Source organism: Leucopleurus acutus (genome assembly GCF_964270905.1).
Source record: "Leucopleurus acutus genome assembly, chromosome: 7".
Lineage (NCBI taxonomy): Eukaryota > Metazoa > Chordata > Mammalia > Artiodactyla > Delphinidae > Leucopleurus > Leucopleurus acutus.
Genome location: NC_139150.1, coordinates 5,823,041 through 6,104,821, shown reverse-complemented (window position 1 = coordinate 6,104,821; position 281,781 = coordinate 5,823,041). Strand labels below are relative to the sequence as shown.

Sequence of the window (281,781 nt, the reverse complement as noted above, 5' to 3'; positions counted from 1 at the left end):
TCCCAGGAGGCTGCAGGCATCCTGGTCGTCACCCCTAAATGCTTCAGGGCACATCCCAAGGAAAAGAACATTCTCCCACATAACCTCCCTGCCGTTGCTGCTCCTAAATAAACCAACAGTGAGTCCGTCAGGGCATCCAGCTGCCCGCCTGTAGGCAGCTTCCCCCAGCAGCCCCGTCATAGCTGGTCTTTAACTCCAGATCCAGGACCCAAGCCAGCCATTGTGAGTTGCATTTGATGGCCTTGTCTCTTCAGGGTTTTTTTCTGGAACAATCCCCTGCCTTTTTTACCTTTCGCACCCTGACTTATAAAAGTATCCTGGCCACTTGTCTTATGGAATGCCCCCCATTCTGCATTTGCCTGGTTATATCCTCATGATTAGACGCGGGGGTCTGGGGTTTGGATGCAGGCCTGCCTGACCTTTGGGGAGGGGCTGGGGGCAGGTGACCAGCCCCCCCGAGACCTGCCTGCTGCCTGCCCCCCCTCCAAGACCCTCCCAGATCCTCCAGGGCTCCAGGCAGTCAAGCAGTGGCAGCTGCTGGGCCTGGGACGGTGCCAGGGCATACCTGTTTCCTAAAGGTTAATTCGCTTAAAGCACGAGGCAGGGCCTGTCTGCCCCTCCCCAGCTCACAGCTTGGCTGCCTGCTGACCACACAGTGTTCTGCGATGGGACCATTCTAATGGGGCAGGGGCTGGTGAGGGGCCCAGGGGAGCCTGGAGGCTGAGAGGCCCTGGGGGGAGGCTGCTGGGGGACGGGGCGGGGGTGTGTGGTCAGGAGAGGATTGGGACTTCTGAGCTGGGGGATTCCAGGGCAGCCTTCTCTGACCCTGGGAGGCCTCCCCTAAAGTCAGCAGTGGACCAGCCGCCTGAGCCCTTGCTACCCGGCTCCTGCCGTTTGTATCACATGACGCCAAGGTCATACAAGGTCATGCAGCTCATTGGCTTACTCAAGGTGGGCAGGGGGGGGGCATCCACTTGGACATCCATCCTGGGTTCTGGAGGCACCGTCCTGGCCCCTGGCCCCCCCCAGTCACCTTGGGTGACTTCGGGCAAGTAAGCAGCCCTGCCTGAGCCTCAGTCTCCTCATTGGGAAAATGGGGTCACACCTACCTGTGGGAGTCTTATGCCCGTGAAGAGCACCAAGCACTTTCATCTTCACAGCAAACCCATTTGACAGATGAGGAAACTGAGGCTCAGAGAAGTGAAGTACTTAGCCCAAGGACACACAGCTAGGAAGCTGTGGTGCTAGGCTTAAACTCAGGCCGTCCAGGCTGGCTCCAGAGCATAAGCCCCTAAGCTCCCAGCTGTGCTATGGTGGGACTCCTGTGTCTCCAGCTTGGGTTTTTAAGCGTCAGCCCCTCAGCCCCTGCTGCCCTTCACTGCCAGGTGTGGGTGGCGGGTGTAGGGCAGCCCACCCTGAGTTAGACCACGGACACTTCCCTCTCCACCCCCCTGCTGGCCTCCCTTCCCACCCCCTACCCTCTGCCGAAACTCTCTTGGAAAATTGCATTTTTTTACACCAGGTCTGGCTGTTCCCAGTAACCTACAGCTCTCACTGTTGCCTCGCTCTTTGTGTCAGCATCCTGCTGATGGACGGGGCTCTTCCTTAGCCTCTGATTGGGCTCGTGGGAGGACAGCGCCGACGAGAAGGGGACTGGTAGGAGCTTGCGGAGGGCTGAGCCACAGACCGGAGCTCAGACCCTCGCACTACCACTTCACGTCCTGCCCACTTTGTAACCCGGTTTCCCCACTTGCAGCCAGGGCAGAGGCACAGCTTCCGTGCGAGTACTGTCCGGGCAGCTGAGTCGAAGCACAGAGGCCCGCCCTGGTACAGATCGAGGCTCGCAGCGGGCGCTCAGGACCTGGCAGCCGTTACGAGCTGGCTTTGAACAGTTTTTGAAAAGTGGCCTCAAGCGTGATCAGGCACAAATGGTGAGGTGGACCCCCTTGGGCCTCCCTCCTCACTTATCTGGGAAGGGATGCCAGTTCCTTTATTCACCTGACCTGCACCCAACACCCACCTTCCTGTCCATTCGTTCTTTCATTCATTCACTCATTCTACAGGCCTGTATTGAGCACCTCCGAGTGCCAGGCCCTGTGCTGGGGATTCAGGAGTTTTCACACCCGTTCTGGTTGAATTCCCAGGACAGCTCGTGTGGCAGGTCCTATAACTATCATTCCCACTTTACAAACGAGGAAACTGAGGCATGGGGAGCTGGAGGTGCTCTCTCAGTCACTCCCCGCCCCCTCTGCCCCGAGAATGAGTGAGGCCCTAGAGGTGGTTAGATATTCTTGTTCAGTGATTTGAGCGAAATGACTGGTTTTGTTCCAACCTGAACCGATTCTGTCCTTTTCATAAAACAACATTTTGTCGTTTGTTTCCTGATTCAATAAAGAATGACTGGGCTTGGCTGGAGGTTCAATTACTTTATACGGCTCATTCTAGCTTTCGGTGCACCGTTCTGTTCTCTTCTTGCCTATAAAAAGAACCCGGGACTGATGGCTCTGAGGGGCAGGAGGGATGGGTGGAGGAGGGGAAGGTGCTGGGTGCTGCCAGGGCCGAGGAGGGCGCTCAGCCTTTCTGCCCTGGCCCCCCATGTGCAGGCAGGGCAGCTGAGAGCCTGGGGAAGCCAGTGACTTCTGTGACCGTCCTGTCCCCAGGGATGCGAGACGGGGAAGAATTATGTCCAGTGTTGGCCTGGGCACAATAATCCTGCCTGCCCAGCCCAGGACTGCAGGGAAAGGCCAGCCTCTGCCCGTAAGAGACTGATCTCGGCCGTCCTCCAGGCAGTGCGGTGGGCATCTGGAGGGGATGGGCCAGTGTTGTCCACTGGGGGGTTAGACACAGAGCTCCTGACTGGGACGATTCACCGGGCGGGGTGGGAGTTGCAGATGCCTTCTTGTTCAGAGCTGGCTGGTGTCCAGACTTAGGCAGACTGGCTGTGGGCCGGGGTGGGGAGGGCAGGAAGGAGGCTCCCCTGTGTCTGTCTGTCCCCTAGGACACCTTCCTGAGCTAAAAGGCCACTTTTCTGTTTTCTTTTGCAGTTACCGAGAAGGAGGTCCAGCAGTGGTGAGTAGCTGCTTTTCCCCAAACTGTTGGGTGGGAGAGGGTGTGTTGGCTTTGTGCTGATGAGACGGCAGTCCAGCTGCCCAGGACAGCGGCACGTGGAGGACCCTCTGAGAGCGGCTTACCTACAAACCAGTCCAGGCAGCCTTTGTTCAGATTCCTTTGTTCACAGGAGACTGACATAGATCCAGTTGAACTGGGATGGGGGTGGGGTGGTAGTGACTCCTTGCCTTGTGTGGCATCTCTAAGGACCACCAGTGTTAATTTCAGACTCTGCTCATCCAAGGGAGGGTTTTGGACCAGAAACAAGTCAGGAGACTGAATCCCAGGCCCAGCTTTGTCCCTAAATCGTCCCGTGGCCTTGAGAAGTCTCTTCTCTAGAGTTCAGCCACCCTGTCTATAAAGTGATTGATCAGAGTGGATCAAGGATGGCAGATAGGTTTCTTTTTGGATGCCAGCTCTAATCAATCCATAGTAGCTACCTGGAGTGCTGTGTTAAGAAGGATTCTGAGTCTGTATATCATGGAGCAAACCGAAAGTATAGCACCATTAATGCTTGGAAGGTCTGGAATGGATTAGTTATGCCTGCCCTGGGGCAGAGAGGGGAGAGTGGTATACTGTCTGTCATTGTGGAATGTGGAGCAGACAGGGGAGACTCACACATGGTAAGGTGAACCTGAGTTGGGAGTAGGTGAGCGAGGAGGCGAGCTTGGAGACCTCCCAGAAAGTTTGGTGGCTTAGAAATGGACTCTGCTCCTACCTCTTCCTATCCAAGTGACCTCAAGTGATCCAACCCCCCTCAGCCTCCGTTTCCCCACTTGTGTGACGGGAATGATGAGGCATCAGGGCGACATTCCCTGTAAAGGTCCCAAGAGATAACAGCCTTGGCAGTGGTCTTCCATCGACTGTTCAGATGGGGAGCTGAGGCCTACAGATGTGCCCTCCATCACAGCAGGCCGCAGCAAGGCCCAGGCCACGAGACGCCTGGTGGAGCCCTGCTGGGGGCAGGGCCAGGCTCCCCAGGGGCCACTGCTTACACCTCCCTGTCCTTGAGTCCAGGTGGCAGAGGGAAAGAGTTGTGGCTGCCTTGCTTGGCTCTGCTGACCCCTTGCTGGAGACCCCGGCTAGGTGGGCAGGACCTGGGTGGTGAGCTGGCTGTGCCCCACGGGGGGAGTGGATGCAAAGGGAGCAGCTGCCACTCCCTTCTTCCTCCCCCACATCCTGGGACCCAACAGGTGGGCCTGACCTGCCTCTGACCTCATTTTCCACTTCCGCACTTCCCCAGGTGAGCGTTCCAGAAATTCTGCTGCTTCTAGGTTTTTTTTTTTTTTTGGCTGCGTTGGGTCGTCGTTGCTGTGCGCAGGCTTTCTCTAGTTGCGGCGAGTGGGGGCTACTCTTCGTTGCCGTGCACGGGCTTCTCATTGTGGTGGCTTCTCTTTGTTGTGGAGCACAGGCGCTAGGCGCGCGGATTTCAGTCGTTGCAGCACACAGGCTCAGTAGTTGTGGCTCACGGGCTCTAGAGCGCAGGCTCAGTAGTTGTGGCATACGGGCTAGGTTGTTCCGTGGCATGTGGGATCTTCCTGGACCAGGGATCAGACCCGTGTCCCCTGTGTTGGCAGGCAGATTCTTAACCACTGTGCCACCAAGGAAGTCCCTGTTTCTAGGTCTTTATCTGTGAGGCTCTCCCTCCTGGATTGCCGTACCCGGCCTTCCCGAGCCTTTGTCACTCACTTTTCCCACCCTTCCTTTCGGGGCCATCTGAACTCCACTCTCCCAAGGCTTACCTAAGTCACCTCCTCCAGGAAGCCTTCCTGGATTCCCCATCTGTACATAATCCCCCTCCTTCCCACATGGCAGCCAGAGGGGTCTTTGTTGAGCAAATATTCAACGATGCCAGGCTTCTGCTTAAACTCTCCCTGGACTCGGGTGAAGTCTGCACCTCTGGCATGGTCACGTGGTTACGAGGCCCGGCTCAGGCCAGCCTTGCTGTGCCGACCCCTCCAGTCTCACTGCCGTTTCCTCCTCTCCTCTGCCCTCTGCCCTCTGGCCTGCCCAAATTGCTATCCGTTCCCGAATTCACCTTACTTTCTGGGGCTTCCTGACCTTTGCCTGGGCTGTTCCCCCTTCTGGGAACACCCCTCCTCGTCTTTGCTTGGCCACCACCTCCTCACCCTCAGGCCTCCTTCCCTGAAACCTCCTGAGCCCCCAGCTTGAGTCAGGGGCCTCCTCTGACCTCCCACAGCCCAGTGTCACAGCTGGGGACACACCAGGCACAAACAGGACACACCTGGGACAAACAGCAGTTACAGGTCTGCGTCCCCCTCTGCCTCCCCTCCTGGCCTTGAGGCCGGCTCTGCCCTGTTCACTGCTGTGTCCCCAGGGCCTGGCCACAGCAGGTGCTCAGCACCCATCCGTCGCCCCGAGGTGCTTCACGTACACGTTGTCATCGACTCCTGGGCGCTGTCCCGGGGGCCGACATGGTTTAGCATCTCCACGGTGATGGGGGAACTAAGCTGAGGCTCAGAGGTCAGAGCAGGGGCGAGGACGAGGTCTGTCCTTGCTACGTGGCAGATGCCTCCCCAGTGCTGCTGTGTGCTGGGTGCGCTCTCAGATGTGGCCTTGTTCATTTTGTCCTCGTAGTCACCCAGAGTGGGGTCCCACCATGGCTAGACGAGGCTCCTGAGCCCCAGGAGGTGCAGGGCACACCTGAGCCCTGGCATCCTCCCCCACTCCCCTGGGTCATCCCCAGGAGAGACAGGAGGCAAAGTGGCCAGAAGGGATCCGGACCCAGGGCTTGAGCTGAGCAGCCTTGGACAAGTTACTGGACTGCTCGGTGCCTCAGTTTCCCCATCTGGAAAGTGAGGGTAATAATCGTCAAGCTTTATAGGAATACTGTGAAGAATAAATGAGCTAGTTCATACACAGCGTCTGGAACAGAGCCGAGTCATAAGTTCTCTGTTTCGTTAATAATGCTAACACTACTAATAACACTGATCAGGATAACCATGGAGGGATCCTGAGGTTGAGGGTCCTCTCCTCATTATGTCGATGGGGAAACTGAATCCCAGACAGGTGGAGGGATTTTTGTTCCTTCATCAAGCTGACATCTGAGCCATGACCTGGACAACAGGACTCAACCACAGAACAGCGTTCCAGGCACAGGGAACGGCAAGGACAGAGGCTCAGCAGTGGGAAGGGGCTTGGTGTGTTTGAAGAACAGCAGGGAGGCCAAGGAGGCCGGCCTGGAGGGGACAGTTGAGGCTTCTACAACAAAACCAGGGCCCTTGTGATGCCCAGTCCTTGCTGTAGGGGAGCTCTCTCTAAAGAGCTTATAAAGAAAAATAGAGATCTTTTCTTTGCCACAAAGTTCCGTGGACCTCAAGTAAATGCCCTTTGATTCATTTTGGTGGTGCCTTTCTCTAACCCTCCTGGGTCAGCCCACCACCCACCTCACTGTTGTATCCTAGAATGGTTATACCCCACAGGGTGAAGGTAGACTAGGGATGGTTAAACAGCGACACTCATACCACCACTCTCCCCACCTGTGTCCACAGCAGACATCAGTAATGGATCACAGATTATGGCACTCTGGATCAGTCTCCTCCAGTGCTGTGGGCAGACCGTGTAATTATTCTTAGCACACGAAGTGAACCAATTTGTAATCCCATGATGGGCCTACACCTCCCTGGTTCACTGGGACCATAACACAAGACTGCTGGGTTAGAGGCCAGATCCAATCAGCCCGCTATCCCCTCTGTCCTTTGCACAGGAAACAAATGGGACAAGCACCTGCATCCCAAGTGCCTGGGCCCATTTCAGAGGACCCTTTCTCACCACGGCCTCCAGCCGTGCCCTTTCATGTCCTAAATGGCTCTCTGGCACCTGATAGCTGGGGAATGCCTGCCCTTCCTTGGGAAAACTGAGGTTCCTGAGCCCAGACTACCAGGGCAGCAAACAATTTAGCACCAAACCATCTGGGGTGGGATTGGGAAATGGGAGGGAGGGGCACGCGGAGAGCAGCGGGGTCGCAATGGACAGAGTTTTCCTATCCCACCTGTGACATGTGTGGGTGGATTCAGCCAGGGCGGCTTCAGTTTCCTCCTGTGTTTCTCTCTCTCTCTTGCTTAAAGCCCTTCGTGGCTTCTTACTGCACTTAGAATAAAGACCCAGCCTTTATTGCCTGGTCCTCGGGGCTCCCCAAGGTCTCTGGCCTCACCCTCTCCCAGGCTTACCAGGCACCAGCCACACTTACTGTCCTTCAGCCATGCCACGCTCCTTCCTACCTTAGGGCCTCCATCCTTGCTGTTCCCTCTGCCCTAGATCTTGGCATCTTCGCTGCAATGTCACCTCCTGGGAGAGGTCTGCACTGACCACCCTGCCCCTGTTTCTCCAGCCTGGTACAGGATCATCTTGTTTGGTGCTGACTTTCAGCAGCTGCTCCCCAGAATAGGAACCAGAGCCAGGGGTCTTCTGTGACTCTCTGACTTGTCCTGGGCCACCCAGTGAGCAGAAGCAGAGCTGGGCACATCCCAGGTCCTCCAGGAGAGCTGAGGCCCCAGGTGGTCAGGAGCGCAGACCAGGTCACAGGGATGTGATGCCTGAGCCGGGCCAGCTGGGTGCTCACCTCACACCCGGCTTCACGCTGGACACCCGGTGTCATCTCTGCTGCTCCTAGCTCTGTACTTGGCCGAGACGGGAGGAGGCTGGGGCGTCGGGAGGTGGGGCCAGTGTCAGGTCCACAGCCAGCCCGAGGCCCCTGCCCACCGGATCCCTTGTTCTTGACCAAGCTCCATTCACCACAATGGAAGATTGGGAACCTCGGTGGGGACTGACTAGGAAACTGTAGCAGGTCCCAGGCCCCTTAAAGGCGACCGTGAAATTGTGATCACCTGGAGGGTGAAGGGAACGCCATCCCAAGGGGGAACAGCAGGGCACAAATAGTGCCCCAACACAGTTCCATGATGAAGATAGTGGAGGGAAAAGAAGATGGAAAGGAGACTGACCAGAGGCTAGAAGTGGGTGTGCTGGGGGTGGTGGCATCATGGGTATTCTTTTTTCTCTTATATTTTCTATGTTACAAGTTGTCTGTAATGCTTTCGTTACATTTATAATAACCAAATAACCCGATGGTATTGTAACAAAAATAGTGGGCGGAAGCAGGAGGAATTCTGCAGCCGCCTCCACAGGGCCAGCTGTCAATCCTGGACCCTCCTCCGCAGTCACAGCTGTGGGTAAGGAGGCCGCCGCCAATGCTGTGGGGTCAGTCCAGGAACAGCCCGTTTTACAGATGAAGAAACTGAGGCTCTGAGGGGCAGAGACACTTGCCTGGGTCTCACAGCTCTGTGTGTGTGTGTGGAGTCTGGGTCCAGCTTGCTGGCCTCCACGGCCTGGGCTACGGAGGCTCAGCTCTGCTGGCTCTGGCTTTGGGAAACCCCACAGAGCTGAAGGCGGTGGAGGATGGGGGGATGTGGTGAGGAGACAGATGGGGGAGGGGAGAGGAGCGGGGAAGAGGCCTCATCCTCATAGATGTGTTCGAGCCCCTCCTCCAGGATCGTCTGAAGGCAGGTCTCCAGGGAGCTGGGAGGGGAATGCCGGGGGAAGGGAGGTGTTTGAAGAGATAATGGGAGAACAGTTTACCAGGGCTGCTGTGGCAGTCCCTCATTGCAGCTGGGGGTTGCGCTTTATTATTTATCCATCTATTTACTTCCCACTTTCCACACTGCGGAGAGCGGCATCTGCCGCACTTAACCCTGGCGGGGAGGGGGGTGGGCATGGAGGGCTATGCGAGGCTTGCTTCAAGCTGGGTCCCAGAGGACGAGGCTCTGTGGGAACTGCAAGCAGTGAATTCCAGAAAGTCCTAGCAGGCTGGTGCCTTTGGGGACCCAAGGCCCTGGCGGCGTTGGGGATGCTGGGGGCCACAGAGAACGGGGATGCTGAGCTGGAGTTGGACCCGTGCCTCATGGCCAGCGTGCATTCATGCATTCACTCATCACTCATTCATTCATTAATTCACTCCCTCATTGCTCCCTCATGCCTTCATTCACTCATTCATTCATTCATCTGGTCACTTATTCACTCCCTCATTCATTCAGTCACTCATTTGCTCCTCATTCATTCAGTCAGTCACTCCTTCATTCATTTATTCACTCCCTCATTCACTCCCTTACTCCTTCATTCATTCACTCACTCCCTCATTTGCTCACTCCCTCATTCATTCTCTCACTCTTTCACTAATTCATTCATCCGCTCACTCATTCCTTCATTCATTTGTTGGTTCATTCATTCCATAAATCTTTACTGAACACCTATTATGTGCCAGGCCCATGGCCAGCACTGGGGGCAGCAGGGACTGGGGGAGAAGAGGTGCTGGATTCCCCTGGGGCACACAGGCTGGCGCAGTGGCGGTTAGAGGCGGGGTGGGAAGCTTACAGGGAGGAAGCCCAGCATTGAGTCGGGAGTGTTTTATAAGTGGCATTCAGCCTTCAGTGTTTTTATGAAGTGACAGATTTCTTTTTTTTTCCCCTTTCCCTCTTAAAGAGGCTTAAGAATGCAGTTGTCAAATCTGGGATTTTTTTCTCTCATCTCCACCCCATCGTGGAGAGCTGGTTCCCAAGCACAGTCAACCGTGCCGAAAACCTGTGCTCTGGTGGCTGGAAACTGGGTGTGTGGAGCTCAGGAGCCGTGCCACGTCCCAGGCTCAGTCCCACAGCTTCTCCTCCCCAAAGAGAGCTGAGACCCCTGCTCTTGAACACGGTTGTGGGAGGGGTGGTCTCCATATAGATTCCTCAGAACGCTGTTTGTGCCTCACTCCCCCTCCCCGGCCTAACCTGCACCAGGGACAGTGCCAGGACTACTGCTGCTTCCACCCTTGGTCTGGAGTCAGGTAGAAGGCACTGAGGAAAGCAGGCCACGGAGGCTTCGGGCCTCGCTGGTGACTGGCCGCACACAGAGGCGGTGGCAGGGTCCAGTTGTGGCTCCCCATTTGCTAGCTGTGCAGCTCCAGTAGGTATTTACTGAGCACCTGCAGTGGGCCCTGCAGATTCGGGGTGAGCTATAAGACGGGGTCCCTTCCCTGACGGACCCTGTGGTGCACTCACTGGCCCAGGCATCATACAGGCTACAGGCACAGCTGCGAGGCCCAGGCCAGGGACAGGGTGCTGTGAGTGTGTCAACCGGTGTGTGTACTGGGGTCTTGGGTGGCCAGAGCGGGCTTCTCTAGGGGAGATGCACTGAAGCCAAGAAAAAAAGGGGGAAGGAGGAGGGGAAGGAGTGGGCCGGGCAAAAGAAATGCCGTGTGAAGGCCCTGAGCCAGGAGATTTAATAGCCCCCAGCCTCAGTTTCCCCATCTGTACAATGGGCATAATAATCCTCCCCTCCTGGGGCTGTTGAGACGATTTGGTGAAATGGTGCCTGGAAATCACATAGCTCCGTGCCTGGCTCTCAGTAGGTCCCTGTTATTCAGAATTGCAGATCACTGGAAGGCAGACACTGGGGAAGACCCTTTTCTCCGCTTTGTGGGGGTCCCCAGAGACCATCTAGCCCCGTGGTTCTCCACTGGAGTGATTCTGCTCTGGGGGGATATTTGGCACTGTCCGGAGACACTTTGGGTTGTCAGAACCTGGGGCGGGGGTGCTCCTGGCATCTAGCAGGTGGAGGCCAGGGATGCCGGTAAACCACTGGACAGACCCCCATGACCAAGAATCATCTGACCCCAAATGTCAGTGGCGTGGGTGGAAAAACCCTGATCTAGTCTAAGTCACTTATTTTACCAGCAGGGAAACTGGGGGGCATTGCAGGGAAGGGGTTTGCTCGGGCCCCTGTCACAGTGAGACAGGATGGGCCAGGACTGGAGCACAGGGCAGGCCCCAGAGCAGGTTTCCAGGCAGCAGCGTGTCTGAAGGAGAGAGGGGGTGAGGGCGGGGAGAGGGAGAGGCCCAGGCCTGTTGGAACCTGAGCCTGGGTCAGGGATGGGGCTGCAGTCACGTACATCTCTCAGTCATCCTGGGATAGAATTCTTGGGCAGGAGCTCTGTTATTTTTAAAATTTTTATTTGTTTTCTTTTAACGTTAAGGCAGCTACTATATTTTGAACAAGAAAGTGGCATAGGCAAGCGAGTGTCCCCCTAACATGCCAGCTCGTCCCCCACGGCACCCCACCGCCCCCCAGCTTCCCCCGTGTTTTGGGAGAAAAGCATCTTTTCTCTGCCCAGTCCTGTCATCCACTGTCACCCCTCTGCACAAGGCAGGCGTGGCCTCGCCTGGTATCTGCTTAGAGTCCAAAAATTGTCCAGATGGCGCAGCTAAATGGCTGCGTCTGGGGAGATGAAATTCATTCGGTCAGAGCTGAAGGCACCAGCTGACACAGGGCCACTGACCCCTGATCCTGAATCAGAGAAAATGAACGCATTTGCCCAGCTTTCCACAGGTGCTTCCATGTACGAACAAGTTCTGTAGCCACTTCCGTTAAAATGTATTCTGATCAAACAATCTTGCAGACGAAAGCTCACCTAGCCTCAAGTCTACAACACAAAAGCAAGGAGAAAATGACAGATTTTCTGCTGCCATCACATCGGGAACCTTCACAAGGGGGGCCGGGGTGCACGAGGCCCCGGGGCACCGCTAGGCTGTCTGCGCCAGCGATTCCAGGTTCTGCCTCCGGGCCTCGAAGTTTGTCAGCCGGCCGGTTGTATGCCGTCCACACCGGGTCTCCCACAGACAACCGCGTGGCCTTCTCGTATTTCTTCTCGTCCGGTGTGAAACGGTGGTAAATCCCGGCAGGGAGAATGATCGTGTCTCCTTTCTCCATGATGGTCCGGATCCACCTGTCCTCTTTATCTCTCACGTCAAAGTACCCACCGCCGACCAAGGTGACGCGAATCTTGTCGTCCAGGAGTAAATGCTCCTTGTAAATCATCTTGGTCTTTTCTTCGTAATTTGGTAGTTTGTCTCCGCCAATGGTTATTATGTCCATCCAGGAGTAGATTCTCTCTTTTCGGATCTTCTCTAATTCTGGATCATTCTCATATTTGTAAAGGACCCCGAGCCCGCACAGCTGCTCCAGGCCGACCGGGCGCACAGGCTCCGCGTGGTGGAGCCACGGCGGTTGTCAGCCGAGTCGTCCATGTTCCAGGCCTGCGCCGTGGCGGGGCTGGGGTCACTGCCGCCTTGCCCCAGACCCGTGCTGCGACCTGCTCAGGCTGGTCTCAAGAGCTCTGTTATTAAGCCGCAGGTCCCTTGGGTGCCTGCCGTGGGGTGGGGTGTGGGTGGGGGTGTGTGCCTGGGTGAGTGTCCTGGCTCGGCCCACCACGGGGGCTGGGCTGCACCTCGGAATCGGACCATGGCAGGAAGTCTTGGCCTCAGAGCTGTGAGGACTTGAAGAGCAAATTTGGGGCCTGGGGCAAGTGGGGCGTCTGGGACAGACCTCCTCCCCTCTGCTCCAGTGAGACAGGGTGCCCCCCATCTTCTGATGATGAACGATGGATGGGGTTATGCAATGTTTGGGGAGCAGGCTCTTGGCTTTCCATGGGGCTGGGGCCAGTGCAGCCTGGCAAAGAGGGAGCCTGAGAGGCAAGAGTCCCGGGTGTGAGCCCTGTATCTGCTGCTAACTTGCTGTGTGACCTTGGGCCAGTCTCTCTCCCTCTCTGGGCCCCCAGTTCCCCATCAATCCACAGAGGGGTGGGCGTATATCTGTGGTGCTCTAACCATCTGCATGGAGTTCTCAGGTTCTGACCACGGTGCCCAGGGCTTAGGAAGAAGACGCCTGACACCTGGCCTCTTCCTCTCTCTGTGTGTTCATTCGTTCATTCATTCATTCATTCATTCAACTCATTCATTGAGCTCACTGGACATTTACTGAGCCCCCGTTATGTACAAGGCTTCGGGGCACTGGGAGTTCACTGTTGGGTGGAGGACACAGCCTGGTGGCAAACATGACACAGCGTGGTTCACGCTGCGCTGGGGTCGTTCAAGGGATGGGGGAGCAGATGAGCAGGCAGAGGGACCTGCAGGCCCAAAGGCCTGGCGGCTGGATGGCATGGCAAGCTCTGGAAAGTGCGGCAGGGTGTGCAATACGGGTGGCGGGGGGCGGTGAGGGTGTGTGGCCAGAGGAGGCGGGGCCGTCAGGCTGGAGCAAACCCTCATCGATTGGGCCCCTGAGGGGGTGGGCCTGCTGCTAATGGCAGCAAGGGAGCTGGGGCCCCACAGTGACAGTCTCTGCAGGGGAAACCAGATAGTCCCCTGGAGGCTCCCCACCGAGGCCAGCCTGCCTGTACCCACCTGCCCCCAATAAAGCTTCAGGGCCCCCCGCAGGTGCTCACAGCACTGACAGCTCCCGCTGCTGCGGCACCTGCACTGTCTTCCCTCCTAGGAGCCAGGCACCCGCAGGGGCCGGGCCTCGAGACGCCTCTGGGCACCTTTTGTTCTCCCTTTATTGTTTCTAATAATCTTTTCAAATTACTCAAGTGTCACACAGCCATTGTGGGGAAATGGGAGGCTCTGGGGGACACAAGGGGAAGCGATGGCCCCCCTCTGGCCTCCAGAGCCGGCTGTGCCCCGCTGTGGTCATCACGGCCTGGCGCCGGGCCTGTTCCCTCCTCCTGTCCAGGGACCCGTCCTGCCCAGGGGCCTGGGGTCATGGACCAGACCTTGGCTCTGAAACGCTCCTCTCTGGCTCTGCGTCCTGGCCCAGATGTGAAGGTTTGAGTCTGGAACACCCAGCTGGGAAGGAGGCTTCAAGGGGAGGGACCCGGAGGGGCCGAGTTCCTTTCTGGTACCTGCTGTGGGAGGGGCCCTGACCTCTGTGCCTCAGTGCCTTCATCTGTGAAATGGGGATCACCGAACCCACTGAGCAGGGCTGAGTGGTGACTGCAGGAGGAACCGCCCACGAAGGCTTAGGCCAGTGCCCCGCACGGGGCTGTTGTCAGAGGTGCAGGTGGTGGTGAGATGGGGCAGTGATCCTGGTTACTGGGCCGGGACCGCCTCCCTGGGCCTCTGGCCCCTCGAGGTGCCCCAGGGGGTGGGTGGGGAGGCACGCACAGGCCCAGCCGTTTCTTACAGCCTCATGCTTGCTGGGGAGCACTGCGGGAGGGTGGGTGCCTACGGCAGCGCAACGCCACGCCCCACTCCATCTCCCAGCCTCGCCCTCACCCCTAAGGAACCGCTGACATGTTAGCAAGAGTCTTGTCTTGCTTTCTTTCTGACATCTGACCTTGATCACTTAGGCCTCAGAATTCCCAAGCCTCCCTACTTCCGGTGCCCTGCGTGTCCCTTCACCCAGCCTGGGCCCCTTAGCTTGTTCTCTGATGGGTGGAGGGACAGTGGCTTCTCCACATGCTCTCTGTGTATACGGCCTTCAGTCACGGCGCCACCAGCAACTTTCCCGGGACGTGACGGGAGAGTGGCCCTGGGTGGACCAGAGAACAGGGAGGCTGGAAGGAGGGGACATCTTCAGCGAGCCCGTGTCTCTGAGCATCTGGCCCCATCAGTGGTTACTTTGAACTCCACCTCAGCTCCAGTCTGGGCTGCAAGGGCTTGCAGATCTCCCCGTCTCAAAGCCTCAGTTTCCTCATCTTTAAAATGGGCTTGGGACTTCCCTGGCGGTCCAGTGGTTAGGACTCCTCACTTTCACTGCTGGGGCCCAGGTTCAATCCCTGGTCGGGGAACTAAGATCCCACAAGCCACGTGGCCAAAAAAAAAAAAAGGGGGGGGGCTTCATCATAGGGCTCATAGGGCTGTTATGGGCGGTCCAGGAGAATCAGGTTTGCAAAGTTCCCAGCAGACAGTGGTCCAGCAGAGGTAGCAGCTGGTAGCTGATAATAGCTGACCCCTCTCTCTAGCCCCCCTTTGTGCTGGGAATCCTCCTCAGGGGAATGTATGTCCTGGTTGGAGTTGCCAAGCTACACGCAGGAGCCAACTTATGAATTGATTTAAAAGAACACATTGGGGCTTCCCTGGTGGCGCAGTGGTTGAGAGTCCGCCTGCCGATGCAGGGGACACAGGTTCGTGCCCTGGTCCGGGAAGATCCCACATGCCGCGGAGTGGCTGGGCCCGTGAGCCATGGCCGCTGAGCCTGCGCGTCCGGAGCCTGTGCTCCGCAACGGGAGAGGCCACAACAGTGAGAGGCCCGTGTACAGAAAAGAAAATAAAAAATAAAAAAATAAAAGAACACATTGAGGTCATGATACTAAAGATCACGCCATTGCTTATTTTTTACGTCCAGCCCTGTGCCAAGTATGCTGCATCATCATCTCACGCAGTCCCCACAGGATGGATGTGATAGCTGTCCCTGTTTATAGATGAGGAGAGTCAGGCTCAGAGAGGTGAAGGCACCTGCCTGAGGATGCAGCTAGCAAATGGCAGGACTGGGGTTTGGGCTGCAAAGCCATGTTGCCATCAGCTGGCCGGGTATCTGGAGGGTCCCTGGGCACTGGGAATGCAGGGTGGACAGGTCCAGTTGGAAACCACCAGGATGCCCTCCGAGCTTGCTGGGCGGCTCCCGCGTCATTTACACAGTTCTCTGGGAACAGAGGCAGGGGAGCGGGTGTGTGCACACTGCGGGGTGCAGGCATGTGGGAGGAGCCAGCTGCCGGCCCCATATGGTGCCTCTGCCCACCAGCGCCACCAGCACCACCAGCCTGCCTGGCTCCGGGAGGGGCTCAGTGGAGAGGGTCGGGAAGGGGGGAGTACCTTGTGCGAGAGTGGGACTTCGGGGAGGTCGTTCATGCAAGTTTTGTTTTAGTCACCTGTGTGGAGCAGGGGGCCGAGTGGCCAAGTGACTCTTATCCCTCTGGGACAGATGAGGCTAAGAGAGGTGTGGCCACCTGTCCCAGGTCACACAGCTAGCGAGAGGCAGAGGTGGGATGAGTCCATGCCTGTGGAGTCCAGGTCTGTGCTCACAACCCCGTGTGGCACTGTCTCCCTGGACAGGGACTCACAGGCTTTCAGGGCGCTGGGCAGGAGCTCCCAGCAGGTGGGTGATGCTGGAGTCTCCTTTACCCTCTCTCACCTGGCCTCTACCTCCAGGTATAAAGGCTTCATCAAGGACTGCCCCAGCGGGCAGCTGGATGCAGCGGGCTTCCAGAAGATCTACAAGCAGTTCTTCCCGTTTGGAGACCCCACCAAGTTCGCCACATTTGTTTTCAACGTCTTTGATGAAAACAAGGTGAGCTGGGAATTGACAGGGCCTGTGCCAGCCTGGAGTCCCCTCCCTCCTGCGGCAGCCTGCGCGGCTCCACACCCACGCTGTCCTGCTGATGTTGCATTCCAGAGAAGGAACACAGACGTGTGCGCTCACACACACACATATACACACAAACGCACGCACATGTGTGCACACCCACACGTGCTTATACACAGATGCACACAAATGCATGCATGCACACACACACATACATGCACTCATTGTACACAAATGCACGCACGTATACACATTGCAGGAGCTCACCCACACACAAGGAACCCACAGAGATCCGTGTATGCACACACATACCATGCACACAGACATACACGTATACAGACATGCACACATATGTATACCTTGACCCTTTTCTTACAAGCACAAAACGCAGATGCCGCCAGGGATAATAACAGGATTTATAATCATAACTGACATTTACTGAACATTTACTACGTACTACGCTCTTTATGTGGATTTTTTTTTTAAATAAATTTATTTATTTATTTTATTCTTGGCTGCATCGGGTCTTCGTTGCTGCGCGTGGGCTTTCTCTAGTTGTGGCGAGTGGGGGCTCCTCTTCGTTGCGGTGCGCGGGCCTCTCACTGCGGTGGCTTCTCTTATTGCGCAGCATGGGCTCTAGGTGCGCGGGCTCGGTAGTTGCAGCACGCGGGCTCGGTAGCTGTGGCTCGTGGGCTCTAGAGCGCAGGCTGAGTAGTTGTGGTACACGGGCTTAGTGGCTATGTGGATTATTTTTAGTGAGACCTTACAACCAGCTACCTGTAGGGATGCCTTTTAATTGCCCCCATTTTGCAGATGAGGAAACTGAGAATCATATAATGCGGGATCTTTTGTGCCTGGGATCTTTTGTGCCTGGCTTCTTTCACTGAGCATCGTGTTTTCAAGGCTTATCCGTGTTGCAGCATGTCCCTTCCTGGTGACGGCCACCCTGACAGTTGGCATATCCACCACTGGGGCATCTGCAGTCCTCCAGACTGTGCCACGCTGGCATACTTCCTGGCTCACTTGTATTCAAGGTGGACGTACTGTAACTTGTTTCCCCGCTCCGTGCTGTAGGACACTCGGATTTTTTCTGCTCTGTCACTCCCTGGCTTTCTCCGCAGGTGGCCTCAGCTGACGATCACACTGCCTGGCCCTGGGAAGAGCTCTGGCCTCTCCGGACCTCAGTTTCCTTATTTGCAAAATAAATAGGATTGAACAGTCCAGAGCCCCACCTTTTTCTAAAGTCTCTGAGCCTGTGGTTCAAGGCCGAGGAGAAAGGGGTTTCTGGGTGACTCCTGCCCAGAGGGTCCCTCTTCCTCCCACCAGATGTGGAGTGTCAGGCTCTCCCTTTGCCCTCACCCTTTTCCCTGTCCCTCCTGCCTGGATTTTCCCTCTTTTTTTTTATTTTTTTTGGCCACACCATGCAGCACGTGAGATCTTTGTTCCCCAACCAGGGATCAAACCCGTGCCCCTGCATTGGGAGCGTGGAGTCTTAACCACTGGACTGCCAGGGAAGTCCTCTTTTCCCATTTCTAATCCTACCCTCTCCCCATCCCCTTCCTTCTCATCACCCTCACTCCCGCACTCTCCACTTGGGTGTCTGGTACCTGCTGCCGCCCATCACCACCTGCCCAAGGTGCAGCCTGACCAGGTGACTCAGCGCTAACTGGGGCCCACCCCCACTCCCCTCTCTCCTGCAGGATGGGCGGATTGAGTTCTCTGAGTTCATCCAGGCGCTGTCGGTGACCTCGAGGGGAACCCTGGATGAGAAGCTGCGGTGTAAGTCCTGCCCCCTGGGCTCTGTGGGGCGGCCACTGGGCGGTCCCAGGCGGGAGGGAGGCCAACTACCTGGGCCAGGTCATCTGTCTGGGGCTGAGAGTGGCACAGATGTCCTGCCCTTCCAGGTCAGAGGCAGTTTCTTGGAGGAGGCCAGGCAGGAGGAACGTGTCTTCCTTAGATGCGTGGACAGATGGGGCAGGAGCAAAGGGGCATCTGAGCAGGTGCAGACATGGGACCTCGGGCAGGACAGCGTGGAGTTAAAAGACCTGGTTCCAGGGCTGGATCCACTACTTAGGAGGCTGTTTTGATGACTGATCTCATTCATTCACTTATTTACTGGTTCACCCAACAGATGTTGACCAAACACGGCCGCGTGCCAGTGCTGAGCAGAGGCCAGGACCCACGGGTGCATCAGATAGACGGGCACCTGCCCTCGCGGCTGTCAGTCTAGCTCAGGGACCGTATCCAAAAGATCCCAGAAAACTGCAGTGGAGGCAGGAAGAGGGAAGTGTGAACCGACAGGAGAGGAACTGACCCTGTTACGAGTCGAGTCGGGAGCTGAGCTGGGAAGGGTGAAGGTGCCAGGGAGGGAGGAGGGAAGAGGGTTCCAGGCAAGGGAAACAGCATGTGCGAGGCCCTGAGGAGGGATGAGAGAAGGATTCAGAGGGGAGAGTGTGCAGGCTCGTGCTGCTGCGAGAGGGGGTCTGGAGAGAAGATGAAAGCAGCTGGGCCAGAGCTCACTTCCCACGGAGACACTCCACTGCTTTGCATCAGCACTGAGAAAACGCCACAGTTTCTTTTTCTTTCTCTTTTTAGGAATAAAAGAGGATTTTATTTATGCAGAAGCTCCTGCCCTCCCCCCCAGGCATATTATTTTATTTTCTAAGTTGATCCCCGCAGGATACAGTGTAATTGTGGAAAGGAAGTGGGCTGAAAGGAGGCAGAGGCGGGGGCATGGGGAAGGAGAGGGGGGCCTTTAGGGCTCCTCCTGGGGTCCTCTCCCTCCCACAGCTCCAGCTCCAGCCTCAGCTCTTGCAGATTCAGTGCCCCCTCCTTTTTTTTTTTTTTGCGGTACGCGGGCCCCTCACCGCCATGGCCTCTCCCGTTGCGGAGCACAGGCTCCGGACGCGCAGGCTCAGCGGCCATGGTGCACGGGCCCACCCGCTCCGCGGACCGCTCTTCCCGGACCGGGGCACGAACCCGCATCCCTTGCATAGGCAGGTGGACTCTCAACCACTGCGCCACCAGGGAAACCCCCCCACCCCGCTCCTTTTTATATTTAGTTTTTTTTAATAACCCTAGTTGAAACGGCGCATGTGTTCCTGTCGTGCGTGCGCGTGTCCCGTCTGTTTTGATGTAAATATTCATTGATTGGATGAGTAATGGGGCTGTGGTGCAGTGCGGGGGGGCGGTGGGGAGCAGCACCCCCTTCCCCGGGCCGGGGGTCACTCTGCCCTGCCTGGTTGACCGCAGGGGCCTTCAAGCTCTACGACTTGGATAACGATGGCTACATCACCAGGAACGAGATGCTGGATATAGTGGACGCCATTTACCAGATGGTGGTGAGAGGCCCGGGTCCTATGGGGTAGGAGGAGGCAGTAGGGGCATCAAATTTAGTGACTGGGCCTGTCCCAGAGGAGGCACCCCCGTGGGACTTGCTCTCCTGACCCGGGCAAGCGTTGGTCAGGTAAGGGTCACTGCCTGGGGCCGCTCAGCACATCTCCGGCTGGGCTGGCAGATGGGGGCTCGGGTGGGTGCGAGGTTCTGGAGCAGAATTACAGATGGCGGGGGACATTGCGGGGAGTGGGAGGCAGAGGGGGTCCTCATCTGGAACCTGCCCAGGTCTGGGGAGCATATTTTTGGGAAAAGGGCCCAAAGCCCAGAGTGCCAGGAGCCAGCCCCCACCTTGTCTGTCCCTGGCAGGGGAACACTGTGGAACTCCCCGAGGAGGAGAACACCCCCGAGAAGCGGGTGGACCGAATCTTCGCCATGATGGACAAGGTGAGACCCCTCCCGTAGGTGCCACTGACCACCTACGGGCCTGGCTCGAGGCAGGCAGCACACCTGGTGTGACGTCCACTGGTCCGGTTGGCAGCCGTCCCCTTCAGACATCCAGGGTTTTAAGTAAATTTGTCCAGCACTTTCTCTTTGATCAACTAAGATTCTCTATTTTTTAAAATTAATTAATTAATTTATTTATCTATTTTTGGCTGCGTTGGGTCTTTGTTGCTGCGCGCGGGCTTTTCTCTAGTTGTGGCGAGAGCGGAGGCTGCTCTTCGTTGCGGTGTGTGGGCTTCTCATTGCAGTGGCTTCTCTTGTTGCGGAGCATGGGCTCTAGGCACGCGGGCTTCAGTAGTTGTGGCACACGGGCTCAGTAGTTGTGGCACGCGGGCTCAGTAGTTGTGGCTCGCGGGCTCTAGAGTGCAGGCTCAGTCGTTGTGGCACACGGGCTTAGTTGCTCTGTAGCATGTGGGATCTTCCCAGACCAGGGCTTGAACCCATGTCCCCTGCATTGGCAGGTGGATTCTTTTTTTTTTTTTTTTTTTTTGCGGTACGCGGGCCTCTCACTGCTGGGGCCCCTCCCGTTGCGGAGCACAGGCTCTGGACGCGCAGGCTCAGCGGCCATGGCTCAGGGGCCCAGCCACTCCGTGGCATGTGAGATCTTCCCAGACCGGGGCACGAACCCACGTCCCCTGTATCGGCAGGCGGACTCTCAATCACTGCGCCACCAGGGAAGTCCCGAGATTCTTAACCTTTTAAATTTTTTGTCATGGACAAGAAATTTGGGCATTCTGGAGAAGTTGTCTGTGGACTTCTCAGAGTAATGGTTTTAAGTGCATCAGATAAAATCCACAGGATTAAAAGGAAGCTATTTTGGAATGCAGCTATCAAAATTTTTTTTAAAGAATTTGTGATGTGGTATATGAGCTTCTTTCTGAACACATCGGATGATGAGTTACGGTGGTTTAAACACCCCACAATTGCGAACCGATGATATGTACAGGTGATGCCTACAGCAACCGTGGAGTGTTATAAAAATGCCTCGATCCCCACGGTTGACAAAGCCACAGGTACTGCTGGCTCTGTGGGAGATCGTTACCTAGATTCATTATGGAAGGAAGAGCTAAATTTCAGTTACAAGTTAGCGAAAAGAAAGACCTCATTTTTTCCCATTTTAGTTCACAGGCCTGCTGAATTCTGTTCTCAGACCCCAGGTTAAGAAACCCTTCTTTAGGGCTTCCCTGGTGGCGCAGTGGTTGAGAGTCTGCCTGCTGATGCAGGGGACACGGGTGCGCGGCGCGGCTGGGCCCGTAAGCCATGGCTGCTGGGCCTGCGCGTCCGGAGCCTGTGCTCCACAACGGGAGAGGCCACAACAGTGAGAGGCCTGCGTACCGCCAAAAAAAAAAAGAGAAACCCTTCTTTATACCAAACTTTTTTTTAAACTGGAAATAACTTTGTTTTAAACTGGAATTTGATATCAAGGTGGTAAGGAAGCCCACTATTGCTTGCCTTCAATAAAAGAATTCAAATGAACAGTGACCTTGGGCTTATTATTACATTCCGGCTAGGTACAGGTGCCTGCCCTGAAAGCTTTGAGCCGGAGGCCTTACTTCCTTAATTTAAAAAAGTGAGATCGTATGTCAGAGAGGCAGTAAAGAGACAGAGGCTCAGACCACGCTGCGCTGCTGATAATAATCAGAAGATGTGTCCATAGAGTGCGGCAGAGAATACTAACTTCTCGCAGGGCGGTTCAATGTTATTTAACACCAAGGTGTTAAATCCCCCGCACCCCCAATTCAGACAGCCCTTATTTTGGGAAGCAAAGTCCACGCTGCAGTCAGGCTGGGTGTAAATCTGGCTTCCGCAGTTAGCAGCCAGGGGGCCCCGGATAGCTGACTGAGCCCGGCATCCTCACCGGTGAAGTGGTGATAAGAGCAGCCCCTCTTTGGCTAAACAATACGCTGCTAAATAACCAAGAGATCCCTGAAGAAATCGACGAGGGAATCAAAAAATACCTAGAGACACATGGCAATGAAAACACGACGACCCAAAACCTATGGGATGCAGCAAAAGCACTTCTAAGAGGGAAGTTTATAGCAATACAATCCTACCTCAAGAAACAAGAAAAATCTCAGATAAACAGTCTAACCTTACACCTAAAGGATCTAGAGAAAGCAGAGCAGCCCCTCTTCTTAGAGCGGCTGTGAGGACCCCATGAGACCAAGCGCACGCATAGCGTGAACGGGGCCCACGGTGGATGACCCTCAAGGTCTGCCTGCGGAGCTTGTGGAAACCTCGTCACCATCTCTCTCTCTGGGTGCAGGCTGTGGGTGGCTTCCAAGGCCTTTTTCTTTTGCTCTCACGGGTTTCCTTGCAAAAGATGCTCCAGGGGAAGGGATTCTGGCCCAAACCATTTCCTTCTGCAAGAGACCCACTAGAGCCCCTTTACGTGGGCTCCGTCCAGCCTCCTTGTAGGTCTCCCGGGGGATGGCTTAAATGCCCTCCCAAGGGTGACCCCAGAGAAATGCATCAGGCTCTCAGCCCTGTGGGATTAACACCCTCTGTGGGGATAAACAGCACTGAGGATGCTAACTGTGGAGTTATCGGGTGCTTCCGGTCTGCGGAACACTTTACACAGCTTGAGCTCAAGGAGTGCTCACCTCAGTGCCCTGAAGAAGCCGTTCAATTCCCTCCAGTCTCCAGATGAGGAAACAAGGGCCCAGAGAGGTGGGTCGCGTGCCCAAGGTCACCCAGCCAGGAAGTGCCCACGTCTGTCTATGCCTGACCCCTCCCACCTAATGAGCTGCCTTGCCTCCCTCCTGACTTAACTGTGGAAGCTCTTTTGCAAGCAGCCCTGGGCTAGGCTTGGGGAGGGAGTGTCCAGGGCCCAGGGCAGAGGCCCCTGTCCTGGGAGGTTGGTTGTCCCCTCACCTTCACCCTCCTCTCTCTGCTTGCAGAATGCCGACGGGAAGCTGACGCTGCAGGAGTTCCAGGAAGGATCCAAGGCGGACCCGTCCATCGTGCAGGCGCTGTCCCTCTACGACGGGCTGGTATAGTCCAAGGCCCAGAGCTGAGGTGAGTGGAGGGGGTCTTGGGGCCTGGGGTGGGGGAAAGGGGGCAAACCCAGCCTCAGGACACTTGGGGTTGGCAGATAAGTACCTGAGTTTCCCAGGGGGGAATCAGGGTCTGCCCAGTTGGCACATAGCTAGTAAGGGAGGGCCTTCACGTCAGCCAGGGCTCCTCTATTTTTGTCATTTTTATATACCCAGATTCAGCCTGAGAGTTTACTTGAATAGAAGTTTCCCTGGGTTGAAAACACTTTGAAAATACCAGCTCTCAGCCAGGGCCAGGGGCCTGGGAGAACAGGAGTCTCTCATCTTCTCCGTTGGGGTGGCTGAAGACCTCAGCTTCCGCTCTCTTGATCAATAGCTCCAACGTGGTTTCTTTTTTTGCCCAGATTTCCGTTAAGTGCAGGATGATGGCCCACAGAGGCCTCTGTTGCTGGCAGAGAACTGATCCCCATGGTCCTGTCCAGCTACGAACACTCTTTTTTTTTTTAACATCTTTATTAGAGTATAATTGCTTTACAATGGTGTGTTAGTTTCTGCTGTATAACAAAGTGAATCAGCTATACATATACATATGTCCCCATATCTCTTCCCTCTTGCCTCTCCCTCCCTCCCACCCTCCCTATTCCATCCCTCTAGGTGGTCACAAAGCACTGAGCTGATCTCCCTGTGCTATGCGGCTGCTTCCCACTAGCTATCTGTTTTACGTTTGGTAGTGCATATATGTCCATGCCGCTCTCTCACTCTGTCACAGCTTACCCTTCCCCCTCCCCATATCCTCAAGTCCATTCTCTAGTAGGTCTGCATCTTTATTCCCGTCTTGCCCCTAGGTTCTCCTGACCATTGTTTTAAAAACACTCTTGTATGTGTCTCCTGGTGGACGGATGATGCATCCTCTTGATATAGATCTAAGAGTAGAATTGCTGGGACTTAGAATGTGTGTATATTTAGCTTTAGTAGATACTTCCAGAAGTTTTCCAACATGGCTGTACCACCTCCGACTCCCACTTGCGGTGTATGAGAGCTCCCATTGCCCCACATCCTTGCCAGCACTGGGTGTTCTCTGTCTTTTAAAATTTCAGCCGTTTTGGTGGGTGTGTCATGATAGCTTGCTGTAATCTGAATTTGCATCTCACTGATGAGCATTGAAGTTGGGCACCTTGTCGTATGTGCATCCTCCGTTTTACCATCACATTTTGTGCAGTGCTGTCTTAGTTATCTCGCTGCACACTGCAGTCCCGCAAAACAGCATCTGAAAAGAACGAACATCAGGAATTTGGGTACAGCTTTGTTGGGTGCCTTCGGCCCAAGGTCTCTCATGCAGCCAAGCTGTCAGGAGGGTGGCCAACCATCCCAGTTTGCCCGGGACTGTCCCAGATTTAGTGCCAAAAGTCCCATGTCCTGGGAAACCCCTCTGTAGTAGGTAAACTGGAATGATCATCAGCTGTTGGCCAGGACTGCGGTCTCATCTGAAGGCTTGGCCAGCGGTGACCCATTTCTAAGCTCACTCATTTGGTTTGGCGGCCTCAACATGTGGCCCTCTGCACAGGGCTGCCTAACAACATGGTGGCTGGCTTCCCCCAGGGTAAGCTTTCTGGGAGGGAGGGAGAGGGAGAACCCAAGATGAAAGCGCAGTCTTTTTATAACTCGATCTTGAGAAGCAAGATCCCATCACTTCTTTTTTAAGAACGCCTTGGCTACTTTAGGCTATTTCTATACAAATTTTAGAATCAACTTATAAATGTCTACACACACACACATGCACACACACGCTGGGATTTTGAATGGGATTGAGTTGAGTCTGCTGTTCAGTTTGGGGGAGACTTGGCATCTTTATAATGTTGAGTCTTCCAGTCCATGAAGATGGTATATCTCTCTCTGTGTTTAGGTCTTTAATTTTTTTTTCTCTATAACATTTTGCTGTTTTTAGCTAAAAGGTCTTTCACATCTTTTAGTAGATTTATTCCTAAGTTTTTGATGGTGTTTTAAACAGTAATTTTAAAATTGTATTTTCTGTTTGTTTCTGATTTATAGAAATTCAGTTGATTTTTGTTTATTGATCATATATCCATGGTCCTGCTAACTTCATTTATTAAATCTAGGAGTCTGCCTTAGATTCTTTTGGATTGCCTGCATTCTATTTCTTCCTTTCCTATCCCTCTGCCTTTTGTTCCTTTTTCCTGCTTCCTTGCACTGGTTGGGCCCTCCAGTCACATAGGAGTAGTGATGGTGAACATTCTTGTCTCATTCTCAGTCTTGGGAGAAAGCGTTCAATAATTCACCATTAGTTATGATGCTTGTTATAGGTCCTTTGTAGATAGATTTTAGCAGATTTAGAAAGTTTCCCTCTTTTCTAGTTTGGTAGGAGTTATTTGTTTTTTTTAAAACATCATGAGTGATATTGAACTTTATCAAAATTTTCTGCATTTATCAAGATGCTCATATGACTTTTCTCTCTTTTTTGTTGTCAGTATGATGAATTACACTGATTGATTGTGTGTGTGTGTGTGTGTGTGTGTGTGTGTGTGAATACATTTTATGGATCATCAGTGGATTCCTGTCCACTTAAATACACTACCTTTTTTTTTTCTATTCTTTTTCAAATTACTTTTCCCATTTAGGTTGTTACATAATATTGAGCAGAGTTCCCTGTGCTATACAGTAGGTCCTTGTTGCTTATCCATTTTTTAAAGAAAATTTTTAATCTTTATTGGAGTATAATTGCTTCACAATACTGTGTTAGTTGATGTTGCACAACAAAGTGAATCAGCCATATGCAGACACACGTCCCCATATCCCCTCCCTCTTGAGCCTCCCTCCCATCCTCCCTATCCCACCCCTCTAGGTCATCGCAAAGCACCGAGCCAATCTCCCTGTGCTATGCTGCTGCTTCCCACCAGCCAACGGTTTTACATTCTGTAGTATATATATATGTTGATGGTACCCTCACTTCACCCCAGCTTCACCCTCCAATCCCATGTCCTCAAGTCCATTTTCTATGTCTACCTCTTTATTCCTGCCCTGCAACTAGGTTCATCAGTACCATTTTTTTTTTTTTTTAGATTTCATATATATATGTTAGCATATGGTATTTGTTTTTCTTCTTCTCACTTACTTCACTCTGTATGACAGACTCTAGATCCATCCACCTCACTATAACTCAATTTCGTTTCTTTTTATGGCTGAGTAATAGTCCATTGTATATATGTGCCACATCTTCTTATCCATTCATCTGTCAGTGGACATTTCAGTTGGTTCCATGTCCTGGCTATTGTAAATAGTGCTGCAATGAACATTGTGGTACATGTCTCTTTTTGAATTATGGTTTTCTCAGGGTATATGCCCAGTAGTGGGATTGCTGGGTCATATGGTAGTTCTATTTTAGTTTTTTAAGGAACCTCCGTACTGTTTTCCATAGTGGTTGTATCAGTTTTCATTCCCACCAACAGTGCAGGAGGGTTCCCTTTCACCACACCCTTCCAGCATTTATTTGTTTCTAGATTTTTTGAAAATGGCCATCCTGACCAGTGTGAGGTGATACCTCATTGTAGTTTTGATTTTCATTTCTCTAATAATTAGTGATGTTGAGCATCTTTTCATGTGCCTCTTGGCCATCTGTATGTCTTCCTTGGTGAAATGTCTATTTAGGTCTTCTGCCCATTTTTTAACTGTATTGTTTGTTTTTTGATATTGAGCTCCATGAGCTGTTTGTATATTTTGGAGAGTAATCCTTTGTCTGTTCTTTCATTTGCAAATATTTTCTCCCATTCTCAGGGTTGTCTTTTCGTCTTATTTATGGTTTCCTTTGCTGTGCAAAAGCTTTTAAGTTTAATTAAGTCCCATTTGTTTATTTTTGTTTTTATTTCCGCTACTCTAGGAGGTGGGTCAAAAAAAGATCTTGTTGTGGTTTATGTCAGAGTGTTTTTTCCTATGTTTTCCTCTAAGAGTTTTATAGTGTCTCGTCTTACATTTAAGTCTTTAATACATTTGGAGTTTATTTTCGTGTATGGTGTTAGATAGTGTTCTAATTTCATTCTTTTACATGTAACTGTCCAGTTTTCCCAGCACCACTTATTGAAGAGGCTGTCTTTTTCCCACTGAATGTTCTTGCCTCCTTTGTCATAAATTAGGTGCCCATATGTGCAGGGCGTATCTCTGGGCATTCTATCCTCTACCATTGATCTATATTTCTGTTTTTGTGCCAGTACCATCCTGTCTTGATTACTGTAGCTTTGTGGTATAGTTTGAAGTCAGGGAGCTTGATTCCTCCAACTCCATTTTTCTTTCTCAAGATTGCTTTGGCTATTTGGGATCTTTTGTGTTTCCATACGAATTGTAAAATTTTTTGTTCTAATTCTGTGAAGAATGCCATTGGTAGTTTGATAGGGATTTCATTGAATCTGTAGATTGCTTTGGGTAGTAAAGTCGTTTTCACAATATTGATTCTTCCAATCCAAGAACATGGTGTATTTCTCCATCTGTTTATGTCACCTTTGATTTCTTTCATCAGTGTTTTATAGTTTTCTGAGTACAAGTCTTTCGCCTCCTTAGGCAGGTTTATTCCTAGGTATTTTATTCTTTTTGTTGCAGTGGTAAATGGGAGTGTTTCCTTAATTTCTCCTTCTGATTTTTCGTTGTTGGTATATACGAATGCCAGAGATTTCTGCACATTAATTTTGTATCCTGCAACCTTACCAAATTCATTGATTAGCTCTAGTAGTTTTCTGGTGGCATCTTTAGGATTTTCTATGTATAGTATCATGTCATTGGCAAACAGTGACAGTTTTACTTCTTGTTTTCCAACTTGTATTCCTTTTATTTCTTTTTCTTCTCTGATTGCTGTGGCTAGAACTTCCAAAACTACGTTGAATAAGAGTGGCAAGAGTGGACATCCTTGTCTTTTTCCTGATCTTAGTGGATATACTTTCAGTTTTTCACCATTGAGTATGATGCTTGCTGTGGGTTTGTCATATATGGCCTTTATTGTATTGAGGTAGGTTCCCTCTATTCCCATTTTCTGGAGAGTTTTTATCATAAACGGGTGTTGAATTTTGATAAAAACTTTTTCTGCATCTATTGAGATGATCATATGGTTTTTATTCCTTAATTTGTTAATGTGGTATATCACATTGATTGATTTGCATGTATTGAAGAATCCTTGCATCCTGGGATAAATCCCACTTGATCATGGTGTATGATCCTTTTAATTTGCTATTGGATTCTGTTTGCTAGTATTTTGTTCAGGAATTTTGCATCTAGGTTCATCAGTGATCTTGGTCTATAATTTTCTTTTTTTATGATATCTTTTTCTGGTTTTGGTATCAGGGTGATGGTGGCTTCATAGAATGAATTTGGGAGTGTTTCTCCCTCTGCCATTTTTTGGAAGAGTTTGAGAAGGATGGGTGTTAGCTCTTCTCTAAATGTTTGATAGAATTCACCTGTGAAGCCATCTGGTCTTGGACTTTTGTTTGTTGGAAGATTTTTAATTACGGTTTCAATTTCATTACTTGTGATAGGTCTGTTTATATTTTCTAATTCTTCCTGGTTCAGTGTTGGAAAGTTGTACCTTCCCAAGAATTTGTCCATTTCTTCGTGGTTGTCCATTTTATTGGCATATAGTTGTTTGTAGTAGTCTCTTATAATCCTTTGTATTTCTGCGGTGTCAGTTGTGATTTCTCCCTTTTCATTTCTAATTTTATTGATTTGCATCTTCTCTTTTTTTTTCTTGATGAGTCTGGCTAAGGGTTTATCAATTTTTTTCTTTTTTTTTTTTGGCTGGATTGAGTCTTCATAGCTGTGTGTGGGCTTTCTCTAGTGGCGGCGAGCGGGGGCTACTCTTTGTTGTGGTGTGTGGGCTTCTCATTGCAGTGGCTTCTCTTGTTGTGGAACACAGGCTCTAGGCACGTAGGCTTCAGTAGTTATGGCTCGCTGGCTTCCGTAGTTGTGGCTTGTGGGCTCTAAAGTGCAGGCTCAGTAGTTGTGGTGCACGGGCTTAGTTGTTCTGCGGCATGTGGGATTTTCCCGGACCAGGTCTCGAACCCGTGTCCCCTGCATTGGCAGGCGGATTCTTAACCAGTGCGCCACCAGGGAAACCCCTCCAGCTTTCGTTTGTATGTGTTCCTAGGTCTGAAGTGGGTCTCTTGTAGACAGCATATATACGGGTCTTGTTTTTGTATCCATTCAGCGAGCCTGTGTCTTTTGGTTATGGCATTTAATCCATTTACATTCAAGGTTATTATCGATATGTATGTTCCTATTACCATTTTCTTAATTGTTTTGGGTCTGTTTTTGTGGGTCTTTTTCTTCTCTTGTGTTTCCCACTTAGAGAAGTTTCTTCAGCATTTGTTGTAGAGCTGGTTTGGTGGTGCTGAATTCTCTTAGCGTTTGCTTGTCTGAAAAGCTTTTGACTTCTCCATCGAATCTGAATTAGATCCTTGCTGGGTAGAGTAATCTTGGTTGTAGGTTTTTATCTTTCATCACTTTAGGTATATCCTGCCACTCCCTTCTGGCCTGCAGAGTTTCCCCTGAAAAATCAGCTGATAACCTTATGGGGATTCCTTTGTATGTTATTCTTTTGTTTTTCCCTTGCTGCTTTTAATAATTTTTCTTTGAATTTAATTTTTGTTAGTTTGATTAATATGTGTCTTGGTGTGTTTTTCCTAGGTTTTATCCTGTATGGGACTCTCTGTGCTTCCTGGACTTGGGTGACTGTTTCCTTTCCCATCTTAGGGAATTTTTCAACTATAATCTCTTCAAATATTTTCTCAGACCCTTTCTTTTTCTCTTCTTCTTTTGGGATCCCTATAATTCGAATGTTGGTGCGTTTAGTGTTGTCCCAGTGGTCTCTGAGATTGTCTTCCATTCTTTTCATTCTTTTTTCTTTATTCTGCTCCTCAGCAGTTATTTCCACCATTTTGTCTTCCAGCTCACTTATTCGTTCTTCTGCCTCAGTTATTCTGTAACTGATTCCTTCTAGTGTATTTTTCATTTCAGTTATTGTGTTGTTCATCTCTGTTTGTTTGTTCTTTAGTTCTTCTAGATCTTTGTTAAACATTTCTTGTATTTTCTCAATCTGTGCCTCCATTCTATTTCCGAGATTCTGGATCATCTTTACTATCATTACTCTGAATTCTTTTTCAGGTAGATTGCCTATTTCCTCTTCATTTATTTGGTCTTGTAGGTTTTTACCTTGCTCCTCCATCTGTGACATATTTTTTTGCTATCTCTTTTTTTTTTTTTTTTTTTTTTATGAGTGGGATTGTGTTCCTGTCTTACTGGTTGTTTGACCTGAGGCTTTTAACACTGGGGTTTATGGCTATTGGTTAGAGCTGGGTCTTGGTGCTGAGATGAGGTACTCCGGGAGACCTCACTCCGATGAATAGTCCCTGGGGTCTGAGGTTCTCTGTTAGTCTAGCGGTTCGGACTTGGAGCTCCTACCGCAGGAGCTTCAGCCGACCTGGGCTTGTGAACCAAGGTCCTGCAAGCTGCCTGGGGCGGCAAAAAAAACCCCCACAGCAATAACAAAGTAAAAAATAAAATTAGACTAGGAAACTAACAGATATGTTAGGAAGAATATGAAAATAAAAATATAGATGAATCAACAATTGGAAGGTACATCAGTACCACAATAGTAAAAAAGAGGAGGAGGGAAAAGAAAAAAAAAAAAAGCAAAAAGAGGGGGGGAAGGCCTTAGCTGTGGAGGGCGGGGCCTAAGCAAGGGCGAGGTTTGGGTGGTGGGCGGGGCCAATGCTCGGGATCTGGAAAAGGTCCTGGGGGCTGTAGGGGGGTGGAACTTAGGCTCAAGGAACAGAAGGGGCCCAGGCGTTCCCCCCACCCCTAGTCTCAGAGGGCAGAGGACCTCACCTGGGAGCCCAGCAGGCTTCCTGGGCTTGAGTGGGTGGGGCAGTCACCCTCTGCTCCTCTCCCTCTCCTCCTGGATGGCCCCTCCCACCTGCCTCTCCTGATCTCCCCAGCCTCCCTCCTATGACTCTTTCATTCTTGTTAAAGGCTGAGTAATATTCCATTGTATATATGTACCACATCCTCTTTACCCATTCTCTGTCGATGGACATTTAGGTTGTTTCCATGTCTTGGCTATCGTAAGCAAAGCTGCAATGAACACTGGGGTGCGTGATCGTTTCGAACCATGTTTTTCTCTGGATATATGCTCAGGAATGGGATTGCAGCATCATATGGTAGCTCTATTTTTAGTTTTTTAAAGGAACCTTCATACTGTTCTCCGTAGTGGCTGCAGCAATTTACATTCCCACCCACAGTGTAGGAGGGTTCTCATCTCTTCACACCCTCTCCAGCGTTCGCTGTTTGTGGAGTTTTTGATGATGGCCACTCTGACTTACACCGAGTGATTCCTGAATGCTAAGCCACCCATTATGTGCTTTGATGTATCATCAGATTTGACTTGCTGACATTTTGTTTAGGAAGCCTATTTTGAAGCTTCTAATATTCTTATGTTTTTGCACAAGAAATCCTTTTTCGTTGAAGAGACATTAGAAAATATGTTTAAAAAGAAAACCTCCATAAAAAAGTTTATTGAAAAAAACCCTTCACGTAGAACCCAGAAATAACCACTGTGAACATTTTGTGTCCAGAATGATTCAGAAAGAAAGAATGATTCAGAAAGAATTGAACACTTACAAAAACTTAATACTCAGTAACTAGGTCGCATAGGAACATATAATCAAACCAATTTATAAAGGAACTGTGACAGTTATTTCTATAATCTTAAAAATGTTCAGTATGCAGCTCTGGGTCCCACAGTGCATACTGATCTGTTGTCTGATTTTTCAGAGTCCCCCTTTTGTGAATTACCACCAGAGGCCTCATTGGCATATATATATATATATATATATATATATATATACAGTTATATATATATATAACAGCTGCATATTTCCTCCAGGCCGTGGAAGAATGGTGCAAACATAAGTTCTTGCTGTATCCCCCCAAGGAAAAGTTGTACAGTATAATTAATTTCTTTAAAGTGTGTGATTCTTTCTGAATTACCCTATTTGTTTTTGTCTTACAGTTTTCTATGAATATATATGTATATATATTTCTTCAACAACGAGTTCATAACCATGCGCTGTTGGCTGTGTCTTTTGGTTTTTGGTTTGTTTGTTTTTTAAAGGAACAACTTGTAGGAGCCATTGTTTTCTTTTGGAGACTCAACACTAAGAAAAGAGATTTTTAATGTGTTTTACCCAACTTGGCTTCACATTCCTGTCGTGTCTACACTGGCTTTCCATAACACGATTTACGTAGACATATATCTTACCCTCACCAGCAACGTGTCGGCCAACACGATGTAACTTTATTTCCATGACAAGTTTTTCAGGGTGACAAGATCCACTTTTCTATAGCTCCTCCCGAAAGTTGCCGTACCATTTTTCTCAGGCCTTCCTAGATCCTGCCTGCGAGTAATTATATCCAATTTGTGTTCCATTGTTTTTGCGATTTATTTGCCTTCTCAGATTCCTGATGGATCGTAATTCTTAGATAAATTATGGTTATATAATTCACTGAATTACTCAGGAACTGAGATCATGCATATTTTTTGCGTCACTACATGTTGTTTGAGATCATCCTTTTTAATAGCTGCATAGTATACCGTTTATGGTTGGACCATACCTTAACCAGTCTTATGGTGTGGGGCACTCAGGTTGTTGGAAATTTGAGAGTGGATGAAAACAATTTTTATTATGGGAACAGTCTCATGCAATAGTAGAGGGAATATGTAACTCCGTGTACCCATCTCCCAGCTTCAGAATCACCGATTCACAGCAATATTGTGCCGTCTATACCCTCCCCCACACACCCCCGACACTGGGTTGTTTTGAAGCAAATTCAAGACATCGTATCATTTCATACATAAATATTTCAAAATGTATTTCTAAAAGATAACGATTCTTTAAAAAAAATCCGTAATACCCAAAACATCAATAATTCCCTTATACGCTCTCATCAGCACTTACATTCCACTTTCCTGTTGTCTCACAATTTTTTTCACTTTGTTTATTGGAATCTGAATCTGAATGAAGTCCATAGATAGCAAGTGATTGACAGGTCTACGTTTATTTTAATCTCTTAAGTTTCCCCCCTTCCCTTTTCCTTCTTGGTGTTTGCTGAGAAGAGCATTGTGTACAGTGCCCCGTGGTGCTGTTAACAGGCTCCTCTTTCTTGTTCTTCCTGAAAATGGCAGTTAGATCTGCAGGCTGGCGTGGCATTGGGTTTGGTCCACTTCGGGTGAGAACACCTCATGAGCGGGGTTGTGTGTGTGTCTGGCAGGTGCACGTGACCTCGGTGACATCAGCAGCTGTTTCTGATCGCCACCTCTGTCCATTCATTCATTACATGGTGCCAAATGGTGACGTCCTAAAGTTGTCTTTCCTTCTTCGTCATTGGCTAGATTACTCTTGCAAAGGGAAACTTCCCCTCGTCCACTCGGTGGTCACCCTGAGGCTTGGTTTTCGTAGGGAAGGCATGATGGATACTTGATTCTTCATCAGTTTTCAAAACAAGTTGGATTTCCAAAATCCTTAGAGGTGACCCATGACGTTTTTACAAAATATATGTGTAACTGTGAATTTAAGGATTTAAATGCATTTGGTGAGTTTCATCATGTTTGCAGTTCTTTTTTTTTTCTTTTTTTTACATTTTTTTTGGCCACGCCGCACAGCTTATGGGATTTTAGTTCTCCAACCATGGATCGAACCCCAGGCCTTGGCAGTGAGAGCTTGGAGTCCTAACCACTGGACCGCCAGGGAATTCCCTTAACTAGCAGATACAATAATGCAAGTCACAGGGGTTCACAGATCACCGTGGAAGGCAAAGTATGTGATTGGAGACCCAGCTGAACCTCCAGGGTCTGGCAGGGGACCTGGAAGGCTGAGAGGACCCAGGCTCTCCCTTGGGTGCTCTGGCCTTCCTCTGGGTGGTTACTCCATACTCTCTCTCCCTTGGCACCTGCACCATAATGGCCCCCCCAATTCTGGTCCTGCAGGGCCTTCCTACTCCCCCAGGGCCACCTCCACATAGATTCGGATTGGCCCAGATAATGTTTTTAAGTCACCTCCCCAAATCAGGAAAGTGACCCCTTTGTATCAGACACCTACACCTGTCCAGTGGGGAGTGGGGACGTGAGATTTAAACACAGGGTTGGAGCAGGTTATGGGAAGGGTCTTTGGATGGCAAGGACAGTAACAGACATAACTGTCCCCCAGGCTGCTGCTTTTTTAAAAAAATGTATTGAGGTGAAATTCACATAACATAAAATTAACTATCTTAAAGTGAACAATTCAGTGGCATTTAGTACATTCTAGAACCTTTGCCTCATTCCAAGATAAAACTCCATATCCCTTAAGCACTTTCTCCCCCACCCCCACCCCTCAGTGAGCCTCTGGCAACCACTTTGCTTTCTGTCTCTATTCTGGATGTTTCATATAAATGGAATCATTTACTCTGTGACTTTTATCTTTTTATTGTTTTAAAATTTAATTAATTAATTTATTTTTGGCTGCGTTGGGTCTTTGTTGCTGCACGCGGGCTTTCTCTAGTTGCAGTGAGTGGGGGCTACTCTTCGTTGCGGTGCGCGGGCTTCTCATTGCGGTGGCTTCTCTTTTTGCAGAGCATGGGCTTCAGTAGTTGCGGCTCGTGGACTCTAGAGCGCAGGCTCAGTAGTTGTGGCTCACGGGCTTAGTTGCTCCGCGGCATGTGGGATCTTCCCAGACCAGGGCTTGAACCTGTGTCCCCTGCATTGGCAGGCGGATTCTTAAGCACTGTGCCACCAGGGAAGCCCTATGTGACCTTTTATGTCTGGTTCTTTCACTTAGCATCATGTGGTCAAGTTTCATCTGTGTTGGGGCACGTACCAGTACTTCATTCATTTGTATGGCTGAATAGTATTCCATTGTGTGGTTAGATCACATTTGTTTATCCATTCACCCATTGATGGACATCTGGGTCATTTCCACCTTTTGGCAATTGGGAATCATGGTGCTATGAACATTGGTGTACATGGATTTGAGTACCTATTTTCCAGTTTTTAGAGTACATCCCTGGGGTGCAATTGCTGGGTCATATAGTAACTATGTTTAATTTTCTGAGGAACTGCCAAACTTTTCCACAGTAGCTGTGTCATTTTATATTCCTCCCAGCCATGGTTGAGGGTTCCAATTTCTTCACACCCTCACCAACCCTTGTTAGTTTCAGGTTTTATCCTAGTGGGTGCGAAGTGGTGTCTCATTGTGGCTTTGATTTGTGTTTCCCTGATGACTAATTCTGTTGAGCATCTTTTCATGTGATTATTGGCCATTGCACACATTGTTCTTAATGGTTGCAAACTTTTTTATCCTATGGTTCTGTCCTTATTTATCCAACCTGTCCCCTGATAGTGGACACTGAGTTTGCTCCCTCCCTTTTAATTTTGCTATTACAGATGATACTGTCATAAACATTTATTTCTGTCTTTTTAACTTATTTTTTACTGAAGTATAGTTGATTTACAATGTCATGTTAATTTCTGCTGTACAGCAAAGTGATTCAGATACATATTTCTTTTTATATACATTCTTTTTCATATTCTTTTCCATTATGGTTTATCCCAGAATATTGAATATATTTTCCTGGGCTATACAGTAGGACCTTGTTGTTTATCCATTCTATATGTAATAATTTGCATCTACTAACCCCAAACTCCCAGTCCCTCCCTCCCTCACCCCCCATAAACATTTATTTTTTAAGGATAAATACTGAGCACCGAATGTGTGGACCGGAGGGCATGCACATTTTTAGGACTGGTGACATATAATGCCACCTGGTCGTTTAGTTGACTGTCGCCTGCTCTGTGTCCCTGGCAGCCAGCTCTGAACCCACCCCGCCTCCCTGTGTCTTCCAGATGCCTGGGAGCCACTCACCTCCTCCCGTGCCCTGAGGCCACCTCCGCCCCGACACCACCACCCTCGTGTGTCCACCCAGCCTTTCTCCGCATCCACGCCCCACCGGGCTGCCCTGGAACCGTGAGGCCCGGCTCTCCTCCACCTGCCCCGCACCCACCCGTCGCCTGAAGCCACCGGCTCCAATTGCCACCAACTTCTGCTTGTCCAGAACACGACAGTACGGATGGGCAAAGGCTCCAGCCCTCTGCAAAACCAAGGACTCGGCTGCTTCGCAGGCGGCCTCTCGGTCCCTCCTGCTCTCCTGCGTGTGTGCTTTCGTTCTTTATTTCAAACAGACATTGAAAAAGAAAAAAAAAACAAAACTACCTTCTGTCCTAGAAGATTCAGACTGACAGATGGGGAGAAGGCCTCGGGGACGTCAAAGAACTCTGCCTCCTGCCTTGACCTTGGCAGCGGGAGAGGCCATGGGAGTCACGGCCTCGGCCACGGGGGGTCGGGGCGTGGGGGGCCTGCCTGCCCATCGTGATTTGGCGCCCCACCCTCGAGCAGCAAGACCACCTGCGCGGCTAGGATGATTAATTACAACGTTGATGATTTTTTTTTGTGATAACAGTATTGTGCTTTTTGTGGGGAAAGTGAGGTTTTTTTTTTATATACATATATAATTGATACCTTTAATTTATTGGTTGGTAACTGTTGCTGCTGCCTCGTGTGTCTGATGCTCCCAGGGATGCGGGGCCCACCGTTTACACGTGCACGCCCTCGCCCACCTGCCCAGGCACTTGGGAGGATGGTGGCCTGCAGCGGCCAGGAAGCCAAAAATCTTTTTTTTTTTTTTTTTTTTTTTTTCAGATACTGTGCTCGATGTTTGGAGAGGGGAAAGGTGGGCTTCTTAAATGGCTAATGCACTGTTCCCTCCAGCTCGAATGCCTCCCTCCTGGATCTCTTTTCTCTGCTCCCGGTTCACACATCTCTCGGTCCTGTATCCTCCTCTGGGTCCATAACCTTTTTTCTGAGGACAAACAGGGGACATCTTCCGGTTTCTCGGTTCTTGCTTTGGTGTTCGCAGCGCCGTGGGGAGTGGCAAGGCTTGTGCTGAGACTGGGATCCAGGAAGGGGCGGGGGTGGACCGAGAATCTAAGGAGAGAAGGAGGAGGGAGTGAGCAGATGTGAAGTCTGCCTCTCCATCCTTGGTGGGTTTTGAGAATAGCCGCTCACCCTGCTTTCCTGCCTTGTCCAGCGGACCACAGTATCTTTCCCTCTTTTAGCTGAAAGGCCGGAAGGGAGCGGGGGAGAGAGAAGGGCCGCAGGCAATCCCATTCAGGTGGCTTCTTGGGCTGTGGCCCACATGTGCTCATAGGAAGCTTCTAGCTCTGCCTGCCACTGAGACAGGGCAGGCCCACAACTGTCACCAGGAAAGTCAGATGACCTTGGACCGGAAGGCAGGATCCTGAGGCTGGCCCTTGCTCCGTGACTGTGGCCCCCCCGCCCTCTGTGGGCCCCAGCTCCCCCTGCTGCGTATCCGGGAGGCCTGGGCTGGGGGATCCGGAGGCTTCCCTTCGTGCTGATGCTGTCTAATGCTAAGCTTGGGTTTCCTGCAGCTGGTGATTCTGCGGTCTGTGTCTAAGTTTACAGACCCCCGCAGACACGGGGACTGCCTGAGTCACTCTCTGTCTCTTAGCACAGTCTTCAGGGACGCAGCAGCCACTGTTCGTGGTGTGTGGGTTCGGGTGACACACCCTGTCCCTCCCCGCAGAGCTTCCTGGTCCCTCCTGGACTCTTGAGCTATCTTTCAGGCCCAGAACTAGTCCTCGCCCAGGGAAGGCTTCTGGGTGAGAAGCAGCCTCCCAGACTGTTTAGGGCCAGGCCGGAATCGAGAATCCCTGCTTCTTCTTTGCAAAGTCAGCAGCCTATCACCTCCTGACTTATCCCGGCCAGCGGAGGGGAGGAGCTGACCCTCGGCCCCCGCTTTAAATGGCCCTTGGTGCCCACTTTGCACTTTCCCAGGAGGCCAGAGCTTCTCCTGCTCTTTAACTCTCACAGCAGACCCCCCGCCAGAGAGCGGCTCCGCCAGCGTGGGACTTGCGTGTCCGCTCCTGCAGGCTGGACCGCTTGGCCAGCCCCTGTCTCTCCCTCCTTGCATCTGCCAGCCCTCTGGCTGCCCTCTCCCTCCACTGGAAGCCCCCCAGATCCTGCGGGGATAGGAGCAGTAGTTCCATTTTCACGGGTGACTTTGAAGCTTGGGCTCTTTGAGGCCCCTGCGGTCACCTTCCTGCTCAGGCCACGGGCCTAGGAGGCCCAGTACTCGCCACCAAATCCTGCAGTTCCTCAGCCTGGCTCTGACCTAGGACCCTAGGGCAGCAGGTGAACTTGGTGGCTTGGGGCTGGAGATGGGGAGAGCGGGGCCTTTCCCCAGGTCAAATGATTTCTCTGGCCTCCACCTAAGCCTCGATTTACCTCTCTGGTCCAGTGGGCCAGAGCTCTTGTGCAGCCTGTCCTGGAGCATCACGGGAAAGGGCTTGTGGCTAAGAATTATCCAAGGTTAAGCATGTGGGTCCCGCCCGCTGAGACATTGACTCCTAGGAGTCTAGGGAGATCTGTGTGCAAGGCTTTCCTCCCACCTCCTCACCGTTAGGCCTTTTGGTTTGGAGCTACGCGTGTGGCTTTTGACCTTAGCAGGCGATACCGTGGACCCATGGGCCAAGGCACACCTTGGGTCCTTGCCCAGAGAAGTCCAGAGCTGCTGGAAGGGCCACGCCTCTTCCTGGCAGGGTGCTGGACACTGGCCATTTTTGCCCGAGGTTGCGGGCAGGGACAGTTCCGTCCCCTCCTCTCACCAGGCCTCTAGCTGCAGCACCCTTGGAACCCTGAGCAGCCCATGGGCCTCTCTCCCCAGCACCGTTTCCCACCCGAGGCCCAGCCCTGTCAACTGCTGCTCTGGGGCTTCCAGACCAGCCAGAAGCCAGGTTCTTAGCCCTCGCTCCCCAGCCCAGGAGCAGGGGCCAGCCTCCGGCAGTCCGTCTGCAGCAGCCCTGGCCTCTTCCTCATAGAATCCACTCCCCACTCTGCGTTGATGGTACTTAGGAGAACGTCATGAGTTTCCAGGATTTAACCAGGCAACGTTTAGAATAACGTCGTTTAGAATAACGTCGTTTAGAATAACGTCAAGGCAGATGTGTGTCCTCCTCTTCCCCTGAAATGCTTTTCATTTTGACAGCCAACTTCCTAGATGACAGATGCATCTGGGCTTTCGGGGACCCTGTCTCTTCTCTAGAGGGTTGGGTGTGGGGTTCCTGGGCCCCCTGGGAAGATGCAGCCTCTCCCTGGAAAGCCCCACTGCTCACCTAGTGGAAAAGCTACCGGGTTCCCAGTGTTTTCAACTTCTAAGGGATTGAGGGGAACGCGGGAGCGCCCCCTCGTGGCGATGATCTATAAAGGCATTTGGGGGACCGGACCAGACAAATAGGTGATTTGAGAGCGAGGCCGCAGATGGGGAGGCGAGGGGGGGGGGCGGCGCTATGATCTCACCCAGACCCTGAGCTTCCAGCCCCACCTTACTGGCAGCATGTCTCCCAGACGCCCTTCTTCTAGGTCTACCCCAGAGATAGCAAGTGAATCAGCATAAGGGCACTGTAATGGGAAGCCTTGCCCCCCGACCTTTTTTAATATCTGCGGAATAAACCCAATGGTTGATTTTTGGATGAATAAAAGGCTTTTGTCGAATACACAGCTGGTCCCATCTTCTGTCTTGGCATCTAGGCCTCTCAGGCTTTGTCTGCTCCCCGTGATTGGGACAAACGCAGAATCCCCTCCACCTCCACCCTGACTGCCCCCTGCCCAGGCTGTACATTTCTGTTCCCCGTGTGTCTTTGCCTTGACCCATGGCCCCAGGGAGGGCCACAGGCTCCCAGTCTGACTCAGTGACCAGCTTTCTCCGGGACTCTGGGCGAGTCACTTCTCACTGGGACTCAGTTTCTCCATCTGTCAGATGGGAGTGAGTCTCTGCTCAGCCCATGTCCCAGGGCCATTGTGGGGAGCAGCCATGAGCGGAATCATCAGAGCCTTGGCCGAGGTGAAAGGCCAGTGGGAGTCTGAATCGTCATGGTGCCCCCCGCCCAGAGCCTGCAGCTTTGGAAAGGAATTTGGGCAACTCTTACCAAAAAAAAAAAAAAAAAAAAGCAATGTTTCCTGGGTGGTGATTTTCTGTTTGCCTTCCCAGTCCCTCTGAGCCTCTTTTGGGGTGTTGTTCTGTCTGAACCTGCTGGTGTGTGTCTCTGGGGGAGGGGCAGGCCCCGGGGTGGACAGGGGCCACGTAGCACGCCCAGGCCTCCTCTCGTGCTCTCGTTGTATGTTGTCCTTGTCACGCCAATTAAACACGCTTCCTCACTTGTCTTTGCCTTCCTTGTGTGGACCTGTTGCTTTGTCTGTTTCTTTTTTGTTTCATTTTAGGTTTCTTCTTCCTCCTATGACACCCTTTCTCTTGCTTTGGGTTTTGTCTGCCCAGTTTCCCCAAGAGAAAGAATGGGCAGAGTGAGAACCTTGGGTGTAATGATTAAACCAGAACATCTTCAGGAGTGTTTCTGGGAAGCCAAGAGTTCAGCAGAGTGAATCCCCACGCCACCCCATGTATCACTCCCAGCATTTCCATTCCTTCCTGCTTCATCTCTTGGGGTTCTCTAAAGGTTTAATAATGTTTGAAAACATGGGCCTAGACTAGTGCTTCTCAGAACTGAGCATTGTAGAATCACCCGGGGGCTTGTTAAAACCCAAACTGCCACCTGCAGAGTTTCTGATTAGCTAGGTTTGGGCCGGGGCCTAGGAATGTTCATTTCTAACAAGTTACCAGGCCACGCCGATGCTGCTGGTCTGGGACCACACTTTGGAAGGCCTGGGGAGCTGCTGACACTGAGGGACGTCCAGCTGGGTTCTAATTTGTTTTGTTTTGTTTTGTTTTGCCACAGCACGTGGCTTGCAGGATCTTAGTTCCAGGGGTCGAACCTGGGCCCTGGCAGTGGAAGAGCAGAGTCCTAACCACTGGACCGCCAGGGAATTCCCCAGCTGGGTTCTAAAGCGGAGTCCACCCTCCACTTGCCGGGGATTCAGGCTAATCATTCGCCTGTGCGTAACTTTTGCACCTGCCACGTGTCAGGCACTGAGGGCCCAGAGACTTGTCACTTACCAAGTGGAGGGGTGTTTCGGGAGGGGAGGTGGGTAGGTGAGTAGCTCCGATGGGGGCTCTCAGGAAGGTACCCCATGGTTTGGCTGTTGGAGTGGCTGCCCTCTGCCATGGTTCCCCTCGGCTTGGAACCTGGGATCTTGGAGGGACCTCCTCTTTCCCCTCTAGTTAAGTGACCAAATGTTTGCTCAACACGCATGGCGTGGGCCCCCCACGTGCCAGGTGTTTGGGGGAGGGGGATCAGAGGAGGTGACAGTCTTTGCCTTCTAGGAGCTTTTGCTGAGGAAACGTTAATTGGGAGAAAAATAAAAGGCAATGTCGCGTCAAGAGCGTAACTGCTGGCTAGAAATATGTTACTGCGCTGGGCCAAGGGCCCTTGAAAGACACGTGAATGTGTCCGTTGATGAGATCAAGCAACCGACATTAGAATGAGCCGCCACCTGCAAAAACACGTTGCGTTTCACAGTTGGTTTTGTGAAAGGGAGCGTCAGACCGACGCCACCTGGGAGACAAAGCTGGAGGGCCCACTTCGGGGCTGAAGCAACCACAGAGAAGGGGGTGCAAAGATGGCGCCTTCCATGGCCACGCCGGGCACCCAGCCTCCTGCCTCGCTCCGGCAGGGTCTGGAGAGAAGATGCTAGAACTCTGCCAGACACACGGGAGCGAATCAAAGGCAATGTGGGAAGGCAGTGTGGGACAGTGGTTACGGCTATAGGTTCTGGAATTAGACCTGGTTCTCAGCAGCCTCCACCACTTGACATTGGGCACGAGTTGTAACTGACAGGGTTTTCTGGTAAAAACGTGGACTCCAGTTAGAGGCAGGTGATGACTCCACAGCCCTCCCCACCAGATGGAAAGTTACAACAAAAGCAGGTCTTAGGTCAAATTCTGCCAAATGTCCAAATATTTACTAGGAAGCAAGTGCAAAGGTACAAAAGACTTGTCTGCCCAGTGAGTTGGGAGACCCAGGACCCCAGGGACCCCAGAGCACAGCCTCTGGCTGTGGGCTCTCTTCCCAGTTGGTACAAAGACGCGAGTTCCCGGGAATCTCTCTAGCCATCATTTATCTCCATCACCTCACACTTCTATGAAAAATGACTTCTACCGTCCTTTTGTAAATGAATCAACTCTGTGGTATAGGTTTTCATAACAATACATATTTAAAATGCTAATGTGACCCCTTCCGGAGAGCGGATTCCTGACCAGGGTATTTCGTGTACTAAGAGAGGTGGGGACTGGAGGTAACTGACACGCACGCACACATTCTCTAATTCCACGATTCCCCCAAAGCACTGAAAGTCAGTGCGTGCACGGCAGCACACCCTTTCTGGGAAGCCTAGCATCTGGCTCAAAGGGCTGATGTGAAGGTTGCTGGGGCAATGATTCCAGAGTATGGTGGGCTCTCAGTGGGTGTTAACTGTCACTGGAGGTGGCTCTGGTCTTTCCCAGGCAGTCTTGGGAGGTGTCTACAAGGACGTGGTTCAGAGCCCCTGCTTCTGTGGGCGCATCATGGGTCATAGTCTCTCGTTCTGGGTAAGGTTGCAGTCCGCACTGACTTCTCCCTGGCCCAGCCTACCCTGGGCAGCTTACTGTGGGATGAGGCCCTAACGAAGGCACAGATCTGGCCACTTCCTTCCTCTCTGGGCCTCCTGACTTACCAGGATGGCTCAGACTGGCTGCCGTTCTCTGGGTGTGTTATTAGCATGGCTGAACCCCCCAAGATGGGCCCATTTTTCCCCACTGCGAGCCTGCCACCCTGTCCCCCCTGCCCTCCCGAAACCCCAAACTCATGTCTGCATGATAGAAAGCATCTCCCTAAATCACACTCCCCAGTGCCCGGATCAGGGCATCACCAGGCATGGAGAGGAGAGAAGAGTGGGTGGTGGGAGGGAGGGTGGGGAATGCAGTGGGGGGACCCCTGCCCTGATGTGGCTGCCCCCTCCCTGCCATCTTCCTGGTGGGCCCCCTGTAGCCTCCCCTGCCACTGGGGCACATCCCACTGTGACAGTGCCTGCCTCACGTCCAGGGACAGAAACGTTATATCCTCTGGTCCCCTGGGCTGGGGGAGCCTGGCCAGGGCAGTTGCAGGAAAAGGGCTTTGAAGGTCTCCTGAGTTTAGGAAAAGTGAGCTCGCATAGGTATGGTAGACTCCTCTGCTTATCCCATACCCTTTACCCCGCTTTAGCTGTGCACCGGGCTGCATGGACGAAAGGACTACATTTCCCAGCATCCCTTGGAGCTGAGTGTGGCCACATGACTCAGTTCCTACCAATGGGATGAGAGTGATGAACACAACTTCCCTTCCACTTCCCCCTTCCGGCTGGCTGGACCTTGGATTCCAAAACAGCTTCCCGGGAACCTGGGCCCCCGCCCCCACAAAGCGCCACACCAGCCCTGGACCGTTTACACTGGGATTGTCAGGAGTGAGTCAAACACCCTTCTAACACGGTTAAGCCATCCGGGGTCTCTGTGTCAACAGCCACATTTTTATTCCACCTAATATACTGAGTGATCCCACTGGGTCATTTTAAATGAGCTGATGTCACCTACAAATGTTTGCATCTGAACTCTCAATGTTTGCCAAAGTGATTTAGTAAAAAAACCGTACAGTGCAACGTGCTCCCCATGTGGGCTCTTCTCACTCACGCCTTCCCATTCCCCTCTTCCTTTTTCCTCTTCCTTTCCTGCTGTGCCCTCCTCTATGGGCTCAGGGGACTGGGGGTCCCAGTGGGAAGGACTCTTGAGGGAAGGGCTTTCTTTTGCTGAAGGACTAGGGATGCAGGGGGCGGGGCAGAGGCTTCCCTTGAGCCAGGAGGCCCTGTAAGACTTGGCTAGTTGGGTTTTCCCTGGGAAACCTCAGTGAGGGTGGATACTGTGAAGGCTGGCCTCGAATTGGGCACAGGAAGGACCTTGCCAGGGGTTTTAAGATGGGGGGATGGGGACCAGACCTCCACACAGTCTATTCAAACTCCCACCTCAGAAACTGGGCCCTTTCCCCAGAGAAATAGTCATCACAGAAGCAGATCTTAGAGGTGACAGATGTGATGAAAACAGCTTTCAGGAATTTCCTGGCAGTCCAGTGGTTAGGACTTGGTGCTTTCACTGCCGGGGCCTGGGTTCGATCGCTGGTGGGGGAACTAAGATCCCGCAAGCCGCGAGGCATGGCAAAAAAACCCCACCCCGAACAAACAGAAAAACCCACAACAGCAACAACAAAAAGCAACCAGTAAACGGCTTTGTTTAGAGACCAGGGAGGAATGGTGGAGAATTGCCATCTGACCGAGGGGGTCTCATTTTAGTCTCTGGACTGTTGGATGCCCCAGAGGTGAGGGGAAGTCTGTGATATCGTGGAGGGCCCACTTTAATTTTTCAGGACTCTAAAGACCCAATTAATATGCTATGTATCCAAAGGCCTTCTTGCTTTAGAAGAAGATCTGTGCAACGGCAGAGGCCAGAGCCAGGACCTGGGGTGAGGGTGCAATGGGCCGGCCTGGGAGCGGAAGGGAGGGGCTCCCCGTCGCTGGGAAGGAATCATCATCGTCGTCTGGGGAAACCTCCAGCCTACTCTGAAATCCGAATTCTACACCAAAGCGCATGCCTCAAACCAACTAACCCAGTGCTGGCTGTTTTCTCGGTGATTTCCAGGCAGCAGCCTAAGGCTAACTGGAGTCCTTCCTGGCTCCTGCAGGGATGAACCAGAGCCCAGTATGTGTACGCTGTGTGGCCACAACGTCAGGCCATGGCCTTTGATGAACGTGCTCGTGGCTCAAGAAGCAGGGCACACCCCAGAAGATCACGAACCCCAGCCACAGGTGGGCAATGCCAACCAAGAGCCCCGCGATGGGGGGGTGTTGAGCCTTTTTCCCCATGTGCACCCGCCAGAGGGCCTCCTGCAGGAGAAGGAATGTCAGGATCTAGATGGGGAGGAGGTGGGGGCAGGGCACCACGGGCAGGAAAGAGCAGGTGCAAAGGTGTGGAGGTAGGATGATAGGAGAGAGCCACGTGGGGGAAGGGAGGAATGCACGTGGAGCTAGTGGCCACTGCCTCCGTGTCAGTGAAGCATCAGAGTTTTGCAGAATGCATATCTCCCCAGAAAGAGGGGACTCAGGCCACGTTCCAGGAGTCGGTATCAGCACAGGCCTGGGCAGTCTGAGCTTATCACCCTCCTTCTGTGCTCCTAGGGAAGGCTGGCTTCAGGGCTCTTCTCTGGAACTTGCCCATTCTGGTAGCAAAGTAATCCTAACAGTGTAGAGCATGATAAAGATAACAGCAACCCTGAACTGTTTGCTAGGGTCTCAGGCATCATCTCATTTACTCCTTACGGCAGTGTCCCCTTGAGGCCAATCCTAGTATTACACCCCACATTTTTACACACAAGGCTATGGAGGCCCAGAGAGGAAGTGGCAGGTCCCATCTTCCAGTCTGTAAGGGGCTTCCAGGCTCCAATACAACTGTCTTGGCCAGAGGCAGGGTGTGGCGGGAGTAGCTTCTGTTAAATCCAGATGTGGGCAGTGGCTGGTTGCCTCTGGTCTCTCCCAGATGCTGCTGCTTGGGGAGGTGAGGTCTTCGGGGAAGGGGGCCTGCCCAGCTGGGGCACATCAGCGGCGGGGGCCTTGCATCTGGAGGGAGAAGCAGCTCAGAGGCAGGCTGGGGGAGATGGGGGAGGCAGGGGCTGGGCCCAGGGAGGAGAGTCCCACAAACAACCTGCTGGGTGCTGGGGGCACCAGACCCTGAGAGTGCCCAAGCCTTAGAGCCCCTCTCTGGGCAGGAAAGCCAATCAGGCGTAACCTACAAGAGCAGGTGGGAGGGGGTGGGAGGGGGGCAGGAATGGAGGTGGCCAGCGGGGCAGAGTCCCAGGGTGCCTCCTGGGTGGGCCTGGAGCTGTCAAATGGGGTTGATCAAGGGACTCACCTTGCAGGGTGTTGTCACCTTGCAGGAGAGCTTGGCTCTCCCTGCTGGGCTGGGCCACACGCAGCTGCTGCTCCCCTTTAGCTCTGCCACCACTGCACCTGTGTGCTGTCCTCTTATACCCAATGGGGTAGCTACTGTCCTCATCCCCATTTTCAGATGAGGAAACTGAGTCCCAGAGAGGTTCAGTGGCTTCCCCAGAGTCACACAGCTAATACATAGAAGAGCAGGGATTCGAGGCGAGGTCTGCTGGACACAAAGCCATAGCCGTCACTGCGATCCATCACTTCTGGCCTGACGCCCTCTCGGGATGCCTGGAACTGGCACTTCCCAGAGTCTGGAATCTTCCACCAGGCCATAGGCTGAGTCCTCATGTGGAGAGATGTCACTTTCTTGATGCAAAGACGAGTCTGACCCTTGGCTCCCTGGTGCTGCTGGCCCCCAGCTGGGCGTCCCTGGCAGGCTACTCCCTGCCCTGGATGCTGCAGGAAGAAATAGATGCGACAAGCCAGCCAATCCCATGACCCCCACCCTCACCCTCCTGGCCGGTCTTGGGACAGGGCAGGGAAGGGCTTCTTCCACAAGGAGGGGTCAGATGGACCATCGTGGCCTGGGGAAGCCTGGAGTTCCAGGGGCAGGGTGGGGCCTGGGAAAGCCTGCTCTCTTCGGTATTTTTTGGCTGGCTTCAAGACATCTCCAAGCCACTCCACTTGCTGTACCAGCTGGCTATAAATTAAACACTGCAGAGGAGGCGAGGGGTGAGGAAGGATTTTCCTCTTCTCCCAAAGTTTCCCGTCTCATAATGTAGTTATGTTTTTTCCCTGGGTTCCAGTCCTGGCTACAGCCCTACCAGCTGTGGGATCTGGGCTAATATTGACTGTGAACCTGACTGAGCCTCAGTCTTCTCATCTGTCAAGTGGGGATGAGAGAAGCCAGAAGCCCATTTCTCATAGGGCCGTCGGTGAGAATCAATCAAATGATGTGTCTGAAGCCCTTCTGTAAATGCAAGCAGTTAATATTATTGTTATTATCCAGTTCTCCCCACCCCAAAGTTGCTGCCCTTTCGTTTGGTCCAATTTTGGTCCAGCAATATGGCTCGTCGCTTCTGTTTCTCACTGCCCCAGCCACTGGAGAAACTGCACTCTAGATCCTGATCCGGGTCTGAGTCCGAGAGGAAAACACCCTTGAGTCAGGAGCTCACGCTGAACCAGTCAGTAGCAGAGGCAGGCTCCCTCTGTGCTAACACTGCATCTGCCCTGCCTGCAGATGCCCCTACAACCGCCCGGGGAGCTGTCTCTAGAGCATCCTAGAGCCCGAAATTCCTCGAGGTGGGAAAGGGACGTCTTGTGCAAACAGCAGGAGAAAGCCCCTGCCTCCCACGCAGGTGGGGCCCAGGTGTTCATGGTCAAAGCTGCCAAGCGCATCTAAGGAGGGGTTTAGACCTGCCCTTGCCCTTGCTGCTCCTCGCCCCCCACTTTTCTGGAGCCGGGAGGATTCACAGGGAAGCTGGCCCCAGGGCCTGTGTTGAGTTTGCATCAAATTCAACCCTGCTCTTTGGCGGCCTCTGTTATGAGAATCGATTCTTGGAAATTCCCCAGATCGATACCCAGTGCAAAGTGGGCTGAGCTCCACTCGGGCCAGAGGAAAATTGAGAGGTTAGAAAGACACAGGGGATGGAGAAGGATGATGAAATGCTCCCCATAAAGTGAAATGAAATGATTTATAACGTGTCTCTATTACTTTACAAGTGGAAGGAGCTTCTCCAGGCAGCGCCAGCCAGGAGGGCACACAGCCACTTGCAGGGTGTCACCATAACAACGCCCTGGCCTCACGTCAACCGGACGAGGTTCAAATCCAGTGGAAGCACTGGCTGGTGACTCTGACCAGCTTCTGTCCCACATCTCTGTGTGTGCGTGTGTTTACAATTGAAAAAAGAATATATTTAACACCCTGGTGCTGTGAGTGCACTATAAAATGAAAGACCAAACCAAATTATACCAGTGGAACGGGTTCAACTATTTAACAGATCCATCCCAAAAACACAGGGGAAAAAAGATCTTTTGATTCCCGTGAAGTCTGAGCATTACTTTCTGATACTATGTGTTACTGACTACACATCAGCAGTTATTAACTGAGAGTGTAAACACTCTAAGTTAATTGTTTAGACATTAGGCAGCCAAGTTGTTCCTCTCCTGAGTCATTTTTTTTAAACCGAGGTAAATTTCGTGTAACATAAAGTTGACCATGAATCATTTTAATGCGTACAATTCAACGGCATTTAGTACGTTCACGATGTCGTGCGGCCGTCCCCTCTGTCTAGTTCCAAGACACTTTCATCACCTTAAGAAGAAGCCCTGTTCCTATTAAGCAGTCACTCCCATTGTCCCCTGTCTCCAGTCCTTGGCAGCCACGAGTCCGCTTTCTGTCTCTACGGCTTTGTCTCTTCTGTATGTTTCATGTAAATGGAATCATGCGGTATCTGTCCCTTTAGGTCTGGCTTCTTCCACTTAGCATGATGTTTTTGAGGTTCATCCACGTTGTAGCAGGTATCGGGACATCCTTCCTTTTTATGTGCTCCCTACCCTTTAAGATGGGGGTCACCAAGCCCATATAGATCCCTGGGAGAGAGGGAAGCTCCACTCCATAGTGGGTTTGATTAAGGACAGACCCTCCAAGTGGCTCCCGGGATCTGCCTCCCGGCGTCAGTGTGAGACTCATACAGTCATGCACAGAAACTTTGTACATAGAAAACACTCAACATTCCTTAATTTTGTATCTATGTGAGATGATGGATGTTCACTAAGCTTATCGTGGTAATCATTTCAGGATGTATGTAAGTCAAGTCGTTATGCTATGTACCTTAAACTTATACAGTCCAGGGCTTCCCTGGTGGCGCAGTGGTTGAGAGTCCGCCTGCCGATGCAGGGGACACGGGTTCGTGCCCCGGTCCGGGAAGATCCCACATGCCGCAGAGCGGCTGGGCCCGTGAGCCATGGCCGCTGAGCCTGCGCGTCCGGAGCCTGTGCTCCGCAACGGGAGAGGCCACGACAGTGAGAGGCCCGCGTACCGCAAAAAAAAAAAAAACACCCCAAAACAAAAAACTTATACAGTCCTGTATGTCAATTATATCTCAATAAAACTGGAAGAAAAAAAAAGAAAGAAAACCTCAACAAATGATACGATGATCCTCATTGATATTCCTCCTCCAGGCAGACCTCCACAGGAAGCCCCACTGGTCAGAGGGTCTTTGACACGGTAAACTCTAAGGGCCAGAGGCTCAAGTCCCGTCCTAGGAATTCTCCAGATCTAAAGGCTGAAGTTTTCTCTCTCTGGACTGTGCTGGATGTCACTGTTCACTTGTGCTTTAGTTCCTGTCTTAATTTCAGATCCCCCAGAAAAGGTTGTGAGTTAAGGATTCGAAGGCAAGAGGTTTTTTGGGAGGTGATCCTTGGGAACTGAGGGCAACAACCTTGGAGGTGGGTATTATTATCCCCATTTTACAGACGAGAAAATAGAGGCTCAGAGAGGCTGAGCAAATGGATATTAATATTATAATTGGACTCGACCGATTTTAAAATTGTATTTTTCTTTTTTTGCTTTTTAAAAAAATTTTATTGAAGTATAGTTGATTTACAATGTTAAGTTCTGCTGTACAGCAAAGTGACTCAGTTATACATATATATTCTTTTTCATATTCTTTCCCTTATGGTTTATCACAGGATATTGAACAGAGTTCCCTGTGCTATATAGTAGGACCCTGTTGTTTACCCATCCTATTTATACTAGTTTGCATTTGCTAATCCCAAGCTCCCAATCCTTCCCTTCCCCACCCTTCTCCCCCTTGGCAACCACAAGTCTGTTCTCTATGTCTGTGAGTCTGTTTCTGTTTTGTAAGTATGTTCCCTTGTGTCGTATTTTAGATTCTACATATAAATGATATCATATGGTATTTGTCTTTCTCTTTCTGACTTATCTTAGTATGATAATCTCTAGGTCCATCCATGTTGCTGCAGATGGCATTGTTTCATTCTTTTTAATGGCTGAGTAGTATTCCATTGTATATATGCACCACATCTTCTTTATCCATTCACCTATTGATGGACATTTAGGTGTTTTCCATGTCTTGGCTGCTACGAATAGTGCTGCTATGAACGTAGGTAAATTGTATTTTCTTAAAAACACCATGTTCATGGCCAGAAAGCATGTTGAAAATGTTCAACTTTATTAGTAAACCAAGAAATGTAGACAAAAATAAGTATGAGACATTTTCATCTCCCATCTTGGTACAGATTTTCAAAACAACATTCAATAGTGGGGAGGGTAGAGGAGAGTAAAGACTTCCACCCGCTGCAGACGGAAGGATATATTGGTACAGACTTTTTGAGGGTAATTTACAATATGTATCAAAAGCCATAAATACACGCTCTCTTCAACTCAGAAACCTGCTTGTGGAAAATTTTCCGTTGAAAATGATTATGGAGATGTGCAAACATTCGGCTACAATCTGCTCCCTGAGTGTGAATGAAAGTAATAGCCACGATCACCGTTGCTTTGTTTGTGTTGAGAAAACGCAAAAAATGGAAATAAGGCAAAAATAGGGCTCGGCATCCTTTTAATGTCGTGGTAGAGCATTTTCTAACAAGCCCACGTGAGGGTCAACTGATTCTCTCAGGAGTCGTAACTTCCTTTGACTTTCTAATCACCATCAATTAAGGATCAGACCTTTTACAACTCTGTGAAGTTAGAGGATAATTTGTAGAGAACTGAGTAGGTGCAAAGGTTTTCTTTTCTGCCAGGTTAGAAAATAACCTCAAAGATGATCCCAGTGCTGTATCTAATTTAGCAATCTATAGCCACATTCTTTCTTGCAGCAGCTGTATACAACCCCAATCTGTTTCACTCTGCCGATTCCCTTGCTCATGGACTTGGCCACGCAACACTATTTATTTGTACAAGACGTTTCATCATTTTGAAAAATTTGCCTTCACATATGTAATATTAAAGACAGGACACAACGTACATATCTAATTATAGGGCATTGGCTAAACAGGTTATGGGATACTCATGGTGCAATGGATTACAAAGCAGCCACTAAAAATCTGGTTGTAGAAGACCCTTTCATGACATACTGTTAGTAAAAAAGAAGATTCCAGAACTATAGACACAGGATGATGTCATTCTTGTTAAAAACAAGGTGCTATGGACAGAATGTTTGTGTCCCCCACTCCCCCAAATTCATATGTCGAAATGCTAACCCCCAAGGTGATGGTATTAGGAGGTAGGACCTTTCGGAGGTGATTAGGTCATGAGGGTAGAGCCTTCATGAATGGGATTTGTGCCTTAAAAGAGGCCCCAGAGAGCTCCCTTGCCCGTTCTGCCATGTGAGGACACAGAGAGAAGAAGGCTGTCCATGAACCAGAAAGCGGCCCTCACGAGACATGGATCTGGTGTCCATGATCTCGGGCTCCCCAGCCTCCAGAACTGTAAGAAATAGATTTTTGTTGTTTATAAGCTACCCGGTTTGTGGTGTTTTTGTTATAGCAGCCCAAATGGACGAGGACACAAGGCAGACAGCGGTCTGAAGTTGTATTCACCAAGGTAATAACAGTGGGGTATCACTGGGCAACTGGTTTAAGGAATGGTGAAAATTTCATCGTGTCTTCAGTGTTTCTCAATTTCTGTAATGAACGTGTCTTGTTTTTATGATAAGATATATATTTTTATTTAAAAATTCATATACATTAAGTTCTTTTCAGAACTATATGTTGATAGCTCTTACTAATCTACATTAACTTTTTAGGCTTCTGTATTTTTAAATTTTACCTTTTAATTTAATTTCATCATTTATTTATTTCTTTATTGGCTGTACCATGCGACATGCGGGATCTTAGTTCCTGGACCAGGGATTGAACCCGCGGCCCCGGAAGTGGAAGCATGGCGTCTTAACCACTGCACCACCACGGAAGTCCCTATTTTGTTTTTTGAATTGAAATACAGTAAAACTGGTTTTATTTTTTGGTGTAAAGTTCTGTGAATTTTTTAACATATGTATACATTTGCATAACTACTACCACCACCAGGATTCAGAGCAGTTCCATGACCTCAAACAAATTCCTTTATGCTGCCCTTGTAGTCACACCCACCCCTCCCCTAACCCACAGCAACCACTGACCTGTTCTCATCACTGTATCACTATAATAGTTTTGTCTTTTTGAGAATATCATATAAACGGAAGTACGCAGGGTTGGAGAAGGTCATCACGAGGACGTGATGGCTGGTCCACCCAAGAGCTGGATCCAGGCAGTGAGAGGCTCCTCACTCCCCCCCTGTTCTTGGAGTGGAGTTCTGCCCACATTTCCCACAGTGGGAGCCGTTCTCAGGGACACAGCCTTGAGCGAGTATGGTGTAGTTGAGACCATCTGGACGACAGATGTGACTGCACCCAGGTAAGGCCTCTATAGAAACTTGAAGCTTCTGGCTGGTAGGTGTGGAGATCTACTTGTCCAGCAGCCACCCAAGACAAGCCCCGTAAGTCAGTCCCCTTGCTTATTAACCCTGCCACCTACCAATCTGGAGTGACCTGCCTCTTTCTTTGGTCTCTCCTGTCCTCCATGTACAGAGGCGAGTTTCAGATGTCACCTGGGAAGCTCCAGAGGGTGTGAACCAAGATGCAGTGTGTAACCTTCTGAGGCCGCTTTCTTTCTCTCAGCCTAATGTCTTAAGATCCGTGCAAGTTGTTGCTTGTTTGTGTCAATAGTTCATCCCTCTTTGTTGCAGAATATTATGCATGTAGCCTGAGGCTTGTTTATCCATTCACCCATTGAAGGATATTTGGGTCATTTCCCAGCTTTGGTGATTATGAATGGAGCTGCTATAAGCATTCACATATAAGTTTTTGTATGAACATAAATTTTCATTTCTCTAGCGTAAATACCTAGGAGTGGGACAGTTGGGTCCCACAGCAAATGGATGTTTAACTTTAAAACTGACAAACTGTTTTCCGGAGTGGAGGAACCATTTTGCTTTTCCACCTGCGATGAATGAGAGTTCTGGTTCCTCTACCTCCTCACTAGCATTTGGTATCGTTGGTCTTTTTTAAATCTTGTTTTTCTGCTAGGTATGTAGTGCATGTCACAATGGCTTTAATGTGCATATCCCTGATGGCTAATAATATTGAACATTTGCCTTCTATATGTCTTCTTGGGGTTGTTTTCTTACGGTTGGGTTTTCAGAGTTCTTTATACATTCTGGATACAAGTCCTTTATTGGGCATGTGATCTCACAGTCTGTAGCTTGTCTTCATTCTCTTAACAGTCTTTCACAGAATGAACGTTTTTGATTTTGACGGAGTTCGTCAGTATTTTCTTTTCTGGATTGTACTTTTGGTGGTATGTTTAAGAACTCATTGCCTAGCCCTGGATCATGAATATCTTATCCTCTTTTTTTTAAGTTTTATAGTTCCATGTTTTTTCATATTTAGATCTATGACCCATTTGAGTCAATCTTTGTATAAGATGTGAAGTTTAGGGCAAGGTTTTTGTTTTTTGTCATTGTTGAGTTTTTGCATATGGATATCCAATGGTTCCAAGACCGTTCATTGAAATGATTATCCTTTCTCCATTGAATTGCCTTTGCACCTTTGTCAAAAATCAACTGGCCATAATTATGTGTGTCCATATCTGGACTTCCTGTGCTGTTCCATTGATCTATGTAGCTCTTCCTTCACCAGTACCACACTGACTTGATTGATAACGTCTGCTGTATAGTAAGTCTTAAAACTGAGTATTGTGAGTCTGTCCACATTAGCCCTCTTTTCCAAAATAGTTTTGGTTATTCTGGTTTCTTTGTCTTTCAGTATAAATTTTAGAACTGGTTTCTTTATGTCTTAGAGACTGCTAGGATTTGTATCGGAATTGCATTAAGTCTACGGATCAGTGTGTGGAAGATTGACATCTTTACTGTATTGAGTCTCCAGTCCATAAACACAGTATGTCTTTTCATTCCTTTAGGTTTTCTTTGCTTCCTTTCATCAACACTTTGTAGTTTTCAGCATATGGATCCTATAGATGTTTTGTTAGATTTTTACCTAATTACCTCATTTTGGGGAGATATTGTAAAGCAGTATTAAAAAATATTTTTTTGATTTCCAGTTGTTCACTACTATTGATAGAAAAATAAGATGAATTTTTGTGTGTTGACCCTGCCACCTGGGTAAACTCACTTATTAGTTCTGGGATGTTTTCGGCAGGGGGTAAATTCATTGGAATTTTCTATTCTGACAATCATGTCATCTGAAAAGAAGGACGGTTTTCTTTCTTTCCAGTCTATAGCCAGCTCTCTCCCCACCCCCACCCACTTTTTTCTTGCCTTGTTATACTGACTAGGACTTCCAGTATGATGTCGAAAAGGAGTGGTGAGAGTGGGCATTGTTTCCTTGCTCCCAGTCTTGGGGGAGCGTGTTCAGTCTCTCAGCAATAAGTCTGATGTTAGCTGTGTGTTGTTTTTGTTTTTGTTTTGTAGTTGCCATTTATCAGGGTGAGTCAGTTCACTTCTATTCCTGTGGCTGAGAATTTTTTCAAGAATGGATATTGCATTTTGTCAAAGTCTTTCTCTGAATTGATTGATATGATCATGTGGTTTATCTCCTTTTTTTTAAACATCTTTATTGGAGCATAATTGCTTTACAATGGTGTGTTAGTTTCTGCTTTATAACAAAGTGAATCAGCTATACATATACATATATCCACATAACTCCTCTCTCTTGAGTCTCCCTCCACCCTCCCTATCCCACCCCTCTAGGTGGTCACAAAGCACGGAGCTGAGGGGCTTCCCTGGTGGCGCAGTGGTTAAGAATCCGCCTCCAATGCAAGGGACATGGGTTCGAGCCCTGGCTCGGGAAGATCCCACATGCTGTGGAGCAACTGAGCCCGTGCACCACAACTACTGAGCCTGAACTCAAGAGCCCACAAGCCACAACTATTGAGCCCACATGCCACAACTACTGAAACCTGCATGCCTAGAGCCCGTGCTCTGCAACAAGAATTAGCCCCCGCTCACCGCAACTAGAGAAAGCCCGTGCACAGCAACAAAGACCCAACACAGCCAAAAATAAATAAAACACAAAAAAACAAACAAAGCACGGAGCTGATCTCCCTGTGTTATGCGGCTGCTTCCTACTAGCTATCTATTTTATATTTGGTAGTAAGACAACCCTCAGAATGCGAGAAAATATTTGCAAATGAAGCAACTGACAAAGGATTAATCTCCAAAATTTACAAGCAGCTCATGCAGCTCAATATCAAAGAAACAAACAACCCAATCCAAAAATGGGCAGAACACCTAAATAGACATTTCTCCAAAGAAGATATACAGACTGCCAACAAACACATGAAAGAATGCTCAACATCACTAATCATTAGAGAAACGCAAATCAAAACTACAATGAGGTTTTTCTTCTTTAGGCTGACCATATGGTGGGTTACACTGACTGCTTTTGAACAGTGAACTAGTCTTAAATTCCTGGGATAAACCGACTTGGTCTTGGTGTATTATTCTTCTTATCTATTTCTGAATTTGGTTTGCTGATGGTTTGTTGATGAGTTTTGCATCTTTGTTCATGAGAAATATTGGTCTGTAGTTTTGATTGTCTTTATCTGGTTTTGATATCAGGTTGTGTCATAAAATGAGTTACAAAGTGTTCCCTTCCCTTTTATTGGGTAGGATTTTCTCCTCTCTTTAAATATTTGGTACAATTCACCAGTAAGTTATTCGGGCAAGACATTTTTGGAAGGTTTTTAAACTATAAATTCAATTTCTTTATGAGTTATAGGATGAGTCAGGTTATCTATTTCACCTTGGGTGAGTTTTGGTACTTTGTTGTTTCGGAAGAATTTCGCCATTTCATCTGAATTTTTGAGCTTATGTGCACAGAATTGTTCTATTCCTTGCTATTCTTTTCATGTCTGTGTGCCTGTAGTGACCTCTTTTCTTTCATTCCTGATGTTGATAATTTTTTTGTTTTCCTTTGTCAGTTTGTTGGCAGTTTATCCATTTTATTGATCTTTTCAAAGAACAAGCTTTTGGTTTCACTGATTTTCTCTGTCATTTTCCTGATTTCAACTTCATTGATTTCAGCTCTTATCTATTTCCTTCCTTATGATTTGGATTTATTTTAAACCTCTTTTTCTAGTTTCTTAAAATGGAAGCCTCAATGATTGATTTGAGACCTTTCTTTTCTAATATGAACATTTAATGCTATAAACTTTCCCCTAAACACTGCTTTACCTGCATCCCAAATATTTTGATACATTGTCGTTTTCATTTTTCTTATTGATTTCTAGTTTAATTCCACTATGGTCAGAGAACATACTTTGTATATTTTAATTCTTTTAAATTTGTTAAGTTTGTTATGACCCAGGATCTGGTCTATCTTGGTCTCCTAGTGGCAATCAAAAAGAATGTGAATTCTGAAATTGTTGGGTGGAGTGTTCTATAATATGGCACAAATGAACCTAACTACAAAACAGAAACAGACTCATAGACATAGAGAACAGACTTGTGGTTGCCAAGGGCGAGGGAGAGGAAAAGGGATGGACTGGGAGTTTGGGGTTGGTGGATACAAATTCTTACATTTAGAATGGATAAACAACAAGGTCCTAATGTATAGCACAGGAAACTATATTCAATACCCTGTGATAAACTGTAATGGAAAAGAATATAAAAAAAGAATGTATATATGTGTATAACTGAGTCACCTTGCTGTACAGCAGAGACTGGCACAACATTGTGAATCAAATATACTTCAATTAAAAAAATGAAACGAACAAAAAAAAGAGTTTGAAATGTCAGTTAGATACAGGTGGTTGATGGTAGTGCTCAGTTATTCTGTATCATTGCTGGTTCTATCAATTACTAAGAGAAGCTGAGTCACCACACGTAGCAGTTGCTCAAGTAGGGGTCAAAATGGCACTTTTGAAGGACAAGATGCCTGAGTCCTCACGGCTGCACTGGGTTGTTCATTGCACCATCTTGGGAGGCAGACACACATGGGTTTGAATCTCCACAGTCCCCCTGCTTCCTAAGGGAGAATTCATGGTTAACAGCTGAGTTTCAGACATCACCTATGTACATCCAAACACACATATGCCTAGAACTAACTTTTCATTTCTTATGACATTGTTGAGGAGGGAAGTTTGATGGAGTCTGGGTATTCACTGCCTTTCCCCCTCCCCGACCTCCTAATAAACGTTTTGTTGTTTTCTCTGAGACTTTGTGGGCTGATAAGGAGTAATGGTTAGAGAAGTTGGGATAAGTCGAAAGGGGCTAAGTTAAGTTGCATTTAAAAAAGAGCTCATTGCTATGAAGGAGAAAATACTTGATTTGGAAGGGAGTGAAGAGGAGAAATTTAGAGGCGCAGCTGTGAGGATGAGAGGGCTTCAGGGGAGACGTGTTGAAGGGGGACTTTTAGGGAGCTGAGCAAAATATCATGAGGTGTAATTCCCCCTCTGCCAATACTCCAAGAGTCTTCGGTAAAGACTGACTTGACTCATTGATGCCTTTGAGCCGCACTTGTGTTTCTTCGGGCTATGACGTCTTGCCGAGTTGGGCCTGAAGGTCAGACAGAGGCCAAGCTGTCATTCAACGCATTAATTTGTGGGACACCCTAAAGGAGCTTGGGGGAGTAGGGTTTCTTTCTTTCCAGGCACAGGAGGCATGGAACTATGCTCCCTACGCCAGCAGGGGAGAATTGGCCAGAAGTTTACACGTTGGAATTCAGTGAACTCCTTAATTTTGAAAGAACTGTATTTAAAGTGGATCACTTCCTCCAAGAGCAGGTCATCAACTCCCTCTGAGCACAGTGGTCTGGTTACTTCAAAAAATATATTTTTCCCTTTGTCAAGTTCACAGAACTAGGAGGAACTACTTGGTGGTGGTGGTGGTGGTGGTGGGGCTTTAATTAGAAATGTTTGGGGGAAAGAAAGGGGAAACAACCCATCCCAGATGTTGAACCCGCTCCCTCCAGTCACTTGCCCCCAACTCTCTGAGTTTTAAATGGGAAGGAGATAATTAGAACCAATGATAATAATAGCTTGTTGTCCCCAGCAATTATTGAGTGCTTGCTGGATGCCAGATCATTTCACATGCTGTGCAAGTGCCTAGGCCAGGACCTGACATTAGGAAGATGCTCAAAAAGTATTTGCTGACTGACTAATATTGGCCTATTCTGCCAATGATGTTTCAGTGCTCAGGGATTTTGTTCCTTTTAACTGTAAGTCAGCCGCCATCTCAAGAGAAAGACAGGCCCATGAGGCCATCTCCTGAATAAAGCAACACTTCTCCACCTTCAATATTTCAGACTTTTGTTATAAATGGCAGAAACACAACCCAAAAAAGCCTAAACAAAAAAAGGGAACTTATCAATTCATATGATCACACCACAGAAAGCAGGGGGTGGGGAGCAGGGACTTCTCTCTCTTCCTCCTTCTGCTTCTTGTCTGTGCTGGCTTCATTCTCTCCTAATGCAGATGGTCTCCCCCCTGGGGGTGGGGAACATGGCTGCTGGCGTCTCCCCAGCTCACAGCCTCTGAGTCTTGTTAGCCTGGAAACACGAAAGATTCTTCCCCAGTAGAAATATCCCAGGGAAGGATGTTGATTGGCTCCACTTGGGTCATGTGCCCATCTCTAGACCAATCCTAGGGAAGTATTTTGGCTGGCTCTACTTGGGTCACATGCCCATCTCTAGACCAATCACTGTAGCTGGAGAGATGGGACAGTATGATTAGGGTCACGTGACCCTCTTTGTTGGGGGAAGTCTGTTGGTATCCATTACCCGAAGGAACGGAGCAGTGTTCTTAATTGTAGGCAACAGAAGCTAACTTTTGCTGATTTAAGCAGTGCAACTGGGTGCTCACACGTGAGCTAGGGATTCATGCTTGGTGCTAACCAGGTGGAAACCAGCCCCCAAAGCCATCGCAGCCCCAGTCTGATAACTATAGGCTGTGGCTAGCACCACTGCCCCACGACGCCGGGAACGTGATCTTCTTGTCACTGCCACCAAGGGGCCAGCAGCTTCTTTGTCTGGCTCTGGACCCAAAGGCCAGCATGAGTGCAGCCCATGACACCCACGCTTCAGCTGCAAGGGAGGACAGGAAGTCAAGTAGCTGTATTTTAGTATTGTGGGTGGCCAAAACTCAAAACAAACGCACACCACAGGGTATATATTGTACATTTGTGCGCGGCCACTAACCACTTTGTTCCGGGCGATTTTGTTCCTCCAGTGTAGACCTGTTGCTACTAAATGTCAACTGAGCGGTAACCAGATCTCCTTTTGCAGTGGAGTCCCCACTGCATTAAATCTTGGCACTTGCAAGAGGCTCCTCTCCATGCTAAGAAGGTCACGACTTGATGTCTGGGCTGGCTAGCACCATTTCTCTCTTTCAGATTCTCCAAACGGGCTTTCTTGGGAAGCAGCTCCAGGCGCCATTAATTTAAACATCTTCAATCTGATTGCTTTTGCAATTCTCTGCCTTAATCAGAGGTCAGCTGTCACAGCTCAGTTGTTAAGATGGGTCAGTTTCCTTGATGGACATCATTTCCGTGACACCTTGGATCCTCTGCTGGAGGTTTCCTGAGGGCAAACTGAATTGGCAGGAAGTGAAAGGAGACACGGGGGCAGGGGTCCAGGGTGGTGGGAGAATTCATTATCCTCGCTGCAGCGGCTGAGCTCAGCTTCACTCAGAGGCAGAGGGAGGCCCTGGCTGCCCTCCCCAGATCTCCTGGTCACTGGGAACGCCTTACTCTGCTTTTCCATCCACCCTCCTCAGGCAGCCAGGCCCTGCCTTAAGAAAAAATCTTTTTATTGTGGTGAAATACACATACCGTAAAGGTCGCCATTTAAATTACTTAAAAACATACAGCTCGGTGACAATTTGTACATTTACAATGTTGTGCAACACCACTACTGTCCAGTTGCAGAACATTTTCATCACCCCAAAAGGAAACCCCATACCCACGAAACAGGGGCTCCCCCCCTCCCCTCCCCCAAGCTCTGGGCAACCACAGACCTGCTTTCTGTCCCCATGGGTTTGCCTATTGTACTTTCTGGATATTTCCAGATTTGATGCATGTGATTCCGTATACGTGGACTCACACATACGTGGCCTTTTGTGTCTAGCTTCTTCCGTAATGTTTTTGAGGTTCATTCATATTGTAGCAGGAGTCAGTACTCCATTCCTTCTTCTTATTGAATCATATGACATATTTTGTTTATCCATTTATCTGTGATGGACATTTGGGTTGTTTCCACCTTTTGGCTAGTGCGAATAATGCTGCTGTGTCGGTGTACAAGGTTTTGTTTGAACACCTGTTTTCTATTCTTTGGAGTATACACCTAGGAGGGGAATTGCTGAACCATATGGGAATTCTGTGCTTAATTTTTTGAGGACCTGCCAAGCTGTTTTCACCGTGGCTGCCCCATCTTACATTCCCACTGCCCTGCTCTTCTTGACCTGGCGTCTTTAGATGCTTTGCAGTGACTTTTCTTGGCTGTCACGCTCCCCTTCCATTACCCTGGAGACAGGCTCTCAGAATCTTCTGGTTGACAAGAGCCAGTCTGCTGAACAGTCCAAGCTAATGTACTGGGAGAGGGTTAGGGATGTCTTGTCTGAGCCAAGTGCTGCATCACGGGGTCTTCTGGAGTGAATCCCTTCGTCTGTGCCACTTAACACAGAGGAACTGGAGCTGACAGTGGGCATTTAGTCCTGGTAGGAGGGGAACTGTGGCTGTGACAGGAGTGTGGGGGGGGTCCCGATTTGGGGGCAGGTGGGGCTTTATAGAATCGCTGGCTTTAATGACCCTGTCCCCAGTACAAAGACTGTCCAATTCTGACCTTGTTCTACAACCACCTGGGGGAAATTATTCAAATAATGGGAGAGTATAAATTAAGGGGAATTACTAAAGAAACCTGGATACAGCTCATGGTGTTTTAAATGTACTGATTAAGCTCGTGAGTTTATCAAACAATGAATGAAAGGGCTTGGACTCTTCTTGTTCTATCCATCCATTCACACGACACTTATTTTTTGAGCTCCTACTATATGCCCGTGTGTGCTAGGGCTTGGGGACATGAGTCAAATGTGGTCCTTGTCCTTTGGGGGACACTTTCTCGTGGGTCACTTTCTACAGTGGACAATCACAGCTCTTTCCTCAGGACGCCTCAGCACCTCCTCCAGGGGCTGGATTCCAAAGGCAAAACGTAAGAAGTCTAGGTAGAGAAAAATTGTTTGTTGATTCCTTTAACTACTCATGAAGATCACTGTACATGGGTTTTTTGTGTGCTGCTTGAGTAGAAGTAGTTGGGTAAATCTGTGCACCATATGAGGGGAAACAAGGACAGGCACGTCACAGTGAGAATGCTTTTGGCTGCAAGTAACAGAGAATGCAATGCAATTGGCTTAACTCTGAAGGAAAATGCGTCATCACACGTGACAAGAAAGGCATACATAGGGCAGCTCCAAAGTTCTCTTCTCTTTGCTCTTTTCTTCTCCCCAGGCTGGCTTTCCTCATGGTTTCAGGCTGCAAAGTTCCAGGGGTCCTATGCAGACACGACATCACTGAGTGGAAGAAGAGGGGCTCTTTCTTCCTTGTGCCTCTTTTTCTAGAAGCTTTATAGCTTAGCTTTTACACTTTAGCCTATGAGTCATCTCAACTTAATTTTAGTGTATGGTGTGCGGTTGGGATCCAGGTTCATTTTTTTCCATACAGATATCCAACACCATTAGCTCAAAAAGACTTCCCTTTCCCATTGGCACCTCTGTCAAAACTCAATTGCCCAGGGATGTGCAGATCTATTTCAGGACTCTTTTCTGTTCTATTGGCTGGTTCATCTTTCTTTTTGCCTATATTACTCTGTCTTAATTACTGCTGCTTTAGAATAAGCCTTCAAATCAGGCAGTGTAAGACCTCTGACCTTGTTCTTTTGCGTCTCTTCTGGAGACACACTAGCAGGGTTCCTTCATGTCCCGTTGGCCAGGACAGCCTCAAATGCCCATTCCCAGCTCAACCACTGGCCAAGGGACTGGGACCACACGGGTGACCTAGCCCATCAGAATTTCCCTTGGAGAGGGGAAATTCTTCTTCAAATCATGTGGAAGGATAGTAGACACCTGAACCCGAAAGTTAGGGGGGAAAGCCAGGCTTTCCAGGGAGAAGTGGGGAAAACTTTAGGGTAAGAAGCCAACAGTGCCTGCCAAAATACACAAAGCGGTTCAGTGGAATTTTTAATTATAGGAGAGAGAGAGAGAGAGAGAGAGAGAGAGAGAGAGGGAGGGAGGGAGGGAGGGAGGGAGGGAGGGAGAGAGAGAGGGAGAGAGGGAGAGAGAGAGAGAGAGAGGGAGGGAGGGAGGGAGGGAGGGAGAGAGAGGGAGAGAGGGAGAGAGAAGGAACAAAAGAATAAAAGGGACATACAGTAAACCTCAACTCAGTCTGGGTATTCTTCCCAGCCACTGACGACAATGACAAAGGTGACATCATGGCCATAAGTGACAACAAGGCTTAGCACGCAGCACAGTGAGCAAAGACCCCTACCAACGAGGCCAACGAGGCGGGCTCCTTCTCCCCCGACGACAGAATCAGGGGCTTGGCGACACAGGAGCTCCATCCCGGGGCTGACAGGCCAGGTCTGCGTGGTGGAGAGCGAAGTCTTTGAGCTCTTGGCTCTGCCTTAGCTCTTGTCATTGTTCGTTCTTTTTTATTTTTTTGCGGTACGCGGGCCTCTCCCTGCTGTGGCATCTCCCGTTGCGGAGCACAGGCTCCGGACGCGCAGGCTCAGCGGCCATGGCTCACGGGCCCAGCCGCCGCGCGGCACGTGGGATCCTCCCGGACCGGGGCACGAACCCGCGTCCCCTGCATCGGCAGGCGGACTCTCGACCACTGCGCCACCAGGGAAGCCCTCATTGTTCGTTCTTGAAGGCATGGGGATGAGTAACAGCTCCTGTGACTCTGGAGCTACTCCAATATTTCCTGGGACCATCTCAAACCATTCCTTATGGTACATGTGACTTGGAGGGTGGTCCCGCGGAGGGATGGCTTCAGCAGTCAGTCACTCAAGTGCCCACACACAGTTATGCCGATTCTGACTCCCTAGTCCCCCCTCCTTATCCTCAGTAGCTCCATCTTCCCAACTTATCTGTCAGCTCCTTCGACTCGTCGCTAGTCCTGTCCCCCGGGGCCCTCATTTAATTCTTCAATTCCTTCCAGAAGAGAGAAGCAAGGCTTTGAGGCTGTTCCTACTTCTCAGGCCCTGGGCGTGTGACCACAGAAGGACGGGCAGACTTAGCTACACCATTGCTTCTCTCTCTCCTTTCATTTTCCCCAGGCACTTTGGTGAGACATGGTAGGATACAACTTTACGGCATTTCAAAGGTGCTGAGGGTCTGAAACTTGAGTCCAAGTCCAGCCCAAGGAGCTGCCCAGCCAGGTCCACGTTAGCTCTAGAACTGCTGCTTGCTGGGAATCCTGTACAAATCATCCCCCCGTGTTTCTGAGGCAGCTGATCATGGGTCCTGTAGAAAGGCAGGCGTGGATGCCAAGTCCAGCCTGGACACAGGACTTCACCTCTCTGAGCCTCAGTTTCCCCACCTGTCCCACGAAGGGTAAACACTGACCTCAGCGGAGATCTAAGGGGGCGTTTGGCAGAGTGTTTGGCACTGGCAGCCGCTATCCACCATTAGTCTTCTTACTCTTTCAGAGGAATAAAGCAGTTTCCTTCAGGGAGAGGGCTAGGGTGGGATGAGGTGAGAGGTGGGTGTTAGAATCACAGAGGCTCTGATATGACCGAGAATAGGATGCCTTTAGGGAGTGGGACGTGAGGAAGTGAAAGGCCCGTTGGTTGGGAGGGGCCGCTTTTCTGGGACCAGCCAAGTATCTAGAGCCCTGGGTTCTGATCCAGACGCCCAGCTGGTCTTGGATCCCAGTGTAGACACAGCAGACAGGCCTGGATTTCCAAGCCAAGGCTGAGAGCAGGTGACGGGTGGGGGGAAGCCATAACGATGCATGCCTCCTTTAAGCTGATGGGCCAGACCCACGGTGCTCTCCATAGCAAACACGTGGTATGCTAGGAAACAACTCCACTGAGACTACTCCTTCTGGAAACAGGCGGAAAATGTGGATGATCTCGAGTTCAAAAATGTGGGCTCCCAGGAGGTCTGTAAAGTCGAGGTGGTGGGATGGAAGTTGGTCGATGAGGTTCGGTTGTGTTTTCTCTGGCCTCCCGGGCCTCCTGTGCTCAGGCTTGGCACTGTGGGCCTTGTCACTTGGGTGACCATGTTTACGTTCTTGGGAGCATTGAGCGCCGGGAAAGGCTCAGCTAGGCCATCCTGGACGACAGGTGCCTGCCCAAGGCTCCCTTCCACGGCAATTGGGGGAGGCTTTGCTACCATGAGCTCAGACGTTCCCTTGCATCCTTCTTGTGTCTCCAAGGGACCCCGGAGATGGTTCTAGAGTGGGGGAGTTGCAAGAACCACTGGAGGCCATCTTGTCAGCCCCCTTCCATCTCCCAGATTCTACAAATGAGGAACCAAGACAAAGAGGGCGAGGACCTCGCTCAAGGTCACAAGGCTATTTGGGGACACAAATCCATGGTCCAACTTGTTCTTGTGATCAGCCTGAGGAGAAGCATCTTGCTTTCCCTGGGGCCAGTTCTGCCCTCAGCTCCTCAGGAAGAAGGTTTATGGCTTCTTGGCCTCTACAGGTTGGACCCTCTGAACTTTGACCTTTTCTGAAATGCAAATTGGGACAGGTTGCTTCCTGAGGGACGGTCTTCAGTAGCTCCGCAGGGCCTCTGCAGAAACCCCAGGCCCTCTGTAAGACCCGTGGGGCCCCTCGTGATCTGGCCTCTGTCCTCTTGTCTGCCATCAGCCTCCAGTCGCACGGGCTAGCAGTGGGTCTCTTGTGTCCTCCTGCCTTTGCACATCCTGTTCCCTCTCCTCGAATGCCCTTCCCCTCTTGTTCTTGAAGGCTTCTCAGGCTCACTCCGTGGCCTCTTCTGGCTCCTGGGCTCAGCCACTCCTTCCTCTGAGCTCCCAGAGCTCTTGGTAATTCCTCTATTAGCACTTAGCTCATTGAGTTAGAATTATTTGTTTACATGTCTCTTCTCCCCTGGGTAGGAAGCATGTCTTGCACATCTGTATGTCCCCCCTCCTCCAGCAGGGCCTAGCGGAGTGCTGGACACCCAGCTTAGGCTCAGCCAATGGATGTATGCAGAGTGAATGACCGAAGGACTCATTTGTCCTCAAAGGTCCCCTGCACGCTGCCTGAAATGTCACCGTCTGTGAGCCCTGCCTGGCTCCTGGCTCCTGTTCGCCTTTGCCTTCTCACAGCTGGGGCCTCTTTTCTGTCTCCAACAGCTGGCCCAGCCCTGCCCAGATTCTGGGGCCAGCCACAGCCTTAGCACAGGAAGATTTAAAGAGCCAGTGTTCAGAAGGGCAGGTGACTCAAACTCCCATGAGCTGCACCGTGAGTTCTACTGTCACCTGGGTCTAGGCACTTGGTTCCTACCATATCCCATGAGACAGGCAGCTCCCCGGAGACCATTTTCCCTGGACCCTAGTCCTTCTTATCAAAGGGCCTTGCCCTGGTCTAGAACTGGGTCCCTGAGGATGTGTGTCACTTCTTCCCCATGGCCGGCGCCCAGACATTGGGCCTCTCTGATACCCGCTGACCCATTTAGGTGGCAAACCTTCATCGGGCGCCTACCATGTGCAGGTACTGGGTCTCTGCTGCCCCAGAGCTCAGAGTCAGGGTGGGAGGGGCAGAGAAGACATTGGTGATCAGACAAGGGGCTGTGGGGTCACAGGGCAAGGTGCCAAAGTGACCTCAGAGGCGGGGTCTGAGCTGAGATGGAGGGGGAAGGAGAAGTTATGGGCAGGAGGTGGGTGGGTGGGGGGCGCTTCCTCCTGGTTGAGGGCTCTGGAAGGGAGGGGCTGGAGAAATCCACCCGCCCCCGCCCCCCATACAGACCCAGAACTTTCAGCCATGTCCATGGGGCTGCCTGTCCCTGTCCTGGGAGGATAATCTTCTCGGGGGAGGGACTGAAAAGTGAGAGGACCAAGCTGGGCTCCCTCCCGTGTTTCTCAAAACCAGGCAGGACCACGAAAGCTGTCTCTTCTTTATTTATTCAGTCAATATTGAGTGAGTCCCCACCATGTGCCAGGGACTGGGCTGGGGAACTGGAGGCTGACTGGGGGAAACAAGAGGCAGCCCTGCCCCCAAGGGGCTCCTAGGCTGGTAGGGAGAGAGATGCAGAAATAAGCTATGAGAGCACAAGCTGAGCTGAGCAGTGGTGGGGTGCCCGACCCTCTCCAGGCGGTGGGAGGGAGCAATGTCTGGGAGGGGACGGCTATAGGCACCCAGGCAGCACCACTAGCACCTCACATGTGTCCCAGAACCCTCACATGGGATCCAGGGGACCTAGCGAGGCAGATGGGCAGAGGGGCATCCCCCATCCTCTGGAGTCATCAGATGACCTTAGACAATGTCTGATAACACTTCGAAGAGGCAGCAGAGCCCAGGGGCTTCGGGAACTTTCTAGAGCTGGCTTCTAATCGACTCTCTACTACTTGAGAGCTGAGTGACTTTGGGCTAATGACTGGGCTTCAGTCTGCTCATCTGTAAAATGGGTTTAGCGTTAGTGCCTCCCTCTAGGGTTGCTGCGAGCACTCGAGGAAATAATAACTATGTGAAAGCGCCTAGCACATAGTAGCTGCTCAACTTCCATTGCTTGATTATAATACCAGTAATAGACAATAACTGGGAAGCACAGACTCCTGAGGAAAGAAAGGGAGTTACTCTGTGTGTGTGTGTGTGTGTGTGTGTGTGTATTGGGGGGTCGGTTTTTAGGGGGCTGGGTGGAGGGAGCCACAAAAGCCAGGGCCCGTGGGCAGCCCTCCAGGGCAGGGGCAGCGTCTTTCCCCCTCCCTCTCCAGCCCCCGCAGCGAGGCGCGCGGTCGGCGGGAGGCGCAGGTGTCCAGGGCCTCCCGTCCATCCCTTGCGGCTTTGGCCGAGGGCCCAGCTCCCTTCTGCCGTCTGCCCCGCGTCCTCCCCTAACCTCGGGTCTGGACTGGCGAGCAGTGGGGCCGGGAAAGTTTGAGTCACAGTGAGGGGAGCGGAGGAGGCGGGGCCCGTGACCCTGAACGGGGTGGGCTCTAAGACCGCCTCGGTCTCCCGGCAGGGGGACCCCGCCGCAAACCCACGTCCCGCGCGCACCGGCCGCGGTCCGACGGAGCGAGGCGCCGCGCTGCAGCCGTGCGTCGGACGGCCGCTGGGTGCACCAGGGCGGACGCGCTCTCAAGGCCCCGCGAGCCTCCACCGCGGCAGCCGCAGCCCCTCGGCCGCGCTCAGCAAAGATGCCCCGGGAGCCGCTCCTGCGGCTGCTGCTGGCGGTCTCGGCAGCAGCGGCGGTGGCCGGCGAGCCCGGGACGGCGCTGCCCCCTACCACGGGGGATGCCACCCTGGCCATCGTCTTAGACGTTACCGGCTCCATGTGGGACGACCTGATGCAGGTGATGCACGGCGCCTCGCGCATTCTGGAGCACAGCCTGAGCCGTGGCAGCCAGGTCATCGGCAACTACGCGCTGGTGCCCTTCCGTGATCCAGGTAGCGACCCCCCGAGCCCCCGGCGTCCGCCGCGCCCCTGGCCCGGTGCCCTGGCGCGGTGCGCTCACTCGCCCGCATGGCGCCCCGGGCGCACTGGACGCCTGCAGGCTGCACCGCGGCCCGGTGGGGGCGCCTTCTCGACGCCTTCACTCTGCCCGAGGCCGGCACCTGGGGCAGGCCTTGCAGCCGCCGGGTCCTTTCCCGGGGAACCTGCTCTCCCCTTCTCCCGCGTCTCCCAGCTTGCGTCGTCAGGCCAGTGACGGAGAGGCACTGCGTTCAAATGCCCCGCAGCCACCTCCTGGCTCTGCGACTTCAGCAAGTGACCTCACCTTCCGGAGCCGCACCTTCCCCCTTTAGGAAGCGGGGCGAGAACTGCCTCCCAAACTTGCTGAGATGTTGAAATGGGTCCTTCGTGTCCAGGGCCTGGCGCGCATGAGCCTCCGCAAGGTTTGCGGATTTGCCTTTGTTCATTCTTCAAATTCGCTCCCGTCGTGGGCTTCGGGGGCCGGAAGAGCCACCCAGGCGGGAGAGCTTCGCGTCTTGCCCCTCACCTGTTCGCGCGAGAAAAACAGCAGCCGCGTCGCGTCTACCCGCAGTATCCTCACTGCCAGGTCCCCCCACCTAACACCTTCTACCCTGCAGACAGCACCTCCTGGCCTGCAGCCCCCTATCTTTCAGCTAGGTGTTAGGGGCATGTCCTTGAAAAGATCCCTGGGAGACCCCACTGTGGGGAGTTTCAGGGAAAACAGCTGTGGAGCGTGCTTGGACTTCCAACTTTCTGAGTGGCAGGACTGCTTTTTCTCCAACATTTTTAATGAAAAACTTCAGACTTACAGCAAAATGGGGGTGGGTGGGAAATACATAAACACCTGTCTGCCCACCACCCAGATCCTGTGATTAATTTTACTCTGTTTTATCACGTTTCTCTCTATTAGTCACCTCTCTATCTAGTAGGATAGCTTTATAAAGCCAAAAAATAAAATAAAAATGGCAGATTCCTTGCAGAATTGCTCTGCAAAGTGTTCTTGTGCTGAAAAAATACACAATGGCCCAAGGCTGTATGAGCTAGTAAGCCCTTTTAGAAGAATTTTTCTTTATTAATCACAGCATCATTACAGATATTTGAAAAATGGGCCGCAGTCGGTGTACATAATCCCTTGCAGCCCTTAGGCTGAGTGTGGAGTCCCTCTGCTTCCAGGAGTTCTGGGCTCTGTAGGGCTCTGCAGCCCAAAGCACAGAAGTCAGGGGTCTAGAAAAAGTTTCCTGGGAACATCAGAAGGACAGCTCCCATCTGGGGGTCAGGGGGCAGCAAGGCTGGTGGACTTGTGAAGACGTGGGGTGTGAGGTGTGTCCTGGGGGTTTCAGCTCTGACGCAGTTCACCCTCTACCCCCCTAACTTTCTCACTCCCTTTCTGGGTCGTTCTTGGGCTTCCAAAGATATTGCATTGAGAGAGCTTGGGATCATTTAATCCAACGCTTCTCTTACAATTGGAGAAACTGAGGCTCAGGACATGGATGGGACTTACGCAAGGCCACCTGCCAGGCTGATGTAATTTCTGATTCATAACCCATATTTGTCTCTAAAATGCTTGGCTGCAGTTGTAGGGCAGGAGAGCAGCCTGTTGGAACCAGACATAGTGTCCCGGGACCCATAGTGTCCTCACTGCCCCCCCTCTGGCCATCGTCTTCATGAAGCCCTCGTGCCATCCCCAACCTCTCCTCTCTGGGCGCCGAGCGCGTGCATGACTCTCCAGCCTTCACTCCATCTTCTATGAAACAAAAAAATCCCATCCTTCTCCCCGCCCCTGCTCCCCAAACCATACTCCCTACAGACCCCCCAGGTCCAGTGGAGGGGGACCTCAGCGTTTATTGAGCCTCTGCTGTGCGCACGATCTTGTGAGGCTTCCAGTGTGAAGGGGGCAGGGTTCACACCCAGGAGCCGGCAGTCTGCTGGCGACAAGCCAGGCAGAGGGTGGAAGGTGTCACTCCTGACGGCTCCTGACTGTCGGCTCGCAAGGGAAAGGACCCACCAAAGGCTCTCTGAGGAAGCATCGCTGGAGCAGGACTTGAAGAAGATGAAGGGAAACTTAGCATCTTTGGACCATTTGTCAATGCTAGGTGCCAGGGATGCAGTGGGACAGAGGTCTCCCTGAGCACATGGAACTCGCTGGGTGGTGGCTGACATGTAGGGGCAGGTGTGTGTGAGTGTGGAGCCAGGGCGTAGGAGGAGTGAAATGGGAACGCGGGGAGAGGCGAGATTGGTCCCGGCCGTGACTGTGGAACTGAGGACGGAGCACTTAGATTTCCTTCTATGGGCTGTGAGCAGCCACTGAGGGCTTCTGAGCAGGGATTGGATCTGTGGTTTAAGTTAGGCTATGTCTTTTGAATCAACCAATGGAATTCCCTTTGGTGGAAGAGGAGCTGAGAGTCAGGGGTTTTAGCTGACAGTTCAGGCCCCCCCAGGGCTGCGTCCTGGGAGGGCCTTCTTAAAGGAACCCCCTACCTTCAACCCCAAAGACCACGCTTTGCAGGGCAAGTTTCAGTGGTTCTGGACTGCACATGCTTGGAGATAAACCAGAACCTGTGCTTTGGAAATATTTTTTAAAGTTTTTAAATGAAAAAAAAGTGGGATGTTCCCAAACTGCAAAGTTAGACTTTTGCTAATCGTTTTATTTTGGCTGAAATTTAGGTTGTTTTCGGTTTTTCTCTATTAAAATGTTGCAAAAAGCACTCTGGTGTGTAAATCTTTGTCTGCATCTTTGACTGGTTTTTTCATTGGATTGAGATTTTGGAAGTGGAATTCCTAGGTCATTACAAACACACTGAGTGGGTAGGCAGACCTTCAAATTGTTTTCCAGTGTTTTGGGAGTTTAAACTTCTGTCAGAGGCATTTGAGGGGACTGTTTCAGAGCAGCTGCCCCCAACCCTAGGGATTAGGATAACATTATTTTTCCTAATTCAAAAGATGGAAAATGATATCTTCTTATTTTCATTGCTAGTGAGGTTCAGTAAGTTCTCAAGTGTTTACTAGATGTTTCTGTGTGTGAATTTCTTCTTTTGTAAATTGTCAGTTCCTTTACTCATTTTTCCATTCGGGGTTTTTAGTGGTTTTCTTATCAGTCAGTATGGGGACTTTATATTGATGATATTAGTTGTTTTTTGTTATGTGGTTAGCATTTCCTAGTCGTTTGTCTTTTAATATTTGTGATTCATGATGTTCTGAAGTTTTAAATGTTTATGTAGCAAAATCTATTGCCTTTTTCCCTTTGTAATTTCTTCACTTTCATTCTCAGATTTTTTTCTATCACAAAATCAGTTAGGTACATGTTCTAGGTTTTTTCATTCGTTTTCTTTTTTTTCTCTTCATATTTAATTTTTTAACCTGGAATTAAAAAAAAATTGGCACTGGTATTAAAAACAATTTGATGTAATTCTTCCAGAACAGGATAATTGATGGTACAGTTACATTTTATCAAATAATCCTTTCTTTTTCATTCATTTAGATCCTGCCTTTATCCAAAATTACTTTATATCTATTAATTTACCTGGGCTTTCCATTCTGTCCCATTGTATGACAGTTCTTGTTCCAGCAGCACATTGTTAATTATTAATTAACATTAACATTAATTAACATTAATTAATTAACATTAATTATTTGGCTTTATAATAGGGTAAATCCTTCCTCCTATTCTTAAAAAAATAATTTACCCCCAGCCTTATTGAAATATAATTGACACATAATATTGGGTTAGTTTAAGATGTCCAATGTATTGATTTGATACATTTATATATTGCAAAATGATTACCACCATAGCAGTTAGCTAACGCTGCCATCATGTCACATAATTACCATTTCTTTTTTTGTGGTGAGAACATTTAGGATCTACTTTCTTGGCAATATTCAAGTACATAGTACAGTATTATTAGTGATAATTACTATGCTGTGCATTCGATTCCCAGAACTTAGTCATCTGATAACTGTAAGTTTGTATCCTGTGACTAACACCTCCCCATGTCTCCCACTCCCTTATTCCTGGAAACCACCACTCTACTCTCTGTTTCTCTGAGTTTCACTTTTTTTTTTTTATTTTAGATTCCACATATAAATGAGATCATACAGTATTTGTCTTTCTCTGTCTGACTCATTTCACTTAGCATAATGCCCTCAAGGTCCATCCAAGTTGTCCCAAGCAGCAGGATTTCCTTCTTTCTCGTGGCTGAATAGTATTCCATTGTGTATATAAGCTGTATCTTCTTTATCTTTTCATTGGCTGACAGCTTTAAAATTTTAATAAACTTTTAATGAGAACAGGTTTTTTTTTAAATAATATATTTATCTTTGGCTGCGTTGGGTCTTCACTGCTGTGCGCAGGCTTTCTCTAGTTGCAGCAAGCTGGGGCTTCTCATTGTGGTGGCTGCTCTTGTTGTGGAGCACGGGCTCTAGGCACACAGGCTTCAGTAGTTGTGGCACGTGGGCTTCAGTAGCTGTGGCTCGCGGGCTCCAGAGCACAGGCTCAGTAGTTGTGGCGCACGGGCTTAGTTGCTCCGTGGCATGTGGGATCTTCTCAGACCAGGGCTCGAACCCGTGTCCCCTGCATTGGCAGGAGGATTCTCAACTACTGTGCCACCAAGGAAGCCCTAAAACAGTTTTAAATTTACAGAATTATTGCAAAGAAGTTCCCGTATACCCAACACCCAGTTTTCCCTTTTATTAACATCTTATATTACAATGGTACATTTATCACAATTAACAAACCGGTACTGATATGTTGGGTTTTTTTTTTAAGATTTTTTTTTTTTGATATGGACCAATTTTAAAGTCTTTATTGAATTTGTTACAATATTGCTTCTGTTTTATGTTTTGGTTTTTTGGCCTCGAGGCATGTGGGATCTTAGGGATCCCGACCAGGGATCGAACCCGCACCCCCGGCATCGGAAGGTGAAGTCTTAACCACTGGACCGCCAGGGAAGTCCCCATAGGTTATTATTAACTAAAGTCCATTACTTTTTTTTTTTTTTTGGCTGCACTGGGTCTTCGCTGCTGCGCGTGGGCATTGTCTCTAGTTGTGGCGAGCTGGGTCTACTCTTCGTTGTGGTGCGCGAGCTTCTCATTGCGGTGGCTGCTCTTGTTGCAGAGCACGGGCTCTAGGCGTGCAGGCATCAGTAGTTGTGGCTCACGGGCTCTAGAGTGCAGGCTCAGTAGTTGTGGTAGACGGGCTTAGTTGCTCCGCGGCATGTGGGATCTTCCCAGACAAGGGCTTGAACCCGTGTCCCCTGCATTGGCAGGTGCATTCTTTTTTTTTTTTTTTCCGGTACGCGGGCCTCTCACCGCTGCGGCCTCTCCCGCCGCGGAGCACAGGCTCCGGACGCGCAGGCCCAGCGGCCATGGCCCACGGGCCCAGCCGCTCCGTGGCACGTGGGATCCTCCCGGACCGGGGCACGAACCCGCGCCCCCCCGCACCGGCAGGCGGACTCCCAACCACTGCGCCACCAGGGAAGCCCGGCAGGTGGATTCTTAACCACTGTGCCACCAGGGAAGTCCTAAAGTCCATTCTTTATTCAGACTTCCTCAATTTTCCCCTAACATTTGTTCCAGGAGCCCATTCAGGATCCCATTTAGTTGTCATGTCCCTTAAGGCTTCTTTTGGTTGTGATGGCTTTTCAGACTTTGTTTTTTTTTTGTTGTTTGTTTGTTTTTTTTGCGGTACGCGGGCCTCTCACTGTTGTGGCCTCTCCCGTGTGGAGCACAGGCTCCAGACGCCCAGGCTCAGCGGCCATGGCTCACGGGCCCAGCCGCTCCGCGGCACGTGGGATCCTACCGGACCGGGGCACGAACCCGTGTCCCCTGCATCGGCAGGCGGACTCTCAACCACTGCGCCACCAGGGAAGCCCCCAGACTTTGTTTTTGATGACCTTGACAATTCTGACGAGTATTGCCCAGATGTTTTGTCCCTCAGTCATGATTTGCCGGTTGCTTTTCTCCGGTTAGACTGGGTAATGGGAGGAAGACCACAGAGGAGCAATGCCATTCTCATCATATCATGTCCAGGGTACATGCCCTCATTATGACTTATCACTGCTGACGCTGACCTTGATCACCTGACTGAGGTTGTCAGGTGTCTTCACTGTAAGCGTCCTCTTTTCTTTCTCCTTTTCTGTACTGTCCTCTTTGGAAGAAAGTCACTTACACGCAGCCCACACTTAAGAACTAGGGAGTTGTGATCCACCTCCTTGAACGTGGGCTATTTACATAAATTGTTTGGAAATCTTCTGCATGAGAGAGTTGATTCTTTTCCATTTATTTGTTTATTCAATCATTTATATATATATCAGCATGGACTCATAGTTTTTTTTGTTTGTTTGTTTGTTGTTGTTGTTGTTGTTTTTTTGCGGTACGCGGGCCTCTCACTGTCGTGGCCTCTCCCGTTGCGGAGCACAGGCTCCGGACGCGCAGGCTCAGCGGCCACGGCTCACGGGCCCAGCCGCTCCGCGGCATGTGGGATCTTCCCGGACCGGGGCACGAACCCGCGTCCCCTGCGTCGGCAGGCGGACTCTCAACCACTGCGCCACCAGGGAAGCCCTGGTCTCATAGTTTTATACCTTGGGTTATAATCCAATACTACTTTATTTTGTTGCTCAAAATTTTCCAACTTCAGTCATTGGGAGCTCTTGGGCACACACAGTCTGTGTGCCTTTGACATACCCCTACTGTGAATTTTTTTAAAGCACTTTCTTACTTTCTGGCACTACAGGATACTTCAGACTCATCTTATGTATTTCCTTCCCCAGTCCTAGAATTAGTAATTTCTCCAAGGAGCCCTGGTTCTGTTGATCGAAAAATAGTATTAGACACCAGCATCTGAGTGCTAGGTGTGCTTGTTGCTACTGGGGTGTCACCACTTCTGCATCTTTAGCTGACAGAGCAAGGAGGTACATGTTGTATGTGTAACCTTTGTGTATACCCATATCTATAAATATTTCTCTGTTTAACTGTCTATCTGTATTAAGCTGAACATGAGTTCATTCTGATGTCTCCAACTCTCATTGATCCTTCCAGCCTCCCATTCTTGCTTACCTATAACCTCCCACTCTGACAGTGACTAACCTGGCCCTCACCCTTCCCCACTCACTCGTCATTTACTTAATTTTCAGTTCTAGTCCACATTTATAGTGGTTTTAGCATTGCTAACTTGCACCCCGTGGAAAACAACTTTGTTCACTAGAGTACAGTTCTTTTGCCTTTAGTCTTATAGACGCAGCTCATTTCCAGAGTTACTTAGCCCTGCAGCTTCTTCATGTTCTTTTTATTCTTCTTCATTTTCAAAATATTCTTGAACATGTTTTCTTTTCAGATGAAAAGTAGAAAACGTAGTCAACTTCCAAAAAAGAAATTCCTACTGTGAATTTCCTCAGAATTGTGTTAAATCTTGATCTGGGGAAGAATTATCATTTAAAAAAATTTCATTGTTTTCCTCCAGGAGACCACTTCCTTTTTTTTTTTTTTTACATATTTATTTCCTTTTGTAAAAAACTTATAGGTTTTTTTTTTCCTTATAGGTTCTACCCATTTCTTTTTAAGATCATTTCTAAATATTTTGGGTTTTGTATGACTATTTTGACCAGGAATTTTTTTCATTATCTTTTTTGCAAATGAGTACTGCTAGTATGTTGGAAAGTAATTTATTTTCATATATTTATTTTGTTTCCAACTTTCTTCCTGAAGACTTTGTAAAGAAACTAGTTCTAATTTTTGGGGGGTAATGTCTTGAGTTTTCTAGGTTGACAATCACAGCCTGTCCAAATTGTAATATTGTCTCCTCTTTTCCAATCAAATTTTTTGCTTGTTTGGAATGTTTTGTGGTATTTAGCACAGTGTTAAGTAATGGTGGTAGCTGAAGTCGGTCTTGTCTTGCTTCTGATTGTATATCATTGTATGATACTGGTTCTTGGTTTGAGGTTTTCTTCATCAGGGGAAGGAAGATACTTTCATTCTTAATTTTCTAAAGGTAGAAAAAAACACCCCAAAACAAAAATCCCAAATGGGAATGGTGCTGAATTTTAGCCAGTGACTTTCTGGCTTTGTTGAGATATTTGTGAGATCTTTTCTCCTGTTGACCTCTGGATGTGATTCCTTCATTTTAAACCATTTCCACATTCCTTGCATAAGCCCTACTCAGTCATTGTGGATTATTCTTTTTTTTTTTTTTTTTTTTTGCAGTACGCGGGCCTCTCACTGTTGTGGCCTCTCCCGTTGCGGAGCACAGGCTCCGGAAGCGCAGGCTCATCGGCCATGGCTCACGGGCCCAGCCGCTCCGTGGCATGTGGGATCTTCCCGGACTAGGGCACAAACCCGTGTCCCCTGCATCGGCAGGTGGACTCTCAACCACTGTGCCACCAGGGAAGCCCTGGATTATTCTTTAATATACAGCTGGATTCTGTTTGCCAATGTCTCCTTTAGGAGTTTTCCATTTATTTCAATATGTATGATCAGTAAATGATATTCTTCCTTTGTGCTCTTTGTCAAATTTGGCACCAGGGCTTAGCTCTTTCAGTGAATAACTGAAATTATTAAGTTTCCTCAAAAAATTATAAATTTAATACATGCTTGTTAAATGTTCTAATAACACGACTCTCAAGAGATGCAAACACTTTTAATCATTTTGTGTGCTTCCAGACCGTGTGTGCGTGTCATTCACTTGTATACATATATACACTTAGTTTTTTTATTATATAAAAGACGGGATTATACTATGCAAACTGTTTTGCAACTTGTTTTTTCTCCCCCACATGCTATACCATGGATCTCTTTTTATGTTAGGAAATATCGATCCCCTGCATTGTTTTAATGACTACAGAAGGTGTTACAGGAGGGATCTTAATTTATCTTACCTCGATTTATCCAGCCACTCCTGCATTATGAAAAATAGTTTGCTTTCAGTTTCCTTACAATATACACACACATTTGCAAAAACGTATCTATAGGAACGGGACTTCCCTGGTGTTCCCAGTGGGTAAGACTCTGTGCTCCCAATGCAGGGGGCCCGGGTTCGATCCCTGGTCAAGGAATTACATCCTGCATGCATGCCACAACTAAGAGTTCGCATGCCGCAACTAAAGATCCCGCATGCCACAACCAAGACCCGGTGCAGCCAAAATAAATAAATATTAAAAAACCACAACATAGCTATAGGATAGATTCTCAGAATTGCAACCGGTTCATTGTTAAAGCATATGAACATTTAAAAAATTTTAATTGGTATCAGCAAACCGTCCTCCAGAAATGCTGTACCATCTAACCCTCCTACCAAGAGAGTGTGAGGCTGCTTTTCTCCCAAACACTTGCTGGCATATGGGGACGTCACTCTTCCCTTTTTTGCTAATTTGATAGGTAAGAAATGGTAACCTGTTTTAATTTGCGTTATGTCTGATAGAGAGTGAGTTTGAGCATCTTCTCTGGGTCGCCAGGTCAGGGAAGAGGTGGTTTTAGGGACTTTCCTAGTGGCGCAGTGGTTAAGAATCTGCCTGCCAATGCAGGGGACAGGGGTTCGAGCCCTGGTCCGGGAAGATCCCACATGTTGCGGAGCGACTAAACCCATGCTCCACAACTACTGAGCCTGTTCTCTAGAGCCTGCGAGCCACAACTACTGAGCCCGTGCTCTGCAGCAAGAGAAGCCACCGAAGTGAGAAGCCCGCGCACCGCAATGAAGAGTAGCCCCCGCTCGCTGCAGCTTGAGAGATAAAGCCCGCGCAGCAACAAAGACCCAAAGCAGCCCAAAATAAAAATAAACAAATTAAAAAAAATAATAAAGTATGTTCTGCTATAAAAAAAAAACAAAAGAAAAGAAACGGGAGGACTGAGTCCCGGAGAGGGGACACAATTTGCCCACAATGGTGGCAGACGGTGAGACCCTGCTTGGGGCCCCTGCAGCGGGAGAGGGGGGAAGGGGAAAACCCAGAGTGGCCCCAGGGTTCAAGCCCTGCTTTCAAGGAGGTGGGAAAGGCAGGTTCGGGGAAGAGTCCTGGACGTGAGGTCTTTCTGAGACTGGCTCTCTGGCGCCTGGCTGTGACCGTGACCACTGGGACACACAGACTGGGTGACGGACTGGAGGATCACCCACGTGAAGGGCCGGGTGGTTCTTCCTGTGCGTGACCCTCATACGTCCTCGAGGCTCCACCCCCTCGTCTTATCAAGTGGAAAATATTTCCCTATGGAGAGGTGGTTCTGGGCCAGGCTTCTGGGGCTCATATGCTCAAGGGCAGCACAAGTGGAGACAAGGTCATGGGTTTAATCATCCCTGCACCTGGCAAGCCCTGCTCAGAGGGAACCCACGCCGCATCTGCCCAGCTGTTAGGCAGGTGCCCACCTTCAGTCACGAACCTCCCGCCCCCTCCAGGAACAGAAACGAGGGGCTGGGGAACAAGGGCCATATGTCTGCAGCTTCCTGCATGATTGAGAGCTTGGATCCGGGGTCAGACGGACCCAGGTTTGAATCCTGTCTCTGATGCTTCCTCATTGTAAGACCTTGGGCAGTTTGCTCTACCTCGTTAGCCCTCAAATTCTCACCTATAGGGCTTCCCTGGTGGCTCAGTGGTTGAGAGTCCGCCTGCCGATGCAGGGGACACGGGTTCGTGCCCCGGTTCGGGAAGATCCCACATGCCGCGGAGCGGCTGGGCCCGTGAGCCACGGCCGCTGAGCCTGCGCGTCCGGAGCCTGTGCTCCGCAACGGGAGAGGCCACAACAGTGAGAGGCCCGCGTACCGCCAAAAAAAAAAAAAAAAAATTAGAACAGTGGTAGCTGTCATCATCATCATCACCCTCATTTTTGGAGGCAGTATAGCCAGTGGCAAATAGAACAGGCTTTGGAGCCAAATATGTGGACTTGGACATTATTCTAGATTGAACAGTGTCGTCACAGAATTCCTGTCCTTCCTAGAGCTTCAGAATGTGACCTTTTTTGGAAATAGGGTAATTGAAGATGTAATTAGTTAAGATGAGGTCATACTGAAGTGGAGTGAGCCCTTAATCCAATGGGACTGGTGTCCTTATAAGGAGAGAAGAGGCACAGGGAGAAGGATTGGAGTAATGGTGTCTTTACAAGTCAGGGATTGCTAGTATCATGAGAAGTGAAGAGGAAGGAGGCATGGAGCGGATTCTCCCCAAGAGCCTTCAGAGAAAGCATGGGCTGCTGACACCTTTTTTTGGACTTCTAGCCTCCAGGACTCTGAGAGAATGTATTTCCATTGTTTAAAGCCACCGGGTTTGTGATATTTTATTACGGTGACCACAGGAAACTAGTACAGTTATTGACTACCACTTGCTAGCTGTATATGACCTTCAGCAAGGTCTTGGCATCCTCCATTCTAACAGGGAGCTGTTAATAGGACTGAGCTAAACACTGTAGAATAGTAAGTACTCGATGCATTGAAGCTGCTGTTAGCATCATCACCCACATCTACCTCCACCACCATCATCATCACCATCACCATCAGCATCAGCAGCATCATCATCAGCATCAGCATCAGCATCAGCATCAGCATCAGCATCAGCATCACCATCAGCATCAGCATCAGCATCATCATCACCATCACCATCAGCAACAGCATCAGCATCAGCATCAGCACCACCATCACCATCAGCATCAGCAGCAGCAGCAGCAGCATCACCATCACCATCAGCATCAGCAGCAGCATCACCATCATCATCCACATCAACATCATGCTAAGAAGGGCTTTTTATCCAGATCCAGTCCTTCCTGGACCGGGTGAAGGAGGGAGATGGACAGCGGCTCAAGGAACCCCTCTCAGTGGGCAAACTCACATGGGGACATGTCAGGTGTCCTGCCCTGTCCTGGTACCTCACTCTGTCCTGCCGGAAAACAGGTCTTGAAATGGTTACCCTGCTGAAAACACCCTGTCCTGGGGAGCTTTGGCATGATGAGTGATGATGGTGCGGTAGGTCCCAGGGATGACAAATGAAGCCGTGGACCAGCATTAATTAACGACAAGAAGGCATCTATCTCTGTCTCACTGCCTGGAGCTGTAGATGGATGGGTGGGCAGGTGGACAGTCGGGCAGCAAGGAAGACAGATGGAGAGAAGACCTCCGTGCTCCCAGCCCCGTCTGGGCATCTTGAAAGCTGGTCCAGCCCTGGAATGATGGGACTGGTCAGTAGCAACCAGCACCCAGAGCTGGTTTGGGGATTATCTGTTCAGTAAAAGGAAGAAATCAGACTAGTTTTTGCACATCAGTGCGTCTGTGTGTGTAAGTGTGCTCTCCCCTGAGAGCCTTCTTTGTTCAGAGCTTGGGGCAGAGTTTTTAAAATGCCCTGCCCTGTAACTCAAGAGGAATCACAAACACTTTTGTCCGTCTGGCCAGCTCTCCCTTAATACGGCCAACCCCTCTGCATGCCCCAAATAACCACATTTGGTTTTCTGCCTCATTTTGGATCTGTTTCTCTGAGTGATGGGCAGTAGCGTGCTGTGGTGGGAGCGCCTGGGGATCAGGCAGGCTTGGCATTCAGGAATATTTGCTGGGTGTTGATTGTATGCCTGTCATTGTGCTGGGCACAGGATATAAAGATAAAGGGTCCTGGACTTACCTGGTGGCGCAGTGGTTAAGAATCCTCCTGCCAATGCAGGGGACACGGGTTCGAGCCCCGGTCCGGGAAGATCCCACATGCTGCGGAGCAGCTAAGCCTATGTGCCACAACTAGTGAAGTCCACGCACCTAGAGCCCATGCTCCGCAACAAGAGAAGCCACCGCAATGAGAGGCCCTTGCACCGCAACGAAGAGCAGCCCCGCTCACCACAACTAGAGAAAGCCTGCGTGCAGCAACAAAAGACCCCATGCAGCCAAAAATAAATAAATAAAAATTAAAAAAAAAAGATAAAGGGTTCTGACTTGGAGCTGATCAAACAGTATACTCAAACAGTATTTGTTATGAGTAAATAAATGTTATTCATTTACTCATTTGAACAGTATTTATTAAGCACTTACCATGTGCCAGGCGCTGAGGTGGGCAGGAGTTCTGTGACGATGAACAAGATAAGGGGTAACTGTTGGTGTGATGTAGCCGATCAACTCTACTGCCAGATCTTCCCATCTGACCTTGAAGGACTCTCTTCCCCTCTCTGGCCTCAGTTTCCCCATCTTTTTAAAGGTGGGGCTCTTCGGATCTCTTCATTCTCAACATTGTTATGTTTGGCATATAGGTTTGTAGTCAAATCATTTTTTTCCCCAAGCGCATTCCTTTTTTTTTTTTTTTTACTTTTTATTTTATATTGGAGTACAGTTGATTAACAATGTTGTGTTAGTTTCAGGTGTACAACAAAGTGATTCAGTTATACATATACATGTATCTATTCTTTTTCAAATTCTTTTCCCAATTAGGTTGTTACAGAATATTGAGCAGAGTTTACTGTGCTATAAAGTAGGTCCTTGTTGGTTATCCATTTAAAATATAACAGCGTGTACATATCAATCCCAATCTCCCTAACTATCCCTCCTTCCACCCTTCCCCCCTGGAAACCATAAGTTTGCTCTCTAAGTCTGTGAGTCTGTTTCTGTTTTGTAAATAAGCTCATTTGTATCATTTTTTTTTTGGATTCCGTGTATAAGCGAGATCATACGATATTTCTCTTTCTCTGTCTGACTTACTTCACTTAGTATGACAATGTCTAGGTCCATCCCGGTCAATTAATCTACAACAAAGGAGGCAAGACTATACAATGGGGGAAAGACAGCCTCTTCAATAAATGGTGCTGGGAAAACTGGACCGCTACATGTAAAAAAAAATGAAATTAGAACATTCTTTAACACCATACACACAAAAAAAACTCAAAATGGATTAAAGACCTAAATGTGAGACTGGACAGTATAAAACTCTTAGAGGAAAACATAGGCAGAATACTCTCTGATATAATAAATCACAGCAATATCTTTTTTGATCCATCTCTCAGAGTAATGGAAATAAAAACAAAAATGAACAAATGGGACTTAATTAAACTCAAAAGCTTTTGCACAGCAAAGGAAACCATAAACAAAACAAAAAGACAACCCACAGAATGGGAGAAAATATTTTCAAATGATGTGACTGACAAGGGATTAGTCTCCAAAATTTATAAACAACTCGTGCAGCTTAATATCAAAACAAACAACCCAATCACAAAATGGGCAGAAGACGTAAATAGACATTTCTCCAAAGAAGACATACAGGTGGCTAAGAGGCACATGAAAAGATGCCCATTCTTTTTTTAAAAATTTATTTTATTGAAGTATGTTGATTTATGATGTTGTGTTAATTTCTTTGTTACAGCAAGTGATTCGTGTGTGTGTGTGTGTGTGTGTGTGTGTGTAGGACCTTGTGTTTTATCCATTCTGTATATAATAGTGGGCATCTGCTAATCCCAAACTCCCAATCCTTCCCTCCCCCTGCCCCCTGCAACCACAAGTCTGTTCTCTATGTCTGTGCATCTGTTTCCGTTTCACGGATAAGTTCATTTGTGTTGTATTTTAGATTTCAGATATAAGTATAGCATATGGTATTTCTCTTTCTGACTTACTTCACTTAGTATGATAATCTCTAGGTCCATCCATGTTACTGCAAATGGCATTATTTCATTCTTTTTTATGGCTGAGTAGTATTCCATTGTATATATGCACCACATCTTTATCCAGTCCTCTGTCGATGGACATTTAGGTTGTTTCCATGTCTTGGCTATTGTGAATAGTGCTGCTATGAACATAGGGGTCTAAGCCCATTCTTGAAGGAGACAGGATGGTGGAGGGTATGATAGGCAGGAAAATGCCCCCCGCCCCCGCAGATGTCCAGAGAACCTGTAAATCTCATACTTGACATGGCAAAAAGGACTTCGCAGAAGTGATTAAGTTAGGAATCTTGAGATGGAGAGATGATCCTGGATTGTCTACTTGGGCCCATTGTGATCACAAGTGTCCTTTTAAGAGGGAGGCAGGAGGGTCAGAATTAGAGAAGGAGATGTGATGACAGAGGCAGAGGGAGAGGGAGATATTTAAAGATGCTACATTACTGGCTTTGAAGATGGAGGAAAAGGACCATGATCGAGGAATGAAGGAAGCTTCCAAAAGCTGGAAAAGACAAAGAAATGGATTCTCCGCTCGAGCCTCTGGAAGGAACACAGCCCTGCCGAGACCTTTATTTTAGGGCTTCTGACCTCCAGAAATGAATGTGTGTTGTTTTAAGACACTGAGTCTGGGGACTTCCCTGGTGGCGCAGTGGTTAAGAATCCGCCTGCCAATGCAGGGGACACGGGTTCAAGCCCTGGTCCGGGAAGATCCCACATGCCGCGGAGCAAATAAGCCCGTGCGCCACAACTACTGAACCTGTGCTCTAGAGCCCGCGAGCCACAACTACTGAGCCCTCATGCCACAATTACTGAAGCCCGTGCGCCTAGAGCCCGTGCTCCACAACAAGAGAAGCCACTGCAATGAGAAGCATGCGCACTGCAACGAAGAGTAGCCCCCGCTTGCCGCAGCTAGAGAAAGCCTGCGTGCAGCAACAAAGACCCAACACAGCCAAAAATAAATAAATGTATTTAAAAAAAAATGACACTGAGTCTGTAGTAATCTGTCACAGCAGTAATAGGAAACTAAGACAGAGTTCTTAAAGTCCTTTCCAGGGACCTCCAGCCCAGGGGCTTCTCCAGGGCTTCTGGAATTTCCTGCGTCCTGTGTTTGCAGACAATCCCTAGTCCTCAGCATGTGCTGGCCCAGTGCTTGGGGTCCCAGGAGGTTGCATGAGGCGGTAACTGTTGAGGAGCATTGCTGAGAGGTGTGCGGGAGTTGGAACTGGTCAATTTCCCAGAAGAATCTTCCTCCCTCTCAAAGCCCAGAATATGTCAGAACGGCTTTGGCAATGGAAGGTCAGACCTTAGATGCTACGTCTGGCATTCTCCCCACCTTCCACCACAGGGCTGCTCATTTTGGGTTTCTCAACCCAATAGAGTCATTTTTTTTAAAAGCTAAAAGAAAAGAAAAGGGGGGTTGCAAAAAGCCCAGAGGGAGCTGACATAGGTGACTGACATTTTAACACTGTACACAAAAATTGTAACACCATACACATAACATTTTAACTTGTGAAGCCCGCTCTTCACAACTAGAGAAAGCCCGTAGAACCATGAAGAGAATCAACTCCCTCTGGCTGTTACTGTTCTGAGCGATCATCAGCTCCCCAAGCAGGAAGCAGATGCACTGAAGAATAAAGGGTGGTCCTTCCAATTGGAGCACATTTAATTTATGATAACCCACTTTACCAACTTAATTTTTCTCATGTTGCTGTGAGTGGGAGAGAATGTGGTCAGCCTAGCGCTGGTCCAGCCTTGGGAACGGTTGGGTAGTCTGACACCTGTGATAGATTGTGATGGGAGAGGGCAGGGCCATCCAGATTCAGAACTGGGTACCGCAGAGGCTTCTCTCAGTTTCCAGGCAAGGAGAAGTTGCTGTCGACTTTTGAGCAGGGGTGATGTGGGCAAAACTGGCCCCAAGGGCGGCTTCTCTGGCAACGACAGGTAGATGGGTCAGAGGCAGGAACGTCTGGGGATGAGGACAGTAATGAGGTTACTGAATTTGCATCCAAAGTCTTTACAAATGCCCTTACCTTTGGCCCAGCAATTCTGCTTATGGGCGTGTATCCCAAGGAAACAATGGAACTAGTGCTTGAATGTAGCGGATATAAAGATGTTCTGAATAACATTGTTCATTATAAAAATTGGAAACAAAACACTATGGTCAAGACCACTATTGGACATTTATACAAAGGAAATACTTTGTAGCCATTAAAAATTATTTTGAACTGAGTATTTGACCTTCTGGAAGGACGCTTACAATGTGTTGTTCAGTGAAAAGAGTCAAATTAAAAATAGTATGTTATTTATACTTAAATAGAAATTCTGCTTCAAATAGTGTGCACTTATATAAGATTTACAAATATGCATGAAAGTTTTGAAGGTTATATGTAAAAATAAGAGTATTTCTGGTTGGTAGAATTCCCTTCTTTTTCTGCATGTGAGGAATTTCTACGTACAGTTCACAGAGAGCAGTTGTCAAGAGCTCAGATTCTGGGACTTCCCTGGTGGCTCAGTGGTTAAGAATCCACCCGCCAGTGCAGGGGACGCAGGTTCAAGCCCTGGTCCGGGAAGATCCCCCATGCTGTGGAACAACTAAGCCCGTGCACCACAACTACTGAGCCTGCGTGCCACAATTACTGAGGCCTGTGTGCTTAGAGCCCGTGCTCCACAACAAGAGAAGCCACAACAATGAGAAGCCCGCTTCTTGCAACTAGAGAAAGCCCACGCGCAGCAACAAAGACCCAATGCAGCCAAAATTAATTAATTAAAAAAAGAAAAAGAAGAGCTCAGATTCTGGAGTTGTACAGACCTAAGCTAATATTCTAGCTCTGCTGCTTACTGACTGTGTGTCTTTGGGCAAGTTACCTAGCCTCTCTGGGCTTTCATTTCTCCTCTGTAATATGTGGGTAAGAGTTGGACTTAACACTGGGAGGGAGGATTCAGTAAGCTAATACACAGGAAGCATCTCAGCACATAGGCTGGTACATAGTAAGTGCTTAGGAAATGTCAGAATCATTAATGTTATATATTTTTTAATGAATGTATATTATTATGTAATAAAGAAATAACCAACGTTGAGTAAAATTATTACTCTCCTCAGTCAAACTAGAATTTGAGGACCTCATTGGAGCAAAAGACTGTCTTTGCCTGTCTGCCTTGTGTGAGATTGCCCAGCAACTGTGTGTTCAACCGGCCAGAATGGCCATCATTAAAGTCTACAAATAACAAATGCTGGAGGGGGTGTGAAGAAAAGGGAACCCTCCTACACTGTTAGTGGGAATGTAAATTGGTGCAGCCACTATGGAAAACAGTATGGAGGTTCCTCAAAAAACTAAAAATAGAGTTACCATATGATCCAGCAATTCCACTCCTGGGCATATACCGGGACAAAACTATAATTCAAAAAGATACATGCACCCCTATGTTCATAGCAGCACTAGCCATAATAACCAAGATATGGAAACAACCTAAATGTCCATCAACAGACGAATGGATAAAGAAGATGTGATATATATTTATATATACAATGGAATACTACTCAGCCATAAAATAGAATGAAATAATACCATGTGTAGCAACATGGATGGACCTAGAGATTATCATACTAAGTGAAGTAAGTCAGACAGAGAAAGACAAATACCATGTAATACCACTTATATGTGGAATCTAAAATATGACACAAATGAACATATCTACGAAACAGAAACAGACTCACAGACATAGAGAACAGACTTGTGGTTGCCAAAGGGGAGGGGGGATGAGAGAGGGAAGGACTGGGAGTTTGGGATTAGCAGGTGCAAACTAGTATGTATAGGATGGATAAACAAGAAGGACCTACTGTATAGCCCAGGGAACTCTATTCAATATCCTGTGATAAACCATAATGGAAAAGAATATATATATGTATAACTGAATCACTTTGCTGTAAAGCAGAAATTAACACAACATTGTAAGTCAACTATACTTCAATAAAATTTTAAAAAAGAAAAGAAAAAAAAAGCATTGTACGTTCAGATCAGCAGGGCCAACTCCTGCTTGCAGAGCCTTTGCTCTAACCCAAGCGAGGTGTTTCCTTCCCTGTGTTAATGGATTCTCACAATGATGGTTCTCAGCTAGGAGAAATGCATCATTTTACAGATGGGGAAACTGAGGCTTGGGACGGTGAAGAAAGCTCTGAGAAGCCGCACGACTGGTGGAGGGTGGAGCCAGGATTCCAGTCAGCTCTGCCTGACGTCAAAGGTGAGGGTTTGACTGAATTAGTCACTGCAGAGTTCAGGAGGAAGCCAGTGGAGAAGGCTTGGTAAAGGCCAGAGCAGGTGCGGAAGGGGCCGTTGGATGTGGGAATAAATACAGAGCAGAGAGGCAGGGCCCTCCAGGTGGTGATTCTGAAAGTATACAGCAGAGGAGCTGGTGTCCAGACCCTCCCTTGGTAATGGTGGATGAATGCCGGATAATTCCATGTGCTTCCTTTTCTAAGAAGGACTAGGTCTGTTGACGAGTTGCCAAGTATGGGAATTTTTCTTAGGGTGACTGGAAAATAGAATTTTTGAACTAAACATAGTCCATTACTAGAGTTCACCAAGGACTCAAATGAAATATTTCCTGAAGAAATCCGATGTCCACATCATCTTCCAAAACCCGCACTGTGCACATGTCCACATGGCGAGTTGGAATTCTGGCCGTGTTCTCAGTGCACTGGTAGCCTTGTCTTATGTTAGCTGTGGCTTTCAATGACTGCTCTTGAATAAAAAACTATTTATTAGGGAAAATTTCAAGCATATACAAAGTAAGCAGAATAGTATAATGAATTCTTATATCCCCCTCACCCAGCATCACCAAATATTCAAAAAAATCTGCCATTCTTGTTTCATCTGTATCTCCTCCCACCCTCCACTCCCCCACTCAACGATGATCATTTTTTACGTTTCTTTTTCTTAACATACATTGAAATGGGCAAATCTTTGCTTTACACTTTTGACAAACGGATACACCTGCGGAACCCACATTCCCATCACAATATAGAGAGTTTCTGCCTTCCCAGACAGTTCCTTGGATCTCCCTATCCCACAGACAACCTCCGTTCTGAGTTTTTTCACCTTTGATTAATTCTGCCAGTTCCAGAACTTTCTGTAAAGGGAACCGTATAGTAGGCACCCTTCTGTGTCTGGCTTCTTTCGTGCAGGATTGTGTCTGCGAGATTCATCCATCTGGTTGCCTGTATTGGTAGCTCGTTCCGTTTTCTGGCTGAGTGGTATTTGATTATACGAATGTACCTCAGTTTGTTTATTCATTCACCAGTTATGGACATGTGGCTTGTTTCCAGTTCTGGGCTATTGTGAAAACAGCTGCTATGAACATTGGAGTGCAAGTCGTGGTGTGGACGTATGTTTTCATTTGTCTTGGGTAAATACCGAGGAGTGGAAAGACTGGATCCTGTGGCAGGTGCACGTTTAACTTTGTAGAAACTTCCGTTTGTTTTCCAAAGCGGCTGAACCATTTTTGCATTCCCACCGGCAGTGCGTGAAAGTTTCAGTTACTCCACATCCTTGCCAACATTTGGGATCACAGCCCTTGTGATTAATCCCGCTCTTTTCAAGTGAGCTAATATATGGATGCAGTTTCTGGAAGGTTTAGCTTCTGTGGGTCAGTCTGCTGTTGGCCAGTTGCTCTGTGCTCCAAAACTTATTTGCTCAATTCTCTGTTTCTTTTTCTTCCCAGAATTCCCTTCCCGCTGATGCAGGGGCTGGGTGGGCTGGTAGAGGGGAGGTTTCTAGGAGAGTCATAGTCACAAACGATCGGGAACTGTGGGTCTGGGGGCGGGACTGGAGGTTTGCCCCCTGCTCCATCTCTCTGCTCCCCTGGAGCTCTGGGTCCAGTTTGGAGTGGGCAGAGGGCCACGTGGCCTGACCTCCCTTCCAGATCTGACCCTGGCAGCCCTGGGAGCTGCTCCCCTACCACGTCCCCATTTGTGGAGGTCTCTGAGGTCCAGGTCTCAGCTCATCTCCCCTCTGGTGGTGACACATCATGCAGTTGCTGACCCAGCCCATGGGGGCTATGCTTTTGGGGGTCCAAATTCACCTGGTCCTCTCTCTCTTCCCTGCAGATATTGGCCCGGTGACCCTCACGGCCGACCCAGCGGTGTTTCAGAGGGAGCTGAGAGAACTCTACGTGCAGGTAGGCCGCCCCGCCCCTGGCTGCTGGCCCTCTGTGTCCTTCTGCCCAGTCCCTGCCAGAGGCCAAGGTCTTTGCCCCACCTGGGGGCCAAGGTGGTGCTTCCTGCGACCGCTATGACCTGCCCCCCAGCTCTGCCTGGGGCTCCCCCCCAGCTTGGGGGTCCTGCAGATTTTGTACTTTGGGGGGTACCTTCCTTTATTCAGTGAACCAAGTACCTACAGGAGTCCCTGAGCCTGGCATGTAGAAGGTAGTCATTATTTACTGCATGGATGCAGGCTTGGAAGGAGGGGGTATGTGGCAGCTGAGGGAGGATTCAAGAGGGGTCAATTCAGACCCCCAAAAACCTGGCCCGAGACTGGGTCAGATGTCCCATGGCCTCCTCGGCTTTTGGGCCACACGGAACACCCTGGTTCAGCATACGTCTCCCCCACCCAGCTTCCTGCAGGCAGGGGTCCCACGGATCGGTCTAGCTCACCGCCAAGTCCCCCAGGGCCCAGAACAGGGCCCGGCACATGGAAGGATGAGTGAACCAAAGAGAGAAGCGTTTCCTGAAGTTACCGTGTGCACACCCTGCTTCCAGTGCTGGGTGTGCGAACCTGGGGGGCAGAGAGCTCCTGGCCGGTGGGCGGGGAGGGGAGGGCTGTGTGTTTATGTGGAATCGGTTCCAGGGCGGGTCACAGAGAGGATCTGAGGAGGCGGCTTTGAATGTTTTCCTCTGTCCACCCCTCACCTCTCCTTCTCCGGGCGACCCCTCTACTCCTGTATCCTCCAAGCCTTGGCTAACACGTGGCTTCTTTGGCGTATCTGTTCGATGTCCCGGTGGCTCCCATCCCTCCTATCGCACTGGTAGCACTCCTCACAATGGTAACTAAATGCCTGTGCTGTGCTTGTTAATGTAAAGTCTGCCTCCCATCCAGACCCTGTGGGAGGGACCGTGTCGCTCGGGCATGGGTGAGTGAATGAATGAGTGAATGAAGGAATGAGTGAGTGAATGAAGGAATGAATGAATGAGTGAATGAGTGAATGAGTGAATGAATGAGTGAATGAAGGAATGAGTGAGTGAATGAGTGAATGAATGAGAGATGAAGCGGATTGGATGCTACACTGTGTCTCAGGGAAGGGAGTGGCTGGGGCCCTGGCCTGACCCTGGATGGGCAGGACAGAGGCCACTGGAGGGGACCCCCACCTCCCTGGGTGGTCCCCACGGCGAGGAGGTGGGTGGCGGCCGCTGACCCGCCCTGTCCTGCAGGGAGGCGGGGACTGCCCAGAGATGAGCATGGGGGCCATCAAGGCTGCCGTGGAGGTCGCCAACCCCGGCTCCTTCATCTACGTTTTCTCGGACGCCCGCGCCAAGGACTACCACAAGAAGGACGAGGTGCTGCAGCTGCTGCAGCTTAAACAGTCACGGGTGAGCCACCACGAGGGGGTGCTGGGGAAGCTGGGGTCTCCGAGGACCGTCCCAAGCCCCCCTCCCTCCCTCCACCCCCCACCCCCCTCAACCCCCCGCCGGAGAGCTGAGCTGCTGCTTCTCTGGGTCCAGCCTCCGCCAGGAGTGCCGACCAGCCCACTGACTAGCTGGGCTGTGAAGTCCAAGTGTGTTCTCATGCTCCTGCCCCGTCTGCCAGGCCGCAGGCCTCCCTGGCGAGACCCATTTTTGATAAAGACCACACCGCCCTGCTCCCTTCACACCCCGTCAGAGCCGGGGCAATCCGTCTTCCTCCTGGCATTGCCTCTGCATTGTCTAAGGGTCTGGAAGACGTGCTGGGGTTTTTGCTTCTTGCTTTCACAGAGAGGGGTTGGGAAGGAGATGTGTGCAGGGAAGGAAGGAGGGCCCGCCCACTGGAATCCTTGGGAAAGACCTCAAGGGCTGGGACGCCTCTCTGCTCTCCCCTCTGGAACAAACTCGGGTTCTCCAAGGTTCTTCTAGCTCTGCGGCCTCCACGGGCCACTTGGAGCAGAGTCGGTTCCCATTCCCTTCCTCGTAGATTTGGTAACGGCTCCCATTTATCGAGCACCTACTGTATTCCTGGCCCTGTGGTGAACACGTGACCTGCATCAGTCCTGACCCCCACGGGGCGGGAACTCCTATCATTCCCATTTTACAGATGCATCGCCTGAGCCCAGAGAGAGGAAGGGGCTTTCTCCAGGTCACTCCTCCCTGGTTCTGGCCTTGCTACTCATACATGTAGAAGGTGGCAGAGGAGCCATGAGCCAGGCTGCCTGTCTCTCTTCTAGGTGGTCTTTGTGCTGACGGGGGACTGTGGTGACCGTACTCATCCTGGCTACCTGGCCTACGAGGAGATTGCTGCCACCAGCTCCGGGCAGGTGTTCCACCTGGACAGGCAGCAGGTGACCGAGGTGAGCCAGCCCTGACATGCTGCATCTCTGGGCGGCTCGGCCCGTGGGTCGGTTGCCATCACGGATGAGCGGTGCTGAGCGCTCACACCACGGCAGGAAGCGCAGGAAGACCGGTGCTCAGGGATTTTGGGCATCATCTGGCCAAACCCTCTCGCTCGCCCCCAAAGCAGATGCTGCGGGTTTCTCAGTTTCGCCCGTAAAAAGATTGGGGCTTGAAGGAGCACCCTGGCTTTTAGCCCGGGTCCCTCAGGAGGTCCAGGTTGGTAGGCTAGATCTACCAAAGGCTGGCAGCGCGGGGGGAGCTTCTCCCCAGAGTCGAGGAGCCCAGGAGTGCGTGGAGGAGCATGGGGGCGGCCATCACATTTGGGCTGTGTTGCTGGGACAGGAAGTCGAGCTTGGGGACTTGGCAGGGAGAGGATTGCTTGGCCCTGAAGCCTGATGTGCAGGGCTGCCGATGCCCCGGCGCTGACCAGGTGTGTGCGTCCTCATCTCGGTCTTGGACCAGGTGCCTGCCCTTCCTCCCCTCCAGGCTCCATCAGTTGCTCAGGTCTCTCTCCGCTTTCCCTCTGCCCAGCACGTCCATTCCTCCCCAGGAGCCAGAGGGATCCTTCCAGTGGCATGTTGGTAAATGTTTCACAACCATCTCTCTCTGGAAGGAACAAGAATGTCCACTTCCAGCTCCTACTTTGGCTGGTTTCAAGCTGCCGTCATGAAGTCACAGAGCGTGGGAAGTGATGCTCATAATTGGCTTTCTTGAGCCTGTATGAGCCGGTCCTGCATCCCACTGGATCCTCTAAAACAAATCGGACCAACGGGTCCCGCCCCCTTGTGCCCTGGAACAGGTCCAGACCCTTATCTGAGCTCTGCCTCTCGGAGCCTATCGCCTGTGTTCTCCCCCTTGCCCGCTGCTGCCGCCCTGCTGGCCTCTCTGCTCTTTCTTCAGTGCCCCGTGTCTTTCCTCCCCCAGGGCCTTTGCTCGTGTGGCTTGTTTTTCCAGCTTCTCCTCCCCTGGCCCCTCCTCTTCCCAGTCTTAGCTGAAATACACCTTCCTCGATTTCCCATCAAATTAAGTCTCCTATCATACCCTCTCCCAGCTCTCTACTGCTTTATAGAATCATAGTTTTGCAGCTGTGCGATTATTTAATGCCATTAGGCTGTGAGCTCCCTGAGGGCAGGGCCCTTAAGTTCCTGTCTGCTACTGTATCTCCAGCACCTGGTACAGCCAGCAGCAGGGAGCAGGTGTTTGGTAAGTAGCTGGTGAATGGCTGACATGGAGTCCCTTGTGCGTGAGATAGAGGAAGAGGAGAGGAACAGCATCTCTGAGGCCACCGCGGCCTCGGGCCAGCCCTGCTCTTGCCTCCGGGAGAGGGTATGGGATGTTGTATGTTTATGATCTCCAGGGCCGTGTTTAGGTTAGCGCCTTCGCTCCCTGTTGAAAGATGGCGTTTATGGTTCTCTGCTACACATTAGGATTTATTTCTTTTGGCGTGTCAGCGTGCTCTGGTACTAAGCCACCCAAGCAAGGGTGGGAGGCATTTCAGAGTGGAATGACGGCTTGGTCCCTGTTTTGGCGGTGTCCTATCTGGGCAGTTGCTCGGGAACTGGGTTCCTGCTGGGGCAAATCAGACGTCAGGCGTCTGGGTGGGTCGGTGGAGGACCGCTTGCTCAGGTGTGGGGCTGGACTCTCCTAGCCTCTCCCTCGAGCCATGGCACCTGGGGCGAGCCCCTGGCTCCTGGCCGTGGTGCCAGCCTTCTGCCGTGGCAGCCTGGCCGGGCAGGACACGTCTGACGTGGTAGGACATCCGATGGCCAGGATTGGCTGCCCCTGGCTAGGGGCCTGGATCCCGCTCCTCCCTGAATAGAGCTCTGTCATTCGTTAGCTTCATGCCTTGTACCTGGCCCCTTCCAGATGTCCCCAGACATTGGGCAAGCCTGGGAAGGTAGCCGGGGCAGCCAGGGCCGTGGTCATGCCCCCAGGAGAGGGAACAGTGTCTTTGCCCAAGCCAAGGGGGCTCCGGCTAGAAGAAGTTGCAAAAGTCCCCCAAACCCCGCCTGTGTAGTCAGTTCTTTGACCATTTCAAAGTGTGTCCAGTATGGCAGGAACGACACATAGAGTGCGTTCCCTCTTCCCTTCATTTATCGGGCGCGTTCCCTCTTCCCTTCATTTATCGAGCGCGTTCCCTCTTCCCTTCATTTATCGAGCGCGTTCCCTCTTCCCTTCATTTATCGAGCGCGTACTCTGCGCTGGTGCAGCTTTAGGTGCTGGGCGCCGAGAGATTAGCCATCAATCTTAGGTCTCTGTGCTTTCGGGCGTTTAGCTTTCTCCACCTTTGAGATTCCAGCGTAACTAAAGGAGGGTGAAGATCCTCTCGCCCTGGGAGGGGCAACCTGTAGCTTTTGCCGTCCTTCAGCGGACAGGGGAAGCAGGCAGCGTGACCCCTGGGGCCTGTCCCAGAGGTGTGCATTTTTAATTAGGACTTAGCTAGGTCCCAGAACCTCCTTGCCCCAGCACATCTTTCCCACAGGCTTCCCCCCAGCTCAGACCCAGCTCAACGTCCTGTCCCCAGGTCCAACAGAACGGCCAGAATTTCTGGGAGAGCCCATCATCCTGAAGCCCTCTGGGGTCCTGGGAAGTCCCACTCTGGGGGCTCAGACCCTTTCCCTGTCCAGCACCAGCAGGTACAAATATGACAAATTGCTCAGAATCTGGGCATTAACCAGGGGAAAGGTGAACTGCCCTCTAAGACAGTAAGGGGGAGGGGGAGGGGAGGTCAGATTAACAGGTGGTTTGGATTAACAGATCAGGAGACACAGGCCCTGGAGATGACCTCATCCTGGACCCTTCCCAGAGGAGGTGGGGTGGTGGGGGGTTAAGGTCACATGCTGTCTTCAGACCCCAGCTCTGCCACCTGTCTGCTGTGTGACCTTGAGCACAGCACTTAACGTCTCTGGGCCTTTGTTTCCTCAGCTGCGCCGTTGGGTTATGAGGGCTACTGCCTGGAGAGATGGTGACAAGGGTAGGAGGAAGACCTCTGCATGAGGCCAGGCACCAGGGAGCCCTGGGGGAGGGTTAGTGGTGGCCGTACCTCCAGCGCCTGCGCTTCTGCGTGGAGCGCAGAACACACACACCCCAGCTCTAGCGAAGCCCCCTCAGGGGTAAGAGCTTTCTCTGGAAAAGGTTCTCAGGAAGGTAGAGGCTGGGCTCAGTGCCCCGTGGTGCCCAGTTGTCAAGGGCCCTCAGTTTTCTGATCTGTGGTTCTCGAGGCCCATTTGACGCCCCCGGCCCCAGCTTCCCCGCTCGGTTTCCTCACCCCGACTGTCAGATGCTTTGGGAGGAGACTCGGGGGATGATTTATCTGCTGTGAACCGCTGAGCGGCAACCATCTGGCCAGGGTTGCAGCGCCAGATTCTCTCATTCTTTCCCCATCAGCAACAGAGATGAGCCCCAGTGCATTGCTGGCTCCCAGGCCCCCCTGTCCTGCTAACATCTGGAAGCCATTACCTTCGCAAATAAACATTGCTCGATGAAGGCTGTCTGCTCAGAAGTTTCCCTCGATTCCTCTCTGAGTCCCCGGGCCATCGCCAGGCCCAGAAGCCTTTGCCCCCAGGCCTGGGCCTGCAGCCGCCTGGCCTTGCTGTGGGCGAGAGGGTCAGCTCCCCCAGCTCTGGAGTGGTGGTGCGCTTACAGGGCAGCCCTCGTGGGCGGGCTGCCTCCTGATGGGGTCGCTGGCCTCCTGTCCCGTCTCAGCCCTCTCCGTGCAGTAGCCTGAGCTCTTGGGCATCTTCTCTCCATCAGAAAATCCTAGAAAGAGCTTGTAATGACAGTTGCAACACAGTAGCGGGCGTGACCCATCTGGGTAATTGTCAACGAGTGCTGCCACCCCCTCCTGGCAGCTTTGCTCATTTCTGATTGCCTCCTGACCCCTGAGAAGGCCTGGCCCGGGGGGAGAAGGACAGTGGTCACAGAGCTGTTGCTTTGCTGTCCCCCGACAGCCTCACTTACCTCACCAGCTTCTGTCTGCCTTTCTAGCTGGGAGCCTTAGCTGCTGCTTCTGATCGACCTCCACACGGACGAAGAGCCTTGCCTTCATTTCTTAACCAAAATAGGTGGGATCTTTTCAAGAGAAACATCCCTTAGAAAGTTAGGCAGAAACAGAAGAATGAGGTAGCTTCAAATATAAAAACAGAGGAGTTTTCAGAACACAGAATTCTCGTCCAGTGATAACTGAAATCTAGCTGTAAAATCTAGGCGCACATGTTCCAGCTCAGTCTGACCAAAACACATTCATTTTCCAAATCTCGAGCAATTCTTCCAATTCCCTTCTGTACCCTTTCCCTTCCACGGAAGATCACATGGTAGGCAGAGCTGGAGGACTGTCGTTGAGAGCAAGGATGGCCAATGTGTAGCATGCCAGACACCACGTTCTAATTCCAGATCCACGGCAGACTTGCTGCTCGATCACAGACCTTTTTCTAATTGCGGCTGAACGTGGCTTCACATTTCTCAAAACAGTATTCCAGGAAGTCACTTCCTGTTGATTAGAACTGGTAAGCGACAGGATACCCCTATGGTGGCTCAGGTATATTCTAAAGTCATGCTTGTAAAGGCATACTTGTTCCTTTCAATTGATTTTTGCTTAAACATTTTCTGTGAGAAGTGTCAAAGATATAGAAAAGTAAAAACGGGGACTTCCCTGGTGGCGCAGTGGTTAAGAATCCGCCTGCCGATGCAGGGGACACAGGTTCGGGCCCTGGTCCGGGAAGATCCCACAAGCCGCAGAGCAACTAAGCCCATGGGCCACAACTACTGAGCCTGCGCTCTAGAGCCCGTGAGCCACAACTACTGAGCCCAAGTGCCACAACTACCGAAGCCCACTCGCCTAGAGCCCGTGCTCCGCAACAAGAGAAGCCACCGCGATGGGAAGCCCTTACACTGCAGCGAAGAGTAGCCCCTGCTCGCCGTGACTAGAGACAAAGCCCGCACGCAGCAACGAAGACCCAATGCAGCCAAAAATAGATTAAAAAAAAAAAAAAGATAGACTCCAGCATAACCCACAACATCACCTGATAAAATGACTAGTACTTTGCTAGTATCAGCTGATGCCAAGCCCGTATTCAACTTTCCCTACTTGTCCTCAAAATGTCAAATCAGGATTTAATCAAGGGCTGTGCATTTCATTGGGTTCTTATGTCGGTTAAGTTTCCTTAAATCTGAAGTAGTCCACCATTTTTTCATGCCACTAACTTGTTGGAGAGGTATTGCTTATACAGTGTCCCGTGTTGCAGATTCATCTGATTGTTTCCTTATTCAGGAAAATAAGTGGGATGGTATTTTGGAGAGAGAGTTACCTGTTACCTGATTTTCAATGGGACCTGTCTGAAAGAGGAAGATTTTAGAATGAATAAAAGCAGTTGTAGAAACAAAGGACATAAGATTTCCCAGTGTTGTGACAAGCGTCAGGAGGGGGCTGTCTTTGCTGTCTGCTTAGAGACATGGTCCTGCTTAGAGAGCATGGTGTCCAGGTGAGGGTGTGGTCTGAGGCCCCTTGGGCAGGGGATGGTGAACCACATGGCTCTGGGAGAGATTCCGGATCTCCAGAGTTCATCAGTGTGTAGGAGGCATCAGGAGGGCTTCCTGGAGGAAGTGATGGGTATCACAGAAGTTGGCCATGTGAGGAAGGAGGGAAGTCTTCCCAGCAGAGGGCACCCTTTGCTCCTTCTGGCCCAGCTGAGTCCTCTGGATGCCTTCATTCAGGTGTCACAGTTCTGAGCCCACAGGCCAAGAGGGTAGTGACGTGTGAATCGGGCCTAGTATAGGGCAGTGGGGAGTGGGGTGGCCTCAGGTGACCTGGAAAGCCTGTATGCTGCCTAAAAGCCACTGGGGGACCGGATTTTGCACACAACTGGCAGCGTGTTAGGGACCCACCTCCTGTGGGCCAGGCACAAGCAAGACATCACGGACACCTGCTAGTGTCAGCTTCTCACACCTGCCTTCCAGGTGCTGAAGTGGGTGGAGTCAGCAATCCAGACCTCCAAGGTGCACCTGCTGTCCACGGACCACGAGGAAGACGGCGAGCACACGTGGAAGATCCCCTTTGACCCCAGCCTGAAGGAGGTCACCATCTCCCTGAGTGGCCCGGGGCCCGAGATCGAAGTCCAAGACCCGCTGGGTATGTGCGCCCCAGGGCTGGCCTCCACCTTGGCCCTGAGACTGAGCTGGGAGTCCAGAATGGGACAAAGAGAGAGGCCCTGGGGTGATAGGGGGTTTGGACATAAGGAGCAAGGAGGGTAGGGGGAATGCCAAGTGAGGGCAGGGAGGGTACCCGTGGTAGGTGGGGAAGCAGGAAGGCCGTTAGCAGCCCGGCTAAGGGGAATTGAAATGATGACAGTCCCTGAGCTTCAAGGATCACATGGCATGTTCCCCGTGTTCCCTCAGTGGAGCTCTTCGGTGGCCTGGAGAGTCAGTGGGGGCAAGAATTAGTGGCACATCGTAGAGATGGGAAGCTGGGGCTCCGGGAGGTGGAGTGACTTGTCGGGTCGCCCAGGGTCAGTGTGATTTGGACCCGGTCTCCTGGCCCCATGGTGCTCTGCGAATGTCCTGAGTGTTCAGGTCCAGAGGCCAGGGGTACAGCCGGCACCTGGGGAGGGATGAGGATGGAGATCAGGGTAAGATAGAGGCCCGGGTACCACCGAAGGCCTCTTGTCAGTTCCTCTAGGAAGCCCGAGGCTGGTGTTTGGAGCGCTGTGGGTTCCAGGGGACAGGGTGGGCCGCTGCCACCCCCAGGAAGTGGCTGGGGTCTAAGCGGTCCTTGGGGCTTCCACAGGGAGGATCCTGCGGAGGGACGAGGGCCTCGACGTGCTCCTCAACATCCCTGACTCGGCCAAGGTTGTGGCCTTTAAGCCTGAGCATCCTGGGCTGTGGTCCATCAAGGTAGGGGGCCTGGGGTTCCTGGGGTTGGGGAGACCAGCTTCCCCAACCTGAGATACCACCTCCCTCTCGCCGGGCGCTGTGAAGCTGAGAGCTGGAGCGTGGAGTGAAGTGGGCATATCAATAGAAGTAAAGGGTCAAGAACAGAGGAGGAGTATTCCGCCTTGCATCAGTGAGAGGAAGTGGATGGGTTTGGGGTTAGTTAGGGAGCTAGGCTTACAGAAACCACTTGAGTGTCCAGGTGGGTGACTGAGCTGTCCAGTGAAGAGTGCACAGAAGCAGCAAGGGTGACCTTGGGCTCGGAGGGACAGGACTGGCAGGGGGAGCAGGGTCTGCTCTAATCGGCAAGGTGCTGGGGGCAGGCTGGGCTCCTGACAGTATCCTGGGACGAGGCAGGCTGCTGCTTCAGGAGGATAGGACTCTTGCCAATCAGGCAAATGTACAGAGCCCCTGCTGGGCGCCAGGCACAGTGCTGTGTGCTGCAGGCACCGCTATCCTTCAAACTCTGAGCATCTTTGAGCCAAGAGCTCTCATGCCAAGGCAGGGGTTAGACGTGCAGGGGGACAGACCAGACCCGCGGGAGTTGGGGGCGGTGGTCGTGGGAAAGGCAGGGCAGCTTCGAGAGTGCTACTCAGGACAGTGCCCTAGCTGGGTTTCTTCCACTTCATTTGGGGAGCATCGTGCTGGGCCCCCAGGGAGCAGGTAAGTTGCCCACCCGTATGCAACGGCGGGAGAATTCCAGCTGCTGACTCCAGGCCGGGTCGGGTCGCCCGCCTCCTGCCTGGAGCTGGGGTGCTGGGTTCAGATGCCCCGGTGACGTGGGCCTGGGCCTGTGCTAGGTCTATAGCAGCGGCCGCCATTCGGTCAGGATCATGGGCATCAGCAACGTCGACTTCCGAGCTGGCTTCTCCACTCAGCCCTCCCTGGACCTCAGCCACACCATCGAGTGGCCCCTGCAAGGTACCGTGCTCCTGGCCCCAGGGCGATTCAGGGCCGCCTTCTGCGGAGGTGGGGCTCGCCTTTGGGAAGTGGGGGGAGCTCTGGGGGGAGCCATGACTGTGTGACTATGGAACGGGCCTGCAGAGGCTGGGTCCAGCCTCTCTGTCACATCACCGTGAACTGCGCCCAGGGCCAGCACTCCCTCTGTCGGCTCCAGCCCAGGTGACCGTGGGACCGTTTACCTTTAGAACTTCCTCCCTGCCCCCCAAGGCCTCCAGGACCTCATGCAGTCCCGCTTACTACTCCTTCCCCTTGCTGTTTGTTGAGACCTGTCTGTCCAGAGCCCCACTTCTTCCAGTGAACATCAGGCTGGTCCAATACATCCCGAGGTGCTTGAGTGGACACCTTCCCCGAAAGGGGGACCAGTGTCTCACTCCAAGGGAACGAGCGTCCTGATGGACATTTAGATGCCCCTGGAGGCTGATAGCCTGGGGGGACGTTGGAGGCATAGGATCAGTTTTCCAATGAGAAGCCGCGCACTGGGTTCCGAGGTTGCCTACATACCCCATCATGACTCCACCTGGAGGAAGCTGGACCCCAGAGCAGGCAGAGACTTCTAGCTCAGGGTGCCAGAGCTTCTTGCCAGAAAATGCCACCTGGTAGCCAGACCAGGGTCCCCATTTATAGTTTGGAAAATATGGTGTCTTGCCACGGGTCCATCCAGAGGATTTTGCGAGGACCAGCTGAGCAGAGATGGGGGCGACTAGACCGGGTCAGGCTAACCTTGGACCACAGAATAGTGACCCCTAAATGGTGTGTGCTGGATCCTTAGGGCTTTCTTTCTAGTCTGTATCTCCTCTAATGTCTGTCATTCTTGTCAGCCCTTGTAGGTTTCCCTGCCAGGACCAGCAGTAATATCTTCAAAGTGAAAAAGGGGTCTGCGTGCTCATGTCGTGTTTGTTTTTGCCAGTGCGAGGGAGGGCCCGAGGCAGAGAAACTTAGCTCCTATTCTAAAGCCAAGAGAGAAAAGAAATCCTACATGAAGTGCTACAGTGGGGATTGAAAACTGGCCAGTCTCCAGTGGAAGAGGGTGAAGGGTGTGACCCTCTTTGGTTTCTGCTTTTGATAAAGATGTGGGTCCCAGACATCCAAAAGAGACAGAGAAACAGCAGGGCAATTGCAAATGATAAATAGCGATTGGTCTCAGTGCCAGGGGCACCAGGGAGTGGGCGAGGCTGTGGCTAACTGGACAGTGGGGGTCTGGGCCACAGCTGCTGCACGCCGTTGGCTGCTTCTTGCAATGCGGGAATGGCGCCCGGCGCTGACACATTGATTTTTCAAAGGAATCTGGACTTCTAGATTTGTATGTGCCCCTTCCAGGTTGTTTGATACTTTTTCAAAAATGTGAAGGCACTTCCTGGACCACATCCCCTGGTCCCTGGTTTATGATCAGTGAGAGGAAAAAAAAAATGAAAAGCCACCTGCCAAGGGAGCGACCTGACTGTTCCCACATCAGCTTAGGAGACTATAAAACCCAAGTCCAGTTCTGTCTGTCCTGGGATAGCGTGGAAAGTACATTTCAACAAGATAGAAAAGGAAACCAGAGGAAAGATGAGCATGGGGAAAGGATGGGTAGGAGTCAGCCTTCCCAAACCGGGGCGTGTGTCTCACCTCGGCTGGTCCTAGAGCCTGCCTGACGACAGCCAGCAGTTCGTGGTGGGGCAGGGGTGGGGGTACCCCTTCCCAGTCCTGCTCAGTGAGCGCCCCAGTCTGCACAGTAGAGGGGATGTAGCCACGGGAAGCCGTGGGTTGAAGGGACACTGGTGTTTCAGGACCACGGACAGTAGCAAGCCCCCCGCTTCTCTCCTTATCCCACCCAGCATTAGTTAGCCCAGGGAAGAGAAGGTGAGGGAGCTGGTGAAGGTCAGTCAAGCAGGCTGCTCTCTGACTGTGGTCCTAGAGCCCCTGCTTGGGGAGGATCGTGGAGCCCAGCACAGATGGCAGCATCTCCTTCCTCGCCCTTCCCTCTGCAGGGGTGCCCATCTCCCTGGTGATCAACTCCACAGGCCTGCAGCCACCCGGCCACCTGGACTCAATGGAGCTCTCACACAGCTCAGGGCGGTCCCTCCTGACTTTGCCTATGCAGCTCCTCTCCAACGGATCCACCCATCAACTGTGGGGTGGGCCGTCCTTCCGCACCCCCCAGGAGCGCTTCTACCTCAAGGTGAAGGGCAAGGACCATGAGGGAAATGCCCTCCTCCGCGTCTCTGGAGTTTCCTACCGTGGGGTGGCCCCAGGTGAGTGATTGGCTCTTACCACCCCCAGCTCCCTGGTTCCCTTGGAGGCTTATTTCTTTCCGGAAGGCTCTTCTGATGAGATTAGATTCAATTAGATTAGATTAGGAAATATTTGTTCATTAAACTTCTCTGGGCAGCAGGCTCTGCAAGGCATTATGCCAAATACTGAGATCTTCAGATGTAGCTTTCAGCTGCAGGATTTGCTGCACGGTCATCCACCCATCCACGCATCTGTCCATGCATCCATCCATCTACCTGTCCATCCACCTGTGCATTCACCATTCCTTTTGTGTCGGTCATGGTACTCGGCACTGTAGACACAGCAGTGGGCAGGGCAGTGGGTATGGGTATGCCCTTCCCTAGTCATAACTGCTATCATAGTCAAAATCATGGTAATACTCATCTAGTCATCATTTTGAACACTTTCCGTGGGACAGTCCTGGGCCAAGCGCTTGCCATGCATTAGCTCATTGAATGCTTACACAAGTTCTGAGACGTGTCCCCATTTTATAGCTGGGGAAGCCGAGGTCACCCATTTTATAGGGTTGCTCGAAGGGCTCCGTAAGCTAACGCACATAACAAGACGGCTCTTAGGTATTCAAGAGGCTGCACACAGGACGTGGGAACCGTGGACCGGGACCCTCCACACAGCTGCTGTTACTGTGACATCATTGTAGGTCACGTTGTGTTGGTTCCCATGTGTGTGGCTTTTGCTGGTTTCCCGTGTGTCCCTGAGGTCTCACCACCTGGGCTGGAAGCTCCCAGAGGGCAGGGCAAAGTCTTTGGCTTTCCAGATCTGCCTCTGGTCCTGGGGTGGGGTGGGGTCTGAGTTCACTGGCCATCGGTCTCCTTATTGGGCTTCGTTCCCTCTTCCAGCCCACTCCCCCCTCCCCTGGCAGTGACCGGGGAGGAGTTCAGAGGTGGATGACACTGGCACTCCACCATCAGCTTTGCTGGGGGTCATCCCACTTCATTTAAGGATGCAGGGAGGGTGCCAATGTGCCGGTGGCGACGTGGAGGACCTGGCGGACCCGAGTCGGGCAAGGTGGGGTCGGGGGCTTGGGACCCCTTCTTTCCATCTCCTGGCCTCCACTCCCCTGCTGTGGCCCCTGGGCTTCTCCTCCCTTGGCCTTTTTTTACAGCTTTGAGGAGGAATTTTCAGGAAGCAATTTCAGCAGCCTCCGTTTCTCTCTCCTGTTCTTTCAGATGGCTCCCAGAGTTTTGAGTTTAGAGCTGGCTTTTGGTCTCCATGTCAGCTGTAGATTAAAGTGTGGAGGCGGGGTTGGGGGTGGGATGTGCCTCCCCTACTTTCCGGGTCTGGGAGGCTGGGAGTTTGACTGAGAGAAGGAGGCTCTGGGTTTGGAGACATGGGGGTGGGGAGGGCGGGGCCTCAGGTCCCTGGGCTCTTGGAGCTCAAGGAAGAGGGAGCCGGAGTTGGCCTGGCAGAGGCTTCCAGTGCGTGGGGGTGAGTGGTGGCTGCTGGGCACGCAGCTGAGGACGTGGCTGGATGGGCCAACGCCCCTCTCCCCTGGGATGTGGCAGGGAGCCTGTAGCATGATGTCACCAGCCACCCTCCCACCTCCAGCTCTATGCTCAGAGGAGGTCTGGCACATTGCCTCAGCCTCGGAGCATTTCTGGTGGGGATGGGGGAGAGGGCAGCGCGAGGGTTCAGCACACGTCCGTGATTGCCCAGTGAGGCACGACAGTCCAAGACTGACCCTGGGGGACAGTTCTCAAGCTTTTCCACTGAAGTAATTCCAAGAGCCAGGGAGAGAATATGTATCACCCCAAGGCCAGGGTCAGGCGAGGGGGGCAGTGGCATCTGATGGGGTTCCCAAGCGGCTCATCCCAAGCTGTGGGATTTCGTGGAAATCTCTTATTTTATCTCAAAAATGCGTGTGAATTTTGTATTCACAGCCGTGCTCCAAGTATGCTTACTTTTCAATAAAAAAAGGTTTCCCTCCCACAACTTTGGGTAAAACTGACCCTCCAGGCAGACGAGCAGCCTCACAGCCCTACCCACACCCCTGGGGAGTCCTGTCTGGGGAGCATTTCGTCAGATTTCAGGGCTGGTTTGACTTCTCTGCCCCACAGACTTGCTAAAATGGTGGCACAGGCTGGTCCGTGCTGGCCAGGCTTTTCACAAACCATAAAAACCCCATGAGTTTTCATTGACGGAGCCGGTCCTGCCACATGCATGTGCCAGGTGCTTTCCACGCCCCATCTCTCACCAGCTCCTCACAGCAACACGATGAGGTCAGTCACCCAATTAACCCCATTTTACAGAGGTGGAAACTGAGGCTTCAGCAGGCGACGCGACCTGCCCTTGGTGACCACTGGCTGGTGGTGCCAGAGATTGTATCCCGGCCTTCTTTCCCCTGGCTCATCCCTGTGGGTCTCTGTGTCACTGGAGGGATCCTGAGTGCTGGTCCTTGCCCACAGGTGCCCCCCTGGTCAGCATGCCCCCCAGGATCCATGGCTACCTGCATCAGCCCCTGGTGGTCTCCTGCTCTGTGCACAGCGCCCTCCCCTTCTGGCTACAGCTGCGGCGGGATGGAGCCAGGCTGGGCGAGGAGAGGCACTTTCAGTGAGTGGCTCAGGGCCACCCGTTGTTCCCAGCCCCAGGGCTCCTGGGGGCCTGATGCCCTGGAGGGATCTAAGGGGAGTGGGTGGCAGGAGTGGGACCTTGGTCTCAGTCATATTGTCCTCCTGGGCACCTCCCAGCTTGGCCAGGGATGGGGGAGGGTGGTTCCCTGAGGCTCCCACTGCTGCTGCAAGAGCCATGGGCCTTCCTCAGCTTCTGAAAACTCAACCCATGCAGGCCCAGCTCTGTGCTGGTCAGGGCAAGAAGGACCCTCTTGAGAACCTCCCCGCTATGGTTGGAAGTCCAGGGCTCAGAGAGGGGAAGGCACTTAGAGTCACATAGCATATCATGGGATTTGCATGTCCTTGGCCGTCTGCCTCTTCTTACCAAGTCTCCAGGAGGATTTGCGACCTCCCTTCTGGGCAGGATTCAGGGGACCAAGCCCCCCAGTGTCTGGACGAGGCTGGGGGACCGTCTCCAGCTGTTCGTTGTCCACAGGGGGTCAGGGAACAGCAGCTGGGAGATCCCGCGGGCCTCCAAGGCGGAGGAAGGCACATACGAATGCACGGCGGTCAGCGGGGCTGGGACCGGACGAGCAAAGGCCCAGATGGTCGTCACAGGTCTGTCTCTTTGGGCCTGTCCGCGTATCCCCTCCCCACCCCCTTCCTGATTTTTCCCTCTAGGATTTCCTCCCAGGGTTTTTCCATCTGTGGGCAAGCATGCCAGCCAACTGCTGGGGCCTGTCCGTCATCCAGAGTCTGATGCCCACACGGCACCTGCTTGCTGGCTCCCCGCCCCCCCCTCCCCGTTTGGGCTGTTTCACCCATGAATGGCCTGTGAGTCTCAGCTGCAGCTTGGACTGTGTCCGCCGCCACCAGCCTCAATCCCACCCCTGACCTCTTGGCCAGGTCCTCACGGGGGCCGCCGTCCATCCCGTCGTTCCCAACCCTTAATGCTTCCAGGTCCCGCCACCGTGGCACCGTTGAGCTCAGGGAGGCTGGCAATGCCACAGACCCTCCTAAAATGAATGGGCTTTATTTTTAAAATAATGAACCTAAGCTGTCTTGAGGAGGAGAAAAGGGGCCCAGGGAGAGATCAGCCGCTCTAAGTGGTCCTCAACTCACACAAAATCACGCATGCTCCCTGTAGGAAGACTGGAAACTATAAACCAGCAGAAAAGATCGGAATGACCTGTGATCCCTCTGTTCTAGAGATGACCTTGATAGCATTTTGATTTACTTTCTTTCAGACCTTTGTCTATGTGTGCATTTTAACAAAAATGGGATAATATTACACGTTCTTAAAACAACCTGATTTGTTGTTCATCTAACACTGTAGCGGGTCAGCAAATATTTTACTATAAATGGTAAGTACAGAAAAGTAGAACAGTATAAGGAAATTTGCACGTGCATTTATTAGACTTAATGATTGCTAATCTTTTGCCATACTTGCCTTTTCATTTGATGGCCCAACTATTTTATTTTAAATTTTAATTTTATTGGAGTGTAGTAGATTTACAACGTTGAGTTAATTTCAGGTGTACGGCAAAGCGATTCAGTTATACATCTAACTGAATACATTCTTTATCTACATATAACTGAATATATGTATATTCAGTTATACATATATTCATTCTCTTTTTAGATTCTTTTCTCTTGTAGGTTATCACAGATATGGCTAAACTCTTTTAAACTAAATTGTAGGCATCCTGACATTTCAGTATGTATCTCTTTTAAAAACATAGATTTTCCCATATAATAGATTCTATGATTACACCTAATACAATGAATAATAAGTAATGCCTTAATACTACTTAATTTTGTCTGGAGTCAAATCTCCCCATTAGTATCCTTGCACATCATGGTCATTGACATGTGGATGCAGCTTTTTTCCTGCAGGTCCTGCAGACTGTCCCTGGATAGACGGTCTCTGACCTGTCACTTCTTACGACCTCTTCTTGTTGAGAGGGAGGGTTTCTTAGCTCTTTCCTCCTTTGGGGCAGTGGCCTTCCTTAGTTCCACATTTGGCTGCTACTTGTACAGAGAATCGCTCTGTACTTGTTACTCTTTCCCTCTTGAGGGTGATTTCCGAGGCTTTATCCCCCAGGGCAGAATTATTGGTTCAAAGGGTGTGAAGAGTGGTGTAGCTCTTGCTAAATATTGCAGTTGGGTGTTGTGTGGAAGGTAGGCGCACGCATGCACGCAGCCTCCTCGACTGGTGTGTGATGGCCGTGTGGTGGCGCCGTCCGGGCATGGTGAGCAGATGCTGGTGAACTGCTCTGCTGGCTGATGTGTCCTGAGGAATGCGGTGGGCTCCGGGGTCTGGACATCACCAGGGCATGCAGGATGGCCCCCTCCTTGTGTCAACCCCTCAGTGCCTCCTGTACTCCTGTTCCTGCAGACCCCCCGCCGCAGGTGGTCCCTGTCCCCAACGTGACCGTGTCTTCTGGAGAGACCGCCATCCTGTCCTGCCGGGTCCTGGGCGAGGCCCCCTACAACCTGACGTGGGTCCGGGACTGGAGAGTCCTGTCGGCCTCAACGGGCAGAGTCACCCAGTTGGCCAACCTGTCCCTGGAGGTCAGGGACATCACCCCCAGTGACGGCGGGCGGTACCAGTGCATGGCCAGCAACTCCAACGGGGTCACGAGGGCGTCCGTCTGGCTCCTGGTGCGAGGTGAGGCTGCCGTCCTCCCAATTCAACACAATACCTAGCATTTCCCTCCAAAGTCCATAAATCCATCCCTCTGCCCAGACATCACCTCTGGCAGGCAATGTCAGCCCTTTCAGTGTTTTCTCAACCTTCAGAGGAAGAGGATTCTGTAGCCTTCCAGCCTAAGTGTAGTGGTTCTCACTGTTGGGAAGTTCATCCTCATATCTGACCTAAATTTCTACTGCTGTCGGCCAAGCCAATTTCATTGAGTCCTGTCCTCTTCCCCTGCCATTGAATACCTCCATTACCTACCCCTCTCAATATGCAGGACAGAGATGGAACAGTGGAAAGTTCCGAAAGCCCAGAGATCAGACATGCTCGGCAGGGGTTGGGTAGCGCCGCCCAGATGGGGGTGGAGGAGCCAGTGGGAAGAACCCACGTCGGGAGTGCTGGTGCCTGGATTAGATACTAACCTAGGATTTAGGTCCACCCAGGATTTAGACAGATCCTCCTCCCTGGGGTGCTATCTCCCCAAGTGTAAAAGTGAGTGTGTTGGAACAAGTTTTCTCCCTTATGCTAGTGACTTTTGATTGACTGCCTAGAGTGTGTTGAGAAGGATTCTGAGGCCGTGTCTAGGCCACTGGTATGGGAGGGGCGTGTTTGCCATGTCTAGATGAGATGGCCCACGACGTCTGTTGGAGCCTGACAAGCCTGCTGCGCTGTGAGCTTTCCGAGGGCCAGGATAGAACCTACGTTTGCAGCCAATACTTGGGCAGACCTTGAGGTCCACTCAGGTCTCCAGCCCTGGCATCTCGACAACTCTCTAAGCCTCTTCAAGGTGCTCAGCTCAGAGCAGAAATCCAGGGAGCTCAGGGCTCCCACTGGGGTTGGTACTGGGAATTCAGGTCCCCGTGTGGCCTGCGGATGTGCCTGGGAGGCTGCCTGGCAACACTCCCCAGTTCCCCAGCAAGCCCCTCCCAAGGATGCAGGCCCCTTGGGACCTCTACTTCCTTTGTCTACACTGGCTGTGGCTGCCGGGAGGGGCCGGGGGCCCAGGGCTGGGTGCCTGGGCCAGCACAACTGCTCTGACAAACTCCTCCCCACCTGTCCACTCTCTGAACTACAGAGGCCCCACAGGTCAGCATCCACGCCAGGTCACAGCGGTTTTCCCAGGGCATGGAGATGAGGGTCCGCTGCTCGGCCTCTGGGTACCCTGCACCCCACGTTTCCTGGAGCCATGAGGGTCATGCCCTGCAAGAGGACAGCAGGTGAGGGCTCAGGGCTTGGAGGTCTGGGACTGGGAACAGGAGGACTCCCAGGGGAGCTCTCTGAGCCTCAGTCTTCTTAACTATTAATATAAATGGGGGAGTAGCATTTGCCCTGCCTTCTTCCTGGGCTGATTTGAGGCTGAGGAGACACATCACTTGGGAAACATAACAGTGTGGGCTCAGGGGTCAGGAGCTACAGCTGCAGAATCCAACAGACCTGCACTTGAATTCTGCCTCTGCCATTCAGGCTGTGTGACCTTGGGCAAGTCACCATACCTTTCTGAGCCCCACGAAGGAAAAAAGAACATACGTAAAGTGCTGAACACACAGCCTGGCACAGAGCAAGCGGTCAGTGTAGAATGGTGTCACCAGTGATGTCGTTAGTTAATTTGTTATTAATAAGGACTGGGGCAACCCCATGTGACCCGACCTAACCAGCCCCTTGCTGTTGAACACGTTTCATGGCATGACTCCAGAGTCCGCGTGGATGCCCAGGGAACCCTGATCATTCAGGGAGTGGCCCCAGAGGATGCTGGGAATTACAGCTGCCAGGCTGCTAATGACATTGGCATAGACGAGAAGACGGTCACCCTCTACTATGCAGGTACTCGGGTCAAGGGTATCTGCAGGAGAAGGATCTCCAGCCCATCCTCCCTCACTCCCTCCCATCCCCAGATACTTACTGAGCATCTACTTTGTGGCAGGCACTGGGGCTACAGCAGTGAACACAGGGTCTCCATCCAGGTGGAGCTTATATTCTAATGGGGAGGCACAAACATGCAAACAGATAAATAAGGTACTTTCAGATGGTGAAGATACTAGAAGGCGCGCAGAGCAGGGTGGTGTGATGGAGTGACGTGCCCCTGGGCAGAGAGGGGAACGGCTGGTACACACAGGACCAGACCCTTGCCGCATGGGAATGGGAACAGCGTTCCAAGCAGAGGGATCGGGTGGGGCAAAAGCCTGGAGGTGGGAATGAGTCTGGGCTGCCCAAGGGGCTGCAAGGAGGCTGGCTGGAGTGAGGGGGCGGGGGAGGGGCAGGCAGCCACTGTTGGGCCTTTAAGAACCTTCTAGGATTTCGGCTTTTATCTCAAGATCAATGAGGAACAAAAGGGGGGTTGGTCCCAGGCGTAACTGGCTTTGTAGAAACCAGCAGAGGCTACATCTTTCTGGGGTGACTGTCCCGGTTGGTGGGGGTTGGGGAGGAGGCAGGTGCTCAGCCCCACCTTGTCCCCGCCGCCCCTCCCCCAGCTGCATTCTCTCTCCAGGGAGTCTGTGGGTTGGTCCCCAATCCCCCGTCTGCTCCCCACACAGACCCACCGTCCGTCTTGGCCACGAATGCTGTGGTGCTGGCCGCCGTCGGGGAGGAGGCTGTGCTGGCGTGTGAGGCGTCCGGGGTGCCTCCGCCCCGGGTCATCTGGTATCGAGGTACACTGGGTGGGGGGAGCGGCCCGTGGGCGATCCCACTGGGGCCCTGGAGGGTCAGCTTTCCAGGACGGTCGTGGGGGGCACTCCGAATGGGGTGTCTGGAGAGAGAGGACCGTTTCTGGCAGCCCCACTCCCATCCCCAGGCCAGCATCCACGCAGCTAATGCAGGTTGGCTCCGTGGTTAGGAGAAGGATCTAGAATAGACCTCGACTTGAATTCTGGCTCCCCTGGGTGACCTCAGACAAGTGACTTGGTATCTCTGAGCCTGCTTCCTTAGCTGGAAAGTCAAAGATAGGTGGTTGGATGAGGATTAAATGAGTCCACATGTGCAAATTGTTTACCACGAGCCTGGCGCACGGGCAGGGCTCAGTGCTCTTAATGATGGTGATGATGGCGATGTGGTTATCTGAGAGCTAGCAGTAACGTTAAGAGGGCTGTTCTGAGGCTCTCCTGAGTTAACGAGTGTAGAGGGTTTTGTCTGCGCCAGACGTTGAGCCGGAGTTTGAACAGGAGCTGCTCTTGCGCCCACACCAGTGGACCTGGGTCCTGGGGCTCCTGCCTCAGACTTTCCAGGGGCAGAACACTGGGCTCCCCCCTGGATGCACTCCAGCCTTTGCAGCACCTGTCTGTGATCTTGTCAGAGCCTCACCTTGACATTGACAGGCAGAGTTAGCTCAGAGTTTGAGCATTTTGTCCATGGTCACCAGCTAGTGGTGGCAGAGGCCTCAGGACTCCTCACTCTGTGCTCAGGTCACTGCCTGTGGTGGCTGAGAGCTCTACCAGCCCAGCCTGGGAGCCCCTTTATAATGGGGGCATCTCTCAATGGAATGTTGCTCAGCCTTAAAAGGGAATGAAATTCAAGCTGTACAGTGATGAGAATACAGTTACTGCTTAAAAATGGTAACGATAATACATTTTATGAGTTTTATTTAAAATTAAATTAAATTTTTTCTTAATTTGACTCCTATGGCAAAGAAAAAAAAAAAGAATGAAAAAAAACAAAAACAAAAGGAAAAAAAATCAGGCTCATAGCAGCTGCTGTGTAGAAATTTCCCCCTACTTCTAATTTGCTGAATGGAGAAAAAAATCTTTTATTTATGATATTTTCAGAGACATTTGCTCTAGTATGGTGTATTTAAGTAGTAAAAAAGTAAAAGAAAAAATTTTTTTCTTAATTTGGAAAAAAGCAATGACGTTTTGACACAACACAGATGAACCTAGAAAACATTATGCTAAGTGAAATAAACCAGACACAGAAAGACAAGTATGAAATGATTCCAGTTATTTGAGTGGAATCTCATCTATGAGATGCCTAGAATATGCAAATTTATAGAGACCGAAAGGAGAATGGTGGTTGCCAGGGGCTGGGGGACGGGGAAATGGGGAGTTAGTGTTTAATAAGTAGGGTTTCAGTTTAAGAAGATGAAAAAGTTTTGTGGATGGGTGGTGGGAATGGTTGCATGACAATGTGAATGTACTTAATGCCACTGAATTGGACACTCAATGCTTTAAATGGTAACATTTTGTGTTATGTATATGTATGTATCACAATTCTAAGTGTAAAATATTAAGTTGTAAAAACAGTTCAGACTCAGCGTGGTCCCTCAGGCCTCAGGACGGGGAGGCCTGGAGTTGGGGTGGGGGAACAGTGCACGAGGGAAATGAGAATAAGGCCTCAAAGAGGCGGAACTGGGGGGGCGACTGGTCATCTCCGTGACCCTGGGCTCCTCCCAGAGCTGATCCGAGCCTCCGTCTGCACCTGAGCAGAGGGTGGGGATCCAGGAGGGAGGCCAGGCAAGGAGTTCTTGGGTGATGAGCCTGTCGCATTCAGGGGAACAGGCTGAGACTCACTCGTGGTCAACAAAGGGGCTCAGGGAGCTGGACCCAAGAGTGCTGACTTTAAAATTGTGATAAAATTCGCCTAACGTAACATTTACCGTCTTAACCATTTTTAGGCCTACAGTTCAGTAGCATTAAGTATATTTACATTGTTGTACAACTGTCACCACCATCCAAAACTAAAAATCTGTACTTATTAAACAATAGGGGTCCTGATTCTGGGGGGAAATCCTTCCCTCACCCACACCCCTCCAAGGTCCCCGCTTTGTGGAGTTGCAGGAACCCAGGGTCAGGAAGGCAGCCTGATCCCCTGGCCTCCTGTGGTAACCATGGGTACCTGCCTGATGTTTTCTCATCTTTGGTCCAGAGGGTCTTGAAATGATTCTGGCCTCTGAGGCCTCCAGCTCTGGGAGGCTGCGAATCCCGGTGGCTCGGGAGAGGGATGCTGGCGTCTATACCTGCCGAGCTGTCAATGAGTTGGGCGATGCCTCTGCAGAAATCCGGCTGGAGGTTGGACGTGAGTGTACACCCTGTCCCCACTTGCCCTGCCCCTCCTGCCTTCCCCCTTCCCCATCCCCCACCACCTGCCCTGTCTCTGAGCAGGGAGGAGAGAGTGGTACCACGTAGCCTGCCAGTGGGGAGTTTGCATCATTTGAATCCAGAGCGCGTGGGATGGGGATTTTAGAGGGAGATGGTGTATGTGTTACCTCTTGCTGTGTAACGAATTGCCTTAAAACTATGTGGCTTCAAACAATAAGCATCTATTGTCTCATGGTTCTGTGATTCTGGGAGTGGCTTTGCTGGGTGGTTCTAGCTCCAGGTCTCTCATGGGATGGCAGGTAATACCTTGGCCGGGGATGTGGTCATCTGAAGGCTTGACTGGGGCTGGAGAATCTACCCTAAGTTCACTCATGTGGCTGTTGGCAGGAGGCCTCTGTTCCTTACCCAGATAGGCTTCTCCAGAAGGCTTCTTGTGACATGGGTTTTCCCAGAGAAAGTGAGTCAAGAGGGATAGAGATAGAGATAACGTCCAAGGTGGAAGCTGCAGTCTTTATAACCAGTCGCAGTCTTGGAAGTGACGTACCATCACTTCTGCTATATTCTGTTGGTCACACAGACCAACACTGGTATGTGGTGAGTGGGGGGGGCCACTCAAGTGTGAGAATCCCAAGAGGCAGGGGTCACTGCCCATCAGAGAGATAGTTTGGTTCCAGCATGGGTGTCGTCATCCCTGAGACCTGAGTTCCAGTCTCGTCTTCATCACTTACCATCTATGTGCTTTGGTCAAATCATTGACCCTCAGTTTCCCCATCTGTAAAATGGAGCTGCCCACACTACTTCCTTTGTTGGGTGGCTGTGAGGCTTCGGTGAAATCAGATACACAGTGCTTAGCACAGGGTTTGGCCCATTGTGAGTGCTTAATAAAGGGAGAAGCTATTATCCCCTTTTTACAGATGGGAGGTTTGAATCCTTCTGTGGCTGGTACATGGCCTTGGCTGTGATTGGCATGATGTCTAAGTTCCAGGCCTGGATCCTGGGCACTGGGAATTGCTCGGAAGTTGTGGGCACAGCCCCTTGGCGTGCTGAGCCGGGGCGGATTGTACTCTGAGGGTTGACTGTGGCCATGACGGGAAAGACAGGTGCTGGGAGTTCTAGGGAAGTGCAGTGAGGCTCAGTCGGGAGGGTCTGACCCTGGGGGAGATGGTGCCACCTCAGGCTTGGGGATCCTCCCCATCTGTTCCATCATCTGTTCCTCCAACATGTGGTCACCTTGTAGCCAGGCCCTGTGCCCCAGACCCTGTGTTGGGGCTACAATGGCATCTGCCTTTGTGTTGTTGTTGGTGTCCAGAAGACAGATGGTAAACGGACCATTAGAATACTCAGTGTACTGAGAATTTGGAAGTGGCATCCTTGGGTCCTGTGCCCAGAGAAGGGGGCTAAGCCAACAGTGGAGGCCGGGAAGGCTTCTTGGAGGAGGTGATGTCTAAGCTGAACCCAGAAACAGTCAGGTGACGAGCTGGGGAACAGTGTTCCAGGTAGAGGGAACAGCATGTGCCGATCTCCCCATGGCAAGAGGAGTAAGGCAGCGAGTGAAGCATAGAGAGGGTGGGGAGGGGATGCTGGGGCAGCTGCCCAGTTGTGGGTCACTCCCGGCCTTGGGCTAGGGAGCCTGGTGGAGTCTGGGCTTTGTTCTGTGGAGGCGGTAGGAGGTTTCTAAGGAGGAGACTGATGTGCTCAGACTTTCCCTATCTAGAGTGCACTGTGTGGCTGAGGTGGGGTGGGTATGGAAAGCCACAGGCCTAGAGCCTGATAATAAAAATATAATAAGTCTTCCGTGAAATCTGCCACGTGCCGGGCCAGCTCTAAGCACATTTCATGTACTGGCATATAATCCTCATAACAACCTTTTGAGATGGGCTCTACATTATCCCTTTTATAGATGGAGAAAACGAGGCACAGAGAGGTTAAGTGCCTTGCCCAAAGTCACACAGCTGGTGAGTGGCAGAGCTGAGATCTGAACCCAGGGTCCGGGCCTTTAGCCCCTGGACTTGATCCTGATGCTCCCAGCAAGGAGGGCTTGGATGTTGCTTCCCCACTGTGAGCCTCGGGCTCCTCACCTGCAAGATATTTCTGGATGTTGTGTGAGTGAGAGATAAGAAAGGCCTCGGACACAATGGGCTCTGAAAAATGTCACTGTCATTGTGATTAGTCAGTAGGTTCTGGGTGAGCAGAGAGGGCGCTCCAGGGAGGGCTGCCCTTGGCATTGTTACAAGCAGTCATCCTTTGCTCTGTGTCTAATTTCTGTCCAGCAAAACCTTATTTCTTTGGGGCCCAGGCTGACATGCCTGTTCCTTCACCTGTTAGCCATTGGTCTTGGGGCCATTTCCCCAGGTGAGAGGTGGCGGGGTGGGGGATGGCTGGCATCCCAGAGGCAGGCTTCTGGGGCACGGGGCCACTGGTGGCCTCTGGCCTTGAGGTCAGATACGGCATGGACAGTGGCCCAACACCTGTGTGTCTGGGGCGAGCTGGCCTGGCAGCAGTGGTGGGAAATTCAATTTCCTGCCCATCTGGGTGGCAGCTGTGTTGCAGCCTTCCTGGCCAGGCTGGCAGAGCCTGCCAGGGCTGAGAACACGTGGGCGCTGTGCCCACTTCCTGCTGTTCAGCTGGGAACTGGCTTCCTGGTGGTATTTGGGGCACAGGGAGGACGGCAGCCTCCTCCTGTACTGCCAGCAGGTGCCTTATTTGTGGACCAAGCCTGCGAGGGGATTTTGCATCCCCTCTGGACCTGGCATGTGGCTGATAAGAGTCCTGGATCAATGTCCTGGTCTTGCTGCTTGTCTGGCCAAGTTATTTACCTTTCTGAGCCTCAGTTTCATCATCTGTAAAATGGGGATGATACTGATAGAGGCTGTTCACAAGGTCCTTGAGAGATTTAATGAGATGATGTGCTTCCCTCAGGGCTTGAATAGAATACCTAATCAATACACGGCCTGTGGGCTGGACCAGGCTGACAAGGGCCTGGCGAGGCAGAGTGAGGCGGAGTGATTATCACACGGCTGGTGACTGGGCTCCACGGTCGGCACCCGCTCCTGGAGCTCAGTGCTCTATTACTTTTTTTTTTTTTTTTTGGCCACGCCACTCGGCGTTCGGGATCTTAGTTCCCTGACCAGGGATCGAACCCATGCCCCCTTCAGTGGAAGTACAGACTGAGTCTTAACCACTGGACTGCCAGGGAAGTCCCACTCTTTCTATTACTTCAAAACTGCCCTGAGCTAAGTTCCCTTTGCCCTGCTGGATTTCTCTCTAAATGGGTGTTCACTCAGCCCTCTTTCTATCCTCTCATTTTAGTCTCTGCTTCTTATTCCCAACTCGGAAGCCCCTGATTGCTGGGTGAGTGAGCAGGGGAGCTGGGGGTGTGCTTTTGTGGGAGCAACGACCCTCTGGCTAGCCTGGGGGAGCAGGAGAGAAGCAGAGCTGGGCTCTGTGGCCAGTGCGGTCAGTATCTGGGTGGCTTCTCTATCAGGCACAACAGGCAAGGGCCCAGAGCCTGTGATACTTTTAGGGCTGCTGGACAGGGCTCTGATTTTATTGCCATCGGAAGAAAAAAGTGAAGAATAATAAATAGATTAAAAACGAATCCGGATTGTGTTTGTCTTTATAAACAGTCATAAAATATCATTTAAAATATTTTTTTAGGGGGCTTTCCTGGTGGCGCAGTGGTTGAGAGTCCGCCTGCCGATGCAGGGGACGCAGGTTCATGCCCCGGTCCGGGAAGATCCCACATGCCGCGGAGCGGCTGGGCCCGTGAGCCATGGCCGCTGAGCCTGCACATCCGGAGCCTGTGCTCCGCAACGGGAGAGGCCACAACAGTGAGAGGCCCGCGTACCGCAAAAAAAAAAAAAAAAAAAAAAAATATATATATATATATATATATATATATATATATATTTTTTTTTTTTTTTTTAGGGAGGAAAGTCATCCTGCAGCCCTGGCCAATGGGGCCATGGCTCCGGGCTCGACTGAAAGATCTTTCTATGGGGAAAGGAGTCTTCCCGGGAGGTGGATGCGGAGGCCATCCCCAGCGTTGTCTCATTCACAGATACCCTGGAGTTCCCTCTAAATGCAGGGCAGGGCCTGAGGCCAGCCTCTCCCGTGGCCACCCTGCCCGTCTACACAGACTTTGGGCCTGAGACGCCGTTCCTCTTCTGACCGAGTTGAGTCAGGACTGATTGGAGCGCTCCTTCCTGAGCTGGTGCATCCCCCCCAGCTCTGCCCCAGGGCTCTGAGCCACAGGAACTGGGGGGATGGTGGAGGAGGCTGGGGGGCTACAGGGTCTCCAGACAATGATAAAGAGTCCCGGAACTTTAAGATACTGGAATCAGGGTAAAAATGGTTACCTCTTTCTGGATGGGGAACTGAGGCTCAGAATGGTGAAGGGGTTCATCCGCGGGTGTCCAGTGGGGCAGGGGCAGCAGGGGGGCCCTGCCCAGGCTTCAGGCTTTCAGGCTGGTGTCCCTTGCCCTGGGGCCCAAGTAAGAGGAAGGGACGGCATCACCTCAGTCAATTTCACTTTGCTGGGAAATCCCTGGGGGTGGAGGGAGTGGCCCAGCAGTGCTGTTAAACGAAGTCTCAGCTTTGGCCACACCCTCCTGTCCTGCCCCATCCCAGCCTGGTGGCTGGCATCCTTGGTGGGGCTTTTCTGTCTTCTGTGGTGTTCCCGGTTCCCCCGCACAGAGCTGCGTCCCCGCAAAAGCGCTGCAGCTATCAGGTGATGAGACCTGTGCCTCTCCAGGGAGCGCAGCAGCTGGCTGTCTCTGGGCACTCGCAGCTCCTGACCCGGAAACCTGCCCAAGGTCAAGGCAGAAAGGGCTGTGCACGGGGAAATCCGGTGGCTGTGAGGCCAGCTCACGATCTCTCCCTGCGGAAGGTCACCTGAGTCTGTGAGGAGGGGTCTTCGAGCCTGAAAGCAGAGGCGGCTGAGCCTCGCGATGGGACCCTCTGAGCCTCGCGACAGGATCAGGGTGGGCCCCGCCCCCGCCCCCGCCCCGCCCCTCCCTCGGGCTTCATTCTCCCATCTGCACAACGAGGAGACCAGAGGACCTTCAGCTCTGGTGTACAGGGTTCTGAGGTCCCGCCTTATTTGGGGGACTTCAATGAGGAGCAGGGGGATGGCTGCACAGGAGACGGAGTCACAGTTTTCTGGGCAGGATGTGAGTCGGGATTCACCTCTGAAAGAAGATGGAAGAGATGCCAGGTTACCCCTGAGTACTAGGGGGTACGGGGGTGCGGTGGCTGAGAGCCTGGGTCTTAGCAGCAGCCAGACCTGGGCTCTGATCCCAGCTCTACCACTGACTTTGAGCTGCACCTGGGGCAGGTTCCTTAATCTCTCTGATCCTCAGTTTCCCCATCTGTAAAATGGGGTTGTGAAAATATCCACTTCATGAGTTTATTGAGGCCATGAATGAACTCTAAAAGCACCATCACCATGCCTGTCACTTAGTAGGTTTTCCAAATGCTACCCTTTGTACATGTTATTTGCTTACTATTATAAGTCAGCTGTCCTCTCTCAGGGGAGGAATTCAGGACGAGGCCTGCCTGGAGGAGGGAGGTTTGAGCTGTGCCCTGCCGTGGGCTGGGCAGAGCCGGGGAGGCAGGCTCTGGGGGTACCTGGCCCTGGAGCTGAGCCACGGCTCTGCTCAGGATGGGAAGAGGGGAATAGCAAAGCTCTGCCCCCAGGGCCAAGGCTCTGCAGGACCAGTGACGCCACTGAGGCACCTGGATGGAAGACTTTCTTGGATTCTGAGCCGAGGCAGCTGCCAGGCCCCAAATGAGGAAGAAAAGCAACTCGCGGGTGGTGTCTGAGGTTGGGTCCAAGACTGTCTTCCTCCTTGCAGTGATTTTCCAAGTTGTGCTTCTATCTCCCTGGAACTTCCCTACTCCCTGAGGCCAAGAGGGAAATTTGATGTCATGATTTGGACGGATGGGGGAGATTTCTGGGGAGAGACAGCAAGAACAAAAGAGGTGGAGGTTTTTCCACAATGCTGGACGCAATGGGTTCAAAACAGGCCGGGGACCTTCCTGGTTGCGGGTCTGGGGACAGGGACCTGAGGACAGTGCCCAGAAGCCACAGGGAACAGGGCCTGGACCTGTCTGGCGTTGGACCTGCTTCTGGCCAGCAGAAAGGTGGAAAGGATCGTGAGCTTCTGTTTTGGGAAATAACCTATTTCCATGCCCGCCCCCCTCCCATCATAAAAGTAAGACAATGCTTAGAAAAAAAGTTTGGAAGAAACACTACAAACCATTAACAGTGGTTACCTTGTGGAAGGCCACGGGATTTAGAGTGTGTGGAGCAAAAGTTAAGGAAATAAATCCTCGTGTGTTGCTTGGATTTTTCTTTTTTTCCTTTTTTTTGCTTGGATGTTTTATAACTGAGGTGAGCAGGGCTGCCCTTGTTTGCATCTGTTATCCTGGTGTAATTATTAATATGGCTCTTTTCACTCTTAAGTGTCCCATTTGGACCATAAAGTATAAGATCGAGTTCTTTATAGGCTTCTTTTGATTTTGTAGAAGAGATTTATGTGCTTCCTACAACACGTTCAACAGCAGAGAAGGGTGAAGCATGGTAAAGATGAGCTAGAACCTCCCCACGAAGTTGGCTCTTTGGGAAATGGTTGCCGGAGTCTAGGAGACCCGTGAAAGGAAGCCCCCGTGGCCCAGGAAGAGGGCAAGGGAGGTGACGCGCAGAGCTGGTGGGGCTCCTGTGGTGGAGGGTGACTTGCAGCCCCTCTGAGGTGGGCTTCCCAGGAGGTGCAAAGAGCAGAAGCAGGAATGTTGCTCTCCCGTATGGCTGGGCAAAGCGGGGTCCCTGAGACCCCACGTAGGGTGTGAGGACTTCACCCTGCCAAAGGGCACTTGCTCTCCTCCTCATCCTCAGGAGCTCTTCAGGGTGGACCTGCCAAACTTAAGTTGGCCCCGGGAGCCCTGGGTATGAGTCAGGTTCATGAGGGCGCGGCTGGAAGAGGGAAACGCCCCCAGCGACCGGAGGGGAGGCAGAGGCCTCCGAACAGTGCCCTGGGGGCTGGGTGAGGCTGACCGCTCACCTCCCTGCAGATGCGCCCCAGCTGACAGAGCTGCCCCAGGATGTCACCGTGGAACTGGGGAGGAGCGCCCTCCTGGCGGGCCGGGCCACGGGCCGCCCATCCCCTATGGTCACCTGGCGCCGTGGAGATGGCCAGCCACTGGGGCCCGGGCGGGGCAGCACGACTGGGCGGCCTGATTCAGGAGTGCTGTTCTTTGAAAGTAAGAGATTGGGGCTGAGGGAGGGTGGGCTGGGGAGACAGAATGGCTTCTGACACCCTCAGCCCCCAGACTGGGTGGCCGGGAGCAGGGCCCTGACCCCCAGTGCTGACCATAGGTCAGGCTGTTGCAGGGTCATATTTCAGTTGGTTGACTCTGGTCACGTCATCCCACTACTCTGCACTGGTCACAATAGTGATAATGACAATACGTACCACCTGGGTTTAATAACAGGCCACCTTAAGGAGCTATTGCGTGAATAATACACGTAAATCCCTTAGCACAGTTCCTGACACATAGTGTCATAGGTGGTAACCATCATCCTCACCATCACCACCATCATCATCACCACCATCCTCACCATCACCGCCATCATCATCATTACCATCACCACCATCACCATCACCACCATCATCATCACCATCATCACCACCATCCTCACCATCACCATCATCCTCACCATCCTCACCATCACCATCACCATCACCACCATCCTCACCATCCCCACCATCGTCCTCACCACCATCATCAGCGTCACTACTACAGCTCCTGTTTACTGTGTGCCAGGCCGGTGCTGAGCGCTGTATTTGCATTATCTATTGACCCCTCCCAGTCACACTACAGCGTGCAGTTATTGATAAGTTATCCCCATGCTACCCATGAACAAGCTGAGGCCTTCTCACCTTTCCAAGGACTGGCTGTATCCCCCAGCCCTCTCCTCCTCCGCCATCCCAGCCCTCCTACCTAACCTCCGCAGGGCCAGACTGTGACAAGGGCGCGTCTGCACCTGGGGAGCTGGAGCCTGTGGGGGCTGGAGCCGTGATGTGCTCTGACAATCAGGCCTGCCTCTTTCCTGCCCCTCAGGTGTGATTCCTGAAGACCAGGCCCCGTATGTCTGTGAAGCTCAAAATGTCTTCGGGAAGGTCCAGGCAGAGGCCCACCTCCTTGTGACTGGACATGGTTCGCTGGTGGATCTGGAGAGGAGGGTTTGGGGGGGACACCAGGCACCCTCAGAGACACCCCCCCCCCCGTGACTGTCCATCCTTTGGGACAGGTGTGTCCACAGCCAGGTTCTCCAGGAGGAGCATCTGGACCCCTACTTCCTGGGCAGTGTGCCCCAAGAAGTGTGCCCTTTGACCCTTTGGGGTCCCCAATCCTGATGCTTCCACTGGTTCCCTGGGGAGGAGACAGTGGGGAGTGGGGGCCTCTGTCCCCCGGATGCCCACCCACAGGAGTCTCGTGTACCCACACTGTCTCCTCTCCCGATAGCACCTCCACAGATCGCCAGCAGTGCCTCCACCGTCCGGGTGCTGGAGGGGCAGCCCGTGTCCCTGCCCTGCATCATCCTGGCTGGGAGGCCCCGCCCCGAGAGGCGCTGGCTCAAGGCCGGCCAGCCCGTGAGTGCAGGGCCCCTCTGGGTGCAGGGGAGGAGGGCGCTGTCACGTTCACACCTCGGTCTCTGCTTTGCGGTTCCCCTGTTTTGGAATGTCCTCTTCCTTCCTGCTTCTTTCCAGAACCTTCTCTGATAACGCACTGATAGCATCCTTCCCCCTCTAGAGTCCTTGGCCAGAGGGGCTTGTGCATCGTTAGTGCTGTGGGCGGGGGCACAGACGCAATGCATTCGTCACCCCCGTTCGGATGACTCCAGGGCAGAGACATGACCCGAGCGGCTGAGCATCTGCCCGGCTCCCTGGCACACTGCTGGATGCACAGGGGCTGCTTCGCCCATTCCCATCCATGTGGTTTTCTTTATTTCCCTCTATTTCCTTTCTGCCATTCACTCCTTCGCCTCTCCCTTTTCCTCCATCCTTCTGGCCTATCCTCAACATCCCGCGGTCCTTGTGTCCTGGAAGCTATAAAAGAGGTGCCCTTGTCCCAGCAGACGGCAGACGCTGGACACCCGGAGAGGCAGTGACTATGTGACCAGGTGGCTGCCCTCGTCCCGGGCCTGTTGTTCCGGTCCCTGATGCAGTGCAGACAGGGTCCAGCTCCCGGAGCAGGGAGGCTTTGCCGAGGCTGCTTGAGTGGACGACTCCTTCCGCAGCCTGTGTGATTAGATGTGACCCCGAGGAGGACTGTGCCTGGGCACAGAGGCTGGGGCAGTGAGGAGCCTTCCTCAGGAGACTCCGATGGGCACGTGGGGAGGGGTGGCTCTGGTCCAGGACAGGAAGTGGCTGGAGACGCAGAGCTCGTTTAGTTCAGTGGGGATACTGGGTGGACCTGCGCCTGCCCAGCTGCCGAGTGCGAGGAGCAGGGCCCCCCTCGAGCTCACTCAGCCTGAAAGGGCCTGGTACCGAGACAGCCCAGGAGCCTCTCCCGGAACTGGAGTGCAGAATGTGCGGTTGGGTTCGTGGAACAGGGACAGGGAGGCTTAAAGCGGGCTCAGGCCTGGTGGAAAGGTTTTGGGGCCCCTCACCAGGGATGGACTGGCTGGACATCTTTATAGAGGTTGCCCCAGGCCCCATCCAGGACCAGCGCCACCTGCCCTGCCCCGGTGCTGATGGGGACAGACGTGGGCACCCATCAGGAGTGGCTTTCCTGCTTCTCTCCCTGGGGCCGCATCTGATGCGGCCACACCCTGCTCCGCTCTGCATGGCTCTGTTCTCTCCCCACAGACGGGCTGTCCTTCCTCTCCGTGGCCTCAGCGTGCGAGGGCCTTGGAGCTTCAGCCCTGACTTCGTAAAGGCTCTGCTCCAACCCTGCACTCCTGGGGGAGGCTCCCATCAGTCCCCTCGGGTCAGGTGTCTCGCCCTGGACCAGTTGGCCCTGGGAGAGTGGGGTCAGCGGGGGGCCAGGGGTCGGGCCCACCTGGCCCTGAGGGTCTGTGGGGGGGTGGGTGAATATCAGGGAAGGGGTAGGAGCATCACCGCCCCCCCCAGATTCCCCCACCCTCTCCCAACCCCTGGCCTCTTGGGCCAGGCTGCTCCCTGCTGGCCTGGTAGGCGGTGAGGTTTCTGGGGTGCTCTCTCTCAGCTGGCTCTGAGTGGGGCCCTCGGCCCAAACTGGTGCTTCCTCACCCTCACCAGCTCCCACCGGGCAGCCAGCATTCCGTCCGAGCAGATGGCAGTCTCCACCTTGACCAGGCGCTGTTGGAGGATGCAGGGAGGTACACCTGTTTGGTCAGCAACACGGCCGGCTCTCAGCACAGGGACGTGCAGCTGGTTGTCCAAGGTGAGTCCCGGGGTGGTGGGGGCAGGATGCGATGGGGGAGGGCACCCGGGGGGAGCTTGACCTTGAACATCTCTGTTTAAACAAATTGCACAAATAGTACATATTCACTGTAGGAAATTTAGAGCTTGGACAACCCCCCCGCCTCCAAAAAAAAAAAAACCCCAAAACAAAACCAACCAAACAAAAAGCAACCTCCCTTAATACCAGTAGCTAAGAAGAACCAGAATAATTTTACGTCTTGGTGTGTATCTTTCATACTTTATACACACATGAGTTTGCACATGTACATATACACACACTGTATATATTTATATAATATATACATTATATATACTCTTTAGATATGTTGTATATAAATTATTTTTGCATGATATATATTCTTTATATAAATTAGGTATAAATCCTTTGTGTACACATACATAGAAATAGTTAGAAACCAACTGGAACCAGGTAATATTACTGTCTTGCAACCTGAGTGTTTCTTGTGACAATATTTTATGACTCTTTTCTGTCAGTAATACTCAGAAGCAGTGGTTCAAGGCTGCACGTCCCCTGTTTGTATGAGCCAGGAGTGTCTAACCTGTCCCCTAGTGTCCTGTTTCTCACCAGCATGAACACCCGGGGATAAACATCCTCATGCTTGGGCTTCCCTGGTGGCGCAGTGGTTGAGAGTCCGCCTGCCGATGCAGGGGACGCGGGTTCGTGCCCCGGTCCGGGAAGATCCCACGTGCCGCGGAGCGGCTGGGCCCCTGAGCCATGGCCGCTGAGCCTGCACATCCGGCAACAAAAAAATTCTCGTGCTCCACCTCTGCCCACATCACCAATTCTTTCCCTAGGATGAACTATGGTTGTGGAATTGAGTTTTGACTCACAGAGATTGCACATTTTTAGGGCTTTTCGTGTATTTTGCCCTGTTACTTCCCCACCCACAGCGTTGGAGAGTCCCTGTTTCCCTTCACCCACCCAACCAGGTACCACCATTCTTTTTAAGGTAAAACAAGAAGTTTAAACTAAGTCTGGTTATGTTCTGTCATTTACCGCATATGTTAATATCCTCTTTTTGTTTGTTTGTTTCACTTGTTCTATTAAAACCCCGAGGGATGAGCGGGAAGAACTCATCATTCCCCATTTTGTAGAGGAAAACTGAGGTGCAGAAGAGGCTGGGTTTAGAACCCAGCTGTCCTGTCTCCTCATAATTCCAATTAATAAGAGCGATCAAAGGTTGGGCATGTGTCATGTGCCAGACCTCTCTCTGAGAGGTTGTGTGCAGGTTTCACTTAATTTCCCTAACAGCTCCAAGAGGCGGGTTTAAAAGACTCCACGCTTCTTTGACGTTAAGGAAGCCGAGGCTCCGGGATGGAGGTAACTCACCAAGTCACAGGATCAGCAGAGGCTGCCTCTGTAGAAAGCCTCACGCCCTAACTTCCCACCCTGCCGCACAGCCTCCTCTGTGCAGTGGCGATCGAGCCCATCTCTCTTGGCTAATTTCGTTTCCGTTCAACAAACGCTAATCGACTTGCTGGCTTTTGCCACCTGGGAAAATCCAGAAGGGCATTTCCCACCCTAAAGGAACTGAGTGTTACCGTCAGAGCCCTTGGCCTCTGGCTTTCCCTCCCGGTTCTGGTTTTTCCAGGCCCGTTTCCTCCTCCCCTGCTCCTCTTGGAGACATCCCTCACTCCCGCCCTGTTTTAATGCCTGCACATCTGGATGGCGCCCAGGACAGATTTTGCACTTGTTTTCAAGTTCACTATGTCCTGTGAACACTATTTTGTGCCGTTTCTCATCCGTCCATCCCCAGAGAGTGAGCAGGGAATTAGGGTTAATTTAGCTTTTCAGCTGACCAAGGAATACGGGTACCAAAAGATTAAGTGGTTTATCCAAAGTCCCACAGTTAAGAAACGGCACAGCTGGTTCCTAAACACAGGCTGCCCTATGTCTGGGGCATGAATTTACAGCAGTGGTGGCTGTCTTCTTCTGTTAAAATTGTTTTTTTTTTTTTTTTTTAAATCATGATAAAATAGGGACTTCCCTGGCAGTCCAGTGGTTAAGACTCTGTGCTTCCACTGCAGGGGGCACGGGTTCGATCCCTGGTCGGGGAACTGAGACCCTACAGGCCACATGGCACGGCCAAAAAATAAAAAAATTTTAACAATCATGATAAAATATACATAATATAAAACTTGCCATTTTAACCATTTTAAAGCCTACAGTTTAGTGGCATAAATTAAGTGGCATAAGTGGCATTCACATCGTTGTGCCACCAGGTTCGTTTGCCCAATGCACAGCAAGCCAAAGGGCTGAGACGCCGAGGTTTGCAGCGGAGAAAGGATGTGTTCACAAGGCAGCCAAGCGTGGAGACAGGAGAGCAAGACTCAGGTCCACCTCCCCAAAGGCCGGGGGCTTGGGGTATTTATGGGATAAGGAAGCAGGGCGGTCTTAGGCGTGGGGAAAGGTGATTGCAGGTAGGGAAAAGGTGAGGTAATTAGTGTTCTGTGCAGGCGTATCTGGGTTACTTGCTTCTTCCTGGGATGCGTGTTCAAAAATGGTGGCGCCTAGCATGATCTGAGGGAGGGGTCTTTGGCCCTCTGATGTCAAAAGGTCATTCACCAGACACCTGTGCAGGCCCAGTTTTAGGGTCTGTGGTCCCAACCAGTCTTAGCCGGCTTGAGCTCGAACTAGACACCAAGTTCCTGGAAAACAACTCAGACAAACATCTTATTATTTAGGCTGCATGAAGCTTGGAGGGTCTGCAATTTGCAACAAAACAATTAAGCGAACTTGCTAAGTGAAGGCGGGGCTCAAGCAGAGGGGTTTTTAGCAAGCTGGAAGACAAGCCAGGAATTTCTGTTAACCCCATGGGGCACAGTTTCAGGATGGGTTTTTTTAACCCTGTATGGCCCGGTTTCACAACCATCACCACCGTCCATCTCCAGAACTTTTTCACCTTCCCAAACTGAAACTCTGTACCCACCAATTCCCCATTTCCCCCTCCCCTAGCCACTGGCCACCACCATTTTGCTTCCTGTCTCTATGAATTTGCCTGTTCTAGGTATCTTGTGTAAGTGGAATCACACAGCGTTTGTCCTTCTGTGTCTGGCTTATTTCACTTAGGGTAACATTTTCAAGGTTCCTCCATGTTGTAACGTGTGTCAGATGCTTACTCATTTTTAGGGCTGAATAATATTCCATATGGACACACCACGTTCTGTTTATCCATCCCCTCTGTTTGGATTGTTTCCACCTTTGGGCTGTTGTGAATAATGCTGCTATGAACTTTGGTTTATGAAATTGGTTTGTTTTTAAAAGTGCCACCTAGAATCCAGCCCACGGCCACCCACCATATCACCAATGAAGGCGTTCCAGCCTCTCTCCCCTGTGTAGCCTCAGGAGTGCCCACCCCTACCGTCACCTGGACCAAGGTAGGTGAAGCCTGTTACCACAAAGGTTAACCAGAGAGGTAGGCCCAGTGCATCATGGGGAGAGGAATGATGCAAATCGCCGTGGGGTGGGGGCTCTGCTGATGCCACCTGTGACTCTACCACAGGAAACCAATGCCCTGGCCTCCAGGGATCCCCACTACAATGTGAGGAAGGACGGTACCCTGGTCATCGCCCGGCCATCTGCCCAGGATGCAGGGGCCTATGTCTGCACAGCCACCAACGCCGTGGGCTTCTCCAGCCAGGAGATGCAGCTTTCTGTCAACAGTGAGTGAGGGCCACCCCTGTCCTGGGAGCGGGGCTTGCCAGGTACTGAGGCAGGGGCATGGACAGTCTGACCTCACCTGCATCCTCCTTGCATCTCGTCAACCCTGCCTCTAAACTCCTCACGTCTGAAGGGCATGTAGACCAAAGCTGTCCTTCAGAGCACTGTCCCCTGTAGCGTGGGCATGCTCTACGAGAGGTTCCAACTCAGCCCTTTGCCACCGGATGGGGGGAAAGTGTCACATGAACAAGGCTGGAAAGACCCAGGCCCTACACTGGCCCCCTCCCACCTTGGCAGCCCCCTCGCCCACCTTTCTCCCCAGCTCTTTGTGCCCAGACCCTTTGGCCTCCTTTCAGTTTCTTAAATGATCCATCCTGCCTCAGGGCCTTTGCATGTGCAGTTCCTTCTGTTGGAATGCCCTTCCCTTCCCTGGTCCCATCAGTCAGATCTCAGTTCTGTCTGATCTCTGAGGCTGTGTCAAATCCCCTTGCTGTGAACTCTCTGGAATGTCCCTTTCTTAGTGCCCATCACAACTGTGATTAAATAATTAACTGTGTGTTGAACTGTTTGGAACCAGTGTTTCCCTGGGGCCCTTGGCACAAAGGGAGACTGGGCATCATCTGATGGTTAATCCCGTTTATTCCTGAGAATAAGGGAGAGAGAGGAGAGGGAGGACAGAACCTGCCAGAAGGTCCCCAGGGAAGGGAAGCAGGATGGAGAGAAGCGAGAGGAGGACACTGGGGCAGGAGGGACCATGTCAGGGTCATCAAAGCAAGATGAGCTTCCAGCGGGAGGATGGGGTAGACATGGGGGGTGGGGTATGACTAGGGGAAACCATTGGATCCGAGCCCACCCTGAAACCTACACTCTGCCATTATAATAGAGCCCACCCACCTTCTGCATCTCTGGGGCGACAGTGCCACCTCGGCTTCCTGGGGGAGCCGTGCTGGTCCCCTCTGGGCCGCGACCCCGGACTCCCTGCTCTGTTCACACCCGCTGCATGATTCTACCTACAGCCAAGCCCAGGATCCTTGTGAACGGGTCATGTGACGCAGACAAGCCGCTGAGTGTCACAGCCAAGGCCAGTGACGAGGTGACCCTGGACTGCGAAGCCCAGGGCTCTCCACCCCCCCTGGTCACCTGGGTCAAGGACTCCCTCCCTGTGCCACCCGTCACCGACAGGTAACCCCGGTTGCGAGGCCTTGGGTCTGGGGATGGACAGAGCTTGGGGTTTGGGGAAACTGACCTCCAGGTGACCAGTGACCCGGCCAGTGTATGGGACCCTGTGGACACCCCCAGGGGCATGCAATCCGATTACACACACAGCACTTTTGGCCATTGACCTTTAAGGGAGCACGGGTGCCCTTCAGAGGGGGAAGGCCTCTGAAATAACACACACGCAGTGCTTCACCCACGGCCGAGGGGCGCTGCGCGCAGGATCGCCTTCCATCTGCTCAGCGGAGCAGAACTGAGCGGAACTGAGGCTCAGCGAGGTGGGGTGACCTGCTTGTGGTCACTCAGCTAGGAAGGAGTGATGCCACGGTTGAGACAGCCTCCTGAACGACACGCGTGCGCCGTCCTTGCCGGCTCCGCGGACCAGGTGTCTGGCAGCGGGGCTTTCAGGGAACCTGAGAGGGGGCAGAAAGGGAGGGGGTGCTTGGGCATCCTTCAAAGCCTGGCTGCACCTCCCCAGGCAGGGGTGTCAGGTGGGGTGGTTCCACACAAGAAGGCCTCAGACTCCTGGGACCCTTGACCCTCGAGGAGTGGGGCTGTTGCGAGGGGGCACCTCTGGCCGGTGACCTCAGCCCTGGCGGGGCCTTTGAGAAGTTCCAGATGGAGGAGGTCTCAGAGCAGCCTGCTGTGCAAGATCCCACTCCTGACACCCACACGTGGGTCTCTACCTCTCAGGACATCTGTTTGGTGCGCCCTCCCGTCCTCGAAGCCTGCACGCCTGCGCGCGGCTGGGGTCCTGGGGCTGGGCTGGCGCTGTGCTGCCCCCATCCGTGCACCCTTTGGTGTCTCCGCAGCCCAGGTCGTAGGTGTGGGAGGGAGTGGTCGTCTGGGGAGCCTGCATCTCTCCGCAGAAAGCCTGGTCCTGGCTCCTTGGCTGGCAGCCGCCTGGCGGGTGCTTGTTTATTTATGATTTGCTACTGAAATGGCACACCGCATTTCCAATTTGTTCACCCCTCCTTGTGATGCGTTAATAGATCGGCCGGGAGCCGTAAATCTGTGAGAGCTGCTTCTGCCATCCTGAGTTTTGCTGTGTCCCTTCTCCCCTGGCCCCCTCCACTTCGTGCTGGCTTACGGCTTTCTCTTGAGATTTCTGAGGTCCCAGGAGCTCACCTGCGTGGGGTGGGAAAATATGCCTGGAGGGTGGGGCTGGGGGGAAGGGCTCAGAGCCTGGAGCTCATCAGACCCGAGCGTGGATCCCGGCTGGTTCTGTATTAGTCGTGTGGCCTCAGGTGGCCGCTGGTTCCTCTTGGACCGTTTCTCCATCTGTGAAGTGAACAAGGTTGAAACCCTGTTCTCAAGATACAGTGACGGATGTGCGATGCTTAGTACATTGTCAGTGGTGGAAAATCACTTTGACGGCATTTTCCTGCTGCTGCTGTAAACTAAAGCATCATTTCCAGCTTTCAAAAATTATCATCATCCTGTGTGTTATTTAATTCCCACCAACTTTTTTCAATGGAAAAGCTTTATTGAGACATAAATGGCATGCTTTCCAATTCTGTGTTTTTTTTTTTTAAGACAAATGCTTTTTTTTTTTTTTTTTTTTGGTTGCGGTACGTGGGCCTCTCACTGTTGTGGCCTCTCCCGTTGCGGAGCACAGGCTCCGGACACGCAGGCTCAGCGGCCATGGCTCACGGGCCCAGCCGCTCCGCGGCATGTGGGATCTTCCCGGACCGGGTCACGAACCCTCATCCCCTGCGTCGGCAGGCGGACTCTCAACCACTGTGCCACCAGGGACGCCCCAATTCTGTGTTTTTAAGTAAATTCTGAGTTGTGCAACCATCACCACAATTAACTTTAGGACATCTCCAGCACCTCCTGCACAAAAGCAATCCCCACACTCATTGGCAGCCGCTTGCCATCCCTGCGCAACCCCCGCCCAGCCCCCGGCAACCACTCATCTGCTCTCTGTCTCTGGATTGATCTCTTCGGGACGTCTCACGTAGATGGAATCGTGCGCTCTGTGGCTTTCTGTGTCCGGCTGCTTTCACTTAGCATCATGTTTTTGAGGCGCCTGCATGTTGGAGCAGGTGTCAGGGCTTTGGTCCTCTTTGTGGCTGAATAATATTCCGTTGCCTGGATAGAGCACCTTTTGTCGATTTAGTCACCAGTTGACGGACCCTTGGGCTGTTTCCACTTGCTGGCGATGGTGAATAACCTCACAGACCTTTGATTGTATTGACACTTCATTTGCGGGCTCTGGGTCCCCGCCGTTCTTTGGGCCTCTCCCTGTGGCATCTGATAGCTTCCCCATGCAGAACAAAGCTCCCTTTTCTGCCGGACACACAGTTCCCCTTAGTCCCACAGCCGTTCAGACAGAAGATGCAGGTTTTTAAAAACCCATGGGAAACACGCAGGGAGCAGTGGTGGTGCGGGGGTAGCTTTGCTGTCTGTCTGCTCCCCTTCCCCTCTACCTCCTCTGTCTCTTCCTCTTCCTTCTCCGAGGGACCCCCAGGGCTCAGCTTCAAAGCTGCCGTTCTGGAAGCTTGAGAACTTATTCTGATGAGTCCTGGGTGTTCGTCTACCTCCAGGTTCTGTGCTCCTTCTGCCTGGCTGAGCTGCCCCCTCTTCTGTGGTGACCCCCTTCTCTGTCCTTGGATGGGGGAAGCCCTGAACCTATTCGGGGTCCCCGGGACCTCTCTCTCCCGAACCTGTGCCAACCTTGGCCAAGGGCTGCGGTCAGGGTCACCAACAGACCTCCAGTACTGGTGCTTCTTCAGAGCTCCTCGGTAACTCTGGTGCAGTCAGGGTTGAGAACCACAGCGTGGCCGAGCCTCTGAGGCCTCCTGCAACTCTGTTTGGGTGGGGGGTGGCCCTCTTCTCCTGTTGGCCATCCTGGAGGTGGGTGTGTTGAGCGGCATCATGCCTAGTGCCTTGAGGGGGAAACAGAAGCCATGGGGTGTGGGGAACTGGGATCCTGACCTCACTTCCCGGGCTGGGCCCTAACGTGCACACCCACACACCCACAGACACACATAGACATGCACAGACATATACAGACATGCACGGACACATATAGACATGAATACACATGGGCAGGTGCACAGACAGACGCAGACACACGTAGACACACGGCCACGCACACTGACACAAACACAGATACAAACACATGTGGACATGCACACAGACACAGCAGAGATGCAGACATGAGAACACGTGGACACACACATATCGGGCTTCTGGGCCAAGGTCGGGCAGGCCACTGCTCTTTCTGGAGATTCTAGAGAATATTCTGAACTCAGGGAGCCTTGACCTCCTGAGTCAGAAAGTCCTAGTGCAAAGAAAACATAGTAGGAGCTTGAGTACCCATGAAACTCTAAGCCACCCACCTGTGTCCACGACCCCTTCCAGGGTGTTCTTGTAGATGCTTCTAGAGAATTAAATTGAGTGCCTCTTCCATTCTGCCCTTATCATTGATATTTTTCCGCATTTACCCATTTTCTAGATTCATCCTGGCCCGCGTCATTGCTTTCCATTTAAAGGGCAAGATAACATTCCAGGGCGTTCAGCCCTCATCGTTGCTAAGCTTTCTCTGTTTGGGGCAGATGCTCCGTTGCCAGTTTTGGGCGGTAATAAATGGGGCTGTTGGAACATTTTTGCACGAATGCTTCTCTTTATCTCCTGGGTAATTTCCTTGGGGTATAGCCCTGAAAGCCAATGGCTGAGTCCAAGACTGGGAATGGTTATCGGGTGCCTCTTACCCTGTGGGACTGCTGTTTGTGAAAGGACCATCTGAGTTGTGAATTCAGAATTGAAGTCCGCAGGATTTATTGAGCATCTCCTGTGCCCAGGACTGTGCCGAAACTGTCTAGGAGAGAGAAGACATGGGCTCCGGCTGTGTGTGACATCAGGTAGCAAAAGACCTAGGGTCCCATCCCAGCCTTGCCCCCAGCTCTCTGAATGAACCCGAGCAAGACCCTTCCCCTCTCTGGGCCTCAGTCTTCCCGTCTGAGAAATGAAAGGGTTGGACAGGCGATGGTGGCCAGAGAGTGCCTAGTGGCTCTGGTCCCATGATTCAGCCCAGGGATGCTGGGGCGAGGTGGTGTTGCTAGGCAACAATGTTTGTTTCTGGTTCTGATGTGTATCTGGGACAGCTGCGAGTACTCCTGGCTTCAGCACGGGCTCCCGGGGGCAGCCGGCCAGGGTCCCACACAGGGCCAAACCAGCCGCATCTGGGGGAGGGGAGGGGACAGGGAGAGGATAGAGCACCCCGAGGATGCTGCAGGGCCGTCGGCACACCCCCTCCCTCTCATGGCCCAGTGGAGAGGTGGGGGGCTGCAGCTGGGTTCTGACGATCCAGGAGAAAAGCTGCTTCCTCCTTAGAAGCGAGTGGCATGGCACGGACTGCCCAGGGGCCCCTCGTGGGATCTTTACCTTGGGGGATCTTCATAGCTCATCTGATTCCTGGCCTGGTGGCTGGGTGACCATGGACAGCGGGACTCCATCTCTCTGGGTCTCTGCAAAAGGGGTGATGATAGTAGGATCTGCGGTTTGGCTGTTGAGGGTTTCAAGTTGACAGTGTGCACGGAAGTGCTTAGCTGTGCGGTGGCGCATAGGAAGCGCTCAAGTGTAGACAGCTGTCACCTGTTAGCACCTCTGGGTTTATGTTGCACGGGCTCAGAGGATGTGTATTCTCCCCCTCGCTCACATATTGTACTTGGCCCTTTCCTTGATATCAGGCCCCTCTTCCTAAACTGCTCCAGCTTGGAGTTTCCGTTTGGGGCTTCCTTATAAGGGTCTATGGTGTGGGTCAGGGTCAGAGCGGCCACTGGTGGTTGAAGGTGCTGTCCAGGCTGACTGGTGCTGGGGGCAGGGGGGATGGGCAATCCCCGCTGCAGCCTCAGATCCCACCCCAGCCCGGCAGACAAGCGCCCGGCACGTATCTGCACGTGGTGGACATCTGTTGAGTGCTGTTGCTCTGCCGGCTGTGGTTGAGGATCAGCTTCTGGTGGGCTTGGTTCTGCAGGGGGTGCTGTTCATTCATTTGACAGCCTCCGCCCAGAAGGCTCTGCTCACACGGTGAGGTTGGACGGGCCCTTTAGAAACGGGGGCAGCAGGGGGAGCATGGGACACAGCAAAAGGACCTGGGCGCAGGCCAACCACAGATTCTGAGCAGCCAGAGGACGGGGTGCATTGCTTTCACCCCGGTGGCCCACCTGGAACCCAGTGGCTCTTTGTCATATGAGTGAATGAATGAACTCAGAGCAGGGGAGGGGTAACCTTCCTGCACTCGTCAGGGAAGTGTTCGTGGAGGAGCTAGAGGCTGTGCTGCCTTGAACAGGGTCTGGGGGCAGGAGAGCAGCCTTGAGACAGGGTGGGGTGTGGGAAACAGTGTGAGCGAAGGTGGGAAGGGGTGCGTGTGTGGACAGGGACAGCTGGGATTTGCCATCAAATATTTATCAAGCACCTGTTGTGGGCCAGCACCTGTGCTAAGCGCTGGTAACATGGCAGGAACCACCTGGGCAACCTGGCCGCTCCCTTCATGGAGCCATCAGACAGCGACAGGTGATTACAGGTGTGTTAAATGCCGTAAAGCCTCCAGGAGTGTGTAAGTGAGAGAAGGGGTCTGGCTGGGGCAGCTTCCCTGAGCCACAGAGGAGCTGGAGAGGGGACCCCAAGCTGGGTTGCAGCGAAGGTGTGGTCTGGGATTTGCACTTTCTATCAGATGCCCTTTGGTCTCTCCAGGCAGATACATCCCCCTTGGAGCTCGTAGGACCAGGGGGACACGGCAGGGAAGGTGGGTCTCCCTCCCCGTCCCCCGTCATCTGCGTGGCTGTGTGACACTCACAGCCAACAGTGAAGCCTCAAGTGCAGCGGAGGTCATAAACAGGAAATTCCCCTCGAACCTCTCCATGTTTCCATCTTGGCGCCACACGGAGCCATCTGGCTGCTCTCGCCTCTGCGGGGAGGCTGCTGCTAATTACACCACAGGCACGGGGCACACGGCAGCGCTCTCCCCGCTTCCTCCCACCTCCCCCCTGCCCCTGACACCCCTCCCGGGGCTGCAGCCCCCCAACCCCAAGGAGCCTTGGGAATGTGGAGAGAGAGCGCCCGGGACGTGGGGTGGGGCCGGTGCAGAAGGGCTGCCCCGCAACCCCTAGACCTCTAGGTCCTGTTTGGTCTGCCCCAGGCCCCATACCTTTTTCCTATATCTGGTCCGAGTGGGGTTTGCTCTGTGCCAGGTCTGGGCTAGGTTCTGGGGATACAAAGGCAAATAAGATGGCTGGGGATGTGTCCTCTTAGGGCCCGCAGGTGACAGGTGGTCACAAGCCGGTGTGCTGAGGGTTGTGATGGGGAGGGCTATGCAGGCCTCAGCTTGACCATTTATAAGATGGAATTTCCATTCGTTCCGTTTCCTGCTTTGTGGTATAGCGAGCAGCCTTCCCTCTCTAGGAAATGACCTGGGGGTCATCATGAGAAAGACAAGATGCCTACACTTACTGTTGAGAATTGTTTCCACTTTTGGAAGTTTCTTTCATTATTTTTTTTTAATCCCAGAAGCTCCCACTTCCTATCCTTTTAAGGGCTTGGTGAGGGAGGAAGCAACTTCTCTAAAGTTCTTAGAAGACCTAGAAGGCAACCTCTGAGAGAAAGGAATTCCAGAGCAGCCTTTTCAAATATGAAGAAATTGGGGTTCAGAGACGTTGTCTGCCCTGCCTGGGCTGGCTCAGCCCGTCTGTAGCAGAATTGGACCTCAGATCCAGAACTCTGGTGCTCAGCCTAGACCTCTTCTTGCTGACCCATGCGTCCCTGCTTGGCTGGTCGAGGTTTGCAGCAAAGTCCCCTGAGGGAACCGTGTCCCTGCACCAAGTGTGACTCAGTGTGTATGTTTCAGCCTCAAACTGATTTGGCTCGTGTTTGGTGGGTGTCAACATTATTTAACTTAAAAAAAAAATTGTGGATGAGAAAAGCCAAGCCAGGGGAGGGGAGCCACACAGGGGAAATGTTTCCTTGTCACTGAGACAAGAAAGCATCTGTGTTGTTTTTTCCTTTTTTCTTCCACTTTGGAAGATTAAGGGACCTACTTAGGGCTGCCCAGCTGATTGGGGGCTGGGGGGCGAAACACAGACATGTTGAGGGGGGCGTGGTTTTTACTAGCAGCAGGGCTGTTTATCGAGCACTTACTATGTCCCAGGGACCATGGGCTTTGTGTGCACCATGTCACTCCATACGTGCAGTCTCCTGTGATCCCAGGTGAGGGCACCGGGGCTCAGGGAGACAGAGTCCTTGGCCCAAGGTCAGCCTTCAAGAGGCCGAATGGCGGTGGATGCGGGGGTCACTTGCTGTCAAAGCCCTGTTCCCATCTGCTCCGCCGGGCTGCTTCTCAGGGCAGGGGCACTTCCCTGGGTCCTGGGGCAGTACTCCCAAGGAGTGGTCCCCCTGAGGACCTTGGTAAGACCCCGATTCCAGCCTCCCCCCACAGATCAGAGTCTCTGGACGGGGCCTGGGAATCTGTATGTTTCACATATAGCTGGAGGATTCTGATAAGAAGCCCTGCCCTACAAGGGGGAATGATGGACTCTACCTGTGAGAGCTGATGGTGTGTGAGCCTGTGGCGCCGGAGTCCTGCTCCTGTGCGTGGGGACACATACATCAGTGTGCAGAGGACTCTGGTGGTGAAAGAAAGAAAGAACGAAGGAAGGAAAGAAGAGAGGGAGGGAGGAAAGGAAAACCTGAATGTTTAAATGCCCACCAAAAGGAGAACAAATTAATCCAATTGTGGTGCGATCACACAACAGACTACTATACAGCAGTGAAGAGTGAATGAATTAGACCCACACACACACACGTGGTACCATTTCTATAAGAGTTTTAAACGATGCAAAGCTGCATTGCGTATCGTTATGGATACACTGTCGTCACCATGATAACAGCTGACCTTTGCTGAGTACGTCTGTTCCAGGCACTGTGCTGTGAATTAGGTCTTTCAGTTCTCCGGACAGCCCTATGAGGGCTAAGTACCACTGTTGTCTCTTTTTTCCAAAAGGAGACAACCGAGGCACAGAAAGGTTAAGTGACTTGCCCAGTGTCACACAGCAAGCACATGGCAGAACAGGGTCGGACCTAGTTGTCCCAGCCCAGTGCCTGGGCTCTAGAGACCACTGCCTGGTATATCACTCACAACTGTCCTCAGAGAACTTGCCCCAGGTGCCTGCTGGAAGCTCAGGGCAAACTGGACGAAGGGTTTGCTGGGCAGGGGGATTACAAGCCCACTTTACATATGGGGAGACGGAAAACCAGCAGAGCACAGCTAGTCCCCCGTGGTTGTCCAGAGACTGAATTGCCAGCAATGTTGACCTGTTTAATAAGTGCACGTCCAGCACTTGGCCTGAACCTGCTTGGGAGATGGGGGCTCTTGTCATCCCCGTTTTGCAGAGGAGGAATCTGAGACTCAGCAGAGCGGGGAGTGGAGACCGGGACTGGAGCCCAGCTGTACCCAGATGAGCCTAGGCGGGGGAGGGGCTGGCCCTCGGAGGTTACCACCCCCACTCCCCGCCCCCGTGCCAGCTGCTTGCACTTGGGGCCCTGCTGTGGCCAGTGGCCGCAGCTGCCAACTCAGTTCTACGGGGGCAGGGACTGCACGGAGCCAGCACATGTGGGCTGGTGACATCATATCTGCAGAGGCCCCCTCGGGTCCAGCCCAGCTGCAGGAGCCTGGCTGGGGGTCCCAGATCCCTGTGGGAGGGGGGCCGGGTGACTTCAGCAAGGTGGGCCAGGTTGGGGAGCGCAGCGATGGGGGACCTCTACAACTTCCTCCTGAGGGCCCAATACAACGCCGGACAGCAGGACACTGAAGAGCCCTGGGTTCAGAGCATGGCCAGACCTGGCACTTAGACGCAGAGGGTCTCTGGGCTGCAGCTTCTCCCTGGAAGCCATTGAGGGGGCCTCCAAATGAGGCCTCATCCCCACTCTCAGGGCAGGGTCGAGGGACGGTAGGCATGTGCATTAGAGGAGGAAGAGTTACTGGCGACTAGGTACCAGGCCCTGGGCTGAGCCCACGTGGAATCTGTTCACCAGCCTCGGCCACGGAACTTCTTAATATGCCCATTTTACAGATGAGGAAATGGAGGCTCCAAGAGGTGAAGGGACTCGCTTCACCCAGCTGGGAAGGGTTCAAAGTTAAAGCCAGCCAGCGGACTCCTAGCCTAGTGCTCTTTGTCTGTCACGCAAGTTGGAGGGGACATGGCCTTGGCCTGGTGGTTTGGGGGAAGTGGAGGCAGGGCAGGGGGAGGAGTGAAGGGTGGGTGGCGGACACTGCCTCAGTCCTGGCAGGCTGCCTGGAGGAGGCAGCTGGTTCAAGTTGGGTCTTGGGCCTTTCTGGCAGAGGTGGGGTCGGTTGGGGTCTTACCAGTGCCCCTCACTCCCACAGGCATTGCCTCCTCCCATCAGGCTCCCTGCATCTGGCCCAGGCCCAGCTGAGTGACAGCGGCCTCTACGAATGCACAGCCAGTAACCCTGCGGGGTCCGCTGCTCGGTACTACATCCTCAGGGTGCAAGGTAAGGTCCTGGCTGGCAGCCTCTGTCTCACACCGTTCCCCCAACCCCCATCTTCCTTAGGCCTCTCGTGCCCCTCCCCCATCTCCACGCCAGGCTCTGTCACCTCTTCATGGTCCTCCAGTGTTTCTTCCATCAACTCTATTTCCTGTCTTTTTCAAGCCTTATCTCTCCTCCTCACCCCCCTTCTTCCCCTCTCCTGAACCCCTTGGTTGAGCCTGGAGAGTCTGTTCAGAGGCCCCCTGAGAGCAAAGGGCAGGGCCCCGTGGCGTTGGAGACTTGGGCGTTGGGAGGGGGACCCACGGAGGGGGTTCTGGTTCCTGGCTCAGGTGGGGGCCCAGGAGTGCATGTTCACCTGGGTGTCCAGGTTCCATTCACAGAAGCCACCCAGTGGAGTCACTCCACCAAAGAGGCGGGGACCTTGTCATCTCCAGGTGCACGGGGATGAGTTGTCTGAGACAGGGGTCCTCTGACTGCAGCCCTCAGCCACTACTGACCTACATGCCGTTTTCATGTGGCCCACGAGTGAAGAATGATGTCTACATTTTTAAACGATTGGGGGAAAAAAGGAAAATAATGTGACATATGAAAATGATATGGAGTTCAGGTTTCAGTGTCCATAAATACAAGCTCTGCTGGAGTGCCGCCACACACGTTTGGTTACGTAGCGTCCGTGGCTGCCCTCACGCCGTAATGGCAGAGTTGGGTAGTTGAGACAGAGACCATCTGGTCTGCAAAACCTTTTCAGAAAAAGCCCTTTCCAGAAAAAGCCAACCCCTGATCTAAGCTGACTCCCCATTTTACAGGTGGACAGGCTGAGGTTCAGAGAGGGAGGGGCTCAAAGCTTCGCTATGAATTTGCATGAGCATGGGAGAGAAACAGAGAAGCAGGAAGCAGGGTGATGAGCAGGGCCTCAGAGTCGGCAGAGCTGGGTTCGAATGCTGACTCTGTCACGGACTGGCTGTGTGACCTTAGGCCAGCTGCTTGGCTTCTCTGAGCCTTGGATTCTTCTTCTATAAAGTGGAGGCAATAATGCCTGTCCCATAGTTGTCAGAAAGGGTATTGATGACATCAGGCACTCAGCACGGTGGAAACTGCTGTTGTTTTCAGCAAGTGTTTTTAGGGGGGTAGTGGGCAGGGCATGTACACCCTCGTGCTCCTAGATAGTGAGGCTCTGGGCTCCGGGTGGGGGAGCTGATCTCTGCCCAGGGGCCAGCTTCCATAGATGGTCTTATCTTTGGGCTCCTACTCTGAAGCTGGGAAGGGAATGGGTGTCCTCAGCTTCCCCCGAGGGCCCAGGACACTTGTCCTCGTCTTTGAGAATTCTCCCAGGCTCATCCAGTCTGGCCCCACGGAAGCCACCTGGATTCCTGGTCACACAGACCCAGCCTTGGGGCCGGTCCAGCTCCTATGAGCCGACGCAGTGGGTGACTCTGGTCGAGTCACACAACCTTTCTGAGCCTCAGTTTCTTCATCTGCAAAATGGACATAGCATCACCCACCCCATAGGAGGGACCAACTGGGATGGAGGATGGGAAAGTTGCTTGAAAAACACAAATGCAGAAGAAACAATACCCACTATCCTCCCCAAGCCAGGCAAGGGGAAGAGCGAGCTGGGAACCCTGAGAGTGAGTCTAGCCGCAGTGTTTTAGGCGCCACAGTGGAGCAGGCTCCCTGCTGGCTGCTCTAGTCCTGCATCTCATTCCATCCCAGGGCTTCTTTGTGAGGAGGGGAAACCGAGGCCCCAGCCAGTGCGGGGTCCTGTGGCCGAGAGGGACAGGGCTGGGATTTGAGCCTCCCCTTCTGTACATGCTGCCCCCTGGGCTGAGTCAGTCCCGCCGCCCCCTGGGCCTCGATGTCCCCATCCAGCACTGAGCTGGTGTTTCCCAGCTGGTGGTTCTCAAATGGTGCTGGGTGCAAGCCTGGGGGTGGGGATGGGGGTGGGGGCTGGGGGGAGAGTAAGCTGAGCACGGAGGAGCGATTTTTTTTTTTTTTTGCGGTACGTGGGCCTCTCACTGTTGTGGCCTCTCCCGTTGCGGAGCACAGGCTCCGGACGCGCAGGCTCAGCGGCCATGGCTCACGGGCCCAGCCGCTCCACGGCATGTGGGATCTTCCCGGACCGGGGCAGGAACCCGCGTCCCCCGCATCGGCAGGTGGACTCTCAACCACTGTGCCACCAGGGAAGCCCAAGGAGCGATTTTTTGATGGCAACACGTGTGTTCAAGGGAAAGGCTGATTCTACTCTTGCGGGGGGGGGCCCACACGGGATGTCCTACTGTCAGTCGCCCCCCACAATGACGATTTCTGCTGGTTGGCGACGGCCAGGGGTGTGGGGAGCCCTGCAGCAGGCCGGGCCCTCTCTGTAAGTCTGGGCTCTGTGACTCCCCCCACCCGGGGCCCCTGCCTTGACAGCCCTCCCTGTGGCCCTGTCAGTGCCCCCCCAGGTGCAGCCGGGCCCGCGGCTCCTGAAGGCACTGGTGGGGGAGGCTCTGGACCTGAACTGCGTGGCCGAGGGCAACCCGGAGCCCCAGCTGACCTGGTCCAAGGATGGGGTGGCCCTGCGGGGCGGGGGGCCCAATGGCTCCGTCCACTTCATGGCCATCCGAACCTCGGACGCTGGGACGTACCGCTGTGAGGCCTCCAGCAGCGCTGGGGTGGATGCCTGGGAGCTGGAGCTCAGGGTGCTGGGTGAGTCTCCCCTGAACCCCAGAGCTTACCTCCCCACTCCTTCCCCAGCAGCAGCTTGGGCTTCTGAGCTGCTGGATCCCTTCCTTCCTCCCAGCCCCCAAAGCCGTGTCGGGCCGTTTTTGCCAGCCCAGGGGGGGCTCCGTCCTCGGGGTGGGGTGCAGGCGCCATGAGGTGGTGATTGAAGAGCAACGGGCCAGCTTCTCCCACTTTCCAGCTGGACAGCCATCGGCCAGTCATTTACACTCTCTGACCCTGTAACATGGGTCCAGTAACGTGTGAGGGGTCAGTGAGAGAATGTGTGTGAAGTGCCCGGTGCATAGAAAGTTCTGGATCCCTGGTGCTAGCATTTTCACTATGATGAATTTGAAACACACTCAGAGAAGGCAGGGCAGGACGATCCTGAGCTCAGCCCCCCGAGCCCGCGGGGTCGTGCGTGGCACTGTTCCATGGGCCACCCCGCAGGGGGTGAGCTGGTGCCACGGCCCTGACTCTCCCCGAGGCTGCGGGCTGGAACGCGGGGCTTGTACCCCCTTATTCCAGCTGGGGTTCTGGATGGGAATGCCCCCTCCTCCAGCCCTGGGCTCCTGGTCGGGGGAGCACCAGGCCTTGGGTTTGGGTGTGTGACTGTGGCCGCGTTACCTTCCACCAGAGCCGCCGTACTGGGGGGCCGATGAGACCAGTGGCCTGCTGGAGAGGGTAGCAGGAGAGAACGCCAGCTTGCCATGCCCTGCCAGAGGTGAGGCTGGGCCCTGGGCCCTGGGCTGGGAGGGGGAGAAAACCCACCCATGTTTCAGCGCCCTCGGTCACTGTAGGCAGTGCGCGTGGGTGTGGAGGCTTGTGGGGTCCCCACTCCTGTCCAGGACCATGCCAGGAACTTCATCCCATCAGCAGCCCTATAGGATGGGTGTTAGCATTAGCTCTTTTTTTTTTTATTAGGGGCAATTTAGGCCCAGAGCGGTTAAGAGGGTTGCCTGAGGTCACAGCCAGAAGGTGATGTAACTCAGGGAGTATAATCTGCTTTAACCCCAGCCCCGAGTGACCGTTAAACCCTGGGCCCCTCTGCGCCTGGGGATTGTAACAGCTGGGGCTGAGGAAGGCCCCAGGGTCCTAGGATCGGTGCTTGGTGGCCCCTGCCTCTCCCCAAGCCCAAGGCTTTCTCACAGGGCATGGCTTCACGCAGTCCTGGGCAAACCAGTCCTTTGGGAACCCCTTTGGGCTACAGCACAGTGTGGGATTGAGATAGCCACCCCTGGGTCAATTGCCCGGTGCCGGGCAGTTCACACCTCCTTTCTGAGCCTGTTTTCTCAGCTGTCCAGTGGGGTCACACCTGTCCCTCCACACAGGCCCAGTGGGCCCAGTGGACGGCAGGAAGCTTAGGTCCCAGCACCGTGCCTGGCACATAGTAGGAGCTTGCGGAAATGTGTTGAGTGGATTCTGCTGTTCTGTGAAATCTCCCTGCGGCACCCAGTGGATCCCACTGGCTGCCAGAGTCGCTTCTGGCTTTGGGTCAAAATGGCCAAAATGTCTCCCCTGTGCATAGATGATGCTTTCTAGAAGGGCAGGTGTCTGGGTGTCTAAGAAGCAAGTGGTAGCTTACAAAAAGCCTGGCAGGAGCCAGGAGAGCTGGTTGTAGTCTGCACTGCACCTCCTCATGCCACGGGATCCAGGGAAGTCCTTGGAATGGGACAGAGCTAGGGCCAGGTAGGAGGCAGGTGGGAGCAGACCACCTGGAGGGGCCATCGTCCCGCTCTTGAGCAGGGCGCCACCTTGTGTCAGTATCTGGTAACAGCAAGGAACCTGTAGGGCCCTCCCGGGACGTGGGAGGTAGGAGGTGGGACCACCAGCCCCGGCCTCCTGCCCTGATACCCCACAGTCACTCACAACCCCAGCATCAAGCCTGGTCAGCCAGGGGCCTGTCCTCTGAGCCTGACTTCAGCCAAGTCAGCATAAGCCAGGTCCCCTCCATCACAACTGCCTGTCCCCGCCCCGCGTCCCACCCCACCCCCCTCGGCCTTCTCTCTTTCAAGCAGGTGGCTGCCGGGTGGGCAGTGTTGGGCGCTGGTATTCACCAGCCATGTGACCTTGGGCTCGGAGGGCTCTGAGGGAGAAAGGAGAAAGCCTGGAGCACAGAGGGCGTGACCCATGGGAGCCCTGGTGCCTGCAGTGGGTGGCACTACCCGCCTCCTCCTCGTGGGGTGGGACAGAGGCCAGGATTTTGGACATTGCCCCTCTCTTGGTCTCTGTAAAATGGGAGTGGAGGCAAGATGAGTGGTTTTTTAGCAACAGCCCTGAGTCCCTGGAGTCTTCCCATCACAGAGCAGTGGTGCAGTTCTGTGTGGTTAGAGCTCATTTAGGGGTTAGATGTTTGCATTTAAAAAAAAAAAAAAGCTTCCAGGGTTCAAAACTCAATACCCCTCAGGGCTGGCAGCTCTGAAGTCCTGGTCTCTGGGTGGCGGGAGCACGGGCTGGGGCCTTTGGGAAAAGATGAGGAACTGGGAGGGGCATGTGTGTGTCTGTGGGCTGTATGTGTGTGTGTTGTGTGTATGTGTTCACACATGTGTCTCCATGCTGGGGAGCAGCTGGGACACTCCAGCAGGCATCCTGGGCAGACACAGAGGAAACGGCAGAGGGTTCTATGAGGAAACAGACACAGGGGATTAAGTAGCCCAAAGATCGCAGAGCATGGGTGGCCCTCCTTTTCCCTCAGGACCAGCGGGCAGAGTCCCCAGCACTTAGCAGGAGCAGTCAGTACAGGGTGGGGGGGGCAGGGGCCCTCCCGAACGGGATGACACCCAGGATGCCCCGGATGTGCCGCATCTTGATCGCAGCCCCATTCCCCCCAGATGGGGAGTCTCACCCCTCCCACCAAAGGTGAGGATAAAAGAGCAAGTGAGGCAGAGAGAATGTGCTTACAGAGAGCCCCGAGCTGCCAGGGGAGTCGGCAGATCAAGTGGGGGTGTGGTGCATTATAACTGGTATTTAGCAACGATTATGACCCCGATGGGGAGTGATGGAAGGGCTGCAGGCTGCCTGCCCTGCAGGCAGGGCGGTGGGTAAGGGCTGCCCTTGTCCTGAGATCACTCAGCAAGTCTGCAGGGTTGGGGCTCCCGTGACCCAGGCCCCGCTGCGACCACTGGGCGCCATGCCTCATGGGCACGTGTGCTGCTTGGAATGCTGGGTCATTCCTTCAACACCGATCTAAGGACCTACTGTGTGCCCTGGCCCAGTGGGGCAGCTGTTCATCCCGCACCCACTGTGCGCCGGGCCGTGTGAGCCGACAGCCTGGTGGCAGAGCCAGACGCTGCACAGTCCGACGTGAGGAGTGTCGCAGAAGGGCCTCCAGGGGGACTGCGGCGCTCACGGTGGGGCAAGGGGTGTGTGGCCAGCGGTGTCCTCCTCATGCCTGTGAGGGGAAGCACAGGCCCGGTCCACCGGGGGCCTCCACCGTTTATGTGCAGATCCGATGGGACAATATGGGTACTGAGCACGGCGGGCTCATTCATTCACGTAGCCCCTACTGTGTGCCAGGCGCTGGGCTTGCAGCTGGGGGTGCAGCAGGGAACAAATCAAAGACTTCGGACCTTGTGGGGGGAGACAGACAATAGGCCAAAAAAAAAAAAGCCTAAAAAAGTGCATCTTATGTACATTAGAAAGTTGGAGATGGCAGGCAAAAGAGAAAACACAGGGCAGGTGAGGGGGTTGGGAGTGCAGATGAGGTGGGGCCTCTGCGAGGGGAACCAGAAAAGGCTCTGGCCCCTGTGCCTGTGGCCCTCGGGCCGCTGGGAGGCCACGTGGACACACAGCACTGGGTGGGGAGGTGGCAGGTGTGTGAGCACCTGCTGCTCCTCTAGCCTGGGGGGCAAGGAGGTACCTGAGACCTCCCCCCGCCCCGAGGGTCAGCATCACTTGCACGGGGGTGGGGGCAGTGTGGGTGTGGACAGGGAAGGGGACAGGCTTTCGTGCTGATGACTCTCTGCCCTGCCAGGGACGCCCAAGCCGCAGATCACGTGGCGGAAGGGCCCGTCCTCGGAGCCCCTGCGTGGCCGGCCGGGCCTGGCAGTGCTGGATGAAGGCTCTCTGTTTCTGGCCTCGGTCTCTCCCACCGACGGTGGAGACTACGAGTGTCAGGCCACCAACGAGGCGGGCTCCGCATCCAGGAGAGCCAAGCTGGTAGTCCATGGTGAGCAGGGACCCCAGAGCTGGGGAACGGCTTGTACACACCTCCCAGTGGTACGCATGGATGCCTGGGTGGGGCAGCGCCAGCTCCCCAGCCTGAGAGCTCACCGCAGGGAGGCCACAGGTCCCTGCCCTCCCCGACCCCGTGCTTGTTGGGGAGGGCTTGAGGGTGTTAGGAAAGTGGCAGGTTGCATGGGCGTCCCCTTCCCCAGAGAGACCCCCACGGATACAGTGTAAGGAGAAGAACCTGGAACTCCATAAATGGCTCTGAAATGGTCTAGTGAATTTATTTTAGAAGGCTCACTGAGGGCAGATGAGAGTCCCAGAGCCCACCTCCCACTGAAGCTGCTGAAACTACCCAAGGTTCCTATTCTTCCCTGCAGCAGGAAGAGCTTCCCACAGCTCCCGCCCCTGGTGCTGTGTGCAGGGGGAGGGGAGCCCTTCTCCTCAACACGGGCTCATGGAGGGGGTGGGAGAAGCAGTTTTATGGTTCCTGGGAAGTTTGTTTCAAAGACATACCTAGGCCCCATCTTCAGAGATTCTGACTCGGGGCGGGGGAGGGTACCCCCCTAGGTGACCATGACAGCAGTTTGGGTGTAGAGCCAGATGGATCCCGGGGGTCCCGCATCTTACAAAGCTGGATGTCAGAGCCCGTAGACAGCTCCTGGGCACGACCAGCGCGAGGTCCCAGGGCGAGGCCGCTGTGGCCATTCCCAGGTCCACGTGGCTCCTGATGGCCACATCAGGGGCTGGGGCGGGCATCCTGGAACCCCAGGATCTGGGGAAGGGCGGGAGTTGGGGCTGCCCATCCAGGTGGGGAAGAATGCCCCAGGAGGGGTCCGGGTGGCCGTGGCTGTCCTGGGAGGGGGCAGCTCCTCTGCTTCTCTTTGCTCCCAAGTGCCCCCCAGCATCCGGGAGAACGGGCACAGGGCCAACGTGTCAGGCATGGCCGGGCAGTCCCTGACGCTGGAGTGTGATGCAAATGGCTTTCCGGCCCCCAAGGTCACGTGGCTCAAGGATGGGCAGCAGGTGGGTGTCCCCTGGGGTGGATGGGCTGTGGGTGGGATTTGGATAGGGTACAGACCTTCTGGATGGGTTCCTGCATGTGCCAGGTGTGGTGGGGAGGTGTGAAAAGTGGCAGGTGTCTTTGGGGATGCACTGGGACTCAGGGCCATGGAAGACCGTGGGCCCACGATGAAGCCTGAGGGGCTGCCTGGTGGAGAGGGCACGGCACCGTTATGGGAATCAGAAACCCTGGGTTCCGGTCACCAACCAGCTCCCTGGGCCTCAGTTTCCTCATTGCTGATGGGGGATGCGGGGTGGCCAGACCCCGCTCACGAGCTCCCTCTGGCCTCTTCTGCCCAGATCCCTGAGGTGGGCAGCCACCGCCTCCTGGACGGGGCCCGGGCCCTCTACTTTCCCAGGATCCAGGAGGGCGATTCTGGCCTCTACTCCTGCAGGGCCGAGAACCAGGCTGGGACTGCGCAGAGGGACTTCGATCTCCTTGTGCTCAGTGAGTGAGGCTGAGCCCTCCCAGCTCCCAAGTGTGTCTGGCCCTGCAACCCCTCCCCTTTTAGGTGGGGCGGGGGAGGGAAACTACCGGCTGGGAGCCGGGGGCATAGAGGGGCGCATGGCAGACCTGGTCCCTGTCTTCACATAACTATGGGGGCAGACATTGGACAATCACATCATTAGCCTTGTAATTACATTATGCATCATGTATGTGCATTACGTGCTACGAAAGAGCGCTGCCGGCAGCTGAGGACGCACAGAGCAGGGGCCGATCCAGCCAGGGGTTTGGGGAGCTTCCCATGAGGGCCGGGTAGGAGAGGGGAAGGGTGACCAGGCAGGGGTCCTGCACGTGCAAAGGCCCTGCAGCAGACGGGGCTTGTAGGGGTTGAGGATTTTTCTCCCCCCACCCTTTCTCGCCCCCAGTCCCACCTTCCGTGCTTGGAGCCGAGGCCCCTCAGGAGGTGCTGGGCCTGGCTGGTGTAGGGGTGGAGCTGGAGTGCCAGACCTCGGGGGTCCCCACGCCCCAGATGGAATGGACCAAGGATGGGCAGTGAGTGACCCCCGACGGGTAGTGATGGGGTGGAGCCTCGGCCTGGGCTGGTGGAGAGGGCCTCTGGGGAGATGGAACTCTGCAGGGTTAGAGCTCGACAGGCATTGCACGAGCCAGCCAGGGCCCAGGCAGAGGGCGGTGTGGGGCACATCCACCCCCCAGCCTGAGATCGCCCAGGTGAGACCCTGCTTTCAAATGGCAGGGTTTTCTCATCACTTAGCCAGCCTTCCTTTCATTTCTAAAACTTTTTCAAAGGTGTTTTTTAAGGTATTTTAAATTTTAAGGAATCAATATGATGTTTACCATTCCAAAGTGCACAATTCAGTACGCTGTGTTCAGTACATCCACAGTGTTGCACATCCGTCGCCTCTGTCTGGTTCTAGAACATTTCATCACCCCCACAGGAGGCCCTATACCCATTAGCACTCACTGCTCTGTTCCTCCCCCGCCCCAGCCCCTGGCAACCACTAACCTCCGTCTCTGTGAATTTCCCTGTATTTCATATAGATTTCATGCAGTCATATGTATGTAGTCTTTCGTGTCTGGCTTCTTTCACCTAGCGCACAGTTTTCAAGGTTTTTTCATGTTGTAGCAGGTTTCAGTACTTCATCCCTTTTAATGGCTGAATAATATTCCATTGTAGGGATGAACCACTTTTTGTTTATCTGTTTATCCATTGATGGGCACTTGGGTTGTTGGTACCTATCAGCGACTGTGAATCTTCCAGGCTTCCGTTTCCCAAGCAGCAGGCTCCCCTCTGTGTAGCCTGCCCCTGCCAGCTGGCCTTACTGACAATCTTGACCATCTTTCCAGACCTGTCCTTCCGGGGGACCCTCGAATCCAGCTGCAGGAGGACGGCCAGGTTCTCAGAATCACCACCAGTCACCTGGGGGATGAAGGGTGGTACCAGTGCGTGGCCTTCAGCCCAGCCGGCCAGCAGGCCAAGGACTTTCAGCTCAGAATCCACTGTGAGCCCAGCCCCTTCCCGGCCCCCACCACGGGCTGCCCACTGCATGGAGGGAAGACGAGGGCACAAACGGGGGCCTATGAGGAGCGAGCCCCCGGTTCAGTAAAGCTGGGGGGGCGGTGGGGTGGGGTGGACCGGAAAGAATAGAGGGAATCCGGCCCAGTGTTTCCCAGATCCCACTGTCCCCATCTGAGCTTCACAAGTTTTCCTATTCCTGATACCACTCAGGATGATTGTTTAAATCAAGTCACTTTTCTTTACACCGAAACTCATTTATGTAAAAGGATGCGTAACACATCAAAGGGAAGTAGGAACCAGGGCTGCTTGGCCTTCGTGGGAGGAAGCTGTGAAAACAAATGCAACCAAAGAGGGATTTTGGAAACCCTTAGGCGTGAGCTGCCTGCATGTGGTAAAAAGGGCAGAGTAGAAAGTTCTAGAAAGGTTACGAACATAGTCGCACCAAACGCACCAAACAACCTTTTTGTTTGTCGTAATCAGGCAGGAAGGAGATTTGGGGAGGGTGTAGCTGTTCTGTTACGAGATGCATGCCCACATGCCCTGAGGGTCAGCTTAGGTACCACCCATGGTGTGTGACCTGCCCCGGAGGAACCCCGGATCCAGTTCGGCCCCTCGTGTTACAGATGGGGGCACTGAGCCCCAGAGAGGGGAAGTGACCTATGCGGGTCATACAGCGAGTCAGAGGCAAAGCGGGGTCCAGAGCCTGACCTGTGGCCCTTCCCCCGCTTTCTGCGCTTCCTGTGATGGCCGGGCTTGCCCCCCACGTCAGCGTGTCCCTGGCTGGTATCTCCTGTCTGTCCCCAGAACCCCCTGCCCCTCCTCCCACCCCTGCAGTAGAAGCCTGTGACATGTGCTGTGCTTGTGGCCCACAGACAGGTGCATGGGGCTGCAAGGGATGGGACACCAGCCACCTCGGTGCTGGGCAGGCTCCCTGTGATTGCCCCCCGCCCCCCATTGTCCTCAGCACCTCCCACCATCTGGGGCTCCAACGAGACAAGTGAGTTGGCCGTCATGGAGGGCCACCCCATGTGGCTCCTGTGTGAAGCCCGAGGAGTGCCCACGCCTGACATCATCTGGTTCAAGGATGGGGACCCCCTGCTTCCAAGTGCCGGGGCCGTCTACACCAGGGGCGGCCGACAGCTGCATCTGGAGAGGACCCAGGGCTCGGACACTGGCATCTACACCTGCAGGGCCAGCAACCCCGTGGGGGTCATGGAGAAGGCCACCCGGCTGGAGGTTTTCGGTGAGCGGCCCGGGGTCACAGCAGGAGCAGTGGTCAGCTGGGGCGAGTGGCGGGAGGGAGTCTGGGCCGGGATGGCCTCCATCTGGCTCTAAAGGTGGGTGAAGGGAACAGACAGAGGCCCAGGAAAATGCGAATGAGGGGTTACCCAGGGAGAAGGGTCATCTCAGCTCGTCCAGCCTTCCTCAGGCAGGTGAGGAAACCGACGCCAGGGGAAGGGCCTGTCTCGGGGCCCCAGCGGAGCCGAGTGGAGAATCCAGCTCTCCCCCTCGTGGTTTAGGGCTTCTCAGGAAATTGCGCCCACACCCCCACGACCACAGCTAATAACTAACCGCTCTTAATTAGCCACGCACTGTGGTCCAGACCCCCTGGGGCTCGTCACAGCGCTAGCTAATTTAATCACGGCACAGGGACTAGGGCCCTGGTCCCCCCACTCATGGGTGAGCGTGGTGGGCTCTGGGGCTGGCCCAGGTCACCCCGCTGGGAGGTGAGAGGACCCAGTTCCTACCTCGAGGGTCTGACTTGTGCTCTGTTAACCTCAGCGTTGGCCTGCCTGGAGGGGCTTGGCTCTGAGGACATGTGAAGAACTCAGAGGACAGGGTGTGTGTAGGAGGGCAGGGATGGGTCTGAGCAGATGAAGTTTAGAAGGCAGAGTGCAGCCTGGTGGGGTCATTCTGGTCCCCCTCGAGGAATCAGCTCCGGAGCTCTGGTCCCCAAAGATACAAAGGGCTTGGATGCTGGAGTCCTGGGGACCCCAAAGGGAAGTTGAGGTGTGTGGGGTCTACGGGCAGCAGCCAACTCCGGGATTCTTATTCAGGGATCTGAGAACCTCCTGGAAATGGATGGAAAATGCACATGTGTGTTTTCATTATATTTTCATTGGGGCTAGTGACCCAGGCAAAGTTGAGAAGCCCATCCCGTTCCCTCATCGCCCCATGTCTCCTGGCAATGACTCTGTGGGCTTAGCAACCTGGGGGCCCTCCCCAAGGGGAAGAGAGAAGCCCCCCCTCTGGCTACCCCCTTGGCCATCACTGGCTGAGTTAGGAGCCCCCAGAGGCCGGGCCGTCTGGGCTAGGGTCTGCTCGCCTCCTCAGGCCAGGGAGGGGACCAGTAGTAGGAGTAGAGGCTCTGGCCTTGGGCTCTGGGGAACCCATCCCTTTGGGTTCAGCAGATCTTGAGACCTACTGTGTGCAGATACTGAAGATGCACAGAGACAAGTGTCGTTCTGCTCAGGCTGAGCTCACGGGGGTCGCAGGGTGTGGAGAGAGGATGCAGGCAGTGTGTGTGGGGGGGTGGGAATGACACCAAGGGGCAGAGGAGGGAGAGAGTGCTTCCAGCCAGGGCGCCGGGGGAGGCGCCCCGGAGGAGGTGATGTCTGAACCGGGGTTCCAGCTAGTGGAGGGGAGGAGAAGGCATTTCACATGGGTTGGGGTCTGTGAGGGACTTAACCAGGCTGCTGGTCCCTGAGCACCCCCTGCCTCTTCCCTAGTCCCGCCCACCATCGAGGGCGCTGGCGGAGGGCCCCGTGTGGTGAAGGCCGTGGCCGGGAGGCCCTTGGCGCTGGAGTGTGTGGCCAGAGGCCACCCACCCCCCACCCTCTCCTGGCACCACGAGGGGCTACCCGTGGCGGAGAGCAATGGGACGTGGCTGGAGGCGGGCGGCGGCATGCTGAGCCTGGAGAGCCTGGGGGAGGCATCTGGAGGCCTGTACAGCTGCGTGGCCAGCAGCCCCGCCGGGGAGGCCGTGCTGCAGTACTCCGTGGAGGTGCAGGGTGAGCCCAGGCCTGCCCTACCCGAGTCACCTGGGCTGTGGACCCCTCCTCCCACGCCTAGTGTGTGCAGAGGGAATGGAAGTGACCGGTGTCCTGGATTGCATGAGACAGATAAGGGGACAGACGAGGACACTGCGACCTGGGCTGGGGCCCCTCAGGGATACAGTGTGGGCAGGGTTGATTCCTGGGATCAAGGGTCCTGGCTCCTGCCCATGACCCTGGGCCAGGTCATCCAGGGTGAAGGACACCGCTCTGCCTTCCAGGAGATGCGCCCGGTCAATGGGATGGACATTTATACCCTGAGGCCCAAAGCTGGGTGGTGGGCACTGGTCCCGGGGAGGGGTGGGCGCTGGTCCCGGGGAGGGGTGGGCGCTGGTCCCGGGAGGGGTAGGTGCTGGTCCCAGGGAGGGGTGGGCGCTGGTCCCGGGAGGGGTGGGCGGGCCCTTCGCCTGCTTCTCCCATTTCACGGACACTTCACGGCCATTAACCCTGGGTAAGGCAGGGAACAGGGAGACGGGACTCCTGAGCCCTGGGTCTGGTGGGAAGACATTCAATAAACAGACCGATCCTGTGGGGAGGCTGAACTTGGGCGGTCCTAGAACGCCTTCTGGACGAGGGGCCGTTTATGGGAGTGCTTGAAGGGTGAGGGGAAGCTTGGGCCTGGCTCTGGCGGCACTGGGACTTGGGAGGGCTGTAGGCCGGGATTTCCTCAGCTCCAGACACCCAATGGTGGCCCCTGCCCACAGTGCCCCCGCAGCTCCTGTTGGCTGAAGGCTTGGGCCCGGTGACCACCCTCGTAGGACAGCCCCTGGACCTTCCCTGCCAGGCCTCAGGCTCCCCAGTGCCCGCGATCCAGTGCGTATGGGGTGGTGGAGGCCAGAACTGGGGGGCTGGGGGACAGGCAGAGAGCATGCTTTGGGGGTGGGTGGGGACGGGAGATGCTTCCCCTCCCAGGAGCATGAAAGAGGCCATGGAGCCCGGGACGTGAGGACAGGAGAGAGATGCTGCCTGGCCTCTTGGCCTGTCCTGTTGCCCCTACCTCCTCTAGCCTCAGGCTGACCCATTCCCGTCCCCACACACCTTAGCTGGCTGCAGAATGGCCGCCCAGCCGAGGAGCTGGCCGGGGTGCAGCTGACCTCGCAGGGGACCACACTGCGCATCGACCACGTGGAGCTGGACCACGCGGGCCTCTTCGCCTGCCAGGCCACCAATGAAGCGGGCACTGCAGGGGCTGAAGTGGAGTTGTCTGTGCACGGTGAGGGCGGCCTGGCCTTCTGGGGCAATGACAGCCCGAGATGCCGGGGTGGGTGAAGCCAGCCTGACAGACATGGGAAGGGCATGGAGCTGGTCTTCTCTGGACAGCATTCCTGGTCTGGACTTGCCAGGTGTGAGAGGGTGGTCTCAGCTGCTCACCACACTTGTCTACAGGTCTTCGAGCCCCTCCCTAGCCTCCCCCTGACCCCAGCTCACTCTCTATGCTGACCACGCTGAACTTCATTCAACTGTTTAAATACGTTGGCTTTCTTGCCTCCAGTCCTGCAAATGCTGTTCCCGCTGCCTGGAACATTCTTCCTCTTTGCCTGATTAGCTCCTCCCTATCTTTCAGGTCTGTCCTAAAAAACAACCCTTCCTCCAGGAAGCCCTCCTTGATTCCACCACGGTTATAATCTGCACTGCCCAGCCTCTCGTGGCCATAACCCCCCACCTACTGTATTGGGATTTCTCGTTTGGCTGTTCATCTCCACTGCCCAGCTTGGGAGCTCTGAGGGCAGCACAGAACTTTCTCTGCTGTGTCCCTGTGCATAGTGCAGTGTGGGACACAGAGTAGATGCTCAGTGCACATGTGGATGGATAATGGATGGATGAATGATGGATGGATGGATGATGGATGGATGGATGATGAATGGGAGAATTTGAAAGGGAAAGACTAGCTCTGCCAGCTCTCAGTCTGGTGCTCTTTATCCTAAGGCCAGGTATCTGGAGGGTTGAGTGGAGGGAAGCTAGAGGCCAGCCCTGCAAGGCCACTCCCTCCCTCCCCAGGCATTGAAGAGGTTTCTGGGTGCCCACTGCACCCCTCCTGACCCTGACTGGGTCTCCCTGCCTCTCCCTCTGCCCAGAGCTCCCGTCGGTGGTCATAGTTGGGGATGAGAACATCACAGCCCCTTTCCTGCAGCCTGTGACCCTCCAATGTGCAGGGACTGGGGTACCTACCCCAAGCCTCCGCTGGTGGAAGGATGGTGTGGCCCTGGCAGCCTCGGGGGGGAACCTGCAGGTACGTGCAAGGGCCCCAGGGTTGGCAGGCCAATCTTGCACAGGGGGAGGGGCTGCTTTTTAGCGGCCCCGGGGAGCCCAAGCGGAGCTCTGGCAGCCTGGGGGCAGGACAAACAGAGTCCACTCATCCTAGAAATGCTCAGTGGACCTTGGGGTGCTGGGTCTGAAGAAGGAAGGGAGCCCTAAGCCTAGTTGAGGTCCCCGGAGTTTGAGCTCCCAGAGGGGGAAAATGGGGGGAGGGGAGTATCCCCAAGACCAGAGGGATCCCCTGGAATCTGAACGTGTGGCTCAGAACTGCAGCCGGAACCAAGCTTGTGCCCCTGCCTCACTTCTCCTGCGCTGGGGTCAGCAACAGCCTGGCCACTTGCCACGTCCGTGTTGCTCTGACCCCAGGCCCCACCCACATCCTGGCACACACCTGCCTTTCCTCCTCTCCACCAGATCGAGAAGGTGGACCTGAGGGACGAAGGCATCTACACTTGTGCTGCCACTAACCTGGCTGGGGAGAGCAGGAGAGACGTGGCGCTCAAGGTGTTGGGTGAGGATGTGGGTGGAGGCGGAGCCTGGACCTGGGGTGGTGGGTGATTGAGGGCCCGCAGGGCTGCCGTGGGGGGTTGGGGACGGCTGGGGGTTCTAAAATTAATGTCACGTACTTAACTTTAGAAGTAGAAAATCATTTGCTCTGTGGTCGCTTTTGGTTGTTTTCTGCCGGATTTTCAGTGGACAGCCTTGTTCTCATTCATATTTATCTTTGCCTGTTCTCTTCATCTGGGGGCTCATTTAGGTCCTTGTGTATATGGGCAAATCCTTGCCCTTGTCGCTCCTCGTGACTGCCTGGGGTCCACCTCCCCGGTGCGCCTGATGCTGGCTGTTCCCGGGGGGTCAGGTGCCTGGGTTGTCCTTGTTGCCCAGCCCACCTTGGGAAGGCCGGGGAGGGGCACTGGGGAGGCTGAGATGAGCCACCCAGAGCCTGTACCCCCTCCAAGCCGGGGCTCTTCTCGTCTCCCCTAGTGCCCCCCAATATCGAGCCGGGCCTGGTCAAAAAGGCAGTGCTGGAAAATGCCTCCGTAAACTTGGAGTGTCTGGCTTCAGGCGTACCCCCTCCTGGTAAGTAATACCCCTCCTGTTGGCTGAAAGCCACCTCCAGCCAACCCCAGTTCCCATCCAAAGAGGCGGGGCAGTGCCACAGGCACCACTCTGGCTGTGGACAAAGCGGGATGAGATCAGCAGGCCTTCCCCTTCCCTCCCCAGCGTTCCCCTCTTCCTTGTCAACAGCCATTTATGCAATGCCCATTACATGCCAGTCACTGCCAGGGCCCAGAGCCTTTGCACTGGTGTCTGAAACAAACCTGCCGGGTTTCTGCTGAGTTTGTGGCTTCACGGGGCCGCCCCGGGGCTGGCGGTGAGAAACAGGACCTGGAGGGCCTGGGCCTCTTCTCTAGACCAGCAGTTGAGCAAAGGTCTGAGAGCTACGGCTAGGTGTGGGTGCCCGGCAGACAGGATGGGCCCAGGAAGGGGGTCCGTTTCCTGTCCCCCATCTGAGCCAGCTCAGTCCTGCTTTGCCTGGGGTGGTGAGCCCTGGAGGTATTTGCCCTCTGCCATGGGGAAACGCTCTTCTGGGCTGGACCCTGGCAGGAGGTAAGGAAGTTGAAGATACAATCGGTCGTTACTAATTTATTTATTGCCTCTTTATTAACTTTATTTTTTAAATATATTTTTAAATTGAAGTATATTGGTTTACAATATTGTGTTAATTTCTGCTGTACAGCAAAGTGATTCAGTTATACATATATATATATATATATATATATATATATATACACATTCTTTTTTAATATGCTTTTCCATTATGGTTTATCATAGGATATTGAATGTAATTCTCTGTGTTATACAGTAGAACTTTGTTGTTTATCCATTCTATATATGATAGCTTATGTATGCTGACCCCAACCTCCCACTCCGTCCCTCCCCAACCCCCTTTCCCGTGGCAACCACCAGTCTGTTCTCTGTGTCCACGAGTCTGTTTTGTAGATAGGTTCATTTGTGTCATATTTTAGATTCCACATATAAGTGATATCATATGGTATTTGTCTTTCTCTTTCTTACTTCACTTAGTATGATAATCTCTGGTTCCATCCATGTTGCTGCAGATGGCATTCTTCTGTTCTTTTTTATGGCTGAGTGGTATTCCATTGTATATATGCACCCATCTTTATCCATTCCTCTGTCGATGGACATTTACGTTGTTTCCGTGTCTTGGCTATCGTGAATAGTGCTGCTATGGACATGGGGGCGCATGTAGCTGTTTATAATTGGTCCATATTTATGAGGCTGCTGTTTTGGGGTATACCGTGTTCTCCTCTAAAGATCTCCCTCATGGGTGGTCTCCTGGCAGGGGGAGGACGTGAGGGGCTGGGCTGACTTTGACTCTCCTTGCTCCTGGCTGCCCCAGCCTGCATCCCTCTCTGCCTTCGGTTCCATCTCAGACAACACCGCCCTGTTCTGCCCCGCCCCCCTTCCTGGAGAACACTGGCTTTCTCCAGTGCCTGAAATAAAGGCACACCATGTGGCCACCCAGGAAGCCTCTCCTGGATGCCCATGACACAGGGCACAGTCTGAAGGGCTGGCAGGGACCCTTTCATCTCTCTTCTCTTCACCAGATATCTCCTGGTTCAAGGGCCACCAGCCTGTCTCTGCCCAGAAGGGAGTGACGGTGTCAGCTGATGGGAGAGTTCTCCTCATTGAGCGAGCCCAGTTTTCTGACGCTGGGAGCTACCGCTGTGTGGCATCCAATGTGGCAGGCAGCACAGAGCTGCAGTATGGACTACGGGTCAATGGTGAGCTGCCCCGAGACTAAAGGGATCCTTGTCCCCAAAGTTGTCTTCCATCCATTTGTCCCTCAGTCTGTTCATCCATCTGTCATCCATCCATCCATCCTTCCTTTCATTCATCTTTCCTTCCTTCCATCCATTGATAATTTACCCATCCATTCTTCTATCCATGCATGGAAACACCCAACTGTTCTTCCACTGATCCAACCATCCATCCAGTCCTCTGCCTATCCACCCATCCATCCATCTAACCTTCCATTTATTCAAACACCAATTCTTCCATCTATTGAGTACAGGCGTACCTCAGAGATACTGCAGGTTCATTCAGTTCCAGGCCACCACAATAAAGCGAATATCAAAATAAAGCAAGTCACATGAATGTTTTGGTTTCCCATTGCATAGAAAAGTTCTGTTTACACTATACTGTAGTAACTGTGCAGTAGCATTATGTCTAAAGAAAGTACAGACTTTAATTAAAAAGTATTTTATTGCTAAAAAATGCTAACCATCATCTGAGCCTTTGGTGAGTCGTAGTAGCAACCTCAAAGATCACTATAACAAAAGAACAGTAAGGGAAAAGTTTGAAATATGGCGAGAATTACCAAAATGTGACACAGAGACCAGAAGTGAGCCAATGCTGTTGGAAAAATAGCACCGATAGACTTGCTCAAGGCAGGGTTGCCACAAACCTTCCGTTTGTAAAAAACACAACATCTGCAAAGTGCAGTGAGGCGAAGCACAGTAAAACGAGGCGTGCCTGTACGCGCTCTGGGCAGACCCTGGGGCTGCAGCCCTGAATGAGACGGACCCGGGAGCTTTCAGTCTAGTGGAGGATGCAGTAACTGGATACTTACCCAAAGTACTGTTTCATGACGATTGTGATAAGAGCTAGGAAAAGTGAGGTACAACTAAATGCCTGGAACTGGGGCGCTGACCTGGCCTGGGGGGTCCCAGGAGGCATCTTGGAGAGCTGGATGCCTAAACGGAGACCATGTTCCAAATGCTAAGGCTATAGAGAATTTGAGAAACTGAAAGGAGGCTGGGGGCTTGGAGCTTACAGAACAGTGAGAGGAGGGGCCGGGGTGGTGCTGGGGACCAGATGGAGGCTGGAAAGATTGGGTCTTTATCCTGACAGCAGTGGGTAGGGAGCTGGACAGGAGGCTGGGACCCTGGGTGTCATGACTCATGCCTCCCAGATACAACTGAATCTTCTGACCATTTTCTGCCCACGAGGGGCTGTCTGGAGGCTGATACCTCTGAGTTGGAAGGCAAAACCTGCCCAGGGATTCTCAACCCTGGTTACCCCTACACCATCCCCCTGATAATGACCTCGTGCTGACCAGAAGGACCAAGTTGAGGTGCTGCTTCTGCCAGTTCCTAGCTGGTCAGCCCTGGGCAGGTGACTTCCCTCTCTGAGCCTCAGTTTTCCATCTGTGGAAGCCTCGTGATGGAGTTGGAAGGGTGAGATGAGCAACCTCAAGGACTGTGGAGCGCTGCGCCCATGTTGGGAGTGGCTGTCCCTAAGCTTTTGTTTGTGGCCGTGTGCTCCCGTGTGGGTACCCAGCCAGGGGCCCTGCCTGCTTCACCCCCAGCGGGGCTCAGCCTGTGCCCTGTGCCGCCCTCACCCTGCAGTGCCTCCGCGCATCACTCTGCCACCCAGCCTGCCGGGCCCCGTGATGCTCCACAGCCCGGTTCGGCTGACCTGTAACGCCACGGGAGCCCCCAGCCCCATGCTGATGTGGCTGAAGGATGGAAACCCTGTGTCCACTGCAGGGACCTCTGGCCTCCAGGTCAGTAGGGGTGGGTGGCCCTGGCTCGCCTCCCGGGTGCCTCAGTAGGTGCTGGGAGCAGAGGTCAGGGCCTGGGAGTGCCGCGGGGAGAGGGAAACAGTGATGGCCCAGGATGGTCGACTGGAGGGAGGAAGGGGAGATGCTGAACGGAGTCTAGAGCCAGGTGGTCTCCAGAAACATAATGCACACCACCAAGGTGAACCGAATATGTAATTAAAAAATTTCTAGTAGCTGCATTAGGAGGAATAAAAAGAAACAGGTGAAACCAATTTTAATAATGCATTTTAAGGAATTCCCTGGTGGTCCAGTGGTTAGGACTCCTTGCTTCCACTGCAGGGGGCACGGGTTCGATCCCTGGTCGGGGAACTAAGATCCCAAAAGCCTCACAGTGTGGCATACATGAATAAATAAAAGTGTCCTTTAGCTACTTTATTTATTTATAAATAAATAAAAAGTGAATATTAAAAAAAACTGCTGTATAAAAAATACATTTTAGTTCACCCAGTATATCCAAAAAGTATCATTGCATCACGTGATCAGTATAAGAAATCATTAACCAGACATTTTTGTACAAACTCTTTGAAATAGTCGTGCATCTTACACTTGGGGACCAGCCCTATCTCAAGGGCTCCCGAGCCATAGCCCCACTCCAGGGGACTCTTTCCCGGGACAGATGTTATTCCCCACCAGCCAGCAGAGGTCCTGGGGTCTGGGTAGAGCTCAGGGTTCCTCTGCATTGTGGCGGGCCCCAGGGGTCTGGGACAAGCTGCCCGCTGTGCCTGCTAGCAGGGCCGGACCTCACGTGGACTTCCTTCTGGGCCACAGGTCTTCCCTGGGGGCCGGGTCCTCACGCTGGCCAGTGCCCGGGCTTCCGACTCCGGCAGCTACTCCTGCGTCGCCGTGAATGCGGTGGGCGAGGACCGCCGGGACATCATCCTGCATGTCCACGGTGAGTGTCAGGCCCTGGACTTTGCCGGGTGCAGGCCGGCGGCTCAAGAAGGTGGGGCCGGGGCATCCCCGGGGGTCGGATGTGGGAGGTCTGGCCTGGGACTGTGTCTGCCTTCATGTAGGGGTCAGTTGGACCCCCAGAGCCCTCTCCTAGAGTGTGAACTCCCCTGTTGTGGACAGGTGGGCGGGTGGGCCCTTTCCTCAGTGGTAACATCTGGTACAACTAAAGTACAAAATCATATTCAGACTATCGATGTTGTTATAATGCACCACCCTCTTCAGGTTTGGGGGCCTCCTCTGAAGGTCATCAAGGGGAGGACGGGAGGGCTGCAGCTCAGGGGGTGGGCCCTCATCCTAATGGTGACTTCCCATCCCTGGTGGTTGCTCCCGGCTGCTGAGACAGCCCCTGCCCCGCCCCCTCCCGCAGTGCCCCCAAGCATCCTTGGAGAAGAGCTGAATGTGTCCGTCGTGGCCAACGAGTCAGTGGCCCTGGAGTGCCAGAGCCACGCTGTGCCCCCTCCCGTGCTGAGCTGGCGGAAGGACGGCCGCCCCCTGGATCCCCGGCCTGGCATCCGCCTCTCCGCAGACAAGGCCTTGCTGGAGGTGTGCGGCCTCCCAGGCCACCAAGGGGGCCCCCGCTGTGCGCAGAGCTGAGCCCTGAACAGGGCGGGCTGAGGCGCCCGCGTGGGCATCAGTTCAGCTCACTGTGGCCTTCAGGCCCCTCCAGTCCCAGGACCCATCAGAGCTGCTTCCAGCCGAACAGGGCTGGAGGGCAAAGCCCCAGGACTGAGCCCTCAGTGGCGGGGCGGGGGGGCACTTTCCTCAGGACCCCCAAGGGTTTTTCACTCCTTGTTCGAAAGCCTCCTTGCCTTTGGGCATTTAAGGCCCTTCATCTGACCCGGCAAGGCAGGGGTTAATTAGGGTCAGGGACTCTGGAGTCACAGCCTGGATTTAAAGTTTAGCTCCACCTCTCCGGACTACTGCCCCGTTGGGTGGTCGTGTTCTCACCACCCTGGCCTCTGCTCTCTCACCTGTGAGCACCTGTTGCCTTTCTTCTGGGGTGGCTGGGAGAGTCCTAGAGAATGGCTGTGAGGCCCCACCTGCCCCAGAGCACAGCTCGTCCATGTCAGCTGCGGGAGGGACGTACCTCTCCAAGGCGCGGGGAGAACCCTCCACTCCAGCCTGTTCCTCTTCCTCCCACCCCTCTACATCTTGTGATGTGATCATCCCCCACTCTGAGCCCCTTTCTTTGGTTTCCTCTGCCTGGAATACCGCCCCCTCCTTCCCTTCATTCTGCAAAGCCACAGCCTAGCTCCCTCACCCCCCTAGGTCAGGATCTGACCCCTGAGGACAGGGTCCCCTCCGCCTCCTCCTTGGAACAGGACTGGGCTGTGGATGTGAAGTGGGGTGAGGCTGGCAGGGCCACCATTTGTGCCCGGTCCATGTCAGGCCACCAAGGCCCTGGCTTCCAGAAACTTCCCGGTACAAGAGGCGCAGCAGGTGCTACCACTGCTCCGTGGTTCCGGGTGGGAGGGGGGACTCAGCAACGTAAAGTGACATGCCCAAGGTCACACAGTCTGTCCGGGCGTAATCCCATCTGTGCCGCCCCCGCTGATGGGTTGTTTTTGCTCTCGGCCAGGTGGACAGAGCCGGGGTGGCGGACGCAGGCCGCTATACCTGCGAGGCGCGGAACCAGGCAGGCTGCTCGGAGAAACACTACAACCTAAATGTCTGGGGTGAGGTTCTCCTGGGCTGGGCTGGGGTCCCTCCCCCTGCCCCTGTGAGGGCTGGCTCTCAAGCGCTGGGGTTGGGGCTGCCTTGAGTGGGCTCTAGGATACAGCCCTCCTCCACCCCACCCTCTCCCCCACGGGGTCCCTTTCTTATCCCAGCCCACAACTTCCTGCCCACCTCACCTCCTCTGTTTCACTCAGTCCCTCCAGTGTTCCCCTCACCAGAGCCTCGCACCCTGACTGTGACTGAGGGGCACCCCGCCAGGCTGTCCTGCGAATGTTGGGGCATCCCCTTCCCCAAGATCTCCTGGAGAAAGGACGGTAGGATGGCTGACCTCGCCCAGCCCTACCCTCATTGCCCCACCCAAGGAGGCTGCTCCCTGCCCTCGCTGGGTGCCCCCATTCTAGCTGAGTTAGAGGTGGGTGGGCTTACAGCCCTAGGGGGTGTGGGTGCTGGTGACAGAAGGCCCTGCAGCCCCTCCTCAGCCAATGAGAGCTGGATTGATCCTCAGGCCTCACTTCAGATGTCTCTTCTTCCAGGAAGCCCTCCCTGACCTCCATCCCAGTCTAGGCCTCCTTGACGCCACCCCTGCATGTTAGCTCATCATATTACCCACCTTAGTCCTTCAATGTCTGCTCCTCCGTGAGCCCGTGAGCCCTGGGAGGCACTGTCTGGGAATTCAGCAGTGGCTAAGACAGTGCCCGGTACAAAACAGGTGCTCGATAAATATTTGGAATTCATTCATTTAACCAGTATTTGTTGAGAGCCTCTCGTACCAGGCCCCATTCTAGGTGCTGGACGTACGGCAGTGGATTGAGGCAGTCAGATAATAAATGAGAAGTTAGTATAGGCCTACCTCGTTTTATTGTACTTTGCTTTACTGAGTTTCGCAGATGTCATGTTTTTTATAAATTGAAGGTTTATGGCAACCCTGCCTCCAGCAAGTCTATCGGTACCATTTCCCCAACATTTTCCAGCATTTGCTCACTTCGGGTCTCTGTCCCATTTTGATAATTCTCCCAATATTTATAACTTCTTCATTATTATAATTATGTTTGTTATGGTGGTCTGTGATTAGAGATCTTTGATATTACTATTGAAAAAAGATTATGGCTTGCTGAAGGCTCAGATGATGGTTAGCATTTTAAAGTATTTTTCATTAGGTTATGTACGTTGTGTTTTTAAACATACTAGTGCACACTTAATGGACTAAACATAGTTTTTATATGCACTGGGAAACCAAAAGATCACGTGACTCGCTTTATTTCGATATACGCTTTTTGCATTTGTCTGGAACTGAACCTATGATATCTCCGAGGTATGCCTGTAAATGACTTAATACCTGACATGATAAGTGCTATGGAGAGAAATAAAAGTCAGGAAAGGGGAGAAGTCGTGAGGGGGGAGGGAGGTGGGATTTGCAATTTTAAGTTGGGTGGCCAGGGACATTTGACCAAGCAGATGTGGAGAAGGTGAGGGATGGGCATGAGGATATTGTAGGGAAAAGCATTCCAGGCAGAGGTGATGGCAGGTGCAAAGGCCCTGGGGCAGGGGTGAACCAAGCATGTTTGAAGAACAGCAAAGAGGCCAGTGGGGCTGGAGCAGATTCAGCAAGGGGGACGGTACCAGGCGATGGTCACCTGTGCGATGGGGGTGGATCAAAGGCTGTAAGGATCTCAGGTTTTACCTTGAGTGACATGGGGCTTCTGGAGGGGTCTGGTTTGTGCTCTACATGGTTCCTACCAGCATGATGAGAATAGAGCATTGGGAGCAAGGGTGGGAGCAGAATGGCCAGTGAGGGGGCTCCTGCAGGGACTCTGGGCAAGAGATGCTGGCACGTGGACTAGGTGGGTATCCATGAGGTGTTGGGAGGGGGCCGTAGTCTCGATGCATTTCAAAGGTGGTGCTGGCCGGATTTTCTGACGGCTGGGATAGGGGGCTAAGAAGAAGGAGGGGTCGGGGATGACTTCTGGCCTGGTAGTCAGGAGAGTGATTCTGCCATCACCCAGATGGAGAGGCTGCAAGGGCAGGTCTGGGAAGAGAGGTCTGGACTAAGAATAAATCCCAAAGTGACAAGACAAGTCAAGATCACCAGGGGAGAGAGCGCGGACAGAGAGTAGTATGTAAGAGCGAGGAAGGATGTCATGTGGCCACCTAGTCTCCTCCCACTGCGGGGACACATGCTGATGGATGGCCAGAGCCCAGAGGGCCGCTCTGCTGTGAACAGGTGCAGGATGTTGGAAGTTAGTGTTGAATCCAGTGCCCCTTGGTTTACAAAACCCTTCCCTGCATCGGGGTCTCCTTGCTGCCAGGTGTGCCAGCTGCTTGGTCTCCCTCCCCCATCTGTGTAGCTAGATGGATGGGTCATTCATTCGATAGCCTTCACTGAGCGCTATTATATGCCAGGCCCCAGAGAACCTCTAAGGATCCCAGGGGGAAAGTGAGGCAGGGTCTGCCGTCCAGGACAGCCCACGCCAGGGCAGGATTCGGACGTGCCACCTTCAGGCTTATCTGTGTTGGGGAGAGGCTCAGTGTTATGGGAGCTCAGAGTGGGTTCCGGGATCAGATTTGGTGCTCAGGGAAGGCTTCCTGGTGGAGGTGACATCTAAGTGGGCACCTGACGCATGAGCAGGAGCTGGCCAGGATGGATGGGAGGACAAGTGTTCGAGGTGGAAGGACCAAGGACCAGGGGCTTCTTTCTCATGCATCCAGGTCAGCCTCTGCCCATGGACGGGGCTGGCCTTGGGCAGGTGTCAGCTGTGGGGCGGCTGCTGTATCTAGCACAGGCCCAGCCGGCCCAGGAGGGAACGTACACCTGTGAGTGCAGCAACGTGGCCGGGAATAGCAGCCGGGACCAGCAACTGGAGGTGTTTGGTGAGTCAGGCTGGGACGACCTGAACCAGGCGGAAGGGGCCAGGTGGGGCCCAAAGGGCGGGCAGCCAGGTGCCCTGGCGGGGCAGACCTCACCCCAAAACCCAAGCAAAGACAAAACAGGGCTGATGAGAGCACTGTCCTGTTACCCCTTAGCTCTCTGGCCTTTCAACTGCCCCCTACCCCCAGCCAGCTTCTTACAGCTCCTGACCTCAGCGTGAGAGAGGGGGCAGCGTGATCCCAAGAAGCCCCCAATGGTCCAGAGGGGGAAAAAAACACAGGTTGGAGCAGTTGGAAACTAAAGAAATGTAAAATTGATATGAAGCTCCTATATGTGATGGAAACGTAAGTCTCCATCTACGTGTCCTGCCGGGATGAAATGAAATATCTCAACCTTGTAAAAATCATTCTAGAAAATAAAACCAAAAAAGTGCTGTTCAGCATCTTGGGGAGAACCCCACCTGTGGAATAATCCCTCACCCTCGGCTAGTCCTAACAGCTGTTTAAGTTCCGGGAAGCCTCTGGTTTCTAAGGAAGAAAACCCCTCACAAATCTTCAGGGCTGTTCTGTGAGCTCGTTATCCGAACGGCGGGCCTTCCTGTGATTCACAGGGTGTGGGAGAGGGGGCCATGGGGGACTTTTCTGACCCCATTATACAGATGCAAAGTGGAGGCCCAGAGAGGCGAGGTCACCTGGCTGAGGTCACCTGGCTAAGGTCACACAGCCAGCAAGGGACATGGAAGAACACAGGCCAAATGGAGGCGAGCCCAGAGCCTGGCATGTGGCGCGTGTTTGGTGCCCGGCGGCCCACTTTCCCTGACTTGCTTTCTCCCCATGCCAGTTCCCCCTCAGATCACGGGCCCCCGGGAGCCCCACACACAGCTGTCCGTGGTCCAGGACGAGGAGGCCACTCTGGAATGCAACGCCACAGGGAAACCCCCGCCCAGGGTGACATGGGAGCGGGACGGCGAGCCAGTGGGGGCCGAGCCTGGCCTGCGGCTGCAGAGCCAGGGTCAGAGGCTGCACGTGGAGCGGGCTCGGGCTGTCCACGCCGGGCGCTACAGCTGCATGGCTGAGAACGTGGCCGGGAGGGCCGAGAGGAGGTTTTCGCTCTCTGTGCTGGGTGAGGACCTGCGGCCTGCTGGAGGAGGGCAGGAAGGGGACCAGACTGGAGAAGGCAAGGCTGCTTCCGTCCCCAAGCTGTGCTCCTGGGGCCACCCCCTTGTTCTGCCAGGAGTCGGACCCCTCTGGGTAGGGCTCCTGTTGGAAGAAGCTGCAAGCACTGCTTTCAAAATCAGGATTGGTTCCAAATGGCCCTCATTTCCCTCCCTCCTGTCTCCCGTGTTTGCGGTTCCCCTCCTCTGTTCTGGGCATTCTTTATCCTGCATGACTCATATGTGATGGGGGAATTCAGGGTCCCCGAGAGATCAGGAAGATCCTGACCACTGTCCTGGGAAGTCAGGGCAGCTTCCTGTAGGAGGTGACCTTTTAGCTGAAATGCAAAGGCTGGGTAGGTGTTCGTCGGGAGCCGGGGTGAGAGGAAGTGTGCCAGGCATAGGGAACAGACTCTGCAGAGGGCTGGGGCACGTTCACGGGGGCTAGAAGAGCCTTGTGCTTCCAATCTCTTACTGAGCTCCTACTGCATGCCTCAGGGTGGAGGCAGGGAGTGGAGAGAGACAAGGAGGGAGAGGTGGGCAGGGGTCCTTTAGGGAGGACCCTCTCATGTCTCCATCATTGCTGGGATCCCCAGCCTCGCCCACCTATCCCTGCCTGATAGGGTGTGGCTTCCTTTCTGAATGGAACTCTGCTCTGTGGATTTAGGGACCCATCTGGTGTTCCCCTTTGCTCTAACTCCCGTCTCATTTGCTCAGTCTTTGCTCCGTGCCAGGCTCTGTGCTAAGCGCTCTACACATGTCCTTGTCGAATTCTCCTGGCGTTCCAACGAGGGGTCGGGGAAACTGGGGCCCAAGCCTGTTACCAAAGCCCAGCCCGTGGCCATCACTCACACCCTTCAGTGGGAGCAGCTCTGATCTTGTCGCTTCTGCTCCTCAGGCTTCCCTGACTGGGGGGCGGGGGTCCTCGGCGAGGGCATTGGTGGGGAGACAAGCAGGAGCGTACAGCCCCCGTCTGCATCCTGAATGTGGCTTCTTCTCCGTGTCTAGTGCCCCCAGAGCTCGTTGGAGACTTTGACCCACTGACCAATGTCACGGCTGTGTTGCACAGCCCCTTGACGCTGCTCTGTCAAGCCACAGGCATCCCGGCTCCAGGGGTCCTCTGGTTCCGAGGGGAGGAACCCATCAGCCCTGGGCAGGACACCTACCTCTTGGCAGGTAAGGTGCCGGTCAGGGGAGTATCTGGTTATCGGGTCTGGCCCTCTACCTCTGTCCATCACATGCCTGTGACCTCTGATCCTGCACTGCCAGGCTTGGTTGGGATAACCGTTTTAGCGGTTGGGCCCCCGAGAGTGCACCCAAAAACACTGGTCAGGTGAGGTGCTCCAGGGAAAAAAAAATCAGATTTAAATAAGTTTGGAAAAGGCTTCCTGTCTGCTCTCCTGGAGACTCACAGTGACCATCTGTATAGTCAAGGTTCTGATAAGTCCTGCGGAAAAAAATTCTCACGGCACCTATGAAACATAGCATGGAACGGTAACAAACTTTGGGAAATGCTGATCTAAGCACTTTCTCCTTTGAATATTCATCTTCCTCACAGAGTTGGTTTGTGATGGTTCTTGCTGGAATACAAATGGGGAAACTGAGGCCCAAGAGGCAATATCCCATCAGAATCTTTCAGGGACTTCCAGGCCCCCTGAAGCTCAGCCTCAATGACCCGTCAGTTGTTCCATGCAGCCAAAGCTGGGATGGTAAATAAGTTTCCCCTTGTGCACCACTTCTGAGCGCTTGGTGGGGGCCGCCAGATTCAGTGTGATGATATGAATTCAGAGACTGCACCTGGGCCCAGCAGAAAGGAGAGTGGTGATCAATTAGTGATGTCTGCCCTGGGTGCAAGAATAGCAGTGATGATGTGTATCTACCTTCCTTGGGCTGGTCTTAGGAGATCCTTGCATTCCTCTGAGAGGAGCTGGTTCACCTCTGAGAGGTCCTTGGGAGACGGTGGCCTTTTACCAGGTCCATCAGAGTCGAATGAGGGTTCTGATCTGAGCCAGGACTACATAAACCATTGCTGTCCTTTTAGCCCCAGCCAACCCACAGAAGAGAGGGTAGCCAGGTGACAGATCCTTCTTACTAGAACAGGGTCCTCAAGTCTACCCTGGTGTAGATCTAATGTCCAGGGGGCTCCATCTATCTGTTTACCCTCCTGGGCCTCAGTTTACCCGTCTGAGGAATGGAACATTGTGGGAGGCAGACACCTCTACCTCTAAATATAATGCCTGGCATGCTCCTCTTCCTGGCGGGCAGCCTGGGCTCAGCTTGGGACAGAAGGCTGCTCATAGCTGTGCGTGGAGCCCACTCCCCCCCTCCCCAGGTGGTTGGATGCTGAAGATGACCCGGGCCCAGGAGCGAGACAGAGGCCTCTACTCGTGCCTGGCAAGCAACGAGGTTGGGGAGGTGCAGAGGAACTTCAGCGTGGAGGTCCTGGGTATGTCACCGCCCCATTCTCGTGGGCACCCACCAATCCTTTCCCTCGGGCCTGGGAGCTTCTGGAGGTGGGGTCTGGCACCGGCAGGAGGGAGAAGCCAAGCCTTGTTTTCTTTGCCTCATCAACAACCTGTTCTCTGAGGCTGCCATAGAACTTGCCAGAAACAGCTGGAACTAACCCCAGATGAAAGGGGGAAAAGATTTTCAATACCACCCAACTGCCTTCCTCTGATCAGGGCCTTCTCCCAGAGGCACTGGTACTTCCCTCAGCCAGCTGCTGAGGGTTAGGGTTGGGGTTTATTAAACTCACAGCCCCATGGAGGCAGGCGTGAGGGGATGGGGAAATGGAAGAGAGGTACCATGGGCTCTTAGCTTCCTGCTCCGTGGTTGTTCAGCGTGGTCAGTTAGTGTCTGTCTTCCCTGCTTCTCCCAGTTCCTCCCAGTATTGAGAACGAGGACCTGGAGGAGGCAATCAAGGTTCCCGAGGGGCAGACGGCTCGCCTGACGTGCAATGTCACGGGTAAGGGACACACGCAGTGAACTGGAAGAAGGGTGAGAGGCAGCTCCGAGAAGGAGGGGGACCCCGGAGATCTGGGCTGCCTGCCCCCAGGAGGGTCTCTCACCATCTTGGCCTTTGCACTCTCTGTGCCTCTGCCCCAAACACTCTTCCCTACTCATCTGACTACAGAGCTCAGCTTCCAGGACCCTCCACAAGGAGTCCTTGGCCGACCCTCTGGGCCCATGGGCTCCTACAGGTCCCAGTACTCCCCTATCCCAGCACTGACCACACTGGACCATAGTGGCCTTGTGATACCTGTGTACCCCAGCCAAGCTCTGAGTTCCTTGAGGACCAAGGGCTGCCTTGTCACCATGGTTCCCCCAGTGCCCAGCAGAGTAGGCTCCCATTAATGCTTGTGGGCTGGGAGAGATGGATGGATGGATGGATGGGTGGATGGACGGATGGAAGGGATAACTTGCCTTTCTGTCCTGCCTGTCTGTACCAAGCCATTCCTGCCCACAACCTGGGTAAGGAAAAGGCAATCAAACCACATAGGAAAGGGCCCAGGCCAGGCCTGGTGGCTGCTTCTGTGTCTTGCCCTGTTACATGGGCCTCTGGACTGAGGTGGAGAATGGATGTCCCCTAACCCATCTTGGAGCAGCCTCTGACCTCTTGTTTGAAGCATTTCACTTGCCTCTCCCCTCTGCATACAGGCCACCCACAGCCCAAGGTCACATGGTTCAAAGATGGCAGGCCCCTGGCTGGCGGAGATGCCCACCGCATCTCTCCAGATGGAACCCTCCTGCAGGTCCTCCAGGCCAACCTGTCTAGTGCAGGCCACTACTCCTGTATCGCGGCCAACGCCATAGGAGAGAAGACCAAACATTTCCGACTTAGCGTCCTGGGTAAGTGCTAAGCATCTTCTGGCTGCCATCGGTGCCGGAAGGCTGGTATCAAGGTGACCAGCTCCTTACAGACAGCTTCCCACAAAGCACTTTACTATTTTTTCTTCCACGTCAACAACAACAACAATAATAATAACAGCCCTATAGGCTGAACCTCTACCATGGGCCAGGCATTTGCACAGGCCTGATTAGTTGGATCTTTTCAACAACCCTAGGAGGTGGGAGATGTGCTTGTCCCCATGTCAACAATGAAGCCCTGAGGCTTAGAGAGGTGACAAGACTCCAGGCCCCAGGGTCGGGGCTCACACCCAGGCAGGCAGTCTCCCAAGGGCCATCAGCATGAACTGTCTCGTTAGGAGAAACAGGGGTCTAGAAGTTGAGAGGAGCACAGATCTGTTTCTTAAAATGCTGTTGGTAAAAGGGAGGGTCCCCAGCGAGAGCTGAAAGAGAAAATGTGGAGACCAATGAAAGCAGAGCTATTCTACCCAGCAGGGAGTGAAACTCCATCCCCACCTCTGCTCAGAGAGTGGTAACAATTGGAACCACAAACAGAATTGGGAAGGCTCTGGTTAAATGAGTAGATTCTGGATGTTAAGAGACTATTGGGGAAACTGAGGCACAACTGACCAGCTTCCCCTATGGTGTTGCTTAGTGACGGAGAGCCTGGGCTCTGGGTCACCCAGGCCTGAATTCAAGCATGGCCACACGGTGCGTGGTTCCTCTGAGTTTCAGTTTCCCCTCTGTGCGATGCAAGTAGCAAAAGCCAAGCACCAGGGTCTGAGGCTCTTCTGGGTCCTTGGGCCCAGGGTGGGGGATCTCCGTTCACGAGCACACTCCCTGCCCCACCGCAGTGGTTCCCACCATCCTGGGAGTGAGCGAGGACGGTGCTGACGAGGAGGTGACCGTGACCATCAACAACCCCATCTCCCTGATCTGCGAGGCGCTGGCCTTTCCCTCCCCCACCATCACCTGGATGAAGGATGGGGCCCCATTTGAGGGCTTGAACAACGTCCAGCTGCTCCCAGGTGATGCCCTCGGGGTGGAGAGGAGGGAGACAGGGGGCAGGTGACGCGTCGTCGGGCTGGGTCAGAGGAAGGGAGCCTAAGTGAATGCCTGGGGGTGGCCCGCTGCCCCCCGCCCCCCAAGCAGGCACCCACGGGCTGCAGATCCTGAATGCCCAGAAGGAAGACGCGGGCCAGTACACCTGCGTGGTCACCAATGAGCTTGGCGAGACCATGAAGAACTACCACGTGGAAGTCCTCAGTGAGTCAGGGACCCTCCAGGGCACCAGTCGGGTGCCCTCTGATGGTCACTGGCCAGCCAGGGCCGGCTCAGTCATTTTAGGGCCGAGGACCTAGGAGGAGGGAACCAGTGAGCTAGGACTTGGGCCACGTGGACGCCCAGAGCCACACCAGTCCTGGCTTCCTTCTGCCACTCACACTGTGGTACAACCAGAGACCCCACAACTTGAGACCTGGTACCCCCAAGAGAGCTCCCAGAGGTCACCCCAGGAATCCCCCCACCTCAGACCTGACCTGTGCCGTAACCATCTCTCCCCAGGAGCTGGTGGGTTTCCAGAGTCCCTCCACTCTCAGAGAGCCAACACCCCGTTTCTGGGACAGACCCGGGGCCAGGGGGAGCGCAGGGTCTCAGCACCTCTTCTGCGGGCCTGCTCCTCAGACTGCTTTGTGGTTTTCAGTTCCCCCTTCCATCTCCAAAGATGACCCCTCCGGGGAGGTCGTCGTGAAGGAAGTGAAGTCCAAGGTCAATAGTACCTTGACCCTGGAGTGCGAGTGCTGGGCCACGCCCCCACCCACCATCAGCTGGTACAAAGACGGACAGGTGAGCCCGGGACACCCTGGCAGCCTCAGGCTCTCAGTCTGGTCCCCCTTGTCTGCTTGGAAGCTTCCAGAAAAGGCAGTCAAGGCATCAGGCCCCAGAGCTGGCCTGGGCCCCACCCCACCCTTTGTATTTTAATAAGAAATTCAACTCTTTATAGGAAACAAGTCTCACGAACATTAAACCCTCACTGAATCCTCTTCTAATTTTTAAGTTGTATGGATTTGGTGTTACAAAATTGTCGGGGTGTTCTTATCACGTTATGTTGTGTTCCAAAAATTGTGTGAAAATAGAAGTACACTCGTCTGGGGGCTTTCTGCCCCTCATTTCTGATGTCTGTTTCCCCTCTTTCCACCCTCAGCCCGTGACCCCCAACCAGCGTGTCCACATCCTTGGTGAAGGACAGCTACTCCAGATCCAGCCCACGGAGGTCTCGGATTCTGGGCGATACGTGTGCATGGCCACCAATGTGGTTGGCGAGGATGACCAGGACTTCAACGTGCTCATCCAGGGTGTGTAGGGCCACAGGGAGGGGTGGGGCGTGGGCCAGTAGGACTGCGAGGCCGCATGGCTGGGGGTGGGGAGTGTCAGTGCTTCTGGGGTGGCCTGGTGGGAGGGCTCTGTTCTTATCGCTGTCTGTATGTGTGGCCCCCAAGCCCCTGGCCTGGGCTCTTTCATGAACTGACCTTGTGACAAGGACATTGTTGCCCCCCAGGCCTTGGTTTTACCTTTGTAAAATGTGGGTGATCAAATCAGGTGACCTTGAGGGCTCCCCCAGTTCAAAAAGCCAGTGATGAGGGGCCTCTGTGCTCCAAGGCATACATTCTGGCTAACGCTTAGAATCTGGCGTTCTCCTCTGAGAAATACCAGCGTGTCACAAGACTGAGTCCACTAGACACGAGCTCCAGAGAGAGGAAACTTATCCTAGTGCCCAGCATAGTAGTTGCTCAGTAAACACTGGTTGAAGCAGTGAGTGAATTTAAAAACTGCCTTGGGGCTCCCCTGGTGGCGCAGTGGCTGAGAGTCCGCCTGCCGATGCAGGGGACACGGGTTCGTGCCCCGGTCCAGGAAGATCCCACTTGCCGCGGAGCGGCTGGGCCCGTGAGCCATGGCCGCTGGGCCTGCGCGTCCGGAGCCTGTGCTCCGCAACGGGAGAGGCCACAACAGTGAGAGGCCCACGTACCGCAAAACAAACAAACAAACAAAACAAACAAACAAAAACTGCCTTGCCTGAAGGATTTGGCTCAAATGGTGGAATTTATGTGCCTGGGGAGGGGCTGGGACGGGAATCTCTTTGAGCGGTTCATCCCCATCCCTCAGCTGTGGGTCCTAATGGCTTTGTCCCCCACTCCCCAGTACCCCCCATGTTCCAGAAGGTGGGAGATGCTGGTGCAGCCTTTGAGACCCTGTCCCGAGAGGAAGAGGCCCGGGGTGGGGTGACGGAATACCGGGAGATCGTGGAGAACAACCCCGCCTACCTGTACTGTGACACCAACGCGGTCCCACCCCCGGAGCTCACCTGGTACAGGGAAGACCAGCCCCTCTCGGCCACAGATGGGGTGTCTGTTCTGCAAGGTAGGCCAGGGCTGCAGAGAGAAGCAGGGCATTTGCAGGCAGGCACCAGGGTCACACCCACATCAGAGCTGGTCTCCTCTGCCTTTCTGTAAGTCCTTGAGCTCTCCTGTGTGCTGCTTGCTGTGTGACCCCGGGCAGGGCACGTGACCTCTCTGGACCTTAGCTGCCTTTTGTAAACCGGGGCTAGAAGTTCTTTACCAGTTTGAAGGCTAGAATGGGGTCCCTTTCTGCCTCTGGTTTTTAGAACAGAGGTTCTCATCTCGGCCGTGCCCACCTCTGGGCTTCAACATCTGTAATGTCCTGGCCCCTTTCTCTGGAGGTGTGGCCGGTTCGTTTATTAAGACCTTGTGACCCCAAATGCTGAAGAATCTCTCCCTGGGCTCTGATGACCACCCAGAGTCCAAGCTCATGGCTTATGTGACCTTTTAAATTTCTTCTTACAACTTTAAATATTTCTTTAAGGTTATTTAATTTTTGTAAACAACTGCTTTATTTCAGAATAGTTTTTTGTGGATGACTTTGAATTAAAAGGCTCCGGGGATGGGACTTAGAAATGCCTGGCTTCCCTAGGGTGGCCCACAACTGGGAGGTATTCGAGACACAGAGCCCGGATGGGGTCCTGCCGGGTCCTGCCAGGTCCTGCCTGGTCCTGCCAGGCTTGGGCCAGTTGTGGCGCTGTCCAGCAGAGGGGGATGATGTGGGCTGCAGGATGAACAGGGTCATTCCAGGGTTTGTACTTTGGTACTTGCAGAAGAAGGTTGCCTCTTGGAGATCTGGGAGAGGCAATGCTTACGGAAAGCTCGATTGACCTTTAACCTGGCACTGCCCTCTGACCTAGGGATGCAGTGAGCTCAGTCACATGCTGATTGGCCTCTGACCCTGGCCACTGACCCCTAATCCTGGGTACACAGTGGTCACAGTCACAGCTGACTTTAATTCTGGCCCTGATCACAGATTAACGTCATGTATCAAGTGACCCCTCCCCCAGCCGTGGCCGCCACCTCCCCAAATCCCGGCTACTGTCTCCTGGCTCTGCACATAGTGAGCCCCTGGTTCTAACCCTGCTCACAGCCCACCACATCGTGGGTCAGAGATCCCCCAACCCAGAGTCCTGAGCACACAGCGACCCTAGCCCAGCTTCCACTAGAGACCAGCTCCAGTCCCACAGATGCCAGGCTCTGGCCCTGGCTGGCTCTTGTGCACAGAGGGTCCCAGGTGCTGCACCCCAATTGCCCCCACGCCCAACCACTGCCGCCTCCTGAGAGCCTCTGCCGACATGTGCCAAGCTCTCTGCCCCTTCCCTCTGCCTTCAGTGAGGAGCTGGGCTCAGCACTGCTGGGCACTCTTTTCTGGGAGCCTCAGTTTTTCCATCTGTAAGATGGGAGTAGTGACAGCACACGGGGTCAGAGGCCAGGGAAATGCTCAGCCCAGGGCCTGGCACAGAGTACGCTGCCACTGTGCTTTATTTGATCCCCTTGACCCGTGACCTGAGCAGAGCAGGCGATTCTCTGCGTTTCACAGATGAGGTGGGGGAGCGGGAGTGGCCGGGGGGGAGGTGATGTGTCCCAGGTCCCCTCCAGGGGGAAGAGCGGGTTTCCTCGCCCTGGCTCAGGCCTCTGTCCCCACGTCCCCGCAGGAGGCCGGGTCCTGCAGATCCCCCTGGTGCGTGCGGAAGATGCCGGGAGGTATTCTTGCAAGGCCTCCAATGAGGTGGGCGCGGACTGGCTGCACTACCAGCTGCTGGTGCTGAGTGAGTGGCCCGGCCTGGGGGCGGGCGGGCGCAGCGTGGTCTCATGGCTACAGGTCCCATGAGGGGCCCCCTCCCAAAGGGGGTCCAAGTAGAGAGCATGTTCAGTCCTACTGTACTCAGAGGTTGGTAAGGTAGGGGTTACGAGCTTGGGCTCTGAAACCAGACAGGACTGGATTCAAATTGCAAGTGAACTGCTTCCTAGCTGTGTGACCTTGAGCAAATCACAGCCCTCTCTGTGCCCCAGATTCCTTAGCTGTGGCAGGGCCTGGGAGCGCTTGGTGGGCAGGGTTCAAGGAGCCCCAGCCAGTGCCCGGCACCAAGCGGTGTTCTTGCCTCGATGCCCGCCCCCCCAGGGACCTTTCCCAGGGTGGCTGCCCACTCTTCACCCTCTTCTCCCCCCCACCCAGCCCCACCTGTGATCCTGGGTGCCATAGAGGAGCTGGTGGAGGAGGTGACTGTCAACGCCAGCAGCACCGTCAGCCTACAGTGCCCGGCCCTGGGCAACCCTGTGCCCACCATCTCGTGGCTCCAGAACGGGCTGCCTTTCTCCCCAAGCCCGTGGCTGCAGGTCCTGGAGGACGGGCAAGTGTTGCAGGTCAGGGCGACCCCCTGCTTGGGCTGAAGGCAGCGGCTGCTGTGACGCAGTGCTGCTTGTCTGAGGACCGATGAGCTGACCCCTCTCTGTGCCAAATGAGGCTCTTTGCCTGAAACCACGTTGGAGCCCCTGGGATTTAATTCAGCCCACCAGATAATCGTATGTGAGCAGCCTTGCTGGGCTACGCATGGCACCTGAAAAGGACGCACAGGCGTGCCACACTTGGAGCCCAGCACGGCACAGGGCAGCCTTCCTCGGGAATGCCATTGGACGCTTACAGAGCTGTGCCCAGCACCTAGGACCTCGGGCAGCTCCTTGGCCACCCAGTGTCCAGACACAGCCCCACGGCACCCCTGGAGTCCAACACAGCACACAGCACCCTCCTCGGGGCTGGGGGAGGGGACTGTTGTCACCATCTAGTTTGCTACGGGGAATCATCCGTCAGCTTCGCATGCCCCTAGGTGTCACAGAAAGCCCTAGATGGCTGTGGGGTGAGCCCCTAAGCGTTGCTGCATGTAGGCAAAGGTGGTCTTCCTGGTCCCTGCCGTGCCTGGAATGGGTGGGAGGAACCCTCACACTAGTTCCCGGTGGGACCCAGAGCCATCCGGCCGGTGGCATGCGCCCACAGGTGTCCACGGCAGAGGTGGCTGACGCTGCCAGCTACATGTGTGTGGCCGAGAACCCGGCGGGCTCCGCGGAGAAGCTCTTCACCCTCAGGGTGCAAGGTGAGCTGGGCTGAGCAGGAAAGCCCCTGGGTTCCCCAGCTGAGGAGGGGCTGGTGCTCTGGGTCTGCCCCCCGCGCTCCGAGGACTCACCGTGCGGGCAGACACGGCGCCTCGGTCCTTCCAGTGTCCTGGGCTCTGGGCCAGTGCCAGCCGTACCCCAGGAGCGCATGTGGGGGACCCTGATCACTAGATAGTTTTAAGCAGCTTCGGGGGCTGCCAGAAGAATGGATCTTCTGAGGCCTTACAGCACCATGATCGCGCATTTGCTGTGTACCTGGCGGGGGGCTGAGTACTTTCCCCGGACTCATAGCTGAGAGGTTAGCCCAATTTTAGGGCTGTGGAAACAGACTCAGAGATGTCACCCAGTGGGGGTCTCCCCGCCCTGGAGTCGGCCGGCCCTCCCCACCTCTGCATTCTTGTGACACATATATACCTCAGTGGCCATGAGCTCTGCCTCCAGTTGTGGGGCAGCTGTGGCCTCGGGGCGGAGGGATGATGGTATTACTCAAGGTCTAGGACCCAAACCTGAATTGATAGTCTGGCTCTGCCACTGAGCAGCTGAGTGACCTTGGAAAAGTGACTCTCCCTCTCTGATCCCTAAGCCCCCGTGTTCGCATCTGTAAGATGGTTATGACAGATAGGAGCTGCTGCACAGTGAGGTTTGAAGCTCCAGGAGCTAGTGAAGGCCCTGTGTCTCACTCTGGCTGTCCGCTCCCTGCCGGTATGCGTCGTCATGTGTCTTTCTTTATCCTGGTGGCCGCGGGGACAGTCCCACCACGAATCGCGGGTCTGAACTCGGAGCAGGTCACCGCCATCCTCAACAGCAGCGTCTCCTTCCCATGCGAGGTCCACGCTCACCCGAGCCCTGAAGTCACGTGGTACAAGGACAGCCGGGCCCTCTCCACGGGAGAAGAAGTCTTCCTCCTGCCTGGTGAGTAAACTGAGGCTGGGGACCCAGCTCTGAGGCTCTGTGGGAGAGCAGAGCTGCCTCCCCAAACCTGGGACGGGACTGGCTGTCGGGGAGGGCTTTAGGACTGTGGGCGTGGGGGCTGGGGGCTGGGGCCTGTTCGCTGGTACCAGGGGCATCTCCCCCACCCCTGGCAGGCACCCACACGCTGCAGCTGGCTCGGGCACAGCCGTCGGACTCGGGAATGTACATGTGTGAGGCCCTCAATGCCGCCGGCCGGGACCAAAAGCTGGTGCAGCTTAGCGTGCTGGGTATGTCCTGTCTGTCTCCCCACCTGCACTGTCCCCCACTCCTTCAATCAGCCCTCACACCCTCAGACAGCACAGCCAGGAGAGGGGCAGCCGGCCCTGGGGGAGCCTGGGATGCCCTGTGCCCTCTGCTGCAGTGGTATCAGGGGGGCATGGTGGTTAAGATCCTAGTTTTTAGCGTTTGGACATGCTTGGGTTTGAAACTCAGCTGTCCACTTATTTGCTCTGTGACCTTGGGCAAGTCACTTCCCCTCCCCGAGCCTTGGGTGTCTCAGCTGTAAGGTGATGGTTGGTATAAGGGTAAGATGATGGTATGTGAGCCCTTAGCCCAGTGCCTGGTGCCCCGTGAGCTGTGAAGCTGAGGAGGGGACAGCAGGATAACAGCCAGAGCTGGCCCAGGAAGGGCCCTTCCCAAGCCTGATGGATCACGAAGTTCTCCGCATGGAACCTTCTGGGGGGCTTCTGGTCTTCTGAATCCTCTTGGGGAAAAGCTGGCCCAAGATGTCATGAGCCAGCACTCCCTGGAGGATTCTTTCAAGCCCTGGGGCAGGTTCATTCATTTGGGCCTGTTCACCTACTGTGCGCCCGGCACCGTGCCAGGTCTTGTGGGCTCACAGCTGGGGTGGGAGCTTCTGCACTGGTTTGCTGGAGGGACATGGGCCTGTGGACCCGCATGGAGGGCCCTAACCTAGCTGGGGCCCGCCCTGTGTAGGAAAGAGCCTAGGAGGGTTGTCACAGCATCTCCCCCGACTGGGAGGCTGAACCCAGAGAGGGCAAGAGGCTTTTCCCAGGTCACCCAGCGGGCCCTTGGCATGCTGGCCTGGCTTCTCTTCTTCCAGCTCCCTGGGTCTGTGTCATCCCCTGCGGCGGGGTCCACCGCGTGACCTTGTCTCTCCATAGGCTGTTAGCCTGCGGCTGCAGCCGGGGAGGACACGGGGAAGGCCGCGCTCCTCACTCAGCTCATCTCCTTCCCCAGTTCCCCCAACCTTCAGGCAGGCTTCCAGTGGCCCCCAGGGTGTGGTCCTGGTGAAGGCGGGGGACAAGGCCGTCCTGAGCTGCGAGGCAGACTCACTTCCCGAGCCAACCGTGACCTGGCACAAGGATGGGCAGCCCCTGGTCCTGGCACAGAGGACCCAAGCTCTGCTGGGTGGGCAGAGGCTGGAGATCCAGGACACCCAGGTGAGATGTCTGGTGGTGCGGGCAGCCGCGGGAAGCCCTGGGAATGTCACCTCCTGGTCCTGGGGAGCCGAGGGTGGGCATGGGGGGCAGCTGGGTGGCAAGATGGGGGGCCTGCGGCCTCCTTGGCCTGCAGGATCCCAATCCAAGATGATTGGCAGCGTCCGGGCTGGGAGGCGTGGGAAGAGCACGGGGCCCCAGATCGGGCGCCACACTGACTCACAGAATCACTTGGAGCAGATCCGCCTGCCTGTTGCCCCAGAATCCAGAGGCCTTTGCAGGCCCCTCTGGCTGTGGCTCCCCGGGAGTGTGTTCCACCTGCCCACGCCCCTCCCTGGGATGGATGAGACACTCACAAGTGTTCTTTGAATGAAAAATTGCTGCTCCTCTCGAATTGCACCTGGGTTCCGTCTCCTGACTCAGCGCCATCCCCACAGTGAGGGAACCTTCTCCTCCAGGCTCCACAGACAGACGTGCAGCCCCAGGGAAGGGTGGGGTCTGCATCCTGTGCACTCACCTTCCATCGGCCCTCCTGCATCTCAAGGCTCTTGGGAAAGGCCAGAGGGTCCCATCTCCCCTTTGGCTTCCCAGGCAGGACCAGCATATTTGGGGAGTCCCTGCTGTGGAAGGTTCTGGGACCTGGATGTTTTGGGGGAGCCGTAGGTATCCCCACTGCAGCCGCACACTGTCTTCATGTGCTCTCTCTGTCCCAGGTGTCGGATAAAGGTTTATACAGCTGTAGAGTCCACAATACAGCCGGGGAGGCCGTGCGGACCTTCATCCTCACGGTCCAGGGTAAGCCGGGCACCAGACTGCCAGCGTCGCTGCGGTACCCCTAGCAGCACAGGGAGTTGCCAAGGATGGGAAGGGCCATCGCTGGAAAGGGAAGGTGTGGCTGAGTGTTTAGGGCACAAGATCTGGAATTGAAAAGACCAGGATCCGAATAGGACTCTGCCAATGACTTGCTCTGTGGGACTCAGTAGAGTGACTTTACCCCTTTGAGTCTCAGCTTTATCTTCAGTAAAAGGAGCTAAAAGTAGTACCTGCCTGTGTGGCACCCAGGAAGTGCTCCATCTGTGGTCTGCCATGACTGTGTCTAGAAAGTGCTGGGCCCGGGGCCCGGCGTGGAAGCACTGGGACAGGAGCCCTAAGAGATCAGACCCTCGGAGTGCAGGGGCCATGTCACCCCCGCCTGAGCCCTGAGGTGCCTGCCCCAGCAGCCCAAGAATGGAACATAGATGGCATTTCATTGCGTGTAGCTCAAGCTGGGGATGAGGGAGAGCCTGTTGGAGCTGCCTAGGGAAGCAAGGGATGAAGCCTTGGCCAGATTTCCTCAGGATCAGCTATTGTGTCGGTTAGGGAATAGACTCAGCTGGGTAACAGAAAGACCCCAAAATACAGTGAATCAAGTAAGAGAGACATTTACCTCTGTTATCCAAAAGCCCAGAGGTGAGTGTCTAGGCTGGAGGGTAGATCTGTACCTACCAAGTGGTAATTTAGGGACCAGGATCCTTCCATCCTGTTGATCTCCCATCCCCTGGGGGTTGTCCCTGTCCATGTCGCATCCTGTCCCAGCCCACGAAGCAGAAATGAGCAGACGTAGAGGGCAAGCATTTTTATTTTAAGTGGGTGATGCAGAAGTTGCATCTGTCCCCTGTGCTTGTATCCCATGAGTGAGAACTTTGACAGCTGGCCACAGCAGGCTGCAGGGGACACTGGGAAATGTAGTTTCTACCTGAGTGACCCCGTGCAAGATGGGATGGACAGCTTGTGGGGACACCAGCTGTCTGCTGCACATGCCAAACCCTGTAGCCTCTCCAAAAGGGGGACAGTGGATGGATTCAACCCTGAGCCATATTGAGTACCAGTGTTGAAAATTATTGACACCAGGTCTGCTGCTCAAATCTCATAGCTTCTTCTCCTGGTGGCCACCTTAATGAACAGTGGGAAGGGAGGAATGTCTGGTCCTTGAGGGAGAAGATGTTTCATCCTGAGCACAGCTATCTCTTTTCCACTGGTAGTGGCTACCTGGGATGCATGACTTCATCCTGGCTGAGCAGGGGAGAGTGTTGGGATCAATTAGTGATGTCTGCCCTGGCATAGTCTAAGGTATGCTGGTGCAATAGCCATGAAATTTACCATCCTTGGGCTAAGTGGTCCCCGCCTGGGCTCTGCTTTGTAAATGTTTTGAAATAGCCAGCTGCTGGTTGTATTTACATTTGCGAATAAAACAACTCATATCATTATCAATGGCAAGGCATAAAATGTCAACTCCTAACCACAGGGAAGGGCTTCTCGGGCATCCCTGATCTGCCTGAGAGGAAGGAAGCAGGAGGCAGGGTCTTAGGATTCTGGGAATCTGGCTTCTCTCCTGCAGTGCCCCCAACGTTTGAGAACCCCAAGACGGAGACCGTGAGTCAGGTGGCTGGAAGCCCCCTGGTCCTGAGCTGCGACGTGACTGCAGTCCCTGCACCTAGTGTTACTTGGCTGAAAGACAGAATGCCTATTGGTGAGTGCATTAGTCCTTATCTTTTGGCGCCAAGTAGTCCTTTATTTAATGAAATGGCAGTGAAAACAGAAGGGGTAGTTGGTTGTTAACGGTTCTTACTTGGCAAAATCAAAAGCTGGCAGTGCCCTGTTGGTCCCATCCCCCCCGATTTGTCTTTCAACCCTGTTGGCCTTGAAATCCCAACATCGAGGACCATCTGAGCGGGGGCTCAGTGGCTTCTTGTGTTTGTGTCCATAGTCAGCTCCCACGGGACAGAAATGCAGCGTGGGTGCTGAGGGTCTAGCTGGCCCGACCCTGGGCCTGGCGTTGGCCCCGAAGCTGCTCCTTCTCCAGGAACTCAGCTCCATTCGGCCCAGCTGTCGGTCACCCCCATCCAGGCCTTCAACCTTGCCCCGCTCTCTTCCTCTCCCCCGACCCACCCACCCATGGGTCAGTAGACACCTCGTCTTGTCAACATAAATGCCTCTGGTGCCAGCCCTGCTCTCCATCCATAGCCTTTCCCGTTCCAGCCACCACTGTCCACACCCCTGGGTGAGGGCAGCAGCCCCTACACTGGTCTCTCTGGTCTCCTCCATGCCTCCAATGCAGGCTCCACCGGGGCAGAAGGGATCACAAAGTGCAGCTCTGAGTGGGTCAGTTGTCTATTGAAACTGAAAATCCTTTCGTGCCTGGAGTCCTCAGAACCACAGCCCAGGAGGCCCTTCGGGGCTGGGGCCAGCCCCCCTCTCCCTGCCCTGCTGCGTGCTCCAGACAGACCCAGCTGCTCTTGACTCCTTGCATATGCCTATGTCTGTCTGTCTGTCTCTGTCTTTCTCTCTCTCAATAACAGCCTTATTGAGATGTAATTCACATACTCTACAATTTACCCAATGAAAGCATCCAAATCAATTCTTTTTTGTATGATCACAGACCATCCCCACAATCAACTCTGGAACATTTTTTTTCCAACTGTATATTTTCTTTTTTAAAAAATTGAAATATAGTTGATTTACAATGTTGTGTAAATTCTGCTGTATAGCAAAGTGATTCATACATATATTCGTTCTTTTTATAGTCTTTTCCATAATGGTTTATCATAGGATATTGAATATAGTTCCCTGTGCTATACAGTAGAACCTTGTTGTTTATCATTTTGGAACATCTTTATCACCCCAAGGGAAATCCCTTACCCATCGCCTTCACTCCCAGCCGCCCCAGCCTTAGGCAGCCGCTAACCTACTTTCTGTCTCTATAGACTTGCCCGTTCTGGACAATTCATATAACACGTGGAATCATACAACACGTGACCTCTTGTGACTGGCTCCTTCCACTTAGCATCGTGTCTTCAGGGTTCATCCGTGTTGTAGTATGTGTCAGTTCTTCATTCCTTTTTTAAGTTAATTTTTTTCTTTCTTTTTTATGGCTGAACGTTCCACTGTGTAGATATATCATGTTCTGTTTATCTGTCCACCATCTGATGGACATTTGTGTTGTTTCCACCTTTTGGCTATGGTGGATAGAGTGCTGTGAACGTTTGTGTACAGGTGTTTGTGTGGCGTTTGCTGTCCTTCCTCTTTGATATATACCTGGGAGTGGAATTGCTGTGGACCCTGTTCTCTCTCGGCTCCAGCTCTTGGCACGCGCTGTTTCCTCCCTGAAATGCTCATCCCAGGCTCCCCGGACCACCTCCACTTTCACCTGGCTGATTCAGACTCACCTTCAGGTCTCAGCTGAGACTCACCTCCTCCAGAAGCCTGGCCTGGTCTCTCCATGCTCCGTCAGGGTTTCACAGGGCTGGGCACACAGGATTGTACCTGTGTCGCTGTCTCTGATGTATTTTGAACTCCTTGAGGACAGGGACCACGTTTCACTCATCTTTGATTCCCGAGCTCTCTCGCTGTTGGACACGTAGTAGTTGCTCAATACATTTTGTGTTGAAAGACTGGCTGGACAGATGAGGATCCGGGGGAGGGCAGACCAGTCTGGACTGGTGCAGTTAGAGAAGGCTTTGGGGCAGAGGTGCTGCTGGAGAACGCGAGGGGGAGGCATTCTAGGCTGGGGGAGGGGTGCAGCTTGAGCAGAGGCCCAGGGGAAGCCCCACACTGGACTTATGTTGGAGTCAGTGAGTGGCTGGTTCACCTTGATCGGTGCGGGGAGGGAAAGGTTGGAAGGAGGGTGGGAGATGAGGGCTGGGCCTGAGCGTCAACAGGAAGAGGAGCAAGCCCTGGACTCTAAAGGGGGCGGCGGGGGGGCACTTCCCTGACTGTCCAGTGGTTAAGATGCCGAGCTCCCAATGCAGGAGGCACGGGTTCGATCCCTGGTCGGGGAACTAGGATCCTGCCTGCCACATGGCATGGCCAGAAAAATAAATAAAAATAAAAAAATAAAGGGAGTGGAGTCCCTTGGGAAGAAATGTCCCCAGTGAGGGAAGTAGGGAGGGGTTGGTTGTAAGGACCAGAACAATCAAAGAAGTCCAGGCTGGGGAAGGCCGTGGCGTAAATGGCTAGAGGCCCTGCCCACATCTGGGCCCACGTCTGGGCATCAGTTTCCCTACGAGCATAAGAAAGGGCTGGGTGATTCAAGGTTCCCAGGGTCTTTCCAGCCTTGTGAGTGTGGGGGTCAGGCGCCCTCTGCGGGAGTCACGAGACTTCTCTGTCTGGGCCCAGTGGTGGCAGCTGGGGCGGTGGGTCTGAGCAGGTGAGGTCCTGCCACACCCCTCTGTCCCACAGAAAGCAGTGTGGCACGTGGTGTGGTCTCCCGGGGGGGGCGCCTCCAGCTGAGTCACTTGCAGCCAGACCAGGCTGGCACCTACACGTGTGTGGCCGAGAATGCCCTGGCGGAGGCCCGCAAGGACTTCGTGGTGGCCGTGCTGGGTACGTCTGCACCCTGCGCCCCCCGTGTCCCACCCCCATGCCAGCCCCAGCCACCGCCCCGGGCCTCACCACACCCACTCTGCCACAGTGGCCCCCCGGATCCGGAGCTCGGGCGCCACGCAGGAGCACAGCATCCTGGAGGGGCAGGGGCTGCGGCTGGACTGCGAGGCTGACGGGCAGCCACCACCCGACGTGGCCTGGCTGAAGGACGGTGGCCCGCTGGGCCAGGGCGCCGGCCCCCACCTCCGGTAAGACCCAGCCTGTGACCTCCCCGCCCCAGGAGGCAAGCCTGCAGGCCCTCACGCACCTGCTCCCGGCTCTCCCTCCCCGGGGCAGGTTCTACCTGGAGGGCAGCTCCCTGGTGCTAAAGGGCCTGAGGGCCTCGGACTCGGGGGCCTACACCTGCGTGGCCCACAACGCGGCCGGTGAGGACGCCAGGCTGCACACCGTGAACGTGCTGGGTGAGCAGCTGAGGGGCGAGGAGAGCCGGGCCGCCCCACCGTCCCGGGGCGGCAGCAGCCTGGCCGCCGTGGGGCCTCCACTGGGGCACCTGGAGGGTGGTGCCAGGGCCCGGATACGGGAGCCCTGGTGCAGCCCCAGCCGTGCCCACTCTGTGAGCCAGGCCAGGCTGACCTGTCCGGGCCTCTGCCCCATCCTCAGACTAGGGGCACAACTGCGACAGCCCAGGGGCACAGTGGGGGAGTCGGGATAAAGGAGAGACCCACACCCCCAGGCAGTGGGCTTCATCATCACCTGGGTGGGGCGCGGGCCTGAGACCCACGTGATGATTGCTACCCGATGGCTGCACGTGGCAGAAGTCGAGGTATCGGCGCCACCTCCTGGGACTTCCCTGAGAGGAGCCCACCTCCCCGCCCAGGCCCCCTCACTGCCCCCGTTTTTCCTCTCTGCCCACCCACCAGTGCCTCCCACCATCGAGCAGGGGGCAGAGGGCGCAGGGACCCTGGTGAGCAGGCCCGGGGAGCTGGTGACCATGGCGTGCCCTGTCCGGGGCTCCCCGCGCATCCGCGTGAACTGGCTCAAGGATGGCCTGCCCCTCGCGCTCTCGCAGCGCACCCACCTCCACGGCTCGGGCCGCACCCTCAGGTAAGGGAGCGGCTCCCCTGCTCAAGGATGGCCTGCCCCTCGCGCTCTCGCAGCGCACCCACCTCCACGGCTCGGGCCGCACCCTCAGGTAAGGGAGCGGCTCCCCTGCCCACCAGCCAGCGGATGGCAGGCCCCAGATACACTCTTCAGGCAGCTTGGGCTTAAAAGCACGTCCGCATGGTTTTTAGACTAAAAACAACATAAACATACAGAGGTTTTTGATGGGGAGAGTGGGAGATGAAAGGGGCCTCTGCCCTCAGGCTTTCACAGCCCAGTGGGGGAGGTACAGATCCGGGTGATGACATCTGGTGGCACCTAACTCAGCCTGGCCCCAGGTAGAAGAAATCTGGGAAGGCTTCCTGGAAGAAAGTGCCTGAGCAACGTCTTCATGCATTCAGCAGCACGTAACGGGGTGCTTGCTGTTCCAGGTGCAGTTCCAGGTACTGGGATGGAGCAGTGAGCAAGATGGAGCCTTTGCTCCTGCAGCTTTGGGGAGGGAGGGGAATGGAAAATAAACAGATATAAAAGTGACATGTCACAAGGGATGTGTGCTCAGAAGAATAAAGTAGGGTGAGGGGATGGGAGGTGGCAGTGGAGGGTGCTATTTTAGGGTGGCCAGCAGTAGGCACTCAGATGAGGTGACACTTGAGCAGAGATGGAAGGCCATGAGAAGGGGAGGTGAGTGGATTCCATGGCAGGAAGAATTCCATTCCTTCCAGGCAGGAAGAGCAGGTTCAAAGGCCCTGCGGTGGGCGTGTGGCTGTGTGTTCTCGAAACAGAGTTGGAGGGTCGGTTATGAAGGGGGAAGTCAGGTGACACAGGGCCTCGTGAGTCCTTCAAAAGACTTGGGCTTTCCTAAGGAGGGAAGGGAAGCCCCGAGAGGGTTTTCAGCAGAGAAGTCACATCATGACGTGACTTAAATTTTGTGTATGTGGTAAAAACACATAATAGAAAAGTTACCATTTTAGGCATTTTTAAGTGTACTGTTCAGGGGCATTAAGTACATTCACATCGTTGTGCAACTTCACCATCTCCAGACCTTTTCATCTCCCCAAACGGAAACTCTGCCCCATCGAACAGTAATTCCCCACCCCGCTCCCCAGCCCCTGGCACCCAGGACTGTACTTTCTGTCTGTGAACCTTCCTTATTCTGAGTACCTCAGATAAGTGGAATCATGCAATCGTTGTCCTTCTGTGACTGGTTTATTTCACGCAGCATCATGTTTTCATCCATGTTGTGGCATGTGTCAAATTTTCCATCCTAATTTTTAAGGCTGAATAATATCGCCTGGTATGTGTAGAACACGTTATCCTTTCACCCATCGATGGACACTTGGATTGCTTCCACATTTTAGCAGCTGTGAATAATGCTGCTGTGAACACGGGTGTTGGCTTATCCGTTTGAGCTTCTACTTTCATTTCTTTGCGGTTGTGACTTAGGTTTTTAGACGATCCTTCGGGCTGCAGTGTGGACAGCAGACTGTAGGGCCAAGGGCAGAGTGGGAGGGCATTTTAGGGCTGCGGCCACAAGCCAGGTGAGACGTGGTGGGGCCTGGATCAGAGCCACGTGGTGGAGGTGCTCCAGCTGGTGGTGTTTGCGGAGAGACGGGGAGGGGTTGAGCAGGGCTCTGGGGTCTCTATCTGGGAACCCGGAAGGCTGAAGTCTGTTTTCTGAGATGGGTCCACAGTGGGAGGGGCACGTTGAGGGGTGAGACCGGTGTTCTGTTCCAACCTGTTGGTTGGAGAGGTTCTTGGACATACAGGGAAGGTGGAAACCAGGCATTTGATACTCCTGTCAGGAGTTTAGGAGGTAGATGTTTGGAGATTGTCAGTGAACAGGTGGTGTTGGAAGCCAGGATGGGCTGCGGGCCCCGGGAAGGGAGTGTGGACTGAGCCTGGGCTGCCAGCGTTAGGGTGGTTATAACAGACGTTTCAGGGTCACTGGGGACGTTGACAAGGGCGGCTCAGGAGGAGTGGTCGGGGCAAAAGGGGGTTTGAGAGACAGTGAGGGTTCAGGCAGTGGAGACAGTGAGTAGAGACGAGTCTGGCGAGTCCTGAAAGCTGAGAGGAATTGTCTAGAAGAAGGGGGTGGGAGTACAGGCTGTCCGGGGGTGGGCCAGTGGAGCTTCCAGAATTTGGGAAGCAGGAAGTCTGGCTGCAGAGTGAGGTGGGCAGAGAAGGCAGCAGGGGTGGGGGGTGAGGTGAGGACTCTCCCTCTCTCTCCTTCTCTCTGCTTCTCTCTCTCTCCCTATCTCTCCTTCTCTCTCCCTCTCTCCCTCTCTCCCCTTCTCTCTCCCCCTCTCTCTCTCCCTCTCTCTCTCTCCCTCTCCCTCCCTCTCTCTCTCTCCCTGTCTCTCTCTCTCCCTCTCCCTCCCCCCTCTCCCCCCCTCTTTCTTCCTGTCTCTCTCCCTCACTCTGTCTCTCTCTCTCATCCCCCCCCCCCTTTGCTCTCGGGCTTCAGGATTTCCCAGGTGCAGCTGGCAGATTCCGGCATCTTCACCTGTGTGGCTTCGAGCCCAGCGGGCGTGGCCGACAGGAACTTTACCTTGCAGGTGCACGGTACGGAGCAGGGGAGTGGGTTAGCGGGTCCTTCGGCCTTAGGGGCGAGAATCAAGGCTCTTGTCCCCTCCCCTCTGCCCATCTGGGTGAAACCAAGGGTTGGCCCTCAGGGATGTCAGGGCAGGGCAAATAGTCTCTGATTCATTCGGTCACTCATTCATTGATCTCACAAGTAGTTGTTGGACACTAGTGTGCCAGGGCCTTGCCAGGCACTGGAATATGGCAGTGAGCAGAGGTAGCCCTGACACCAGGAAGTCGGTGAGGGAAACAGCTCTGTAAAATTAAAATTCCACGCAACTAGTGATACCAGGGTAAGGAGAGGGTGCCACAGGAGCACAGAGGAGGGCACCTCACCTGGCCTCGGGCATTCAGGGAAGGCTTCCTGGAGGAGGTGAGGTCTAAGCTGAGGACTGAAGATGAGAAGGAATAGTCCAGGAGAAGGGCATTCTGGCCCATAGTTACAGTCTGTGCAAAGTCCAGGGGCGAGGGCCACCTGGCATTGGATAAGTTGGCTCGTGCCCACTCTTTTGCCCTGTGCAGTGCCCCCTGTCCTGGAGCCGGTCGAGTTCCAGAATGACGTGGCGGTGGTCCGTGGCTCCCCGGTGGTCCTCCCCTGTGAAGCCCGGGGCAGCCCCCTGCCCCTCGTTTTGTGGATGAAGGATGGGGAACCCTTTTTGCCCCGGAGCCTGGAACAGGGGCCTGGCCTACAGCTGGAGACAGCGGGAGTTGGCGACTCAGGGATCTACTCCTGCGTGGCCGTGAGCGAGGCAGGGGAAGCGAGGCGGCATTTCCGGCTGACGGTGATGGGTGGGTCACCTGCCCCCAGCGCCAGCTTCTCTGGGCCAGGGACGGGACGGGGGTCCTCGGGGGGCGATGGAGGCGGTGAGAGAGGTGAGCACCCTGGAGGCTTGGGGCTTAGGGAGCAGGCCTCGCCGACCTGGCTGCAGGGGCTGGGGGCCAGGACGCTTCCTTCTCCTGGGGCTGTGCCCCTCTGTCTTGTCCTTGGAACCTTGTAAAGCAGGAACAAAGCCATCGAAATCTTGGGGCTCTAAGTCTGAAGCACAAGATTTTGCAAGGGTGCCCTACTGGAAAGATGCGTTTCCCTCCATACTGTATCCTTGTTTTTTTTGTTTTGTTTTGTTTTGTTTGCGGTACGCGGGCCTCTCACTGGGCCTCTCACTGCTGTGGCCTCTCCTGCCGTGGAGCACAGGCTCCGGACGCGCAGGCTCAGCGGCCATGGCTCACGGGCCCAGCCGCTCCGCGGCATGTGGGATCCTCCCAGACCGGGGCATGAACCCGTGTCCCCTGCATCGGCAGGCGACTCTTAACCACTGCGCCACCAGGGAAGCCCTCCTTGTTGGTTTTTAAGCGCAAATCATTGTCCCAGGCAGATGGGCCCATGCTCGGACGTGTTTAGGACCCTCCAACACAACCACCAGCCTCCTGTTTGCAGGCCCATGTACTGTCAGCATCTGGATGGTGGGGGAGGGGAATGAACCCCACATCCTAGTGTTCTGGGCATGGCCCCCATGGCTGACCCAGGGCGGGGTGTCTTGCAGATCCCCCCCACATCGAGGACTCAGGCCAGCCTGCAGAGCTGTTGTTGACCCCCGGCACCCCCTTGGAGCTCCTCTGCGATGCCCGGGGCACCCCCCAACCCAGCATCACGTGGCACAAGGATGGGCAGGCCCTGAACAGGCTGAAGGACAGCAAGAGGGCCGGGCGGGGGCTCCGGGTGGAGGGTGTGCAGGTGCTGCTGCCCCGCCTGCTGTGGCATGAAGCTGGGGAGAGGAGGGGAGGGACCCAGTGGCACTTGGCAGGGTTTGCCCAAGCTCCACTTTTATTCGGGGTATGAGGATGTGAAGAGGACCCCCCACCCCGGCCCCGGGCCATGCCCTTGGGAGCTCCCAGTCAGGTCAGACCCAAGGCTGATGCAGAAACCAGATAAATCCCTAACCCCACCAGAAAAGAACTGGTACAGTCAAGGGGGACTCCCTGGAGGAGGCAGACTCTGCCCTAGCCCTAAAGCAAGGGTGAGCCAGTAATAGGGAAGAAACATCCCAGAGAGGAGAAGGGGTTGGTGGGAAAGGCAGGATGGCTGACTCAGCAGGCCTGAGGCTAAGTCCTGGGTCCTCAGCTGTGTAGGAGGGAAACCAGATCAGGAGGTGGGCAGGGTGGGACCGGAGGTAGCTGCTCACCCTGCCCCATCCCCAGGTGGGTGACGCTGGGCTGTACACTTGCCTGGCCCACAGCCCTGCTGGTGAAATCGAGAAGAGCTTCCGGGTCAGAGTTCAAGGTAGGGGGCTGCCAGAGTGGGGGCAGGAGAGGGAGGCAGGATGGGACCTGCAGGGGTGGGCCCCTCTCTCATGTTCTCCCTACCCACCTCACCAGCGCCCCCAAATGTCATTGGGCCCCAAGGCCCCCGCGGTGTGGTTGGCCTGGCCCCGGGACAGCTGGTTCTAGAGTGCTCGGTGGAGGCAGATCCCGCACCGGAGATCGAGTGGCACCGTGATGGCATCCTGCTGCAGGTGGGTGCCAGGCTGGGGACCCAGGCGCACCGCTTTCTGTTCCTCTCAGGCCCCAGACCCTGACCAGACTCGATCCCAGGTGCCGAGGGCCTATTCTGGGCCGGCCCTTTGCATACCTGCTCTCCTGACGTTTTCCACCCCTGTTACTATTGTCACCCCCATACTGTGGATGGGGACACCGAGGCAAGGCTAAGACTTGCACCCCAGGGCTTCTGATGCACATCTGTGCTGTACCTTTGAGCTGTGCTTAGTGGCTGTGTGGCTTGGGGCCAGTTACTGCGGTTCTGTGCGCTCACCCCTGAAATGGGGCCAATTTGCTGCTGTGGACCCAAGAATTGTAGATCTGGTGGAAGCTCCAGCTCCTAGTGGGAGCATGGGTCCCCCCTGCAACGTGCCCGACAGGCAGAGCTCCAGGGAAGATGCTCTTTCCCTCCCAAAGGAGCCTATTTCCCCAGAAAGTCCTCAGCTGGGCATCGGTTCAGGGGCTGCAGGCCGGCCCAGAATGAATGGGGCAGAGACCACCGTCCGGCCCCGCTGGTTCCTTGGTCTTGGTGCGTGGGGGGCTGGCCTGGCCCAGCCCAGCACTGATGAGGGTCTCTCCACCCTGGGGGTCTCTACAGGCAGATGCCCACACCCAGTTCCCAGAGCAGGGCAGGTTCCTCCAGCTGCAGGCCCTGAGCACGGCCGACAGTGGCAACTACAGCTGCACAGCCCGCAATGCTGCAGGCAGCACCAGTGTGGCCTTCCACGTGGAGGTCCACAGTGAGTGGCCCCACCCCACCCGCCCTGCCCCCCCTCCCTGAGAGCGACAGGGTCCCAGCACCCGCCCCCTCTGTGCCTCTCCTCCAGCGGTGCCCACCATCCGGCCGGGACCACCTGCAGTGAACGCCTCCGTGAACCAGACGGCTCTGCTGTCCTGCAAGGCAGACGGTGCCCCCCCGCCCCTTGTGAACTGGCGGAAGGACGGCATCCCTCTGGATCCTGAGAGCCCCAGGTGGGAGCTGGTAGGGGAGGGCATCAGGGAGGGGCTCAGGTACCTCTTTACGGGTTGTAAACGGAAGCCCACCTGGGCAGTTGGAGCAGAAAGGACATGGGTCTTCTCAGAACCCAAGGACGTACATGCCCATTCGTTAAGGGCGTGAGAACCCCTGGTGGCTGTCTGTCTGTCTGTCTGTCTAGTTTTGACTCTTGGTTGCTAGTCTGTTTCTGTGTGTGAGGGCTTCATGCCTCTCTCTCTCTCAGACCAATTTTCTACACCTTCTTTCTCTAAGAACATGGCAGAACAGCTCCCCACACACACCTCCCCCCCACCCCCACCCCCAGCCGAGTTATAGCTGCTGCGTTCACACAACCTGCAGACCCTGGTGAGCTGTCTGTGAATCCCAGTTCCAAATTCCCAGGGCAGAGAATTCCATTGGCTCAGCCTGCGTGATGTGTCCATCCCCCGTCCAACCGGCTGTGGCCAGGGGCGGGGTCACACAGTACAGACATGGCCCCTGGGAAAGGGCAGTTTTCCGACCTAATTGAGGGGCTGTTCTCAGAAAGGGTTGGGGTACCACTGCCCTCTGGCTCTTGGGGGGAGGCTGGGCCCAGGTGGGAGCATGGGAGGCCCGAAGCAGCCCCTCTCACCCTTTCTGATGCTGGGTTGTGGTGCAGGTTACTGCCCAAGGCTGTGGCCCCACGCCCCACCCCGCCACCGACCTTGGCCTCACAGATGCAGGACTCCTGAGTCAGCATCCTCTCTCTCAGAAAGCCAGGGACCAAGGGGAGGGTCTTGCTGGAGACACTACCAGGGGTCCAGCTCCTCCCCAGGGACTTGCTGGTCTGCCGGTATCCGTGGCAACCCCTCCCTGTGTTCCAGGTTTCAGGTTCTGCCTGAGGGTTCCCTGAGGATCCAGCCAGTCCTCGCCCAGGATGCCGGCCACTACCTCTGCCTGGCGTCCAACGCCGCAGGTTCCGATCGGCAGGGCCGCGACCTCCGGGTCTTCGGTAGGTAGAGGAGGGAAGGTGTGTTTTTTTTGCCTTCAGCGTCCACCCCCTGTCTGGACCGGGTCCTGCTTAGTTTCTGGTTCATCTTAGCTGTCAGGAGCCAGGAGCAACGATCTCCAAATATTTTTGACCATGAATCCTATTAATAAAAAGTTTTGAGCATGTACACTCAGAGATGCATATTGGGGCTTCCCTGGTGGCGCGGTGGTTGAGGGTCCGCCTGCCGATGCAGGGGACACGGGTCCGTGCCCCGGTCCGGGAAGATCCCACATGCCGCGGAGCGGCTGGGCCCGTGAGCCATGGCCGCTGAGCCTGTGCGTCCGGAGCCTGTGCTCCGCCACGGGAGAGGCCACGACAGTGAGAGGCCCGCGTACCACAAAAAAAAAAAAAAAAAAAGCGTATTTATCTTTATGCATACCTTATATACGCTTACTATTATGCTGTTCTACTGCATGAGAAAACATGCACAAGCTGTAGAACCCTCAGAATCACTGAGCCAGGGGCTCTGATCTGCTCTTCCATCCCATTGATCACCTTGGTGGAGGCTGCGCTGCTGGGCCCTGGCCTCGGGTGGGGCTGCCGGGGAGTTGCGCCCTGGAGGCCCCATTCAAGGAGGTGTAGTTAGGGGGATGCCAGCCTCAGGGGTGGTCAAAGGCCCCATCGCCCCAGCTTTGGGAACCCGTTGGAAGATCCGCTCGGGGAGTTTCTCCTGCCTCCTCGCCCCTGCTTCCTCGGGGATGGGCTGAAGGTGGTTGGAGTATCTCCTGCTCCTGGACTTTACCTTAGAGACCCCCGCCCTGCCCCCACCCCACACCCCGTCTCCTGATCACTCTTCTCTCCCCAGAGCCTCCAGCCATCACCCCCGGCCCCTCCAACCTGACCCTGACTGCTGACACTGCCGCCTCACTGCCCTGTGAGGCCAGAGGCTCTCCCAAGCCCCTTGTGGTCTGGTGGAAGGATGGACAGAAGCTGGACTTCCGCCTGCAGCAGGGAGCCTACCGGTACTGAGCTGGTCCTTCTGGGAGCGTCATGAGATGCCTGGGGTGGGGAAGGGCGTGCCTGTGTCAGAGAAGGGGAGCCAGGCCAGAACTGAGGCAGGGGCGCGCTCGGGTCTCACCAAAGCCAGCACCAGAACTTGTGTCCTGACTTCAAGGGGCCAGGAGGGTCTTTACACTAAGATACCTGGTCGGAAGTGGGGACATTTGGGACATACAGCCAAATGGAAAATATATGGCCTTTGCAACCACTTTAGTCACTATTTAAGAACCCACGTAGAAGCCCAAGTTCATGCCGGTTGAGCCTGGACCCATGGCTCCTGCAGGAGCCTCGGTCTCCCCGTTTCTCAAATGCAGCTGACCCTGAAATGATCCCTGGGAGTATTAAGAGGTCAGTTCACCAATGAATTCACCAGATATGTGTTGTGTTAGGTGCCAGCTCATCATGGAGCTTTGTGACTAAGCAGGTGTTCAGTGAACACGAGCAGTTCTGATCAGGGCTTTGGATGTGGTTACTACTGCAGAAGTTATCATAGGTGGTGACTGTAGGACATTTTTAGGATTATGGAGAAACCCAGAGGCAAACATTAAAATTGCCCACAAACTGAACAGGTAGACCTTGGGAGGTAGAAAATTCTAGGAGAAACTTCTAGAGTCGAGGCTGGGGGCCGGTTACAGGAAGGGAAAATAGTCATGAAACACATCCCTCGCCTCCAAATTCCCCGGGTAGGGAGGCCACGCTGGCTGGTTTCAGGTCAGCCCGGCCAGTCACTTAGCAGACAACCGTCCGTCTGTCTGTCCAGGCTCCTGCCTTCCAACGCCTTGCTCCTCACAGCCCCCAGCCCTCAGGATTCAGCCCAGTTTGAGTGTGTGGCGAGCAATGAACTGGGCGAGGCCCACAGGCTCTACTGGGTGACGGTTCACGGTGAGTTCACACTCAGGAGTGACTGTTCACAGCGAGGGCAGATGAGGAGGCCGGGATGGGGACAGTGCCTCCCTCTCCTGGGCGCTCTCTCTGCCTCCAGGGACCTGCACGGCTTCCCTCTGAGCCTTTCTGTGCTTCCCGGGTCACCGCCTCCAGGAAGCCCTCTCTGATCCTGCCTTCCCACACTGACATAACCCAACTCCAGCACAGTTCCTGGCCTGTGGGAGCTTGTAGGCGAGGCCTCTCCCAAGTCCAGAATGTTCTGAACCCAAATCTGACCTTGTCATCACCCCAGTTAAAATCCCTCCCACCATGGCTGCCCACCGCCCTCAGGATAGAATGCATGGTGTCACCTGGGCCCAGAAGGTCAGCCCTGCTGACCCCCCAGGTTCAGCTCACCCCATGGCCTGCCTCACTCTGGGTTGCATTCATGCCTCTCAACTTTTTGTTCCTTACCTCGGGGCCTTTGCACATGCTGTTCCCTCTGCTGAACACTTTTCCCTTCACCCAAGCAATATCTGCTCTTCCTTCAAATCTCAGGTTAAATGCCACATGCCCCAGAGACCTTCTCTGGCCTCCCTCACTCTGTACCCCCACCAAGCCCACTTGTCTTGTGAAACGCTCCCTGAGATACCTGGCTGGTATCTATAGAAAGCAGTTCATAACTATCCCACACGCCCAGCAAAACACATCTGAGTGAGGAAATGTGACTGCCGCACCTCCCTCCCCGGAGCTTCGTCACTGATGTCACCTTGTGTCTCAGTCTGTTTATCCTTCTCGTCCACCTGGCCCCGTGGCTGTGTGTTCCCCAGGGGACCTCAGCAGGGCCTCAAGCCTTGCCTTGCGTTTCAGTGCCTCCCACCATTGCCGACGACCAGACAGACTTCACCGTGACCATGATGGCGTCCGTGGTCCTCACGTGCCACAGCACAGGGGTGCCAGCCCCAGTTGTGTCCTGGAGCAAAGCAGGCACCCAGCTGGGGTTGCGGGGGAACGGCTACCGTGTGTCACCTTCGGGTAAGGAAGGGTGAGCCACGTGGACCTGCTGCTGAGGGGACACTAAGGGGCGTTGGGCGGAGGCTGTGAAAGCAGCCCGCTGGGGCCTGGTGGTTGAGAAGATGGAAAGTTCTGGCCTGGCTCTGCCATTCGCTCACTGTGTGACCTGGGAGAACCCCCTTGCGCCCCACCCCCCCCAGGCCTCAGTGTCCCCATCCACGCACTAGAGTATTGATATCCATCAGTCAGTCCCTGATGCTAGTTGGTAAGTTGGTGCTCCTTATGGCAGAATGAGAAAAATAATAGCGACATGAGAGTTTTCATAAAGCTAGTTTTAGCTCATTAGAAGGATTGGCCTTTATTCTGAAATAATGCTTTTCTTAATAATTTGGTGTTGAGAATGCCTTTCTTTTATGAGATTAAGGTGATAGTACATGGTAATTTTTTAAGTGTCTTTGCTTGTTAAAATAAAAAGCTGGCAACTTTATGGGGATTCTCTAAATTAAATGTATTTTTTAGTTGGTTGGTTAGTGAAATCCTAAAGTCTGTGAACCACTGGCCGGATCTGTGGTTTTCAAACTCTTCCAAAGCAATAGAACACTTCCTCTGACAAGTGGTTATGGGAAAGCCCAACATGTGAGAGAAGCTAGGTTCTGGTTCCATCTGAGGCTGGGATGGGGGCTGTGGGGTGGTCCAGAGTCAGGTGGGCCTCGCTCCCTTTGCCCCCTCAGCAGGCCCTCAGGGGTCCACGGGGGATGGTTTAGAAACCACCTTACCTGACTTGCAGCCTGTGGTCTGGGAAGGTTAAAATGGTATTCATTGAGCAGCCAAGGCTGAGGGAGAGAGGGCAAAGGGAGGACAGAGGAGGCAGCAATCTGGGGAGGCTTCCTGGAAGAGGCAAGTTTTGAGCAGAGTGCAGCAAGGATAGCAGGGTGAGGGCCCGTGGAACCGGGCGCGGGCAGTCCAGGGATTCCAGGCCGGGTAGTGGCAGATCCTGGCACATCACAGCCAGAAGGGTCTAGAGATCATCCTGTCTGATTCCTCATTGTACACCTGGCCCAGAGACTAGAAGTACCAGAGAGCAGAAGGGACTTGCCTACGGTAATGGTCTGAGCAGGGAGCAGAGGCAGGCCCAGGTTCCCCTGTGCTGCTTACAAATGGGCAGGGAGGCAGATTGAGTGACCTGTAACAGAGACACCAGGGTTGGGTGTCTAAGAGCCCTGCCGGCTCCACCCCTGGGACATCTGTCCCAGGCCCCCTCAGCCCTCTCTGTGCCCTGTTCCCATCCACAGGTGCCCTGGAGATCAGGCAGGCCCTCCCCATCCATGCCAGCAGATACACCTGCACGGCCCGCAGCTCCGCCGGCGTGGCCCACAAGCACGTGGTCCTCACCGTGCAAGGTAAGCGTCCCCGAGGCCAGACAGCCATGGCTCTTGGGGCAGGGAAGCTGGCAGAGGGCTAGAGGATTCTTTGGGAGGAAAGAAACAGCCCGCCTGTGCCCTCCTTTCCGACGTTTCTGGAACCCCTTGTTCCCTTTAGCAGTCTCTCTCTCTGGTGGGAGAGGCCTGGGTGTTAACGGTGTCCCCAGGGACCTCTGCAGCCCTGTTCCTTTGCAGCCTCCCCCGTGGTAAAGCCACTACCCGGTGTGGTCTGGGCGGTGGCAGAGGAGGAGGTGCTGCTGCCCTGCGAGGCCTCGGGCATCCCCCGGCCGAGCATCACCTGGCAGAAGGAGGGGCTCACCGCCCCTGCAGGTGAGTCTCCTTGGCAGCCAGCGCGGGCGGGAGGATGGCGTACGAACCTGTGGTCCTCCTTCCTGCCCCCGCTTCGCCTCCTGCCCTCCCGCCTCCCCTCACCACCCCAGAGCCCCTGATTCTGCCTGAGCACTCGGTGGCTGGGCTGGGAGTTTGGGTCCGGCTTCCGTGCTCGCTCTGCCCCCTCGTCACCCTGTGGCCACAGCAGGTCATTTGGCCGGTCAGACAGGACAGCCCAAGCAGCCTTCCTGCCCTCCTCGGGGGTCCTATCGCCCCAGCGACCGGCCCCCGATTCCTTCCCGCCAAACCCAGGGGTGAGGACCCAGGTCCTAACCAGTGGACAGCTGCGGATTATCCATGTCAGCCCAGAGGATGCTGGGAACTATTTCTGCGTCGCCCAGAACAGCGCAGGCAGTGCCCTGGGGAAGACTCGGCTGGTGGTGCAAGGTGGGCCCCGGGGGTGTGGGTGACTCTGAAGTGGACCCCAGCGAGCTAGGGGCTTTGAGGCTCCTGAGAGCCCCTCCCTTCTCTGCCCAGCCCTGGTCCCGGGCGGGGCATGTCCCCACGTCCACCCCTACTCCAGCACGGCTTGTGGTTCTAGAAAGAATTCAAGAAAAAAACGGCTCCCATTTTGCACCCAAGGTCTGGCTTCAGACGGTAACTCCAGGGTCCCCTCTGCCTCCTCTGGCCCCTCCTGGGAAACTGGTTTGGTCATTCTTCGTTCATTTTGGCTTTCCAGTAGCAACAGCCATTTCCGTCCCTTTAGTCACTGTGTGTGCATGTGGGTGAATGGGTCACTCTGTCACAGCTTCTTCACCAAGCTCCAGAGAGTCCCCAGGTTATCCAGACCACGGGGCCTATGACCAGGGGCCGGTGGGGGCAGCAGACAGGGATGGAGGAAGGGGCTGAGGGTGTGTCAAGTGCCAAGGGCACTGGGGCAGGGATGGCCCACCCCAGCCCACCCCAGCCCGGCCCAGTCACCGAGGGGACCTCCCTATCTCCACAGTCCCGCCTGTGATTGAGGCTGGCCTTCCCGACCTGTCCGCCACTGAAGGCTCCCACGCCCTCTTGCCCTGCGCGGCCAGCGGCAGTCCTGAGCCCGACATCACCTGGGAAAAGGATGGCCAGCCTGTGTCTGGAGCTGAGGGGAAGTTCACCATCCAGCCTTCCGGGGAGCTGCTGGTGAAGAACTCAGAGGTGAGGGCCTGGCCCCAGGGAGCAGAGGGGAATAATAGTAACAGCAGGAGCGGCAAACACCTGCTGAGCACCCGCCGTGTGTCATGCTCTGTGCTGAATGCTGTGCAGGTTCTTAATCCTGGAACCTGGGGAAGTAGGTTTTATCACCTTAGCTACAGATGAGGAAACCGAGGTTCAGAGTGTACCTAGGTTTTGAAGACATGCTATTGCCAAGAGGCAGGACCAAGATTTGAATCAGGACCTCTATGGCTAGTCCCTGGGGGAGGGAAGGAGCCCTGGAAGAGAGGGAGGGGGGAGCGTGGCGATGACTTTGTGTCCCCAAACTGCCTCAAATGTTCTTAACCTGAGCTACAGGCATGGGTGGGACCCCGGCTCCGTTCCCCCATCAGTACTCATCATGTTCTGTAATTACAAAAGAAGTCGCTGTCCAGATGGATGGGTGGCTGCTGGGTGGGCACATCTCGAGGGGGCCATGGGGGTGGGGATCCTGCCCCACGGGGAGCCAGATGTGCAGTGGTGAGTGCACCAGCCCTGCTGGGATGCACCACAGAACTTCTCCTCTCGGAGGAGGCACCGCAGGGCCCCCCTCGGGGATGATGGATGAGGTGAGCACAGGTGAGCGGAGTGCAGGTTCCATTCTGAGCACATAGGAGGTGCTTAGTAAATGGTGACTGTTACAAACGTGTGGTCAGGCTTAGATTATGAAGGCTGAAAATGCAATTAACAGTCAAATTAAGAAGGAAAAAAAGGGAATTTTTTGGAGCCAAGCTGAGGATTATAACCGGGGAGACCTGTTAGAAGTAAAGGCACGGTCACATACATTTTCAATTCGAAGAATCATACATCAGAATGACATACTCGTATTTCACATAAAGTTCACCAAAGACACACAGTCCGGGTAAGGAGGTACGAAGTGAACAGCGAGTCACCATGACCCCTTACAGAGCTGGGAAGGAACGCTATTCTTTTAGGAAGTTACATTGCTAGCATCAGAGGAAAGGAAAGAAAAAAAGATCTTTACAGCTGAGCAGGCACACCCGTCCTTGAGGAGCTCTGGTTAATGTGTAATGCAGGTACACACCGCACGTTAGGGATGGAAGGAGGAGGCCCAGAAAGACAGAGAATTTCATGTTTAGTTTTTCTTGTCCTGCCTTAAAATATAAATTGTATTTCATCAAAGCGCATAGCCATAGGAAAGCTGCAGGGAGGTGCAGTGGTGAAGCCGAGCTGTTTGCTAGCTGTGTGACCTTGGGCAAGTCACTTTGCCTCTCTGGGCTGGATGGTCCATGGGAACCTGCCAGGGAGCAGGTCCGCGGGGGCATTCTGGCCCATGTTGGGGTGGGGCAGTTATCAGGCTGACCCCTCCCTTTGCCCACAGAGCCAGGACACTGGCATCTACACCTGCACTGCCGAGAATGCCGTGGGCCGCGCCCGCCGCCGCATGCACCTCACCATCTTGGCACCGCCTGTCTTCACCAGCCTGCCTGGGGACCGCAGCCTGAACCTTGGGGACAGGCTGTGGCTTCACTGTGCGGCCCGTGGCAGCCCTACGCCCCGAATAGGCTGGACTGTCAACAACCAACCGGTCACAGGTCTGGACCTGCTGGGGGCGGGTGGGACAGAGACCCAGGACGCTAGGAGGTTGAAGAGGGTGGGCGGGGTGGGGTGACCCAACCCGGTGAAGGGGAAGACGGTACCAGTCAGCCTGTGGGTTCTGGGTCTCCAGACTTGGCCCTGTGTTGGGGCACAGGGCAAACACACATGTGGCCCTATGTGACCAGTCACACGTCAGACCCAGCAAGAAGCCACCTGTGAAAAAGACTCAACCCTGGAGACCTCAGGGCCAGGAGAGGGGCCTGTGCTCCAGCCTAGCACTGCTGCTCCCATTGTGGGCCCCTCAACACACTCCATTCATGGGGGGCTCTCTCCTCTCACCTGGGTCCCCAGTGCCGTTTAGGGAGGTCCAAGGCCTGCACAGGCCCTGTGGTACTCAATAAACGTCTGCCGAATGGATGAGTTGCTAAGTCTCCTCCGCTGCAAAGTGATGTTTTCACATCCTCCTGTACCCAAGTCCAGGTGCTGGGAAACGAGTGCTCCACCTTTGCACACCTGTGCAGAAGGCTTTGCCTCAACCTCACTGCTTCCTGGGCGGAGAGATCAGGAGAGAGATTCAGCCTCTCTGAGCCCAGCTCTTCATCTTGAAATAGAGATAACGGGGGTCCTGAGGGTGGAATGATTTAATGTAGGAGGCTCGCCTGGCAAGGCCTCGCCCAAGTAAATGCCCCGTCGGTGTAGCACGTGTCCTTATTCCTGCTGGAGGGGCACTGTCTAAGGATTACAGGGAAAACAAAGGTGTTAACAGCATCCATCTCGGGACCTCCCTGGAGGTCCAGTGGTTACGACTCTGCGCTTCCACTGCAGGGGGCACGGGTTCGATTCCTGGTCAGGGAAATAAGATCCCTCATGCAGTGTGGTACAGCCCCCCTAAAAATTAATTTAAAAATATAGCATCCAACTATATGTAACGCATGACAATATCTCTGTAAGTGCCACATGTTAATAGGCCCCCGAAGACCTACCCTTGGCCACTCACCGTACTCGCGGTGCGGACTTGAAAATGAGAAAAGGCAGGTCTTCAACCTCACCCTCATCACCTGATCCTGTGCCTGCCACGACAGCATCCCACTTGCTTAGGCTTCCAGCAGGGAGGGGACGCTTTGTGCCTTTATGAAGCACCTGCTGGATACCGAGGCCTGAGTTAAAGTGTTCAGGGCAGGAGGTCCCTGGCACCCTGAGCTCAGAGCCCCCTGGGGCATCTCTTTCTCTGCCACAGAGGGAGTGACCGAGCAGAACGGGGGCAGCACACTGCAGCGGATGGCAGTCACCAGAGAGGACAGCGGGACCTACGTGTGCTGGGCCGAGAACAGAGTGGACCGAGTGCAGGCGGTCAGCTTCGTCCACGTGAAGGGTAGGGAGTGACCATGTGGTCTTTCTCCAGACCTCTGCTGACCCAACCTAGTGGTTTTTCTAAGAAACTGGCCTCCTGATCTCTGAACTAGTACCTCTCCACCCTGGCTGGGCAGTAGGATCTCCTGGGGGGCTTTATAAAATACCGAGGCCCAGGTTCTACCCCCGACTCAGTAAAGGTGAGGCCTCGACATCAGTATTTTTTACCCTCCCCAGATGACCGGCTGTAGGGAGAACTGAGATCTGACTCATCAGCCTGAAGCACTGCCCTCAGCTGGATGGTGTCCATGTGGGAGGGGGATGGGGGCCAAGGTACCCTGGCAAACAACGCGTGAATCTCGCCAGCCTGCCGGTTGCTCCCCACAGCCCTGCCCCCCACAGCCCTGCACAGTAACCCTCATGTCACTGTGACTTGTATGTCCAACTTTAGGATGGGAGGGTGGGGCTCGATGGAGGGGAATGAGCTGCCCAAGGCACCAGGATTCAACTGTACTGTTGGTAGATTCAACCTCAGGAAACCGGCAGGGATGAAAACCAGCACAGGGCATCCAAGAGTGGTTTAAGAGTTGCATGAAATGAGAATCAGGGATGTCTTAATGTTGCTGTGTCCAACAGAGGTGTCCTAATGATTGTGTAGTCCTTGTTTTCCGAAGTACCCTGCCGCTGGGCTAATCCGTCTCTGAGCGCGAGTGTATGACACTCATACACTTTCTCCCCTCCTGTGCCTGTCTCAGGCATCACTAATCAATCATAGCACTATCCCCACTCAACTTCAAATCCTTCTCAGCACAGTGTTCCTGGCAGCCACTGCCAGTCTAGTTCACTTGACCTGCGACATGGAAGCTGTATGCCATCCCAGATGTATTGACTCCACACAGCCGTGCTGAGCCAGCAGGAACCTCCATAGGTTCCTGGGGTCTGTCTGGCAGGCTTTTGGGGATGAATTTATGGGGATTTTAGCCTGAAGGAAACCTCCTTTCTCACTCCTTGTCCACTGTCACCTTGTGCAGAGGCTCCTGTCCTACAAGGGGAGGCTTTTTCCTACCTGGTGGAACCCGTTGGGGGCAGCGTCCGGCTGGACTGTGTGGTCCGTGGAGAGCCAGCACCCAACATCCACTGGATCAAAGATGGCCTTCTGCTGCAGGGAAGCCGGCTCCGGCACAGGCTGCAGAATGGCTCATTGACCATCCGTAGGACCGAGGCAAGGCGGGGCCTGGGCTGGGGCCACCTGGGACAACCCTCCACTTTGTCTGATTATCCAAGACGGTTCTTTAGGTTGGCACCACCCTCTACAGTCTACAAAGCATTTTCCTGCCTGTACCCAGAGATCCTCGCCTGACTAACTAGGGTGACCTCCAGCCAGTGGCTTAACTTCTCTGTGCCTCCATTACCTCATCCATTCAATGGGGCTAATAATTGTTCTACCTCATAGATTTATAGTGAGAAATCAGTGAGATGACCCACACCAGGTGCTTAAGAGTGATCGGCCCCTCAGTAAGGCCAATATATGTTACTAATAACAACCGCATGGAGCAGAGTAAGAGGATAAGAGTGCCTCGTTTTACAGATGAAGACACTGAGGGTCAGAGAGGCCCACAGCCAGTAAGCACCTGAGGCAGGACCCCAGCCCAGGTCTCCTGATTCCTACTCCACGCCATTTCCAAAGCCTTGAGCTCGGGGGCAGCCCCTGCTTCCCTTCCCTTCTGTGTCCCAAGTCCCAGTGGTGCTGCAGAATTCCACAGTGCGATGATGTCAAGGACTCATCTTAGGGGTCCTTGATCTTGCCCATCTTGGAGCCAGTCTCAGACGGGTAAAGGCAGCAGCAGCAGCAGCAGCAGCAGCAGTAAGGGTTGCCGTGACCTGAGTATTTGCTGTGGACCAGGCACCATGCCTTGCATTTAGGGAGCATGATTTCATTTGATGCTCACAACAATCTTATCGGTTATTATCCCCGTTTTAGAGATGGGGAAACTGAGGCTCCAGAGACATGGTGAACACTGGAGCCCGGATTCGGTCCCATCTCGGACTGATGCCCAAATCTATACTCTTAATTGCATGCCGTGCTGCCCGCTGGGAGTGGCCTCCGGGATATTATCTTCTGGGCGTGGACAGCGGCCTCAGGCTGCCCCAGCTCCATCTCACGGTGGTGCTGCCACTGGAAGCGAATCTGAGCCAGCATTCTTCCTGAGGTGCATCACTGCCATGGTCGTGGATATCCTGGGAAGAAACTTCCCTATCACCAAGGCCAGGAAGTGCTGCAAACCCTCCCCCTCTGGAAGGCTCGAAGTGCGCACTCGCACAATAAAAGCCCCGGGGAGCCTGCAGTGCTGAAACCTGTTCTTGTCTAACTCAGTGTTTCCCAAACTTGCTCCAACACAAAGCCCGTTTTCTAAGGAATTCCTAATAATGTGCCGTGGAGTCATAATACTTTAACGCACACAGTTTGGAAGAGGCGGATCTAAACCATGCTTCTGCGGCATATGGCTCCCCTTAGAGCAAGGAGTTGCCACCACCCCAAGCTCCAGGGGCGAAAGGGGCTGGATTCTCCTTGGATTCTATTGACAGGCAGCCATGGAAGCCCCTCTGGAGGAATCTGCGGGCTCCTGGCTGGCTTATGCTCTAAGCTCCTCCTGGTTAGATGGGTCTTGCTCCAGGTGCCCCTGTCTGTGCCCAGCTGTCCCCAGATGCCCCCCGCCCCCTCGTCCTCCTCTCCTGAATGCCACGCCCCCGCTCCCATGCCCACCCACAGAAGGACGACGCGGGACGATACCAGTGCCTGGCGGAGAATGAGCTGGGCGCGGTGGAGAAAGTGGTGGTCCTTGTGCTGCAGAGTGAGTCTCAGCCCCACCTTTCCTGGGCCCTGGGTGGGGACCAGGTGAGGCGGGCACCCAGTGAGGTGGGCGCCCAGGGGGCAGCTGTGCCGAGGCTGTGGCTGCCGCCGCCCAGGCTGTGTGATGGGAAAGGAGGGCCATTCTGAATCTTTGTTCAGAACACACAGTTGAAGTCCCATGAACTGTCTCCCCAATGTGGAATGGGAATTAGGGGCTGGTGAGTACTGGGGACCCAGCAGCCAGGCCTGGGGGGCCTGTTTATTCAGAACTCAAAACTGTCATTAAGATCATAGAGACAGCTCCTGTGTTTGCCAAGCAGGTTATAGCTAACAATAAGTCTAAACAGGGATTAAAAAAATTTTTTTTATTGGAGTATCATTGATTTACAATGTTGTTAGTTTCTGCCGTACAGCAAAGTGAATCAGTTATACATATATACATATATCTCTCCACTCTTTTTTAGATTCTATTCCCATATAGGTCATTACAGAGTATTGAGTTCCCTGTGCTACACAGTAGGTCCTTATGAGTTATCTATTTTATATATAGTAGTGCGTATTGTATATGTTAGTCCCAGTCTCCCAATTTATCCCTCCCCCACCAGAATGAAATAATGCCATTTGCAGCAACATGGATGAACCCAGAGACTGTCACACTGAGTGAAGTAAGTTAGACAGAGAAAGATAAATATCATATGATATCGCTTATATGTGGAATCTAAAAAAACGATACAAATGAACTTATTTACAAAACAGGAATAAATAAGGATTTTTAATGAAACTTTTCATTGAAGATTCACACACAGGAGGAGGGTACATGTCACAAGAGTACAGCTCAATGAATTTTCATAACATGAACCCACCCAGGTAACCTGCACCCGGATCCGAAAATAGAACAGTAACAGTTCCCAGACCCCCCCTCCATCATGCCCCCTTCCAGTCTCTACCCCCTCTCGAGGGAATCACCGTCCAGAATTTTACCTTTTTAAAAAATAGCTTTAGGGCTTCCCTGGTGGCGCAGTGGTTGAGAGTCCGCCTGCCGATGCAGGGGACGCGGGTTCGTGCCCCGGTCCAGGAAGATCCCACGTGCCGCGGAGCGGCTGGGCCCGTGAGCCATGGCCGCTGAGCCTGCGCGTCCGGAGCCTGTGCTCCGCAACGGGAGAGGCCACAACAGTGAGAGGCCCGTGTACCGCAAAAAAAAAAATTTTTTTAATAGCTTTATTGAGACATAATTTACATACCATAAAATTCACCCATTCGTATTATTCACCCTTAAAAAAGAAGGAAACTCTGTCACATGCTACAACATGGATGAGCCTTGAGGACGTCATGTTAAGTGAAATTAGCCAGTCACAAAAAGACAAATACTGTATAATTCTAATTGTATGAGGTCCCTAGAGCAGTCAAGTTCTCAGAGACAGGCAGCAGAATGCTGGTTGCCAGGGGCTGGGGGGAGGGGAAAGGGAATTAGTGTTTAATGGATATAGGTTCAGTTTGGCAAGATGAAAGAGTTCTGGGGATGGATGGTGGTATTGGTTGCACAACAATGCGAATACAGTTAACACTGCTGAACTGTACACTTAAAAACGAGGAAGATGGTAAATTTTATGTTATATGTTTTTTACCACAATTTTTAAGTGAAAAAATCCACCCATTATAAGTATACAGTTTGGTGATTCTTAATAAATGTATAGCATTGTACAACCCATTTTTAGAATATTTCCAAGTTCCCTCTGCCCATTCGTAGTCAATCTCCGTTCCCACCTCCAGCCCCAGGCAACTGCTGATCTGCCTTCTGTCCCTATAGATGTACCTTTTCTGGTAATTTCACATACATGGAATCATACGCAGTTTTTGGTTCCAACTTCTTTCACTTACCGATGTTTTGGGGCTTCATCCATGTTACAGCGTATGTCAGCACATCATTCCCTTTTATTGCTCAATAGTATTCCATTGTCTGGATTGACCACATTATGTTTATCCATTCCCCAGTCACTGTTTCTAGTTTTTGGCTCTTGTGGATAATGCTGCTGTGAACATCTGTGTATACGTCTTTGTGTGGATATATGTTCTTTCTCTTGAGATTCCTGGGAGTCTAATTGCTGGGTGACCTGATCACTGTATAGGTCACTTTTTAAGAAATCACCAAACTAGCTGTACAGTTTTACTTTCCTCCCAGTAGTGTATGGGTTTTGGTTTCTCCACATCCTTGCCAACACTTGGTAATGTCAATCTTTTAAATTTTAGCCATCCTTGTGGTTACAAAGTAGTATCTCACTGTGGTTTTAATTTGCATTTCCCTAATAACTAATGATATTGAGCATCTTTTCATGTGTTTATTACTCTTTCATATGACTTCTTTGGCTAAGTGCCTATTTAGGTCTTTTGCTCGTTTTTAAATTGGATTGTCTTGTTAATATGTTCTAAGAGTCGTTTACATAGTCTGGATACAAGTCCTTTATCAGATAGATGATTTGCAAATATTTTCTCCCAGTCTGTGGCCTGTATTTGCATTTCCTGTATTTTGCCTTTGAAGAGCAAAAGTGTTAAAATTTGGTGAAGTCCAATAGTATTTTATGGATCGTGTTATATTTTTAAAATCTTTGTTTAACCTAAGGTCACATTGTCTTCTGTAATTTTTACAGTTTTTGTTCTTATATTTAGGCCAAATCCATTTGAGTTAATGTTTGTGTGAGATAAGAATCTAAATTCCTCTTTTTTTTTTTTTTTTTTTGGCATATGGATATCCAGTTGTTCTATACCATTTATTTAGATCTTTTCCATTTCTCTCAGTGATATTTTGTAGTTTTCGGGGTACAAGTCTTGTACTTTTGTTAAATTGATTACTAAGTATTGCATGATTTTTGACGCTATTGTAAGGGGAATTCTTCTCTTAGTTTGATTTTTTGGATTTTTCATTGCTAATACATAGAAATACAATTGATTTTTGTTATCTCGATCTTAAATCCTGCAACCTTGCTAAATTAGTATTTAGTTCTAGTAATTTTTTGGCAGATTCCTTAGGATTTTCCACGTCTTCTATGAGTAGAGCGGTTTTACCTCTTCCTTTCCCCTCTGGATACCTTTAATTTCTCTATGTTGCCTATGGCATTGATTAGACCCTCTGACACAAGGTTGAATAGGAGTGGCCAGAGCAGGCAGCCTTGCCTCGTCTCCAGCTTAGGGAGGAGAGCATTCAGTCTTACACTACTGAGTATGATGTCAGCTATGGGTTTTTATAGATGCCCTTTACCAGGTTGAGGAAGCTCCCTTTTATACCTAGTTTGTTGAGTTTTTGTCGTGGTTGGGGGTGAGGGAGGGAGGTTTCTGGTTCCAGGCAAGACGGAATTAGAGGCACTTCTGCTTATGCCTCTTGCTAAGGACAGCTTAAAAACTCTAGACTTTATATAGAAAACAAACACTGAAAGACTCTGAAAGGTAGAGAAAAGAAGGGTGGGCCAAGGATCTTGGGACCTATGGGATGACATGGCAGCAAAATCCCTAGTTTTTCTTTTTGCCTCATATATCCTGGGCAGGATGCTTGAGCAGCCAGCAACCTGGAAATACCAATGGGCTCAGACAAAATAAAATAAAATAAATAAAAAAATGAGGGCCCCCCAAAAGTCTGCTCTCTCTTGCTAAAGGACCAGAAAAAGGACAGCATATCAAGCTAGAAAACTTAGGTAATGACACCCTGTTCCAGCCAAACACCCATCCACAAAGACCAAGTGGGAAACCTACACTTCTGCCTTTTCCTTGCTGTCCCGAGGCACCCCTCTCCCCGCACTGCGGGGTGGGCAGGGGGTCATGGTGTCAGATGAGGCCAAGTGGGGGCAATCACCCTCCCAGCCAGGTCTGACATCCGTGGAGGCCTAGTGTGAACTCTGAACTGTGTGCCTGCCCAGCGATGGTAAAGCACCCCTTCTTGTTCTGGGGTGTCAGTGGAGGCCAGCTGGGGAAGCGGGGTTTCTACCTTCACCTGGAAATAATGAGGCCACACCTCCTTCCCGTGGCAGCGTCAGAGGCAGCCTGTTAAAACAAAAGAACTAGAGTCTTTCAACTCAGACTGTTCAGTATACACTTGAAACTCATTCATCATACCAAGAACAAGGAAAATCTCAACTCAACAAGGACTTGAAAGTGGCCGTGGGCAGCTGTGAACATGCTTAAACATGAAAAAGTAGAAGATCTCAGCAAGGAAACTGATATAAAGAAGAACCAAATTAGCACTAAATTTATAATAAACAAAATTAAAAACTCAGTGGATGGGTGTAATTGTACAAAGAGGACAGAGGAAAGAATTAGCAAATTTGAAGATATAACAGTAGAATTTAACTAGTCTGAACAACAGAGAGAAAATAGACTGGGGAAAAAAATGAACAGGGCCTCAGCGATCTGTGGGACTACCCCCAAAAGATCTCACATTCATTCATTAGAGCCTCAGAAGGAAAGGAGAAAGACAGGTGAGAAGTAATCAAAGAAACAGGAGCTGAAATTGCCCAAAATTTCACCAGATACGTAAACCTACAAACTCAAGGAGCTGAGGAAAACTCAAACAGGATAAACCCAAAGATGTCTGCACTGAGACACATTGCTATCAAACTTCTAAAACTTAAAGGCAAACTTCTGAAAATTAAAATAAAGCTCCCATCTTCCATCAATGAAGCGGAGCATGGTTGTGGAGTAATTCAAAGTTCAGGCAATTTTGGGGGGTGATCAGGAAAGACCTCTTTTATTTATTTATTTATTTATTTTTTGCGGTACGCGGGCCTCTCACTGTTGTGGCCTCTCCCGTTGCGGAACACAGGCTCCGGACGCGCAGGCTCAGCGGCCATGGCTCACGGGCCCAGCCGCTCCGCGGCACGTGGGATCCTCCCGGACCGGGGCACGAACCCGCGTCCCCTGCATCGGCAGGCGGACTCCCAACCACTGCGCCACCAGGGAAGCCCCGCAATCGGTTATTTTTAAATTAAGATATATAGGTTGTAGTTTTAGACATAATGCTATTGCACACGTAATGGACTACAGTATCAACATCCTTTTTATATGCTCTAGGAAACCAAAAAATTCATGTGATTCACTTTATTGTGATATTTGCTCTATTGCGGAGGTCTGGGACTGAACGCGCAGTATCTCCAACATGTGCCTGTATACACAAATAATAAGATGTTTCTAAAAGCTGCCCTGGGCCTCCCACAGGTGCCCCGGTGTTCCAGGTGAAGCCCCAAGACGTGACAGTGAGATCTGGGGATGCCGTGGCCCTGCGGTGCCAGGCCTCCGGAGAGCCGGTGCCCACGGTGGAGTGGCTGCGAGCGGGCCAGCCCTTGCGGACCAGCCGGCGGCTCAGGACCCTAACGGACGGGAGCCTGTGGCTGGAGCGAGTGGAGGCTGGGGATGCGGGCGCATATGAGTGCGTTGCTCACAACCTCCTGGGCTCTGCCACAGCCCGGGCCTTCCTGGCCGTGACAGGTATGGAGCATCCCTGCCCAGACCTTTGTGGACAGGGGTGGGATTCCCTGCCCAGCGGGGCCTAAAGCAACAGAAGTATATGATCTTGTAGTTCTGGAGGGTGAAAATCTAAGATCCAGGTGCCAGCAGGGTTGGTTGCTTCTGAGATATATGATAGAGAATCTACTGCAGGCCTCTCCCCTAGCTTCTGGGAGTTTGCTGGAGTTCCTTGATTGAAGAAGCGGCACCCCTCTCTCTGCCTTCATGATCACGTGGCATCCTCCCTGTGCTCGTCTCTGTCTTTAAATTTCCCCTTTATATGAGGACACCAGTCATATTAGGTTAGGGCCCACCCTCACGACCTCATGTTAACATGGGTACCTCTGTACACAGACCCTACATTCAAGTAAGGTCACGTGCTCGGGTACCGAGGGTTAGGACTTCAGCACATCCTTTTAGGAGGACACAGTTCAACCCATAACAGCATCCTTACTTTTTTAATGGAAACAACTAATTTGTACCTTGTGTATGTTAAGTAGAAAGGCCAGATAATTTTTTTAAATGTGTGAAGATAAAAGTAATGATCAGTTAGCTCCCATAATTCATTTAGAAATAGCTCAGGTAATTATCTGGGGTATATATTTCTACACTTTTTCTCTGAATATAAAGAGATACACTTCTTTCTTTTTACAAATGAGGTCAAGTGTACAAGTTGTGTTTACAACATGCCATATTTTCTTACTCTACTGTCCTTACTCTAGGACAGTAGCCTAGTTCACACCTTCTGTAATGATTTCATACCATTCCATAGGAACATGTTTTTTGTTGTTGTTGTTTTGTTTTTTGCGGTACGCGGGCCTCTCACTGTTGTGGCCTCTCCCGTTGCGGAGCACAGGCTCTGGACGCAGGCTCAGCGGCCATGGCTCACGGGCCCAGCCGCTCCGCGGCATGCGGGATCTTCCCGGACCGGGGCACGAACCCGCGTCCCCTGCATCGGCAGGCGGACTCTCAACCACTGTGCCACCAGGGAAGCCCCATAGGAACATGTTTTAAACTTAATTGCTGTTGGCTTCATTAAATAAACAACAGGTTTGTGGGTTGTTTTTTTTTTTCCAGTTTCCCCTCCAAACACCGTCCTGTGGTGCACATCTTTGTGTGCTGGACTGAATATTTCTATAGGATAAATTCCTTCAAGGGACATTGCTATATAAAAGATATTCAAAGGCGTTGAGGCCCCCTAACTCTCTCCCTCCTTTCCCATAAGTCTGGGGAGGGGCATCCTGGCCTTGGGGGACAAGAGGCTGCTGAGTCACCTCATGTCTGAGAAGGTTGCCAGTGGCTTGTCATTCCTGGCCTCCAATTTCCTGTCCCCTTCTAAAACTGCCGGGGTCATGCTGCTGCCTTCTTATCTGCTGCTCCCGACACCTCCTTACCCCGTTATTACAAGGCCAGGGGAAGGTTCATGGCCTTTTCCTGTCCCCCCCATAAATCCCAGAGCTGCAGGTATTTACGAGAGACATCCCAGATGGGCATCAAATCTCATCCAACCCCAGCTAAGGGCTGCAGGAAATGGCGTTGCTTCCTGGAATCCAGAATTAACCAGCCCCCGATCTACCCACTTAGGATCTTGGCAGTGGAGTGTTGTATGTTAGTTTTTTGACAGATCATTGGCAATTCGTTGTCAATTTCCCCTGAGGGCTGGTGAGTGGAGAGTCAGGCTGGGTTCTGTCTCTTGCCATCTGTCCAAACGAGGCAGCTGGCCCATTAGCCAGAGGAAGCATCCCCCTGTGCCTGTATAATCCATTTGATTAGTGCTGAAGAGCGTCTGCTAGCAGACTGCCTGGCGGCTGCTAGGAATTCAACCCACCCCAGCTGGGCCAGCTGCAGGGCAGCTGGAGCCAGGGCCACTGATGGAATGGGAAGCGTTCAGGTAGCAGCATTCATTTCCTGGCCCGGTGCCCTGCCTCCTCCAGTGTGCCTGGCCCCCCGCCCCCATCACTTGGCATTTTAGAACCCGACAGGTCTTTGGTGCGTCTGTGGTCCCACCTCCTCATTTTATAGATAAGCCAACTCAGGTGTGGCTTGGGGGCCAGATGTGCCCAGGTTTTCAAGAAGGTGATGGCAGAGCCAGAATTAGAAGCTGGTACCGTCCCTGTGTGGGGCTCCTCTTAAATGTCTCCCTTCTGTCTAGTAGCCAGGATCCCCTGAGTGTTGAGTTCATTGCCCATTAGCTGTGTGTCCTTGGGCAAGTTACTGCCCCTCTCTGAGCCTCAGTTTACTCCTTCATGAAATGGAAAGCAGTACCTGCATATCCCTGAGGGCACAGCGGTGGATAGTGTCACTCTTGTTCTCTTCCTTCCTCACAGGGGAGCCCCGGGGGAGCCGGGGCAGCATGACTGGGGTGATCAATGGGCAGAAATTTGGTACGGCTGTCCTCAACACCAGCGTGCAGCAGGAGGCACGTTCTGGGGTCACCACCATCTGCAGCAGCATCAGCCACATCCCTGCGAGTGTGGGTAAGTGGGGGCCAGAGCACCTCCTGCGTCTGGGGACCCTCCGACCTGAGCTGAGTCTGAGTCAAAGTGGATCGAGGTGCAGGCCACCTCCTCTCCACCCCACAACCCCCAACCAACCAAAATAACTGCATTTAAGATCAGCCCGAGAGTGCGAAATTACCAGTATTATGTGAATGCAGGGTCAGATTGTGACTTTTGAAACCACTGATTGCTGTGTGAGGTTTTTTTCCCACTGTTAAGGCAGGAGCTGCTACCGAAGGGAAGGGGTCACTAGCAAGGAGTAAGGGATGTGGGCTGCAGGGGACAGAAAAGGGGAAACGTGGAGAACAAAATAAGCTAGAAGGCCCAGAGAACCAAGAAATGTCCACTTTCAAACAGATTCATAAAATAGTGTGTCCTAAGCAAATGGAATGTTCTGGAGAGACATTACAGACGCTGCTGTAATGGACCCTGCCGTCTCACCCTGCCCAGGGGGTCCTGCATCCCCTCATGGGGGTCCAGAGCAGGGAGAGGGCAGTGTTGACAGGGGCTTTGCTAAGAGCAGCCCCTCCAGAGCTGCCCTTGACCACAGACTGTGTGAGCAGTGGGGGGTCAGGGGACTCTGGCTTGCAGGGGCGGGGTCACTCCGGGCTGGCTGTTGGCAGAGAGGGAGTGAAGTGAGACACTGCCCAGGTGTAGCTGCTTCTTCCAGCTTCAGGAGCAGGAACCGTGGAGAAGCATCTGGCTCCAGGCCGGGCGTGCCTGGCTCTGTTTAGTGGAAGCAGAGGCACAGAGAGGCCGGGACGTTTCTGCTCCCGGGGACAGGGGCCCAGCTGGCTCCTGTGAACATCAGCCCTCTTGCACCTCTTCTGAGCCAGCAGTGTGGCTGAGAAGCTGGACCGTCCCTGGCCCCAAGCAAACAGCCTCGCCCCTTCCCCAGTCCCAGACCCCACCTGGCCAGAGAGGAGGGCTGGGCATCGCGGGAAAAGGTCTGAGAATCCGTGTCCAGGGCACTTCTGGGCTCTTTCTTCCAAGTCAGTGGTTTAGAACCATCCTCCCTCTTCCAGGCTCTTCTGGAAGGTGTCTGCAAGTTAGGTGTCTCCTAGTTGATTTTCTGCTTGGTCCAGCGTGTATGTAGTGATGGTCGATGCAGTCCCATGCTCTGTGGTGACCCGGTAGCCCTCAATATTTATTGAATTCAGTTGAATATTAAAGGCACTTTTTGTATAAATATATTTTGCTAATTTTCACAACTACTCCACGAAGTAGTTTTTGTCTTCACCGCTTCCCACCTTCTGATCTAATTCCCGGCCCAGGCAATCACGGGCTAGGCCTGGGTCGGGAGGCAAAGGGCTGAGCTGTCCTGGGGGCAGTAGGGAGCTGCAGAGAGATCCTGGGCAGGAGAGCGGCTGCCCTCGGGGTCTGGCTCTAACCCAGCCTCTGTGACCACCCCGTCCAGGGCCTCTGATGCGGGTGCTTGTGGTCGCCATCGCCCCCATCTACTGGGCTCTGGCCAGAGAGAGTGGAGATGCCCTGAATGGCCACTCCCTGACGGGCGGCCGCTTCCAGCAGGAGTCGCACGTGGAGTTTGCCACAGGTGAGCGGGGGTCTCGCCGAGGTGGGCCAGGTGGGGCTGAGGTCTGAGCCCAGGGCCTCTCCCCCAAGGTGACTCCAGGCTGGGTGGGGATGGATTGCAGGGGAGCTGCTCACAATGACCCAGGTGGCCCGGGGCCTGGATCCCGATGGCTTCCTACTCCTCGACGTGGTGGTCAATGGCATCGTCCCCGAGAGCCTGGTGGACGCAGATCTGCAAGTGCAGGTGGGGGGAGAGCCCTGGGGTGTGCAGATGGGGCGCACGCGAGAGAGTGGCCTGTCCTGCCCCAGCCCTCCCCGAGCAGCTGGGCCCACTTTCCTTCCTGACTCCCCAGCAGGGTCTGGGGCGTGGCCTGGCTGGGCTGAGGGGAGGAATAACCCCACGGCAGGAGGGCGCTCTGGCCCAGCTTCGCAGACAGCTCGAGGGTGCCCAGCTGGTTGGAAGAAGAGCTGAAGGGCCCACCAGGCCCACACCCCAGCATCCCCACTGGGGGCGGAGGGTCCCTCGCCCCTTGGAAGTCGACATCATGATGTCCTCCCCGCCGGCCTCTTGCAGGACTTCCAGGAGCAGTACGTGCAGACGGGGCCCGGCCGGCTCTTTGTGGGCTCCACGCAGAGCTTCCTGCAGGACGGCCTCCTGTCGTTCCTGCGTGGCAACCACAGCATCCGGTACGACGCGGCCCAGGGCCCCCAGCCCCAGCTGGTGCAGCACCTGCGGGCCTCCGCTGTCAGCTCGGCCTTCGACCCCGAGGCCAAGGCCCTGCGCTTCCAGCTCTCCACGGCCCTGCAAGCTGGTGAGGACCCCGTCCCCTCTCCACCCCCCCACTGCCCCAGCCAGATCCTGCCAGGGCCCCCACAAGGGCCTGGGCTCTTTATCCCCGGGCGCCTTGGGCACTGGGGCCCTTGTGTCCTCAGGGTCTGTCCCCTTTGCCTAGCAGAAGAGAATGAAGTCGGCTGCCCAGAGGGCTTTGAGCTGGACACCCAGGGAGAGTTTTGCGTGGGTGAGCACCCGGCGGGGACGAGGGAGGCCTCAGCCTGGGAGGGACGGAGGGCTGGAGGGCCCGTGAGCGCAGACCACCGGACCCCTCCCCACCCCGCAGACAGGGACGAGTGCTCGGGCAGTCCCAGCCCCTGCGCCCACTCCTGCCGCAATGTGCCCGGCCGCTTCTCTTGCTTCTGCCCAGCTGGCTTCACCCTGGCCGGGGACGAAAGGACCTGCAGAGGTGAGTGGGCCCCAGGTGGAGAGGCTCGTCTTGGACCCGGCCCAGGTGTGCTCAGGGAGATTCCGGGGCTGGGACCCTGGCCAGGCGCACATCCCTCAGGGCACGCGAACCTGGGGGTTCCCATGCCCTGTTCCCGCTGAGAACGTCTTATTTTGAGGGCCACGGAGGGGAGAGGCTCAAGTACCGGGGGCGATGGGGATCTCTAAAGGCACGCACGTGGCCGCCACGTGCTCGCGGCACGCACACCCGCTGAGCCTGGACGCGGCCCCAGAAGCTTTCCCAGCCCTCAGCGGGCATTTCCAGTCCACCAGGCGTGGAAGTGAGCTGATACCTGTCTGGCCTGCTTGCCCTGCTTGCCCCATAATGAAGTTGCTGGACGATGAATCTGACCCTGAGATGCTGTCTGGACTCTGATCCCACACCTGTGTCCCTCCATCCCACCCGCGGGGCCTGGTGTGGCCGAGTCTCTTCGGGGCACCCAAAGGGCATTATCGCAGCCTCACTTCAGATGCTCCAGGCCAGGGCCTCCGGGCCCCTCAGGGGAGGCTCTGTGTGTCTGGGGGTGCCGAGATGATGGACAGAGCTAGCAGGAGGGGTGGGGACCTTCCTGCCAGGGGCTTCTGGGCCTAAGGACAAAGGCTGTGTGGGTAGGCTGGGCCTGGGGACGAGTGTTCCTGCAGCCCCTGCCCCCGTCCCCCCCACAGATGTGGACGAGTGCGCTTGGGAGCCCGACCCTTGCCGAGAGGGACGGCGCTGCGTGAACCTGCTGGGGTCCTACCGCTGCCTCCCTAACTGCGGGCCCGGCTTCCGGGCGGCCACTGATGGAGCCGGCTGTGAAGGTGACGGGCAGGGTGCCGGGCTGTCCCGACTCCCGGGGACCCAGTGGTTGCCAGGTTTCAGCAGAGGGCATGCTGTGTGTCACTGGGACGCTGGGCCTTCAGGGAAACTGGAACTCTCTTGGCAGAAGGAGTCGAGTGAGGCCGGGGAGAAAGCCTGAGCTGGGCTCAGGAGGTCTGAGTCCTGACCCAGCCTGGCTGCTGGTGACTTGAGTCCCTTTGGCAAGTGTCTTTTCCTTTCCGGGTCTCAGGCTTCTCATCTGTCTGATGAAGGGGGACCAGGTCAGGGATGGCACACGTGTGCCAAATCTACTGCCACTTCCCCTCTTTCCCCTCGTGGGTCACGGTCCAGCCCACAGACAGCCTCTGAATCCTTCTTAACACAGCTTCTCCAGCTACAGTGGCTACTAGGAATCAGTGGCAGTGGGCCTTTGAGACAAAACCTGGGTGCCACCCCTGGATGGGTGACCTCTAGGGTCCTTCCTGTTCTAGAATTCTAGGCTTTCATGACTGTGGGTCCTCCTGGTTTCCCCAAGAGAGGCCGTCAGTGGAGGGGGAGAGCGAGGTAAACTTGGACTCAGAAGAGGCAGTCCTCCCACTATTTCATCCCATGTCATCCCATTTCTAGGGCTGCTCCTGCCTTCCTCCCGCCCTCCCTTCCTTTCTTCTCACCAGTTTTTGAGCCCGGCCCATAGACCAGGGTCCTAAGCCCTTCAGGTGCATATGATCCAGTTTTCTCCCCATGATCCCATGAAGGAGTCCTATCGTGACCCCTTTTTACAGATGCGGAAACTGAGGCTCAGAGAGGGACAGTTACTGGCTCAAGGATCAAGAGACATGGCAGAGCTGAGTCCAAACCCAGGACTCTGCCTCCAAAGCCCACCTCTTAAGCCCCTTCCTTCTTTGGGACCCAGAACCTTCTTACCCTTCAAAGCTGGTATAATTAGGAAGGGTGGTGGCAAACGCTGGCATTCCTCCTGGTGGCACTGAAGTTGGAGATGGGGACGCAGATGAGGCGCGGATGCGGAGACGCGTGGTATGTCCTAGGGGGAGGGACTGTGGGCTCAGCACCCCCCCGCCCTTGCCCCTGCCTTTCCAGATGTGGACGAGTGTCTGGAGCAGACGGACGAGTGTCACTACAGCCAGATCTGTGAGAACACCCCAGGCGGGCACCGCTGCAGCTGCCCCAGGGGGTACCGGGCCCAGGGCCCCGACCTGCCCTGCCTAGGTATGGGGAGAGCCACGCCCTCCCTGGGACCCTGGTCAGCACCCACAGCTCACGGGCAGGGATCGGTTATGACGGGTGACACTGAGTCCTGTAACTAGAACAGCAGCCGACGCCGATTGTGTGCCCAGCACGTGCCTGATCCGTGCTTTGCCTGCTGTTTCCACCGAAACCTCACCCCCTGCCCGGCCAGGTCACCTTCCCTGGGAGCCCAGGAGGAGGAGGCGGGTGGAGAGAAGTGGGTGGGTCTCAGAGAGGCTTTGCAGGTGGAATGGACCTCACCAGGAGGCTGAAGGGAGGGGTGCTGAGGGACACTGGGGTCCGGAGCCCAGAGCTGGGGGCGGTGGGGGGTCCCCTCTGAGCAGTAGAGGCTGGAGCGGGAGAGGAGGCTGGGGGTGGTCCGGGAGAGGGAGGGCTTGGGGGCAGGCCTGTGTGCACGGGTGAGGCAGCTGGATTCTGGGGAGGGCCGGAGAGCAGCAGAGGCGGCTGGAGCTCGGTGGAGCGGCTGCCGCGCGCCCTGAGCCACCTTGGCACCCTGCCTGGCTCTGCTCCTCTCCAGATATCAACGAGTGCCGGCAGCTGCCCCAGAGCTGTGCCTACCAGTGCCTCAATCTCCAGGGCAGCTACCGCTGCCTGTGCCCGCCAGGCCAGACCCTCCTCCGAGACGGCAAGACTTGCGCCCCGCTGGAGCGCAGTGGACCAAACGTGACCACCGTCAGCCACCGGGACCCCTTGGTGGCCTGGCTGCGTCCCCGCGCCCCCGTCCCCGCTGGGTCCTACCACGCCTGGGTCTCCCTCCAACCGGGCCCCAGAGCCCTGAGCACGGGCCGGGCCTGGTGCCCTCCTGGCTTCATCCGGCAGAACGGCGTCTGCACGGGTAAGACCGAGCCCCAGCCGTGCCCACCGGGGACACACCCCGCTATGTTGTCTCAGGCTCCTGGGCTGGGCGTGTGGGTACCACACCCGTGTTCAGAAACCCAGGGTTCACAGGCAAGCGGGGTAGGCGGTGCAGGCAGATGGAAGCCTCCTTGCTACAAGGTTTCTTGGAGTCCTGGCTGTGCTCATCGGCGAGGGCCTTCCACAGTGGATGGAGTCCTTTCCAAACCATTTGACTTCAGAACACTTTACCCAGAGGGAGGGCAGATGTTCCCAGGAACCCACTTTGAGAACATTCCTCTTGGTGTGCAGAGGTGAAGTAGTCAGGCAGGGAAGGAGTATGTTCCAGGTTGACATGAGAATGTGAACAGGGACCGGGGGTTGCTACAGGGGCAGGGGGTGTCGAGGAGAGTCCCTGGGCCCTGCGGAGACTGGCGCCGGGCTGCAGAGGTGCGAAGGGGGAGGGTAGCCTGGAGGGCGGATGTGCTTCAGCGTTGCCACCTGGGCAGAGGGTGTCCTGGAAGCGCTGTCTCCACCCACCATGCCTTGGTGCGCATCAAGCCCAGGGAGTCTCCTAACCTCGCAATCCAGGGTTGGGTGGGGCAGGGCAGGGAAAAGGCCGGGTGCCTAAGGCAGGGACTTCCCTGGCTTGTCCCGAGCCCTGAGGTTAGTCGTGTGGCCACCTGGGCGTCTGTGACTCAGTGTTTCTCTCTCCCCATCCCCCCACCCCGCCCCCATGTCCCGGGCCAGACCTGGACGAGTGCCGGGTGAGGAACCTGTGCCAGCACGCCTGCCGCAACACCGAGGGCAGCTACCAGTGCCTCTGCCCCGCTGGCTACCGCCTCCTCCCCAGCGGGAAGAACTGCCAGGGTGAGCAGGAAGGGGCTTCTCTCACCCGGTCTGCTCTCTCCAGCCCCTTCCCAACCATCTCATGTGAGGGAGGGGCAGGGAGGGGGTAAGTGCCACCCCCAGGTGGCCAGAGCCAGGCCGGGACCCCCACTCCAAGCAGGAGCTAAGAAACCGCATGGGCAGCTCTGAAAACAGCCCTGGGGGTCGGCTGCTGCTCTGCTGTGTGTCACTGGGCAACTCACTTCACCTCTCTGTGCCTCAGTCTCCTGGTGAGATGGGGCTAACAGAGCCCTCCGCTAAACGTTGGGGAGAGACGTGTGGAGGGCGGGCACAGAGCCGGTGCTCGCAGCAAGGCAGCTGCTGCTGGGAGTAGCAGGGAAGTCCTCCAACTCCCAGGCCAGTGCATTTTCCCTAACTAAGGTGCTCTGGGGTCCGGCCAGCCATGCTGCTTCTTCCCTGTAAAGCGGGAATCATGTCTGCCTTGCCAGTCTCCATCCCCCCCTCTCTGTCACGGGGGTCAGTGAATGTCCTCTGAGAGAGTGGGGCTCCTACGGGGGGCAGAGGAGGATCATGGGCAGTGGTTCCTCTGGGTCCGAGGGCAGCCCTCATCTCCCCCAGCCTCTCCACCCCAGCTGTAGCCTTAGGAGGTCCCCAGAGTGCCCACCTGGGGAAATGGGGAGGTGCTAGGAGACTGCCACCTGGGCTATCATGGGTCAGGCTGGCTGGGGACCGGGGAAGGGGCCGTGCACCTCGCTGCCCTCGGAAGGCATCTCTCTCCCACTTAACCCTCCCCCCACGCCTTCCCTGGCTCCTTCTTGGGCCCCTCCCCCTTTGCTCCATCTTTTTACCCCCCATCTCTTCACCTACTTCCCTGCCCAGATATCGACGAGTGTCAGGAGGACGGCATCGAGTGCGGGCCCAGCCAGATATGCTTCAACACCCGCGGCAGCTACCAGTGTGTGAACACGCCGTGTCCTGCCACCTTCCGGCAGGGCTCCAGCCCTGGGTAAGGGCTGAGTTGGCAAGGGGGCGAATGAGGAGGATTCCCTGCCAGGATCTGGGCAGCCGACACTCTGGCTCCTGTATAGCCAGAAGGAGGAAGGAGGGCCTCCAGGAAGGCCCTGTCTCGGGCAGAGACCCTCTTAGGGTCAGTGGGTCAACCCTGCCAGGACTCCTGGGTGGGGCCCCTGAGCTCACGGGGCAGTGTGCCCTCAAGCACTTTCCTGCAGCCACTTGGGGTGTGAGCTCACCTGGACAGTGTCATTCCCTGCACAGTGATGCTTGGGCCATGCGTGGAGCACAGGGGGCTGGGAGACGCCAGAGTCGGGAGAGAACTGGAGGGAGGGGTGCTGGGAGATGGACACACAGGGACACATGGGAACACATGCATACATTCAGGAAACTCTGGACACAGGAACACACGTGCAGGTGCATAAACCCCACCCAGAATCCCACACAAAACCCCAGGGCTCAGACACGCGCAGCTACACAAACACAAAATACATTTCTCTCACTATGGCTACAGACACTCCCAAACGCGCACAGACGTGGGGACGGACCTTGGCTAGCGCCAACCAGCTGCAGCTGTTAGGGGAAGGAACCTGGGGTGGTGACTTGCCCCGGACTCTACTAACCAGGAAGCCTAGGCTGAGGTGGGGGGAAAGAGGGAGTGGGCGCCCTTGGCAAGGCTGAGCACGAGTCTTTGAGCACAACCCCACCCCCCCAAATCCAGACCCCGTGACTCAGCTCTGGGGCTCCGGGGGACATGGAGGGCTGTAAATTTTATCACCTATGGGGGTACCTGCTCAGATGGGAAAGGGCACGTCTCTGGCTTCCTGGGGCCTCAGTGTGCCGCTCTCTAAAATGGGCTAACAGTGGCGCTTGTAGAGAGGCATAGGGCGCGTGGGGTGGGGGGTCGGCGCATGGTTGAACTGCGGGGGTCGGGGGTGAGATCCGCTTTATGCGACCGGGCACACTCAGATGGCAACCCAGAGTCCGTCGGTCTGCCCCGCCCGCAGGACGTGCTTCCGGCGCTGCTCGCAGGACTGCAGCGCGGGCGGCCCCTCCACGCTGCAGTACAAGTTGCTGCCGCTGCCCCTGGGCGTGCGCGCCCTCCAAGAAGTGGCCCGCCTGGCCGCCCTCTCCGAGGCCGGCGTCCCCGCCAACCGCACGGAGCTCAGCGTGCTCGAGTCCGACCCGCGCAGCCCCTTCGCCCTGCGCCCGCTGCGCGCCGGCCGCGGCGCGGTCTACACCCGCCGCGCGCTCACCCGCGCGGGCCTCTACCGGCTCACCGTGCGCGCCGCGGCGCCGCGCCACCAAAGCGTCTTCGTCTTGCTCATCGCCGTGTCCCCCTACCCCTACTGAGGGTCGCGGTCGTGGGCAGCGGCTCTGGGGCCAGCGACCTCCGGGGATGGGGGGTGGAGAGGCGCCGGCCGCACCGCCCAGGTGGCCCTTGCCCACGCCACCTGCTGTGGCAAGCGACGTCATCTTCTCCCGTCCCCGTGCGTCAGCGAGACCTGCAGCAAACACGACCCTGCGCGCAGCCTTGACCCTGGGACAGCGAGAACCCGAGCTCCCCCTAGTCCCCCGCCCCCCTCCGTGGGGGTGGAGCCCGGCAGGCAGGTGACAAAGGCTGCCCTTAGGTGGCAAAGGGCAAAGGGTTGGGGTGAAGCCTGACCAGCTTCTCCAGGCTTGCCCCAAGCCCCAGGGGAACCTGGCCCGGGACACAGGGCACCAAGACACCCGAGGGGAGGGGCAGACCCTACCCTGTGGGGACGGCGGCAGTTGTCACCCGCCCATACCTGGCACTGTCATCCTGGCCCGGTGTGTGTATGCATGCTATAAAAACGTTTGCTTTCACCAATTCGATTTCTTGATCCAGTTATCTTGCTTTGGTGAGGAGGGGCTTTGGCTGGGAGGGAGACCACCACCCTTCTGGTCCAGGAGCACCGGAGGAGGAGTCCAGGAGCCTCTGCTCTTTATTCCTAGGGTGGCTCTGGCACCTTTCTGGGCTCAGTTCAGTCGTCCAAAAATATGAAAATACGACAGTGTCCCCACCCCCAGGGCTGTAGGGAGAATTAAATGAGAAGGAAATTGATCACACAGACAGCAGCTATCCATGGTAGCAAAAAGTAATGCTTAATTAAGAATAATTCCTAATTATATTTAATGAATTAATTAAATTTCATCATTCCATCATCCACCAAAGATTCATTAGGTCCTGCTTATGTGCCAGGCAGTGAAGGTAAAAATCCCTGTGCTTGTGAACTTACGTTCTTCGAGGCGAAGGGTTTATAAACAGCAAGGAAATGAAGAGTGAAATGTGTACTTTCCGTCAGCGAGGGTGCTGGGGAGAAAACCTAAGCTGGGAAGTGCGGGTTAGGGGGCAGTTTTTAATAGGCCGTTAGTGCGGGCCTCACTGAGAAGGCGGCATCGGAGCAGAGACCTGAGGAAGGTGAGGGAGACAGCTGTGCAGACATCTGCGGGAAGGGTGTTTTGGCAGAGGGAACAGCAAATACCAGGGCCTTCTGGCAGGAGGATGCTCTGGGGTGGTGGTCTGGTAAGGAGGTGTTGGGGGGGTAGCTGGAGCTGGGGGTTGGTGGGGGGAAGGAAAAGGGAGGTGTGATTAGAAAGGTAAGCAGGGTGGGGCAGATCCTGGGAGCCTCTGGGCCTGTGTAGGGCTCTTGGCTTTGACAGGGGGAGCTGGGGAGGGACACGATTAGAATGTCTATTTATGTATTGACCTGTCTCCAGTGTGCTGGGACAGGACTCCTAAGAAGCCCAGCGCTGCTTTTCCTCCCACTCCCCGCCGACCCTGTCCCTGCCCTCCTGCCTGGGCTGCCTGCAGCCCCTGCCAGCTGTCCCTCAACACAGTCTCTGGCAGAAGGAGGCTGTCTGTCTTGCACGTGGTTCTGGAGAGGAGGGATCCTTTCTTCCGGCTGTCTTTGGTCAGTGTGACTCTGTCACCTACCCCTTAGCATCCCCGTCTCTCATCTGGGCAACAAGGAAAGCTGAGTTATTTCCCACTAAGGTATGAATGACCATCAGACTTCATAAACGGAGCCTTCCAGCAATGCTGGGGTGAACAGAGAAGGAATCTCTGTGTGCATTTTACAGATGGAGAAAAGGACGCCCAGAGGGAACATGGCCCAGTCACTTGCTTGATAGGTGACCGGTTAATGGTTAGACGGGGACTCCTGACTCCCACCAACAGCCCCAACTGAATCTTCCCCAGGGCACTCCCACTTTCAAAGTTGGTTTCTTTTGAATCAGAGGTCTGCAAACATCTTCTGTAAAGGCAGATAGTGAATCTTTTTGGCTTTGGGGAACGTATTAAGCTACTCCCCTGGCCGCTGCAGGGCAAAAGTGGCCACAGCAAACACACAGAGGAGGAGTGTGGCAGAGTTCCAGTAACACGTTGTTTGTGGGCTCTAACTTCGAATTCATGTCATTTTCATGTGTCGTGGAAGTCTCTTTTTGATTTTTTTTCAACCATTTACAAATGCAAAAACCATTCTTAGCTTGCAAGCTTTACAAAACCAGTTAGGGACCATAGTTTGCCAATCCCTGGTTTAAAGCACAGAAGTTACCAATGGTGAAATTTCAGGCTGGGTGGGGAGAGATTCCAGGAAGGAGGGAAGCAGGGAGGGAGGGAGGGGCTTCCCAGTTCCCCCTCATACGCCATTTGTCCAGGGCCCAACCTGTAGAGACTTTACTTGGACTGAACTACCCTCTTTGTGCAGCCCGAGGGGCCATGGGTCACAACTTGACCCCTGCCGTTTGCTGGGCTGTTAATATTTTATGGAGCCAGGGATGTTGCAGCCCATGCAAGTGTCAGCCCTAGGGCCGTGGCATCGAAGCGCTGAGAACTGCTGCTCTCTCCTGCCTCGTGCTGCCCAGACTCACCCTGGCCCTTCATGTTTGTCAAAATACCATTTGTAGACTGTTCAATGCCCTATAGACCTGAGTTTATTTAATTCTCCCAGGAACTCCAGAGGCAAAGAATATTATGTCCATTTCGCAGATGAGCGATGGGGGCTCAGAGAAGGTGAGCCACTTGTCCAAACTCACACAGCATGGAGGGGAGGGGAAGAGAAGGACTCGATGCAGGCCCATCTGACTCTGCAGCCCAGGCCTCCAGCCTCCAGGCTCCCCTGCCTCCATTCTCCGAGGAGGGAAGATGGGGAGAGAGGAAGGTCCAGGCGCAGAGGCTGAAAAGGAGGGACATTGGCAACTCAAGCCCGGAGGAGCTGCCCAGGGAGTGTGCGTTCCATCGGCCTCCTTTCTCTCCCACCTTCTCTTAAATTTCCCATTTGAGGGAAGTGAGGCAAGTGAGAAGGAGCGATTGCTCAAAGTCCTACAGCAAGCCAGGGGCAGAGTTGGCCTGGAATCCAGGCTGTGATTCCGAGTCTCGTGCTCCCCACTCCCCCCACATCCACAGGATGGTTGCCGAGGAGAGGAGGTGCCTCCCAAGGGAGCTGAGCTCCAAAGGGGTGTTTTCCACTCTGCTTTTCCAGCTGCCACCACCATTGGCCAGGGCCCCATCCAGCTGCCTGGCCTCTGAGGCTTCTCTGAACCATCAGGGCTGGAAAACAGCCCTGCAGGTCACTCATTAAACTCCCTGATGCAGCTTTTCCAAGAGCCCACACTGGACTTTATGTTCCCTCTGGGCAGGGACTGGTAACCTGGGGTCCAGCCCAGAGGACACTCTTTGTTCCTGGGGCCAGTGCCCAGGCCTGGACAGCAGCAAAGTGGCTTCTGGTGCCAACCATGAGATGGTTGCTGGGCGAGGTGCTTGGGGTCCCTACACACCCTGGGCCCTCCACGACCTGCGAGGGCAGAGCCCTTGAGTGGCAGAGGAGAGACGGAGGATAAGAGGGACCTACTCCACGGTTAGGTCCACAGGCTGCATCTATGTTTTTAGGTTGCCAGGGGACTTAACAAGGGCACATCCATTGAGTGTGCCCTTCAGTTCAGACAAGTTGACCCCACAGTCAGAGCTGACCCTTAGAAAATGCACCCTGGCTGCGGTGTGGAGGGTGCATTAGAGCGGACAGGAAGACAGGTGAGGTGTCTCCTGCAGAGGTACGGGTGAGAGGTGATGGTGATCTAAGACCACAGCAGTGAGGGGAATTCCCTGGTGGTCCAGTGGTTAGGACTTGATGCTTTCACTGTCGTAGGCCCAGGTTCCATCCCTGGTTGGGGAGCTAGGATCCCGCAGTCTGCACGGCACAGCGAAAAATAAATAAATAAATAAAATAAAATAAAATAAAAAGGGAAAAAAAAAGAAAGGCAACAGCAGTGGGGAGAGGCGGAGGGGACCAGAGCCCTCATTTTTCTCTCTTTTGTTGCCGGAGATTTCAGGCAACTCTTGTGTGCCAGCATGAGACAGCATATGACAAGGGACCAATGCGGTGGGAGGAGGGGAAGGGATCAGAGAAGCATCCCCAAGGAATAGTATGTGCAAAGACCGTAAGACAAGGAAGAGCTTGGCACATTGAAGAAATTGCGAGCAGGCCAGTGCAGCTGGAGTGCAGTGGGTGAGGGCAGAAGAGGAAGTACAGGGTTCTAGATTTTATCCTAAGAATGATGGGGGACCATCAAAGTCTTCATAGAAATCATTTCAACTCATTAATATTTCAGAATTCATTATCTCTAAACTTTAAAGAATATTTTTAAAAAAGATATCTACAATACCATTATCATACTTTAAAAAATCAACAATAATTCCTTGCTATCAAGCATCCTGTCAGTGTTCAAACTTCCAATTGCTCATAAAGACGGTATTTCTTTTTTGCTTAAAAAAAAAACCCCAGGATCCAAATAAAGGCTACATGTTATGATTGATTACATCCTCTGTGTGTCTTTTAACTCAAAGTTCCCCTGTCTCTCTTTTTTTTTTTTCTTAAAAACAAACTTTATTGAGATAGAATTAGTCTGGGAATGCAAGGTTGGTTCAACACCTGAAAATCAAGCAATGTAATTTACCACATTTACAGAATAAAGAGAAAATTGTATCGTCTCAATAGATGCAGAAAAAAACATTTGACAAAGTTCAGCCCCTACTCATGACAAAAACATAAAAGCGAACTTCTTCACCTGTGAAAAACATCTAATAAAAACCTACAACTAACATCATACTTAATGGTGAAAGACTGAATGAGTGATCCTCTAAGATCATGAACAAGCCAAGGATATCCACTCCCACCAATTCTATTCAACATTGTACTGGGGTCCTCACCATTGGAATAAGGCAAGAAAAAAGGCACAAAGATAATACAGGGAAAGAGGAAAACTATCTCTATTCACAGTCAACATTATTGTCTGTATAGAAAACCCTAAGGTATTTACAAAATTACTACTAGAATTAATCAGCAAATTTAGCAAGTGCAGAAGACAAGGCCAGTGAACAAAAATCAGTTGTGTTTCTATATATTAACAACAACTGATTGGAAAATAAACTTTTAAATATTATTTACAAGAGTATCAAAAAACTTAAAATACTTAGAAATAAATTTAATGAAAGATAAGCAAGACCTGTACACTGAAAACTATAAAACATTGCTTAGACACCTGAGTCAAGATGGAGCTTTCGGCACTCCTACTGAAAATGAGGACATTTGTACCACCCATCAGAGATGCCCCACGTGCCAGGTCTTCGTCTTCTCTAAACAAAAGGCTTGGGCATTTGCCTGAGAATAGGCTTCCACCTGGCAAGTCATCCAAGGTGTCCAATAAAATATCCATCTCAAAGCTGGGCTCTGGAACAGCCATACCTCTGACCCCAAGAAGCCCTATCACTTCTAGCGCAAGAGGTGACCTGTTCACACTGATGCCACGGATCCCAGCCCTTTCCCATAATAGCCACACGTTCTTTCCCAAATGGAGGACGTCTACTCTCGCCTCGTCCATTTACAACCCCTGATCACCAGCAGGGACCTTTTTTGTTTTTAATTAATTTTTATTGGAGTATAGTTGCTTTATAATGTTGTGTTAGTTTCTGCTGTGCAGCAAAGTGAATCAGCCATTTGTATACATACATCCACTCATTTTTAGATTTCTTTCCCATTTAGGTCACCACAGAGCATTAAGTAGAGTTCCCCATGCCATTCAGTAGGTTTTCATTAGTTATCTATTTTATACATAGTAGTGTATATACGTCAATCCCAATCTCCCAATTCATCCCACCTCTCCTTCCCCCCTCGGTAACCATAAGTTTCTTTCTCTACATCTGTGACTCTATTTCTGCTTTGCAAATAAGTTCATCTGTTCCATTTTTCTAGATTCCACTTATAAGCGATATTATAAGATATTTGTTTTTCTCTTTCTGTCTTACTTCACTCTGTATGACAATCGCTAGGTCCATCCACGTCTCTACAAATGCCACTATTCCATTCCTTTTTATGGTTGAGTAATATTCCATTGTATATATGTACCACATCTTTATCCATTCCTCTGTCAATAGACATTTAGGTTGCTTCCATGTCCTGGCTATTGTAAATAGTGCTGCAATGAACATCGGGGTGCATGCATCCTTTCGAATTCTGGTTTTCTCCAGATATATGCCTAGGAGTGGAATTGCTGGGTCATATGGTAGCTCTGTTTTTAGTTTTTTTAAGGACCCTCCATAGTGTTCTTCATAGTGGCTGTACCAATTTACATTCCCGACAACAGTGTAGGAGGGTTCCCTTTTCTCCACACCTTCTCCAGCATTTATTGTTTGTAGGGTTTTTGATGATGGCCATTCTGACCGGTGTGAGGTGATACTTCATTGTAGTTTTGATTTACAGAAATGTAGATCAATGGAACAGGATAGAAAGTCCAGAGATAAACCCACGCACCTATGGCCAGCTAATCTATGACCAAGGAGGCAAGAATATACAATGGAGAAAAGACAGTCTCTTCAATAAGTGGTGCTGGGAAAACTGGATAGCCACATGTAAAAGAATGAATTTAGAACACTCCCTGACACCATACACAAAAATAAACTCAAAATGGATTAAAGACCTAAATGTAAGACCAGACACTATAAAACTCTTAGAGGAAAACATAGGAAGAACATTCTTTGACATAAATCACAGCAAGATCTTTTTTGATCCACCACTAGAGTAATGAAAATAAAAACAAAAATAAACAAATGGGACCTAATTAAACTTAAAAGCTTTTGCACAGCAAAGGAAACCATAAACAAAAGGAAAAGACAACCCTCAGACCAGGAGAAAATATTTACAAATGAAGCAACTGACAAGGGACTAATTTCCAAAATATACAAACAGCTCATGCAGCTCAATATCAAAAAAACAAACAACCTAATCAAAAAAAGGGGTGGAAGACCTAAATAGACATTTTTCCCAAGAAGACATACAGATGGCCAACAAACACATGAAAAGACGCTCAGCAGGGACCTTTTGTTTGTTTTTTTTATATATTTATTTTTATTTTTGGCTGCGTTGGGTCTTTGTTGCGTGCACAGGCTCTTCTGTAGTTGCGGTGAGCAGGGCCACTCTTCGTTGCGGTGCACGGGCTTCTCATTGGGTGGCTTCTCTTGTTGCAGAACATGGGCTCTAGGTGCGCGGGCTTCAGTAGTTGTGGCACTTGGGCTCAGTAGTTGTGACTCGCGGGCTCTAGAGCGCAGGCTCAGTAGTTGTGGAGCACAGGCTTAGTTGCTCTGCGGCATGTGGGATCTTCTCAGACCAGGGCTCGAACCCGTGTCCCCTGCATTGGCAGGCGGATTCTTAACCACTGTGCCACCAGGGAAGCCCTCAGCAGGGACCTTTGAAACTCTAGCTCTTGTAGCTCTGGGTCCTGCTGGTCTATATCCTTAAAAGAGCCTCACCTGAGATTTCATGTCAAATAAGGAGCTGTTTTGTGACACTTGCTGTATTTCAACATTATCTCAGAGGTACACTTCTGATCTAAAGCACATATTGAATTCACCACAAATGAAGACCATCTCAAGATGTAGACTGACCTGAGTTTCTTTCTCATTGCTCATATAAACAGCAATTAATCCTTTTGAATAAACAGTTTTAAGTTTGGGTATTTTTTAATGTTGGGAAATTTATGAAATGTAAATAAATGGAGAGCTATACCACGATCATGGATTGAAAAACGCAATATTGTTAAGATGTCCATTCTCCCTTAGCTGATATATAGATTTATTGCAATCCCCAATCAAAATCTCAGCAGGTTTTTTATATAAACAGACAAGCTCTTCCTACTATGTCTATGGAAATGCAAAGGACCTGGAATAGCTAAAATAGTTTTGAAACAGAACAAAGTTGGAAGATCTATACTATCTGACTTCGAGCCTCACGGTAAAGTTATAGCAATCAAGATGGTGTGGTATTGGCATTAGGATAAATAAATAATGGAACAGAAGAGGGAATCCAGAAATCGAACAACACTTACATGGTCAATTAATTTTCAACAAAGGTGCCAACACAGTTCAATGGGGAGAGAAAAGTCTCCAACTAATGTTGCTAGAACAATGGGGAACCGATATGGGAAAAAAATGAACCATCCGAGTTCAGTCTCTTCTCACCTTGATCTGTGCCCCTGGGCAACTAACCACCCTGGTGCCCACTGGGCACCTGTTTTCCTCTCCGGAGAGCTGTGACCTCACTGCTCCTCACGTAACCAGTGCCTATGCTTCAGGAAGGGACAGTCCTCTGGGCTGGAGCCATTTCTGCAGCAGGGAGTAAAGGTCCCCACAGCCTGTGGCCCTGGGACTGAAGCTCTGGCTCCTCCACCAATTCAATTTAAGCCTGAGCTAGAGTAGAGGGTTTGGGCTAGAGCTCCAGACCCTGGGTTCTCGTCCTGCTCTGCCACATACATGCTGTGTGGCCTTGGGGAAGATACACCCTCTCTCTGAGCTGCAGGTTCCTGTCGGTAAATTGGGGATGACAATGATAGCGACTTCATACAGGGTAGTCGTGAAAATCAAATGAACGTAAGCATAAAAGAGTGTTCAGTGATAACCGTGAGGGTTGTGGTTATTATGGCCCAGATCCAACCAGACATCCTAGGGAATGCTGACTTATCTCTTCTTCCACCCCATGCCCCCACCCATCCATCCTCGACTGGAGGGGCTCAGCCCTCACCCCCCCCCTTCCTAAGGTCTGGGTAACAGGGATTCTCTCTGGGGCCACCATGACTTTGGGGAGCTTGGGAGAACATTAGGTCTTCCTGCCCCAGGTTCCCTCTCCACTTCCTCTGCAATAAGTCCAAGGAGGTGGCTCCGCTCCATCCATGCCTTCCCCAACTTTCTCGAAGGGCAGTGACATCTTAGAGGAAGAAACAGGACAGAGCACAAAGCCAGGGCATGGAGGCTTAACGACAGGGCAGAGGGGATTCCCTGGCGGTCCAGTGGTTAGGACTCTGGGCTTCCACTGCAGGGGGCATGGGTTCGATCCCTGGTCAGGGACCCTTGAGGGAGTGTTGTTTTGTGGCTGCCCCTCACTCGCCCGCTGCTAGTGTGGAAGGCCAGGGGCGGCTCTGCATGGCCCCAAGGTGGCCCAGTGAGTGGGCTAAGGGGGTCCAGCCACCATCCCAACCTCCTGCGGGAAGGTGACTCAAGTCACCACAGTCACCCAGCCCCACCGGGCTCACAGGGGCGCCCTTGCCATCATGGCCACTGCTGGGGCTCCGGTGCCAGAGGCTGGGGGCTCACAAGAAGCTGCGGCTTCGCTTTCAAGTTGGCTTGACGCTTTATCCCTCCTGAAGGACTCACAGCTACTCATCTGGCCGAGGTGCTTGAGTGACTGGACGGGAGCGTGCGGCAGGGGGACAGGGGACTGGACGGCAGAAGGACTAAGAGTGGCTAGACCAGCAGCCTTCACCCTCCCTGCAGAGGCTCCCTTTCTCTGGCTGCTTCTTGGTTGCAGGAAGGGGCCTGGGACAGGGCTGCCTCCTTACCGCGACCTACACCCCTGCGTCTTTTCCATGATGGCTGGATGGCTAACCTGGCAGGGCTGCCTCAGGGCTCCCACCTCCAGGGCGGGTTCGGGGCTTGGAGGATTTGGGAAGCCGCCCTCTGGGGGTCAGTCCTAACCAAGGTGTTGTCTTAGACAGGTTGGGACCAGCTGTTTTACTGGGTTGTGGTTGCAGTAACTGGTGCTTTGGGGCCTATGAACCAGGCTGGAAAACTTCTGACACAGAACCTTCTGGAGGCCAGACTGGGGACACAACTCCCCGTTTATTTTGTGAACCTCAATTTTCCCGGCTGTTCAACGGGTTAGCAGTGGGCCAGTCTTCTATTCACTATTTACTGGGTGCCCTCGGGAGTTTGGTCAGGTGCCAGGCTCTGGGGAGACAGCCAGGAACCAGCCCTGGACTGAGGGATGAAACCCCGACCGTCTAGGGCCACCTCCACCTCAGTTTTCTCACCAATACAATGGGCTCCGGCTCACGGGGACTAGACAGGGGGGGAGGGAGGGGCTTTGAGGTCTGTAGAAAGGCCACCACGACACAAAAATGGGCATGAAACTCACGAGCTTAAGGGGCTTTTATTCCACTCCCACGGCGAAGCTCTTGAGCGTTCCCCACGGGCCAGGCGGCAAGTGTGGCAGGAGGGCTTGTCACCCTGTCAGTCGCGAGGATCCCAGCCACTACGGCGCCCAGTGGAGCCGCCAGCCCGCGGGCCGGGACCGCCAGAGCCTGCGGCCAGGGCGGGGGCCCGGCCGGGAGGGTGTGTCGGCGGCCGGGTGGGCAGGAGGGAAGGAGGGAAAGGGGAGGGGCGAGGAGGCGGGGCGAGGCCTGGCCCCGACCCCCGCCGGCGGCCGCGAACGCGGAGCCGCTCCGCGAGGGGGCCGGGCCCGGGGGCGGGGTCTGTTGCTCTCTTCCTCCGACTTGTCCCCGGCCCCCGGCCCTGCCCTCTGCCCCGTGCTTATAACCCGGGATGCGCGCCGCAACCAGCCCTGCTCCGCCGCCTGCCGCCGCCGCCTGCCTCCCGGTAAGGAGTCCCCTTCCCACTCCCCAGCCTGGGTCGCCCTCTGCCCGGACCCCACCGAGAACGAGCCGAGGAGGCGGAGGGGACCGCGCGCCCCGGGCTCGGACCTGGACGGGCGGGCAGGGGGCCGACGCCCGGACTCCTGTTGCGCAAACGCTTGGCGGCCGGATTCCTGGCTCCCTTAGGCCGCGGAGAGGGGGCCGGGGCGCGAGTCCGGGGGTCTGAGGGGCAGGTCGGGTTACTTGTCGCCTTTGCGGGCCGAGGTCCTTTCTGGATTTTCCTTCTCCGATCCAATTTCCCTTGTGCCGCGAGCCCCACAAGTGGAGACCTTGGGAACCCGGAGGGTGCGAGGATTCCCGATTCTCTCGGCCCCTCTCTGGCCCGGGTCTCTTGTCTCCGCCTCTTTTCCTCTGCCCGCAACCAGAGGTCCAGCCTCACCGCTGCGCCTCGCGCGCCCCCGGGGCTTGGGCATCTCGGCCCCTCCCACAGCCCCAGCCTCAGTTTCCCCCGGGCGGGTCGCTCCGGGCTCCGGGTGGCCCACCCCGGTGCCTTGGGTGTGGCTGTGCTCCCTCCCCTGCAGGGGGCGTCAGTCGCGCGGCTCTGCGTTCTGAAAGGGCTCTGCGTTCTCTGGCCGGTGGGGCGGGGGCCTCGCCTCGCCGCGGTGCCCGGTTTCCGGCTGGCACTGGCCTGTGGGAGGGACCGCTCGTCAGGAAATGTCAGCCGTCCTGATGCCTGTTGCCTTTGGCCCCTGGGGCGGCCTCGCCCTCCGGGGAAGGAGAGTCTCTGTGAAATTCAGGAGGCTCCTCTCCCATCCTGCCAGGGCTCTTCCCGAGGAGGCCCCGTGACCTGGCCGCCTCAGTGCTCCTCTCTGCAAAGTGGGGCGTCTCCTCCCGAGAGCAGCGCCGTCTGGCTGCACATCCCGGGCAGGAGCAAACCTGTCCTTTGCCCAGGGATGGATCAAATCGGCCCTGGGCTTTGATCCCTCCCCGCCACACCCAGGCTGGTGACAGAAGAAGGCAGGTTCTGGAGGCCCGCAGACCCCAGCCCGGAAGGCAGGCACAACTCCACAACTGGGTGAGCCTTCGGGTCAGCCTCCCAGAGTCCTAGGCCTCAGTTTCTCCATTCGTCATGGCTGGCACAGGCTCAGGGCTCAGGAAACAGTAAGAGGATGTATACTGTTGAGAAGGGTGCCTGGGTCCGTTCACTCCCTGTGTCTGGGGAGTGACTCACCGGGTGCTACCACGCTGGGCGTTCAGAACAGGAGACAGGGTCCCTGCCCTCCTGTCTTAGGTTCTGGTGGGGGAGGGAGACAGTAGAGGCAGAAACAGCCACAAAGGGCATGGGAACTGGACAGGAACTGGAGGAGTCTCCGTTCTACACTCCCTCCCCCCGCCCATCCCCATCTCAGAGCCAGGGCAGGGGGTCCTGTCCCGGTGGAGCCACCTGTGCATTACGCTGAGAAGTAATTCTGGCTCTGCTGAGCGCTGGTGAATGAGTGGTGAATGCTTCCGGCTGAGCACCTAGCTCCCAGGCCAGGCACAGGATGGGGTGGAGGGAGGCCCCCACTCAGCACAGTCTGAGCCCCCCTGAGTACCCACAGGTGCCCCCGTCAGCTGCCTGCCTCCCCTGGGCATGTGTGGTCAGTTGGCTCTGATGGTAACCGTTTCCCTGGCCCAGGGCCCCAGGAGCCTGACTTGCGGGGGGGCCAGGCCCAGACTCACCGGCTGGGCAAGCACTTTCCCATGCCCCATCTCGCCCTCGTCCTGTGGGTCCTGTGGGTCCTGTGGGTCCTGGGAGGCAAAAGCCAAGACAGCCAGATGCCTTCATCCAGAAGCTGAGTGCACAGCCTCTGAAGCGAGCGCCTTGCCTGTGGGCATCCATGCCGAGAGAGATAACCTCTGGAATTCAAGGTCCACGGCTCTGATTTCTGCTGAAACACTTTGGGCAAAGTTGATCTACCAGGTCTTTGCTCCTTCCTGTGGGACAGACGCCCTCCCCAGACTTGGGGTAGGCCAGGCACCCGTAGGCATTTCAATATAGTAAACAGATGAATGAACTCATGCTTTCTTCCATAACCAAATGCTCTGAAAAGGGTTTAAGTGCCTGTCACTGGGGCCTGGTGAGGTCCACTTAGTCTTCCTACCTCCTCCTACCTCAGGACATTCTCGTCGAAACCGGAGACCCAATCTTCCTAAGGCAAGGCACTCCCAAAGGACCCCCGCACCGTGGGCAGAGGAGGTTCGCTGGAGCGCTGGTGTCCCGAAGACAGCCTGGCATTCCTGATTTGAATCTCAGGCCCCAGGAACTTGCAACTGAGAGCCAGCTCAGTATGTAGCCTAGAGCACCCCTACCGCCCTCAGCTTTCTCATCAGACACAGAAATCCTTCCTCTGTGTCTCACCAAGTATGCAGATGAAATGAGCTGAGTGTGTCAGGCAAATGTTCAGGCTGAATCCTGACACTTTGACCTCCTGGTCAAAGTGTGGAATTGCCCCCTAGCTCTGTCAGACACGAATGAGGGCAGCAAAAGGATGAGAGTTGCAGTCCTAAAATGAGCAAACCCCTAAGTCAGGGAGAATTCTATGGCCTTGGTGGAGCTAGGCTTTTTAGAAACCATAATGAACTCAGCTCGACTGAGTTAGAATGGGAGCGGAGGGGTTCCAGGGGAACATTCGTGTTGCCGCAGCACAGAGGAATAGAATACTGACTGGTGATGGTGCGTTGAGGATTTTGTCTTCTGGCAGACAAGTAACGGGAGGGGGAGACAGTCTGTGGTCTCCTAGAGACCAGAGAGTGTAGGGCAGAGAGCAGTAAAGAGCAGGTGGTCTGCAGTCAGCCTGGGTTTCTATCCCAGCACTGCCATCCGCTAGCTTGAGACCTGGGCAAGTCACTAACTTTTCTGAGCCTCGGGTTCATCATCTGTAAATAGGTGGTAATAACAGTCCCCGCCTTGAAATGATGCACGTGTGGCACTACACATAGTAACTGCTCTAGTCATCCTTCTAGCTTTGGCGTTTTAGAGCCGCATGAATTTTCTTAGTGCCGAGCAACTGCCCAGGCTGGCCTGGCACATTCACCGGGAGCTGGCGGGATGTCTGTGGCGAGGGCACGGGAGAATGCCCGCTGCCTTGCCAACTAAGGCCAGGCTGGCAGGCATCTTGGCATGAGGCTCTCTTCTTCCCTTCCCAGGTGTCCCTCTTCTGGAGCAGGATGTCTGGGCTGGCCCCGGGAGCTGGGGGCATGAATGTTCTTGGCAGTGATCATGTGCCTGGGAGCTGGGGCACCTGCCCTGCGCCCTTCATGGAGGGTGGGGTGGCGGCAAAGCTGGGGCCGCGGGAGGCCGAGACTCAGGAGCCCCAGAGCCCCAGGAGTCCAGCCCCCCTGGGCTGGGGGAGGCCGAGTCCTCAGGCAGGAAGCCCGTGTCCTGGGGTGTCAGAACCAGAAGGGCTTTCAGGCTTGCAGGTTGTTGAGCAGGTGGCGATATTGACGCCTAGAGAGTGAGGGGCTTGCCCAAGGTCAGCCAGGACCCAGTGGTAAGGAGAGCTTGGTGGACACAGGTGTGGTACCCTGCTCTGGGCTCCTGGAATCTCACGGAATCCACGGTCGCCCTGTGGAGGGATGGGCTGTTCTTGATCCCGTTTTGCAGGTGAACAGCTTAAGCTGCTTGAACCCAGGTCTGGAGGACCCAGCCACTGTGCTCTGCCCCTCGTCTCTCCCACTCTCCCTCCCCCACATTGAGGCCTCAGCTTCCTTTAGTTTCTGCCCCACGTGTAGTCTGCCGGGACCTCACTGGCAGGGACCTCACTAACTGAGGGAGGCGGGAGCTTCGCCAGGAAGGGCGGAGCAATGTCAGTGTCAGATTATATCATTGTCCCAGCCCACCTGCCCAGCTAATCTCTGGACGTGCACACGCAGACTCAAACGCCACACACACACACACACACACACACACACACGCGCGTGCGCGCGCGCGTGCGTGTGTGTGTGTGTGTGCAGACACAGGTGCATGCATGCAGTCTCAGGTACATTCTCCCCAAGAAACGCAGGCACACATATGCACGCGCACGCACGCACACACGCACACACCCCTGCACTCAGGCACACACTCCTGGGTGCACTCATTCCATCACGTGTCTCAGACCCAGAGGCTGAGGCCCTGTAGCCATGCATGCACGTGGCCTGGCAGGCGGGAGGGGCTCACAAGTTTCCTGATGAGAACGTGCATGGAATTCCAGACTTGGAGGGGATTGTAACCCTCTCTCTTTTTTTTTTTTGTGGTATGCGGGCCTCTCACTGCTGTGGCCTCTCCCATTGCGGAGCACAGGCTCCGGACGCGCAGGCTCAGCGGCCGTGGCTCACGGGCCTAGCCGCCCCGCGGCATGTGGGATCTTCCCGGACCGGGGCACAAACCTGTGTCCCCTGCATCGGCAGGCGGACTCTCAACCACTGCGCCACCAGGGAAGCCCTAACCCTCTCTTTTTATAGGTGAGGAACTGACCTCCAGGCCGCAGAATCAGCAGCCTTTCTCTGAGTGCCTGCCATGTGCCAGGCGCTGAGAGATGGTCCCTGTCCGCACAGAGCTCACAGTGGGCAGCGGGGGCAGTTAGAATACATTGTGACTGTGCTGTGATGGGCCATGCATCAGGCACAGGGGCATCGCTGAGGCAGAACAGGACAGGCCCAGGAGGTCTGTTCCATGGAGCTGCCCCTCCCCCACCCGGTGCCCAGCCTCTGGCCCCAGGGCCTTTGGGAGGTGGCATAGCAGGGGTGACTCTTGGACCCACATCTTCTCTCCCTGTCATTCCAGGGTGTCTGAGCCACCTGTGGCTTCCCAGACCATGCCTTGTCCCAGGGATCCCCTTCCTTGCACCTCCCAGAGAGGGGACCTTGTACTTACGAGTCTAGCTGATCTGGGTGTGAATCTGGGCTCTACCACTCACCAGCCAAGCAAGGCCTTGAGCAAGTTCCGTAACCTGAGCCTCAGTTTCCCTGTCTCTAAACTGGGGGTAACACAAAGGGAGGACTCAGCTTATAACGGACACCTTCATTATCTTGACTGTGGCGGTGGCCTCCTGGCTATAGATGCGCGCCCAAACTCACTAAATTGTGCGCGGTTGATTGCATGTCACTTGTATCTCAATAGAGCTTCACAAACACGCAACTACACCCCGCACCCGACCACACCACCAGCCCCTTCGCACACGAACACAGGACTGGGAGCACACACACCGCAGCAGGGCGCTGGACGGGGCTCTGGGGCTCCTGAGTCTCCCCACTCAGCGAGGCTGCCCAAAGGGGAGTCCAGGGGCTGGGTAGGCTGGGTTCATGGCCTCTGGTGTCACCCAGCTGCCTGCATTTACAGGGTGGTTCGCCGAGCCATCAAGACAGATTCTGGAAGCCCGCAACCCACACCTTCAGCCCCAGGTACTTCCTGCCATGAGTCCTTCCTGCCTCCCTCCCACCTCCTCCCCTCCATCCTGGATGGTCTGTTGCCTGGCTGCGGTTGCCGTGTGGTCATGTGCCTGGGAGCTGGGGCACCTGCCCTGCGCCCTTCATGGAGGGTGGGGTGGCGGCAAAGCTGGGGCCGCGGGAGGCCGAGACTCAGGAGCCCCAGAGCCCCAGGAGTCCAGCCCCCCTGGGCTGGGGGAGGCCGAGTCCTCAGGCAGGAAGCCCGGTGTCCTGGGGTGTCAGAACCAGAAGGGCTTTCAGGCTTGCAGGTTGTTGAGCAGGGGGTGATATTGGCATGTCTGCTGACCCCAGCTGGCCTGGGACAGCCTGGCAGGTGGCTGAATGCCCACTGAAGGGGGGAATTGTGGACACCCATCCATCAGAACTGCCCCCAACCTCACTGTTCCATGAAGTGTTTCCCCTTCCAAGTCCAAAAGGCAGTAGAGACATGTGAGCCCTGGGACTGGCTGGAAGGTGGCCTGGTGAGATGCCGGGGACAGCACATAGGATGTATTCTTGTCCCTCGGCTGGGCTGGGTTCTACCGCAAAGGGCTGGGTGACCACTTTGCCGCTAAGCCTCCAGGCACACGAGAAGCCTTCAGTATACAGGAGCCTGCATCCCTGGGAAGAGGCCCTTCTGGATGAGGCCACATGGATCTGTGCAGGGATGTCCACAGCCTTTCCCAATAGATTCTATTAAGGACCCTGACTTTGGTCGGTCTCCAGTGCAAATGCTCCCACCAGACACAAGCACACACCCAGGAAATGCAGGATGCTGGGACCATGTCCATGGAGGCTGGAGACAGATGGACTGGATCCAAATCTGGCCCTGCCCCCTGCTGACCACAGGACCTCAAGCAAGTGACCTCACCTCTGACCCTCGGTCCTCTTCAGCAAAGTGGGCACATAACAGCATCTACTCTCAGGGCCATGTGGAGAGTGGGGGGAAGGCAGGGCCTGATGCAGCCGTAGGGCTCAGGGAGAGCCTTCTGGGTAGAAGGAACAGTGGCTGCAAAGGCAAAAGGAGTGAGGAGGCCCTGGTGCTTTCTGGAAGCTTCAGTGTAGCTGAAGAGAGGGAGGGATAGCGTGGGGCCCATCTGTCCTGCTGCAGAAGGACAGATCTACCATCTGTACGTCCTGGTTACCTTCCTCCTCTGGGCCTCAGTTTCCCCCTCTGCACATGGGGAAGTTGGTCTCTGAGCCCCTCCCAACTAATCATTTTGGAGCTGGGTTCATTGAGGTGTTTGGGGTCTCTTGTGTTTCCCCTGTCAGAGGTACTTGCTTTTAAAAAGAGCCTAGAGTCCCATTGTGTGAAGGTTCACTGGGGCCCAGGTGGGAGAGGTCCAGGGGGGCATCCTATTCCCTGTAGAGCTGGGAGGCAGCCCTGCACGCTGGGAAGAACCCAGGTTCTGGAGCCAGACACAGACACGTGCTCTGTGACCTCGAGCTGGCCACTGACCTCTCTGAGCCCCAGTCTCTGCTGCCCCGACATGCATGACAGCACCTACCTCATGCGGTCATAGTCCGGGTGCAGGGTGATCTATGCGAGTCCCCCAGGGCCATGCCTCACTCGCACTGGCCCAGCCTAGCAAGGAGCAGTTCTGACTAGAGATGTGTGGGCTGCCCGGGCCTCAGGGCCACGGCCTCGCCCAAGTCTCCTGACGCTGTGCACCCCTTTGCGTCTTGACCTTGACCCCGTCGTCTTCTCTAGCTGGTGGGGAACTGGCTCTAAGACATGCCTCCACCTGCCAGGCCCCAGTGTGGTGTGTGTGGGTCCCCTGAGAGGGTGTCGGGGGTGGAAGGCGTGAGGCTGCAGGAAGGAGCGGCTCCTCAGCTGGTCCTGATGTCAGACGAACATCCTGTTTCACACCTCACGGTGGCGGCCTGTCCAGGGGATAAGACTGCCCAAGGCCGAGGTCGGGGCTGGGGGACAGGCCAGAAGGGAGCTGTCGGGAGGGGCTGGCAGACGAGGAGGGGGCGGGGCTGGCTCTGGGTCACTCACATTCTTCCTCGTGTCCTCCCTCCAGACGCGATGTCCGGCAAAGGCTCCGTGGTTCTGGCCTACAGCGGGGGCCTGGACACCTCCTGCATCCTCGTGTGGCTGAAGGAGCAGGGCTATGACGTCATCGCCTACCTGGTGAGGGGGCGCCTGGCATGTGTGTCTTTCTACTGTCGGCCCTGCTGTCCATCCAGCTTGCCCACCTGCCCATTGTCACTCATCCAAACCCAGCTCCCCCTCTCTAAGCCTGTCCTGAACTGTAGGAAAATGCTTCTCGTTTACTGCCTCTTTCTCTGCATCTGTCGAGTGAACACCTTGGAAGTCCCCCAGGTCTGAGATGCCCCCCAGATCACGGAGGAGGCTGAGTCTCCGTGCGAGTAACTGGACAGGGGGCACAGGGTGAGCGTGGCAGAGCTGCTGGGCCAGCCTCCCTGGAGAGGGACCAAGGGCCTGGATCTGGTGAAGGCCCCGAGAAGGCATACAATCTTCCCCTTTCCCAAAGCCCTCAATAATTCAGCAAAGAGTGTAGGAGGCTACACTGGCTAAACTAGACGAGCCCTTGGAGATCATCTGATTCTGGCATAGCAAATAGGTCACGGGCCATAGGTTATGTATGATGCCATCCCCCATCCAGGGTCCGTAGCAGACATCCCTAATTAAACCAGCTCAACTTCTGAGAAACCTGGACGTAACCTCTGAATCTTTCTCCATATGACTGTGCAAATTCTAGAAACCCAGCTTAAGTCAAACAAAACCAAAAATAAACAAAAAAGAAAACCAAAATAATACAGTTCTTCATGTAACTGAGAAGGCCAGGGGTGTAATGGCTTCAGGCAAGGCTGGATCCAGGTGCTCATCCAGATCTGCCTCCATCTCTGCTTGGCTTCATTTTTGGCCTCTCCACGGGGCAGGCAAGGCCCACATCATCATATCCAAGTTTTCCCAGAGCAAGGAGAGCTTCCTGCAGAGGCTCTGACAGAAGGGCCAGGGGGGACTCCCATTGACTGGCCTGAGTCCCCGCCCACCATGCATTCGTCAGTATGGCTGTGTCCCTACAGTGAGCAGGTGACGTGATGTGCTCTCACCCATCCCTGTGGAAAGAGATCCCAGGAGAGAAGGTTCTCTTTGCAGAGGAAGTGAGGTTGGCACTCCGGACAGGAGAAGTCCAGCTGTTGTCAAGAACCGTTTGTTTGCAGTTGAAGTCAATCTACCATCCGTAAGAGTGCTGACCCCGTGTCCCTCAGGTGGGGCAGGGGAAGCGCCTGGCTCACTGCTGAGAGAGAGCCAGGGCTTTGAGCGGATGCAGAGAGCCTGGGGTGTGCGCACCCTGTCCTCAGCAGCAGCAGTGGTCCGTCCAGATCCCGGGCTCCCCCCCGGGCAGATTTAAAAGCTGAGTGACCTCAGAAAAGCACCTGCAGCTGGACTCTGGGAAGATTCCAGAGTCTGTTGAGCAGAAGCCAGGGCCAGCGTCTAGGCAGGAGGCCAGAGTGCAGCCAGCAAAAAAAAAATGCCCATGTCTAGATGGGGATGTCGGAACCAGAGGCTGCGCTCCAGCAGGGGGACAGCTGGGTGCCCATAGCCCAGGCCTCAGCCTCGAGCCGGCTCAGGCGCCCTGGGACAGTCACGTTGCTGCACTTGGCTGGGGAAGTGAGCTGAGAGTCGGGCAGCTGCTGACTCTCCAACCTTTGTACTGACTTTGGGGGAATTGGGGGAAGAGTTAGACGGGTTCAAGGGAAGCCTTAGACCTTCAAGGCAGTGACAGCAAATGTTGCAACCTAGCAGCCTGGGTGCACGGGGCCAGGCTCGGTCCGTCCTTCAACCAAGTATTAGCTCTGGAGAGCGTTACAGCTTCTCCAGACCCTGGTTTGCGCCCTTTCTCCTTCCTACTTTGACCTCAGCGATCCAGTCGAAATCACCGCCACCTGAGGGCTGTTGTGTGTGAAACACACTTGCCCACGGCTCACCCCAGGGTAGGGGAGGGGCCGGGGGGGACATTCTTCTCAGCTCTCCTTTCTTCCCCTGGGTTAATGGGTCCTCTCTGCTTCTGCTCATCAGGCCAACGTAGGCCAGAAGGAAGACTTTGAGGAAGCCCGGAAGAAGGCGCTGAAGCTTGGGGCTAGAAAGGTACCACGCGGGAGGCAGGGTTTGGGGCTGGAAACGGGATTTAACCTGGTGGGGGCAGCTGTGGGGGGTCCTGTCCCAAAGCTCCTTGTCTCCCCCACGCCTTCCAACTGGTCCTCTTGCTTCCAGGAGTATAAAGTCAATTCCTTCTGCTTTGGTGTGCAAAGGGCATCATCTCTGGTCTCCCCCGGCCACTCTTCTACCCAGTCACCTCCCCAGCCCACCTCCCCATCCATCTGTCTTTTCCTCATTCATCCATCCACCTGCCCATCCCTCTTTTATCTTGCTGTCCATTCACACATCCACTCACTCATCCATCCCTCATCCATCTACCTGTCCATCCCTCCTAGCTCTCTGTCCATCCACCCATCCTTCCATCCATTCAACAGAATCAGTGCATCGATTGAGCATCTAATCATGGGTGAGCAGGCCCATAAGGTGAACGTGGCCAGCGTGGTCCCTGCTCACATAGGCTAACAGTGCAAAAGAAACGCAATATCTGCAAAGCACACTAAAACGCAATAAAACTCACATCAGAAGTATTAGGAAGCTGTCAAGTTCACGGTGTCAGATACAAGTTTTCCATAATTCTAACTCTTACTGGAAAGCTTGGCAACAAATTCAGTTTTCCTTGAAGTGATAGGGTCACTTCATTCATATGAAAATGTTGGCCAAAAACCCAAGTCTGCACTGACCCTGTTTTGTCTGTCGGTCCTTTGTTCCAGAACGATGTTCTATGAGAAAAGGGGCTAGTTGAGCCAATAACTCACTTGTGAATGCAGCAGATATGCTTCATGTATATTTCACATTTTGTACTCGAGTCGAGATATAACAAAAGTTAATCGTTGTTTACTGCATTTTCAAGACCACTCTTAAGAGAAATCTGCACTGTGAGAGCAAGGCGTGAGGAGCCCCATGTCTGAGGACTGTGGTGCCTCTGCCCTGATTTGTGCTAAGGTGCCAACCCCTTCCCCCATCATCACTTCTGCATAGTCAATGTGAATGTCAACAGAGTGAAAAAGGCAAATATCCACTGAGTATCATAAAAAATGTTTTCAGTCTCCCTGAAAGGGTCTGGGGAACTCTAGGGGGGTTACATTTTGAGAATAATTCCTCTAGATCAGGGTTTCTCAACCTCGACACTATTGACATGTGCCTGGCTGTCCTGTGCATTGTAGGATGTTTAGCCGCATCACTGGCCTTTACCCACTAGAGGCCAGAATGACCCCCACAACCCATCAGTTATGACAACCAAAAATATCTCCAGATATTGCCAGCTGCCACCCGTGGGACAAAATAATCCCTGGCTTTTGTGGATTACATCTAGATTTAGATCTTAGATTTAGATCTTGTTTCAGCTCAGGCCCAGAATGCTATGTTGGGAGGGATTTAAGGACCACCACATCCAGTTTCGCCTGGATGGTATATCAGGATCGATTAGTAATGTCTGCCATGAGTGCAGGAGGGAGAGTATCCGCACTGTATGCTGGATTGATTTATGATGTCTACTACAGATGCAGAAGGAAAAGTGGAGGTACAGCTCGCCCGGGGATCCGTTAACAGCGTCTGCCTTAGATGCAGGCCACTTGAGGCCCTTGGGACTCTGCTTTCTGACTGCATCCCGTCCCTGCCGAGGCTCGCTCTCATGGGCTCCTCTCCCCATAGGTGTTCATCGAGGACGTCAGCAAGGAGTTTGTGGAGGAGTTCGTCTGGCCCGCCATCCAGTCCAGCGCGCTGTACGAGGACCGCTACCTCCTGGGTACCTCTCTCGCCAGGCCCTGCATTGCCCGCAAACAGGTGGAGATCGCCCAGAAGGAGGGAGCCAAGTACGTGTCACACGGCGCCACAGGAAAGGTGAGACCAGGATGGACGGCTGGGGACGGAGAAGGAGGCAGGGGGCCTGCGAGGGGCACACAGGCAGCCAGGCAATGGACGGTCCTCAAGCAGTTGTAGGTTCTCCCCCAGCACAGTCAGGTATGCAGAGGACAGACTGGCCCGTCCAGTCTGAATAAGCGGAATGTTTTTAGTAGCGAGTTAGGGACGGCTCTGCCCTGCACCCCGAGTGTGTGAGTCCCGTGTGCCTGTTCCACATGTGGTTTGAGCAGTGTCACCCTGTTTTGCAAATTTGCTGCTGAGGCTCAGGGACCAAGGTCACTGTGGGAGTCTCCGTTTAACGCAGTGGGCAGGGTCAGAGACCACAAGGTAGCAAAGGGTTTGAATCCCAGCTGTGTGGCCTTGGGCGAGGCCCTTGCCCTTCCTGAGCCTCAGCTTCTTCACTTGCAATATGGGGATGAGGCCTTGTCTTAGTTTCCCGGGGCAACAGCACCACAGACTGGGCGGCATAAACACCAGGAACGGATCCTCTCACGGTTCTGGAGGTTTCAGATGTCCAAAATCAAGGTGTTGGCTGCCATGCTCCCCCGAAGGTGCTAGGGAAGGGCCGCTTCCGGGCTCTCCCTGGCTTCGGGTAGCTCAGGTGTCCTTGGCTTGTGGGTGCATCACTCCAGGCCTACATCTTCATGTGGCCGTCTCCTCGGGGCATCTTCACGTCGCCTGCCCTCAGCACGTGTCTGGTTGTATGTCTAAATTTCTCCTTTTTATCAGGACACCGGTCATACTGGATTAGGGCCTGCCCTAATGACCTCATCTTAACTTGATTACTTCCGTAAAGGCTCTATCTCCAAATAAGGTCACATTCTGAAGTATTGCGGGGGTTAGAGCTTCAACTTATCTTTTGTGGGAGACACAGTTCAACTGATAACACACCCGCTACTTCTGGCCCTTGTGTGCAGAAGTGCAGACTGAAGGATGACCCTGGGGATAGAAGGCAGGAAAGCCCTCAGCCCCCATCCCGCAGGTGGCAGGGCTCAAGAAACAAGATTCCTAACGATGTAGGTGACTGTAGGCAGTGTTACTCTGGAGTCATGAGCTCGCAGTTAGCGGACACGCCACCAACAGCTTGCTCCAGGTTGGGGGGCAGGGGGCCTACCTCTCAGCACGCATGTCCTGACCTGACCCAGGCCCGCCCCCCGCAAGGCTGGTCGAGGCGGTCGGGAGTGGGGGAGCAGGCCCTGGCTCAGTGTGATGTAGAGATGCTCACGGCTCAGACTATGACGGAGGAGGTGTGATTTGGGGGTGGCCTTGCAAACAGTCGCCCCACCAGGTGGTAGTGGTGTCTTTGGAAGCTCACTCATTTGCTTGGCGCTCGGTCAGCCAGCTTGTACTGGCGTCTGTACAGCGCTGAGTGTGTGCTGGACACCGGAACAGTGTTGAACTTCGCGGGCCCTTTTTCCTGCCCTCAGGGGACCTGTGTCCTAGTGAGGGAGAGAATGGATGCAGGAGAGGGTGGCAGTAGGGTCAGTGCCAGGGGAGCCAAGGGGAGCCGAGGGGGCAGCAGGCAGAGGCCGAGGGAAGGCTGTCGTGCAGAGCACGGCCCTGAGGGAGGAGGAATGGGTACAGGAAGAGAGTGCCAGGCGGAGGGAACAGCCTGAGGAAAAGCCTGGAGACGAGGGTCCTGAACACGTGGTGGGAGCTGTAGCCTTGGGAGAAGCAGCAGGGCCAGGGCTGGGCTGGGGCCACGCTGCAGGGTTTGGCTTCAAACCCCCAGGTTGGACAGGGGTGGCCAGTGGCCCTCCCCCACCCCCATGGTATGTAGGGGATTGTTCTGGACGGAAACTATGGGCTCCTGTAAAAGAAGCGGACTGGTGAGCGTGGCCCTAGTTTCCACTAACACCCTAGTTGTGAGCACATTTTGAGCGGGGTGGTGGGAATCATAGGCGGAGCAGTGGGTGGACCGGGCCGTTTGGGCAGAGACCTGCATACCGCCTTCCACTCAGGCGGTAGGAGAGAGTACAAAGGAACCCAGAGGTTCAGGACTTGGGACTTTGGGGCCAGTACAGCTGGGTTCAGATCCTGGCTCCCCTGCTTTCACACTGTGTGACTTCACCCCATGAGTCTCAGTTTCCTTGTCTATAAAATGGGGATAAAATAGAACCCGCTCATGGGGCAGTTGGGAGCTGTGAGTAGGAAGTAGGGTCGTGCCAATAAAGAGCTCAGCATAGACCTGACACATCGTAAACACTCAGAGAGGGAAGTGCTCTGCTCGCACCATCATCAGACCTGTGCTGGGGCTTTGAGAACAAGCATCAGTGCAGAATGAACCTCTGAGACATCTCACCTGTCTGTGCTGAAATCAGCCCGGCAGGGAGCTCCCTGTTCCAGGAGGTATTCAAGCTGAGGCCAGGAAGTGAGGATTATGGAAGGGCTCCTGCCTGGAGAAGTTCCCCCCAGCAGTACCATCAGGACTGAGGAAGGGTGGCTTTCAGGGCTAGTGGAGTGAATGTGTGTGTGGTGGGTCTGCCCCTGGCCTGGGAGGCTCTTGGGGTCCAGGGAGAGACCGTCCCCCCACCCCCAACCCGCACTAGACTAGCTCACATGCAGCTGGGAATAGCTGCCAGCGGCTGTGTGCGCTGCTCCGTTTGGCCACAAGAGGGCACCAGAGGTTTGGGTTTGAGGCCTCCCGAGGCTGACCCTGCAGGGAAGCGGCTGGAGGAGGCCCTGGCCACCCAGGGTCCCGTTTCCCAGTCTGGTTCTGCGGGGCTTCGGTTCTGAGAAGAACACCCTCTGCGGCAGTTCCATAGCCTCTTGAGATTCGGGGACGTCAGTTCATGCTGCAGTTCATGCTCAGTGTCCGCAAGAGGGACACTCCGACTTGAAACAGCACTGGGGGGCCTCCAAGACCAGCAGCGGGAAGGCCACAGGGGATGGTGGGGCCCGGTGCCCCCCACCCCGAAATCTCCCATCTCTTCTGTGGGTCGATGGGCAAGGCGTACTCCTGTGCCTCAGTTTCCCCTTATTTAATAGGACCTGGGGAAGCCCCCAACAGCCTCTGCAGACAGTCTCCTAGAAGAGGGGGGTGTGAGTGAGGAGGAACTGGAGGGCCTGGACTGGGGTCCGGAGGGATGCCAGGCTTGAGGCGGGGGGGGGGCGTGGGGAGGGAGGGGCCAGCTACCTGCAGGGGCCGGTGGTCTGCTTGGCTCGGGGTGGGGTGGGGCTGGGGGGGGCGCATCAGTGACTTTACACGTCAGGAGATGGGTGTCCAGAGTGAGTGAGTGTGGCCTGCAGGAGGCTGGCACCCAGAGGCAGATCTGGGTAGGACACTCGGCCAAACTTTCTGCAAGGGGTTCGCAGTGAAGAGAAAGAGCTGGGTGTAAGCAGACTGTAGGGGGGCTTCCCCAGATGGGGAGATTCTAGCAGGGACCATCCTGAGCCCCCGGCCTCTCCCAGCTTCTGGCTCCCGAGTCGGTCGATGGAGAGACTCAGGGCCTCCGGGCCCTTGTTCCAGCCCCGCCGATGTCGCCTTCATGCATTGGCTCACTGAACGCCCACTGAATACCTACCCATCCCTGGCTGTCCTCCACACACTGGGACACCCATACAGGGGACTTGGGAGCCCTGAGCCAGCAGGGGGTGATGGTGATGCTGAGACAGGAGGAAGGGCATCCCAGGCCTCAGGGGCAGCTTCTGCAAAGGCCTGGAGGCCAGAGGCAGCTTCTCACCCAGGGCCCAGCCCAGGCGGCACCTGGTGCAGAGAGAGCGGGGGCCCACCCCTTCACACCCCTCGGGGACCCTGCATCCTCCCCACCAGAGAGCTGCCCAGAAGCTGGGATGGCCCTTCGAGGGCCCCCTTCCTCCCCCCAGTTTTGGAAGACGGGCCTGGAAATAGGAGCCTGAGGCTCGGGAAGGGGTGTGGCGGCAGGGGTTTGGAAATGACGCCATCTGTATGGTGAGGCCAGGAGCAGATGGGAGCCCCGTGCAGTCCCCGAGGGCGCGGCATCCGCACTCACACGTGTATATCAGCACGTGGGCCCTGCTGCACCTCCTCCCCGGCCCCCGGGGAGCCTGCCAGGGCCACCCTGGAGCTGGGGCTCCTGGGGTCAGGGAGGGAAGGACTGGACAGGCCTCGGCTCTTGTCTGGGACAGAGTTTGAACCTGGGGAGCCTGTTTGGCTTCTGCGAGGGTCTCTGGCTCGGGAACAGATGGGTGTCCCCATGGCGATCCTGATGGGCAGACCCCAGCCCGGCATGCCCGTCCAAGGAGGCACAGGCTGCCATTGTGCTAGGGGAAACTTGAAGCCCTGGAGAAAAAAAATCACCAGGATATGCAACACTAGACCATATGCTTTACGAATCTAAAATAAGTCTGCTTTGTATTGTAGACACCATTGCTCCAGGAACTGTGCTGGTCACTGGCCCTCGGGCAAGTCTTACAGCCTGTGCCTCGGTTTCCCCATCCGTGAGATGAGGATAATAATAGAACCCACCTCAGGGGCTGCCGTAAGGGTTCAATGAGTTATGCGTGGAGCTCAGACCCGTTACCTGACTGTGAGCTATTAGGATGGGAGTGGTGCCTGCTGGCTGTGTGTCCCTGGGCAAGTGACTCCACCTCTCTGAGACTGAATTGCCTCATCTGTAAAACAGGGTTAAAAATCCCGCTGGTGCCAGGTGGCTCTCCCGTGTGGCAGCCAGGGCATGGTAGGCGCTCACTGAAGGGATGGGATGGAGGGTGAGTGGGGTGGCTGGTCCCGCACAGCCTGTGGCCCCGGGAGATACCAAGAGAGGAGCGGCCTTGGCCCCTTAGCCCCTGGCTCCAAGCAGAGGGGCTGAAACCTGTATTTCCACGTCGCCTGACAAAGCTCTGGAAAATAACACGTTATTCCCGCCGCTGCCTCGCTGCGCCCGTGCAGTTTTCACAGTAGGCGAGAGGTCCCTCTGATATTTCCACAGCGCTTAAGCCTCCCTCCAGGCTGCCGAGCTGATGGGAAGTGGGCGGGCGGCTGGCAGCCATTGTCTCTGAGGACAGGACGAGGGCACAGGGAGGCAGGGCCGCCTGCCCAAGGCTGGTGGGGGCCGTGGGGGCCCAGTGCCCGGGCTTGGGGCAGGCTCTGTGCCCTTGGACTTGTCCCTTCCACCTCTGGGCCTGTTTCCCTCTCTGTGCAGAGGAGCCCTTGGTGGTCACCTGGATCTACCCCTTCCCCAGCCAGCCACTGTGTAGACAGGGAAACTGAGGCTCCCAGAGGAGACAGGACTCCCGGTTTTCTGGACAAAGCACCGTGGAACCGTGGGAGTGGGGCAGGCGGGGCCAGGCAGGTGGGAGGCCCTCGGGAAGAGGCTGACGTGTGGGCAGCTCGGGGGCTGCCTGGAGTCTTGGCGGGGACAGGCCTCCAGCCCTGCATGTGTGTGCACCCCCTGAAGCGCAGACACACGTGATGACCCGTGTGCACACCCCCTCACACACCAGTGCACACAAGGTCACGACCATCACAGCTCAGCACACAAGGGGCACGTGGGCATCTTGCGGACACATAGACACACGTCCTGCACACTTGAGTGCCCGCACAGCTCAGCTCTGTACTTGGGGAGCCCTGGTTCAAGTCCAGAGCAGAAAGCCCTCTCCAGGAAAGCCCAGTCTTCATCTTTCAAACAGGCTCATAGGACCCACCTCAGAAGGTTGTGAGGTTGGAGGTGAGCACATGCGGAGAAGGGAGCCATCCAGGGGTCCGCCCTGAGTGCCTCTCGAGTGCATCGTTGAAGGTCATGCGGCATTGCCCCCGCCCCCGGCCCCGCCCCCCGCAACTGGTCCCTGTTCTGTGGCTCCTGACCGTCCCGTTCTATGTTTCAGGGGAACGACCAGATCCGGTTTGAGCTCACCTGCTACTCACTGGCCCCCGAGATTACGGTAAGATGTTGCTCCTCCCCCTAGAGGGTGGGCGCTGGGGGCTGAGGCCTCTGGGGGTGTGGGGCATGGGGTTCTGGGAGGTTCTCCAGACAGGGACCTTGTGGTGGGTGGCGCCCTTCTTTCCCATGGAGAGCTCCCTTCACTCACGCCAACTGCAGGGTGACAACACTCTGTCCCTGACCATCTGTCCTTCCCGAGACACTGCCCAGGTGCCTGGGCGGGTCAGGCACTGGAGGGAAAGATGAGGCTGCCCGTCCGCCAGGGTCCTCGCCAAGCCGGGTCTGGCTTCCCGGGTGCAGATTGGAACCATTCTGAGACACGATTGGCCAATATCTGGGCTGATCACAGCCCTCTCAGCCCCAGTGGGGGCCACCCAGCTAAGGCCCTCCCCATCCCGGCTGCCTGAGCCGTGACCCCCGGGGTCTTGGATTCTCTCCGGGGATGGGAGTCAGTAGGATCAGGCCCCTGGGCATCCAGGGCGCGAGGCCGAGCCATGGAAACACACTAAATGCCACAAACACAAGGCCCAAGGGTGACCGCGGTTTTTCTAGTGGCCACGTAAAAAAAAAGAAAAAAATCAAGATAAAAAGCAACAGGTGACATCATTTTACTATGGTTTATTGAACACTATGTATCCAAAGTGGTACCATTCAGCATGTTATCGATGTGAAAAAATTACTGAGACGTTTTACATTCTTTTGGTACTAACCCTTTGAGACCCACTGTGTGCTCTGCACTTAGCTGGGACCGGCCACGATTCGGGCCGTGGTGGTCACACGTGGCGCCCGGGTACCATCTTGGACTGCACAGGCAGGCGTGGGTCCAGCTCCTTTGAGCCCACTTTGGGCGAAAGCTACAGAAAACGGGCCCCTCCCAAGCCCACAACCCCAAGCCTAAGGGGTTTCATTTTTTTTCTTTTAAGTGGAACATCTTTCTCTGTCCCTTTAACCAGCCAGCAGCTGCTTGGGGGGTGAGAGTGGCCTGGAGGTGAGTGGTAATGAACTCTAATGATCTGTTTTGACCCCAAACACCAGGCGGCAGAGAAGCCCCCCGGAAGGTAGCTGCTTGTTGATGCTGTAGGCGGGTGGGCGCGAGGCCCTTCCCCGACCCCCATTCTCTGTTCCCCCAGCAGCTTGGGGGGCCAGGGTGTCCGGTTTCTGGGTCTTTGTCTGCAGAGGCCAAGGCCATTGGTGGGATGGGGCTGGGGACAGGGCCCCGGGCTGGTCTCCGGGAGCTAGGATGAGGCCAGAGGGAGCTCCGCGCCCAGGCACTGCTCATTCCAGGCCTGGGGGACCCCACGCACGCCACTCTCATCAGCTTCCCAGCCCGGAAGTCACACCGGCCTGTCCGTCTAGATGACACCCCCACCCCCATTAGGCTGCTGTCGGCAGAGGCAGGGGCCTGGCTGGCTCCACGGCTCAGTGGGAGATTTTGCTGGGGACTTGTCCCCGACCCCCCAGGCTGGTGGGATGCATTCGGTCCAGCTCCCCTCCTTTCCCCAGCTAGAGCAGGCCCGGGGGAGGGGGAAGGGAGGGGAGTAAGAGGGGTGGGCCAGGGGACGTTGCAGGTCGCATGGGCCTCACTGGCCCGCAGCAGGGCCAGGCGGTGTAGCTGCAGCAACGTGAACCCCTCCTTAGTCACCAGGGGTGCGGGGCCCTGGCCCTCTGGACAGTGGTGCCGTTAGGAAACTTGAGGCCTATCTAGTTCAAAGTCTCAGTTGGAGAGACTGAAGCCCAGCGGGGCAGACACCCGCCTGGGGACACACAGCCATTCTGCCACAGAGCTCGGGCCTCTCCAAAACCACCCTCTAGGACGGCAGGCCGTGTCATTCCCCTGCCCACACCCCGTGGGCTACACAGAGCCCCCACCCAGGTGCCCAGTGGAGCCTCAGGCCCCTTACCAGAGCGGCCAGCTCTGCAGCTGAAAGCCAGGAGAGGCTGCCCGGGCCTGACTCCTTGCCCCATGTCCAGGTCATCGCTCCTTGGAGGATGCCCGAGTTCTACAACCGGTTCCAGGGCCGCAACGATCTGATGGAGTACGCGAAGGTATGGCCAGACCCCACCATCACCCCGGCCCTGGCCCAGTGCCCTCCAGGCACAGCCCTCCAAGGGGGTTGTCTGGGCCAGAGGCACGGGGCTGGGACTGATACCCACGCCTGGAGACTGAACCTCTGCCCTGGCTGCTACCCTCTGCCCCGTTACACCTGTTCCCTGGGCCGGCTCCGCTGAGGTGTGGTCACTGCCAGGGGCATCTCCCGAGGGAGCCCCCAGTCCGCCGAGCAGGAGGGCGATGGGCCCCCTCTGCTTCCTGTTCCAACTGCCACCTCTGCGGTGTGTGTCGCTCAGGGGATGGGCGGATGGGGGGTGTGGGCCCGGCTGTTGTGTGCCCCTCCGTTACCTAATTGTCCCCAGTGCTTTCCCAGGGACAGGTAGGCGCTCCGAGGGGCAGAGGCAGACAAAGACTTCTGTCGCACCAGCCCTTTTGAAGTACAAGTTGCAGTAAACCATGTTAGAAGTTTTGCATCAGGATCCGTAGCCACTCCCCAGGGTACCTTTCTTTTTAGCGACTCAATGGCAGCCCCTGACAAACAGCCTCAATCAGTCAGACAGGGGAAAGCAACCCTGTGCACACACCAGAAAATTGCTCGGGGTTTTAAGCAGCAGTCACCAGGGCTGGCTGTGAGCTCCTGCCGCGGCCAAGGGGCCGCGTGGTAGGGGACGCGGCGGGGACGCAGCCCTGCCCCTACCGCCAGCATCCCATTAAGACCTGGAGAGCTCGGAGGAAAGATCTCCTCTACCATCTGTTGTTTTATTATTAAAAGGGGAGTTTACAAGTGCAAGCCCATATGTTGCCAAACAAATTTTCAAATAGCAGAGCTATTAAGAGAACAAGGTTACAGGCTTTTTTCCCCTCCTTGGTCTCCCTGATACAGAACACGAAGCACGTTTTATCTCTAAGAGCAATGAATGGAGACCCCCGCCCGTCTACATTCTTACGCCTGCAGTTGTGGTTCAAGAGGCCTGACCCATACGCTGCCCTTCATTTCCGTAGCTCCCAAACAAAAGCGGCCCCTGGTTTTTCCAGAAAAGATGAATTTCGGCGGTATTGTTGTCCCTCCTTCCCAGATTTTGGGGAGAAGCCCCTTGGCCCAGCTACTGTCTCAAATAAGCTTTTAAACAGGAAAGTTTGCCCCGGAGAGATGAGTCCGTGTCTCCGGCCACCGACCCTCCCTCGGAGGCTGGGATCAGAATTGAGCTCTCGGCAATCTGACCACATTCCAGGACGGAGGCAGTGTCCCTGCACCCGGGGAGTGACCAGAATGACAGAGCAGCAAGCAGACTCTGTCCAAAATTCAGAGCCAGGCAGCTGCTTCAGCTGAGACGGAAATCAATGGGGCTTTGAAAAGCCCTGCTTTCAGGATTCCTAAGTCGTCAAGGCCACAAGGTGCTGTTAGGAGACTCATCGGAAACAAGCATTAGCATCGCTTTCCACCTCCCCGCAAATCCATCGTCCAAGGGAAAAACACTTAGAATCACCCCATCCTTATCACTGTCACCATAATTCTTTTAGAGCCAGTGTGCAAGGTCGGGGGCTGGAAAGCAGGGCAGTCTCCTGTGTACATGCTGAAGATGGTTTTGTTTTCTGTCCTCAATTGCATCCAGAATTTTCGGTGTGTGTGTGTTGGCGGGGAGCTCAGGATGGAGAGGGGAGGGGAAGCAAATCTCTTTGGTTGAGGGACTATGTCTGGCATTTGTATATATCTCACTGCTGAGGAAGGGCTGCCCATCCCGTTCCTCCCTCCTCCGCCCCTTACCTCCCGTTCGCTCGGATGGAGCCCCAGTGGGAAAGAGGAAAGGCAAGAGTGTTTCCAAACCAACCCCCAGAAGAAAGGCTCCAGGGAACCCGCCTGCTGGTTTTCTCAGCCCCCAGCCCGGGGAGTCCTCTCTGAGGGGATTTCAGCCCATCTGGCACAGGGTCCTGGTCCCCACACCTGGCCACTCTACCTGGAGATGGCACAGGGCAAGTGTGTGGATTTGACTCTGGGCAGCTTTGTCTGACGTTGATCGGCCTCTAAGTGAGGTGCTCCACGTGCCCACGTGGTTTGCATTGAAGAGTACGCACATTTTAGGGTGGGTGTGGGCTGTTTCTTTTAAAAGGAGCCTCTGGGTAAAGCCGGACAAAAATCAAGAGGGGATAACCTAATTCATTTTGAAATTTTAAGGTTCTGATGACAGAAACAGCGGCTCCCTGGAGGAAGCCTCTAGAATCTTAGTTGTGGGCGTGAGCTGAGCCTGGGCAGAGCCCCATTAAGGGAGACGGGGCGATGCTGGTGGAGGCTGTGGGACCCTGAGCTGGCCAGGTTGGGGGACCCACCCAGGGGGCGAGGTGCTGAAAGGGGGCCTGGGAGGTGGAGCGGACGATCTCGCTGACTTAAAGGGGGCCCGGCTGGGCCACTCCGCTTTTGTGCCCGGTAAGCCCAGGAGAGGAAAGCAGGATGTAATGCATGTGCTGGGTCCAACCAGGTGTCAGCCAGGGCAGCACGGGGCAGCTCAGGAAGCCAGCCGCATCTTTAATCCAAAAGACCTTCCAAGTGTCACCAACAGCCTTTCAGGCCCAGGGTCTCCGGAGGGATAACTTTTCTCCTTGGACCAAGGCACGGATCACCTGGGAAGCAAAACATAATCAGAACCAACAGGGAGGAGGGGGGCTCTTCCTTTTCAGGGCTGCAGAGGTGTGTGTGTGGTGACTGCTGGGCAGTAGGGAGAAGTGGCCCCGGGAAGCGCCCGGCCATGCCCCGTAAACAAGTGTCCTGAACAAGCAGCTCTCGTGGGCGCCTCTCGCTTCCTTGGGTGAATGTTAAGCACCTCTGTGGGTGCAGATGAGATCCATATTGGAAGTTGGGTCCATTCCAGCTCCCGGCTCATAGGGCCACGGTGGGGCTCAGCCGGTGGTGCTGGGAGACCCTCGGCACACTGCCTGGCACACTCTTACGTGCTTTGGGGGGCACTTGAAGTATAGACTCAGAATCTTCTGGAAGAAACCTCCAAGGCCAGCATCCACTCCACAGCATCTCAGACACAGGGTCTTATAGTTTCTGCCTGGGCATGTCTGGAAATGGGCCCTCACTCCCTCCCTGAGCAGCCTGGGGGAGGGGAAGGAAACCAGGGGTGCGTCCAGGGCCTTGCCTGCATGGGAGCCAGAGGTTGGGGATGTCTCTGACCTTGAAAGAAAACCAAGGCAGCTGGGCCTGACCCTTGTGTCTACTTCAAGCTGCCTCACGCCAACGCGGTGTTGCCTCTTACCTGCAGCGACATGGAATTCCCGTCCCAGTCACCCCCAAGAACCCGTGGAGCATGGACGAGAATCTGATGCACATCAGGTAAGACGTCGCCCACCTGTCCACTGCTCTGCTTAGCGTCAGTGGGCGCCTGTCTGCGTCGGGCCGGGATGTAGTGGTGGCCCACACAACACGTGGTCCCTGCCCTTACGGAGCCCGGGGGCCTCGAGGAGGAGAGGCCACCTCATTCCCAGCTCTCGCTGCAGCTCTGCTGAGTGCCAGCCGTAGATAAAGGGCACCTGGCCTTGGCTGGGGTGTCAGGGAGGGCTTCTCTGAGCAAGTGGCATTTGAGGTTAGAACCTTAAGGATGAGGAGGGACCGGCCGGGGCTCCGGGAAGGGCATCGAAAGCAGAGGGAACAGCATCTGGGAACAACCCTCTGAGAAGGCCCCCTGGATCTGGTGCCCTGAAGACTGAGGGAAGTGTCCCAGGCCCTCGCTTGTAGCCTGCAGCTCCCACGGCCAACTGTGGTGGCCCAGAAAGTTCCAGGCGGGCTTGGTAGCAGTTGCTTTGGGAGAGATAAAAGGACAGACCGGACTTACGTTGGGGGTAGGGGTGTCAAGGCTGTGTCCCTCTGCCCCCCTCCACTGACCCCCATCTTTCTTCTCCCCTACAGCTACGAGGCTGGAATCCTGGAGAACCCCAAGGTAATTCCCCATTTCCCCAAGCCGGCTGTCTAGCGGTGGCTGCCCTGTGCCGACACTGTCTGGTGTGTTTGTAGCCTAATTTGAAATTTCACGGGGGGCCGGGCGTGGGGCTGGGGCCGAGTCCGGCCTGTGTTCCCCGACCCTCCTCACCGGGCGCCCCGCCGCCTGGCCACTCCACACTGCGTTTTAAGATCCACCCCCTTCTCTGGTGCTCTTTTCCTAATTGCTGTTGGGATGAATAGGAGAAGGAAATATTTCAGGGCAGCATAGAGCCAGAGCGTGATTGTGAGACAATAAAGAAGCAATTAGGCAGATGAGACACTTGTGGGAGGGCCCAGCCTGGGCCCTCTCAGGCCGCTGCTGCCACCGGGGGAGGTGGCACAGATCAGAGCCTCAGGACCCCTTCGTCTGGGCCTGTGCCCGCCTGCGTCAGGCCGCCCTGATGCCCCTGTCCCCAGCCTCCCAGCTGGGCCTCGGCCGTGTTTGAAGTTCAGGATTTCTCTCCCTGGGGGGTTTCCTTTGTATCTCCCCCCGCCCGCCGTGGGAGATGGAGGAGATCTACCCTGGGAAGAGAAAAGTCTCTTTGTCCCTGAAGGACTGTGTCTCCGTTGCCCGGCTCAGCCCCCCTGCACCCCCACCACCACCCCCACCACCCCCCGCGGGCGGCTGCTTTGGGGGTGGGGTGCTCGTCTGATGTTAGGGGAGAAGTGTGCTGGGAGGCCGGGCCTGGGGGGTCCAGGAGGACCAGCTGGAGTGGAGGAGGCTGGGTGCTTTGGGGGAGGTGGGGTGAGCTGGAGCCCTGCCTGGCCCCGGTGGCTCCCCACAGGCACCAGGCCTCTTGGTCGGAGTTGGCAATAATGTAACGCGTACCGGTGACCGTTTCTGGAGCCCGGCCTGGCATTCGCGTTTTCCCCGCTCACTTTCCTCCGCTGCTGCCTCTGAGCCTCCTGGTTTTGTGGGTGAGGAAACTTGAGGCCCAGGGAAGTGACTCGCCCCGGGGCACCAGCTGCTCAGCAAGGGAGCAGGCCTGGTGGCCGTGTCGCCCCATCGCAGGAGTGGCCCTCCGGCCTCTGTGGTTCCCCAGCGACCCGCACCTCCTTTCCGCACCCAGCTCAGCACAGCCGCGTCGCTCAGGAGAGCCTGCGCCTTCGTCCCCTGGGGGCTGCCTGCCGGCCCCGGGCTTTTCCAGTTCGTGCTCTGCCGACCCCAGGGCACTCGGGCCAGCCACCCCTAATTAGGCAGTCAGCCAGTGCCATGGGGGGGGGGCGGAGGGGGCTGAGCGCGGCAGGCAGCCAGCTTGCAGGTGGGTGTCCCCCAGGCTCCAGGCCCGCTGGGCAACCATCCTACCGCTTCTGTAGCGGCCTGTGGCGCTCTCACCTCAGGACTGGGGGAGCAGAGCCAAGGCCAGAGGGGAAATCGCCTCTCAGGCAGTGCCGGGCAGTGCAGGTCCCCTAGCCTCATTAGAAATGAGGGTAGTGGATGGGTAAGTAAGTGATAAAGAGTGCATTTTTCAGCATTCTACCACCCAGTCAAGGTGGGAAAGTTAGTGCTTGGCTCCCAGAGATCTGAAACCTGGGTCTGAATCCTGACTCTGCTTCTATTGCTGTGCAACCTTGGGCAAGTTACCCAACCTCTCTGAACCTCTGACTCTTTATGCAAACAGTGGTCAATCACAACACCTCTCTCCTGGGGCATCGAAAGCACTTGGCCTGTTCCTAGCACAGGGCAAGGCCTCAATCATGGAGCCAGGGGTCCTGCCCTCCCTCCTCAAGCCAGCTAAGATTATTTGGGGAGGAAGGAGCCAAGGTTCCCTAAGGACCCCTCTCATCAGGCAGGAAAGGCTGGGCTGCGTGTGAGTCGAGGGGGAGACAACATTCCCGCTGAGAAGTGTAGGGCCAGGCAGAGGGACCCAGGGTCTGGCCCCTGTGGCCCTGCTTTCCCAGGCGGCTCCGCTGCAGGGTGCGGGCCAGGGGAGCCTGTTGTCCTCCCATTGCCACCAGTAGATCCCAGGAATGAGGGGGAAGCCGCTAGGGGCCCGGGGGCACTACTCTCCACGGTGGAGGAACGCTGTACCCCGGGCAGCCCCGGGCCCCTTGGAAGGTGCTGGGGAGACAGAGCTTCAGGGAGCCGGTGTCCCCTCCCCCTCTCCAGAAAAAGCCCGAGACCTGCTGAGGGGAGGGTTCGAAGGCAGATGGCGGAGCCATTTTCTGCCTCCATGAGGGCTGATTGAAGGGCAATGAGGCAGCTAATGCGAAGAAAGATAGAAATTTACTTGCTTTAACTTCATACAGCCCACAGTGAAAGAGTGCATTCAGTTGCCGGCCCGCCATATCTGATGGATGAATAAACCATTTGCAGCATCGATCATGCCTGTACATCATGGTTTAGTTCATGGGCCATTTGCTTTCAATTTCTCCTTCTCGGCCCTGTTTCATGCTTTCTTTCGCCCTCTCCCCATCCCCCCTCCCACTCTCTCTCTCTCTCTTTTTTTTCTTCACTCTCTTCCCTCCCCCAACACCCCCCCCCCAAGATGACATTGGAAGTGAGCCCTCCCGCTGGGATGGATAAATAGATGTTATTGATACTCAGCAACAAACTATTTGTCATTTGAACTGGGCTTTTAGGAGGGAGAGTAAAAAGGAGGCAGGCGCGAGCCACCTTGGAATGCAAAGCAAATGTCTCTTTATTTCTATTTAGTTATTTTATTTAATCGGTGCCGTCAGGGTGTCAGAAGCTCCTACTTCCCACTGCAGAGAGCTGGGTTGCTGGTCCCTCGAGGGCTTCCCACCTCCTCTCTCCTTCCAGTGCAGACATTCTCATCCTGTTTGCTGCTCCGTCAAGTGTTTGGGAACTGATGGACCGGCAGGCGCAGAACAGGTGGAGGTGGGGGGGGAGGCGGCCTCAGGTGGAGGCGCCCGGGCTCTCAACGCTGGTACCTGCTTTGAGTTCAGGCTGGGCTGGACAGCCAGTGAGGAGCCCCGGGCAGGTGGGAAAGGAGCTCTGGAGTCCTGTTGGTCACCCGGAGGTCCCAAGCCCTGTTTCACTTTGCCTTATGGCCAAGGATGGCCCTCGGGCCCGTCTGTTCCCAACGAATGTGGAGGTCGGCAGGACCCAGTAGGGCCTGGGGAGCCGGGCATTGCTCTGAAACCAGCCTGATGCCCGAGCTGTCTCTGGCCACATCCCTGGTGCTGTTTCTTGGCGGAGCGGCTGGGAAACAGCATGGGGTGATGGAAAGAGCACAGGATAGGGATTCTGGGGTCCTCGGGGCTGAGTCCCATGCCGACGGGGTGGGGTGGTGTGATTTGGACGAGCGGCTTCTTTGGCTTTAGTTTTCCAACTGGTCCATGGAGGCATCAGGCTGGAGGTCCTTAAGGACCCTCCTCCTCCTTGGGTCTGTCTTGGAGGTCCGTTCTGGGTTCTTGTTCCTGCCCCACAAATGGAAACAGATGAAGGGATGCAGCTGGCCTCAAGCCACACAGCCCTTTGGAGGTGTGAGGGCTTCACCACCAGACCCATCTGAGCTCAGAAGTAAAGCTAGAAGGATCACCTGTCCCTGTTCGCCCAGGACTGGGGGGTTTCTCAGGGTACGGGAACCGGGATGGTTGGTCACACCCTGACATAGAACCAGCAGGCAAAGTGACCGCAGATGAGGGATCAGAGGAACTCCTGGCGGCCCCACCTCTCCTGGAGCAGCTCTTCTCGGAGGGTGGCATCACCAGGGGGCGGTCCCAGCAGTCCTGTCGCCACCAGGCCCCCTCTGGCATCTTCTTGGGTGATTTTCATGTCCAGTAAAAAAATATAAAAATTGTCTATACATTTAAATTGTAAGGCAGTCAAAGGCAGGTATCATTTCCCCCCATTTTACAGATGAGAAAACCGAGGCTCGAACGGGTGAAGCAACTTGCCCAAGACCCCATAGCCTGAGGTCTCGACTCCTGGCTTTGGGGGTATTTGCCACCACTCTGAAACCCAACACATCGTTGTTGAGGGCCTCGTGGGCTTCCTGCCCTGGGCCATGTGGCCCCCACCTCCACACAGCATACAGGGTTGCACCTACAGTCCCCCTCCGCCTGTAGTTCTTCCTCCATAGGTGGGGTAACAGTACTTGACCTTCTTACCAAACGGGGCTGCAGAGAACACAAAGGAAGCTGCAGTTGCAAAGTGGCATGGGAATGTTTGCAGGGTTTTGAAAGGCAAGATTTAAGGGACTGCACTTCCCAGGATGTCCGCAGGTGGATAACAGTGCTGGGCCCTGGCATGCCCCCTGGGACGGACTTGAGCAGTCAGGCCCAAAGGGCCCCCGGCCCCCACCGTGGCAAGTGTCCAAGCCACAGCCTGGGGGCGGGGGTAGGGGGTGGGGGGCCGGTCAGGGCCTCGGGAGCGGGAGGCAGGAGGGACTTGGAGGGTTCCAGGCAGCCCGTGGCCCCTCCGCTGCTTCATCAAGACGAGGGAGAGGCCCGTTTTCCAACACGCCCGAGAAAAAAATACACATAAAGGTTGATGTGTTTTCAAATGGGTTTTTGCGTTGCTCGTCTCTTTGCTCCCTGTGAGTATTAACCTCGGGGACCCCGGGGACGGCTCTGCTCGCCAGAGCACCTGCTGGGGTCACGCGCAGTCATTAGCTTTGCCGTCACTGCAGAATAAACCCCAATTCCCGGTGCCGGGAGAGCGTGCGCGCCCGGAAGCCCGCCTAGCGCCCCGCTCCCGCAAAGTCACGCTTTTCCTGCCTGACTGGCTCCTCCCGCTATATTCTACCTCCAGCTGCGGGGGCGTCAAAGAAAAAGATGAGATCAAGTTGAGGGGAATTGTCTGATTTCATGAGCCCTTTGTTTCCCAGGGCCCTGGCAAGCGGGGCTGGCTCCGGGTGGGGGGCTGGGAGGCCCGCCGGACTGGCCAGCCGATGGCGAGCGCCAGCAGCGCCCTGGCTCTGGAGAGGGGCGCAGGGGGCTGCCGGCAGGGTGTCCAGGGGCCGGCATGGCACGGTTTGGCTCTGGTACAGCGCCCTCCAACCTCTTTCTGTCTTTTGTCAGAACCAAGCGCCTCCAGGCCTCTACACAAAGACCCAGGACCCGGCCAAAGCCCCCAACAGCCCAGACATCCTTGAGATCGAGTTCAAGAAAGGTAGGTGTCCGCCTGTCGGGACTCCAAGGCGTGACCCCTTGGGGCCCTGGCTCTTTTCCCCTCTTTGCCCGGGAGCCTGGGCACGAGTCCTCTGCATCCCTCCTGTGTTCCTGGAAGCCAGGGTCCGGGCTGGGGCTTCAAATGTTCCCCACTGCCGCCTCCCCAGATGGCGTGATCTGTGGAAGCCTCCAGGCTTGGGAAGAAGCACCCTCTGCTGGTGTCCATCAGTTCGTGGGCACCAGGTCTGGAGGGAGCATTCTAGCCCCTGAGCAACCACTTGCCGACCACTTTGGCCCTTTGGGCAAGCCACTCCACTTTCCTGGCCTCAGTTTCCTCATCTGTAAACTGGGGATAAAAGAGTATCCACTGCCTCGTGTTTTCATGGTATAGAATAAGATCTGGACGAGGTGTATCCAGCGCAGGGCCCTGCACCACAGAGGTGCTCAGCCAGTTATGAGTCTTACAGAGCCAGCCTCGGGGGCCCCCCGACCCCATGGCTAGTCCTGAGTTAGCTGCTTGATGCGTCTCCCTACCCCCCATCCTGGGTTCAAAGCTGCTGCCACTCTTGCTTGTGTCCTGATCTCCTCATCTTGTCTGCTACCATCAAGAAGTGTTTGCTGGCCTGAACTGAGTGCCCAGCCTTGAGCCTGGCACCAGGGACAACCCCCTTGCCCTGAAAGATGGAGGGAAAGAAAGGCATGCTGGGTAATGGAAGGAGCAGGACCAGTCCACTCTGAGGGCTCAGAGTGTCCAAGGAGAGGACTTTTCCAGGAGGCTGCAGAAATCGGAGAGGCAGAGATGGAGGAACCAAGAGGGGGCGTGAGGGCATCCCAAGCCCAGGCAGGGAGGCTGGCCCTTCTGTGCACCAGGCAGCTGCAGGGAGGGAGCAGAGGGAGGGGGCTCTGCAGAGAGGCCTTTCCCAAGGCACCTCGACACGGAGGATGGGGAGGGCCAAGCAGGGGCCCGGATAGGTCTCCTGCTCTCACCTGCCAGTGTGACCTTGACAACCAGCTTCACCTTTCTGGGCGTCAGGCTCACTCGCCTGTAAAATGGGCCACAGAAAGGATGCTCGCAGGTGCCGAGCACGGGGTATGGAGTGAGGCGCTGGGAAAAAAGCCTGTTGGCACTTTAGTAAACTGCCTCCTCCCGGCCTTTCCCAAGAGCCTGACCAAGTCATTGGGCGTTTTCATCGCTCCCCGCCCTGCCGCTGTCAGTTCAAACCCTTGAATTTCATGCCCTCTGGGGACCAAAAGGCCCTTAGTCTAAGGTCCCTAAAGGGAGCTGGAGCACTAAGTCCAGCTTAGGCCCACTCTCTGCCCCAGGGCTGTGCTGGCGTGGGGCCTCTTCGGGCATCATCTCTGAGAAGACGGTGAGATGAACCCAGGCTGCACGCCCCACCCCAGGTCCCCCGGAAAACTGGGAGGGCGGTGAGGGTGGGCAGGAGGCAGCCTAGGGTCCTGAACACAGGCGCTGAGCCCGAGAAGAAACGTGATCCATTTTAATGATCTGGGGACTGTCTGGAAAAAAAAGAAAAAAGTAGACGGGAGGAACCCTCCTCGGCTACTCCCCATTCACTCTCTAGTTAATTTATTTGAAGTTTTAATCTAATTATTAACTATTTTAAAGGCTAAGAGGCTTTCTCCGGCAGCAGCACCAACAATGTCCGCTCCTCTCTGGGGCAGGCCCCATCCAAGGCCCCGCGAGGGCCATAATAGGACCCGGAGGGAGAGAAAGGGAGAGGGGAGAGGCGGGGGGTGGCGAGAGGGGCTTAAGGTTCATTATTGGGCAGACTTACATTTAATAGCAATTTACAACCAAGTTATAAAACCCCTGGAAATGGGGGTTAAGAATGGTGAGGCTGACAGCCCCTGAGCGCAGCCCCTCCAGGCGGCGCCCGGCTAATAAAGACTCAAAAGCCGCTATTGAGGCCTGATTGGCACCCGATGGCCGGCCACATGGTAATGAGCTGGGCAGATGGGTGGGGGATTAGCCGCCAACTTTGAACAGCTTTTCTTTGTCACTGTTACAGCTCTCTTGTTAGTCCTCTAATACATTTATTGCTCATTTCACACCGCTCGAGAAAGCGCCCCTTGCTATTCAGAGTCAACCCCGAACCCACACACTGCCCCCCTCCAGCCACCCCCCCCCCGACTCGGCCCTTCCCTCCCCGAGCGGCTGCCTCCCTGCTGCCCTCCTGCCACCCCAGACCCAACTTCTCAGAATGCAGACGCCTCCAGCATCTTGCCTGCTGGCGCGGGCATCATTTCACCCCCGTCAATCAGATGGCTGTGTGTGGGTCTGGGGTACAGGGTTGGGGCTTGGGGGTCCGCCTGACAGACGTGGCCGGGGGCCGTGTGTGTGTGTGTGTGTGTGTGTGTGTGTGTGTGCGTGCGCGCGTGTGTGTGTGCGTGTGTGTGTGTGTGTGTGAGCTCAGCCGCACCTCAGCCAGGCGCTCCCCCCCCCCCCACCCCGGCCCGTAACTGGTGGGACAGAAGGTACTCCCGGTTACTGCCTCCTAAGACAATGGTGGAGCGTGAAATTCAATTAGTTCAGGGCCTGGTTCCAATTTCACAGCCCCTAAATGCAAAAGGAGCAAAGAGAATGGGAAGGGTGGGGGAGAGGTTTTTATTGCATTTTCCCTTTCATTCTGGGGGGCTTTCTCTCCCCTTCTCTCTCCCCAGCAGGCCTCAACCTGCACAGGGCTTTTCAAGGAGTCATTTGGAGTCCATATCTGTCACATCCATTTAAGGCGTTTCGGGTGGAGGGAAGGGGCGGGGTAGCAGGCACAGGCTCGTCCGCTGAGCTCCAGCCACGGGCCCACTGCCCTCTCCTCCTGCCCTAGGGGTCCCTGTGAAGGTGACCAACGTCAGGGACGGCACCACCCACAGCACGGCCTTGGAGCTCTTCCTGTACCTGAATGAAGTCGCGTGAGTGCCCGCAGCCCTGCCCGGCCTCCTGGGAAGCCACCATGTTGGGCAAGCACCAGCCCGGACCACTGTGGGGGGGCTGATGGTCCCAGCCTGAGGCCGAGGGGCCAGGGAGGACAGGCCAGTGTCCCGCAGTCAGCCTCGGCACGGCCCCATAGCCATGGGGTCCTCTGGTTCCGTGGGAGAATCCTGGTGGCCCTCAGCCTTGGAAGGTAACAACCCCGGGGGTCTACTGCCCCCTAGGGACGGTCCAGAACTTCCGAGCTCTCTACTGGATCTGAGACCAGGGTAGAAGGAAAGATGAGCAGTGGATAGGGCTGGGTGCCACGTGAGGCCCAGGACAGAGATAAAGGAAGTTGCACGTTGAACTCGCTGTGTGTCCTAGGATAGCCCTTCCCTCCTTGGGCCTCAGTTTCCCCATCTGTCCAATGGGTGGTTGGACCAGGGGGTCTGGCTCACATGTCCTCTGAGTCTTGGATCCCGAGCTGGTGCCTGACGCCCTGCCTGTGACCCCGAGTGGCCGGTTCTCCCCACAGGGGCAAGCATGGTGTGGGCCGCATCGACATCGTGGAGAACCGCTTCATCGGCATGAAGTCGCGGGGTAAGTCACTCGCCAGCCTCAGGCGCAGGCCTCGGCTCCCGGCGGCCCCTGGCACCCCCGTCACATGTGGGTGTTGCTCCTCCCAGGCTGACTTTGGGCAAGTCCTGTCACCCCGCCAGACTGTTTCCCTCCTGGGACTGATGTCTGAAGGCATCACGAGAAGAGCTGTCCCAGGAGCAGGGAGAGGCTCAGAGGAGAGAGGAGACGGGGGCCAGGCCTGGAGGTCGTGCTCTCCTGTGGCCCTGCGGCGGGTCGGCCAGGCTTAGAAGCAGACCGTGCAGGGCTGATTTTGTGGTCATTAAGGCTGCGTTGACGAGGCCAGCTGGCCTGGTGGGGTGGGAATCCCGCCAGGGGTGGGCGCTGTGAGCCAGCCGGGGCCTGAGGGCCTGTTCCAGGGTCTGGCAGGGCGTGGGGACAGGGCTCTGCCTTGGTGCTGAGTGGCTGCCACCTTGGCTAAGCTGCCCGGCCCATATCCACCTCTGGCTGGGCCTGGAGGGAGGATAGGCTGGTCCCCAAGCAGGGGCTCTGTCTCCTCTTAGTAAGCAGAGCCCCATGGGTCCCTATCGGTCACTCATCGTGTTGTCTGGACCACACCCTCCCCCATCCATATGAGGGGATCTCCTGTTCCCCAGTGGTAAAGCAACGCCGCGTGCTTCCGGACTTCAAGATGGAGCGGCAAGCTTTCAGCGGTCAGAGTCCCTGGGCTGGGCACTCGAGTCTCTAAGCACCGGGGGTGGGGTTGAGGCCTCTTGTGTGGGCAGGTGTTTAACTCGCTTTGCTTAGGGTCAATTTAGAAGGATGACACAGCCAAATAAAGCCAGGCCAGGGTATAGCCATGGCCCTTTGTCTTTCAGGGTGTTTTCACTAAGATTCTAAACTCCAAAGAGAGCCGATGGCTGGATTTCAGCGGTTAGAAAGGGCACTGGTCGGGAGGCAGGATGCTGGGGCTTTCATGCCAGCTTCGCTGTGTCTTGCTAGATGACCTTGGACTTGTTATCTCTGGGCCTCAGTTTCCCTAGGTGTAATGCGGTAGGCATGGGGATGGGAGCTGGATCATTCTGGCTCTGACCTGTTTGAATTTATCTCAAAAGGGAAGGAAGGAAGGAAAGTGGCTTTCCCTCTTTCCTGTGTTTTTTCCTCTTCCACACACATACTCTGTGAGAAACAACCTAATTGAAACTCTCTCGGGAAGGCCTTGTGGCGAACAATATTACTAACTGGCTGCTCCCTTTTATCCTCACTTACCTTTGTATCTTACCTATAGTAACATCTGATTAAATGTCGCTTTGTCTCAGTCTGCCCTTGGGAGCCAGCACAATGCAAACGATGCAAGGCAGACCCTGGAGGGACCTTGGGGAGCCAGAGACCAGCACCCTCGTTTTACAGGCAGGGAAACCAAGGCTCGAAGTCACAGGCACCAGGACCAGGACTGATGTCCAGACACAGAGAGGCATGGAGTGGAGGGCTGAGAGCTTGAACTCTGCTAGATCGGGGTTCTAGCCCATGTGTAATAGCAGGAAGTGGCCCAGGGGAGGAACTTCATAGATGGCAGCAGCCCCACAGGGATGCTGAAAGGGCAAAGGCAGCCTATGCCCTCTGGGTACCGTCCGAGTGGCTCAGAGATGTCCACTCTGCGCCTATTGTCACGTCCCTCCCACGCCCAAGGCAGGCATCACTAATTGATTGTGGATGTAGATCAGTGCTGCTGACCATGGAAAGATAAGGGCTGGCCTGAGGTCACTCTGTGAAATGGCACGCAAGTGAACTTGAACGGAAGGAGGTAGTCATAAAGGCGTGAACTGGGCTGATCTGGGAAGACATCCTGAAAGAGGTGGCAGGAGAATAGGCTTCAACTGGTAGAACGTGGAACAGAGTGGAGTGGGAGCCTTCCAGCAGGAGTGGTAGAGAAGGTAGGAGGAGCCCCAAGTGGCCAGCTGGGTGGTGGGTTGGGTCTGAGGCTGACTGACCCCCTGGAGACCTTGGGAAGGCACAGTGAAGGGCTGGTGTCAGGGGCCAGGCCCTGTTTACCACCCTTGACTCCCCATCTTGGCTCCATCACCGTTGGGAAAGCAACATAGCCTCTCTGAGCCTCAACTTCTTCATCTGTGAAATGGGTTGTGGTGCAGATCAGAGACCTGTTGACCCATAGCAGGAGCTGTGCCTGGATGGTAGACCTCCTACCTTTTCCCCAGAACTGGGGGCGTCATCACCACTGAAGGTGGGAGTCACGAGATTAGCACTCGGTTCCAACTCCCTTGGCTTCTGACCACCCACCTGAGGAAAAGATTCCTGGAGCACAGCCCTCACTCTACCCAGGTACTGTGTGTGTACCTGTGGGGGGGCTGTCCCTAAAAGCCTAGACTTTAGCCTGAGCGTGATACAGTCTTTGGGGAAGACAACCAGGGTTCTAAGTCCCAAGAACTTGCTGTGTGACCTTAGGCAAGTTGCTTTCCCTCTCTACGACTCTCACCAACAAAGATGGGCACACTAGGTGATCTCCCCATCTCCCTCTGGAAGTTCTAACTTGCCTATTTTCTGACTTGGGTTGGGGGGTGAGAAAAGGACGTTGCTTCATAATTTTAGGGGGAGGTCTTGTTTTTTATTTCTCCCAATAATTCACTGTGAGAAAGAAAGGCAGGGGGTCGGGGCAATAAGCGAGGACGAAGTGGATTCACCCACAGGTCTACGGTCACGGTCATGGGAGAAGCTGTTAATTGTCAATTATATTGAGGGCGCAGCAGGAAAATGCTATTGTCTGTACCTTGGTATACAAGGGGAAAATGTCATTTGTATTGATTTTACAAAGCTCGCAATTGAAATTCGTGAAGGGCTTGGGGGGTTTGGGGTGGGAGTGGGTGGCGGTGGATGGGTAGGAAGTTGGGCAGTGCTAGTGCCCTGGGTCTGGGGTGGCCGTGTCGGCAGCACTCGGGGCCATGGGGTCAGCGGGCCGGGGGCTGGGGAAGCTGCAGATGGAATAGCTTTCGCTGTATTGTGGCTGTTCACATCGTCATTATCACATTATCTTTTTAACTCTGGAGGGGGGCTAGTTAAGTGAAGTAAATGTAATCAGTGGGGAGGAGAAGGGGGGCAAGGAAGGCAGGAGGGAAGCAGGGAAGGAGGCAGCACGGGTCCTTCCCTCGCCTTCTCTCCGGCTGGTTCCTCTCCTCCCGGCCCTGCCCTGTGGGGCTCACCCCCGCCTGCCGCCACTGCTTCCCTCTGCCGACCCCCTCCGCCCCCTCCTCACTGCCTGCTTTCTGCTCTCCCCTCCACTCCCCCCTTCCCTCCACCCTTCTTCCCATCTCTCTCCCACTCTCCCATCCTCCCTCACTTCCTCCTTACTCCTCCACTTTCTGGCTAAGAAGGAACAAGGGTTGCTGCCCACCTGTCCAGGCCTCCCAGAGGCTTCACTCAGACGGAATGTTCCAGAGTGGAGGGAGACCTGTGAAGCAAAGGTGTTTGCATTCCCAGAAGCCTGGAATGGCCGGGCTCAGAGGCCTACCCTGGTTCCCAGGATGGGGCCTGTGGGGTTCCAGGAGCATAGAGGATGGCTAGAGCCCCACCGGGACTTGCCTCCCCCTCACCATGGCAACTGCCTCTATCCTTGGCCCTGGTACCTAAGAGGGGAGCCCTTGGGCTCCAGCCAAGCTCCCTTCCCCTGGCCTTTCCAAATCCCTCCCTCTGGATACTGCTTTCCCAAAGGATCAGAGGCTCTGGTCCAGGTGCCCTAGCCCCCAGCTCCGCCCCCGACCCCCAGCTGAGTTGGCAGGTCCCACTCAATTCTGCCAAATTGCTCAATCTGGGCTAACCTGGCAGCCTCAGGAACAGGTGAGAAGGATTTAAGCAGTGGCAGCTGTTTTGGTCCCCACCTCTTCCTCCTTGGTCCACTCTCCCCCAACCTCGGCCACCCCCCAGCTCCTCGCCCTTCTTCCCCACCTGCTCCTTGGCAGTAATTACGGTGTGATTGAAGCTGCTCCACGGAGAACCGCTGACACCTCTGTCTTTTTCCTGTAAACACGGAGAGATGAAAATAGACACTTGAATCCGCTGTGCGTGTCACTCCGAAGATGTCTGCTGTCTCTTCCACAGCGACACCGAGACTCACCTGTCATTTCCTCCTTCTTTTTGCGCAGTGGTTTGTATGCCGGCTGTCAAAAGCCCCAAAGCCATCGTCTTTTAGCATCAGGATTCTGTCACTGGTTTTTTTAAAGTTATTTCCTTTTCCAGAAGAAATACACAGAAATCATCTGTACCCCCTACCCCTGTGGAGAGGAGAGGGAAGATCTTTAAGACACACACACACACACACACACACACACACACACACACACACACACACACACACACCACAGCAGCAACCTGAAAAAACAGGCTTTTTGATCAGTCACAATTAACTTTAACACCTTCTAAGAAAAGGAACAGGAATATTAACTGTGCTGGTGTGTTTCACGGCTGCGGCATTTCTTCTTGCCTATGACTCTGCCTGCGGCAGCCTTGGAGGGTTGACAGCTGTGAGGCTGGTTCTGAGGGCTCAAGAATGGGTGACTCTGCCTGCCAGGCACTCTCTGCTCTTTTTCTGGGGAGCCTCTAAGGTGGGGCAGTAGCGGGGGCCCTAGGGCAAGCATAGCTCTTCCTCAGTGGAAAGTATGGATGTCCTCTTGCCCTGCAAACCACCGGTGCTGTTCCCTCTCTGGACCGCGGGGAAGTGGTGCTAGCGAGCTGGCTGCAGTGTTCCAGAGACAAGACCACCAGTACACACTGGGGGACGGTGTCTGGGGGCCCACCTTCAGGCAGGTCTCGGTGGAAGTTAGAAGGAAAAGCAGCAGACACTTGCAACCTTCTCCTTTTCCGGACAGGTGGCTGGGGCCTCAGAGGGGAGTGAGGTGGGCCAAGGTCACATAGCAGAGCTGAGCTGGGCACTCTCCGTAAAAGTATAAGTTGCGAGGGACTTCTGGTCTACAGCTCCGCCCTACAAATGCACCTTGCACCCTGCCCACAGCTGGCCAGATGAAGACAGGAGAGCAGGAGGCAGCTAGGTTCTCCAGGAGCTGGACATGAGGAGGGCCCCTGCTACTGGCCTGCCGTTGTGTGTGTGTGCCAGCGTAAGGAAGGCTTTGAAAGTTTCTGAGTTTTTACAAAATGTGGCAAAAGTAATGAGGGGGAAGCAGAAGGCCCATTTCTAGTCCGATCTGTATTGAGTCCTTAGTATATACGAGGATGAGAAGACAAATGGGGCTTTGTTCTTTGTTCTGGTCTCGCTTCTGGTGGCTCTTGGTGATAAAGTTCATGGGGTAATTGAAAATTTGCTCCTTTCGCATTGCGGTCATTTCTGCCATTTTGGGGGAGGCAGATATTTTCAAAAGGTCTGCACATCTCTGTCTTTGGAAACACACTGCTGAAGCATCAGGCCTTTCTCAGTGACCTGGGGCCATTGGGAGCCACTTGTTGGTGGCACCATGCTGTCCCCACAAGGAGCAGCCCCAAATCCTGTGCTGAATTCTTGTCTGCTTTTCATCGTTTCTTTTGTGTCCCCGCACCCCCCCTCTCATGCTGTCATTTTCTCGGCCACCCATCTGACTCCAACCCCATCAACCTTTCTAAGCCCTTTCTGGGTTGTGTCTCTGAGCCGTTTTGCAAAAGTGGATGACGGAGCCTGTCTGAACCATGTTTATAAGGGTAACGACGAGGCCTAGTGAGGGCCTGAGGAACTCCCCAGAATCGAGGGCTTGGACCTGGTGCATGAACTTGGGGATGTGGGTGTTTTCCTACTGGGGACGCATTTACTCCCACAACTGATTCAGGACAGCAGAGGTGGCCCAAGACCTGCGGCCACACAAGTGAAACAGGACAGGCACATTGTAATCACATCAGCTCCTGGTCTCTTTGATGTGCATGTCCCCCGAGACCAGGATATCAGGGGTTTGCAGATGAGAGACTCACCCCCCGCCCCTGCCAAGAGGCTCTTTTCCGCTAGGGAACACCTCGGAGCCTTGGGAACGGCCCAGGGTCTTCCTCGGCCACAGCGCCTCAGACCTGGGTGTCCTTTTCATGCCTGGTGAGCGCTGGATCACTTGGCAAAGGCCCTAAGAGGCAACCTGGAGCAGAGATGGAAAACCTAGATGCAGGTTCCACTCCCCCTGGGCAAGTCACGTCCCTGCCTCGGGCCTCTGTCCTCCCATCTGTGCAATTGGTATATTGGGCCAGATTAGCATTTTAAGGACTGCTTGGTGGAGCCCAGGGTTTGCAGAGGGGCCTCTGCTCCCCACAGTGGGACATTGTTTTCGATTGTATATGCCGAGCTTCCACCTAAGACTGTTCGAATACAGCATTTGCAGCTAAGTTAGGGGAACGCAGGTGATCCTCAAGGGCCCTGACATTCCTGTGGTTCCCAGACTTAAAGATTAAAGACCAGAGAAGTTCTCTAGGGCGAAAGTTTCTGGCTACTCACATCAGACACAGTCTTGCCCATGTCCCCTTTGGACTTCAGAGTTGAAACAATCTCCTTTCTGGCTTTGGGGTTTTTTTAAAGCATTTTTCTAAATTGTAAAATATAGAAAACATAAAGCTTACCGTTTTAACTGTTTCGAGTGTACAGTTCAGTGGCCTTAAGCACAACCTTCACGTTGCTGTGTAACCATCACCACCCCCATCTCCAGAGCTTCTTCATCTTCCCAAAGTGAAGCCCCGTTAAACACTAACTCCCCATTTCCCCTCCTCAGCCCCTGGCACCCAGCATCCTACTTAGTTCCTACGAATCGGACTCTTCTAGGAGCCTCACGTAAGTGGGACCACACAGTACTTGTCTTTTGGTGACTGGTTTATTTCACTGAGTGTCCTGTCCTCAGGGTTCACCCATGGTGTAGCGTGTGTCTGAACGTCCTTCCTTTTCAAGGCTGAACGTTTCATTGTATGTAGTTATCTCACTTTGTTTCTCCATTCATCTGTTGATGGGCATTTTGGTTGCTTCCACCTTTTGGCCCTTGTGAATAATGCTGCCGTGAACCTGGGTGTACAAATCCTTTCTGTGGAAAGACGATGGCGGTAAATTTTGAGGATACCTGAAAACTTGCCCCTTTAACGCTGTTAGTGTTATGTGGTGGGAAGAAAGGGACTTGGGGGGGTGGCATTTGTGGGGATGGGGCGGTTATTAGCCCTCCATCAGGACAGCAGACACGGGGCAGGTTTATCCAAGGTGCTCACCTGAACTTGATTCACGAGGCTGCACTGCTGGGAAGAGGGAGCCCGGCCATGTGCCCGGGGGGCATCCTGCCTCTTGGAAACTTAGTGCCCCCAAATCTGGGGTGGTGCTACTTATAAGACCTTCCTCTCAGGGCTACACCCAGCCAGGGCCAGGCGCCCCTTGTCACTTGGAGACCATGCAGTTCAAGCAGATTGTTTAGCAAATGGAGGATTTGGGCCTGAGATCGTGGGGAGGGGACCTAGCAAGACCGTCTTCCCATGACCTTCTGGGTTTGGCCCCCATCACCTGCTGGTCCACAGGGCAGCAGACAGCGTGGCTCAGGGACTCGGGGGCCTAGATTCGGTTCCCAGCTCCACTTCAGCCAAGTCCCTTCTCCTCCAGGGCTCAGTTTTCCCGGCTGTACAGTGGGGTCAGCACAGGTGACCAAGGCAGTCAGGATTTCTCTGCAGAGACACAGCTGCAGGGGAGCCGCCGGCTGAAGGTGGCATGTGTGTGCACACGTCCACGCGCGTGCATGCGTGTGCACAGCCGTCCCCTCCCCTGGCTCCCTGGTGGAAGGCAGGAAGGGACATCCAGGACCCTGGGCTCCACCAGACTCGGTTTAATTACAGGTTTTCAGCTGCGGGCCGGTGGGCACGAGTTGGGAAGGAGGGGGGAGCAGCTCTGAAACCCTGTTATTTTCCAACGTCTGAGGGCCTCTTCAAAGGGGGGCATCTAGACATTTTCTCCACAAGCTGCAGAGTGGACTGTCGTGGCCCCAGCATGAATATAATGACGGATGCATTTTGCGGCAAGCTGGGAGTGAATGGGTCCGACTGGCTTGTCTCCTGTCAGACGAGTCATTATTATTTTTTTCTTTTTGTCATTTGCTGACACTTTGGGTTTCACGCGTTTCTCTCTTTTTTCTTCTTCTCCCCCTGCCTGGAAAAATGGCTAGGTATCTACGAGACCCCAGCGGGGACGATCCTTTACCACGCTCATTTAGACATCGAGGCCTTCACCATGGATCGGGAAGTGCGAAAAATCAAACAAGGCCTGGGCTTGAAATTCGCCGAGCTGGTGTACACGGGTGCGCTGACCCTGCAGCTGCTCCCCTCCCCTCCCTCACCCAGGGGCACCCTCCTCCAGTCCCGCCTTGCCCACTGCCACTTGCTGGAGAGCCCCCGGAAGATGCGGGGTGAAGGGGGGTGGAGAGAGGGCAGGGGACGAGGAAGCGAGGAGGGGACGTCGGGACCTGCCTTGTTCACAAGGTGTGGAGGGAAATGCACCAGTTCCCCGGGCTGTCCCGCTGCCTCCCGCTGCCTCCGCCGCCTGCGACCCGCATGACGGCCGCAGGGCCAGGGAAGCATCTTGTGTCATGCCTATGGCTGCCAAGTGTTATCCAGCACGTGCCGGGTACCTGGCACTGTGTGGGAACACAAGTCATCCTAGGGGGCTTCCCAAGTTTCCTAAGAGAGCTGCGGCCAGAAACTGAGTCTCCGAGCAAAAGGAGCTTATATAAAATTACACAACTGGATGTAGCCTAGCTGGGTTGGAGCCCAGGTCAGCCTGTTTCCAGGCAGAACCCAGAGCCGCTACAAGAACTGCCACAAGCAAGGGAAAGCCTACCTGGACCGAGAGCGGGGCCCCGGGCCTGGGCATTGCCTGGGCCAGATCCCTACTGGGAAGCCACCGGGACGGCCAAATGCCCAGCCCATGTGTGGAGTGTGGGCTGGGCTCCAGACTGAGTTTCCGTGCCTTACCTGCTGCCACAGAGTAGAAATCCAGTCCTCCCGCCTCCAGATCCATCCCCCGCTTTATACCAGGGGTGACCAAATGCAGCCCGTTGCCTGTTTTTGTTCAGCCCATGAGCTAAGACTGGTTTTTACATTCTTCAATGGTTGGGGAAATTTTTTTAAAAATACTACTGTTTCGTGGCACGTGAAAATTACAGGAAATTCAGGTTTCAGTGTCCACAAGTCGTTTTGGGCACCACCTTGCTCATCCGTGTCCGTCTTGCCTGTGGCTACTTCAGAGCTACACTGGCAGAGCAGAGTAGTTGCTAGAGAGACCACGTGGCCTGCAGAGCCTAAAATATTTACTATCTGGCCCTTTCCAGAAAGGGCTGACTCTATTCTATGACATTAACCTCTCCCTAATTTGAGAAATCACATCGAACAGCCCCTCTGAGCTGTTGCGGGGGACAGGCTGCCGTCTATGGGGACCTGGATGTCAGAGGGACCCCAGGAAATTTAATAGTAATAGTAACTGCCTGGTAGAAGCCTCCACCGCCCTCACCTCTTCCCCTCGTCCCCCACTCGGAGGTTTTGTTTCCTCTGAAACCTCCTAATCGCTGGAACTCATCTCGGGATTTCAAGGGGACATGGTGGTTATTGGCTGGCATTATTTTTCCCTCCCATTGTTCCCAGGAGCTTTGAAGCCCAGTCCCCCCCTTCCCAGGTACAGACAGGTGTTTAAATAACATTGTCTCCTGTGGGCTCTCTTGCTCAGCGGGGTTTCCACACTGAAAGGTGGATTTTGGTTACAAAGTGGCGAGAGTCGTTACGACGCGGCAGGCTGCGATGGGGGGACGGCACCTGGCCGGGGCTGCTTCTGCTCAGGGGGCATCCGTGGAGGCCGAGAGGGGGCCAGGCCGCCAGCCTCCCTCCCCACGCTAGATCGGCTGCCACCTCTCTTTTTTTTTTTTTTTTAATTAATTAATTTATTTATTTTTAGCTGTGTTGGGTCTTCGTTTCTGTGCGAGGGCTTTCTCTAGTTGCGGCGAGCGGGGGCCACTCTTCATCGCGGTGCGCGGGCCTCTCACTATCGTGGCCTCTCTTGTTGGGAGCACAGGCTCCAGACGCGCAGGCTCAGTAGTTGTGGCTCACAGGCTCTCGAGCGCAGGCTCAGTAGTTGTGGCTCACGGGCTCTAGAGCGCAGGCTCAGTAGTTGTGGCTCACGGGCTCTAGAGCGCAGGCTCAGTAGTTGTGGCTCACGGGCTCTAGAGCACAGGCTCAGTAGTTGTGGTGCACGGGCTTAGTTGCTCCGCGGCATGTGGGATCTTCCCAGACCGGGGCTCAAACCCGTGTCCCCTGCATTGGCAGGCAGATTCTCAACCACTGCGCCACCAGGGAAGCCCGGCTGCCACCTCTCTTGCTGCCCAGCCCTGAGCTGGGCACTGACGGGTATTATCTAATCTTAGCTGCACAGAGGTGAGATGAAGACGCTTGCCCAAGGTTTCACAGCTGCTGAGAAGTGGCTTGGAGCCCAGGACAGGCCAGCTTCAGAGGCCAAGTTCTCGGCCACTCCAGCAGATCCGAGGTGGGTAGGAAGCTGGGCTGGGGCCATGAGCAAGGGGTGATCAAGGGGCGCAGTGGTGTGCACAGGGCGGCCCTGGGTGTCAGGAGCACAGCTTGGCCCTTGGTGTGAGGCCAGGCTGCCTGGGTTGAGTCCTTGCTCTCACCCACCGAGCCCTCTAATTCCCCAAGTGTCACAGTGATTAGGTTTAAAAGGAAATAAAATCTCAGAGTGGAGGCTCCTCCCAGGTAGTTGTTATTAACATTAACGTCGCCCAGGTGCCTCTGACGACCAGGCTCCCACAGATGTCAGGGTCGGCCTCTGGCAGCAGCCCGTCCCCACCCCCCAACAGCTCAGAGGGTCGGTCTGTTTGATGGGATTTCTCGCATTTGGGATGCATAAAGGCTAGAGAGCAGGGATTAGCTTGAGCAGTTTACTTGACCTCCCTGTGCCTTGGTTTCCACATCTGAAGAATGGGGATAATTCTGCCTGTCTTATAGTGAGGCCTCAATGCATGGATATTTGCAAAGCCTCCAGGACACTGCCTGGCATGGTCTCTGAGCATGGACGCAGGAGAATGGGGCCTTGCCTCTGGCTGGCTTTAGGATCTTGAGTAGGTCTGTCTCCTCCCAGAGCCTCAGTTTCCCCTCCTGTAAAATAAAGGGCACAGGCCCAGGTCTCTTCTCCATTCTGTCTAGCTCCCCAGTTATAGAGCCACCACTCTGTTAGGCACTCAGCTTCCTCGGAGCCCCTGTGGACTCGGGGCCCAGGGAGACAGAGGCCCGGGGAAGCCCTTCTGCCTCGGTCCCACTCCTAGCTGCCCTGACTACTGTGAGTACTGTCTCCCCCTCCTCTCACCCCATCCCCAAATTTCCTGATCTGCCTTTATGAGGTTTATACAGACCCCCTCCCTCCAGGAGCACAGTGGCCTCACCCCACAGGGTCATTCTGGCATGACCCCAGCTTCAAGACCCATCTCATTTAGGGGGTATAGCTCACCTCTCCCCTCACCTCAGTTTCTTCAGCAGTAAAATGGGTATAATGCACAGAGGGTTGTTGTCCTGATTGGTACAGAATTTGGCCCAGCTCCAGGCCCCACCCACTGTGCACCCCCAGCCTGGGACACGCAGGCTCTCCCCAGTGCGGCACTCAGGACTCGCTGCCCTCCACCCCAGATTGGGTCTGCTGGGAAGAGAAATCTGACCACAAGGCCCCCATGGCGGGAGGGAGAGATCCTGAGATAAAGCCCAGGCCAGGCACTCCCACAGGGGTCTCTGCCCCCATATCTCTGGCTCCATCTCCCACCTCTCTTCCCGCCTGGGAACCTAATGATCTAATTATCCTGACTTAGAAAGATGGCCGAGCCACTGGGGCATGGCTGGGGGGGGGGCATCAGTGTGCCCTCCCACGGGGCTCTGGGCTAGAGTCAGGAGCACTCTGGATCTCGCTGTGTGGCTTTGGAAAGGTTCTTTCCCTCTCTGGGTGTCTGTCTCCCTGTATACAGTGAGGGCCGGCAGAGGCCATGTTCAAATCTTGAAAGCAAAAACTCTCACTGAAGCCACACAACCCCCCAGAGAATGGTTAGTGTTACTTCCTTGTGCAAATGAGGAAACTGAGGCACAAAGAGATCACGTGGCTTGTCAAGGTGGAACCAGAGGTGAACTCAAAAGGCAGGACATCGGAGAGTGAGGACGCAACCCCTTCTCTCCCTGCCCGCCCCTCCCCCACGTCTGGAAGCCACCGGACCCGTCGTGGAGAAGGCCTGCTCCCCTTTCCCACGGAGGGCCTCAGCAGGTGCCCCTGGAGGCCAGGGCTTCCAACAATAGCCGCAGAGCCGGGGCTGACCCAGCCCTTTATCAGGGCAGGAGATCGCGCACCATCTGGCCCCACAGCTGCCCAGGTGGGCTCACCTTCCCGGCTCCGTTTCAGAGAAACCCTACCCCTCTCGCTGTCCCTCCCCCAACCCTGGCCACGGCCCCCCTGCCCTCGGCAGAAACTGAGAGGAGCCACTGTCCAGACCCTGGGCAGACGGGGGACTGAGCACGCGGCCCTCTGTGGCCTGAGGGATCTGGGGGACAGATATGGGTAACGGGGGATGGGGGCAGCGCATGTCTCAGGCAGCTCGGGGACGTCGCAGATGTAGACAGGGAAGCTCCAAAATGATCACGTGAAGCACAGTTGTTAGAACTGGGGCCGACTGAGGTCAGGTCCAGGCCCCCCGCTACAGCCCGTGTGATCGCGGAAGTCTCTCAAATTCCCTGAGCCTAACTTCCTCACGCAGAAAAGCAAGAGGCTAAGAGAGGTTTTTCTCCTGCGACTGGGAGGGTCCAAAGAGCCGGCCCAGAACTTAGCATGGTGCCTGTGCTTCATCTGTAGGAATCTTTGCGTGTGAAAATATTAGCAGTATTTTAAAGACAGGTCACTTATTTCCAAGGGGTCTGCCTATCCTGAGGGGTGGGGCTCTTCCCAGCAGCGTTCACAGCAGCCCCTGAGCCCAGGGCCTCCATGTACAATAAGCCTGCTAGTCCTGGGAGGGCGAGGCAGTGTCATCCCCACCCAGCAGATGGGGAAACAGAGGCACGGAGAGGTGAAGGCCCCACACACCTGGTCTTTCTGACCCCAAACCCACCACTCCGCTGGGCACCCCCATCGCTCGGCCCCGGTAACATATGTCTGAGTCTTGCTTGAGGTCTCCTGCCCAACTGTCTGCTGCCCTGATAAAACAGCCCCCTGTGGGCGAAGGACGGGGCCCCCTCACCACTGAGTGTCTGTGGTGTGAAGCAGCAGGTTAGATCCCCTGCTCCTGACCCTTAGGGGGTGACTGCATTGCAGGGTGTAGAGGGTGCCTCCTTACCCCCAGGAGCCCTACAAGGTCACAGGACAGGGGCAGGCGGGCTTGGTCCTCACTGTTGTCATTTACAAGTGCATGTCATGCCAGAACTCCACAGTGAACAAGGCAGATGCGGGACTGCCCTCCCAGGCTCACGTCTGCCATGACCTGGACCCCAGTCCTCCCCACGTCCTGGCCCGAGGCAGGCACACGGTGGGCCTCCCCGGCACACTCGCTTCTTCCTCCCTGCAGGTTTCTGGCACAGCCCCGAGTGTGAATTTGTCCGCCACTGCATCGCCAAGTCCCAGGAGCACGTGGAAGGGAAAGTGCGGGTATCCGTCTTCAAGGGCCAGGTGTACATCCTCAGCCGGGAGTCCCCACTGTCCCTCTACAACGAGGAGCTGGTGAGGTAGGCGCCCCACCCCTGGCCCCAGCTGGGCACAGACCCTCATGTCCAGTATCTCCTCCGACTGGCTTTCTCAGCAAAGATATGCCCAGGCACGTGTAGGGTATGGGGGAGACAGTCCTGAAGATTATCCACACCACCTCTGCCCTCATGGAATGTACAGGCTAGATGGGGAGAAAGGCCCCAATCAAAGGATCACCCGCGTGCAGGATTAGGGAAGGAGGTGCTGGGCTGTGGGGAGATACAGGATATTTGGGCTGGGTATAATAACGGGGGTGTGGGGAAGTTTCCCCATGGAAGTCGTTTCTGAGCTGGTCTCCAAAAGAAAGGAGTGAACCAGGTGGAGAGGGGGCAGGAGAGTTTCCAGAGAGACTGTCCTGTGCAGAGGTTCAGAGCCTTGGAAGAACCCAGAACATCCCAGGCACTACAAGAACCTGGCAAGGGTGGACACAAGGGCTCCCCGTGGAACGTGCTGGTGGCTTGGACCAGGCTGCTGGTCCTGGGAATAGAGAGCAGCAGATGGAGTTGGCAAATATTTAGGAGGTGGGATCGAAAGGGCTTGGATGGGGAGGGAGATGGAAAGGTTCAGAACCACCCTGGGTTTTCTGGCATGAGCCGCTGGGTACACTTTGGTGGCGATGACTGAGTTGAGGGAATGGGGGGTGGAAATCATGCATTTGGATTTGGACAACTGCAGGATGAGTTTCCTTTGAGATAGGCCAGGAGAACTACAGTCGGCCACTGGACACACAGGGCTAGAGTTGAGGAGAAACGCGGTCTGAGGACACTGGATGATGGGGCCAAGAGGAGACAGCCCAGGGGAGCGGCAGAGCCAGGAGGGAACCTTGAGGAGCTGCCTCCCGACGGGCCAGGCTGAGAGCGCTGAAAGGACGTGGGAGAGGCTGGGGAGCCCTGGCGGGCTGGGTCCAAGGTAGCAGTTGCCTATTAGCTGCACCTGTGTTTGCATCCTGAATGACAGACTGGCCTCGACCGAGGAGCAAGGTGTTCCCTCTGGAGTTCACCTGGCCAAACAAGAGGTGGGGACAGGCAGCCCCACCTGATACAAGTCCCAGGTCCAGCTTGGCTCACGCTGAGGCCAGCTCTCCCCTCCCGGAAGCCGGTCAGGAATTACAGTACGAGTTTTGTTTAGCGGTCAATATTATTTTTCTCTCTCCCTTCTCTTTGCCGTGTTGCGTTTCTCTCCCCCCTTCAATCTTCCTAAACACTTTAGAAGCCATAAATATAGCCGAATCAGTTTAGATCAGTCGGGGTAAATGTCAAATTATCTTCTCTCTTTCTCTCTCTGGCTCTTTCTTCCCTCCCCCTCCAAATCAACAGCCTCTAATAATCTGTCCAACCCTTCATTAAGCCTTACAGTCTCACTCAGGGAGATTAAATGAATAAAGTAAAAAGGGAACGGGGAAAAAAAGAGAGAAAAGCAGGAGCATTTATTCTCACTGTGTTTCCGACCATTTCCCTTTTCTTTCTGATTTCTACATCGCTGACTTGAAAGCCCTTGAGTGACAGCGTCACAGGGACCAGCGAGGAAACCGCGAGAGGTAGCAGAACTGGAAATGCCGCGGCACAGTAGGTAGAAAGTACCGTAATTATAGAGCAGGTCAGAGCCACTCGAATGAACAAAAATAAAAGCACAGAGGTTTTCTGTAGACCGTCAGGGGAGGTAAAAAAAAAAAAAAAAAATCATTGTAAACTTTTTCCACCGGCACCCCCTACCCCCCGAAACCACAAATTTTAAAAGAGGTTTTTCGGTTCCCGAGAAGCACCTCTGGGAGTACTTCAGCAGTCCCGTGGGACAAGTTTGTCCCTGGATGTGGGCCTCTCTTTGCAGGGGCTGCTGGGGTGGTCTGAAGGGCCTGTTTGGGGGCAAGGGGGTAGCAGAGTTTGTTTCGACTCGTGAGAGACGGTGGCGAAAGGACGGATGCACGCGGGGAGCAGGAAGGGGGTCCAAGCCCTGCTTTCTCCCTGGGCTGAGCGCAGGGGCCCTTCCAAAGGGGACGAGCGCCTCAGACAGCGGGGGCAAGGCCAGGAGTCCGAAGCCGTGTGGTGGTTCGGGATGGGGGTGTGGAGGTGCAGGGCGGGGTCATGATAAGCTTCGTTTATCACCCCAGCAAGGTCTGCAAAAGCGCTTTAGGTGGGTCCAGCCTTTCCCCTGCCTGGTGAGGGGTGCCAAGCTCAGCCCCTCGGATGTCTGACATCTTCTCCCTTTACAGGCAGCTTGCTAGTCGATTCCTGGTGGCTTCAGCCACCTGAGCCCTGGAGGGGCGGATGGAGGTGAAAAGGAGGGAGCATTGAGAGCGTGGGAGTTCCAGCTTCAAGGTCCCCTGGAGGTCAGGGCGAGGGCGTGGCAGGGGGAGGCACAGAGCCCAAGTCCTGACAAGCTGCGGGGCAGCCGGGCGTAGAGACCCCGTTTGTTGTACAAAGCCCACAGTCCACAAAGAGCCGGTCAGAGGCACAGCCTCAGGGTCTCAGAAAAACGGCAGAACCCCTCTGCCCTCCTCCCCAATCTCACCTCTCTGGAGAAGGCTCCTGAGGGGACAGGCCACCCCCTTGTCCTCGAACCTTGAGACTGCTTTGTCCTGAGGCTGGAGTTCTGCAGACATGAAGACAAGGGGCTGATTCAGAGCAGGACGCAACAAGGGGCCCGTGAGAAACGGGAGGGACCCCCTTCCCCCAGGGGGCTCAGAGGGTGGCCTCGTGGAGTCAGATCTGAGACCACAGCGCCCTGAACTTGTCCTCAAAGAGCATATCACAGTTGTAATTATCGAAGGCAGATGGATGATTGATTGCTTATGTCTGCACTCGCCACCCCACCACCCCCTGCCCCCCACGTGGGTGTTGCTCCTGTCTGGTTCTTGTTTCCTCAGCACCTGGCACAGCGCCTGGCAGGTAGTAGGTGCTTAATAAATACCTGAGTAAATGAATGACTGAATGATGTTAGTAAAGCTGCGTGCTTACCTGGTGCCAGGTGGCAGCTACCTCATTTCACGTGGAGCCAGTGATGAGGCTGAGAGCCCCATCTCACAAGTGAAAGACTGAAGCTCAAAGCGCGAGAATATTTGCCCTGAGGTCTGTGGCAGGGGTGGAGCCAGGATGCTCACCCAGGTGGCTGGACCTGACGGACTGTGGTTGGGGAGGGTTCCAAAGCGCAGCTAAGTGAGAACACCCAAAAGATGAAGGCTGTCGAATCTGGAAGATGGAAACTGCAGATGGGGGGGCAAAATCTGTTCCATTGAGTATAGCAGGGGTTGACTGGGCACTTTTCAAAACCAGCTGGCATCGGGTGGGTGCCCATGTTTGAGGATGGATTAGAGTGATGGGTGCCCATCACTCAACGGGCAAACAAGGTGAAGAAGACTTCGTGGACAGATCTTAACTGCTGGGGCCTCTCTGCAGCTTGAGGGATGCCATCACGCATATCTGAGGCTGTTTGGTGTGTAACTCCTGGCTTCCCAGGCCTTCAGGCCACTGGACACCACCAGCTGTTCCTGGGCACTCGTCGAAGCCCTCCACAGCCCGAGGGCTGAGCTGGCTCCAGTGCATGTCCTGAGGTTACAGATGCAGTGCCCTGGTTCGTGGGAGCAGTTCACTGGGCTGGCGCTGGCTGGACCAGGACCCAACCTGCCCATTTGCATAGCAGGGATACGGCTCCCTGCTCTGCAGCCCCGGCATGATCCCCGGCCCCGGGTAGGGCTCCCTGAATTGGAAGGAATGGAATGAAAAGCCAAAGTGCAGGGAGTGTTGGATCAACACTGAGGAAATGCCTGGGGGTCTGTGAGGCTGAGGTCCCTTGGATGCCAAGGCCAAGGCCGGGGGATGCTGACGAGCTCCTACTCTTTTGCAGCATGAATGTGCAGGGACAGTACGAGCCAGTTGACGCCACTGGTTTCATCAACATCAACTCCCTCAGGTGAGAAGCTCTGGGCCCTGATGGGTCCTCAGACCCTCCAGGTGCGGGGAGCAGGCTCTGATGGGACCTCAGTGCTCTGACCACTGCTCTGCCCTAGACAAGCGCCACCTTCCTGTCCCTCCACCCGCCACATCCTCAGCGCCTGCTCTGGACCCAGCCTGCTCCCATCCTCTGCAGGGCCACAAGGCACACTTGTGACAGCCAAGAGCAACAGAGGGTCCTGGGCACTTGAGTTCCCGGTTTCTGGGTTCGGCTCTTTGCCTCTGACACTCACTCCCACCCTCTCCAGCCACTAGGAGCCCCTTTCCTGGGCAGGTTAGCAAGGGGAATGGCCGAGGGGTAGAAAGAAGCCACGGAAGGTCACCTGGCTGGCTCCTGCCTTCACGTCCACATACAGGAGCTTCAGGTCTAACTGGAACCATGGATCTCCATGGCCCAGTGGGGTGACACACACCGTCTGAAGCCACTCAGACCTGGCTTCGAATCCTGCCTCTGCAGTTGGGTCTCGGAACCCTTCTGAACTTCTGGAAATCATAGGATGTTAACCATACCTGCCTCACAGGTGCAGTGAAAGTTTGATCTGAGTCCGTGGAAATCAAGCACTCTGCCCAGACCCTGGCACCCAGGAAGGGCACAGTGCCTAGCAGCAGGGGCTCAGTGGGGCTGAGTCCCGAAGGCCTGTCTGTCCACCTCTGGGTTCTTAATCCCCATCTTCCTTCTCCTGGGGCTTGAGTTTCTCTCCTCTCGCTGATAACACGCCCCCAGCACGAAACCATTTTCTCTCAGAGCCAGCCTCCTGTCCCTGGAGCCGAGACTGGGAGAGACATGGATTCCAGCCCGGCAGTCACCTCCATCTCCCCGCCTCCTTCACCCCTTTTGTGTTTTATGACTCTATAAACCCTTTTAAATGGCTCCGAACACACGGGGTTTTCATAATGGCCTCTTCATTTCTCCCATTGCCAGTTTAACGCTTTGTCTTAAACAATGGCAAGCAATGTTTTCCCCCTAAGATAAATTAATTACATTATCCTGATTGGAGGGCAGGAGGGGCCAGGGCAGGAGAGGGAGAGAGGGAGGAAAAAAGACAACTCCACACACATCTTAGCAAACAGCTGTCCCTGCCACCCCACCTCTGCCTGAATTAATTGAACTGAGTGCATGTTGTTATTGTTAATTTACATTTTTCTTTGTTTTGAATCTGGTTTACAGGCTGAAGGAGTATCATCGCCTCCAGAGCAAGGTCACCGCCAAATAAACCGGCTGATAATGGGGAGCTGGGCCTCCTCGCTTTGCCCATCTCCCAAGTGCAGCCACTAATTGTTGTGATAATTTGTAGTTGTGACTTGTCCTCCAGGGCTGGCAGTGCAGTGGGGGTGCCAGGCCCCGGCTTTGTTCCCTGGTCCCCTGGAGCCTGCAGAAGTGGTCAGCGAACGGACGGGGTGGGGGCCGGCTGCAGGCAGGAGCTGTAATATGACGATTAAAAAAAATGATACATTGGTCTTTTGTTTATTTCTGCAGAAAGAGGAGTAAGAGTGAGTGAGTGTGTGTGTGTGTGTGTGTGTGTGTGGTGAATCGTGCTTTTCTTAGACCAACCTTTGTGTTTTCTGACTAAAGCACTGCCGAAGGCCACCTTTTACCAGAGAACCTGTTTATCTGGAAGAATCGACCCCTCTCTCCAGCAAAAAGCATGGAATCCGAAAGCACCCACCCGCGTCAGCCCCTAGCCCAGAAGCCTGGCATTTTGTTACCAGCTGTGCCCCTGTGGCACGTGCCAGGGAAACCAAGGCGAGTTTAGGTGACAAACTTGGGGGCAGTTGTGCCCGCAGCCCGCAGTGAACTCCCAGGAATGGTGGCCACGACTGACCACACCAGGCTTCCCCACCGTGGCTGGGTGGCCTTAAGCGTCCCACATCAAGGAGGAGAAAGAACCCAAGTTAGAAGAGCAGCCTGAGCACAGAGGACAAAAACACAGACATAATTTGGTGGTGGTGGTGGGGCGTGTTTACCTGGCTTACACGGTTCCCTCCACCCTTCCTCCACAAACCACGGCCCAAAGCCACCATGTTTGTACTTGACTCCACCCCTTTGGTCATATCTGATTGGACCATGGCTGGGCACCTGACTAGAGCTGGGCCAATCAGAATCTCAGTCCCAGTAATGGGGCCCAGGGAACCAGCCGGAAGCGAGGACAAGGGAATTTAGGCGTGGTGGGATACCCTGTGGCTGGAAAAGCAGAGAGGGAAAAGGGAGTGATGGGAAGAGTGGGCGTCCGGTTTAGAATCCCAGTTCCCATCCCGGTAGGCCTCATGGAAGCTGGCGGCATTTCTTAACTTGGATTCTCTGAGACACTGGTGTTCTCATAACCAATTACCATTTAGAGCTTAATTAAGCTGGTGAGAGAGTTTGTGGTATTTGCAGACAGAAGCACTGTTACCGGGAAGCCTTGAGTGCCGGTTGCTCTGGTTCTGACCTCCACTCCATTGCCTTCGTGAATGAGGGTTTCTTTCAAAAGAAATTTTGTTTTTAAAACTTGTTTTCCTCTTATTGTGAAGGTTACAAATGAATTATTCAATGAATCTTAACTTTGTGCCAGACACTTGGCTACACACTTTATTCACATTATCTCTTTGAATCTTCACAATGACACTGAGGTAGATGCTTTTATCTCTGTTTGGTGGAGGAGGCAACTGAGATGCAGAGGAATTGCTTTGCCAGCTTTCAGTCAGCTAGCAAGTGACAGAGGCAAGGACCAAACTCTGGCCTGGCTGAGCCCCCAAATCTTGTGTGTTTATGTCCTTAACCGTCATTGGCTACATCTTATTAAAAAAAAAAAAAACACAATCTTATAGAAATAACTATCACCCATCATCTCACCACCCAATTATAAACACTGCTTATACTTAGTGAATTTCTTCTCAGTCAAATTTTTCTATGCTTATAAATATTTTTACAGAGTTATTTAGGATAAAGTATTCTTTTTTCTTTTTGGCCGTGCCATGTAACATGCAGGATCTTAATTCCCCCACCAGGAATTGAACCTATGCCCTCTGCAGTGGAAGTGGGGAGCCTTAACCACTGGACGGCCAGGGAAGTCCCTAAAGTATTTTAAAAGCAAGTGTTTTGCCCTGCTTTTAAGTTAACATTACATCATAAACAGTTTTCTTCGTCAAAAATTCTTAAACACTTTTAACAACTATGTAATATTCTCTTATATTGATAGCTGTTAACTTAACCTTTCCCCATCTATAGATTTCGTTTTTCACTCTAAACTATTTTCCTGCCTTTCGTTGGATTTAATTGAGTATTCTTAGTAGCTGGTTTATTAGCTATGCTTTTTGTCTTTTCAGTGGTTTCTCTAGGGTCTACAGAATCCATATATCTTTAGTTTACCACGGAGTACATTCATTAATGTTGTACCGTCTCATGTGTAATATAAGAATCTTACAACAATACAATCTTAGAACATTTCAGTTTGTGCTTTTGTTGTCATATATATTGCTTCTACAATTGCCCCACAATATGTTGCTATTTTTTCTTTAGGTAGTCAAATACCGGTTTTAAAAGATTAAAAATAAGAACGGTATGTGTTTTATATTTATCCTGTGTGGGATTGGCAATGTTTCTTTCATAAATATCTGATAGAATTCACTAGTGAAACCATCTGGGCCTAGAGATTTCTTGGCAGTGCTCTTAAGGTATAAATTCAGTTTCTTTTAGTTATATTGGGTTATTCGTGTTGTCCATTTCCTCTTGGGTCAACTTTGGGTAATTTGTGTCTTTTGAGGAATTTGTCCATTCCATTTAGATTGTCAGTTTTATTGGCATAAAGCTTTTCATAATATTTTCTTCTTATCCTTAACTGTTTGCAGGATTGATAGCAATGTCCCTGTTTCATTACTTACCTTGGTGATTTGTGTCCTCCCGTATTCTTTTTTTTTCCCCCCAGGGATTGCTGAGACATGCAGATTTTTTTTTTTTTTTTTTTTTTTTTTGGCCATGCCACGTGGTTTGTGGGATCTTAGTTCCCCAACCAGGGATCGAACCTGGGCCCTAGGCAGTGAGAGCACA

The 281,781-nt window shown here is 54.1% G+C and overlaps 2 protein-coding genes and 1 pseudogene across 4 annotated transcripts; 2 read left to right on the top strand and 1 right to left on the bottom strand.

The window, feature by feature from the left end:
• Positions 1–11,684: 11,684 nt before the first annotated feature.
• Positions 11,685–12,404, bottom strand: LOC309964113 (acireductone dioxygenase-like; annotated as a pseudogene). Its single transcript has 2 exons — positions 12,389–12,404; positions 11,685–12,253 (listed from the first exon to the last, which is right to left on the bottom strand). The product of its transcript is annotated as an acireductone dioxygenase-like (transcript).
• Positions 12,405–67,486: 55,082 nt separating this feature from the next.
• On the top strand, positions 67,487–217,762 carry HMCN2 (hemicentin 2; the record flags this gene model as incomplete). The annotated part of the gene is made up of 98 exons (XM_082842097.1): positions 67,487–67,736; positions 88,442–88,512; positions 89,762–89,920; positions 90,748–90,870; positions 96,869–97,040; positions 97,695–97,801; positions 98,638–98,758; positions 100,771–101,034; positions 103,477–103,621; positions 104,117–104,238; positions 106,019–106,291; positions 107,394–107,535; positions 108,012–108,139; positions 108,850–108,963; positions 111,170–111,319; positions 118,414–118,602; positions 119,464–119,559; positions 119,869–119,996; positions 121,626–121,770; positions 125,077–125,189; positions 125,315–125,474; positions 126,489–126,654; positions 136,076–136,203; positions 138,634–138,888; positions 139,538–139,624; positions 142,874–143,068; positions 143,963–144,093; positions 144,430–144,577; positions 145,000–145,126; positions 145,940–146,094; positions 147,076–147,354; positions 148,841–149,122; positions 149,869–149,977; positions 150,208–150,377; positions 151,240–151,394; positions 151,835–151,931; positions 152,405–152,500; positions 154,054–154,230; positions 155,857–156,014; positions 156,840–156,963; positions 157,390–157,565; positions 158,602–158,698; positions 158,894–159,013; positions 161,406–161,567; positions 162,406–162,687; positions 163,727–163,894; positions 165,051–165,164; positions 165,597–165,683; positions 166,376–166,567; positions 167,419–167,592; positions 167,717–167,830; positions 168,267–168,409; positions 168,768–168,918; positions 169,763–169,981; positions 171,618–171,731; positions 172,139–172,326; positions 172,955–173,051; positions 173,821–173,982; positions 174,156–174,269; positions 175,243–175,445; positions 176,156–176,237; positions 177,820–177,951; positions 180,660–180,803; positions 180,892–181,051; positions 181,140–181,264; positions 181,724–181,907; positions 184,369–184,466; positions 185,007–185,273; positions 186,026–186,216; positions 186,681–186,762; positions 186,858–186,994; positions 187,615–187,756; positions 187,844–187,988; positions 188,856–188,983; positions 189,828–189,984; positions 190,782–190,903; positions 191,756–191,920; positions 193,192–193,299; positions 193,516–193,650; positions 193,963–194,097; positions 194,657–194,847; positions 196,226–196,439; positions 197,681–197,815; positions 198,825–199,015; positions 200,564–200,645; positions 205,844–206,113; positions 208,459–208,608; positions 210,047–210,184; positions 210,285–210,406; positions 210,737–210,974; positions 211,119–211,181; positions 211,281–211,403; positions 212,108–212,242; positions 213,339–213,467; positions 214,024–214,341; positions 215,091–215,210; positions 216,069–216,195; positions 217,208–217,762. 98 exons carry the CDS (start codon positions 67,487–67,489, stop codon positions 217,551–217,553), a joined length of 15,219 nt encoding a protein of 5,072 aa, XP_082698223.1. The 3' UTR covers positions 217,554–217,762.
• A 10,308-nt stretch (positions 217,763–228,070) lies between these two features.
• Positions 228,071–279,209, top strand: ASS1 (argininosuccinate synthase 1). Of its 2 annotated transcripts, none has more exons than XM_082843186.1 (15): positions 228,071–228,141; positions 235,613–235,722; positions 237,640–237,708; positions 239,371–239,559; positions 245,386–245,442; positions 247,413–247,487; positions 250,752–250,822; positions 251,396–251,426; positions 256,457–256,547; positions 259,390–259,474; positions 260,011–260,075; positions 268,211–268,342; positions 273,632–273,788; positions 277,648–277,713; positions 278,923–279,209. In XM_082843186.1, the coding sequence occupies exons 2-15, from the start codon at positions 235,618–235,620 to the stop codon at positions 278,966–278,968; spliced, it is 1,239 nt and encodes a 412-aa protein (XP_082699312.1). In that variant the 5' UTR covers positions 228,071–228,141; positions 235,613–235,617; the 3' UTR covers positions 278,969–279,209. The 2 variants fall into 2 exon arrangements, with proteins under 2 accessions (XP_082699312.1, XP_082699313.1); XM_082843187.1 differs by lacking the exon at positions 228,071–228,141 and adding an exon at positions 229,188–229,212.
• The last annotated feature ends 2,572 nt before the right edge of the window (positions 279,210–281,781 follow it).

Bases quoted from the DNA above. Each gene is read 5' to 3' on its own strand.
- ASS1 (XM_082843186.1), top strand. From the start codon at position 235,618: ATGTCCGGCAAAGGCTCCGTGGTTCTGGCCTACAGCGGGGGCCTGGAC. The intron at 251,427-256,456 runs GTAATTCCCCAT...GTCTTTTGTCAG, and splicing joins GAATCCTGGAGAACCCCAAG to AACCAAGCGCCTCCAGGCCT. The intron at 277,714-278,922 runs GTGAGAAGCTCT...TCTGGTTTACAG, and splicing joins ATCAACATCAACTCCCTCAG to GCTGAAGGAGTATCATCGCC.